At 44.9% G+C, this 288,358-nt stretch overlaps 1 protein-coding gene across 3 annotated transcripts; it reads right to left on the bottom strand.

The window, feature by feature from the left end:
* Window positions 1-55,704: 55,704 nt before the first annotated feature.
* On the bottom strand, window positions 55,705-284,366 carry LOC138284364 (uncharacterized). Of its 3 annotated transcripts, XM_069223057.1 has the most exons (16): window positions 284,158-284,366; window positions 241,689-241,768; window positions 183,170-183,258; window positions 153,153-153,226; window positions 133,821-133,906; window positions 132,083-132,122; window positions 127,808-127,888; window positions 119,051-119,158; window positions 111,446-111,555; window positions 108,169-108,217; window positions 101,042-101,162; window positions 84,836-84,930; window positions 84,136-84,201; window positions 76,456-76,555; window positions 70,236-70,388; window positions 55,705-58,663 (listed from the first exon to the last, which is right to left on the bottom strand). In XM_069223057.1, the coding sequence occupies exons 4-16, from the start codon at window positions 153,216-153,218 to the stop codon at window positions 56,967-56,969; spliced, it is 2,772 nt and encodes a 923-aa protein (XP_069079158.1). In that variant the 5' UTR covers window positions 153,219-153,226; window positions 183,170-183,258; window positions 241,689-241,768; window positions 284,158-284,366; the 3' UTR covers window positions 55,705-56,966. The 3 variants fall into 3 exon arrangements, with proteins under 3 accessions (XP_069079158.1, XP_069079159.1, XP_069079160.1); XM_069223058.1 differs by lacking the exon at window positions 183,170-183,258; XM_069223059.1 differs by lacking the exons at window positions 241,689-241,768; window positions 284,158-284,366 and adding an exon at window positions 225,021-225,310.
* Window positions 284,367-288,358: the final 3,992 nt, after the last annotated feature.

The following is a 288,358-nucleotide window of genomic DNA, read 5'->3' as shown; positions in this document are numbered from 1 at the left end:
TATAAATTTAGTAGCACAGTTTCACTGGCTATTGTGCTGGCTCTCTGGGCAATCCACCATGTCAAAGCCTTGGACTGTATAGAGATAGATGAGTTGGGCACCTGTTTTGCTTTCCTCCTCTTATCTTATGACCGAGCTGACAAAACGTCTCTGAATGCACTTCTTAGTTTAAAGAAGACATTTATTATTATTACTTCAACACGAGGTTCCTGAAAGATGAGATTAGTAGGTTGGAAGCACACGTTTAAAAGTAGTTGCAGCAATGAAAGCAAAATATATCAAAGTACTTCTCAATTGCAATGTACACAGTAAATACATGTGATTATATTATAGCATAACTTCAAAGCAAAGAATAAAAGTAAAAATTGCATCACCGTAGGGCCTATCACTGCTCGTCATCATTCTCATGCCTGCAAGTTGATGACTCCTGTTCAACTGCGAGAAGGAGATTTTCCACCCAAATGGGAGACCAGGCAGCTGACGTCCGCTCCTGACTGAAGTCCTGGAGAATCTCCCCTTGCTGCTGCCCAGGGACACCGTTAAAAAAGCCTGGCCCCTTCCTCTCAGACCTGGGAAATAAAACAAGCCATTGGAGATTGGCCAGATCTCCTAAGCCTCTCCTCTTCCCAAGGCTGAGCAGAAAGGAAAACACCAAATATATGCTCTCTTATCACGTTAGGGTTCGTGTGAATTCAATTTGAAAAACACAGCTTGGTCTACCATGTGGGAAAACACAGCTCATCTGCAATGTCTCAACTGCAATGTCTAACTCCACGTTAAAGCCAATAGGCAGCTAACCTAAATACCAAATGTAATATCTAATGCCATGTTAAAGCCAATAGGCAGCTAAACTGAATACAGAATGTAATGTCTAATACCATGTTGAAGCCAATAAGCAGCTAACCTAAATACAGAATGTAATGTGCTTCTGATGAACATTGAACAACTAATATATGCAGTGGTGAAACACAAAGTCATTGGTCAAACACAATTAATGGCATAACAGCACCACACCCCTTCAAGACCGTTTTCAAATATTGTGATTGGTGCTGCAATGCCTCACTAGATGCCAATACTAACATAACATAACTCCATATGCCCCTGCTATATCCCTACTAGGCATCTCTAAATAAATAGGATGCATTACAAGGCCTCATTTCTAATATTGGGATACAGCTGATATTACGACCATGGGTGACTTCTTTCGGGATGGTAATTCCTGTCCTTTTGTACCCTGAGGGAGCAGTCTGATGGTCAGACCGCCAGTGTTGTAATGTGGTGGCCGAACCACCACAGTCGTGGCGGTCCGACCGCCACCGCGAGTCTAGCAGTCATAAGACCGCCAGACTCATAATCGGACCGTAAGTCAAAAGCCCACACTTTGATATAAATATTGTGCACCATCGTGAATGGTCAGAAAAATATCAGCCGGCTGTATAAAGCTCTCCTAAATCATACTCATCACAGTCCAGTCACTGTGCAACACAAGGGAGCTTGAAGTTAACAGGGTACTACATGATAAAGAATGCCCACATAAAGTCTTGTGAAATGCTAGATTTAACTAATGTAGTGCAACATACTCCATAGAGCGTATCTCTCCCCGGTCAAAGGGATTCATTTGTTTCTGCTGATATAACTTGAGTGTGTTGCAGCACCCCATCAGAAGAACTCTGCCATAAGTTGTGAAGTTACCCCATATTGGGACCCTTTATATGGCGGCGACGCAGCAGCAGGTAGACCTTACAGGATTACCAGAGCTAAAATCATAGAAAGCCTGCACCGTAGGCATCTTTAAAAGAAAAAAAAAACACAAAAAGTAGCAGTCCACTTTCTTGATCTAATATTACTAATAACTAAGGACCTTATTTATGCAGAATAGGGCAGCGCATCAAGTCTTCTTGCTGTGCTGCCCTACAGAAATGTGAAAGGGCAGGAATGCACCGTATTTATTAAATACTGTGCATTCCAGTCCTTTTCCCCTGTGCTATGGCTAAATTGCTTGCCTATCGCCAAAGCAGGCACCATTGCACCATGGTACCGTGGTGTCTGCATTGCATGCAGGATTGTTTTTGTGCCCAAAGGGGCACCTTCCTGAAACAAAAACAATTCCAAGAGGCTTTTCCTCTTTCCATGCGGCACACATGCAATGAGCAAAAAAGGAGAAATTAAAATATTTCTCCTCGTTATGCCTTCTCTGGGGGAGGCGTAAGGTGTTGGCGCTGCCCCAGGTTTACGTGATTTTGTAAATCTCGGACAGCTCCAAAATTCATGGGTGTTGCCTGGGAAAACCCACCACAACGCCCATGAAATGCATGAATGGCGTATGGTAAGGCAACGCAGCAACTTGCGCTGCTTCCTCTTACTTCATATCTATAATTCCATGCAAAGCCACGCAAAGTGGTTTTGCGTGGCATCAAAGATATGGTTGAGAGGCTTGCACCGCCAAAGCGTACCAAAAAATTAAATTTAAATAAAAATAGAAAGTGATGCTCCTGTGGTGCAGGCCTCTCATAAAAATGCCCCTAAATGCTTTTAAATGTGAGTCTACACTACATCCCTCACTTAAAACCTGGCGCCGAGGAGTGATACAATGGGAGAAGGCTGAAAGCACAGCCCTTCATAGGGAGAAGGCAAAAGGCATACACAGACACACAATTGCATAGAATGGGATACACTGAGGTTAAAATTGGAGGTAACACCTCCGAATGAATGATCTACTGCCGTAAATTCCACCAGTTTATATATTAATACTTAAGCTTTAGGTAAACAGTGCAGATCTCCAAATGTTACCTCTTTCCTATTACTCATGGGCTGCAATTATTTCCATCCCTCCAGGATTTATTGGTTCAGGGTTACCTCTCAATAGGTCACCAATATTTCGATAACCACAGACTAATAGGTCACTCCCTCTTATCATTATGCAATCATGTATTATAGGTGCCTCCACTTTTAACAATTTACGCTTCATAAGTTCCTCACAACACAAGGTCAATCTTTTGTAATATCCTATTATCAGAGAACAGACATATATCGAGCTATTTTTACTAAACCTGCTACGTTGTACTAATGTACAGTAATTGGATTTTGTGAATAATACAGCTATGATAAAGTGTATTCATTCAGATCATGCATTTGTTTTTCGCTGTCTGTAATCCATTTAAGGCATGCCAATAAAATGCTTTGAAATAAAAATAATAGACCATCCCGCCTTAAGGTTCCAGGGTGGGTGTTAGAAACTGAAATGTGTCTGAACTGAAATAACTATTTGGAGCTTAGATCGAAAAAATACAAGCAATACTGAGACAGTTCACCAAGAACAGCTTGTGCCGCAGAAAAGGGGCATGGCAGTAGGGAAATTGGGGGAAAACAGAAAAAATACAAATTGAAAACAAAAAACCCTGATTCCCTGCTACCGCCACACCACTCTTCACCCTCCACTGCAGGCACAGACTTCCAACCTGCCCTGCGGCCAATAAGACTCCTTCTGTCAGCATTAAAGCAGCATTTGGACTGGCCGGAGTGCCCTGGCTTGGCGCTCCGAGGCAGACTGGGAGTCCCTGCCTGCTCTCTCCATCCCAGCAACACAGTGCAGGGTTGGAGAGAGCCCAGTGCGCATGTGTGTTTGGCTGGCCCGAGACAGCCGGCCAAACACACATGCACACTGAGGGGAGTGCTGTGCACTCCCCCCCCCGTCCCTGCCATGACCCATGGCCCGCCCCTTTCACAATAAAACGATAATAAACATTATTATTGTTTTATTGTTAAAGGTTTGCAGCTGCTTCTGCTGGTGGGGGAGGGTGATGCTCCTCCACCATAGCGGAGGAGCCGCACCTGCAGTTCACACAGGACATCCTTCCTGCTCCAGTTCTTCTGAGATCACCAACCTTAATGAGTCAAGGATGGATAGATCGAAGCAATGACAGACCACTGATAAATGTTATTTTCAATAATGACCAGCATGTAGGAGTTGTAATTCCTATTTGATTAATGGAAGGAGATGGTTATCAGAAAGCATAAGAGATGCTACAAACCCTCGTTGTAGTGATGGACAGATGTGTGCAACAGGCATCCGAAGTACTTGTCACAGTACTGAACTTTTAATGTTGATTTAGACATTAGCGCAGAGACTGCGTGAGGTAAACAAATGTGATGCGAGAGACAATTAAGTTTACGATGCTACAAATGTTATTTTCTCTTTGACATGATTGTACTATGAAATAACATTTGCAATGAAAATATGTAGCCATACCATGGTTTGATAATACTGGTTCTAAAATGTCATGAAACAAAAAACATGCCCAGGCCCTTTGCATCAGTTGACTAAGTGAAATACAGAGATTGCAAAAATAAGAGACCTTGCCTGTAACTGATAAGCAGAAAATGTCAAAAATTGTTGGTCGACCCCGTTTAACTTTTTTCCTGTCCGCGAGTCTTTTGTCAGGATGCAGATAAAGCACAGTAATGTATATCTGGCGTCGACCAATCCTATTCCACTTTTGTTATTCAGCAAAATCCTGCTGGCAAACATATTTAAAAGTGGCCAGTGAACGCCAAGCCTGCATGAAAAAACAGCAATTACTTGCACAACCATCTCCTTTCTGCCTAGGAGACCGCTATGTCATCTTTGGCGCAGACTTCAATGTCCTGCCTATGTTGGTCTCTGTGTCTGGATGCAAAAACAACCCCTTTCGAAAATTCCTGGCTGATGGCTCCCGACGCATCCAACTCAGACCCTTCACATCTCCATCAGTTCCCATCTTCTGCGTGGGACTGCATGGTTGCTCTCCCCATTCTTCTTTAACATCTACCCATCGCCCCTATTCAGTTTTTGCAAAAAAAGAAGTAGATATTTTGGCAGCGCTGGTGTGACTCCACTCTACCTGGTTCTATGAACCAATCACTGTCTTTAATCAAAACAAGCTCACATTGCTACTACTAACTAGATAGTAAGTCCCCCTGACAGCTTTCCTTTCATGCAGGCATGACTACCAGGAATGTAACTGTTCGCTTTGAACCCGACCATAAACATCTTCCATAGGGGAGGTCTGCGACATTAACTTCAGAGGGGTGATATTGTTGTAGAAGATCATTAGGACACAGTATTGTTGTCAAACATTTTTCTAATAATTACTCTAATTATTCTGAGTGATACTAAGGCACCATACCGTTTGGGTCAGCAGCAAGAAAGTCACTATACTGACTGCCTAGTGAAATTTAAAGCCTTGTGTTTCTCACCCATTATAATTAGTTCACTCAATACTAGAATTCAAATACCTTTCTCACCTCGGTGGGCACAGTAAGGTCAAATATAGTAAACGCAGGCATTCTCTTAAAAAGGGCCTGATTGAACGGTCAGCAGATGAGTTATTTCTTCACGAACACGACGGATATCCCATCTGCCATATGATAAGAGCCATTGGATATAATGCACTTAAAATACGGCAGACAGGTTATCCGTCACAAATATAATGGAGTAACCCTTCGGCCGAGCTTCTCTTTTGCTAATATCCTAGTCCTAAACGTGTAGTTATGGAAGTGACCCTTGCCAAGAAACAGTTATGTCCATTGTGTGCTCTATCTAAGAAAAACATTACTTATCTATAACAATAGGCTTGCAGTTTGTAGTGCTATAGATTCACTTTGAGTGCACATATCTGCCATACAATGTTGACCTTGGACTTTACAAATTATTTTTCTGCTAAGAAGTTTTGTTTGAGGTGACATCTCCCCTGACTCAATACACCAGGACAAAGATTCCACCTGAGGTTTTCCCCTTTGGTTAGGTGTTAGTGTGAAGATGCAAACTGGAATAAACCCATATATTTTTAAGGGAACTTACTAATTTTGTAATTGCAGGGAAGGTATCTGTATGCTTGCATTGAGGGAAGTGGGTGGGGTGCATGTGAACTTACAGCATTACAACCTGTAGACCAGTTTCCACAAGTAAATAATAATTTCCATTTGCAGCATGTGTGGCTATAGATAATGTGCTGCACATAGTTTACCCAGTCCCCAAAAAGTGATGGCTTGAAAGCAATGGTGGAAGACCACTTGAACAATGTTGTAAGTACTGTTTGCCTGACTTGTGCATCTTGATGTGCATGAATTTTCACTAAGTAGTATTAAATAAATGTATGGGTAGATGACCAAGTGGCAGCTTTGCAGATGTCCGATAGTGGAAGCTTCCCCATTAAGAACTGCACTACTTAATATCGACACCCCCAATATTGAGGCATAGTAACACCGAGGACAGAATATCAGGAGACAAAAAAGTGCACATAGGGAAGTATAAATTCCCTATTCCTAACTCCACATCGACGTTCCCTGAAAATATATGTACTGTGTAGGTACATATAAATGGAGTTATGTATGAAAAAACTAGACTTACTTTCCTGTTAATATTTCATTTTCAATGTTCTGTCCTCAATATTATGTCCCATTGATGTTTTTGAATCAACAGTCAGTGGGCGCACCCCCAGAAAGGCCATTGTGACATATTTCTCATTAGTATAATGTGCTCTAGGAGCAGTGGCCAGTGGGTACCTTAGCACAGCAGATTAGAATAAACCTCACAGTCCCCATTGTAAGACCAGCTTTAAAAATTAGCTTGCCTAATAGTTGCTTTGGATTATTTGTGGACCTAATAGGTTGAACATAGTGCATAAGAGCTCTTAAGTATGTAGAGCCCTGTGTGGAAAAGTCTGGCTGCAGGAAATAAGACTTCAGTTTAATTGACTACTTAATATGAAAAGGAGCAACTGTTTTTGACCATGCTGATGATAATGATGAGTAACAGAGATGTATAAATAGCGGAAGATACTCTGAAGAGTGTCCTGGTACTTGTACCCATGAGCAAGAAGCCATGCTTTCAACTTTTTCTTAAAAATCTGTTCAGATCCTACAAGGCGAAGGTCAAGTGGATGTTTATTGTGGCAATAAACAAGGGTGTTTTCTAAGGACAACTCTCCCTTCTTGGACCTGGATAACAGGTTCTTCACCTGCCAAAGCCCGTGTTCACTTACTTTATGAAATGATGTGACAGCTACTAAGAAAACCATTCCATGAGAAAAACAGATAGCAAATAAGAATAAAGGGGCTCAAAAAGAGGTCCATAAATCAAATAGGGACAGCGTTAAGAACTCATGAAAGAATTGGCTGTACTGTGGAAAGTATTACCCCACCCTTTATGAGCTCTTCAAAAATGTTTTAACCAGAATCATAAAGATGGACTGATGGCTTGCCTTCAGTAGATGGTAATAGCCGCTAAGGGGGTAATTTGCTAAAATTTGACAATGCAGCACAGCAACCAGAGTTGCTGCACTGCACTACATCAAAAATGGAGCCCAAACTCCCCCGTATCTATTAGGATAGGGGGCTATTTTTCACTTACACCACCTGTGGCACACCTTAGGCTGCCATGCACCAGTGCGCATAGCCTAGCACTATAGTACAAGCAAGTGTGTGTTATGTCAAACATAAGTTTCACACTTGGGGGGGACTCTTCCAGTATAGAAATTATGTTTTAAATACTCTTCACCCTTTTAATGGACACTGTATAATACAGCACACATACAATGTTTGAAAACTATGGACAAATCAAAACATTTCACCTCAGCTATGCCCACCGTGAGGAGGCATAAGGTTTTGCCACAAATACCTATCTACAATTGTTAGTAGATAAGGATTCAGTGCTTAATTTGTGCTTGTTGTTTCCGATGCAGAGCACCGGCACTTATTTTTCTGCCTGAAGCATTTTCTGCGAGCAAAAGACACATATGGGAAAGACGGAGGAAGAGAAAAATTAAAAAGCGTCACAAAGGGAGAAAGCAGAAAGCAACAAGAGTGAGCTGAGGGGGCAGGGAGTGGCTTTAAATGGATTAAAGAGGGTCGAGACGGCTTCAGGATTACGCTGCCTCAGTATTGTCTGCTCGCACATTTAACTGCGGCAGCCACTTGTTTAAGAGGATGCTTTGGGCACCTGCACGTTTTTATTTACAAATTAAGCACTGAAAGGATTTGCATCAAAACCCATGGTGGGTTGCATTGGAATACCAATGTACATTCATAGAATGCACCCTTGACACAAAGTAGTGCATAGCACTAATTAGTATTATTGTGGCCAATTTTGCTAATCCTGATTTTTGGTGGAAAATAAATCCCACCACAGCACTTAGCATTGCGGTCTGCATTACAAAAGTAGGGTATACAGTGTTAGTAAATCTGGGCATGTGTTTTGAAGAGGAGGTAAGCTCTGACATTTATAAATGTAACAAGTAATCAAGTAACAAATTATAGTTTTTACTGTGACTTTAAAGAGCTGCAAGTTTAAATTACAGCAGTAATGTACAACATGTTTCGGTTTAGCTGCATACCATGCTTCAATGATCAGTTTTCCAGCAGTCTTCGAATATTTTCAAACATTCTTTAGTGATGTAATCTTTACATGTTTCCTTCTTAAGTATCCAGTCTTCATTTTATATATTCATTTGCTTGAGTGCATAATTTTCAATTATAAATGCATATTGTATTTGGTATTGTTAACACATATAGGCCCTCATTACAACATTGGCGGTAAAAGCTGCTTACCCCCGTGCAGAACACCGCCAACACACCGCCGCGGCAGCAGAATTCCACCACGGTCATTATGACCCACTGCTCGGAACCCGCCAAAATTCAGACACCCACACAAGTCCGCCACACCAAAGGTCAGTGATAAACTGGCGATAACAAAACCTCCACCGTCACGCCAACAGAAATACGCCCACACTATCACGACCCACGAATCCACGCAGCAGTCTTTCAACCGCGGTATTCCATTGGCGGTACACACCGCCGCGCTCAAAATACACACACATCTCCAAAACAGCACCACATTGGACAATTCCAAATACACACACCTGATACACATACACACACCACTCCCACACACTCAAGACAATATAAAACACACACCCACAAACCCCTATGACAAAATTACAGAGAGAAGGCCAGAGAGAGACCCTACAAACAACTACCAAGCATCCACAGGCACACAATACCATCACCCACATAACTTCCACGCACCTCGCACAACACACCACTACAGATCACCCCACTTATCACTACCCACCCCACCCCACACATCACCCACACCACCCCATGGCACGGCAAAGACACCCCAGGTTCTCAGAGGAGGAGCTCAGGGTCATGGTGGAGGAAATCGTCCGGGTAGAGCCACAGCTATTCGGATCACAGGTGCAGCACACCTCTATAGCTAGGAAGATGGAGCTATGGCGAAGAATAGTGGACAGGGTCAATGCAGTGGGACAGCACCCAAGAAATAGGGATGACATCAGGAAGAGGTGGAACAACCTACGGGGGAAGGTGCGTTCCGTGGTCTCAAGACACCAACTTGCGGTTCAGAGGACTGGCGGCGGACCCCCACCTCCTCCCCCACAACTAACAACATGGGAAGAGCAGGTCTTGGCGATTCTGCATCCTGCGGGCCTTGCAGGAGTAGATGGAGGAATGGACTCTGGTAAGTCAAATCTTAACTATTACATCCCCCACCCTACCTGCATGCTATCACATACCCTCAACCTCACCCCCACCCCCATCACTCCAACTCCTCACAACTGTCCCACTATCACAACCCACCCATCCCAACACCAAGCACTGCATGCAACTACAAAGCATGGACAACCATCACCAATGCATGGCCACTGCACATACCCACACACACCCCTAAAAAAGTATCACACAAGGTACCACACAAGAATGCAAGCACTGGGGTACACGGTCACCCACCCATTGCACACCATGCCACACACAGATGTAATAAACATCCTTTTATACCCCTGCAGTACCCCTACCCAACGTCACCGGACAGGAGGGTCCACACATGTCCACACCACCAACAGAAGAGGCCCACAGTGATGATAGCAGCTCTGTCCAACTGGATCTAGATGACCAGCCCGGCCCATCGGGGACCTCTGGACAGTCGGGTCCCCTCACACAGTCACAGGCCACCACAGGGCTTCCCCCCCTCTGGAAACACCAGCACAGCACCCACCCAGCGGGCCCATACCTCTGTCCCCAGGACACGTCAATCAGCAGCGTGTCCACCACTACAGGGAACCCAGGCTAACCCACCACCCCAACAACAGGGACCTGGGGGCAGTGGGCACACGGTCCAGGGGACGGAGGCCCAGGAACACAGGGGAACTGGGAGGGCTGCTGTGCGACAGGGGGAGGATAGGCCAAGGGAACCCACTCTCTACAAGGCCCTCTCCAACATCATGGGAGCCTACCACCATTCCCAGGAGACGATGGCAACGGTACTGGCCAAATTTCAGGAGACCCAGCGCCTGCAGGAGGAACAGTATTTGGGCTTCAGGGAGGAACTCCGATCCATCAATTCCACCCTGGGCACCATCATAGTGGTGCTGAAGGAAGTACTCAACACCAGGAGGGACACTGTGGCACAACAAGGGGCCCCTGACACTAGCCTGGACGATGAACTGCCCACCACCTCCGCCGGTGCTAGTGGACAGGAGGCACCACCACAGGACCACCACATCAGCACCCCACCCCCTGCAGAGGGTGAACCACCCCGTAAACGGTCCCTGAGATCCAGGACAAAGACAGAGAACGATGCCAAGACCCCCACCAAGAAATGAGACCACCCTGAATGTCATCCTTCTGTCCCACTTTGTCACCCTGTCCATCCTCAAACTGCCCCAGCTCCACTTCCTATGCCCATTTGGGCAATTCACCTGTGAGACTAATAGACTGGACTCTGCCATGGACATTCCTCCACCATCACCCCTGACCATTTTACAACCCCCTCCAATATTGAGCACTTAAATAAACACCCTTGAAGCACAAAACAATCTGGAGTCAGTCTGTGATTTCGAAATAGTGTATTAGCAATTACAGTGGCAAAAAGCTCTTTCAATTGTAATGTCAACATACCTATGTCATACAGCTCTAGTCCATGAGGAAACAAAGCAGATGTCACACAGTGGGACCCACATCTGTGAAATCGTAAGGGAAAGTGACAACTCAGTGACCATACACTGGGTGAAAACGACAGACAGTAGAGAGGTAGTAGATTTTAATTAGATGTAGCAGGCAGGTTTGTCTTCTTACCTGTGTCTCACTGGAAATATTGCAGGATCACTGAGTTCCTGTTGTCCATGTCCTCCTCTTCTGCTTCCTCGTCTTCACTGCCCACAGGCTCCACAGCTGCAACACCACCGCCATCTGGACCATCCTCCTGCAGAAAAGGCACCTGTCGTCGCAAACCTAAGTTGTGAAGCATACAGCAGTGAGTAGAATAGGGATCCACCTGTCATAGGGAGGCACCTGAACCTGGCCTTCAGGACGCTGAAGGTCCACTCTATAATCCGCCGAGTTCGCCCATGGTTCACCCATGGGCCTCATTGTAGCGTTCCTCTGCCCTTGTCCTGGGATTCCTCACTGGGGTCAGTAGCCATGACAGGTTGGGGTAACCAGAGTCACCTGCAAACGGCGAGGGACAACTGTTAGACACACACTAACCTGTAGGGATATCCCTAGACCCAGACAACCATTCCCACTGACTTGCTTCCAGGTGCTCACCTAATAGCCACACACGGTGCCTCTGGAGTTGACCTATCACATAAGGGATGCTGCTATTCCGCAGGATGTAAGCGTCATGCACTGAGCCAGGGAATTTGTCATTCACATGGGAGATGTACTGGTCGGCCAAACACACCATCTGCACATTCATGGAATGATAACTCTTCCAGGTTCTGTACACCTGTTCACTCCTGTGGGGGGTACCAAGGCCACATGTGTCCCATCAATTGCACCTATGATGTTGGGGATATGTCCCAGGGCATATAAGTCACCTTTCACTGTAGGCAAATCCTCCACCTGAGGGAAAACGATGTAGCTCTGCATGTGTTTCAGCAGGGTAGACAACACTCTGGACAACACGTTGGAAAACATAGGCTGGGACATCCCTGATGCTATGGCCACTGTTGTTTGAAATGACCCACTTGCAAGGAAATGGAGTACTGACAGCACCTGCACTTGAGGGGGGGATTCCTGTGGGATGGCGGATAGCTGACATCAGGTCTGGCTCCAGCTGGGCACACAGTTCCAGGATTGTGGCATGATCAAGCCTGTAGGTGATGATCACATGTCTTTCCTCCATTGTCGACAGGTCCACCAGTGGTCTGTACACCGGAGGATGCCGCCATCTCCTCACATGTCCCAGCGGACGGTGCCTATGAAGGACAACAGCGAGCACAGAGTCAACCAACTCAGAGGTACGTACCCACAGCTTACACAGAACACGAATCCTAATCTGAAATTTGGCCTGTATGAGTGTTGAGGCAAGGCCTAGGTATGTGTGACGCAGTTAGAAATTAAGCCATGTGGGCCCCTGAAATGGCGGCTGCCTGACCTGTAAAGTGGGACAATGGGAGGTAACTGCACTGGCGTTGTACACCATTGCGGTAGGCGGTCGAAGACCGCTGCACAATTCTGCATTGGTTAAAATTGGACCCTATGGGCCCCAGGGGCCAATGAGAATGTACGCCGGTGGTGACGGTACACACCGCCGCGGACGTGACCGCCATTTTCCATCTGTTCAATCACTCGATACCTGATCTTCGACAGGAGAGGACCTACACTGCAAGTGCTGCTGTGACCTCAGTCTGGAAGAGACAATGGCTTGTGCGTCTGGGGAAAGGGCCCCTGCCTTCACATCGGAGGAGTTGGAGAAACTAGTGGATGGGGTCCTCCCCCAGTACACGCTACTCTATGGTCCTCCAGACAAACAGGTAAGTGCAAAGGGAGCATGCTGTGTGGGCTATGCCTGTGTGGAGTGGGATGGATGAAAGTTAGGGGGGGGGGTGGAGATTGAGGCGTGCATGAAACGACGGTGAGTGCATGTGCCACATGGCAAGGGTAGGGATGGGGGCCAATGACTGACGGTGCAGTTGGTAATAACTTTTATTTTCTCCCTGTACAATTCATGTAGGTCAGCGCCCACCAGAAAAAGGATATTTGGCGTGCCATCGCCAAGGACGTCTGGACCCTGGGGGTCTACCAAAGACGGAGCACCCACTGCTGTAAGAGTTGGGAGGACATTCGCCGCTGGAGCAAGAAGACGGCGGAGGCCCAGCTGTGGATGGCCTCCCAACGTGGGAGGGGTGCCCGTCGCACCATGACCCCCTGATGTTCAGGATCCTGGCGGTGCTGTACCCGGAGTTGGATGGGCTCTTGAGGGCATCACAGTAGCCACAAGGAGGTGAGTACACTCTCATTCTGCTGATTTTGCGCGCAGTGGAGGTGTCTGGCGGGGATAGGTGGGCTGTGGCTTTCCCTAGGCCAGGGCGAGTGTGCTAGTTATGTCCCCTTCTTCTGGCAGACCCTGTGGCACCCCACCTCACCTGTGTACAGTGCCAAGTACACTTAGTCAGGCTCCTGTGTCATCTATGTGCGCAGATGTCGGCCATAGCCTTGTAGGCCATGTCCCAGGGATTGAACAGTGGACTTCAAGTGCGCGGCGTAGTGCAGGGGGCTTCTGTGTCTGTCGTGTCCGGTAGCGGTAATGCATGCACTCAACATGTCTTTCTTCTGTTGTCCCCCCCTTTTTGTGGTCTCCCTGTACTTGTGTGCATTAGCATCATCAGGCGGAGGAGCAGGAGGGAGCTGCATCCCACATGGCCCTGGAGGGCGAGACAACGGACTCTGAGTTCACCAGTGGGACGGAGGACGAGGGGAGCTCCACGGCAGGGACAGGAGCTGAGACCAGTGATACGGACTCGTCCTCTGATGGGAGCTCCCTTGTGGTGGCGGCAACATCTACGCATCTACAGGTACAGCCGCCACCCCCCTACCAGCACCGCCCTCCCAGCAGCCCCTCAGCCTTTGCCCCGTGCCCGCTCACCCAGGAGGGTGGGTATCACCTTCGCCCCAGGCACCTCAGGCCCTGCCCCAGTCACCCCTGCTGCCCTTAGTGAGAAGGGCATTGACCTCCTCAGGTCCCTCACTGTTGGGCAGTCTACCATTTTGAATGCCATCCAGGGTGTAGAGAGGCAGTTGCAACAAACAAATGCATTCCTGGAGGGCATTCATTCTGGTCAGGCGGCCCTTCAGCGAGCTTTTCAGACTCTGGCCTCGGGACTGATGGCAACCATTGTCCCTGTGTCTAGCCTCCCCCCTCCAACTAACTCCACCCAGACCCAATCCCCTCTACCTCAGCCTATCCCAAGCACACCTTCAGACCAGCATGCACACACCTCAACACACATGGGAAGCTCTGGCAAACATAAGCACCACACATCCCACAGGAACTCACGCAAGCATCACACACATGCAGACACACCAACATCCACTGCCTCCACTGTTTCCCCCTCCTCCTTGTCTCCCTCCTCCCAGTCTCGTCTACACTCACACCTGCATGCACTACATCTACAGCCCCTACTTCCATCACCAGCACACACACCACCACACTCCGCTCACGTGCAGTCACCACCCCCACTGTCATTCACACCTCCCCTGTGTCCTCTCCCAGTGTGTCTGTGACACCACCTCCCAAGATACACAAACGCAGGCACACACCCACCCAACAGCCACCCACCTCGCGACAGTCTCCAGCACATGTACTTTCACCCAAAGTCACCAAAAGAACCCTCCTACAACCACTACCTCTTCCTCCACTCCCAAACCTCCTCCAGCTACCCGTCCCAGTGTCCCAAAAAAACTTTTCCTGTCCAACCTTGACCTCTTTCCCTCACCTCCCCCACCCCGTCAGTCTCCTAGGGCCAGACTTTCCAGGTCCCAACCTAGCACCTCTGCTACAACATCTCTGGGACCAGTGGTGCCTGTAGTCACCGGAATCTGGAGTGCATCGGCCACCAGGGCAGTCAGTGTGGCACGGAGCCACAGCACGGACAGTCCCCCCACCTGTCAAACATCAAAAGTTGGCCAGTGCCCGGCGGGAGAGAGGGAAGACTCCAGCCACCAAAGCCGCTCCCAGGGGTAAAGGTGGGAGTGTGGAGTCAGCTGCGACACCTTCCAAGGTGGGGAACGGCCACAAGAAAGTCTGCAAGTCTGGGAAGAGCAGAACGGCGGAGAAGACCGCGATCATCCCCGCTGCCCAGGAGGCCAGCACCAGCTGTGCAGGAGGCCACCACCAGCACCAGCTCAGCTGCCCAGGAGGCCACCGCCAGCACCAGCCCAGCTGCCCAGGAGGCCACCGCCAGCACCAGCCCTGCTGCCCAGGAGGCCACCGCCAGCAGCAGCCCAGCTGGGACAGACAGGACCGCCAGCACCAGCCCCGCTGGGACAGACAGGACCGCCAGCACCAGCCCCGCTGGGACAGACAGGACCGCCAGCACCAGCCCCGCTGGGCCATGAAGGACCGCCAGCACCGCTGGGACAGACATGACCGCCAGCACCAGACCCGCTGGGCTATGAAGGACCGCCAGCAGCTGAGTCACTGGCAAGGACCCCGCCGCCACAAGCACCGCTGAACAGGACCCCGCCGAACAGGACCCCGCCGCCACAAGCACCGCTGAACACACACAAAGCCCCCTCCAGAACCAGTGGAGATTTACATCCACTACCTCTGTCCTTGGCAGGATGACGCACTCTGGGCACAAAGCCCCCTCCAGAACCAGTGGAGAAAGGCATCCACTCTACCTCTGTCTTTGGCAGGATGAAGCACTCTGGACACAAAGCCCCCTCCAGAACCAGTGGAGAAAGGCATCCACTACCTCTGTCCTTGGCAGGATGAAGCACTCTGGGCACAAAGCCCCCTCCAGAACCAGTGGAGAAAGGCATCCACCTGAGAGACTGTGGCTTTGCACTCCCCAGGATATGGCAGTGGGCAACCCACCCACTGTAGAGACTTGAGAGACTGTGGCTTTGCACTCCCCAGGATTGAACAGTGGGCATGTGGCCCCCTTGTGGATCTGGCGTCGTGCACTCAACCGGCTGAGATGCCCCCCGTTCCCTTCCCCCTGAGGTGCCTGTTCTATTGCTATCTGATGCCCCTGCAGTGTTCTCTCCGTCATGGTCGGGGATTGAGTGTGGGCCTCGCCCATGCCGTGTGGGCCCAGTGTTCCACGGACTTCAATGGAGCACTACCTGGACTACTATTCTTGGTGTATATATTTGTTAATGGTGTATATATATATTTTTGCTTCCTGGATTTTAATAGATTACATTGGTTACACTCATTTGCTTTTGTCTTTGCATTCTTCCGGGGGGTGTAACTGTAATGTATCCTGCTGTATTAGTGTGTGTGTTGTAGTGGGTGAGGGTGGGGGTGGGGTGTTGCGTGTGTGTGTCCCTGTTTTTTCCCTCCCCTTCCCCTGTGTCGTAGGTGCAGTACTCACCGTTGTCTTCGCCGCCGGCGTTCGTGCTCCTGGTAGAGGAACAAAAAGATGAGGGCTGGCAGGATGTGGAGCTCGGGGTCCATGGCGTCCGGAATCCTCATGGGGTGTGTAGAGGTGAGCGTTTTCCCTTCAGAGTCCTGTTTCCGCCGTGTTTTTGTCCACGGTGAATACGCCCCGGAAAAGGTGGCAGATTGGTAGGTTGTGATACTGTGGGCGGTACACTGTCCTCCGCCTGTCTGTTGGCGGTGACCACCAAGCTGTTTGTTTGTACCGCCGTGGCAGTCAGAGTGTTAAAGTGGCTGTCTTTGTTGGCGGTTTTCGCCACAGTCGTGATTCCAATTTTTTTTACCGCCGGCCTGTTGGCGGTAAGACCGCCGCTTTAACACCGTCCGCCAGGGTTGTAATGACCACCATATTGTTTAATGATTGTCTCAGTAAATTTGATAGTTCAGCATCCTATGCAATTTAAACAGTCAATGTTTCATAGAAGCAGAAGTATGTGAAGGTGGGTGTTGATAGGATATAATGGACTCGTAATACGGCTGGTGGTATATCCGTCACTTTACTGTCACTTTTGGGACGGATTAACACCTCCTCCAAAGTTGTAATAACCCCCTATATGTGCTACATTTTCTGGCCATGGACTAATTCCAAGTGACAGTGAGCATGGCAGCCAGGATATCTCAGCCAATGTTCAACCACATCCTGTCCAAAGTTCTGTATTCCTTCGTGCAACACCTGCGCAGTTATGTCAAGCTTCCCTTAAAGGGCCGATCTCCCCTCCATCAAATCTGGATTCTTTGCTTTTGCAAATATCCCCCATGTGATAGATGCCATTGATGGTACTCACACAGCCTTTATACCCCCAAGAGTTAATGAACAGGTGTTCAGAAATCGTAAGTGCTTTCACTCCATGAATGTCCAATTGGTGTGTAGTGCTGATCAGTCCATTACTCATGTCAATACAAGGTTGCCAGGCTCAGTCCAGGACTCCTTTGTTCTAAGAAACAGCAGTGTGCCACACATGATGGGACAGCTACAGAGGGACAGAGCTTGGCTTATTGGTGAGTGTGTATGACACTGGATCAGATAGATAGCTGACTGCATGCAAGTAGAGTTTGTGTTTCAACCCTCTTTCACCCACTTTTCCAGGGGATTCTGGCTACCCAAACATGCAAAGGCCCCTGACACATATGAGGAATCCCAGGACAGATGCAGAACTCCATTATAATGAGGCACATGGTCACACTAGGAGGGTGATTGAGAACACCATAGGACTACTGAAGGCATGATTTTGCTGCCTCGATCTCTCTGGAGGGTCCCTGTGCTATGTCACTGACAAGGTATGTCAGATAGTGGTGGCCTGCTGCATGCTGCACAACTTGGCTCCGAGGAAAGCTATACCACTACTGGATGCTGTCCAACCACCCCTGCCACGTCGGAGGATGGATGAGAGTGATGGGTAAGAGGAGTGGGGAAGACATCAACTCCAGGACCCAGCTAATCTGGCTTTACTTCCTGGGACTCTCAGGTACTGTTCTATGATGCCAATGTGTTTACTGCATTGTTTCAGGGTGACTTATGTGCAAAGTGCTGTAGTGTCCCTTACCAGTGATGTGCAGATTTCATGTATGAAGGAGGAGATGTGTTACAGCATAGGAGTGTACAGTGTGACATACTTTGAACACTGCAGTCTGTTAGACCTCCTCATGCAATATAACAGCATTATGATGGCTAACATGCTTACATTAACATTTGTTTGCTCATATAAATGAGGGACAGATATTTTGAGTACACAAGTGTATTTATTAAAAGACAAAACATCCATGAGTGATGGGACAGTGTAAGGGAGTGGACACATGGTGAACAAGATACTTGGGTACATTTCCACAGCTGTTGGTTGCACAGGGGCATAGTCCATGGGGCCATTTGAAGTTGGTGAAATGGAGTGGCATGTCGACAAAGTAGCTCAGTGGCACACAAGGGCGACAGTTCAGGGCAGAGTCACTTCATGGCGGTGGGCTTGGCTGGTGTTTCACAGGGATGTCTTGGTCTGAGGCCACGTTCATGAGGGGGAAGCTGGGCTGCAGGGGAAGGGGTGATGGTGTCCTGTGAGTCCTCTGGCAGTGCCACCAGTCCACTAGCAACTGCAGATATGGATGGCAGGGCATTGTCCTGGCTAGTGGAAGGGGCCTGCAGGTGGGTGGAGGACTCAGGCTGGTTGTTGTACTGGCGCTGCAGCACCCCTGCAATGGTGGCCATGATAGCATTGAGCTGTTTCCATTGTTCCATGGCCTTGTGATGGTGTGCTACCTGCAGCCTCTGATTTTCCTCCAGCGTGGCCAGGATCTGGGCCATCCTGTCCTGGGAATGGTGGTATGTTTCCTCCAGGACCTCAGCAATGGCCTCCTGGGCAGTAGCATCCCTCCTTGGGCCACCCCGACCCACTTTTCCCGTCCCACTAGCCCTAGCCCCCTGTACCTGTGTCACCTACACAGGTATGCAGTCCCACTCGCACTGGGCCCCAATCATCCTGCCTCGTGGTGGGTGGAGACTCGGGCCTCTGTACTTGTGGGCAGCCAGTCTGCGGCCTGGAGACACTGGTGTGGGGGCATTGGGCCAGAGCTGATGGTGGTGGCTGAGTGGTAGGGGTGTCAGTGGTGTACTGCAGGGTGAGTGTCCATGGCTGTGGGTTGGGCCAGGGGGTCTCCTCTGTGTCCAGACATTCCTCTTCACATTCCTGAGTGGGGCCTTTGTCTTCAGGTGGAGGACTGGCACACCTTGACATCTCCGTCCGGGTGGCATGGGTGGTAGTGCCTGTGTGTGAGAGAACAGAGATGTGGGTGTCCTGCACTTTCTTGTGCCTTGTAGCACTGCTTAGGAATCATTGGTGGTTCCATTCCCATGTGGTAGCCTGCAGGGTCCCTTGGTGTTGTTTTGGATGCATTTAGTGAGGTGGGGGTTACAGCATTCTGGGTGTTGTGGTGCTCCTGCCATTTCATGCATGGGTTGGTGACTGTGCACAGGGGGCTGGATAGTGATTTGTATTGGGGGTTTGTGGGCATTCAGGGGACATCGGTAGGAGTGTGTGAGTGTTGTGAGCTGGGTAGGGGATGGGGGCATGGTGGTGGTGGTGGGAGGGATGGGGTGATACATGCATTGCAGGTGTAGTTGACTTACCAGAGTCCAGTCCTCCAGGGAGTCCAGTGAGGCCCTCTGGGTGCAGGATATCCAAGACCCTCTCCTACCAGTCGGTGTATTCGGGGGGGAGGAGGTGGGGGACCACCGCCAGTCTTCTGTACGACAATGTTGTGTCGTGATGCCATGGAACGCACCTCACCCCGCAGGTCGTTCCATCTCTTCCTGATGTCATCCCTTGTGCGTGGATGGATTCCCACCTTGTTGACCTTGTTGACAGTCCTCTGTCATAGCTCCATCTTCTTGACCAAGGGCGTCTGCTGCACCTGTGCCCCCAAATAGCTGGGGCTCAACCCTGAGTATTTCATACACCATGGTCCTCAGCTCCCTGTTGGTGAAGCGGGGTGCTTAGGGGGTGCCAGGGTGTGTGTTTGTATGTGTGTTGTGTCAATTTCTGTGGTGATGTTGGCGTTGCAAAGGATTGTGGGTTGTGCATGAGTATGTTTTATAGTGGTGTGGACGTGTGTCAGGTGTGTGGTTTTCAAGTTTGTCAATGGGTGCTTCTGTTGTTGGCGGTTCCTATTTCTGACCATGACGGTCGATACTACCAATGGCCGTTCGGCATTCAATGTCCACCACGCTGATTTGTGCATCATTTTTTGGTGGGGGAGTCTAGGGGGTGGGGGTATTTGTAGGAATGGCAGTGGTGGGGTGCCGTGCCCTGCCTTTCTGCAGTTGTTGGCCCTGGCGGTGTGAGGAGGTTGTCATTTTTTGGCGGTGTGTTTTTGGCATCTTTACTCGGCAGTGTGCAGTCCACCGCCACTGGCGGTCATTTGTTCACTGTCACTGTGGCGGTGATTACCGCCAAGTTCATAATGAGGGCCTAGTTCTCTTTATAAGGAACAGCATCTCTGTTGTTCTATCAAGATATGTGGATGAAAGGCAAGGAGTTTTTGAACCTATTGACAGTTAATACTCCTTTGTTTCTCACATTACAGATCACTGCCCAGAATGTACTATCCTCATGTAGTGTGTAGGTGGTTCGTGGGTTAAAGCCCAGCGGGTCACCGAAATGTGAGGAAAAAGTGTTTTTTTTAAGCCACATTTTGAGGTTTGCAAAGGATTCTGGGTTACAGAACATGGTGAGAGCCCCAACCTTGACCTCTTTCCCTCACCTCCCCCACCCCGTCAGTCTCCTAGGGCCAGACTTTCCAGGTCCCAACCTAGCACCTCTGCTACAACATCTCTGGGACCAGTGGTGCCTGTAGTCACCGGAATCTGGAGTGCATCGGCCACCAGGGCAGTCAGTGTGGCACGGAGCCACAGCACGGACAGTCCCCCCACCTGTCAAACATCAAAAGTTGGCCAGTGCCCGGCGGGAGAGAGGGAAGACTCCAGCCACCAAAGCCGCTCCCAGGGGTAAAGGTGGGAGTGTGGAGTCAGCTGCGACACCTTCCAAGGTGGGGAACGGCCACAAGAAAGTCTGCAAGTCTGGGAAGAGCAGCACGGCGGAGAAGACCGCAATCATCCCCGCTGCCCAGGAGGCCAGCACCAGCCCAGCTGTGCAGGAGGCCACCACCAGCACCAGCCCAGCTGCCCAGGAGGCCACCGCCAGCACCAGCCCTGCTGCCCAGGAGGCCACCGCCAGCACCAGCCCAGCTGGGACAGACAGGACCGCCAGCACCAGCCCCGCTGGGACAGACAGGACCGCCAGCACCAGCCCCGCTGGGACAGACAGGACCGCCAGCACCAGCCCCGCTGGGCCATGAAGGACCGCCAGCACCGCTGGGACAGACATGACCGCCAGCACCAGACCCGCTGGGCTATGAAGGACCGCCAGCAGCTGAGTCACTGGCAAGGACCCCGCCGCCACAAGCACCGCTGAACAGGACCCCGCTGAACAGGACCCCGCCGCCACAAGCACCGCTGAACACACACAAAGCCCCCTCCAGAACCAGTGGAGATTTACATCCACTACCTCTGTCCTTGGCAGGATGACGCACTCTGGGCACAAAGCCCCCTCCAAAACCAGTGGAGAAAGGCATCCACTACCTCTGTCTTTGGCAGGATGAAGCACTCTGGACACAAAGCCCCCTCCAGAACCAGTGGAGAAAGGCATCCACTACCTCTGTCCTTGGCAGGATGAAGCACTCTGGGCACAAAGCCCCCTCCAGAACCAGTGGAGAAAGGCATCCACCTGAGAGACTGTGGCTTTGCACTCCCCAGGATATGGCAGTGGGCAACCCACCCACTGTAGAGACTTGAGAGACTGTGGCTTTGCACTCCCCAGGATTGAACAGTGGGCATGTGGCCCCCTTGTGGATCTGGCGTCGTGCACTCAACCGGCTGAGATGCCCCCCCGTTCCCTTCCCCCTGAGGTGCCTGTTCTATTGCTATCTGATGCCCCTGCAGTGTTCTCTCCGTCATGGTCGGGGATTGAGTGTGGGCCTCGCCCATGCCGTGTGGGCCCAGTGTTCCACGGACTTCAATGGAGCACTACCTGGACTACTATTCTTGGTGTATATATTTGTTAATGGTGTATATATATATTTTTGCTTCCTGGATTTTAATAGATTACATTGGTTACACTCATTTGCTTTGGTCTTTGCATTCTTCCGGGGGGTGTAACTGTAATGTATCCTGCTGTATTAGTGTGTGTGTTGTAGTGGGTGAGGGTGGGGGTGTTGCGTGTGTGTGTCCCTGTTTTTTCCCTCCCCTTCCCCTGTGTCGTAGGTGCAGTACTCACCGTTGTCTTCGCCGCCGGCGTTCGTGCTCCTGGTAGAGGAACAAAAAGATGAGGGCTGGCAGGATGTGGAGCTCGGGGTCCATGGCGTCCGGAATCCTCATGGGGTGTGTAGAGGTGAGCGTTTTCCCTTCAGAGTCCTGTTTCCGCCGTGTTTTTGTCCACGGTGAATACGCCCCGGAAAAGGTGGCAGATTGGTAGGTTGTGATACTGTGGGCGGTACACTGTCCTCCGCCTGTCTGTTGGCGGTGACCACCAAGCTGGTTGTTTGTACCGCCGTGGCAGTCGGAGTGTTAAAGTGGCTGTCTTTGTTGGCGGTTTTCGCCACAGTCGTGATTCCAATTTTTTTTACCGCCTGCCTGTTGGCGGTAAGACCGCCGCTTTAACACCGTCCGCCAGGGTTGTAATGACCACCATATTGTTTAATGATTGTCTCAGTCAATTTGATAGTTCAGCATCCTATGCAATTTAAACAGTCAATGTTTCATAGAAACAGAAGTATGTGAAGGTGGGTGTTGATAGGATATAATGGACTAGTAATACGGCTGGTGGTATATCCGTCACTTTACTGTCACTTTTGGGACGGATTAACACCTCCTCCAAAGTTGTAATAACCCCCTATATGTGCTACATTTTCTGGCCATGGACTAATTCCAAGTGACAGTGAGCATGGCAGCCAGGATATCTCAGCCAATGTTCAACCACATCCTGTCCAAAGTTCTGTATTCCTTCGTGCAACACCTGCGCAGTTATGTCAAGCTTCCCTTAAAGGGCCGATCTCCCCTCCATCAAATCTGGATTCTTTGCTTTTGCAAATATCCCCCATGTGATAGATGCCATTGATGGTACTCACACAGCCTTTATACCCCCAAGAGTTAATGAACAGGTGTTCAGAAATCGTAAGTGCTTTCACTCCATGAATGTCCAATTGGTGTGTAGTGCTGATCAGTCCATTACTCATGTCAATACAAGGTTGCCAGGCTCAGTCCAGGACTCCTTTGTTCTAAGAAACAGCAGTGTGCCACACATGATGGGACAGCTACAGAGGGACAGAGCTTGGCTTATTGGTGAGTGTGTATGACACTGGATCAGATAGATAGCTGTTTCAACCCTCTTTCACCCACTTTTCCAGGGGATTCTGGCTACCCAAACATGCAAAGGCCCCTGACACATATGAGGAATCCCAGGACAGATGCAGAACTCCATTATAATGAGGCACATGGTCACACTCGGAGGGTGATTGAGAACACCATAGGACTACTGAAGGCATGATTTTGCTGCCTCGATCTCTCTGGAGGGTCCCTGTGCTATGTCACTGACAAGGTATGTCAAATAGTGGTGGCCTGCTGCATGCTGCACAACTTGGCTCCGAGGAAAGCTATCCCACTACTGGATGCTGTCCAACCACCCCTGCCACGTCGGAGGATGGATGAGAGTGATGGGTAAGAGGAGTGGGGAAGACATCAACTCCAGGACCCAGCTAATCTGGCTTTACTTCCTGGGACTCTCAGGTACTGTTCTATGATGCCAATGTGTTTACTGCATTGTTTCAGGGTGACTTATGTGCAAAGTGCTGTAGTGTCCCTTACCAGTGATGTGCAGATTTCATGTATGAAGGAGGAGATGTGTTACAGCATAGGAGTGTACAGTGTGACATACTTTGAACACTGCAGTCTGTTAGACCTCCTCATGCAATATAACAGCATTATGATGGCTAACATGCTTACATTAACATTTGTTTGCTCATATAAATGAGGGACAGATATTTTGAGTACACAAGTGTATTTATTAAAAGACAAAACATCCATGAGTGATGGGACAGTGTAAGGGAGTGGACACATGGTGAACAAGATACTTGGGTACATTTCCACAGCTGTTGGTTGCACAGGGGCATAGTCCATGGGGCCATTTGAAGTTGGTGAAATGGAGTGGCATGTCGACAAAGTAGCTCAGTGGCACACAAGGGCGACAGTTCAGGGCAGAGTCACTTCATGGCGGTGGGCTTGGGCTTGGCTGGTGTTTCACAGGGATGTCTTGGTCTGAGGCCACGTTCGTGAGGGGGAAGCTGGGCTGCAGAGGAATGTGTCCTGTGAGTCCTCTGGCAGTGCCACCAGTCCACTAGCAACTGCAGATATGGATGGCAGGGCATTGTCCTGGCTAGTGGAAGGGGCCTACAGGTGGGTGGAGGACTCAGGCTGGTTGTTGTACTGGCGCTGCAGCACCCCTGCAATGGTGGCCATGATAGCATTGAGCTGTTTCCATTGTTCCATGGCCTTGTGATGGTGTGCTACCTGCAGCCTCTGATTTTCCTCCAGCGTGGCCAGGATCTGGGCCATCCTGTCCTGGGAATGGTGGTATGTTTCCTCCAGGACCTCAGCAATGGCCTCCTGGGCAGTAGCATCCCTCCTTGGGCCACCCGACCCACTTTTCCCGTCCCACTAGCCCCCTGTACCTGTGTCACCTACACAGGTATGCAGTCCCACTCGCACTGGGCCGCAATCAGCCTGCCTCGTGGTGGGTGGAGACTCGGGCCTCTGTACTTGTGGGCAGCCAGTCTGCGGCCTGGAGACACTGGTGTGGGGGCATTGGGCCAGAGCTGATGGTGGTGGCTGAGTGGTAGGGGTGTCAGTGGTGTACTGCAGGGTGAGTGTCCATGGCTGTGGGTTGGGCCAGGGGGTCTCCTCTGTGTCCAGACATTCCTCTTCACTTTCCTGAGTGGGGCCTTTGTCTTCAGGTGGAGGACTGGCACACCTTGACATCTCCGTCCGGGTGGCATGGGTGGTAGTGCCTGTGTGTGAGAGAACAGAGATGTGGGTGTCCTGCACTTTCTTGTGCCTTGTAGCACTGCTTAGGAATCATTGGTGGTTCCATTCCCATGTGGTAGCCTGCAGGGTCCCTTGGTGTTGTTTTGGATGCATTTAGTGAGGTGGGGGTTACAGCATTCTGGGTGTTGTGGTGCTCCTGCCATTTCATGCATGGGTTGGTGACTGTGCACAGGGGGCTGGATAGTGATTTGTATGGGGGGTTTGTGGGCATTCAGGGGACATCGGTAGGAGTGTGTGAGTGTTGTGAGCTGGGTAGGGGATGGGGGCATGGTGGTGGTGGTGGGAGGGATGGGGTGATACATGCATTGCAGGTGTAGTTGACTTACCAGAGTCCAGTCCTCCAGGGAGTCCAGTGAGGCCCTCTGGGTGCAGGATATCCAAGACCCTCTCCTACCAGTCGGTGTATTCGGGGGGGAGGAGGTGGGGGACCACCGCCAGTCTTCTGTACGACGATGTTGTGTCGTGATGCCATGGAACGCACCTCACCCCGCAGGTCGTTCCATCTCTTCCTGATGTCATCCCTTGTGCGTGGATGGATTCCCACCTTGTTGACCTTGTTGACAGTCCTCTGTCATAGCTCCATCTTCTTGACCAAGGGCGTCTGCTGCACCTGTGCCCCCAAATAGCTGCGGCTCAACCCTGAGTATTTCATACACCATGGTCCTCAGCTCCCTGTTGGTGAAGCGGGGTGCTTAGGGGGTGCCAGGGTGTGTGTTTGTATGTGTGTTGTGTCAATTTCTGTGGTGATGTTGGCGTTGCAAAGGATTGTGGGTTGTGCATGAGTATGTTTTATAGTGGTGTGGACGTGTGTCAGGTGTGTGGTTTTCAAGTTTGTCAATGGGTGCTTCTGTTGTTGGCGGTTCCTATTTCTGACCATGACGGTCGATACTACCAATGGCCGTTCGGCATTCAATGTCCACGACGCTGATTTGTGCATCATTTTTTGGTGGGGGAGTCTAGGGGGTGGGGGTATTTGTAGGAATGGCAGTGGTGGGGTGCCGTGCCGTGCCCTGCCTTTCTGCAGTTGTTGGCCCTGGCGGTGTGAGGAGGTTGTCATTTTTTGGCGGTGTGTTTTTGGCATCTTTACTCGGCAGTGTGCAGTCCACCGCCACTGGCGGTCATTTGTTCACTGTCACTGTGGCGGTGATTACCGCCAAGTTCATAATGAGGGCCTAGTTCTCTTTATAAGGAACAGCATCTCTGTTGTTCTATCAAGATATGTGGATGAAAGGCAAGGAGTTTTTGAACCTATTGACAGTTAATACTCCTTTGTTTCTCACATTACAGATCACTGCCCAGAATGTACTATCCTCATGTAGTGTGTAGGTGGTTCGTGGGTTAAAGCCCAGCGGGTCCTCTGTCGCAAGTTGGTGTGTTGACTAATTCTGCGCTACCAGCTGGTCTAGAGATTACAAAGCTCATGCTGTATTCTGGATAAAATTCTGAAAGTTTATCATTTGGCGCCCAACTTGGGACTGATCTTTGACAAATCTTGAATGGCACGCACAAGATTTCTGTTGTATTATTGGTTTCCTCCTTCAGCGCAGACATAAGCTCCCTCTCTGCTGTGTGTTTATCAGGCACTTGGCTAGTGGGAGGATTTCCCTATTTCGATTTGTTTTGAATCTCACTCTGAAGCTGTTTTACAATTGCACAATCTATTCTGATACGAGTAACCTTCAGGGTACCAGTAACACAATGTCTCACAGAAAGGGGTTTCCCTAACACAGGGGGTTGGGTAATTTTCTTGTAAATGAACATGCTGCATACCACATGAAAATATTTTACTCATTGTTGCTATTTGATCCTGCAGAACTCAACACTGGGCACTTTCATACTTACACAGTTGATGCTATAGCTACTAATTAAAAATAAATAATAGTGATTTAGAAACCTCGTCAAGGTATCAGGAACACAAAGCATGGTTTTGTGGACAGTTACCTCATGTAGTTCAGAAAATTAGAATTGGTTCTTTGAATAATGGTTACCTGGCACATACTTACTGGCTATACGCCACATCCAGAGGCAGCAACTCTGCCTGCACCAGATTGAAGACTTTTTCTAAATCAGTTAGTGGCCATTTACAGGTGAACCTGACAGTAGACTCAATAGTGACTGGGGCGCTAGGTAATGTCCCTGCACTACAAGTGCATTTTGAAGTGCAGACAGTTAGATCGTCAACTACTAATACTATCAAGGACAAAGTGCCCACAAAGTGAGATGAGACTTCATTTTGGATTGTTGGAAAACCCAAATGGAAGTGGTCAATCCTCAAACAACACCTCTAGAGAAACATAGAATGACTACTATGTGTGCTTGACTTGATATGGCACCACGTGTTGAAGAGTTTACTACATGAAGAACCATCTTTGTGACTATATTACTGTGTAGGGCACACCCTCAGTAGCAGTATTACCACAGGTGCTAAAACAAAATGAAGAATGAACATGGAGCCGCACCTGCAGTTGATTTAGGCATAAAATTAGAAGGTAATTTTGAAACAGTTTCTTTGATAGTTCTTGGAAACATTTGAGGAGAAGCGGTGGTCCTGGCAGTGTATCAGCGCTTGGCTGCCATTCCTGTTCAAGATTGTGAAAGGGAGCTTCATAAACTTATTTCAGAAGTACACACTACTGTGGGCAGGGATACTTAACCCCTTCACTGCCAGGCCTTTTCCCCCTCAGGTGCCAGGCCTTTTTTTGGCTATTTGGGGCAGGGCGCGCTTAGGCCCTGATAACTTATTGTCCACATAAGCTACCCACGCCAAATTTGTGTCCTTTTTTTCCAACATCCTAGGGATTCTAGAGGTACCCAGACTTTGTGGGTTCCCCTGAAGGAGACAAAGAAATTAGCCAAAATACAGTAAAAAAAAAAAAATTTTTTTAAATTGGAAAAAAGGGCTGCAGAAGAAGTCTTGTGTTTTTTCCCCTGAAATTGGCATCAACAACAGGTTTGCAGTGCTCAAATCACCAGCTTCCCAGCTTTCAGGAACAGGCAGACTTGAATCAGAAAACCCAATTTGTCAACACAATTTTGGCATTTTACTGGAAATACCCCATTTTTTGTGCTTTCAGCCTCCTTCCAGTAAGTGACAGAAATGGGTGTGAAACCAATGCTGGATCCAAGAAACCTAACATTTCTGAAAAGTAGACAAAATTCTGAATTCAGCAATGGGTAATTTGTGTAGATCCTACAAGGGTTTCCTACAGAAAATAACAACTGAAATAAAAACAATATTGAAATTGAGGTAAAAAAAAACAGCTATTTTTCTCTACGTTTTACTCTAACTATTTCCTGCAATGTCAGATTTTTTAAAGCAATATACCGTTACATCTGCTGGACTCTTCTGGCTGCGGGGATATATAGGGCTTGTAGGTTCATCAAGAACCCTAGGTACCCAGAGCAAATAAATGAGCTGCACCTTGCAGTGGGTTTTCATTCTATACCAGGTATAGAGAAATTCATTTGCCGAAATATAAAGAATGAAAAATAGGTACCAAGAAAACCTTTATATTTCCAAAATGGGCACAAGATAAGATGTTGACAAGCAGTGGTTATTTGCACATCTCTGAATTCTGGGGTGCCCATACTAGCATGTGAATTACAGGGCATTTCTCAAATAGATGTCTTTTTTACACACTGTCTTATATTTGGATGGAAAAAATTTAGAGAAAGACAAGGGGCAAGAACACTTGTTTTGCAAATCTATGTTCCCCCAAGTCTCCCGATAAAAATGGTAACTCACTTGTGTGGGTAGGCCTAGCGCCCGCGACTGGAAATGCCCCAAAACACAACGTGGACACATCAACTTTTCCCAAAGAAAACAGAGGTGTTTTTTGCAAAGTGCCTACCTGTGGATTCTGGCCTCTAGCTTATCCGGCACCTAGGGAAACCTACCAAACCTGTGCATTTTTGACCTAGGGGAATCCAAGATGGGGTGACTTGTGGGGCTCTCACCATGTTCTGTAACCCAGAATCCTTTGCAAACCTCAAAATGTGGCTTAAAAAAAACACTTTTTCCTCACATTTCGGTGACAGAAAGTTCTGGAATCTGAGAGGAGCCACAAATTTCCTTCCACCCAGCGTTCCCCCAAGTCTCCTGATAAAAATGGAACCTCACTTGTGTGGGTAGGCCTAGTGCATTCGGAAATGCTCCAAAACACTATCTGGACACATCAAAATTATCAAATAGAAAACTACCTGTTTTTGCGGGGTGGAGCACCTGCGTTTTTGGTCCTGGGCTCGGCAGCCATCTAGGGAAACCTACCAAACCCAGACATTTCTGAAAACTAGACACCCCAGAGTGATTCAAGGGAGGTGTGACTTGCGTGGATCCCCCAATGTTTTCTTACCCGGAATCCTCAGCAAACCTCAAATTTAGCACAAAAATCTAATTTTTCCCACATTTCTGTGTGGCATCACCGCACCGGGACAAATTTCCTACCACCCAACGTTCCCCTTAGTCTCCCAGTAAAAATGATACCCCACTTGTGTAGGTGGGCCAAGTGTTTGTGACAGGGAAGAGCCAAAAACACATCGAAATTGAGGGGGGAACCACAGTGGGTCCAAAAGGGCAGTTTGAAACAAAACATTTTTAGGCTGACAAGTGCAGCAGAAATTTTATCGGTATAGATGAGACAATGCTGGGTGGTAGGAATTTTGTGGATTCCTGCAGATTCCGGAAGGTTTCATCGCATAAATGTGGGAAAAATGTGTGCTTTCCAGCAAAGTTGCAGGTATGCAGGGCATTGTGGGTAAGGAAATGGCATGGGGTCCATGTGAAGCACACCACCCTGGAATCAACTAGATGTTTCGTTTTCAGATGCGTCTAGGTCTTGTGGATTTTTCTACATGTCAGCGTCCCAAAGTAAAAAAAAAAGTGCAGCCCTCACCATTCCAAGTGGGACGATTTTGAGAGTTACCAAGCTCTCATGGCCCAAATGTAAAACAAAAACCAAAAAAATCAAATGCCCTCATGCTTGCCATGGGATAAGTTGTTTTAGTGTGCGGGGAGAGCTGAATGACTGTTAGCCCCTTCAGTTCGGGTGAGGGCATAACCAGGCTCATACTGGTTGGTAGTCACCACCCCACTATTTTTTTTTATTTTTTTTTATTACATGGCATCTAGTAGACTTTAAGCCCCCCGGGGTGTGGATCAGGGAAAATGCCCCATCTGCCCACTGGTTGGCAGAACATCTTTGGCCCCATTTATTTGGGGTGGGGGTATGGCCATAACCCAACCCTCTCATTTTGGAAAAAAATCTTCCCCGGTCGCTGGTGAGCTTTCTGCCCCCGTTGGTGACAGATGGGACTTCCAAAAATAGGCCAATCTGCCCCCAACGGGGTTAGATATGGTCAACAGTAATGTGTCCCCATGGGGAGCGACCCTTGCCCAAGGGGCTGTCCCCCCAAACAAAACACACATACACACACACACCAATCCTGGTGTCTAGTGGTTTCAGCCCCCCTTGGGGGCAGATTGGCGTAACAAAAAGAGGCCGATCTGCCTCTAAGGGGGGCAGAAATGGCCTAAATACAATTTGCCCCCCAGGGGAGCGACCCTTGCCTAAGGGGTCGCTCCCCATACATAAAAACCTAAAGTAAATACAAATATAAATATATCCATAGTGACTAGAGGTTTCTGCCCCCCTGGAGGCAGATCGGCCTAATTATATTAGGCCGATCTGCCTCCGGGGTGGGGGGTCAGAAATGGCCTAAAAATAATATGGCCCCCTAGGGAGCGACCCTTGCCCAAGGGGCTGCTCCCTTTATTAGAAAACACAAAGAAAAAAAAATCCCTGGTGTATAGTGGGCATTTCTGATCATATTAGGCCGATCTGCCCCCAGGGGGAAGGGGGGCAGAAATGGCCTAAGCACAATTTGACCCCCCAGGGAGCGACCCTTGCCTAAGGGGTCGCTCCCTGCACATAAAAGAAAAAAATAACAATAAAAATTCCCTGATGTCTAGTGGGCATTGAAATGACCTAAACATTATTTGCCCCCCTAAGGAGCGACCCTTGCCCAAGGGGCCGCTCCCCTCATATAAATAAAATTAAAAAAATCCCTGGTGTCTAGTGGGCATTTCTGCTGCAGAAATGCTCAGAATGACATCTGAAGAAAGGAAAAGCCTTTCCTTTCTTCCGATGTCTCTCCCGCACCCCTCCTCCCGAGCGGAAGAGAAATGCTAAGCATTTCTCTTCCGCATCGCCTCTAATAAGGTCAGCACGCGATCGCGTGCTGACGTCATCAGACACCACAGGTGGGGGAAGCGATTCCCCTTTCATCCCTGACGGGGGGTGCCCACAGGGGAGCGCTAGTGCTTCCCCCGTGGGCCCGGTGCAGGACGAGGTGGTCTCGTCCCAGGCACACAGGAACCGTGTGCTGGGACGAGACCACCTCGTCCAAGGCACCCGAGGGCTTAAGGTTCTTGGGCTGCAAAACTGCAACTCAAAACGAAAAATGAGTTTGACGAAAAGGTTGAACCAGAAACTAAGAAAAAGCAGAAGGCTAAACAAAGAACCAGGACTGGATCTCCCACTCAGCAAGAGCGCATTTGGGGTGGTTATAATTTGAGGGACTGTGAGAAAATCAAAAAGACAGACTGGAATCAGTATCTTTGTAAGACTCTAGGGAGAGTAAAAGGACAGAAAGGAGCAAACAGATTGACCATCTAGGGATGGCAGAAAAGTGAACGAGAGGCACAGTGCTATGTTGAGTTTGGCGTGAAGAAAGAAGAGAAAGGATAGGACTCAGAAGCTAATTATAAGAAAAGAAAGTAGCTAGTTTATGAAACAATGCCTGAGATTACAGACACTACTGAGGAATGGGACTTGTGTAGGAATGCCTTTGGACAGCGCCATGAAAGTGAAAATAGTGCACCAGACTCTCAAACAGCATCTGCTGGTGACTCCAACTAAAGAAAATATACAGGTTGAAACACCAGACGGACATGTGAACTCTCTAGATAGCATTTATGAATAAGAAATACAAACTGAGGGGATATATTGCTTAAAACCAATGCTAAATTCTGATCTCAGTTGTTGGATGTCTATGGCATCATTCTTTCAGAGGATGGTTAACCTCCATCATTTATAACAGATGCACCTCAAGGTGGGAAGTAACAATGCAAGCATTTTCCTCCTTAGAAACCTGCAGTACTCAGGGAAATATATGTATGTGAATGGGCTGTAAAGTAGTCTGTAAAGTAGTCTCCAGCATTGTATAAATTAAGCAGTGTGGGAAAGGGACTCTGGGCCTGATTTAGATCTTGGCGGAGGGAATACTCTGACGGATATCCTGTCCGCTGAACTACGGTCTCCATTGGATTAAACGGGATCGCAATACGGTAGATGGGATATCCATCACGTTTGTGTCAGGGTAACCCCTTCCGCCAGGATCTTAATCAGGCCCTTTGTCACATGTGATTCCCCTAAGGAGTGAGCTTCAAGTTCAGGTTCAATACCTTTTAAAGCCAGAAGAGTACAAAAGAAAGACCATCCTATATCAACTACAATAACAAAGAGTTATAATGCCTTGCATTCAACCATGAATAGTCACAGCACTTGGCTGATGAAAAACTGAAGAAAAAAAAAAAAAAAACATTCGAAATTTCAAATAGATTCTTTAGCCAAATTATAGTGCTTGAATTGGTTAGTGACTTTGAATACATATATACAATATTGCCTCAGGGGTATAGACCTGTCCTCTTAGTCGAAAGAACAGTGAAGATCTTACAGGAAGATCCAGAGGTTGTATTATACTTTGATGACGTTTACATTACAGTTAACGACTTGACTGAACACCACATAGGGTGGACAAAATAGTGGCACTTTTAGTCCGACATGAGTTTAAAATACATTTTCAAAAAAATCTAAAATTGCATATCTTATTGTGATTTTTCTTGCATATGAATTATCTAGTGAATGTAAAGGACTGGTATCGGACTTCCTACAGATGGATGCTACTTTACAACCTCCAAATATATACAAAAAAAGTTGTAAACCTGAGAGGGTTCCTAAACGTCATAAGAGCTTACTTGCCACATTATGCTCACTGAATTAAGCCCTTATATGGATTAATTACTCCTACATTCTTTGAAAATAATTGGACAGAAACACACAAATACAGCTATCTTATGTGGCCTGCAACCAGGCATGTTAGAGACGTTAGAGCAGCTGCACTAACATTTTGCATAACAAAAGTGACTCAAACCAGCGCAAAATGTTTATTTTGAATTTAGTCTCCAGTACAAAATGTATTTTGTGCCAGAAATTTGCCTGAAAGTAAATCAAAAATTACTTTACGTTGGGTGTATTCCATTGGTGGTGCATGGGCGTTCCTATGGAACCACCTATGGATTTTGGCACAAAGCCCTATCTTGCAGACAGGGTTTTGTGTCATAAAAAATGCCTTTGCATGTGTACTGTACAACACCCATCCAAAGTGGGAAAAGTTTCAGTTTGCCTTGGTATAGTGTGTACTGGAATGATACCCTTTCAGTACTAAACCTACGCTAGAAATTACACACACACCCCCCTGTACAAAGGTGTGTGAAGTTGCTAGGCAGCCTAAATGTGCACCCAAACTAGGAGGACATTACGACAGTGCAGTATCTCAGTAGATATGCAGCTTTTCTGCTCTCTTCTTCTGATGCAACGCAGTGTAGCAACTTTAGTTGCTGCCCTGTTTCGCATAAGTTTTTGTTAATCTGCCCTGCAGTACCTACAAACATGGGGCAACAAGACAATCCTAGCAATTAGGATTGTACCCAGTACTTCAGACCACATATATGTAGTTTACAATGAGGGATAGATGACCCCCATAACATATAGATCACATTTATGTTCTACTGCAAACAAAAGATTTACTCCTATTGAGAAAATCCTCACAGCAGTTCAGACAGCCATATTGAAGGACAGTCCTCTTGCACAAGGAAAACAAATAACCAAAGTTTCCCCTATACCTACAGTAGAAGCAGCTACTAAAACTAGTATCCCCAAGGCATGTGCTCTACACCTTTGTTGAGTGCTGCGGTCCGCGCCCTTAAATGTGGCTGACAAAGTTTGTGTACGATCTGACACTTCAGACTAAAATAAATTCTACAGTACACAAGGAACCTTCCACACACTCCAAACATCTTATCAATACATGAGTAAAAGAGTGTGTTCTACAGAGATAGCTTTGTGCAGCCTATCGTTGGCACTAAATGAAAATATTCTGCAGCTTGCTCTGCATTAGAATGAGTTGTTGAAGAAAGCTATAAATACACACTAAAGTTCTAAGTGATTTCACTGTACAATCAGCAGAAAATAATGCCCTATTACTTGCTCTCCTGAAGACAGATCAATGAGTTTTTACACTTTTTGTGTCCAACTTCACATTTTGTATACAGGGTTACAACATTGACTTACAGCATTGATGACTAAATAGATTCAGAAGGTAAATCTATAAAAGAAGTAAACAACTTTGGGTAAAAGTAGCTTGTTGGGCCTGGCTCTCTCTGCAGGGTTACCCCCAAACCTTTTGCCTTTTATACTCTCCAGGTTTTGCTGAATTTGTTTGAGTTGACCTTAGGACTTTTTGCACTTTACCACTGCTATCCAGGGCTAAAGTGCTTGTGCTCTTTCCCTAAAACATGGTCAAATTGGCATAGGTAATGTACTTGTACGCCTCTTGTAGCATGGAATACAGTATACCCAGGGCTCATAAATTAAATGCTACTAGTAGGCATGCAGCACTTATTGTGCTACCTATCTAAGGGCTACCAACGCAGCCTGAATGCACTGCCTTATTATTTAAAACCCCTTTACCAAGCCTTAAACTCAACTTTTATTACATATAACTCACCTAAAAGGTACCCCCCCTAAGTAACTCATAGGACAGGGTGCTATGTAATTAAAAGGTAGGATATGTACTTTTAACTTTTACATGTCCTGATATTGGGGAACTCCCAAATTTGTTTTTCACTAGTGTGAGGCCTGCCCCTTTGATAGGATAACACTGGGATTTCCTTATTATTAGGTGTAATCCTAATTGAAAGGAGGTCGATATGTCATGTTTGGTCACATGTAGCTGACAAACTTTGTGAATTCCTCCCAAACTGTCACAGTATAGAGAGATTAGAGGTGTGCCTCAATGAGCCATCAACTGGCAGGATGGGGGTCGGCAGAGCGGAGTACAGCCCCACAATTGCACATGAATAGACTGTGTCCTGTCTACATACAAAAGGCCTAATGATCCTGTATTGTCACTGCAGCCAGCATGGAGCCAGTACAGGGGCAACACATAAGCCCATGCATTTCAAAGGACTGTTCCAGAAGCCTCTACCACCTTCCAGGAGAAGGGTACTAGGTTATAAAAATAGCATCTTCAGACCCACTCTTCAGTTCACTATTGGACCTGCAGAAGGATTCGGAGGACTGCCTGCTGCTGTGACCTACTGTGCTGTCTGCCAGACTGTTGCTGTACCTGGAAGGACTGCTTTACTGCTACTGCTTAAGGCTGCCTTGACCCCTCAGGGGCCAGCCCTGCGGCTGAGCTGCTGCACTCGGGACTACCACAAGCGACTCAAAGGGCTGGTTTGCTGGCCTCCTGTTCAGAGCCACAGGGACATAACAGGCTACTACCATATTGAACCTCCACCTGGACCCAGCCTGAATGAGCCCAGAACCCCCAGGAGGTCTCCATCCACTCCTGGAACAACCCACGGTTGTGGAGTAAAAGGTGCACAGTTGGACATTTTCCAAACCTAAGGATTTAGACAAAATCTGTCCAATAAGTGCTTTAGGAACCAGTAGGAGACCAGGACCAACCAACTTGCCTACCCGCCTGAGGTGCTTCACCGTCCTGATTGACTTTGCGGTTTCTCCTGCTACGTTTTTATCCACAGCAGCAAATTTGTTGAAGCAGTTCTTCACCAAAGGGGTATCCTACTTTGTGGAACTGTGTTGGGCTACAGCCTTCTGCTTCATCCCGCTGAAGATTTTCGATGACTAAGTCTAAAAGTAAAAATCTTCACTTTAGCTTTGCTCCATGGCCATCCGTCGAAAGTAAAGGCTGACTGGGCCCAATCCACTTCTTGTATCCAAACTGCACTCCATCACGGTTGGCATCCAGATGTCCGCAGTTGGCGCTTTTATCTTCTAGGCAGTGTTTTGAACCTTAAACTTGAAAAATTCACAACTCCGGTTCTAATGGTTGCATTTTGATGTTTTGGTGTCAAATAATTTATTAAAGTGTACTCAATTTTTTTCTAAATTGGTTAGGGATTTTTCTTGTGTTGTGTTTCCACTTTACTTCCGTTTTGTATGCTGCATAAATACTTTACACGTTACCTCTAAGTCAGTGATTGCCAATCTTTTGGCTTCTGTGGACCCTGCTTTATCACTACTGGAACCCAGGGATACCACCGAATCATTATTGGAATCTGGAGACCCCCCCCATGGAGTCTTTGCTGGAAGCCAGACCCCAGGCCTAAACACTGTTGATGATTTGAACCGCAAAACAATACACAAAGAAATACAAAAACAAGCATCCCATCAAGCACATACACAAATGGCACATTTTATTTAATTTGCAAAAAAATAGTATATATATTTGTTTAATTTTTATAGCAAGGTTGGAGCTTTTCTGAATTCAATTGAAGCTAAACATCATCCATACTATATTTTTTTTGATACACTTGCACTGCTTCCACAATACTTCGGGTACTAATTTAATCTTTAGCCTCCAATTTCAAATTCCTTAACATTTACAGTGGGTTTTCACATTTTAAATTGTTCGTTTAGCCACTTTCTTTATATACACTTTATTAATCTGTTATTATTAGTTAATTTTCTAAGTAGTAATGGACCCCCTGAGGAGGCTTTGCAGACCATGAGGGCTCCCTGGACCACAGGTTGGGAACCACTGCTCTAAGTTAAGCCTGACTGCTTTTTGTGCCAAGTTACCCAAGGTTAAGCACAGATTAAGTGACTTTTTGTGGTTCACCCTGCAAGGGATTGTAGCTGTTGCTTCACCAGGGCTCAGCTTCCAGTCAACCAACAACCTAATTTCACACACAGGTGTTTAGAGGTGTGGAGCAGAACTTGTGTTTGTGCAGTACCATACAGTGATTTGTGTAACACAAAGCTCTCAGATAAATAATTTGACATCAGAGTGACCCCTTTTTAAATTATTCTTAGTCTCCATTGGTAGTTTTTATTTTTTTTTCTAAACTGAAGTAACCCTACCTTCCTTTACAACCACGGAGAAGGCAATATCTGACCGCGATGTTATGTGAGCAGATCTGGGTTCAGTTGATTATTTTTATGAGGGTGTATCAATATTTCTAGAAGTACTGAGAATCGTGTATAGGAAAACCTGGAAGTAGCTATGAGTATCAACCTCACTGGTGCTTGACATTTTCCTGATGACACTTGGAATTATTAATGTTGGAGCAACATGGCGTCGGCGTAACTGCGACCTCGCAGTCCCACCCACCAGGAAAGCCGAGTGCACAGCGGCTGCGGCGGAGCGGGCGAAACAAGCAGCTGAATTCAGCTTGCTTTCCCCCGCCGCAACAAGGAAATGAGGAGCCTTCTTTACCGGGTTCTTTATGCTGCGGGAAGAAGAGAGGACACAGCGGCGCTCGGGTAAGGACGCCGAGCGCCGCGTAAGGTACAGAGACCGACTCAGGAGAAAGCGCACTTGACCCTTCACGCAGTACAGGGTTGTAGGCCCTCCCGGAGACCCGGAGCAGCAAGGAGCAAGTTTTAGGACCAAATCTGCTCACACCCAGAGGAGAAGAGGGTGTGAGCAGTGCTGAAGTTTGGAATCTATCAGGAGGAAGTAGGCAGGAGGAGAGCCCGGTGTACCCCACCTCTGCAAGTAACCAGGCTAGATTTTTCTTTCTTCTCTTTTAAAAAAAATAATAAAAAATAGGGGGAGAAAAATTTCCACTAAACGTGGTGAACTCTAAAAATTCAACACAGTCTTTACCACCTAACGTTATCTTGATTTCCCCCTCCTTTTCGCCCTACAACAAGGGGGGGGGGGGGGGCAAAGGGGAAAAAAAAAAAAAAGAAGCAAACAAAGGGGGAGAGGTATAAAAGGTGATCTAAAGACTTGGGGGCTCTGATGTTGTTAGGTTCGCAAGTCAATCCAAGTCTGCATTTATATGCCCCCTTATGGCCCTGGAAGAGCTTGACAAAACAAATAATTGTGGATGCATTATCAGTGTCGGCTGGGATAATAGGACTGTTTAGGCTGTTGTCACATGTACTGAAAACTAAGATGGCTCCCAAACCCATTCGGAATCCTGGAGATAAGACTGAAGGAGTAAAAGTGACGCGTGTTGGTAGAGGTAAAGGAGAGCTATCAGGAGCAAACAAACGCCCGACGGCAACTGTAGTTAAACCAGCTGGGGTAAACATGTTGAGTTTGGGGAAAGGTTCTAAGACAAGTGATAGCATTACCACTCCCCCGCTGGTAATTAAGGTGAAAGGCAAAAGTCAATCTACTATTACGACTTTTCTGGCAGGTGGGGCGCAGGATACTCTGTCTGCACATATAACCCCCCCCCCTTTGAAAATAACATGTTAGGGAAAGAACCTCTTCTGAGCACCAGCAGCATGAAGGGGTACACTATAAACAACGACCCCCTTGTTAACCTTAGACAAGGCATGGAGAGTGTGTCAGAGTTGGAAGACAATCATAGGGAGACGAGAGAGAAGGAGCTCAGCCCTCCTATTGAGAGCAAACAGTTTCAAGTACAACAATTTGACCAGTCTGAGCGATTGAAGCATCAGGGTGGGGAAGGAGGTGTATGTATATCAAGACCTGCAACAGAAGGAGAGAATCAACACAAGTTTTCAGCAAGCCCTAAAAAGTGGGGCAAAATAACAGGAAAAGATTCCCAATTTGTGGAGTGGGGCAAGGACAATAGTGATAAATTCTACTCTCTGACAGAAGAGTCCGATCTCAGCAGCGGCGATCACAGCCTTGGTGGGTCTGATGATAGTGAAACATCAGAGGTCGAAAATAAACCATCAAGTACTGAACCTACAGTGCGACAGTTGCGCCGACATCGGAAATCTGTTAAAGCACGACCCTGTTCTCAGGGGTCTCCAGAAAACTGGACATCCACGGGTGGTAGGACTTTAAAATGGGATTATTCCGGTACTGGATTAACAGATTCTTCATCTATAACTAATCAGGGCTCAGCCAATGGCAATAAGGAACCAGATACAGGTCCCCCCACTTATAATTCATCTGCAATGGGTGCTGAGGCAGGTATGCTGCAGTCAATTTACAGCTCAATTAAAGAGCTGCAAACAGAGACTAGGATTGAAAGCCGACGTGCGAGGATCGCTACAAAGAGATTACAGGGAACAGTTCGCAAGGTTGCAAAATCATGCACAGAAATCGAGACAAAGCTATCCTCAATGGAAGAAAGGATAGTGGCAGTTGAGGAGGATGTTGTTAATCTTAAAGAACAGAACACTATGAGAGACGAACAACTGACGGATGTAATGTGGAAATTGGAAGATTTTGAGAATAGACAAAGAAGGAATAATCTTCGTTTTTTGGGTATACCAGAAGGGCTAGAAGGAAGCAATATACGGATGTATATGGTCAACCTCTTGCGCGGTGCTTTCCCAGAATTGGGGAATTGGAACTGGGAGAATGAATTGCAGCGTGTTCACAGGTTTCCGTTAAACCAGCGGGAGGGGGGGGGTCAACGGGCAGACTCTAAATATCCTAGAGCTATTCTAGTCTATTTTGGAAATTACTTATTGCGACAGGAGATATCGGATAAAGCCCGTCCTAATACCCCTCGCACCGTGGATGGGGTTACCTTTTTCACTCGCCCTGATTTCTGTCATGCCACTGTCGAGCGGAGATGGCGGCTCCGACAGCTTATTAAACCAGTTTTAGATAAAGGTGGGGAGGCGTATTTGCTGGCCCCTGCTTGCCTTAAAATAATAATGAATGGGAAAACAAAAGTATTCACTTTGGAAATTAAAGCAAAAGAATACGTGATGGGGGTCGAGTAGCAAAGGTGGAGAAACTTAGAAGGCAAAGGTGCTCGGGTGACTGGTGGGTGGGCCCGCACGTACACGACGCCAATACTCAGGCCATGGGTGGTCTGATTGCTCTACAGGATGGGGGGCCAGTCTCGGGGAGGGAGGAAGCATGGGAGGGGGATGGAAGAGACTGGTCTGGGGAGGGGGGCAAGGGGGAGGGAAAGAGGATGGGGGTGGGGAATGGGGGAGGGAACGAGGAGGTGGAGAGGGAAGGGGGGAAGGGATAGAAAACGAGGGAGTAAAATGGAAAGGAATGGAACAAGGGAAGCAACAGAAACGGGGGGAAAAAATAGAAAGAAGGGAACAAAGGGAGAGGAAAACTCAAGAGAAAGTGCAGTTAGATACAAAGATTTGGGGGAGCAGAAAGAGAAAAGAAATGAAACAAAAAATAGCAAATGGCTAGACTCCGAATTGTCTCAATTAATATATGTGGACTAAATGACCCTCGTAAAAGAAGGAGAGTGGCTGAGGAATTAAAAACTTTTAAGGCAGATATCTATTGCTTACAGGAGACACATGTGGAATATAAAAATCACGGAATTCTTGGTTAACTCGGTATGAAAGTAATTGCTCGATCAGAACAAGAGGCTAGAACTAAAGGGGTGGCGATATTAGATCGGACTAATAAATTAAATTTTATTAGGCAGAAGGCGGACAGGGGAGGGAGATGGGTAATTGTAGAGTGCAGCTATGGGCATAGTAGCTTTACATTATGCTCCTTATATGGGGTAGTTACGGACGATCCAGTAGTTTTAGATACCCTCGCTATTGAATTAACAGGATGGGCCCCTCCCTATATTCTATGTGGTGATTTCAATTTTAATGGTTCTTGGGAGGGATTACAGGATGTTTTAGCGCCTAAAATCAAGAAGTATCAGGGGCGTAAACCTCGGGTATATAATGCAATGGTTGCCATTCAGAAAGAATTAGGATTAGTAGATGCTTGGGTGAGACTATGCAAGCCAGACCATGGATATACCTATTATTCAGCCCCCTCACGCGAAATTAGCACGACTTGATTATTTTTTGGTTTCCCCTATATTATTGAATCAGGGTAGGATGGAGTCATACCCACGGGTTATATCAGATCATAACCCCTTCGTATTAGATTTATAATTGGATGGGTTAGAATCAAAGGCTAGGAGATGGACATTTGAAAGAGGGCTTCTTAAGGACCCGGAGTATTGTGAGTATATGAGTAAGTGGATAGCTGAATTCGTGGGGTTCAACCAAGGGTCAGCTCCAGTAGAGATAGTTTGGGATACTTTAAAAGCAGGAATACGAGGTGAAACATTGAGTTTCAGCATTAAAAAGCAGAAAAATACCCAAAGTAGAATAAAAGATTTCCAAACGAAGCTAAGGGTGCTAGAAAGACAGTTGGTTATTGCGATAGAAACTGGGGTTGATATAAAGAGGGCTCAGGAGGAAGTCGTTATAGCTAAAGCAGCAATTAATGAAACTATGACTCAAAGAATAGCGGAGAAATATTTAGCACAACGCTCACAAGGGTATGAGTATGGAGAAAAATCAGGGCGTTTATTAGCAATATGGGCAAGCCAGAAAATAGCATCCGGGATCATTAGAGAGATCATAGATTGGCAAGGACAGACGGTTTCAGAAGTGGATGGAATTAGGAAGGTCTTTCATAGATACTATACGGAATTATACGAGGACACATCTGTATATTCCGAGGAAGAAATGTTGGAATTCTTAAGCCCCATTAAAGTTGATAAGCTACCGGAGAGTGATATTCTTGGGGGAACAGATAGATATTTCGGAAATTGATAAGGCGTTGAGCGATCTTGCCACTGGAAAAGCCACAGGTCCTGACTCAATTCCCTTAGTTTTTTATAAAACCTTTAAAGTTGTATTGCTCCCGGTAATGATAGAGCTATTTATTCAGGTACAGAATGGAGGGGCAACCCCTCCATCGTGGGATATGGCCAATATAATAATGTTTTTGAAGAAAGGGAAACCCCCATTAAACCCGGCATCATACCGGCAGATTACATTAAACAACAGCGACGCTAAAATATATTCAAAGATACTAGCCGTTCGATTATCCCTGGTGATTAGGAAGCTAGTTTCCCCCAGACAGCACAGGTTTGTCCCGGGAAGGGATACTACCGATCATATTCGAAGAGTTCTAGCACTTTTTGATGCTACGGAAGTAGCTGAGGAGCCTATGGCAGTTGCATTATTAGATGCAGAAAAGGCATTTGACCGGGTGAACTGGAACTATCTGTGGTATGTAATGGAGTATTATGGGTTAGGGAAGAAATTTATTGTAGCAGTAAGGGCCCTATATAGACTACCGGCAGTGAAAATACAACTAATGGGGGGACAATCTGAGAGTGTTCAGGTTAAGAGAGGCACTAGACAGGGATGCCCATGTTCCCCGCTCTTGTTTGCTGTATATATAGATCCCTTGCTTAGACAGCTGGAAGAAAATAACAAGATCCCACCGATTCACAGGCAGGGATGGGATACAAAAGTTTTAGCATATGCAGATGATATAGCTATATTAACTCCCACCCCTGACCCGGCATTGAGAGAGGTTGAAGAGGTATCAATGAAATTCTGAAAATTTTCTGGATATCTCCTAAACAGAGCTAAAACGCAGCTATTGACTAATCAATATACAAGCACTCAGGATACCCGAAGGGTGGATCATGCAGTATATTTGGGTGTAAATATTACACCAAAAGTAGGAGAAATTGTTAACCTAAATCTGGATCCCATACTTGCGAAAGCTAGACAAGATATGTGCAGATGGAATAATCTATATTTGACTATTATGGGGAGGTGTAATATGGTAAAAATTATTTTCCTCCCTAAGTTGCTGTATCTGTTTCGTGCTGTACCGCTGAGCTTTACTAATCCTAGATTCAAGGAGATAGAGTGGTTATGAGATATATCTGGGCATATGGCAAGTGGCAAGTGTAGAAGAGCAAGTAAATTCATGTCTCTCCCTCAAAGCTGGTCTTTACCGAATATAAAATTATACCAAATGGCAGCAGCCTTTCAGTACATGCACCCTTTATGGGGTTCTAAGAAAGAAGGGACTTTGGAAGAGGATTGTCCTAATATATATGAGCTGCAGATAGGAGCAGTAGCCAATGGGTGCTTGGTAACATTTCATGAGCCCGGGTACTACAAGAAAACTCGATATAAGGTATTGGAGGCGGCCTATAAATGCTGGCAGTCATGGTATAAAAAGAAAGGATTCAGCAGATATAATTGTTATACCATGATTGAGAAGAATCCATCACTCCCCGAAATATTTAAGGATAGATGTATGGCAAGCTGGGCCTCTTTAGGCATAGCGAGGCTAGGGAACTTTTTCGATAACTTAGGGGTCATGGCATTTGGTGATTTACAGGAGCATTATGGTTTAGAGCGAAGGGACTTTTTTAAATACTTACAGATACGAGATTTTCTTGTAAGGAAAACAGGGGGTGCGCAGGGATTTAGAAGTGATCAACTGTTGGATGACATCTTGGCTAACTCTAATATATCAATTAGGTCAATTTACCCATCACTACTGGCAGAACAGCTTGATGACAGAGAAGAATAAGGAAAGGTGGAGTAAGAAGCTAGAAGATGGGAGTAATAACTTTTTAAGGTCACTAGAATTGGGACACACTCTCCTACTCTCCTCTTCCCTCCAGGCGCAACATTATAAGACCATGTTTGATCTGTATCATACCCCAGCCCATCTTGTCAAATGGGGCAGCCTATCGGGAACAAGCTGTCCAAGATGTGGGATGTATGGAATAGATATTGTACACATGATGGCTACATGTGGGGAATTAAAGGTTCTGAGGGAGGGTAGTCAATCTGTCTTGAAAGAGGTTTTGGGATATGATCTAGTCCTTACCCCTGAGATCATGGTTCTAGGGGTTGCTGGAGAAATGGGCGGCCCACATAGAGCATTTATTTTTGTGGCCATGGCAGTATATCGATTGTGTATATCATCTGCGTGGCTGAATGCACGACCTCCGTCCTGGCAGCAATGGTTGGCTAGATTGCGGTCTGTATATTATTTGGAGATAGCATTGTACGAACGTAAGGGGAAACATGCTAGGAGGAAAGGGAAGGCAATATGGGGGTCATTCCAGGATTGGATTTTGGCTCATAATGATTAAAGTTCAAATTAAAATCAGTATGCCATTATTTATGTAAGGGACATCTTTCTCCCAAGTGTTTATCTCTTGTTGGTTTAAAATGTATTTTTATTTTTTTATTTTTTTCATTTTATATATGTATATTTGTTGTATGATTCCTTTCCAAGATAAAAAATAATAATAAAAAAAAAATAAGGAATTATTAATGTCGATGGGAAAACATAAGCAAATATTCCTGACCAGCTGATCCATGCGACATTGTACAAGGACTCTGGGTTGGGACACAAAGTTTTGACATTTTGTGTTCTCGTGTGTAGCAAACATGTTGACTGCGGTTTGCACCAAGATTGGAAGTAATGGTTGAGCACCTGATTGTTGATCTGCTAGTCATGAGAATGTGAAATCTCCTGCTGAGTAGATCTGCAAAAGCGTTGTTCTGTGGTGTTCCGCCAGCAAGTACACTTGATGGTGAATGGCTTGATGCCAAATTTTCTGCACAAGACCTGATAATTGTGGTGAGTGTATGCCACTTTGCTTTTGCATGAAACACATGGATGGTGGTGTAAATGAGCACTGCCTACAGGTCCCTTGTGGCTGAGGGATTGAGGAATGCCCTTTCTAGTACCAAGTTATTTTGATTCCATCCTTTTAGTTTGGGCCGAACACAGGGCTACACTTACCCTGGAACCTCCCTTCCTCCAGTTACTGGAATCGCAGATGGTAAGACACTCCTGAAAAGGACATGTATCACTAGGTCAGCACATGAAGCCATCATTCCTAACAGTTTTAACACTCTCACTGTCAGATTAAATGAAATCCGGTAAAGGGGAAATAACCACTGAAATTCCATCACTGTCTTGTTGCTGGGGTAAGCTTTGCCCATTACTGCATTCAGTATGGGCTCCTAGAACATCTGAGTTTGCTGAGGATAAAGGTGGGACTTTTTAATTTTTATTGTAAAGCCCAATTTGTGTAGAAATAAATGTTCTCATGTGTGTGCTAACAAAGCACCTGGCTGCTCCCTTTACTAGTCAATCGTCCAAGTACAGAACAGCGTGAATGTGATTATGACCTAACTGCACCACTACTAATCGGCATCTGGTGAACACCCTGGGGGTTGTGGTATCCCAAAAGGGTGGTACTTCGATTTAATAATGAACTCCATTTACCACACACCTGCGGACTAGCATTGACCATGATTGATAGGTATGTGAAAGTAGGCATCTTTGAGGTTGATGGTTGCAATGGTTCCTCATTGGAAGCAGTAGGATGGTCGCTTGCAGAGTGTTCATCGTGAAGTAACTGGACATAATGTAACAGTTAAGCACTCGAACATCGAGTTTAAGGCACAATTCCTAGTCTTTTCTGGGGATAAGGTAGTACAGGGAATACATCTGTTGTTCCTGTTGTTTTACAGGAACAAGTCTGATTGTTGCAAGAGGAGGTTCAAGCTCTCCTCCTGAAAGGAGCAGTTTGCAATGCTCCTTGATGTGTGGATGGGGTGGGATGCTTTTTGAATTGATGTAAATTCTAGGCAATAACAATAGTAAGTGGGAGAAAGCATCCACTGATTGGAGATTATGTCCTGTCACTGCGGAGGGTATAAACCCAGTCGTCTCCCAGCAGGTGGTGGGAGGAACAGATGCAAGGTCATTGCGTGGTTGCAGAGGTGCTTATGCCTAGGGCACCTCTAACCTGGGTGCAGCTATGGTCACTGACACCACCTCTAGCATTTTGTCCCGGTTTCAGCTGTTGCTAGACTTCCTGAAAGGGTTGCTGCAGTTGATATTGCTGTCTTGGAGATGTGGATGCCGCTCTAGCCCCTGCAAAGGGTAAGGTCTTCTAAAGCCCTGTTTGTTGCTGATGCTGCACAATAGCCATAGATTTGGCAGTGTCAGTGTCTTAAAGTGTCTTCTGTATTTTTCCTATTATCTCATTCACCTGTAGGCAAAATAGGTTCTATCCATCAATGGTAGGTTTATGAAATTTTGGAGCCGAAAACCAGAGACTGAGATACATATGACGCTGTAGTAGTGGTGCTAGTGTTTACTGGCCTTGAAGGCATACTTGCTGCATTTAGGGTGCACTGGATAATGCGACTGGAGATCATTTTACACTTCTGCACTATCTCCTTAGCCCTTTTCTTGTGTGTTCCAGGGAGGTATTGTAGCAGCGCCTTTATCTCCTCCCATTGACTACTGTTGTAGCTGGGCAGAAAAGCCATTGAATGTGCAATACGCCTCTGTGTTGCTGCCTTTAGTGCCACACACCTTCCAGCTGGATCAATGCACTTACTTCTTTATCTAGCAAGGAGAGTCATCAGTTCCCTTACAGAGCTGTTTACCTCACTATACTGACTGCATGTGATTCTGGAGCTCCATGACCTAGTGTGAATAGTGGGTTCTCTGGAGCAGGCTTAATGTTTTTATATTTTTTGAGTTACAACCCTGGATTGAATCAGTCCTTTAAAACTCTGAAGATCACTTTAACATTGTTTTGAACATTTGAAGAAATGGAGTGGAATGCTCAGTCTTCAGTAAGGTTGTCCTCTTCCTTTTCACCCACCTATACAGAATGTAATTCTGTTGGACGCTGTGCCTTTTACTATGTGATATGTGGAGGTATATTCAGGTGGGAAATGTTACAGAGAATACAGTTCCAAGGAATATTCTTCCTGAGAGGTTGTCCTTGAATCATGCCATTCATTGTCCTAGTCATCAGCCATCCCTGGGTCCTCATGAATTGGCAGTTGTCAGCATCTATATCCTGGTCAGAGCCACTATTCATTGTGTTGGGGACATCTGTCGTTGTGGTGTCGGTCATGTAACCCCCACTGCTTGTGGTGTACATGCAGTCTCTACCCACTTCTTTTTAGAGGTGGAGTATGCCTTAATGTTGTCATCTCCTCAAAGGGTAGCCTATGAATGTGCCAGCTTTGTAGTGGAAAGAAGCTGTGGTACGATATGCCCTGATACTAGGTCGTTGTCATATAGTCCTCTCTGTGATCATGTTGGTCTCCCTCCTCGCTATCAGAGTGGAGTGCAGGACTACTTTGGAGTAAAGTTCAGCCTTGAAGCAGGGTTAGTACCTTCTTAACCTCGAGTCTCAGTTTCTCAACTTCAAGAATCATAGTGTTGAATGTTTCTTTTGGCCTAAAACAATTTCCATAGGTGTCCAGTACTGGCTCATGAGCCTTTTTTTCAGTGATTCAACTGGGGTATGGTGCTATAAGAACCATTCCTTTCCATGCAACCAAGGCTCAGTTTGAAGTGGATCCACAGGGGGAAGATTCTCATGAATGTGAACTGCTTTATTCAAAGGCACGGTTGTTATGCTTGGACCTTAGTATTTGGCCAGAGTCTTGAGCTGTTGTCTTAGTTCTGGCAGGAGGTTTTGGGTGGAGTGGGGATCCCAGAGACTGAGCATCAGTAAAAACTGTGGAAGGACACATACGGGACTACTGCCAAGTCCAAACCGATGGTGCTTGATAGAGACGGAATCCCAAAGTAATGTGCCAAACGTCTCTCACTTACAGGTGCTCTGGTTGTAGTTTGAGTAGACAGAATTTACAAAGTCCATGCTAACCACAGAAACTTACTGTTTCATGAAGAGCAATATTTAAATGGTGTGTTATCCATAAACTCCTCCAGCACAAGTTGTGGGGAGGTTACCACAAGTTTCGTCAAATTTATTTCTTGAATTGGAATGCCTAAGAGGTCCACATGCTTAGCCAATACATAAAACAACATAAAACAGAATAAAACATTAACTGTAAGATTCCTGAAGGAAATATAGTAATATCAATTTTACAATCACAATACTAAAAAAAAAAAAAAAAAAATTCTACCCCACAGGCATTACATTGCAAAATATATCACAAAAGCAATCTAAAATTGTTCAGATTACCTTCTTAAGCGTAAAATATTGAAATGCCTGTAGGACCATAAAGCGCCTCAAACAGTGCAACACTAAAGGAAACCACTCATGTTAAAAACACTAGCATAAAACATTTGTGCATCATAGACTTCCCGTCCGGAATAAAAGGTGATCAATAAAATCCTAGACAGTCCACCCATAGCACCCTGAGGAGGCATTATAGAGCAACAAAAGGTCTCATCATAGTCCTCAAAAACCACCTTGAATGATTCACTTTCAATCATCTTGATTATCACCAATACAAGAAGACTCAAAAGTGATTCAAAAGGGACTGGAAAAATTAAAAAATCCTAAAACAAAATAATTCATTGGGAGAATTAAATACAGTTTCCAAGGCTTCTCCAGCAGAACGAATATTAAAATACAAATAGAGGGGTTTCAGCCATTTTTTCCTAGCCATGGCTAGAGCCGGACAGACAAATAATACATGCTTACAAATCTGAACACCCAATTGACAAAGATCACAATGCCTATCGGATCCATCCCACCTAGAAGTTAGATCTCTAAGTGGCAATCTATCTAATCTCAACAGAATGTACAGGCGCCCCGCCCCATGTGGAAGATTCCAGGCAAGATTCGGCTGAGATTGTTGAAAAGTTACGGATTGTGTTAGCTTGGCCAGCCTCATCTTACTACTGCAGAACTCTAGGTCTGAAGAGAAGCTTTTCGACCAAGTCACTTCTTTTAAAATATTTTAAAAGCAGTGGGTGGAAACGATTGAATCAAGTCTTTATTTTGCTCAAGCAATTGTTAAGCTATATTATAGTTTCTATGAAAAATAAATGAGAAAAAAAAAAAAACTTAGATTTTTCTTTTAAGCTGCCAAAAATTTCTGTATAAGCTAAGTATCTTAGGGTGAATGCCTTACTGTGCTAAACTATAAGCCCTCCTGACCACCGCCACTAGACCCCCTACAAAAATGTTCTTAATACCAAATTCAAACCTTAAAGCTGCCATTGAGGCCGAATTGTTACAGAAGGCTAGGCGTCTTAGTATCTGCCCTTCCATCCTATCAAGAAACTCCATTTAGCAATCTCTGTACACTCTAAGGCATACAAGAGAATAGCCGGGATCTTTATTTGATAAGCCATTAGTAAATGATGGAAATGGTGCCGGCCGACTACTGTAAAAAAGGCAACTAAACCTTGTGCTTGAGATAGAGCCTTAGAGGCGTTATTACGCATGTGATCTTGGTCAATAAGTGAAGAAGATAAAATTTTCCCAAGGAAGCAATAAGAATTTACCCGCTCTAACTTGTGTTGGCCCAGGAAACAGGAAAAGTTCATTTTCTTGCCCAGTTTTTTTCCCAGGAAAACATACTACTTGGGATTTCGATTGATTAATCTGCAGATGGTGCTGTATGAAATAAAGGTTGAACACCGTAAAAAAGCTGATTTAGACCTCTTGTGGTAAGGTCAATCACAAATATATCGTCTGCGTATAGCAGGCAAGAGAGTGAATGTCCTCCAATTTTAGGTGCAAAACCATCCGCATTCTGCAGGGAACTGGGCAGGTCATAAATATATAAAGAAAATAAAAGTGGTGCCAACAAGCAGCCTTGCTTCAAACGATTTTTGTGGGAAATTTAGCAGACAGGCCCTGTGTTCTCCTCCTAGCAACATTTTGCACCAGGTAGAAGAGTGGAAAGCTATAACAAAAAGTAACAGGTTTGGGGGTACACCTAGCTCATAGTATTTTCCACAAATTTTTCCGATCCACTCTATCGAAGGCCGTAGAGAAGTCTATGAATGCAGCATATACTGCCCCCCGATGTGAACCTATTTTTAATTTATAATAAGCATCAATAAGATATTATCCAGAGTACTATGTTCTTTTCTGAAACCTGTTTGTGCCAGGCTAAGTATCTCATTTTCCTCGACCCAAGAGGTTAAATGCATTAGAATACTTTTCGTGAATATCTTTCCAGTTGCATCCAGTAGTGCAATTTGCCGATACTTTTTAGGCAGCAATCTATCTTCCTTTTTATATAATGGGACTATGACACTCCCCGTCCAGGAGTCAGGAACTCTACTTTTTAGATAACTGGCACAAAAGACCAGGTGGAGTATTTTTGCCCAGAGCAAAGGTTCTTGTTTAATTAAGGACATCGGGACCTCATCAGGGCCCACTGCTCCGGAATTCCTCATTGACTTATTAAATCCCTCAATCTCAGTCACAGAGGGGGGACCCCAGCAGTCCACTTCAGTTCTATTATTTATGCTCCAATCCATTTCCCATGGCTCTTCCTCCCCATTTACTGCATAAAGGGAAATTATGTAGTTCTACCAATCAGCCTTGGCTATTGGGGGAACCCAGGACGATTTATACCTTCCACTGCCTTTGGAGATAATAGCCCAAAATGTATGGGAATTTTTTGTCTTAGCTGCTTCCTTCAATGCTATCCACATCTGCTCCGCCTCTTCCCTTCTGATACCTAGCTTCACATGCGCTCTTCTTTTTAATATGGATATTCTCCTACTCCTATCCCTAATTTCCCATTCATACTGTCTCCTTACCAATTTATTAATTTTTCTATTTAACAATAGAATGGATTGCCTTACTTTCTTTTGTGGAGGCTTACAACATTGATACGAGACACTTTGGTTTCTCCAAATGTATTGATTATGTAACCCATTCAGAGGATCCACCTTCCATTCATCAACATCTCTCACTAAGCATTCGAGTGCCTTTTTTAAAAATTATTATTTTACAGAAGACATTTTGGCGGGGTCCAAAGAATTCTACCTGTTTTCCCACAGAAGCTAATGACCTTGCCCACAGGATTCCAAGAATCTATGGATGAAAACTGCATTTTTAACAAAAGAATAAAATGTTATGATCACTAAAGGATGTATCCTTAACTAACATATCCTCCACTGATTAGGCAATATCGTAAGAGGCCAACATGTAATCAATAATAGAGCTGCTCTGTGGGGATTTATGTGTAAAAGCTGCTTGATAGTCAGAGTGAAAATGCCTATTTCGGATGGTGCAACCCAGGTCCCTCAAACCTTCCAATAAGGTGTGGCCCCTTTTATCCGACCAGATTATGGGGTGGGAGGTATGGAGGGGGGAGTGAGGGGGAAATGGGTGGAATATTTAAGGCTGTTTCCCTCTCTGAGTCCCCAAAAATGGAAAGGGCTCAATTTGATATTTCAGTTTAAATCCCCCATTATCAGTAGCTCATCTACACTTTCATGTGGATTAGAGCACATTCCAGAAATCTGATTAAGCATGTGCAATAAGACTATCAAATTCCTTATCTGGGGGAATATACACATTAACTATTAGCAAGGGAGTTTTTTTGCCACTCTCCAATATTAGATGAACTCTAATCTTTTTCAGATAGTGAGAGGAGACGGGTAGACTAACATATTCCGATTTATATTTGTTGCTTAATAGCATAGCAATACCCCTTTTGCATGTCCTTTCTTTGAGGGCTGTGCCTTTATACTTAAGACCAAATACCAGGAATCTGCTACGCTCCATGTCTCCTGAATGTAAATTAAATCCGCTCAAAGAGAACAAATAAGATCTAATTTTTCAGAATGGTTCCCTAATCCTGCAGCATTCCAGGAGACCATGGAGAGACTCTAGTTAGTAACAAGGTTGTGAGGGCGTTCCCTTTGCCTGAGTGCAATTTAGAGTACGACTTAAAGCCCCTGCCAACCAACTCCAATTTACCTTTTTTGGGACCTGTAAGACGTGAGGGGACATCCTCCATAATCTTCACCACTCTTTCACCGTGGGAAACAAACTTTTACGTTTTCTAAGGGGGAAGCATTATAGATGGGCCTTTAATTAAGGTTGGAATCATTCGCACATAAGGCGGGGTGGGGCTGTTGCCAATTAAGGGGAGGCCTGCCTTACCCCATATTGGAACCACATCTATAACTCGACACTGTAACTGCTCACGATCATCTAAAATCAGGTTTAAAACAGTTTTAGGGAAGAACCAGACTTTTGTCTTTATCATTCCTATATTCTGTTTGAGATAAATCTGAGAAATATCACAACTGTCAATAAATTTTAACTCAATACCTGTGCGGCAAGAAATTAATATAGAATGATTTAAGATTAAATTTGAGTCAAATAAAGCAGAAAACTAAACATTCGGGGGTCTCTATATAGCCTTGAAAGACTTCCTCTGTACTGTATGCTTCCCCACCTTTATAAAGATCTGAGTATAGTTTGCTGCTACCACATTAGCATTCACATTACAGATCGAGATATCATGTGGATTTGAGACCAGTAACAGACTCAGAGCCAGGAGAGAAAGTCTGGTGCACTTCCAGCAGCTCTTCCCCGTGAGATTGGACGTCCAGCCGATCTCACCACCTTAGGTCTCTCCATCCTCAGTACCAATTTGTGATCTTCCTGCTGGGAGGAGATTCTGTTATGGCTCTTGTCCTCAAACTTAACCCTTCTTGGGTTCTTTTTTTGAGATTCTCCTTTTTTTTCCTCTATCTTATTTTCCTTTTTTCCCTAAATTCTTTTCTTTTTGAAGATTTTACAGCCAAAATCCCCTTATGCTCTGCTGTCGATGAGTCAGGATATACTTTAGGCAAAAAGATGGCAAAGGGAGCCACTGGATGACTTAATTAATTTTTTGGCATAGCAGGTTCAAGATCAATATGGACCACATTGCTCGTAGGGGATGGACTGGAGAGAAGATTTTCTAGGGAATAAAAAACACTCTTGCGTAGAAGGATCCTGTGCATTAAAAAAATTCCAACGGATTAGTGGCTTTCCCACCTGCATACCCCGATCAGAGAGGGAAAGCAGAAAAAGGGGAAATCACAAGGGCACTGGGGACTGATGAGCTCAGAAATGGTTGAGAGTCTTGACATCCCGACTTTAAGAGAGAAACCTTGGTGGCCCTACCGGATTTCCCATCATAGCCTGGTTTAAGGACCTTTTGATCTAACAAGGTTTTCAATATAGATAATAAGTCTTGAGTATGATCAGAAATTATAATTGATTTTTCTAGAAGAGCCAACATTGAAGATAAAATTCTTTCAAGACATTTAAAGGACTCAGAGAAAATTACATTTTGATCTGGAGGGCCACTCGGTAGATTCGGAGAGGACATAAGATCTGGCGTCAAGGAAGTTATTTGTGGGGAAAGAGAATGATCGGAAGGCGTACTACTAAACAGCCTTAGACCAGGGGTGCTGAGTCAGAGGTTACTAACCGGAAGGGTCTTTGGGTGACTATCTGAAGAGTTCCTTGTTCCATATACGCAGTTCAAGTCAATTTCAGGAAGAGTGAAATCCTCTGCTCCAACTCCAATGTCCGCAATAGCTTCTACATTCGCTGTAAAAGGCATTCGATTTTCTGGGAGCATTTGGGTCTCCGGAACCCCCATTGCAGGGGTAAAAAACAGCCTCCGCCCCAATGATAGCACAACAAGCTGCTAAATCAGTGCAGTCATTAAAAGCTAATTCGTCAGGTGGCTCCTTTTGAACGAAAGGCAGAATGGAATTTATACTTTTTATATACAGGTGAGGGATGCCCCTGTTTCTTAAAGGATTTGACTTAGTCTTTTTACATGCTTGATTGAGAAAAGTCCTGCTCCTTCGGAAGAGTCTAGTCGTCATCCTTAACTGCACCCCAACTTCCCTTTAGACAACTGGCAGGGTTATTCACCTCTCTCCGCTGCTGCTACTGAACTACTGGGTACCACAGCTATAAGCACTTGCACAGGCAGGTGCGGGGGCAAGCACCAGGTCCAGGACTGAGGGCTGAGGTTGAGAGCTGTACAGGTTCTAACAGTGTCGATCAGTGATAACCCGCAGGTATACGGGGCAGTTTTCCTCACCCCCTCCTTCTCCTCACCTTCCTTCCTCCCTGGTAATCATTGATCGTAGATGGTATGAAAATGCGGGAGGATCAAACCACAGGTGCCGCCATGTCCACCCCCCAGGGCTTTTATGCACTTTTCTGGACGTTTTCTTTGATCCTCAGTCTTTTCCCAAGAGGCATTGCAGGACCACTGGCCCCTCGGAGCTTTATCACTGTTCACCAGCTGACCGCTTTCCAGACCTCTCTGTGTTCTTTGGCCCCGGGAGACCAGCGCAACTCGCCGCGTCTCCGCACCTCTGCTCACTAGGTGCTAGGCAGCTCCAAATCAGCCGGGAGTAAGGGCCTCGAAAAGAGGGTCGAGGGTGGGCAGAACCGCACGGCCAGCTCCACTCCCCCACACCCTACGCCTCACATGTTCCGGAGTATCCCGGCGCACACCTCCACCACGCACCACCTGTCACTGACGGCACCGATACAGACGTCGACGTCCAGACACTTCAACAGCTGCTCCAACCTCCTGGCACCAGGCTTGTAAAAAAAAAAAGCCAGTTTCACCATGGTGCAGATAGCAATGGTTCCTCGATGTGTTCTACTTAGGGTTGCCATCTGCCTGATTTTCTACCAGCACTACCACTACTTTAACGTTTTGACCAGTACAAATGCCAATCACCTTAAACTGGTATTTTTTAGCCCTTATCTGTACATACTTCAAACAGCAAATATAAATATAAAGCACTTTTAAATGTGTCCTAGAACTGTGTTAATTATCCTTGACTAATAATTTTAAAAAAATTAAGGCAGAAAAGTAATATTACAAATTAATACATACGATTTTTTTTAAAGGACTGTTTCGTATCCTGTCTGGGCGTTTGCAGACTATTAAAACAGCAAATGGTGGGTATTTTTCAATGTGAAAGGTGGCGACCCTAGTTCTATTAACGTTGAATACCTTGTATATATAAGTGCTCTGGTTTTCTAGGGTGGGGTTTGTCTTTTGGTACCAAGTTGTGGAACCTCGTCCGAATATAATGGCGGAAATAACTATCTGAGATGAAGTCAGTGACTTGGTACTCTCTTGGCTTCAGGAGAGGTATCACAACTCACCCCGAAATCGTAACTCCTCCTTAGAAGGCAAAACAACTTGAAATGTCCGAGCCCACAACAATGGTAGGAGCGTACAGAGCATGTGATCGACAGCAGCAAAAGATGCAAACAAGTTCTTACTCACTAGTCCTTCTAAGCCTAAATTGCAGTTTGCTGTCACCGAGCCCTAGGACGCTCTTGTTCACACATAAAAAAATATTTCTTTAAGTATGGGATATGAATAACGTTGATATTAGTAGGTGAAGAGGGGCTGTCAAAGAAATCAGGTAATCTCATGAAGACTTAGGGAGTAAACACTTGCATTGTCAAGAACAGCAGTTTTTCTATCAGAAGAGGGGTATAAATTGCCTTGTCCTTTTTTACGCACTTCACAAGTTCATACTTGACTGAATACTACGGATGTTTCCTAGTGCAAAATGAAACAAGCTTGTTTGTGAGGAACGTTTCTGCATGCAACGTTTTAGTGGCATCTCCAGCATTTTCAGCAACGGAAGATAAAAATGTGTGCCCTTGATGTGTGGAAAGCATCTTGTACTACATTTTGACTGAAGTGGAGTCTGCACAAACGGAAAAAGACAGCCCAACTTTTGTATTCCTTTTAAATTGTGTGGACCATACTTACAAAAATGAATACTGTCGAAACGCAGAGCGACATCACAGTGCAATAAAAATAATACCAATTGTGTACTTTTCTTAGCACGTTGAAGACATCAATGGCTGGTACATTCAGCAAACGTTAAGGATTTTCATATATCAACAACTTTGTTATATCAATAACGAAATAAAAAATGAAACAAAATCTGGCATGGTGAAAGTGTTTGAGGGGATGGAACTCTTGAAAAATAAATAATTAAAAACAGGTTAAATCTTGGCCAGCCTTCAAATAAAAAAAAAAAACAGTTATCAATACACAGTGAAAACCGAAGTATAAAAATAATTATCATAAACATATAAACAGTATGCAAAGGAACTGAAAAATTCAGAAGCCTTGTGATGTCGGACATTTTGAATTATTGCACAGTTGACAGGGAGCAGATTAACGCCACAATACCAAATGCGGGAGCCAGCATATTATCTTTGGTAAAGCATTATTATGTCCAAAGTACAAATGTGACCACAGCGACTGCACCTCTTCCCCTATTCACTCCAAGACCCCAAATTAAAAGTTATGTACGTCAACAGTTTTAGTGAGATACACTTCTATATACCATATGTCCAAGTCAAATTATTGAAAGTCAGTTTTCTGAATATTGCATAGTTCCATATCTATTCACGATGGCATTTTACTGGTTACCTAGATAAGGGATTTTCTAACCATTGCATCCTTCATTTCACAATGGCAAACAAGTGCAGTATAACATGTAAACTCAAAATAAAGGAACGCGATTTTATGTTTGTACCGCACACATTGTTCCAACCCATTATTTAAAAGGAAGTAAAACAAATTGTCATAGGCTAAACATTTATAATGTCATCAACAGGTAACAATTTCTCATTGTGAGAAAGAAAACTAAGAAACCGGAACAGAGTTCTGTCTTCCAGACCACTAGCTATAATTACTGGTAGAAGGAATTGTCCAAAATCCACCTAACCTAATTAAACTTTCCGTTGTCCGCTCCATAAAGTAATTCCATCTCATAATGAAAGTGAAAGCACTTTGTGATTTGTTTTCCCTAAAAAAGAAATGCAACTGAGCTCTCACCCAGAGGCGCTGACAGACACCAGCAACGTTCTAAGACTGCCTTACTGCCCACAATAAACCATGGAGTCTGCAGTGGCTTCGACTGAAATATCATCACTAATCCATCACAACTCACACATTCGGTCTATCTTTCCCAAACACATTAAAACTGTACTGATTTAGACATTTCTGTCAAGGAAGTATTAGTGGAATTCAACTTGTTATAGGAGCACGCTTTGGGGATTGAAGGGTGTACCAGAGTTAATTTTGGCTTTGAGCTTTGCGGAGGAGGCGGGGGAGGTGGTAGTGGACCTTTGCGAGATGACAATGACTTTTCGTCTTTTTTGCTGGTGTGTAAAAGGCTATTTTGTTTCAATGCAGAAGCAAGTGCTGGGTCTCCTTTATCTGTGGGCGAAAGCACAGAGGGCAGACATTCCTGCAGAGGCCTGGCCATCTGTTTTGCGTTCACACAAACTTGTCCTGTTGCATGTGCAACTTGTAAAGGAGTGGTTGTCTTTATTATTTTGTAGGAGCTGGGCTGATCCTGTAATTGTGGCGTAGACACAGGACGGGTGCAGAAACTGCTGGTCCACTCAGAGGTGTTTTGTTCAAGTACACTTAGAAGTGGTACACTGCCAGAAGGTCTTTGAAGACAGGGCATTAAGTTAAACCTTGGAAGTTCTGTGCTCCGGCCTTGGGAATCCTCTAGATCCAAGAGTTCACACAGAGATGAGGACTTCTGAATAGTCCTTTCCAACTGTGGTTCAACAGCACTGAGTTTCGTATCACAGCAAGGATCATGTTTGCTTTCCAATTCGGACAAGTTATCATATTGTGAAACGTTAGATGGACGTCTTCTGCCCTCTTGACCAGGAAGAGGGAGGCATGAAGCAGTTCGGTCCATTGAGGGATGGCGATGCTTAGGAGAAAAGGTGTGATGTGGTGATGAAAAGGCATCTGTACTTGATAGTCCAGGCAGGTGATCAGAAGGCGTGCACCTCACAGATGGTGTACATACATCAGTGGTTGTGCCAGATCCTATATTCTGCAGGGCACAATTAGTAGCAACAGAGGGGAATTCCAGATTTTTCACTTGCGCCGATGACAAAGATAAATCAGCCTGTACCTCAATTTGTGGAAGGGGCTCCAATGCGGCATCATTGATATCGTCGTGAACATTGGATTTGGGGTCTTTACCACCAATGCTCTCCAATTTCACTTCAACTGAATGCCCCTCATGAAACTGCTGCAACTGGGAAGTGACCAGTTGAGTATGGGTAGAATTATCCTGGAAGGGTGACAGGTTAGGTTCACGTGAAGGCAAACCCGTTGTCAACGAAGAGTGATCGTTTTCCTCATAGTTCTCACTAGTGCCCCTTTGTAAAGTTTTCTGGCTTTGCTCTAAAAACAATCCTGCGTTTTCAGGTTTGGTTTCAACCTTGTGTTCTTTCATGATAGACCCATTATCCATTGTATATACCTCTATCTGTGTCTTTAGTGGCTGGTTTGGGGTATTTTCTAAGGTAGACAGGTGCTCGTCTTGGGACAGTACTTGGCCTTGCACAGATGCTAAAGGGAAAATTGTGATGGCGGGATTATCCACATGTCTTGTTGCAGGCGTGGAGGGACCATTCTGGTGGGCTGGATATACACTGGCCTTCTCCAATGGAGCTTTATAACAATCACTTTCATTTTGACTAATGGGACTTTCATCTCCAGGCAACTGCTTAATATTTTCCCATTTTTCATTCTTTTCAATATCTGTTTTCTGATCAGGACCTGCAGTGATGGGCTTCATGGGGAGGAGACTTATGGGGATTTCTTGGCCCAATTCTTTTTGGGGGAATTCTTCTGGTTTTGCTATGATGGAGATGAAATAAAAAATAAAGGTTAACTAATTCTGTAATCTTGCATTTGCCATTATTACCAATATGTGTATACAATTTATTTTAGTTCACTCTCAAAGAAATTAAACCCAACAGTTGTATAATTTTAAAAAAACAATCATGATATTAAACATTTATTAAAACAGTTCACAAGACAATTAAAAAAAGAACTCATTACAATCATTAAGTAATCTGCACCCAGCAGCAGATTATCCATGGTTGGTGTAAATGTATAAGTCTGTCATATTTAAGTAAACTATGTTCTTGCTCTGTTTGCATGCCATCCAAATATAGTTGGCATTACTATGCTGAATTGCCGTATTTGTACAATAGTTACATAGCTGAAGAGCCTCTCTCCTAGTTCATATACCGTTCTCTAATAACACAGATTGAGGCCAATTACTCATCAGTTTCATGTAAGAAAGGTGAATACAAAGTACATTTCAGGATCACTGCCCCATGATGGAGGCAAGATGTGCCTGAACTCCCTTTGCTTTGCTCCCCAACTCCAAGTATGACCACCATTCGGCTTGGGCTTCACCCGTATTGAGCACCATCCATTATTAGGAGATGGCAAGGAACGCTAGAGATTGGAGAGGAGCTGACTGAACTGCCCCAGCACTGAAACAAAGACCTATGCATTAGTCAGAGGCACAAGGTTTGCGTCTGGAGGCTTTCCTCTGGAAGGAAGAGCACCAGTGGTGCCTGCGATGCATTGACTGGAGGCCTCAGAGGGGCTCTCCTCAGTGGATCAAGTAAGCAAGTAGTGTCGGAGAGACCCCTGCCTGCCTCTCAAATAGCAGATTCAGCTTACAGGGTCCCAGAGATGGCCGAGTGCATAAAGAATTTAGGGGAATATTTACAAGAAACTGGCGTTATCAGTGCTGATGCGCCGGTTCTCTTGCATTGCCCCTACCCCACCTAACAGCACCATGTGTGCGCCATATTTACAATCTTGTAGATTTCACTGTGCCATTTTCACGGGCCTTTGAACGCCGGAACGCCCTCTTTGCTCACAATATGCCTGATAAAGGCATAATGTGGCGCAGTGAAAAGTGCTTCCTTGAGCCAAATTAGCGTAAAAAAAAAAAAACGCTAGGGTAGAGCAAGTAGGTGCTAGGGCCTTGTAAATCTGGCCCATATACTGTATGGACAGCAGAGACGCGCTGAAAGGACACGCAGATGCTAAATGAACAGTGGGGCCCAGAACATGACAGCGATTTAACCAACAGACACCTGTGAGAGACCGGAACTGTGCCCCTGAAATAGCTTTCAATTACGTACAGAACATATTACTCATACTGTGTTGATGTTAGGGACACAAATGACAAATTGGCTGGCACGCTGAGCTACAGGGAAAATAATTGCGAGCCTCATGGGAGTTGTCAGGCAAGCGGCAGTAACAGTTCCACTGGATGTGAATGCAGGAGCCATTAATGAAAGGCTATACCTGTGGTACGGCCTCACCCAGCTAACCACTTACTGGCTAGGCCCTGCAGAAATAACAGAGGAGACATCCACAAGTGAAGGCAGTGGGACATCTGGAGCCGAGGTATCACATGCATACCCCTAGCGTGAAGCTCCACAACTCAACCTATTCCCGAGGGCCAATGAAAACCCCTTTGACAATAAATAGGCACATACTTTCACTCAGGAACATGTTGGAGTATACCTTCTGGGGACAGTGACAACGTGGTGGCACAATTAACTGGTGCACTCACCAAGGACGACCTTAAGGGATTCTTGGCAGAACTGAAGGCAGACCAAGAAAATAAAAAATCACTCTCGCTCAGTTTACTGAAACTGAGCGCAGAGCTCAGTGAGGACATGGCAGAGATTTAAAGGGAGCTGCAGGTGCTAGACTAAAGACTTGAATCAACAGCATATGAAACTGCGAACAACCGCAGAGGCAGGCCACCTACTGACCACCTCATCCTGCCCCTGCAATCCTAAACCAAATTGCTGATGGCAAAACGTGATGCTCTCAAGAACCAGTCCGGTAGAAGCAATATACACATTAGGAGCCAGATAGAAGAAACAGAAGAATGAATCAGCCTGGGTTACAGACCCTTTCAAGACCATTCTTCAAGAATCCTCTGAATTCAACATTTCAATAGAAAAAGCATATAGAGTAGGGTGAAAGCAAGAGGGTGATGAAACTCGAACTACAGACGTAGTGATCAAACTGTCAATTTACCCACTTAGAACTACCAATCTGGTTTCATATCATTGTGAATCACACCTTCCAAACCCCTCCTGAGCACAGATGAAGAGGGCCTCTGCCTCCTGGTATTGCTGGACCTAACATCTGCCTACGACACGTCCTTTGCTAAAGATCTTGAGGACACACTAAAGCCGAGGGCAATATTATATATCTGTGATCCTGGCCCTCACCAAAATCGTTGTCTTGAAGCATTGCCATGTGATGTTCAGTAACATAAATCTGGTGAGTAATCAGGGTAAGATATTGTTAAAACATAACAACCTGAGAAATATCAGGGTGATGAGCACCTTGATGGAAAGAGATGAGAAAAACATCTGCCATCGCATTAAGTTCAACTGCCTGCTATTCTTTACAAACCACTGATTAGGGGATTTAATGGAGTTCTCGGTCATCAACATATAGAAGCATTGGGGGAACCACAAGCCAGACTTGCTGGGTAACAATGATGCTTAGAAACCTGCACATGGTCCTTGACTGTGAAGCCACTTACTTTAGTCTATTTTGGGGTAAATGGGTTGTGGATACTAAGATGCTTTAGTTATACTCGACACAATGTCTGTCAATTAAACATTCCAGCCTCATTGTTTCTTCATAGACTGCCTATCATATTTAATCAAACATCAGGAACACATCCAAGAGATTGTAAGTACACATATTAGGCTAATTCTTTCACCAAGGCCTGACAAAACCCTGTTCACAGCTCCTGATCACATACGTTCTATTCAACCTCTTATCCTTTGGACACATGTAGCACTGAGTTATTGATTCATAATGCAGAATGTTCTATTGAAGTGTATTTATTATTTTACTGAAAATTATGGATACTGCAGATCTGAATTTTTGTCTGATCTGAAAATAAAATAGAAATTCATTGGAGACCATCTTATAGTTTTGTATTAGGGGGAGAAAAAACAGAAATGACCAAGGTGTGGGAGAAGAAATGAAGATGAGGAAATGGAAGAAAGGAGAGTCAGTCAGTCACCTACTGACATACTCGAAACTTTCAATCATGAAAATCCTTGACGGTGTCACGGATCATTTACTGAGGATTCCAGCTTGTTTACAAAACATTTAGCCCATGTTGTTTCAGCCATGATCAAGTATAGCTTCCTAATGAGGTATTTTGCTATCCTGAAGACCTCTTATATAATAAAAAGGATATTCGGGAAAACAGAAAGGAACCTGAAAAGGCAAACATAATTGAAAAGTAGGATAGTCCCTATATTGGCAAATAAATATTAGATGTAATTCCCTAAACTGCATAGAGAGGGTGTGTTTTCAGAAGACAGAAGGTATCATGATCTTTAGAGATATGTGGACCTAGTTATTTAAGGCTGATTCTGTCGGAAGAGAACATGCAACAAAAATTAAGGGCATTCCTCTTAGAAAGCATATCTGCCAAATGATGACCATCCTTAAAAGCCTAGCAAATCCCTCCAACATTTGTGGTGTGGGACGCAGCAAGAAATCTGGACATATAGAGAAGGAAGTTATCTGCGCATAAATGCACTTTTTTCATTGGAGGAGTGTTTTCCTTGTAAGCCCAGGTCCTTACCCATGTAAAGTACCAGAACCTGTATGCAAGGGAACTGGAAAGGAAATAGAGAAACGACAGGACGGACAAAAATAATGTAAAGAGATGAGAGGGAGGGATGAGATATAGAAGAGAAAGAGCGAGGGACATGTAAGATTTGGGTGTAGACAGAAACAGAGGGCAGAAGAGACGACAGTCGCGAGAGAAAATAAAACAAGATGTAGAGGTGAGACAGACAGTTGGATGATGAACAAGAGATGAGAAGATAAGCAAACAAAATCAAAGAGGGAAAGAGTGGAATATATAGATTTGAGCGAAGTAAGATGAGCAAAAGGAGATGAACAGAGGAAAAAGATAAGTAGGCAGTAATAAGTATGTTGGTGCTAAGAAAGACAGATGGAGACGGAGCAGTGAAGGTACCACATAGTTGTGAAAGAGGCATGAGTTAAAGAAGTTAGAGATTAAAGAGAGGATGAGGAGAGCAAAGATCGTACGACAAAACAACGACTTCAAAAACAACTACTGCCTTAACAACGAGGTCGAAACACCGACCTCGTTGCTACTACTAATGATTTTACCACGAATGCCTTAACAACGATATTTAGTTGTAAAGGCATTCCTGATAAAATCATTAGCAATAGGCACCATTCACCCTACATCCCTCACCCCACCCCCCCCAACCCTACCCCAAAACCTAAAACCCTCTGACCCCCCACCCACTCCCCAGAACCAAAAACGCCCCACCCCAAAACCTAAAACCCCCTGACCCCCACCCACTCCCTAAAACCAAAAACGCCCCACCCCCCAACCCCACCCTAAAACCTAAAACCCCCTGACCCCCCACTCCCCAAAACCAAAAACGCCCCCACCACCCAAAACCTAAAACCCCCTGACCCCCCACCCCCTCCCCAAAACCTAAACCCACCACTTACCTTCACCAACTCCCTTCTTTGTACCTTAACCACGCATGATCGTTGTACAGAACATATGTAGTTAAGGCACAAAAAAACGGAGTTGTGGTTAAAAAAAGCGTTGTTGCGCTTTCGTTAACCACGACTTTCGGGGAAAAAAAGTCGTAATAAAGGATGTTTCCCAGAGCAAAGAGTAGGGTATAGAGCTAGGACAGTGGAGGGGGGGGAAGGTACGGGAGACAAACAGAAAGGAAAAGTGCAGATGTTAAAGGGGAATAAGGAGAAGAGAAGAAAAAGAAAAAAAAAGAAAGCCGCATAAAAGGATGAGCGAGAGGGAGAGGACGTGGATAGGGGAGAGTGAAAGAGGAGTGGACCATAATAGAGAGGTACTGACGCCTAGGTAGGGGCATAGCTGTATTAAGGGCCGCAGGAGCAGTGGCACTAGTTCCCAAGGGTGAGAAGATGCAACTGGCGCAACCACATGTGCCTTTTAATACTGAGCCTGGAGGCAAAGGGGCGCTTTTTTCTTGCTTCCAGTAGGGAACCGTAATGACAGTGGTGTCAAGAGCCTTGTGCAATCTTTCTGCATACCTAAAGGTGGGAAGGCAGACATACCAATGAGAGAATCTTTCCCATCAGATCAAAAGTAGGTCTTCTCTTCCTTGAAAAGAGAAATCACTTCTGCTCCTTTCTTCACTCACCACTGCTGGTCCTCTTTTGTCCAGACGTTGGTAAAATTATAATTATACAAGGTTAACTGGTGTAATTTCCCGTAATGAAATGTATGCGAAATTACGGAGACTACACAATCACACCACATTGCGTAACGGAACTCCAGCTGAGGAAGAAATCGTAAAGCAAGTTGTACCATTTAAGAAATGTTTGAGCGTGAGAGGCACGGTTATGAACACGAGAAGCACTTCCTGTAACACCGGGGACATCTTAAGGATTTTGGAGGTCCTGCGCCAAACATATTGCGGAGCCCCCGTTCAGAACAGCTTTAAATTTATAAATCAATTTCAGCGTTTTCATGCCTCTTTGGCCAGGCCACTGACACTGTAAAGGCACACTGGTTCAAATTCTAAGGAGCGTATTTATGAGAGGTTTGCGTCATGCCTGTACCACGCATTGTGCTACATATATGACGCAACCTCCAAGTCATATTTTTAAAGCCACACAAAATCACTTTGCGTGGCTGAGTGGCCCCTAAAATATGGAGTAATGGAACGCAGAGCAAATTGATGTGTTGCTTTACTCTGTGTTCCCATGCAACTCTCATGACTCGACAGATTTCCAGATTCAGCGAACCTGGAAAAAATTGGGAATGCGCCAAAAAGATACACCTTCCCAGGAGAGGTGTCTCCTTATTACGTCCTCTTTCAATGCATGCTGCATTTTGCAGCACCCACAGAGGAATATGCCTCCAAGGATTATTTTTGTGCAGGAAGGTGCCCCTTCCTGCCCAGAAACAATCCTGCATGCACGAAGGAACGCTTGCACCATGGTGCAAGGGTGGCTGCGTTGGCGCTAGGCAGCCCATTGTGCACCAGCACAGGGCAAAAGGACAGGAATGGGCAGTATGCCTTAAATAGGGCACACACTTGCTCTGTCCCAGTGGTAGTGCAGCAAGTTGGCTTGATGCGCTGTACTGCACCACTTTCCCATAAATATAGGTTTAAATGTGTTTCCATCTAATATTCAGGGAGAGCGATGTGTGTTTTGAATATTGTAGTATAGCAGCAGCTCACTAATATTGCAAATAATCTCTGCTATTTCTCATACATAAGGGCCTATTTTGGTCTAAAAGGAACTTTTTCTTATGAATGGTGTTGGAAAAACAAACACAATTTCTCTGCAAAATGTCCGTAATAGACTTCCACACATTGCCTGCATTAAGAGCTCCCACACGTTACCGCATTGAAAATAAATGCAGATAAAATAGTATCTAAATAATCTATGGTTAAAAATCATTCAAGGGTATCAAGGCTGGACTGTGTGGATAACAGAGCCCGATCTAACACGGTCCCCCGGAAAGAATGGGGTCCTGGGCCATTACACAGACCTTTTAAGTCAGGGGCAAACATTTCAGGTAGATTTTTTTTTTTTTTTACCAAAGTTAATTGTTCAGGTAATTTGAGCACAAAATAACAGTTATGAATGTTTTGAATGCAATCGACTGTAAAGAAATTCAAAATTACATTTTAGAGTTGAATTTTTACCTGTTCAGGTAATTTGTTTGGGTGTGAGATGTATTTTGCGTAATTACACAGAACTTTGTGGGAATTTGCAGACCCTTAATTATGTCTCATCTCGTGATTGATAATCACCAAATGCCATGAATGGATCTGACCCTTAAATCCTCTGCAGAGGATGTACAAGGTTCAAACTGTTTGTGGTCCATTTGAATGACACCATTGCAACGGTTCTCATTCTCAAACCATAGCCATGTATTATGTTAATTTCTTTGTCTGTTGTCATGAAAGAGTTAAGAATAAAGAAGCTGATTTTTCTAGCCTCTGCCATGCCTTTATCAAAACCCCTTTGTCAAAAGCAGGAAGATCAGACCGACGTTCATTAGGTGAGATCCATTTCCTAGGTAGCGTCAGCATTAGCTTGTCATGAATGGAGTGAGGAGTTTTGATGAATGTTATTCCTTAGCCGCCCAATAACTTTTGTCCAAAGCGGATAGTCATGGCAGGTAGTACCATGAATAACTGACCATGCCATTCACATGCTGCTGCCTTGTACGTTGCATCAAGTGGCTTACTGACAATTGGTCGTAACTTAGGGTTTTCCTACAAGCTCAAAGCCATTTAAAGCAATCTTCCTGCAGATGAATGCCCTCCCGACTATTAGTCTGCAACTGCAGGACAGAGTCCTGCATATATATACTTTCATAGGCGAGGCCTCCGTTGGCTTCAGCCCCACTAGACCACGACCATTAATGAATGAACGACCACCTGCTTATTGACCCAATTCCACTTCATATCAGTCTCGGTAGTACAATCATTTGAAGATTTCCACCGGCGCTTCCAGACCAGGGAAATTCACCAGAGAGCAGGGTCGGACTGGTCTACAGGGCAACTTGGCAGTGCCAGAAGTGATGATCTTACAGGTCAGTGTGAGAAACATTTTTGGGTTATTTGTGGGCCAATGTTATTGTCTGGTGAGCCGTTTTTATACTGTCCATTTCCCTGATATCACAACAAACACTGACACATGCACTCTCCCTAACTTGCAGAGCACGGACACATCATGTCTTTACAGTATCAAAACTGTGAACTTGCTAACAGGCCCAAAGTGAGGGTTAGCAAATGGGCCAAATGCGACACCTCAGCCTTCAATACCGCTATGCGGAGTACTCTACCTCAGCTAACACAGGAGGTGACTTAGATCAAGCTAAGGTCGACAACTGGCTCCGAGATTCTTTGGATTTAACTCAACCAGCCAAACTTAAATCCTCCTCCAGGCAACGCCTCCCTGCCCTTTGATTTAACGAGTCTATGCAGGCAGAAAAGACAATTCTCGAAGCGACTAGAAGTGGCCTGGAGGAAGCTACATGATGTTAATTTGAAAGCGAAATATAAAACAGCCTTGAGGCAGTACCACGTGCACTGCAAAAATTGTGCGACCTCTGTTTCACCCAGAAAAAAACTGCTCTAGCACAAATCTGCCCCAAAACACTTTTCAAAGTGGTTCAACGTCTATTGTAACACTGCTTCTTCTCCCTTACTGGCACAGACTCAATGTGAGGAGTTAGCTGAATTTTGTCAAGAAGGTGACATACACCCAGCTCACCCTGGCTACAGATAATACCCTGCTCGGGAGTATTAGCTCTAGTTCTAACCGCACTTTTCGCTCTACCAGGGAAGAAAATCCACTGGTGACAGGCTGCTTGCATGCAAAACTACAGTCTTTCTCCCTTTGGAATATCTAACTCTCCTTAACATATCACAGTCAATCAAGTTGGGCTCTCCACTAGACCCTCTTCCGCAGGACAAACTAAAATCACTGAGCCCACACATTATGCACTTGGTGGTAGAACTTTTAAACTCTTCCGTACATGAGGGGCATTTGCCTAAAGTATCGAACCATGCCATGGTTCTCCCATTGTTAAAAAAACCCTGTTTGGACTCCGACAACTGGTCCAACTTCAGGCCCATTTCTTTACTACACATCCTCACCAAGATCTTGGAAAAACATGTAAACGTCGAGCTGACCTCATTTGGAGAGGCCCAGGATGCTTTCCATCCCTCCCAGCCAGGTTTTAGACCCAGACACAGTACCAAATCTGCCCTTCTAGGAGTTACGGAATATCTAAGGCAGATTTTGGATAGGGGAGGCACAGCCGTGCTGAGTCTATTAGTATCAAAGGACACATTGAAATCTGTGTCCCATGATACTTCATTGAAAGACTGGTAGAACTGGGCCTCCAATGCATGGCACTTGCATGGCTATCCTCTCTGATGGATCACACCTTTCAGGTTTTCTCAAATTTAAAATCTGACCCACACCCACTCACCTCGTGTGTTCTGTAAGGATCCGCCTTTAGCCCCATGCTCTTGAACATCCATAGCCACCATTTGGCGGGCCTGGTGGAGAGCTGCAGACTCGCCCTGTTTCATAAACAGGTGACACCCAGATCATTTTTACTCTGTCGTCTGGAGGCGAAACCAACTCAGCAGTTCCTGCTTCGGTCTTGCCTCCACCTGGACGAATAACTCCCTGAAATGAAATGGTGGCAAGACCAAGGTCATGGTCCTTGATAATAATCCTCAGCTCGTGGGGCCCCCAACAATGACCTGCCACACTGGAAGTGCTTCCTGTACCCACCAATGAAGTGAAGAACCTTCGTTTTGGCTCAACTCTATGTCCATGAAGCCACAAACGGCTAAAGCAGCCTCCAGACTTTTTGCCACTATGAAATGGCTTAAAAAGATCCTATGATATTTCCTTTCTTTCCCCAAAGTACAGTCATCCATGCCCTGATATTATCAAGACGAAATTATGATATCATCCTGTATATGGGGGCAGATAAGGCAGTGATGAAATGCCTTCAAGTGGTTCATAATTCTGCCACCAGGCTCCTGTGTCGCCTTCCCAAACACGCCTCTGCTTCTGGTCTTCTTCGTCAGTTACATTGGCTCTCTGTGAACAAGCGAATACTTTTCAAAGCATGCTGCTTAATGCACAAAATCTCGAGACCCAGATACCTGCAAAAATGAATGGTTCCTTACCTCCCCTCTCGCACCCTGTGCTCGAGAACCGTCTTTTCTTTACAGTCTCAGGAATAAAGAGCACCGAGATAGGTAGTCGCTCATTTTCTTTTCTGGATCTCAGGTTATGGAACTCCCTCCCTGAGGCCTAGAGATGCTGTGCTTTCTTGTATACTTTTCGTAAGGCACTGAAGACCTGGTTGTTTAAGCTCTCCTCGTCCAGCTGCTCGACCTATCCTCTAAAAGTGCTGGGAAATATCTGGGCATGCCTATGCGCTATAGAAGACTAAATAATAATAATAATAATAATAATAATAATAATAATAATAATCCACATTTTTAGCTATCTAATTTGCTAATAGGGCCTACTTTTACTTTGGTGCCCGGTGCTATTTTCTGTTGCAGTCTTAAACAGTCAAGAGTTGTAAACATATTTAGTGGTGTGGTAGGCAGAGGAAGCATTGAGGGTGACACTGAAATTATGAGAACATAAATCTTAGTTGTGATAAGAGTTTGAAGACTGGGACCCGGCACTTTAGGCTGTGATAGTACACTAGTAGCATACTAGCTCCGCTATGCAGTGATGATTGAGACAGAAAGGCTTGAACAAGGGCCACTATGCGACATAGAACAAGGCATAGTACTGTAACAGAAAGTTGTTGCTGACATTCAGGCTCTAGTTACTGTCTGGTTATTGTATGTAAGCAGAGTAAAGACCATAGTCCTGATTTAGAGTTGGGCAGTAATGGCAATTCCTACGATTTATGGAGGAAGTTAAGATTGTCTCCACTTTACTATCCCTAAGAGGGAAATGTGGCCAGTAAACTCATCTGGAGTTAGCCATTCTTACTGAAGTCATATTACTTTCTATTATCACGTAACTCTAATTTAAGAACTACATCTGCAAATTGCGGGCATATGTAACTAACATATAGAATTATATATGGGCAATGTTTTTCACTGAGAGGTTTTGAGTGACATTAAACAGAAGAGAGTGAAGTTTGAGCTTTCCATGATGTCGAATAGAACCCTGCTGTAAAAAAATTCCCTTAATTCACTTTTTACACATCTATAATTTTATGCTATGTCTGTCCCCCCAAATCCTTTGCCTCTGCATTCAACTGCTACGTAGGGGCAGAAGGTTCGTGGAGGAGGCGTACATAACCTTGCCTCCTGCCAGCCAATCCCACCACTCTTTCTGCCCATTTATCCGGAAGCTGGGCTTCCTGGTCTCCAGATTTGCTATGACATTTTTTCGTCTTCTATTCTTACGATTTGCCTAGAAAGAGACTGGAATAGTGTTGTTTTTAATTTTAAATGGGGCTCACTAGAAAGAGCATTCAAGTTAATCAATTGTGTTTAACATAATGCTTCATATTATTTATGTATAATGTAGTAATTCAAGGAAATTATATGAAAAACGTATCGCTAAGAATCAATTGTGTCGATGTAGAGAATAAATAAGGACGTCTTTAACAAAAACATTAATGCATGCATGAATAGAGAAGCCACAAGTTAATGGGAGTATTCTTTTGCATCTGAGTGCACCTGCTTCCTTCTAAAACCACTTTTACCTTTGTGGCACTGAAACGAAGGATCGTGTCTCATGTCTTTATTGTAAAGAAGACGGCGATGCCATTAAGTTCAAACATGATAACTACCTGGAACTGGAAGATCGAGTTTCATTTTACGGAGTTCGGCCATAGACAACTGTAACTGTTCAATCACTGCGTCATCTTCATAACTAAGGGATCTCGCAATCTTCTCCTGTAGGAACTCCCGCAGCTGCTCCAAAGATAACTTCAATAAATGTTCTGAGGGAAGATGGAGCATAAAACATTGAAAGGATAATGAGGCCCTTTCTGAGCTGAGGTCAAATGTGTCAATGGGTGATATGCTTTGGTATTCATTTTTAAAAAAAGCCTTTCAATGTAACAGCGCCACAATGTGGTAGGTCGTGAGGATCCCCAGGGGATCCACATGCTACAGTTAACAGAGAGGCAATTACTAGTCTTGCACATCACCTACGAGAAAGAGAAAGGTACCTACCAGGGTCTCCTGAAGCTCATAAGGCAGCCATTTTGTGTGAAGTACTGGAGGGTGAACATGAAAGGCTCATGTGAAAGTGAGTATCATGCATTATGCTATCTGCAGCATTTTGAGATTTGCAATATGATCCTACCACCAGCCGTATAGAAGCAGTGATCCCTGACTGCACCATCTCTGCCTGTTCTGCATGGGCAACCCACCTTTTTCACCTTTTTCTGGAACTATTTTTGCTGGCTGTAGGATTGTGCACTTCATCACTTTTAAACAATAGCATCAATGTGATCTGGCTAGACTGCAGTTTAAATGCACTGCAGTGACACATAGCAAGGAAAATACCTTTCTCATACATGAAAAACATATTTGTATATATTTATAAGACACTCCTAAAGTGTGCCTTCTACCCACACAGGTCAGGGTGCCAAGATATAAAAAGTGAAATAAAACCAAAAAGCTAATTCACTGAGTGAGCCTGGCTAGACTTTTCCCTAACAGGTCTAGGTGGAATTCTAATCTTTATTTTAAACCCCTGGTTAGGAAAAGGCTACAAAATGCATCAAAGTTATTTCTTACGAATTATTTTTATTCAGACTTAATGGTGAAGTCAGGTTGCTGATAATTCAAGCAGAAAGGTAACTTCGTGAAAATGTACTTTATGCTGCCTGAGCCAGGACTGGCTTAAGTGCTATTCTGCCACACATCACACCTCCACAACTGAATAAACATCCTTGGCTGGGAGAGTCAATAACTCTGGCTCAGAGGACAATTGCTTGCCTATGGACCGAGGAAAGGCCAAAGGGTGTTATTCTCTGACGCTTTAGTTGCTGTGTAGGAGTGGGCACAAAAAACCCACAGAACAAAAGGCATCTTTACCACTACCTTTTTACTTGGAGATGTTTGGAAGGATTCTCCTAGTCATCACAAGAGCCACCTAGACAGCCAGGCTCGGGCCACGGTAGGAGGGAAAACCAGTTCTGACCCTGTCAGGTAGGGAAGCTGCCAAGAGGCACAAGACAGGCCTGCCTGGTGGCAGTAGGATCCTACCATGTCAAAACAGAGAATCCTGGGTAATGTCATACTATAGTAAAGTGTAATTGCTACAAGAGGAGGTGGAAGACTGCGGGAAAATAGTGAGAATTGGGTGGTAGATACCGTTAATCATTGGCTCGTGGACAGGCTAAATATGGCCCTTCAATCATCACCTCCCTAGAGCATTCCTGCATGTGGGAAGTCTCCATCTGAAGAAGAAGCCTGACTTTTGACTCCTCCTGGAAGAAGAGGACTCATACAAGGACTCCTGAACCCTGCTGGCTCCCAAGGGACTGAAAATGCTCTACAAGGGTCAAGTGGCTGGCCTCCTGTTTTCCTCCTTTAGGGACACAAAAAAACAGAAAGAGTAATGACTACAGGAGCGCCCAGCTGCTAAAAAGGACAAGACCCTACAAATCACATGGATGGAGAAAGACCTTCTGCCCAGAAGACTACCCTGAGTTGCTAGGGGCAGTAGCTCTGGCCAAAATACATTTTCCCAGCAGTTGAAGACTAAACCTGAAGGAAAAACCTTTGACTGGGACAATCCTGCTTGGTATAGCCAACCTCAGCTCCAATACAGACAGCCTAAAACTTCACCTAGCTTCTGATCCACCCGAAACTGTTGTTTTTTTCATGGTGCTTCACGTTTTCTAGCCATATTTTGTCTTAAACATTTGAAAATTAATATATCTTGTTCCTTTCAACCTAGTTTGATGATCTTGGTGTCTTTTCGCTCAATCATTTTTTCTCTGTTTTTCTGAACTGTTTTGGGAATTTCTTTGTATTCTTTCTTTTCTCAAATTGTTGTTACTGGTTGAACTTAGCATACACCTCTTTGGGGACTGCCTACTGCTTGTCCCATAGCTACCAGGGTTTGAGCAGAGATTTAGAACTATGTTTTGACCTTACCAGAGTGAACCCTCTATCCTAAATCATGGTAACACTGGCTTAACCACAATTTGCATATTTATTTTACTTATAAGTCCCTAGTAAAGTGCATTATATGTGCTCAGGGCATGTAATTTAAATGTTGTGTGGGCCTGCAGCACTGATTGTGCGTCCCACTTAAGTAGCCCTATAACCATGTCTCAAGCTTGCCATTTTAGAGCTTGTGTGTAGTTTTACACTGCCATGTCGACGTGGCAAAATAACCCTTTTGCTAAGCCTTCCCTAGGTCACCCCTAAGGTATGCCCTGGACAACCCAGAGGGCAGGGTGCAATGTTTTTAAAAGGCAGGACATGTAGTTTTAACTTTTGCATGTCCTGATAGTGACAAACTCCCAAAGTAATTTCTTGCTACAGCAAGGCCTATCTCTCCTATAGGTTAACATTGGGATTACCTGATTACATCTTATAAGTTTAATTCATGATCTGGAAGTGATAAGTTTGTCGGGTTTAGTGTCTATGGACTTTAAAATCACAACTTATGGCAAAGTTGGATTTTAAGTTGCAGTCTAGAAAGCAGCCATTTTCTTACTTTGGCCATTTGGTGCCTATTGCCTGTCCCTGAATATATGTCTGGGTTGGGTGACAGCTGGGCTTGTGCATTCCCTCTAGACAGCCACACATAAAGGGAGCTTAGGTGTGACTGATGAGCCATCCTGGGCAGGATAGGAGGGAGGAGCTGACACACCTAAATAGGCGGTGTCCTGTCCCCACACAAAGGGCTGCATACACCAACACAGTACACTTCTGGACCTGTGGAAACTCTGCCAGGAAGAAGAACTGCTGTGGTGCTACAAGGACTGCCACTTTGCTGGACTCTGTTGAACTCTTGCTTTACTGTGCTGACCTGCTGCCCTCATGTCTGTGAGTGAGGACTGGACCGGCACCTCTACAGCCCAGAAACCAGAGTGACTCCAAGGGCCAGCTGACTGGTCCTGTTTTCTGAAGTCTCAGGGACACAAAAGACTTCAATTCACAGACTTCAATTCACCCTGCTACAGCACAGAGTCCTCGGAAGTGGGTATAAAGTGCTTCTTTACCCAGAACCCACGCATCCTCATTGGAACCGGTGCATCTTCGCCTTTGCGTAAGTCGGAACCCCATCCGACCGGACCTGGCACATCACATTCAGGACTGGCACATCGCCTTCAGAATTGACCCACTGCAGCAGCAGCACATTGCATTCGGAACCAGGCATTTCACTTGGAAATGACGCATCACTGCAAGCTCCTTGGAGAAAATAAACGCACCTCGTCCACCATGTCGCTCGACACGGACTCATCATTTCGGCTGCACCTTGCATCTTCGTTGATGACGACGCATCCCGGATCAAGGTAATTAGGTACAGTGGGCCCAAGTAGGTCCTTGAATTCGTCCCGAGCTCCTTCGTGGTCAGCTTGAGCTTTTGACTTTACCTCGGTCCAGCGCATCCAGATTTCCCATTTATGTGTTGATTGCTTCTAAGCAATTTATTTTTTTATTTTTGAAAATTCATATCTCAACTTTTACTTGTTGGATTTGGTCTTATTTTAGTTATTACATAAAGCTCTATTTATCTAAATGTGTGATATTTTTTGTGTGGTGGTTTTACTGTTTGAAGTGTATCACAAATTCTCCACACTTTGCCTCTTAAGTTAAGCCCGACTGCTCTATGCCAAGCTACCAGAGGGTAAGCACAGATAATTTAGGGAGTGTTTGACTTACCCTGACTAGCAGTGAGGATCCTGCTTGGACAGGGTGCATAAATCTGCCAACCAGAAACCCAATTTATAACATTATGGAACTCGAAAATTAAGTTTGCTAAATATCCTGGCTTGAGAATTATTGAAATTAGTTATTAAAGAAAACTAGGCCAGGGATTGTGGAAGCTTAAAAAACTCACTTGTAGCCCTTTGGAAAGTTGGATAATGTACACTACCTGAGACACTATGGAGTTTGGCAAGAATGCATACTAGGAACATTACGGAAGCTTGCAAAGTTAAGAATTATAACAAATTCAATATAAGCTATTGAGCTTGAAATTCATACCAACACTGGTTTATGGTTCTAGGCTACTATAACGTTGAAAGTACTTTGCCTTTGTGTGCAGTCATGGGTTACCTATGTTTGAGCCATGAAAATACACAGACTCCATACAGGCAATTACCATATCTCCATGTTACTCCTATAAACCTATTGCAAATGGTCTGTTTTATTGATCTGTTACTGATTTTGTGATAATCTTATTTTTTTTTTTATACTTGTGGTATCTGTTATGTACTCTTTGAAAAACAGCGGTGCCCATGCTTGCCACAGTTGTACCATGTGGTCTCGTAGCTAAGCTACTGATTTTGGAACCCTGGTCCATCTAGAGCATCTGACCGGAAATATTATGACACTGGGCAATTCACTTAGGGGCCTGATTTAGAGTTTGGAGAAAGGGGTTACTTCGTCACAAACGTGCCGAATATCCTGTCTGCCGTATTACGATTCCATTACAGCCTATGGAGATTGTAATACGGAAGAAGGGATATCCATCACGTTTGTAACAGAGTAACATATATACCAGTAGAGAATACCAAACATTCCATGTGTAAAAGCATTTGAAACCTAACAAGTTTTACCAATGTCAATGACAATGTCACTTTAAAACAATCATTTGTGGTTAAATATTCGAAACAAAGCACCCCTAGTAATAAAGTGGTCATTAAATCCTTTGAATTTTACCACGTTACTTATGTAATGTGCTTTAAAAACTAATTATAGCACTAACTCTTCAAAGCCTACCAAATTTTGCTTATTTCTTACTGGCCAAAGGTGCCTTAAAAAGAACAAATTGCTATTTGTGAAATACCTCTATAGGAATAATCTTCAATTGTAAACTGGTCTTTAAATCAAATCTTAAATCAGTGTTACTCACCTGTACTTTATTTATTTGCCACTGTGGCTGAAATATATATAAAATCTCGTCACACAAAATATTTTGGGCCGCATTACGACTTTTCCAGGACCGCAAAAGTCGCTGTAGGCGGTCCTGGGGGGGAAATGTGTGCATGTGACACAGGAATGGAGATTCCTGTTGCCGGGTGCGTGACAAACCGGATTTTTGTGGTGGGGTGACAGCCACAGAAAGCCTGGCGGTTTGGAATCTGGCCGGCAGGCTGAGGCCTGCCGCCAGGTTGGAGGTGCTCACTGCCGGTCGCAGCGGTGCGACTAAACCGGCAGGCCAGGCAGAGTTGTGGAGGCTTGGAGTCTGCCAAACCTCAACTCGTAATGTGGTGGTCCTTACCGATGGCTCTGCTGCGGAAGAACCGCCACGGCGAGGCTGGTGGTCTCATGACCGCCAGCCTCATAACGAGGGACATTGTGTTTTAGTTCTATGTAATAAGTTGACAGTTTTAATTCTTGCTTCAATCATTTTACCAACACACTCATGTCAATAAGCCTTGTTTTTGATTGGAAGTTGCTCAGGATTTCAATTCACACTCACATGTTGCACATTGCCCATCAAAGTTTGGGGACCTCTGTTCTATAGTATCAAAGTCTAGGATTTACACTGGAATTTTATTAGCTGCCATGTACAAGGAATTGTGTACATGAGTTCATTCTCTTGTACATTCGATAACGGCTAGGAGATAAATTAATGGCTAGGGATATCCCACTTTCCATTAGTCATACTCATCAAAGTCTCTGCCTCCAATTTTCTACCACATACTAAGGTATGCCCCTTTTCAACAGCACTCTTTAGAATCAGTGCTTTGCCTTGGACCATGCCATCTGTGACACTGGTACAGGTGCAAGCTCCAGTAATTCTCTATTAAATGTTGAAAAGCAAAGGGAAAATGGTTACAATTACCAACTTCTTATCATACATCTTACTTTTGTGTATCTTTAGGATGGTGTACGCCATGCCAGTCAGCACACGCTCTCCTTCTAGGATGTAGATGTCCCACAGTCGCAATGTGAGTGTAAATGGAGTCTGAAACAAAAACATGAGTGAGACAAGGAGAGCAAGATATATTGTGGCTCATACCAAGTAACATTACAAAAGAGGCACAGCTAAAAGAACTACCACAGGATGGACAGGAAAAAGGATTTTCCGGTTAGAAAAACCCTCACCCACCAGGATTAGCCCTTGTTGGCATGCTTCATCATTGGGTTTCTTCCCATTCCACTATGGAGTGGGCATGCTATGACCTATGGGATACATGGGAGCACTGATGTAGTCTTGTCAATGTCAATCACAGGAGAGATAGGAGTGGTGGGGTCTTGGATGAGTTAAAAATACCTGTCTCCTAGTAATACTAATGATTTAATAGATCTCTTGGAGGCAGTATGATTAAAAAAGGGCTGCCAAAGTGGGGAATGTAATGTACCAGACTTCCTAATCTACATGTTTTGGAGCCTTACCCCTAGGCTCCTCTTCAGGACCAAAGTGGACTCCCTGGTGCCACTCCTTGTTTGACTGCCTCTAATGAAAGCAGAAATAATACATGCTCTGTGATATGGTGCATTTCACCTTACTAATGTGGGGTCATAAGATGATACCTATAATTTATGGTGTCCGTCATTGATACCTATGGAAATACAAGAGAGGCATAATTATCATAGCCCCCATTTTAAATGGGCCGCTATATATGCTGTTTGTAAATAAGTGGCACCACACCCACAAACTGCACCCCACTTGTGGGAAACGGCACTTGTGAATATCAGGACTGAGAGACTAAAGTACTCACAATCAACAGTACAAGACATACTACATTTAAAACTTTTAAACAGGTAAACACGTGAGGCACACCAAACAACGCACACGTGGTGCATGCGTAACCTAGTCTGTAGTATTTGGATTCTCATATCATAGCTCTTCCGGGAGGGGTGTGTGCTTGTAGTCACACTCTAAAGATTTGGCAAAGTTTTAGAATCGATTCATCTTACCGTATCTGCAGCACCATGTAAACAATGTCAAAAAGCACTTACTTACTCAAAGCGACATTCCCGCTCTGTAGCCAATGCTCACCTCCCCGGGGTCTGAAACTTGAATGCTCACATGGGAGCAGAGTTTAAATGTGCAACATTAGACTGCTAACTTCCCCAAGATGGCAGCCTCCCGTGGAACAAAGGGGGATCTGCAAGGACCCTAAAAGTAGGTATCCCTTGTGGGTGCGTGTAATTGCACGGAGGTCATTGGGGCTTCAGTGGCTTACAGGGGCAGTACTGGGGATTCCCATATTGTTTTGATAATTATTTGGGAATTTTTCCTGTGTTTAATGAAGGGTTACTCATTCCCTTCTTACTGTGATGGTGATGTATATGTGAGTGGCTAATATTTATTGTTGAGGGTTTGCTCTTTGACACTATGGAATGTAAAGGAATGAGATGGACATAGGACCTTTTGTGCTGCCTAGATGTACCATTCATTTCAGGAGATGTTTATCTGACTAATGATTAATGTGATGTTAATACTTTGTCAGCTGACTCCAAGGTATGTTCTCATTGAGGCCAAATTGGAGTGTGCATAGTTTATAAACCCATTGTTCTTTTTCGAACAGTGTAGACTAACAATCTCTTTATGGTGTTCTAGGATAACCAACTGGTAATCTTCCACTGTGTATGCATTCTTTTTTAAATGAGTAGACATTTTAGTCGTAGCACGTCCACATTCCAGGTTGCTACGGTGTTCGCAGATGCAAGTCTTAACCTTGCAGGTGGTCATCCCCACATAATGTAGGTTACATGGACAAGTGATCATGTATACTGCTCGCTGAGTGTTACATTTGGAGAAACCTCTAATGTCCCATGTTGTGTTGTCGTTCAAGGTCACCTGTTTAGTGACCTTTGCTAGATGCCCCCCACCCACCTTACGGGGTTCCTCATTGATGTACAAAATTATACAGGAAGGAACAATTATGCAGTGTGGATGGAAAAAGAGTAAGATGGTTATGCAATCGGGCGAGCTGTCAACATGAATTCTTCGGTCTTAGAAGCCACAAAAGCAAAATTATGCCTCCGGTGGCCTGAACACCAAAACCCTCCCAAAGAAGCAGGTACTGGGCAAATCCCAGCTTCAGCTACTTTTCTCTCACAAGACTGGACTTTTGCCAAGAGCTGAAGGGCAATGGCAGCAAGAACAGTATTGCTCATGAAGCAAACTTATCGTAAGACTGCAGAATTTAATAGGTCTATAAAACACAAGTTTACTAAAGGCCACAGCTGTGACCATGTCCTTGAAAGATTGACAGATAACATTTTCAGGGATATAGTTTTCTACTAATGTAAAACCTAAAACAAAACAATCAGCGAGTTTGCTATGGTAACAATAGAAGATTTACATACAGGATTGTGTTACACACCAATGTAATATATAAACTCTTCTTGTATCGAACCTAAGTACATTGTTATCAGTAGCATTAAGTGACAAAGGAAGGAAAACAAGCACAGTAATTTCCAGACTTAAATTATGTTCTCTTTTTTAACAATTAAAACAAAGGAACAAGAAAAACATCAGATCATTTTGATCTGGTCATACACATACATCTCTTCAACATTATATAATTAAGTAGTATGTATTTTTTTTAATTCTATTTATTAAAGGTTTTTTTAAATCAGTTTCCTCCCGTCCTTATATTCATAACACTCCAAATATTGATTCATAATATTTGCAGCTATCGAATTATAGAATTAATAAGTGGCAAAAACAATGACATTTCAACACATTCTCTATTACAGATCTTTATGGATTGGGTGTAAGCCATGCTCATCCCACACCCAGTTGGGTTACGTCAACACTGCAGTGCTCTTCGCTGCCTTCTATTCTGGAATTGCGACTCCACTCTTGCTAACCTTTTCAACTTTGCCAGGGCAACACCAATTCACATATTCTACTCGTTTGGCTCCCATGCATCAATCTATATTTCTGCACCAGCTTTCCAGTAACGAAAATATTGTACTTCCTCACTTCTGGGCAATATTTATTCATGCCCCTGCTAGTGCCACATCCGCAAAAACCCTTTGATAAGATATCTTGTATGCTTCATGCCATCCCAAATGCCCAGTTGCATCGGTGTAGGATGTAGTCCTAGAAGTCCAGAGTTAATGGAGCCCTACTAATACTATTCATTAACTGCTGCATGCAGAAAGAAACTGTCTACATCCATTATGCTTAAGTAGTTGGTACACAGCTGTGATCTTTACAATAACTAAATCAACTAAATTGGTCAGAAGAAAACAATAACAAACCAAGTGAACTATAATAAGCAAAATGCACATAATGGCAATACATACAACACTAGGAAATATGGCAAACAGGACCAGGTATCTCAAGCCAAATAGCCAGCAATAGTGACTCCTCTCTCCCTACACCAGGATACCCTCCTGGGTGACAGTGTGTCTTCAAATCTGCATAACTTAACACACATTTAATAAAGTAGGTAGCTTCTTTACTCTTGTGCCTAGTTCTTTCCCATTCTCAGGTTGTGAGTGTCCCTTCCACCTACTGTCGGGAACAGAAACAGCTTCTACTGCTGGAACTGGATGGAACACAAGTGGCTCTAACTAAATATGAACAAAGAAGACATTCTTATATCTGGGGGCATTTATAAGTCCTTGTGCTCTACCTTTTGGCCAGTGGATTTTGCGCTCTGCCCATAACCTGACAGTTTAAGTATCAAAACTGATGCCCCTTCGCAGATTGATAACTAGGTGTCCTCGGTAATCCCCTCTTGTATGCTTCGCCTATAAAGATTTCACCCTGTACTGCCATTATTATCTACTGAGAGCGGGCTTCCTTATGCTAAGGATCTTATTAACACAAGGTTGGCCTATTGCAATAGTCCTTATTGTGACCTAAAAAGGCATTGCTATTGAGACTGCAATCCATCCAAAATTAGGCAGCTCAGCTGGTAGCTTTCTTCAAGGTGCTTTATACAGTCCTCCACTTCCCCTATGGCAAAGCCCCACACTTCGTGGCTTGGAGATTAAGTAGATACATTCCAGCTAGATGGCTTCACTCTGCCTCTACTCTTCATCTTTGCATACTTTCACAAATCTCACCCTGGGGAGGATGAGCTTGCTCCGTACCAGCCATACTTATTTGGAATGTTTTATCCCTTGATTTCCAACTCATTTATAATCACTTTGCTTTTAGGAATGTCCATAAAAACGGACTTCTGACTTAAATGTCTTAGCTTTTGCTTTCGCTTCTTAGTCAGAAATTAGCGCCAAGAGACCTTTTAGGCATCAAAAACCACTGAGATAACAGATGCTTTGAGCTAGAAGGTGAAGGCAATAGGAGAGTTTTTCAGACGATACCTATTTTGTGCTTGTGCTCAACTTTCAAATGGCTTCGGGAACTCGAGAAAGGCAAAATTCTTTAAACCACCACACTGATGTTTAGTGCATTAGTGGGATGTTCTGTCTGCAAGTGAAGGTTGGTCCTTTGTGGTCTAGAGGAGTTGGCAGTGGCTCTGGATAGTCTGGTGTGGCTTATAGATTAAATTATTTTCTCATTTCTGCAAAGCTATCGCAAAGATGCCTGGAAATCATTGATCGCCCTTAGCAGGACTATATTGCAAAAATTTGAGTGGGGGATGAAGAGGGGAATTCACTAACTGACCACTCTCAATGGATGTAGTCGAAGACAGATTCATTCCTGAAGTGACCACAAGTACTTAGATCTTCCTGACCCATATTACTTCTGTCCCCAGCCAAGGCCCTCACGCACACATTGAGAAAGATTTAAAAACACTCCCTGTACATAAGGACCATTGTCCTTTTGTTTTCTTACAATCAAACCCCATTTCTACGAAAAAACAAGGCTGAGCGGACTGCATCAATATGCCAGCGCTCGCTGAATTCTGCTTTGCCATAAGTGCATTTGCCGTACACGTTTATGCAATTTTAGCTAAGAGATCCTGGCAAGCAGGTGGGAATCACTCAGTTAAGAGGATGTTTCTCTGCTTGAGGGTGGAGCTGATAGCCGCCACCAATCTTGCGGGCTGGCTGGCTGTTCACCAAAGCTTATATGGACCTTTAAGTCAGGCTCACGTCTACGTCTTGAAAACGTCAGCTATAAATGTCGGAAGTTAGATAAACTAATTATTGGTGACAGGGGACTCAACCACCCTGCTCTTTACATGGCTACGGTTCCTTGGGAAAATATGGTCTCTGGTTAAAAAAAAAAACAGTTAACAATATTGGAATCTATTGGACAGAGAGATTTACCTCTTCTAAGAGATGAGCTGCAGCATTCAAAGGAATAAAGCTTCCTATACCCAGGAAGAAACTCATCTGTTTTAGGCATGCTGGGTGGAGTGAATGGGGTCTCAGCAGGCAGCTGAAGTCCTAAGGTCACTATGTGACAGGCAGTACTGACCCTCTAGCTCCCAGGCTTGCAGGGAGCTCAAAGCTAGGGAGCAGGTCAGCAGACGGGGTGACAGCAGAAATGTGGGTCTGCTCTATACATAGGCACTGGGGCAATGTGGGAGTGGGTGGTAACTAGTGTGAGCAGGGCAGCTATGTGTGGCCCCTGAGTGACTTAAGGGATAGCAGCTGGGAGTGGCACCCTGTGCGGGGAGGAGCAAGTGTATGAGTGTTTGATCCCATGCTCAGGGAGACTGATGCAGGAAGAGGTGCCACACCGGTTGAAGCTACATGCCTGTGCCTACGCTCTGGGTGTAGGCAGAGGCTGGAGGCGGACCTCGTCCCTCGCACCCTTGCTATTGAGAGGGGTACGAGTAACAGTGCCCCAGTAGCAGGTGTTGGGAAAGTGATGAACAACATAGGCAATCAGGAACAGAGCGGGCAGCATTGGAGTACAGCCTCGCCGTTGGGCAGAAGGTGAATAGATGACAGAAGGTCAGGTGCACTGGGATAACCTGGCAGTGGGAAGATGGAAGGTGAAGCAGATTTTAAAGCCTGCTGTCCAGATATCTCACAAGGAGATACAGGCAGCATTTAGGGCAAGTGTGCACCAGTCTATTTGTTCCTGTCTTTCACCTAAAAGACTCAGGGCCTCATTTACAAGCTTTTGGCGCAAGCCTTCTTGCTGCGCTGCCCTGCATCAAAAGAAAAGGTCAGGAATGCGCTGTATCTACAAGATACAGCGCATTCCTGTCCTTGTCCTCTGTGCTGGTGCACAAATTGCTGTCATGCGCCAATGCAGGCACCCTTGTGCCATGGTGCAAGGATGCCTGTGTTGCAGGATGATTGTTTTAGTGCAGGAAGGTACATCTTCCTGCACAAACACAATCAGGAGAGGTGTTTTTCTCCTATGTGTGCTCCAGAATGTGTCAAAATCCATGGGTGTTGCATGGGAACACCCACTACAACACCCAGAGTAAGGCAACACAGAGACGTGCACTGCATTGCCTTACTCCATATCTACGAGGAGATGTAAAGCCATGCAAAGGGGCTTTGTGTGGCCTTGTAGTTATGGGTCAGGAGCCTATGCAGCCAGTTCATCACAGAAGTGAGACATACCGGAGGCGGAAGCCGCTTGTAAATAAGCCCCTCAGTGTGACTACTTACATCCAAACACCCATTTTGCACAAGGACACACTTAAATGATTGAAATGTATAAGAGGCAGAAAATACTGGATTGAGAGTAGACAACAATGATGCAGCATGCAACAGAACCGTAGGTGCAGAGAAAGTATTTAGTGATGGCTGAATGAATGTCCGTTGAGCCTTACCGCTGGCTGAGGATATAGTAACAGTGCTCGCCAGGCTTCAAGGATTCTGCAATCAGAATACTGTCATGGGCTTGCACACGAGGCCGTCCACATCCTCCTGCTGGTCATGGTGCCATATTGCAGGAATACAAGTTCACATTGAAGTGTGGGGCCTTGAGCACAGCACGGGAGCACCAGGCTGAGGAGCACTTTTTAGAGAGGGCGCGAGAAAGACTGTAGCAACAGCCAGGTGCTGCAACTGTCTGCGATCTGTAGTTTGTGACCAGTTAAAAATGGAAACTCTATACGAGTAAAATGGAAACATCAGTGAAAGGAAGTGTTCTGGTCCAAGACATGATAGACACAAACCCTGAAGGGGGCTCACGCAAAGAAGCAAACGGGTGAAGGGGGCTAAACCAGAGCCCCACTCTTCATGCGGTTTGTTGTATGTTGTTTTGAAACAATCTTTAGCAAACAGCAAAAGCTCTCTGTAGAAGGACTATAAGTTAAGTAATCATATAGGATTATAGCGGGTAACGGAATGCATATGGAGTATTTCTTGCATCAAGTTCTGTTACCAAAAAGCCACATACATCTTCTTGCTGGCACTCCAAGGGATCACTAACTGATTTGGGAAGCGTCTATATTGAAACAGGTTCATGCAGTTTGTAACCAATCCTCTGACGTTTTCAACTTTTGAATATTTACCATATCTGAAACATTACTCTATAATACATTCAACACAATTAAGGACATTTTATGTATTTAGAAATACAATTCTCTAGTGCTTTTATCTGCTTTAGAATTACCCTTCTGTTAGGAAAACTCTTCCATGATGGCAAGCTCCATGCGCACACTTACAATCACTGAGCTGGGAGGGAGCAATCCTTACCCGATCCAGAAAGCACTGCATGAACCACTTAGTGGTGTAGATCCCCGTGGACATCTGTTCTTTGTCCTAATGAGAGACATAAAAGGAACAGTCACTTCGCTGGTCGGAGAGACATGGAAGCATCACAGGTCCAAAGTCAATCTTCCATGCACAAGGCTATACAAGATGGAGACTGACTACAGCAACAGCGTAAATTGTCCAACAAACCTCAACATCTCGTATCTGTGCCGCCAGCACATTTCCGAAATAAGTCTCTGCTGGGTCTTGTAAACTAGTATTGATTGGACACTCATGTCTGGTGAGAATTATTTCTGTTCTTGTTTTTTAAAGCCTTTGTAGTTATTCATTGGTCAGAAAAAGGTAGTGTACCCTGAAACTGGTCAGTTCATGAACCAGCATTAAGTAAGGTTACCAGAGTGGTCCTTAGCAACAATGTGCTGCTTTTGCTCTGTTACAGGGGTAAGAACCAGATAGTTTCTGTTTTCGTTAAACGGTTTTAGTGTACTGAAGTATTTTTAAGATCTGTGAGTAATACGACTACAATATCACTCATGCCAGCAGACAACAGCGCCATGATCTTGGTGAGAATAATCAATGCCTGTTGGTAGGGACTTATACAAACTAAAGTGAACCTGCAGTGGAGGAAATACATTTCTCTAGTATTCATCTCAAAAATATACAACGTGTCTTTTCTTCTTACCATGTGCTTCTTCAGCTTTGGAAAAAGTTTGCTCAATATCTGCTCATGATGCGCTTGAAACCTTTGCAGCTTCGGGAAGCCAGGAATGAAAAAGCCTTCCAAAGACAGTAAGAGAAAGAGTAAATCAAGCCTCAGAGCCAAATCATTTTCAATGCAGGTAGATTGGGCACAACAACGGCCAAATACAAGTCTCCATCAATATCTATAAGAATAAAATAATTGTTTACTAAAACTAAAAGTAGAGGAACCTTGAGACCATTAGTAGTTGATCACCCATCAAACATTTTAGCCTCCCCTCACCAACACTGATTGAGTCACTTGAAGTGCCGTGACACAGCCTCTTACCCTTTAGCCAGTACTGTGGTTCTAACCAGACAGTGCATTTAGTTTGTGTTTCATGTGTGGAGGCAATGTCACTTGGGGCAGGGAAGAAGGTATCAGTAATGAAGGACCCTCCCTCATTTTTGGTAAACTGTTTATTAATGTTTTCAAAATATTATAACATTCATATGTACATCAAACGCAGGATAATAATTGTGTGCAATTACTAGTAAACTAGATGAGCACAACTGTCCAGACAGCGGAACAATTGGCTGCGAAGACGTAATGCAGATGGTTCCACCACACACCATAGAACTCGCATATAACAGGATTAATTAATGCATGAGTGCTTTCAGAGAAGACCATACACTGGAATCATGAGTCACAGATAATTGAGGATGCTACAGGCACCACAGTGGCACTTTAAACCATTCCAGAAGGTCATTGTGTACGTACAACAGTGTGCATTCTAGCGCAGATCTTCAGATAAGTCACAACTTAACGATAAGAACATGAACGAACTTTGGAGGACTGTCTCTACGAGCAGCAGGCCTGGGCCGGAGCATAGTCTCAGGGGCACAGGGACCCCTCCGTTTTGCTTGTGCGCATCAGCAGAGGTCAGATACGTGCACACACTACAATCCCCTGCCTCCCTCAGAAACCACACTCTCAACTCAAAGGCCAAGGTCAGGTCTGCTGCTCAATCTTCAGCACCCAACCCATCGCACTCCTGCACCAGGAGTAGTTACATGCACTCTGTGGCCGTCAGACCGCCACTTCCACATCCGAGGTCTGCCCCAAACCTCGCAAGCATGCCAGCATCGCCTCCCAACTGACTGATATTGAATACTTGCGCAGCCCCAGCGCATCTTTCCTCGCCAACGACACTCCCTCCGCGCCAGCCCACACCTGAAACAAGGTTTTCCAGGCCCTCTCAACTGGTGGGTCAGACTACTTCCACCGGCAGGTTATCAATCTTTGGCTGTTATCAGGCCTAGGTCCAGAAATCGTGCTGCAGCTCTATTCCGCGTGTCCCTGGGAAAAAGGACCAATATACAGGACTCCAAAGTGAACGGTACTGGTCGCAACACGCACTCCGATAAGCAACCCACCACCGCCCCCCAGAAGCAACTCAACGATGGACAGGACCAGAGCATATGAATCATGTCCGCGTCATTGCGGGAGCAACGGGGACACGCGGTGTCACAGCGAGCAAAGTATCTGTTTATGCGAGCTGGAGTGAGGTATGCCCTGTGTATGATGTAGAATTGGATCAAGCGGAATCTGGAGTTATGCAGTATGTTAACATGGCAGGAGAGAGCTAATTTCCACTGCGCATCCGTGAATGGAGTAGTCGCATCCCAATCCCAGGCCGCGCGCAGCGAATCACATTCAAGGGCTGTATGTAGGAGCAACGCCTCAGTGAACCATCGAATTAGGTGCCGTCCCTGTCCCATCACCTGTATATACTGTGTCAATAAGTGTGTGGGAGGAGCAACAGACAAGTCACCCCATTTAGATGCAAGTGACCTCAGCAATGAATTATACAGCAGGAACTGCCCTGCAGGAAGGCCTGACTCCTGTATCAGCGCAGGAAACTATTTCAGCTTACCATCGTCATACAGATCACCCAGCGTATACAATTCCACTGCATGCCACGCTCGCAACTCGGACCCAGATGTAACTATAGAGCCATGGGGAGTGCCCAACAACGCCAGCTGGATCGCCCCCCCCCCAGCAAGTCGCAGGGACCTACGATAATAGCTGAAGGCCACCCTGAGGAACAACTGGTATGGTAACGCCACTCGTGCTATTGGGTGAAACAAATGCGAGACTTGCACAAGGGTATTCCAGGATTGCCATATCAGCGAGATTCAGGGCCGCCAACCACTTGGACACCCATTGGAGCTAGGATGCCAAATAGTAGTGCTCCAGGTTAGGGACCGACAGGCCACCAGTCTCCAGCGGTAATGAAAATGTCACTTACCCAGTGTACATCTGTTCGTGGCATCAGTCGCAGTAGATTCGCATGTTCTGCAATAGCTCGCCATCTGGTGTTGGGCCGGAGTGTTACAAGTTGTTTTTCTTCGAAGAAGTCTTTCGAGTCACGGGACCGAGTGACTCCTCCTTTTGTCTCCATTGCGCATGGGCGTCGACTCCATCTTCGATTGTTTTTCCCCGCAGAGGGTGAGGTAGGAGTTGAATTGTAGTAATAGTGCCCATGCAATGGAGTGACTAAGTATGCACCTATTTAAGGTTGAGATGACACATATATAAATAATTGAAGGTAACTTCCAAACTGCTACAGGCTCCCGGGGAGGCGGGTGGGCACATGCGAATCTACTGCGACTGATGCCACGAACAGATGTACACTGGGTAAGTGACATTTTCAGTTCGATGGCATCGGTCGCTGTAGATACGCATGTTCTGCATAGACTAGTAAGCAGTTATTTCCCCAAAAGCGGTGGATCAGCCTGTAGGAGTGGAAGTAGTCTGAAATAATGTTCTTAATACAGCTTGACCTACTGTGGCTTGTTGTGCGGATAACACGTCTACACAGTAGTGCTTGGTGAATGTGTGAGGCGTAGACCATGTGGCCGCCTTACATATTTCTTGCATTGGGATGTTTCCTAGAAAGGCCATGGTAGCACCTTTCTTTCTGGTTGAGTGTGCCCTTGGTGTAATGGGCAGCTGTCGTTTAGCTTTAAGGTAGGAGATTTGGATGCATTTAACTATCCATCTGGCTATACCTTGTTTTGAAATTGGGTTTCCTGCATGAGGTTTTTGAAATGCAATAAAGAGTTGTTTAGTCTTTCTGATGTTTTTTGTTCTGTCAATGTAATACATCAATGCTCTTTTGACATCTAATGTATGTAGTGCCCTTTCAGCTACGGTATCTGGCTGTGGAAAGAACACTGGAAGTTCCACTGTTTGATTTAGATGGAACGGTGAAATAACCTTTGGCAAAAATTTAGGATTGGTCCTTAGGACGACTTTATTTTTGTGTAGTTGTATAAAAGGTTCCTGTATTGTAAACGCCTGAATCTCGCTTACTCTTCTTAGGGAAGTAATGGCGATGAGAAATGCCACCTTCCAGGTTAGGAACTGTATGTCGCAGGAGTGCATGGGTTCAAAAGGTGGACCCATAAGTCTAGTTAGGACAACATTTAGGTTCCATGAAGGAACAGGTAGTGTTCTTGGTGGTATAATTCTCCTAAGGCCCTCCATGAATGCTTTAATGACTGGTATCTTATATAGGGAAGTTGAATAGGTAGTCTGCAGGTATGCAGATATTGCTGCAAGGTGTATTTTAATGGAAGAGAAAGCTAGGTTAGATTTTTGTAAGTGAAGCAAGTAACCCACTACATGTTCTGGAGTTGTGTGTAATGGTTGTATTTGATTAATATGGCAGTAGCAAACAAACCTCTTCCATTTACTTGCATAGCAGTGCCTGGTGGATGGCCTTCTGGCTTGTTTTATGACTTCCATACATTCTTGGGTAAGTTGTAAGTGCCCGAATTCTAGGATTTCAGGAGCCAGATTTCTAGATTCAGCGATGCTGGATCTGGGTGTCTGATCTTTTGGTTGTGCTGTGTCAACAGATCTGGCCTGTTGGGCAATTTGATGCAGGGTACCACTGATAGGTCTAGCAGCGTTGTGTACCAGGGTTGCCTTGCCCAAGTTGGTGCTATCAATATGAGTTTGAGTTTGCTTTGACTGAGTTTGTTTACCAGGTAAGGAAGGAGAGGGAGAGGAGGAAAAGCGTAAGCAAATATCCCTGACCAGTTCATCCATAGGGCATTGCCTTGGGATTGTTTGTGTGGGTATCTGGATGCGAAGTTTTGGCATTTTGCGTTCTCCCTTGTCGCAAACAAGTCTATCTGAGGTGTTCCCCAGAGTTTGAAATAAGTGTTCAGAATTTGGGGGTGAATTTCCCATTCGTGGACCTGTTGATGATCTCGAGAGAGATTGTCTGCGAGTTGATTTTGGATCCCTGGTATAAACTGTGCTATTAGGCGAATTTGGTTGTGAATTGCCCAATGCCAAATTTTTTGTGCTAGCAGGCTTAACTGCGTGGAGTGCGTCCCCCCCTGCTTGTTTAGATAATACATTGTTGTCATGTTGTCTGTTTTGACGAGAATGTATTTGTGAACTATTATTGGTTGGAAAGCTTTTAGTGCTTGAAAAACTGCTAGAAGTTCTAGGTGATTGATATGCAGTTTTGTTTGATGTACGTTCCATTGTCCTTGTATGCTGTGTTGATCGAGGTGTGCTCCCCACCCTGTCATGGAAGCATCTGTTGTTATTACGTATTGTGGCACTGGGTCTTGGAAAGGCCGCCCCTTGTTTAAATTTATGTTGTTCCACCACAGAAGCGAGAGGTAAGTTTGGCGGTCTATTAACACCAGATCTAGAAGGTGACCCTGTGCTTGAGACCACTGTGATGCTAGGCATTGTTGTAAGGGCCTCATGTGCAGTCTTGCGTTTGGGACAATGGCTATGCATGAAGACATCATGCCTAGGAGTTGTAATACCATCTTTGCCTGTATCTTTTGTGTTGGATACATGCGTTGTATGATGGTGTTGAAATTTAGAATTCTTTGTGGACTTGGAGTGGCTACTCCCTTTGATGTGTCTATTATGGCTCCTAGGTATTGTTGTACCTTGCGCGGCAGAATGTTGGATTTTGTAAAGTTGACGGTGAACCCGAGTTTGAAGAGGGTTTGTATGATCTGATTTGTGTGATTTGAGCACTGTATGAACGAATGGGCCTTGATTAGCCAGTCGTCCAAATATGGGAACACATGTATTTGCTGCCTTCTTATGTGTGCAGCGACTACCGCTAGACATTTGGTAAAGACTCTTGGTGCGGTTGTTAATCCGAAAGGCAGTACCTTGAATTGGTAATGTATTCCTTTGAATACAAACCTTAGGTATTTCCTGTGCGATGGGTGTATTGGTATATGGAAATAAGCATCCTTGAGGTCTAAAGTTGCCATGTAGTCGTGTAGTTTTAGCAATGGCAATACTTCTTGTAGTGTGACCATGTGGAAGTGGTCTGATTTGATGAAAGTGTTCACTACTCTGAGGTCTAGGATTGGTCTCAGTGTTTTGTCCTTCTTTGGTATCAGAAAGTACAGTGAGTAAACTCCTGTGTTTATTTGTGTGTTTGGCACTAATTCGATTGCATTCTTTTGCAATAGTGCCTGCACTTCTATCTCCAGGAGATTGGAATGGTGTGTTGTTAAATTTTGTGCTTTTGGTGGTATGTTTGGAGGGAATTGTAGAAATTCTATGCAATAACCATGTTGGATAATTGCTAGAACCCAAGTGTCTGTAGTGATTTTCTCCCATGCTTTGTAATAATGACCTATTCTTCCCCCCACTGGTGTTGTGTGGAGGGGGTGAGTGACATGTGAGTCACTGTTTAGTAGTAGGGGTTTTGGGGCTTTGAAATCTTCCTCTATTTCTAGGGAATTGCCCTCCTCTATATTGTCCCCGAAAACCTCCTCTATACTGTCCTTGGTAACTGGACGGTGTGGCTTGTGAGGTGCTGGCTTGTGTGCTTTGACCCCGAAACCCCCCTCGAAAGGGCGTTTTACGGAATGTGCTGTAATTCCCTCTGCTCTGCGGGGAGTAGAGTGCGCCCATGGCTTTGGCAGTGTCCGTATCTTTTTTGAGTTTCTCAATCGCTGTGTCCACTTCTGGACCGAACAGTTCTTTTTCATTAAAAGGCATATTGAGAACTGCTTGTTGAATCTCTGGTTTAAATCCAGACGTTCGGAGCCATGCATGCCTTCTGATAGTTACAGATGTATTAATTGTCCGTGCAGCTGTATCTGCAGCGTCCATGGAGGAGCGTATCTGGTTGTTGGAGATGGTCTGTCCCTCCTCAACCACTTGTTTTGCCCTATTTTGTAAGTCCTTGGGCAGATGTTCAATGAGATGTTGCATCTCGTCCCAGTGGGCTCTGTCATAGCGCGCAAGTAGTGCCTGGGAGTTCGCGATGCGCCACTGGTTTGCAGCTTGTGCTGCGACTCTTTTACCAGCTGCATCGAACTTGCGGCTTTCTTTATCTGGGGGTGGTGCATCTCCAGATGTGTGAGAGTTGGCCCTTTTCCTAGCTGCTCCTACAACGACAGTCTGGTGGCAGCTGTGTAGTGATGAAAACCGGGTCCGTAGGAGGCGCCTTATACTTTTTTTCCACCCTTGGTGTGATTGCCCTACTCTTGACCGGCTCCTTAAAGATGTCTTTTGCGTGCCGGAGCATACCAGGGAGCATAGGCAGGCTTTGGTATGAGCTGTGGGTGGAGGAGAGTGTGTTGAATAAGAAATCATCCTCGACCTGTTCTGAGTGGAGGCTTACGTTGTGAAATTGTGCTGCTCTAGCCACCACTTGAGAGTACGCGGTGCTGTCTTCTGGTGGAGATGGCTTTGTAGGGTATGCCTCCGGACTGTTATCTGACACTGGGGCGTCGTATAGGTCCCATGCGTCCTGATCTTGGTCACCCTGGCTCATGGTGGTGTGAGCTGGGGAGTGTGATGGAGTTTGTGCTGGTGAAACGTTAATCACGGGCGGAGGAGAGGGTGGTGGGGTAACTCTTTTCACCACTTTTGGTTGTGGTGTTTGTTCCGTCTGGAACTCCAACCTTCTCTTTCTCCTAATGGGGGGAAGGGTGCTTATTTTTCCTGTCCCCTGCTGAATGAAGATACGCTTTTGCGTATGGTCCACATCAGTTGCTTGTAGCTCTTCCTCAAACCTATGCTTCTGCATTTGGGAGGTTAGCGAGTGCTCTTCTGTATAAGAGCCTGAAGCTGGGTCGCTTGCAGTTTGTTTCGGCATCGAAACTTTGTCTGCGTGTTTTTTCGGCTCCGAGGTGACTTTTTTCCTTTTCGGGGCCGAAACCTCTCGGCGTCGATCTGTTTCGGTGCCGCTGTCTCGGCGTCGAGCCGTGTCCACACCGGCATCTCGGTGTCGAGGCTTGTCTCCAGCACTTTCTCGGTCCCGAGAAGGCTGCGTGCCGGTGTCTCGACCGGAGTCGGACGATCTCGGCACTGTTTGGGCCTTTTTCGGTGCCGACGATCGGTCACCGAATTTATGGGTCGAGCCATGGCCTGGTGGCAGTGGCGTCCCCTGGGCCTTGTAAATGTTCCTCTGAGTGGATTTCGACGTCTTACTCACGGTTTGTGTATCGTCGAATTTTTCGGAGTCCGAGTCTTGGATCGAGAAGGTACCTTCCTCTTCCTGTTCCTCGAACTCCCGTTGGGCTGTCGGTGCGGACGCCATCTGAAGTCTTCTGGCTCGACGGTCTCGGAGTGTTTTTCGGGACCGGAACGCACGACAGGCCTCGCAGGTGTCTTCGCTGTGCTCAGGTGACAGGCACAGGTTGCAGACCAAGTGTTGGTCTGTGTAGGGGTATTTATTGTGGCATTTGGGGCAGAAACGGAACGGGGTCCGTTCCATCGGCGTTCTTCAGCACGCGGTCAGGCCGACCAGGCCCCGACGGAGGATCGAAAAACTACCCCAAAGGGCACCGGAGCTCTTCGATCTTCGATGCGGTGTGGAATCTAAGTACGCCGATCCCGAACGCAACAATACCGACGAAAATCTTCCGAAATTAGCTAATTTTCCGTTCCGAAACTCGGAGCGACAGGAACACGTCCGAACCCGATGGCGGAAAAAAAACAATCGAAGATGGAGTCGACGCCCATGCGCAATGGAGACAAAAGGAGGAGTCACTCGGTCCCGTGACTCGAAAGACTTCTTCGAAGAAAAACAACTTGTAACACTCCGGCCCAACACCAGATGGCGAGCTATTGCAGAACATGCGTATCTACAGCGACAGATGCCATCGAACATACAGTTTCCTGAGCGCGACCCTACACCTTCCCCCATTCCAAATAAACTCCCTCAATGTAGTTTCCAGGTTCTTGAAGAAACTAAGAGGGATATAATGCGGGATGTTAGTGAAGTAATATAAAAGGCGTGGCAGAACTATCATTTTTAATAGCGCTATCCTGCCTGCCCACCGACAGCGGCAGTGTCTGCCAAAAAGTCATCTGGGATTTGATTGAGGACACCGCTCTCTTAAGGTTTCCATCTTTTAGATTGTCTTCATGGTGATCGATGCGGATGCCCGGATAACGGAATGCGCGGGGCTGCCAGGGAACCGCACTCCCAAAGAAACAAAGCTCTGGATCAGGGAGCCCAGGGTCAAAGGGGAAAAGGCAGGACTTAGCCCAATTAACCCTGAGGCCAGACAACGAGGCAAACTGCTGCAGTAAGGACCCAACCCCTGAAAGGATTCGCAAAATATCCCGGAAGTATAACAAGAGGTCATTGTCGTACATCGATATCACATGCATACCATCCCCAAGAGAGATGCCCCAGCTCGTACCACTGTCACGCAAGGCCGCCACCAGCGGTTCCATAGCAAGGGAGAAGAGTAATGGGGAAAGGGGGCAACCTTACCTCGTACCTCTGCACACATTGACTGGCTTTGATATAATGCGCCCCACCTTAACCCGAACCTGCGGCTTAGTGTATAGCAATTTAACCATACGAACAAAAAAGGGCCCCATGCCGAACCGCTGCAAGACCCTGAAAAGATAAGGCCACTCCAGGGAATCGAAGGCCTTCTCCAGGTCAAGAAGGAGGCAACCCGCACGCGGCCAGACTCACCTTGCGTAGCGCATAACTCGAAACAGCTGCCTGATGTTTTAAGACGTGTCCCTCGCCGGAACAAATCCATTTTGGTCTGGGTGCACCAGGTCCGGCGTGATGGGTGCCAAACACATTGCTAAAATTCTGGCTAATATTTTGTAGTCCTTATTGAGCATGGCTAAAGGGCGGTACGAGCCCAACTCAACCGGATCCTTGTTGGGCTTAGGAAGAGAAACTAGCATCGCCTCCCTTTGAGATGCCGACAAGTGTCCCCTCTGCACCGCCTCCTCATAGACGCAGAGAAGCTTGGGCGCAAGGAGTAGAGTAAACACCTTATAAAAGTCGGTCGGCAGGCCAACCGGGCCCGGCATCCTACCTGACGCCAGCTCGCGAATACCAGCCTGCACCTCAGTAAGATCAAGAGGTTCCTCCAGCGCATTCCTGGGTCAGCCGTCAGACATGGGAGCTCCACCCCGGAGAGGAAGTCATCACACAACCGCTCGGGGGCCACCACAGCTGAGGTATAAAACGTCTCATAGTGCTGCGTAAATGCCGAATGTATTTCCCCAGGTGTATGCAACAAACGGCCAGTCTCTGAGCGAACCTCCATAACCGGGCCATGGTCGCGGTCACCTCTGATCAGCCAGGCAAGAAGTCTACCAGATTTGTCTGCTGAGGTGTGCGTTCTCGCCGAGTGAGCGGCGTAGTTCAAGCGACGCAGCTGTTCAAGCAGAGTTAAACGCTCAGCACGGGCCTGAGACAACAACTCCATTGTTGTGGGATCCCAAGCAACCTCCCGCTCCGGGCGCAACGTTTCCCGCTCTATAGGAGCAAGGTCCTGCTCAACCGAGCATCTCAAATTCACTGGGTCCCCATGCAATGACCATGGATGAAAACCTTAAAGGCATCCCACTCCAACAGGCACGTAGAGGCGGTGCCCTCATTGTGCTCAAAGAACTCCGGGATGGCCGTTTCTAGTGATGTCTTAAAGGCAGCGTCTTCCAGGAGCTCAGGACTGAGCCTCCAGGTAGGGACAGCTGAAGGTGAGACATCCCAACATAGGCCTACAATCTGCGGGTTATGATCTGAGTACCTGCGCCCCAAATAGTCCACGTCCACAATCGCAGAGGCCAGGTTTTGTGTGCAGAATATTCGATCAAGGAGTACATGCTGGGAGTGCGGGGCAGAGTAATAGGAATAAACTCGATCATCAGGATTATGCTGCCGCCATATATCAATCAAGTGCCAGTGATGGGCCCAATGGACCAACCCGCGCGCAGCCGCCACAGTTGGTGATGTAGTCAGCGGGGGGAAGGAACGATCTAAATCTATATCTAACACACTATTGAAGTCTCCACCCAGCAACCAGGGGTAATCGCTCCAACCTGATAAGTGATGGAACAGTGTGCAGAAAAGAAGCCTGATCTACCTTTGGGGCGTAGATAGAACCCAGCACTAAGGCCCTGCCCGCAAGTCGCCCGCGCACCAGGACAAATCTCTCCTGCGGGTCTATGATTTGATCCTCCGCAACGAAGGGGACACCCGGCTTAATCCAGATCAGGACTCACCTTGCATAGGAGGAGTGGCCTGTTGCATATAATTGCCCTCTCCAGCACCGCTGCAAACGAGGGAGTTCTGCCTGCGCTAAATGGGTCTCTTGCAAGGAGGCAAGATGGACTGAGTGCCGTTTCAGGTACGAATATATGGAGTACCTGCGCCTAGGCGTATGTATACTGCGCACATTCCAAGTGAGTGCAGTGCACGAAGTCATGGCAGTTTTAGCTTAGCATGCGCGCATTCCACACGTCCCACCCATAAGCACAGCACAGCGCAGCATGTCAGTTACCCCACGCCCAGACCGACCGCTCGTGCAGTGCCTCCAACATAAACAAAACAGAGCCAATACCATTAGAGCAGAAGAACAACCGGTTCCCGCCCAAACCCAACAACTTGAACATTCAGCAACACAATCACCCATATTAATCCTCCAACAGTAGGAGAGTGGGGTAAGCCAGATCACACAGAGAATTAGGCAGGCTCTAAACCAACCAGCCCGGCCATAGTGGATAACAGTAGGGGGAAGGGGAGGGCCAACAGCGGACCGGGCTTTTGGGCCACGATCTGAGACAACCACAGTACCAGCGGAGGCCAAACAATTTATCAGTACAACAACTGGTTGCCTGGCATTCAGACCATCAGGCTGCCCGTACACAGTTTTATGTCATCTCCGTGAGCCAGGCCCACCATTTACATCAAGCAAAGGGCCACAGTACTTCTCTGCCGTCCAGATATGTCAGAGCAGGGCCTAGAAGTGGTCGTCCGCAGTGGCAGGAGTCACCACTGGGCAATCCGGGAAGCCCAACTCCAAGAGCCGGTCCAGTGTGGCAGGAAGGTCACTGGGGGGCTGAGAGATTTCAGTGTCCGACTCGGACACCCTCGAGGAAGTGCTGATCGCCACTGCCGATTGCAGCGCCTCGCCTCGCACCTCTCCTGTATTAACTGCTCCAGATCAGGGGCATGCGCCATGGCCTCAGCAGTCCCAGCGCCCTTCCTTTGTCCGCGCCGCACCCGGCTGCGCTTAATCTGCGACGCAGGCGGGTGCCTCTCCACTTCACAGCCCGAAACGCGACCCGTTGACTCCAGCCAGTCCCATGCAGCTTCTGCCGTGGTAAAGAAGTGAGTTTTGTTGTCAGCTATGATGCGGAGCTTGGCTGGAAATAATAGAGAGTACTCCAGGCGCAACTCTCTAGGCCTGTGCTTCAAAGGCATATAGGAGGCCCTGTCTCGCTGCACCGCCAGAGTATAGTCTGGGAACAAGAACAACATTATTTGCACGTCATCTACTCGGAGCGGCGGAGAGGATCTCACCGATTTGAGAATGATGTCACAATCCATATAATGAAGCAGATGTATTATGAAGGGGCGAGGACCACTTCCCGGAGGCCGTGGCTGCGTGGGGATTCGATGAGCCCGTTCCACCGAAAAAAAGGGGGTCAAGGCACCCTCTGGCACTAGCCCCCTCAGCCAGTTCTCTGAGTAAGTCACTACATTCCGGCCCTCTGCGCCCTCCGGCAAGCCCACCACTCGTATGTTATTCTGCCGCGTGCGGCCCTCTGCATCCTCCACACGGTGCTCCAACTCCGCCACTCGTGCCAGGGCATCCCCCATATTGGCCTCTAAGCGAGACGTCACCGGAGCTAGCTCATCCACTTTCGCCTCCAACATACCCGTCTTGTCCGCCAGGTTGCGATGGTCAGCATGCAGCAGAACAAGGTCACTGGCCACTTTGTCAATCTTGGCTTCCAATGAAGTGCGGGCACGCTCCAGCGAGTCGACAATTTGTTCTACCACGGCCAACACAGCGTCCAGCTTTTGACTGTCCTGCGCCCTCCCGGCTCCAGTGCCAGAGCGAAGTCGTCCCCTTCCCGCCATGGCAAAGGTCTATCCACGCGCCAAATCAGCACCACTGCGCACGCCGTGCAACTCACCACCAACGGCGCAGTCAGCGCTCCCCAGCGCGGTCAACCAGATCTGGGGGTCCAGGCCAGGGGAGCAATAGAGTAAGTATGACAGCCATGCGTCAGCTCAGGTCGTCCGAGCCAGCTCCTACAATCTCCTGATAAGCCACTACGATGGCGCAATTTGACCAGCACCACGAGGCTGGAAGGATCAACTCTCCGCCGCCAGCTCCGCACCCAGCTTCAAAGTCTGTTGCCGCCTCGAGCTCACAGGGCAGGTGCTGCACCAATCCGTCAAAAGGCTGGGCCCCCTTGCCTGCGCCACCTAGTATGGAGCCTCGCAGCAGCACAAGCAGCCCGACCTGCAATGCACCTGCAGCCCACCTCCATCCTCTGCTCACAGGATTCCGGCTGCCAGCTCCGGTCTACAAGTAGTCTGAGAAGTGTTCCTTTCAGGAGCAGACTGCTCAATGTAAGCCACGTGGCAAGGAGGCCTGAAGCCCCCCTCCAATGTCGTGGCTCTCTGCCCGGGAGGCAGAGTCCCAACAACACTCGCCTCCTGAACTTCCAAACTTCCTTTGGTTCTGCGGGGGCGGCGGCCCTCCAGGCGCCTCCCGCACTCAGGCCCCGATGGTCTGGCCTCGCAGCGCCCAGAGCGCACGCCGCCACCAAGCCACGTCCGCCGGTCACCGGCACTCGGCAGGCCGCAGACCCACGTGGGCCCGGTTCCTCTCCGCCTCCTCCACAAGTCAGTGCCCAGGATTGCCGCGTCCCGAGGCACCGCAGCAGCGTCGCGCCCTCCCCAGCTGGGCACCGCCGGCCCTTGAGCCCCCGTTGATGGCCGGATAAGCCGGTCGGTGCACGGAGCTCTTCTAGCTCGCGTCCGCCATCTTCAACGGCTTGACCACCCCCTAGAAGGACCCTCCCTCATATTTTTGCTTACCATCATCCCTCTGTCTTTAGTCAGAGCAAACAAACAGAGGTGTTAATCATACCTTTGATGAACTTTAGTGCTACTTTGCATTCTGAACAAACATTGTGCAAGACACCCTTCCACACTTTGCATAGGTGTTGGGAAAATGTCACACCAGGATGTATGCACCAATGGGTAAATACGTTTTTTTAAAAGCCAAGATGTTTTTGTAATCTCAGTATTGGGCAATGCTTCTTTCACTGACTTTGACAAAGAGATAAAGTATGTTTTCCAAATCCTTCCCTTCCTACATTGTTTTCACCACACTCTTCTGCAATGGAAATTGTTCTCATTCAACTCTGTGCAATTTACAGTTGTGTACCAGACTGTTTCCACAATTCCTTAATACTTGGAAAATACCTTGGCTCCAGGATACTGGCACAAAAGCCCCATGTCCTCCACCTTTGAGAGTTCCTTCTCTAGCTTTACACATTCTACATCCCTCAGTGATGAAAGATTGACCTCCTTTGTTGCACAAGGTAGTAAATATGCAGTTAATAAAAGGGACCTCAAGTAGGCCAAAGAAAATGTGCGAGAAACCCTAAAGTGTAGACCACATCATCACAATCTAGATACAGTTCAGTTGCTGCAGCCCCTGTGACGAATTAATAGTTATTAACAATACATAAACAAATTATGAACGCGTATTTGCATAAACTGGCAAAGAAGTCACCCAATGCCTGCAGAACCCAACCATGAAGCAGAGCATTCAGTGGGTGAATTCAAGAACAATCACCAACCACATCGCTGTTGAGGAGAAGAAAGGTACATGATCCTTTAACACTTCACCCATTGAGGTAGGCAAACAACAAAATAGCTTTAGAGCAGGCACACCACCACACCCTCATGCTATGTCAAGTTAACCTTATATAACATAACAAAGGGGCCTCAATGTTGGGTTACTTCAGTATTACACCTCCTGGCAGAGAGATCTTACGGTCATATCAATTACCTTGAAATTAATTTAAGGCTAGGAAAAGCCAAAGGAAGCAGCTGTCCAACCAGCACTGGTTGGGTATTTGATGATGCAGTTAGCGAAAGATTAAATTAAAATGTCACAGCAGATCACTCTTCAGCACTGCTGTGCAGTCTGTGGGCGGCCTATGGGGAAAGTAACTGCTTTTGCAGGCACTACTACGGCTCAAACACAGCATTACTTAAATGACGGCCTTGTCAAATTGATGCTCGTTTGCAAGATTTTGGCTAGCTTGTGCTTCTAGTGCATTTTTTTTCACTGCAGTCTCCATGAAACTGGCGGATGTATTGCAGAAATATTACTCATGCAGAAGCTTGGATTTCAAAGAGATTGCTCCCTTGCTACCATTTCCATTTCTGCAATCACCACAAAATCCAAAGGAAGTCCAGGTACTCCGGAAGTCTCATTTTGTCTAGGTGCTTAACTGACAAAATATAAAAAAGCCTATATCAGGGAGCTCCCCAGCTTTCTTGAGCAGTTTGTTTACAACAACCAAAATCAATGCTTTCTTTATTCATGTAAGCTCTTGGTAATATTACCTCACATAACCTGCGTGGAGAGAACCGCTTCAGCAGTCAAATGTCATATTTAGGCACAATTTACCATTCATAACACAATACTTTCTTCACTTAGGTCTTTGCAACTTCTATGGCCAGAAATACATTTTACCCTCCATTATATTTTGGTAAGTTCTAAGTTTGTTTTCTCTGTGACAGGAATCCACAAGCGGCAGGCATTTGCTTCAAACCTTTCACAGTAACCTTAGGGTTGGGAGGCCCTCTGGTAGAAGTCCAATGTGTAGGATCAATGCAGGTGGATGGGGTCTTCTGGTCACATTGTTTCCCGCAGCCACCATCCAGATCAAATGCAAGTGGTCTGTTGCATGAAGTGACATTTAACTATCAATTTCTGCAGCCACCTCACTACCAGTGGCAAATCAACACTGAGCATATGTCTTCTGCACTAAGCCAACTATCAAATTCTAGGGGTACATCATCACAGAACTGATTGTGTGCCACTGACCTACTTCCATAAACAGGTAGAGCATGCTAACTATTCCAGTGCAACCCAGGTGCAGATGTGCTCTGGGCATGCTACATAGAGCTCGAAATCTCCCCAGAGCAGTAGTAGATGGCTCTAGATATGGCACACATATGTGTTATTCCTCTTCATGACCAGGGACAGGTGGTGTATGGACAGGCCATCTGCCACCCAGTTATCCAATGATCAGCGCAGGTGACGTGTAGGGAGACCGCCTGTCAGATTCCTCGTAGCCATTGGCATGTGGCTCTGACCATTGACCTTCCCCCCCCAACCCCTACCACACCCCCACCAGGGAGAGGAAGCCTCTGGGAATGCTGGCTGTCACCCAGCTAACCGAAGACGTGTGTCTGAGAGGGTCAGATTCTAAAACATTTGGTTAAGGGGGCTCTACTTTAAAAAAGTAGAAAGACTGCAGTAGAAAAGTTACATCTGGATTTTACCAGTTGAATACATGCGTAAACTGAATTTAGAGCTGGGCGACTGACTATTCAGAATCCTATGCAGCATCCTATAGAAAGTTACTTAAACAAAACGAGAAACTACCATTGGAATGATCCACAAGAGCGCAGTGAGCACCATTCTATGCTTCTGTTCATGAAAAGTCATTTACTTTTTCATATGTTTTAGGAGATGGAAAGATACAAGAATCCCCTTTCAGAATGCTGCGTAGGCTTGTGGCAGGACACATGAACTGCTGGAGTAATAAACTCTTTGTGGGACAGACTAGGTGGTGAAATATAGAGATCCCCACTTGCCTGCAGAACCTTACCATGCATTGCATGTCTCTGATTGGTCAGCAGCTGAGCCAGTGCCCAGAAAGCATCCTCTTCGTTCAAATACATCAGCAAGATGGCGGCAATCTGGCTCATTCCTTGGCAGTAGCTCACTTCCTGGAAACAAGAAAGAGAGAGTACCCAGGTTGAAAAGTCACCGAAGAGACACGTAATTCACAGGATGTTCAAGTAAAACTATAGTTCTAATGTTTGATTGTGTGTAGTTGAAAATATGACTCTGCATCTGGATATAGATTTTTGTGTTTATATCAATGAATTATATTTCTCAAACACAGTAGGTTCCTTGAATAATGAGTTTGCTCTCACTCTTTGTGGCCAGTGTTCAGACGATGTAATTAACTGCGCGGACACTTGTAATTTGTGGAAGCTAAATTGTCCTCCCTATAGATGGATGCGGACATGGAAATGTTTTGTATAAAAAATTTAAAGAAACATCATTAGCAAACAGTAACAAAGAAAATACACAAGAAAAGTACTGCAAAACTCAATTCTGATCAGTGGCATTGCAGTACAATTACTCATTTAGAAGAATACAGAGATTTAACAAGAACACATTCAGGGTATCACTGAAAATTAGGCTAGGACCTACGAAAGGTTTTTGTATTCACAAAACGGTGCAAATCACTTTAACAGCCCTTTTGCGAATGCACAACGCCCATTCCTTATGTATGAAGGTCAGTTTGGTTGATCTTATTTTCAATTTCGTATTTCTGGCAATCGCTGTTTTTGTGATTCCAAATAAGGAACTGCAGATAGGAATTTCCAAATTGCAATTCAGAATTTGTATGCATGAAGCATTTCCTAACTGCGACCAGTCGCAAATGCAGTTTTAGGAAATGCAATTAGCACCAATTCGAATCAGGTACAACCTTTATAAACTGGCCCAAAATGCATTAGGCCCTTTCACAATTTCGGCATTCTATATTTTGGCTGGTATGCAAAGAGGGAGACAGGAGAGGTTTTTCGGGTTAGGGAAACCCTTTTTGATCGAACTGAGAAGGAGATATTTAATAAATACAGGCTTAGAAGTCAGGTTTTTTTTACATCTACTGCTAAAGACCCCAATGTACAGAAGCAATGCTATTCCACCGCATCTGCAGGTGCTGTGTTGCCTACACCATTTAACTTCTGGAAGTTACCAGTGAGTCACTGCAGTAGCAGGAGGGATGTCCCATAGTGTTTTTTTGTGTTTTTCCATAGGCTTCTTGTTATTATGCTGTCCAATATTAAGGATTACATTTATTTTCCTGCATCTGAGCAGGATTTACGACATGCAAAATTATAATTTCATCATCCTGGCACATTTTCTAAATAAATGTCGGATTGTGTTGAAGGTACACATGCTATCCGTCTGCCATTTGCAAATGAATTTATTTACAAAATTTCAAACATTCGTCACTTCCTCAATATACAGGTTTTGTGTGATGCCTCTTCTATAATAACAGTCCTTGTTCCTCGATATCCAGCAGTCATGATTCCTATATGTTCTGCCACAGTGGCCATGGTGAAATATATAACAGGCTGTCTCAAGGTGATTTTGGAGTGAGTTTTCTACTTGATAAGCCAAACTAAGAAGCCATCTTCTTTTACTTTTTAGGAGAGACTGCATATGCAGTATGGGCCTGGATCTTAACACCATATTTAAATCAAAGCACAAGGGTTGAGCAGAGATACAACCGTCCTCACAAAACTGGCCCGATTACAGAGAGGACACTTGGAATGTTAAAGTCACTTCAGGTGGCTGCACAAGAGTGGTGGAGCACTCCAGTACCGTCTGGAAACAAGTTGCAAAATCATAGCTATATGTGCAATGCTGCATAATCTTGGTATGAGGAGGGGTCTTCACAATGTGGAGATTGATTCAGATTCTGATCCTGAGGATGGAATACCACTAATAAAACGGTAACAGGATGCTTCCTGTACTCCAGAGGGCAGAGCACGTCATGCAGAAATCACTATTAATCATGTTTAAAGAAAGTGAAAAACAAATGTGCTAAATGAAAACAAAACTACATGTCTAATGATGATTTTAAATCAAATTATTCCTTTTTTATTAAGGAATCATACCCATTTTGGGTTGTAAGACAAAAAAAATGTAATCAAGAAAAAATATTTTCAATAGTATTTATTTTTTGGTAAACACACATCATAAGACATCAAGTGCAAAGGAAACTACAACACACACATTAGTGTTTTCTTCTCTGCTTGCAGTACTTTTCTCACCAGCACCTGCCTGTGGAGTATCACAAACATCTGTACTAGATGTATTTCGGCATGTGCGCCTAAGGTTTGATACATCAGGCACAGAGAGGCTACGTAGGCTTGATGCCTCTTCACTATCGCCTATCCTGCTTTTAGCAGGCCCCAATATACTAGAGGTTTACAATTTTTCTAAGGCAAACGTTACCTGAACTGAGCCATGTGCTATATCACTACAGCAGTGTGTAGCATAGGTTTATTGTATAAATTAAAAAAAGAATTACAATATCCTTTGCATGTTCATTAGTTACACTATCATTTAAGTCTTTTGTACGATATATCCAGATATCATGTCAATTTCCCAATTAAAGTGTTCGACTGTAACTTAAAATGAGCTGTGGTGGCCTCATTTTTAGCACGCTTCAAGAGGTAGGGCAATAATATTTACTTCAAATATCTCTCAACCCAGGGCAAATGCAGATGATGCGTTCTAGGATTTAGTTTAGATAATTACTGAGTCAGAAGAACTAGATGAGGATTTCCAGGAGCCTTCATATTCTTTCAGCTAAATATGTAGTAGGCAAAATCGCAAAAATGTTTGTTTTATTGGTGCTTATAGATTGGAGTCAATTGGTTCTGGTTGGCCTGAAATTATGATTTGATGCGTCATTCTGTGTGTTTGTAAAATTATACTTTGGGTAGACCTAGATGAAAGGAGTTCCTGATCACAGAAATAATAGATTTTCTGGCTCAAGTGGGCTGCCTCAATGATGGAAGACTTTGGCCCAGATTCACAAAACTGTCACGCAACGCGGTGCAGCAGCCTAAAAAGCTGCGCTGCATCGTGTTGCGTGGCAGGTTGAGAGCAGGAGAGCCCCATATCTACAGACATCTGGCACTCTCCTCCCACCCCCTTTTCTGGTGCAGCTTTTTTGCTGCTGAGCGCCACGCACAAACCCTTGTGCCGTAGTGCAAGGGTGTGTGCATGAGTCTAGCATAGGTTTTGTATTGTATTGGAAGGTTTCCCTTCTAGTGCAAAATACTATGCTTAGACTTCATTTAAAAAAACTTTTCCTATTTAGTGTGTCGTGTACAGAGCAGCACACATGCAAAGTCAGAAAAAAAGGAAAAATTAAAACAATTCTCCTTTTAACGCTTTCCAACAGAGTTGTTCTTGGCACAAAACCCTATCTACTAATATTAGTAGATAGTGTTCTGCATCAGAAAACACCGGTGGTAGCACAGGAACGCCTATGTACCACCCATGTAACACCCCCTTGACTCTAAGTAATGCAAAGTAGCTCTTCGCACTGGCTTGAGTTACTTTTCCTAACAAACCAACGTAAATACTAATTTGAGTTGGTCTGTATATCCCAATAAAGATTTTGTGTTCGGTTTGCATTACAGAACTAATGTAAATCTGATGCAAAAGCTTTGTGAATCTTGGTCTTTGGTCAAGTCTGATTATTGCATGAGGTGTGGATCTTTTTAACTTAAAAGCGAGTATTTAGGATTAAAACAGCTCTAACTTATTTACTATCTTTTCATTTAATGCTATCGATTCATAAGTCAGAAGTGGAATGTTTTGCACCACTCAGTGATTACATATCCTACATATGTTTGTGCAAGCTTTTTTAGAACTTTGGTTGTGATGGCGGTCTTTATTTTTAACATGTTTAGATGTCGTACAAAGGATAAATTCTGTCTCTAGTCCATGCGGTGCCCCCACCAGACAGCACTTCTTTGTGTCCGTTTCCAAGTGAATTTCTCTGGAGTCTTCCCAAAGGATATAATTTTTGGGTTGATATTCGGTGACAGGTAATTCATCTGGTTATGATCAATAAGAGCAGCAAGTTGATGCTATAATCCGATTGGAGTCTGAGCAGATAAAAAGGTTGTCTCTATATGCCAAATAGCTAACTAGGCAGTTTCCTAGTTTTGCTAGGAGACATTCTGATTTTTGAATGCAAGTGCCTATATCGGAGCTATACAATGGTAGGGGAAGAGCAGCTACAATGAATCTTGCTTTGAAGGATGAAGGATTGTCCTATATGCAGATGTCCGTCTGACCACCCCTGAGACCTCGGGACCATCGATTATACACCTTATGCATGTCTTTGGTGAAACTTAAGGCCTATATATGAATCAATCAAAATCAATAGTGTTTCCAGTGGGAGGCTCTGTGCAAAACATCAGCTGGGAGTCGGGATGGCGCTGGCCAAGGGTGGGTTCAAATACCTGGGGCAGCGCTGGCCGACGGGGGTTCAAGTACCTGGGGCAATTTCTATTTCCACATGCAGCACTATTGGTGTCCCGTAATTTAGAGTCAGCCATGACCGGAATGAGGGAGGGGGTGAAGGTTTGGTTGGTCCTGCCTATATTGCTGATCAGTAGGTCGGTTATCTTTAAAATGGTCTCACTACCCTGGCTGCTGTACCAGCTGCAGAATTTCTCATATGCCATCCTACAGTCCTGGTTTCGGAAAGTCAATGCCGTTCACAGCCAGTTCCTCTGGGGAGGGGGTGCTCTCCACAATGCCCTGAGTACATTTTTCCAATTGACTTTCTGTGGAGGTATCACTGCAGCAGACATGCACTCTCACTACTCTGCATTGCACCTGTTCATTATTAACAATTGGTGGTACGACTTATGAGGTGACCTAGCTTATGCAGTCGAGAAGTGGGCAATGGGAGACACCCCCTTGCACACCTATTTATGTGCAGGAGTGCTCTTGATGCCTCAGTCCGGCAACTCAAGTGATCCTGAATCTGTGGAAACGGTACCTCAGTTGGATGGGCTGGTGGGCACCGCTCTGGCAGGGACTGATGCTGCAGCAGGTGGCCCAGTTGGAGGACTTTCGAAAGTGGGACATTTTGGGGATATCCACTCTAGGAGATGTAATGCATGGTATGGTCCTGAAATCATTCCAAGACATGCAGACGGACTATCACGATAACCGCAGCCGATTTCACAGATATTTGCAACTTCGTCACGCGCTGACCCCCTATACAACGAATCTAACTGATCTTCCTGAATTCAGTCCATTGGAGTGTAAACTCCTAATAGGCAATTATAAAAGAGTGAAAGTATCAGTCTATCACCTCTAACAGCCCAGACACATTTCTTACTTTCAGAGGGGAGGGGGATATTGGAACCTTAGAGCACAATGGGTGAACTGAGGCCTCGGGTGCCCCATGAGGCTGCTAAATCTGCCATCTTCAACTAATACAACTCAAATATCTCCACAGGACATACTACACATGGCACTGCCTGTGGCATGTGGGGGTGACTGTCTCCCCGGCTTGCCCTTGCCCCACATGGAACAAGGTCTATTCTTACATACAGTATGGAGCTTCTCTAGGCTGGACCTGTTCTGGCAAGTAGTGACATCCTGTCTAGATGGAGTCTTACAAACAAACATACAAAAAAGGTGTACACTGTTCCAAATGGAAAAATATAATCACTAGGGGAACATTAAAGTTCAGGAGCAAGAGCCCTCACACATCCGAGAGGATGTCATGCTTCATCATCGGGTAGCTCCTCGTCAGACCGGCGCTGCAATGTCTGACAGGCTCCCCGTAAGGGGACTCTTTGCCGGAGATCTTTTAGGTAGCAGCCGTCGTAGCGGACACTACAAGACCAGGTGTTGCGGTCAGGCACTAATCCTGGCAGGAGAGTGAAAGCTAAAATTGGTTACCAGTCTTAATAGGAGCAAGTCAATTTAATTAATCAATGGAATAAGACCGGGACCAAGATTAAAAACAGAAGGAAAGTGTAAAATGAGGAATAATGCTCAACCAATTTCTGCATGGTGCTGGAGCTTAAGGAGATTATCGTCGGGCTCCTAAGACATGGTCAACATGTTTCGCGTACAGTGGTCTAACAAGATCCTATGACGCTTCTTCAGGACCAATACATAATAAGACTTCTCCTGTCTATATTACCGAAAGTTTGCAAAAATGTCAAACAAATCATATAGACACTTACATTGAAGTTCACTAATTGTCAGAAACCTCTAATGGTCGCCCATCCCTTGGTACATGGGGGGCCCCTTGGGAAGTAGCATGCCGAAAGCGGTCACTATTTGTGGATGACGTCAGTCTGCAGGGGACCCTACCCTGACGTGCTCTTCCGAAAAGACGGAGTCTTATCCTGGTTAATCCCACTGGACCCATAACTGATCCTCCGACATGTCAGACGGTCCGGGGGTGGGTGGGGTGGTGAGGGGACGGGGAGGGGTTGGGGGAAATAGATATAAAAGACTACTCTTGTTTTTGGGACGGACCTTGGCAAATTGGGATATAGCCAGGGCATGGAAGGCTGAGGCCTCCCATTCACTTGCAACCTGAAAAAAGGGGTTGGATAACTGCATGTGTTTTGAAGTCGTGGTAGACCAGGCGAGGAGATGTCTGTAGAAGCTTCCCATGATTTCGTAGAGGTGGGCAGATTATAGAGGCGCTGTGCTGAGTCCTGGTCACTCCTTGAGATCTTGGATAAATGAGAAGATTCAAATGTGTTAGGGTGGGGGGGGGGAGGGGTGTGAAGATGAGTGACCAATGTTCATGTTGATGTAGATGCTATGTGTCGTGGTGTCGCATTTAGAGGGGGTGGGTGGTGTCAAACGTCCAGGTTCTTGTTAATGCTGATCGGTATGTTGACATTATCATCCTGTTTTAATAAGCCGGGCACAAGGCCATAGATCATTGTCAAAACTCCCAAAAAATTGTAGTGAAAAAAAAAAAATCTGTCTCTGTTGACATTCCATGCTATTTAATGCAGTGTCTACCACCGCGCTGTATCACAACAGCTCTGTGCTGCTGTCAGGCACTGGTTGCAGTACAATCCATCATACAAGCTGTGAACATACCTCATTATAACAACAATGAAACGCGAGGACACTTACTGTGTTGTAGACAGAATAGGCAGAAAGGACGTCAAATAATGCCTGTTGTCTGGGAGGACAGAAAAGACTGTTAAATTTGGTCAGATGGACAACATTCATACTATGCAATGAACCTACGTACAAATGGACAGCGTACTATTTTTACTGAGTCGGCGGAGTTAAAGTTTTTAGAGATATTTATGGATAATTTTATTAATTGGAATCCACTAATTTAAACAGTACAAAAGCCACAAAATGAATTGATACGGATAGTCATCACAAAAACCACCAATTTACATAAGCACTTGTAACAATATCTATCATATTACTTAGAAATACTGGGCCTGATTAGCAAAGATTTTTCTTTGACTTTCTCTTGTAGTACTCCTGAATTCCAGGAATAGGCTAGGACATGTCACACCTGCTCCTACACCTAACTTTGTGAAAAAGGCTCATATTATCCACATCATATTCTAAAATTAGGGCGGACAACCTGTTTCCTAGCTTGGCATATTAGGGTTGACTTACCTTTCCATGTTTTAAGTTTACCAGCATTGATCACAAAGTGGTTGGGATATAGGTCATACACACCAGGTCTGCCATTGGTAGTGCAGGGTCACAGAGCTCACTGACAGGCACAGAAAAGCAACAATGTTTCTGTGACAGCGGCTTGCACAGATGCTGTGCCATGTTCAACACTACTACACAGAAGTATATCTGGCCCTTGCGCACGACACTCCTCTGTTCATTTTTAGTACAAACGTGACCCATTCATATTCCAATCTCATCTACAAGTTCTGGGCGCTAATTCCTTTAGATAAGGCAACATGTGCAAAAGCAGGAGATGCCTTTTTAAGTTTTAACTTTTTGCTAATAATGCTTTGCATAGATGATGCGCTGTGTTCACCCTCACATCCTTCATGACACCCATCTCTTCACAGAATGACTCCCTACATCCATAAACATGTACATGCTCGGACCCGCAATCCTCTGGAAAAGGCAAGTGCACTACAAAGGCACAACAAGCACCGGCAACGGCAATACGTCTGCCTTTAAAGGAATGTTGTATGGTAATGCGAAACATTACCAGTAAATAGCACGGAAATACTTATTGATTTGTGTGGAAGCAGAGAACTGTAAAATAATATCGGTGAAACTTAAAGAGCAATACAATGTGATGTGTGCACCTGAAGGTTCAAGCTCAGGCAGCTGGATAAATAAAACAAAATGATCACAGCTGTGTGGACGGCAATGACTTTGTGGAAGCACAAACTCCTGGCCAGTCAAAACATTTATTCCTCACTCCCAACATGTGGGCGGAGACAAAGGCCTTCTACTGGTGATACTCAGTTATCTGGTGGTAACTGACCATACAAATCGCAGTAGTGTGCTATACATGGGACAATGACAACAATTTTTTTTTCAACATCTTTTTAATGAAATGACTGTACAGCGGGGGGCTGGCAGAGTCTTGTAGCGTAAGGGCATACACTTATGGAGAGTCTGACCATGTCACTGAAACTTGCTGAGACGCTAAGCTATCTACTAAAGAAAATTGTGCCTTACAATTCATCTGCTTTGATAAAGTAATGCAAGGGAAGAAGACAGGTGGTCAGCACAGCTGGGAAGGGCATTTTCAGCAACCAATTACATATGCGATTGGAGGATGCTGATGTTCTACTGCTGTAGATTAGGAACTCACTGGAGAAACTATGGAGTCTGATTCTTAGAGTGCCTTCCTTATTAAGGTGAGTAATACTAATACCACCTGCACTGCATGAAAACCACAGATGGGCGGTGCTCCTAGAATGTATACAACTATATTGAGCAAGTCCTTTGCTTTTGAAACATTATAATACGTTTCTAGAATAGAGGAAATCTAACTCTATAAGTCTCATGGGTGACTTATGAGGAGCGTAAAATGGGTACTAGAAAAGATCTAGCACTTCCATAAGTGATCAGCTAAAGATGCATGGATTTGTATAGGGTGTTGAGGCTAACGAAAAGAAAACATGGATGACACACGAAGTATGATTATTAGTAACCAGGAGGAATTATTATTGATGACTGGTGAGGGGAAGTCGACCATCTGATTACTGTTAGCTCCGTAGATTTTGATTTTTGCCCTAGCTTGGGCCAATATCTGGATTAACCCATGTAGCTGGCCAATCAGGAGAGACCATAGGTAGGACCACGTATTCTTTTCGAAGAAACACAGCAAAGAAACAAAAGTCAATTTCAATGTAACCCTTTTCATGCTCGTTTGGAGTCCGCTAGGACTCCGCATTATCCTCTGAGATTTATTAAACCACTGGGAGAGTCTATTCATTTCCATGGACTGAGATTCAACATATATGCGGAGGGTAGCAAACATATCACCAGTTAAAAAGAGACAATTTAATGCCTAGAAACAGAGACTTTCCTCCCTAGAAAAGTCCCATTGGAGTACTATTGATTAGGCCATGATGATTCAGTTTGAAAATCCTAATGGATCGATTTGAAAAGCTGGCAAATACCCTCAGACTGTTGCCCGATTCCATGGCACATGGCCTGGAGGACTTAGCTTCTTCACACCACTGACATAGCCCAAGGTACAAGCACCCACTGCCATCTCAGAGCAATAAATCACCGGCCACCTCTCTCAAAAACACATTGGTGAGAACACATTGTAGCTAGTCTGAGACTTGCCACAGTAGGGTTATTCCAACTATACCACAAAATATTCGAATCATTCAACGAAATGATCACCCCTGGGTGATCGCTCTGATCCCAAATACAATATCAAATGCCAGTTACAAGCCCGAACTATTATGGCATGGAGGTAGGTGACTGCAAATGAATGGGTGCTTTTTTTTTTTTTTTTAAAGAATGGCACACTAACCCATGACAAGGAAAATACCATATTCATTAAAACAAAAGGCCAAAGTCCAACAAATATATTAGTGGGACACCACAGGCTTCAGGACCATATCACCTGCTCTTGTTTACAACCAATTCAACATTTCTAGAGCGCACTGAAGCGGATGGAAAGTGGCAAGAGACTCTAGTAGTTCAACCATGACAAAACAGAAAAAATATTGCAATACTTCCATCTCAGGATTAAAGTTAGTATTTAAGAGCTAATCATGCGAGCGTACAGATCTATTAGTCAGTATGTCTATTGAAAGCTTCGCTAAATGTTAACTAATTAACAACGTGTGCTTTTTCTAGTTCTGTAAGGGACCTGAAATTCCACCGGTTGTAATAACACGGACATACAGAGACACAAACTGCGAGGGTGGCAGCAGGGAGAACTGACTTGACTCCATAGCGATCCCGGAACATGATGTGGTTGCGGAAGGTTCGGTTGACATCCAGGTCAATCTGTCTGATCTCATCGGAGAACCTCTTCGCCTGTTCTTTCATTCTCTGCAACGAAGTAGAACGAAAAAGGGTGATACAGAACGAGACAGGGAGAGGACAGTGAGAAAAATGCAGGAATCAGAAAGACAAAAATGACTAACACATAGTAGCTGAGTGAGAAGAGACCTAGAGGGTGGAACTGAATAGAAGTTTGAGTAGGAGATGGAGAGAGATATTGAGACATGTGGCTAAAACTCTTATATAACTTTCCCACAACTGAAAGTGACTTTGAACATCAGCTCCCGCTCTTCTCGCTTTCATACCCAAAACAAGAACATAACGTATTGGCTAGAAAAACAGAACGCTGCAGCGCTGCTCACTGGCTTATTGGAATGAACTACAGAATACTGCCCATAATGCCCAGGTAAGGATGGGAAGTGTGCGGTGGCAGGAAGAGCCCCCACAGCAATCTGGCACCAAGAAGGTAAGGCTGGGGTATCCCCCAGGAAGACTGGCCTTACTGGTGCATGGGAGATTTCCCCTCCAGACTGGAGCCTCTGAAAGGCCGGCAGGCTACGGCAGAAACTAAACAAGTCAAACAGATGCCAGAGCTGGTGACTCGGAGGACTAATGTATCCACTCCGGGAATCGGTTTGATCGCATGAACATCGTTTTGAATCTCGTTGGCCTCACTCAGTTTTTCATCTTTCTGAAACTGATAAAAATGAGTACCAAGGAGTTGGGTAGTGATGAACGTCTGTTGATCAGCGCCAAGGCGTCCTAAGGTGTGTACACGTGCGTCACCAATGCGCATTAGGTTGGTCTTGCTGGTGACAAGCTGCTGCATCACTAGTCCCGCACTAGTCCCGGAGACTTCGCAGGCAGTCTGAGAGAGCAGCCTTGTGCACAGAGTGCTTTTGGTATGAAAACAATAGCCACGTGCTGGAGAAGTTAGTGGGGAGTGGCTAAAGCCGACTCAATCCTGTAGCAAGTCAGCCTTGTTGCTTTATGCGTCCTGCACTCTGTGTCCCCCACAATTAGCGACTGGTACAATTAGACGCTGTTGCTCTGGTGCAGGTGAAAACATCAGGTGGGGATAAAGCTTCAATGTTAATTCTCGCAAATTCCTTTTCACGAAACCTGCACCTCACACAGTCAAACGTTTCCATATGTTGTTTTCAAAAGAAGTATTTCAACTTCGGATGAAAATCATGTCCCATCAGAGGGAAATATTAAGCTACCCAATTCCTTATTGACTGCGTGAAACCCAAAGAGCCTGTTTGTGGATGAACGTGCACACACTTTACCTAACAAAAGAATCAATCTTCAGAGCTTTACTTGAACAGGCAAAAGCAAAGACAGACTGCTTGCCTGGGCTGCCACCTGGCCAGTTTTATACCCACATGACTGGTACTTTAGTCCCTGACGGTACACAAATTTGAAAAATCACCTAAAGCCGGTATTTTTTTGCCCTCATTAATACATATTCTAAACAGTAAATGTTAGAACAGAACAGATATACAGCTACCCCAAGGACCTCCGTCTGGCTGATAACTAAAGTAAACAGACACAAGGCCAAGATAAAAATAACTGCAGACAGATTTACATAAAGTTCTACTTAAGAATCATGCCCCAGCTTTGTAGAATCTTAAAACGTAAATAGATGGCAGGTACGTTATTCTGGAAAAGGTGGAGTCACTATGGACAATGGAGCTGCCCATCTCATGGAGGGCTCACAAAGATGAGCCGCTGAGCGTGAAAGTGCTCACACTTTAGCACTTTTCTATTTCGATTTCAATCACTGCCTAACAAAAGTAATCGATATCCAGAGCTAACCTTATCAGGCACAAGTAATGGAGCGCAGACTGTTTGCTGTGCTAACTAAAGGACTACTAAAGCTGGGAGAGCCGAAGGTCTGCTGCGCTCTAAGAGCCTGTGCACGAGGCAAGCCCTGAAAATAACTGGCATGTACGTCATACAACATCTTGTAAAAATATGACAACGTTTCTTCAAAAGTCAAAAAGTTAACACGAGGAAGCATTTCACCGCAATACATCTAATTATATCACTGCATTGTGAGGCATGTATTAATAGTGATATTTTTTAAACATACCTGCCCCTCCTCTCACCCGGACAACAATGCCACTGGTGAGCTATGGGGCAAGTCACTTGTCCTGGGTATCTAGGTAAATATAGCCTGGATCATTAAATGCAGCAACATTATAATAAATCAAGCTCAAGTTGTTTTCGGACAGCGCAAATCGTAAACATGTATATTTGAAGGTGTTCTCATATGTGATAATTAAAAAAGAGGCTCTGTAAAAAAATGTTTGTCAAGAATCATACGACTTTATGAACCAGGAAAGCTGGGATTGATCCCAGATTTTCTTGTTCCACATTGTACACTTCAGCCTCTAAATGAGTGTCTCTTACCGGTTACTGCTTTGCCTATAATTCTAGGCGCATGAGGGTAGAGCGTAGGTGGCTCGGCTTCCTTCGGGCTCGAGGGTCCAAGAGGACCTCGAGCTGCGCCACAGCCTGGCATCAGGCTCGAGCTTTCAGTGGCTCGCCCACATCTAAGGACCACAGGACATCAAAGATGAAGGATGACAGAATCAACTCGACACACGTGACTACCAGAGCAGCAGGTGAGCATCATCTGCCCCTCAATCCATACAGTTTGAAGGGCGTTTCCTTTGCTGCACCTATACTTGGATGTCGGTGTTGCTAGATTTACTAGTTTTAATGGCTTATCTAAATTTATGTTCATTTTTATTTTCACAAACTAAAATGCGATCCCTTAAACGCTATGAACCGTGCTTCAAGGATGTTTATCGGATATTGACGAGATGAGACTTCATCAGCATCTCGCTGGCAGCGCTACAGCTGCCGAAGAACCCAAAATTCTGCACGTGCACCTGATGGGCAGTCACGATGTGCAGCAAACACGGTTACAATCTCTTTCTGTTATTTAAAGAGTGAAACAACAGTTATCTAATTAATTTTGATGATAAATCAGAGAAAACGTGATTTTAAATACCTTAAAGTTTGCATAATTTGTATAAACCGAATAAACGAATTATTATTACTACTACTGTTATTATTTTTACTATTATTATTTTAAAGTAGTCTTCTCTGATAGAATATTTAGCCTTTCTGACGAAGTTCAGACATTGGCCTCTCACGCGCCAGACCCCAGTTTCCTGGCCATGCTGTGTTTGGAGGTTCGACTCTCTTGGCGCGTTCCTCCCCTGTAAGGCAGGGCAGCTGTACCCAGTCACCTTTTCAGAGTAACAGTCGTCCCTACTCAGCGACACTGGGGAAATGTACTAACATTTACCAGTTCAGGCGGTCTCCTTAATTTCGTGGTGAAGTACTATTCAACGAGCAAGGTGTGGTCCAGCCCTCTGCTTTGTGTAGGAGGTAAACTACCCCTAGTCCATCGACGTCAATTCACCAAAATGCCAGGGGTAGCAGAAGTGACAACACACGCCATTTTATTGTTACTTTCACTCACACAGATGCTTACACAAACACACACTCACTCTTTCACATAAGCACACACTCACCCGCAAGCATGCACACAGCGTACATTTAAAAATGTGTTTTACTTATCTAAGCCACAGGGGGGTGGGGGGCACATTGCTGATGTGTTCCATTTTTTGTTACACTAATAGTTAATAATACATTATTCACATAATACATTATTCACTATTAGTGTAATTAAAAAAACTGATTGAAAACAAGGAAGTGGAGCCCCAAGCAACGTCTATAAGGACGAGCTGCCCCTGTGTTCCTGGCACTGATTTTGCCACATCTGAGGCCAGGGGTCGCAGAGGCAGTGTCAGGGGTCGTAAGGGGAAAGCCAGGGGTGCGACCGCTAAATGACGTTCATGCCCTATTCACTACTCTAGGTGAGTGAAAGGAGGACCAATTAAATGATAGCCACCAACGCATCTTACTCTTACGCTGTTCTCCATTGGAGTCACTTTAAATATTAGATGCCATGAATCCTCCTTCCCGTTTTTAGGATCAAGCACGTAAGAGCTCTAGAGCCTGTTGTAATATCTCTGTGGGCTTTTAACCACGCCCACTCTTGCTATTCATTCATTGTTGTGCTGGTCTTAAATCCTTCATTTTTATTGGTGCATTTTGTGAAATGTCACTCCTTTGTGTGTTGAGTTCCCTCCCCTGGCATATTAACTAAGTGAATTTTCCTGAACATTTCTGTTGGCCATCACAGTCACGCTTCCTCCTGTTACAGCGTGTGATTGCCCCTCCTCCGGTTTCAGTTTGCCTTACATCCCAGCCGTGATCCTTTCTAGGTATGCAGTGATGGTGTTTTGAATCAGCTTGCTGCTGTCAACTGTTTTACACTTCATTTTCAATTCACGTGGCAAGAAAAGTCTAGTTAAGAATTTCCAACGCCAATTGCTCTAACTCAAGCAAATGCGAGAACCGTTGCACTGTAATGAAAATGTCACTTACCCAGTGTACATCTGTTCGTGGCATCAGTCGCTGTAGATTCGCATGTTTTGCATAGCTCGCCATCTGGTGTTGGGCCGGAGTGTTACAAGTTGTTTTTCTTCGAAGAAGTCTTTCGAGTCACGGGACCGAGTGACTCCTCCTTTTGTCTCCATTGCGCATGGGCGTCGACTCCATCTTAGATTGTTTTTTCCCCGCAGAGGGTGAGGTAGGAGTTGAATTGTAGTAATAGTGCCCATGCAATGGAGTGACTAAGTATGTACTTATTTAAGGTTGAAATGATATATATACAAATAGTTGAAGGTAACTTCCGAACTGCTACAGGCTCCCGGGGAGGCAGGTGGGCACATGCGAATCTACAGCGACTGATGCCACGAACAGATGTACACTGGGTAAGTGACATTTTCAGTTCGATGGCATCTGTCGCTGTAGATACGCATGTTTTGCATAGACTAGTAAGCAGTTATCTCCCCAAAAGCGGTGGCTCAGCCTGTAGGAGTGGAAGTAGTCTGAAACAATGTTCTTAATACGGCTTGACCTACTGTGGCTTGTTGTGCGGATAACACGTCTACACAGTAGTGCTTGGTGAATGTGTGAGGCGTAGACCATGTGGCTGCCTTACATATTTCTTGCATTGGGATGTTTCCTAGAAAGGCCATGGTAGCACCTTTTTTCCTGGTTGAGTGTGCCCTTGGTGTAATGGGCAGCTGTCGTTTAGCTTTAAGGTAGCAGATTTGGATGCATTTAACTATCCATCTGGCTATACCTTGTTTTGATATTGGGTTTCCTGCATGAGGTTTTTGAAATGCAATAAATAGTTGTTTAGTCTTTCTGATTTTCTTTGTTCTGTCAATGTAATACATTAATGCTCTTTTGACATCTAATGTATGTAGTGCCCTCTCAGCTACGGTATCTGGCTGTGGAAAGAACACTGGAAGTTCCACTGTTTGATTTAGATGGAACGGTGAAATAACCTTTGGTAAAAATTTAGGATTAGTCCTTAGGACGACCTTATTCTTGTGTAGTTGTATAAAAGGTTCTTGTATTGTAAACGCCTGAATCTCGCTTACTCTTCTTAGGGAAGTAATGGCGATGAGAAATGCAACCTTCCAGGTTAGGAACTGTATTTCGCAGGAGTGCATGGGTTCAAAAGGTGGACCCATAAGTCTAGTTAGGACAACATTTAGGTTCCATGAAGGAACAGGTGGTGTTCTTGGTGGTATAATTCTCTTAAGGCCCTCCATGAATGCTTTAATGACTGGTATCCTATATAGGGAAGTTGAATAGGTAGTCTGCAGGTATGCAGATATTGCTGCAAGGTGTATTTTAATGGAAGAGAAAGCCAGGTTAGATTTTTGTAAGTGAAGCAAGTAACCCACTACATGTTTTGGAGTCGTGTGTAATGGTTGGATTTGATTAATATGGCAGTAGCAAACAAACCTCTTCCATTTACTTGCATAGCAGTGCCTGGTGGATGGCCTTCTGGCTTGCTTTATGACTTCCATACATTCTTGGGTAAGTTGTAAGTGCCCGAATTCTAGGATTTCAGGAGCCAAATTGCTAGATTCAGCGATGCTGGATCTGGGTGTCTGATCTTTTGGTTGTGTTGTGTCAATAGATCTGGCCTGTTGGGCAATTTGATGTCCATCACTTGTTGTTTTTGCTTTGTCGCCCTAAGTGGGAAGGGTATGCCCAGACGTGGGTCCCGTGCTTCCCATGCCACTGGATTCAAGCTAGCCTGGCTGATGAGGGGTGAAACCCCGAAACCGGTCCCAGGATGCTTGTTTCCAGTCCAGGGAAGACCTGGCCTAGCAGTTCGGGTTGGACTGTTCCCATGGGGAACAGGGTCAAGACTGATTTGCATATGGCTGGGTCCAAACTGGAATGGCATGGGCAGCAAAAAAACGATGGATTTAGGCGCAGATCACTGTACTGGGTGTGAATGTTTGACAATGTTCAGCATTCCGTCCATCACTTGTTGTTTTTACAATTTCATTTAACTACTCGTCTCAAAAGGTTATTTTAATTAATGTTTGGAAGCAGTTAAGACAAGGCCATGTTCAAAGTGCATGAATGCTGTTGACAGGGATTTTTTTGCCTGACTGGATGGGTATCAAGGCTCCAGTCCTGGCCAAGAGGTCGCGGTATTTCTGAAGCCTGACAGTATTGCTAATAATGACGCTTGCCTTTGCGTCGCCCCTTTCTTTTCTCTACTCATGTGATCAAAATGTCACTTAGGTGTTTGTGTTCGTCAGTCTTACACTTCTGTAAGAAAGATTTTCTCATCTCTCTGCTATTATGCTTCATGATCTGACTTTCACCTTGCCTTCTGGCTCTGGTAGCAGACATGATGACTTTACAACTCAACTTTAATAAGTTTTTATAGTTAAGTAGCTACAAAATATTTTCTGATTACAGGTAACTTTAGACCTCAGAGTTCAAACAAAATAAGGAAATTAGAGACGTTTTTATTTTGGGTTAGAATGCTTCCGCACATGTATAGAATGAAATATGTGCCTGACTGTTAGTAACCCCTTGACAACAGGACAGAAGCATTGCTTGATGAAAAACAAATAAATATGGTTATTCTTCGCCTCTTAATTTTCAAAGGATGTACTTGGAAGGCCCACATATTCAACTCCTACTCTCAGGAAAAGTAAGCAACACGGCCAGCCAATCAGACATGCGCACTTTGTGTGCACATAGCACTCCTTTGGCCCCCTCCCTGCAGCCCAGTCCTCCTCTCCCCCCCCCACCCAGGAAACCTAAAATGATAACAAAATGTTATTATCATTTTATTTTTCCTTTCCCCACAATCCAGTGTGGCAATACTCCTCCGCCTTAGCAGAGGAGTTCTCCCGGTCTATAGACCCACATCTTGAGTTGTGCCTCCTATGTCAATGAGCATTCTACAACTTAGCAGCAGCCAGGAAAAATACACAGCGGGTGAACAGGACACACAGAACAGAGAAAGCCCTAAGAACGTGTCAGACGCCATGCAAGTACAAAATTGCATAAAATCTTTTAAAGCAGACCTGGCTGCAAAGGTGCTAATTTCTATGTAACACTTGCTCACCTCGTACTTTCCTTCATTCTCCGTCTTAAGCGTTTCAATGTCCAACAAGAGTGACCAGACCTGGCCTCGCACCTGAAGCGGGATCCCTTTGTACACCCTGCGGAACATCTGTGAAAAGGAACAGCGACATGAGCCAAACACCACATCACTATCATCTTACAGGTAAGTGAATTGTGGAAAAACAATTGCTGTTTTAATGAAAGGGGGTGGCCTAATTCTGTAGCTGTTGGTACATGATTATTTTCCTCATATTGTCCTATATTGCCAGCCAGATGGGTCTCCATGTTTGGTATGGTTAGGGCGAAGATAAAGGGGATCTAATTTACTCATAACTTTGTTGCCATTTTATAGATTTGCATGAAAGTTGGTAGACACTTGGAAAGATTAACTTTTAATAGCATGAGTTCCATGTAAACCCATCAAAGGGAACAAACATTGTTAATTTTCTATTAACTTTCTGTACCCTTTGACAAATTTGCAAAATAAATTATCAGGAATTTGCTTTAGTTTTGTGATGGTATAGCAGCGCAGGAATCCCTGGGTTCATGAACATCTAATAATACTTGTACAGGATTGAGCTACCAGAATTGGTGTTATCTTGCAAACTGCATGTGCACCTGACGAATGGCTGCATCTAATGTTGGCTGCTTGCAGCAAATGACTCTTGCACAAGACCAAAGACCATGTGCAGAAGAGGGTAAACACACAGTTGATGGCCATATAGAATGAGGGTAGACTGCAGCTTGATATGGAAGTATTATTCACTACCAAACCACCACACTTACCAGACACCCATCACATATATCCACCAAACCACAGGAAAACACTTTCTTTCCATTTAAGAAACCCCAGTTAATATAAAGCTATGGCTAGCTTTGGTCACACCTCTTTAGTAGGTGTTTTAAAGGCCTCTGAAATGTACTTTAAAAAAATCATAGTGGAAACACGCAGAAGTAAATCCCCCATTGAAGAAACCATCCTCTGACCCAACGGACCTCAAGAACTACAGGGAAATCTCCCAGCAAAAGTCATCGAGAAGGCCATCAACTCACAACTCTGAATTCATCGAGACGAACCACATCTTGGACCTTTCCCAATCTGGATTCAGAAGCAACCACAGCATTGAGACTGCTCCTAGCTGCCACAGATGACATCTACACCCTACTCGACCAAGGAGACATCACTGCCCTCATACTCCTGGACCTTTCAACACAGTCTACCATCACACACTGCGCAAGACTCCTTGACGCTAGCATCCATGACAAAGCCCTAGTATGGATACACTCCTTTCTCACTGGCCGAACTCAAAGAGTCAGACTCCAACATTTCTGTCAGAACCCACTGAAATCAGCGGCAGAGGGCTGCAGGAGTCCTCCCTGAGCTTCACCCTATAACATTTATATGGCCCCGCCTGCAAAAATCCTCAATGAACACAGACTGAAGATCGTCTCTTACATCGACGACATGCAGCTGATCCTCTTCCTCACCAACGACCACGAGGCTGCCATGAACAACTTCCAAAACGGAATGAAGTCAGTCGCCACCTGGATGAAGGACAGCTGCCTCAAGCTCAACTTTGACAACACCGAAGTCCTCATCATGGGTCCCACTGCCTCCACCTGGGACAACTCCTAGTGGCACTCGGAACCCCTCCACCCCCATGGACCACGCAACAAATCTTGGCATCATCCTGGACTCCTCATCCTTGATGAACCGCGAGATAAACGAAATTCCTGCTTCCACACACTCTGCTTACTCCGGAAGATCTTCAAATGGATCGCCACTGAATCCAGGAACACGGCCACCTATGCACTCGTCAGATTTGACTATGGCAACACACTACGCAGGGCACCACCCAGAAGATCAAAAGAAAAAATTCAGAACATCCAGAGCGCCGCCGCCAGACTCATCCTAGACATCCCCGTTGCAGCCACCTGCAAGACCTACACTGGCTCCCAATCAACAAGAGGATCAACTTCAAACTCCTCATCCACGCCTACAAAGCCCTCCACAACGCCATACCCGAATATCTCAATCACCACCTCTCCTTCTACACACCCACCATACATCTCTGGTCTGCCCAGCTGGCCTGGGCCACCATCCCATGCATCTGCAAAACCACAGCTGGAGGAAGATCTGGAAGGAGCCCTTTCTCGTACCTCGTGGCAAAGACCTGGAACTCTCTGCGCCTGCATCTCAGGCAAGCTCCATCCCTGCCTCAATTCAGGAAGGACCGCAAGATCTGGCTCTTCAACTGAACCATGGATGCTCTTCCCCCTCCTCCCCTTGTGACCCTAATGGGTGAGTAGTCACATTGTACTGACCTTGATTGATCATTAAAGATCGGTTATTGTTCCACAATCAAACCGGAACAAACCCTGAAGTTCCCCATTTACGGTTAGTTCTGCAAACTGTTGCTCATACACCTGCTATGCAAGTCATATCTCGCCTCTAAATTTCAACACATATGCAATGTAATCATACTGTATATTCATATGTCATTCATAATGTTAAAGGTAAGGAAATATGTAATGTAATTTGTTAAGTCAGTCACACCAAGGATGAGGCCATGAACATTGCATCTGCTGTATGAGTCATGGTTTCCATGGCTGGTATGTGAAGTATGGTTTACGGAGTTAAACATAACTGGGGATTGTCAATTTCTTTTGCTTTGTTTTACAAGCATAACTTATGTTTAAACATGGTTTCTAATTAAAAATATATAAATTATAGACATATGTAATTCATTCAGACGTGAAGGCCTGGCATCTGCCCGAACTGATACTTTATGATGTTCTACATCTACTTATAAGAATTCAATTCCTGCTGCTGTAGGCCTTGCACCCAATACTCAATTGCCGGCCAATCCCAGTTTCAAATAGATAGCTGCATGCAGCAGGAGTTGCTTGCAGGGCCCACGTCTTTTGAAATGTCATTTTTAGGGAAAAGCAAATATAGAATTAAGAAACCAGACTGATTAATTGACTGACATTTCTGAGGCACAGTGTTATCCTTGGGTGTCTTGGTGCGGATATTATTCATCAGACCCTAAGCTGAAAACAGAAAACCCTTAACTTTTAAATCTTGCCAAAGGGTAAGATGTTGGGAATGAGCTAAAAGTGCAATGTAAGGGTGTTCCATAATGTGAGAAGAGAAGGATCACCCCCTTGATCAACACCTTCTAACCTTAGAGACTGGAATGAGCCCTTTGTTGGCTTTTCAAAAACGATGGACACATTTGTGAAAAGTACCTTTCTTTTTGGTGTATTTGGGTCCCCATTCACACAGAGCCCCGCGAACCAAGCTCGTGGCTTTGAAGATCAGCTATATACCAGAGAACCAAACGAGCTTAGCATTAGTTAGTTTGACTGAGTTATACTTTCACAGTCCAAGTAATAGTCACAGAGCCATATTTTGGACAGGTTAAAACCTGGCAATCAAGTATTTGGGAAGACCGAGATACAAGGTGCAAGCAAAGGCCACATTTTGTAAGAACATTAAGCAGTGGAAAATGGATTGAGGCCATCTTGTTCTCTTGGAGAACAAATGGAGATCAGACTCAAACACGTCTCTGAGATTACAAGGTGAATTCGCAGCAATGAGTAGATTCGATCATTCACTAGGCCAACGGTTCTTAACCTTTTGACTTTTGTGGACACATGCTGAGTCATTACTGGAATCCGGGGACCCCCACTAAATCATTATTAGAAGTCCATTCTAAGCAATTTTTTATGATTTGAACCTCAAAACAATACAAAAAACATGAATACACCAAACAAATGCACCAATATTGTAATATTGTGTTTACATCTCAATAAAATATAGAAAATGTTTTCACATTTTAAACTTTTATTCTTTATTTGTATATACTTTATTTAATGTTTAAATTCGAATAATAGTTACTTTGGTAAGACAGTCGTGGACCCCCTGAGCAGGCCTCACAGACCCTAGGAGTTCTTAAAACCACAGGTGAAGGGACACTTCTCTAGGCCAACAGCCTAAATCCAAACTGAAAGTGGGCCTCCGGGGATCAAGACTTCTTTTCTTGACTTTAATTTAAGAGTATTCTTAATAGTCATTTCAGAGGCCATGAAGGATAAACACAATTGAAAAAGATGAATGTTTAGCAGATAGTTCATCTAGGTGTATGAATATTGGTTTTGGTATGATTTTTTTTTTTCCCCCATGGCTTGCTCGGATGGCTGTATCATCTGTGCGGTGTATCATTTGCATAAGAATAAAACCGAAAGTCCAATGACCTATTGAAGGCGGCTCTAGGTAGGATAAGAGGGAATACATAAGCATCGAAAAGGAGTTTTTGTTTTCATTAACAATCTTGAAAAAATTGTATTACTTTTTTGGGCCAAGTAAACAGTAGGTTAATAAGAATTATAACTTCTTATGTTGAATTTTAAATTCACACGCTTAAGAAAATGTGATCCTATGCATGATACCGTTTTGTGCTGGCATATAACCAAACAACATAAACTGTTGCAATATAAAATTGACTAGTCCCCAGGCAGTATCAGGGTCAATCATTACACCTTGACCTGTAACAAACCTTTTGAAATCGCAAAAACCAGGGAAAACCTTAAAGGAAGAGGTCTGAAAGCATGCAGTTAGATGTTTCTGGAGGGCAGGACATTTGAATACGACTTTGTAGTCTTTACAGATTACTACTTTGTAGTCTTTACAGATTACGATTTTGTAGTCTTTACAGATTACCTCCATATGCTCATAACTATGAACACATGCTGGATGCTGTTGATGGGATACCGACAGTAACTCTGATTCTACTCAAAATAGTAGATGATTGCAGACAGTAGTGGACACAGGCTGTCACCGCCATACCACTTTGCAGCCATTCAGTTCTTCTCTAGTCTAGTCAGAAGTGTGAGGGGTGATTTGGGGCAATTCAGACTCTAGAACTTTCCGAGAAGAGAAAACCTCTTAAGACATGAAAAAGGTGACAAAAGCTTTGTTTCATGTAAGACAGCCTGCATATTATTACACTCCTTGGTCAGAAAACAATTCTAATGAAAGCCTTCTAGGCATAAGCAAGCATTGGTAAAGCCAACTGGTCTCGGCAATGTATGAGCTATTGGCTTTGTCAATGTTAATGGTTGATTGGCATAGGGAATATTAAGTGATGTGCCCAGAATCACAGCATGTTGATCCTACACTAGGACTTGGGCCTGGTTCCCCAGTTTCAGGTTTGGAAGCTCTGATCATAATGGCACACTCTGGGTAGAGGGGGCGAGGCAGTGGGTGAAAAACGGAAGCAATTTAGGAGCAGCTGCTCACTGCGGTCAACAAAGGAGCCACCGTGTGACCAGCACTCACCCCCACTCTTCTCATGGACAAAATGCGCTCAGGGCACAAACGTGCAACTCTGACAACAAGGTAATATGTGAAACTAAAAGGAATTTAGAGCTAACACAAGGCAGCTGCAGGGACAGACATACAGAAGTGAAATAAAAGGAATTTAGAGCCAACCCACTATGGGATTTAGATTTCGGCGGACGGGCTATCCGTCACCCATGTGATGGAGTAACCCATCTGGCGAAATCTAAATCGGGCCCTAAGTTGTGGAACTTTCTTCTTTGGCCTTCAGAGGGTCACAAATCAAGAAAAATGCACCGTAACCTTAGTTCCACCGTCGACTGTCCGTGCCCAGCTCTGATGTTTCCATATACAACTCTGAGGTGCTCTCAATGTTTTGGTGTCTGCTGTACATACACATAAGGAAACACAAACAATGGTGGGTGGGAGGTGAGGGGCAGTGGTGGCTCGGGAGGGGAGTGTGGGGATCATTTATGAAAGATGACAAGAAACAGAGTGAGGAAGAGAGGAAAACACAAGTACTTATGTTGAGTGACAACACAAAACAAATAATAGTTAAAAAAAAGAGCAGTGGATGAACACAAGTACTTGGTACATACTCTGGGTGAGGGCCGAACACAAGAAGAGGTTGCAACGCAGGCATGGACTGACACACAGGAACAGCTGAAATGACAGCGATGCAGAAGCAACCCAATAGAAAGATATGGGCTGGCTGTAAGCCGTGTGTGTGTGTGTGTGTGTGTGTGTGTGTGTGTGTGTGTGTGTGTGTGTGTGTGTGTGTGTGTTACAACATGTCTCAAAGAGACAGCGCATGCATTGTCTAGCTGAGACCTAAAAAGGGGCAATAACCTCATACGAATAAAAGAAGAAATCGTAAGCAGTAACTATAGTAGCAACAAAAAAAAATGCGAAGTACTGAAAATTATGCATTCAGTTCTGAGGGATGTGCAAAGTGTGTTTCTAGTGAGGTCATGTGTAACTGCCAATCTGTGGATAAACAATCAGTCACCCACAACAATGGCTCTAAAGAAGAGAGAAAGATGTGTTTACAGATTTTGGGCCTGATTTAGATATTGGCACACAAGTTACTCTGTCACAACGGTGACAAATATCCTGTCAGTCACAACGGTGATGGATTTCCCCTCTGTCAAAATCCAGATCCCATTCTAAGTAACTTGTCCGCCAATATATAATTCAGGCACTTAATGTGTGACCTAAATGGCCGGGGATTCCAATGTCCATTTGTTTCTAACATTTTCTACAGGGGGTCATATATGATCACAGCTGCTGGGGCTCCTCCTGTCTTGCGGGCTCCTATTGAGGCCTCATTGAAAGACAATGCATTTTCTTGTGGAATATGTTCCTTTAGACCCGTGATACTCAAAGTACAGCCTGGGGGCCGCATGCAGCCCTTCAGGCCTTTGCATGCTGGTGAATGGCAGCACTGAGCTGCTTTTTATCAGACTGAGCACTAACTTCAAATAAATGTTAACTAAACATGCGTTTATTTACAGGTTAATTGCAGTAAAAAAAAAAAAAGGCTATAACTAGGGTGTCCTGCACCCCTTAACTTTAGGAACACTAATTTTTTAAGACATCTTGCAGCAAAAGGGTAAAATATGATAAGTCTCTACAGAATTGAAAAAGTGTATTGTATTAACCTGCAGAACAGTTTCACCTTGGTAAAGCAGATTATATCAGTACATGGAAAATTGAGAAGTTAAAAAAAAAAAAGATTTAAAGTGATTTTTTAAAAACATGAATCTAGAAACATTCATTCTTTCCCCACCCTGGAAACAATGCCAATAGTGAACTAAGAGGCAAGCCAGTGGTTATGTGGCCCTTTAAGTGGCCTTGTTTTGTGTAATACATGAACAACAATATTGTTTATTAAATCAGACAGGAGAAAGTTTCATACACCACTCATCCTGAAGTCCTGTGTTTCTTGTCTTTTTATATGTGGGAATGGAGGGAAGGTGGAATGAAAAATTGCATAGGATCACACAGTTTGGTAAAGGGGGAAAGCCGAGATTAATGCCTGGTTTTCTGGTTTGACTTTGTGCACTGCAGCCACTAGATGTTTATGCTTTACTCCCATAAACCCACCTTATTTCTAACACACCCCCAACCACGACTACAGCCCTGCTCGCTTCAATGCGGCCCTCGGTCACATCACAGACCAAAATGTTGGCCCCCAGGAAAATCTTTGCGAGTACCAATGCTTTAGACATTTGAACAACAGTAAACTCTACATAGCTGAATCCAAAGAAGGAACGTTTCTTGTAGTCAACAACATTCTCGAATTAGGGGTCTCAAAAGAATAATGCACCATTTATAGCTTTACGTGCCTGGGACTAGCATACTCACCTGATTGTATGAGGGGACTTTTCTCAGGATTTTGTGGCTATGACTTTTGGAGCAGATGAAGCTGTTTTACGTAACTGAAACAGTTTACACACAAGCGAGAGAAAAGCTGTGTGGCTACCTCACTACTCATGTAGTCAGTGAAGGCGACTTGATCCCAGTACAGATGAGGTCCAGACACTTCACTCATATCAAAAGATCATCAGTGACACCAATATTGCTTAGCATTTTGTGGGACAACCATATGTGCAGCAATCTATATTCCTTTTGAGACCTAAATGGTTCCAGGAAACACGCTCAGAAGCCTAAAGTAACCTTGCACCCCTTAAAACCGTGGCGTAATGAAACATCATGCCTCTCTACCCTCCAATACAGAATGTGCTGAAGGGCCCCCGAGTTTCCTATATCTCAGGAATATTAATTCGCCTTGGACTGAATGGGGCACCCTGAAGGGTTGAGGACTCCCTTTAGGGCTGGGGGAGGCCAGCACCACCAGGACAGCAGGGGGCTGCATTACACCCCTGCCTGAAAATTGAGAACATGAGCTATGCTTATGACGATCAAGCGTTTGTTTACTTCTAAATGGGAGAGTGGAGGTGCAGCACAGAGTGTTCTGCACAACACAGCCTCAGGAATATGTTTTTACCTACAGGGATGCTAATAAGGCTGAATGTGAACACCAATAGTGAACTAACCTTAAATGAAAAGGGGACTGACTCTTAAGCCTTTTAGGCAGATAGGCCCATCCTGCAATCAATTACCGGAATGGATTAAACGTCAGTCCTGGATAGGCCATTTGACAGGAGAGACATTTGATTATAAAGAACCCTAACAAAAATCTATTTGCTACAAGCCACTCCATTGAAAAGAGAAAACAAATATAATAAAAATGTGGATAATGGGAGGTAACCATTTTAGATCTTTGATATTGAAAGTGTGGGATAGTGCTGCAGTACAGAGTGTTGATTGCATATGCGAGTATACAGGACTATTTGCACATTGGTCTTGATGAACAGGTTCGCTGGTCTCTAGTGATAATTTTAACTTCACCTTTTCACTATTTTTGTATTTTGTCCATTTCTTCAGCATTTTCAGCCACTTGTCCACTCTTTCAATTTCTTGTAGTTTTTGCTGTAATTTGAACATAAGGGTAGTGTTAGACAAGCAGGTCTACTGATGGCAAAGCTTTAAAACAAATGATCACAATTTCATTTTTCATAGCAATTATTAATTCTACAGAAGTATTAAAGATTCTTCTATGAGACTGGACCATGTGAGGCTAGATTTACACGGAGACCTTTGCAACAAGCCCATTAACCCGACCAATTTTCTACCCTGGCTGCAATACTGTTTTAGTCTTTTGTTTCCAAACAGGAAGGTCCGTGAGCCAAGGATTCTTCGTAACTTTAGTGTTCGCAGAGATGAGTATGATCTAAAGTCATCTTGGCTTATTAAAACAGGTATTAGTTTGTGGAAGTTCTCGTGGTAATATCTCCCATTTTCCCACATTTGTTCGGTGCTCTATGTCAATGGCCTAACTAAAAACCTATTGAAAGCTATAATAAAAAGAATACCCAGATACATACTCCACAACTTTCTGGAATACAGGTCTGTGATATGACGGATTTTCTACATCATTTTGCAATTTATCAATTCTTCACTGTAGTGTCCTGGATTTGACAAATGACTATTGTTAGTGATTGAAGGTGTGCACCCTTTACAGCACAGGAGAATGTACAAAAGGTTTGTGCAAACCCGTTACCAGCTCAAATCAGGCAGCCTCCAAGCGTGATGATGAAAAATAAGTTAATTACCTGTAACACCAGTCTGCCTCAAATGTAGATGCTTTTAATGGTTTCATATACTCAGATTGGTGCTGGCAGAAGACTCAAGCTTTCAATCTTTTCTACTTAGTCATTTACATTTATCTGTATCGTAGTGTATTATGGTGAGTGTCAGTGTGCTTTACAACAGGTAAGCCAAGGAAAAGAGCACATGAGAAATATTACAAAGGTTTTCACTGTTACTGCAAAACGAAATCAACTTAACATGGGTAAGTGATACCCTTTGACAACAGTTTCACTCTGATTACCCCTGCAGCAGTCTCTAGATCTTCCACCCTGTTCTCCATTCCAACCATAGAAGCAAGCATGTAGTTTCAAAATGTTTTTTTTGTTTGACCTCAGTATCATGCATCTGCATCTGAAAAGACCATCATCTTCAATGTACCCTGCAATCTTTGCATCTCATGGTCTGCATTTGCAACCACAGCATGTACCTCTACCACTGTTTCCTCCACAGTTGAGACCCTCCCAGCAGTGTTTTATATTGCTTGCCAAAGACCCTGAATTTGTTTTCAGCCAAATAAGAATCCACTTATATAAAACTTGCAAAATATAAGTGATCAAGACCACTCTTTGCTCAAGACAGAGGGTTTTGGTATATAGAAAACCTTTTTTCCCATGGCATGCTTGGATCGCTAAACTTTGGGAGGCACTTGGAGCACTGGTTACGCTAAGCACCACACTCAAAAATACCCAAACAGGTGCAGCACTCACACTCCCTGTACACCTGGCGTGATCAATACAGTATGCGGGTCCGAACAGTATATGTCACCAAATGTCCAGGGTCACTGCAATGCGGGTGTTGAAGGATGTGCACCACACATCAGGTCTGATCCTGTCCGTACCACAAGCAGCTCTGCTCCTTGCTACATTATGCCACATGGACCCGGTAAGCCCCACAGCTTTCTGGTACGTTGGCTTGGCTCTAAGCAATCACCATCAGTACAGAAATGGCTTGGCTCCCACACCTTCCTGAGTGGGACAGACTTCCCCCGGACTCTGCTAAAGTGGGGCCATCTTAAAGCAACAGAAGGGACCTTACAACTTGGTATTCTTTTGGCCCATCACCATTATAGCAGCACCTCAGTTTCAGATCAGTAAGAGGGGATCTGCATCCTGTATCCTCTGCTGTACTGCATGTCGAGCTCCAGGTCAGGCAACCTGTTACATCTCAAAAGAGAGCGATGCTGAAGCAGTGCACAAGTGCAGCCACTACAGAGAAAAAAGCCCACCCTTTCAACTCAAAGGTTTGTAATGTTTTTCAGAAGATCGAGAGGCTTAAGTGGAAGGTGTTTAGAGGAGGGGCATAAGGCTCTTCCGTGAACATACCATTCCGAGAGGTAGCTGATCAGTGGGTTTGTGGCAGGTTTGTCAGTAGAAGAATCGTGATGATTGATATCAACGTTCAGAGGTAGAGTGAATTAAAAGCTGAGGGACAGAGGGAGAGGTCGTGTGAAACGGGTCAATGATCAAAGTGGCCAAATGATGAACAAAGGTGAGCTTAGTGTAAGGACAGCAGTGCCATGTTTTTCCTCTGTTGCTTGCCGGAACCTGCCCAATCAGGAGAGGACAGAACTGGGGAATGGCGTCCGATAGCACTGACCTCCTTAGAGAATGAAAACTCTCCCTGTACCTAGTAGTAGGCAGGGATGCAGACCATGGCTATCAATTCACCGAAATGCCAGGGTAGCAGAAGTGACATCACATACCCTTTGGCATTAATGACATCACAGGAAGTGACATATCACACTTGATCAAGATTTCTTTCATGAAGCCACGTCACCTGACCCCAAAATCACTCTCCTACACCCCCTTGCACTCATTCTTATTCAATCTCATTCACTTACATTTGTTCTTAATCTCACTCATACTTACTGACACTAAGGCCCAAATTTACTGAGGCTTTGCACTGTGTATGTGTCTCTTTTGTGACGCAGACCAGGCGAAAAGTGTTACGGAGAGAGTTACTATACAACACAAATCCTGATTTGTATCGAATAGTATTCCAAAGTAATGCAAAACTGTGCTGTGCACTGCTTTACATTATTTTGCATCAAGAGGTTGTCCCATTGATGGTGCGTGGTCATTCCCATGCTATCACCTAGGCGTTTTGACTCAAATTCCTATCTACAAACATTGGTAGAGAGGAATGTGCACCAAAATCTTATGACAGCTGGAAGCAGGCATAACAAGCAGAATTGTTTTCATTTCTCCTCATTTCCCAGCTTTGCATATGTGCTGCACTGTACAGCACACACACCAAATGGGAAAAGCCAAAGCATAGTTTTTGTACTGGACTGTACCCCTTTCAGTGCAAAACTTATGCTTCAGAGAACGCACACACGCTTGCACTACAGAACAAATGTGTGTTGCAGCAAAAAACAGACCTACCAACTTCACCAAAATCCTCACACTGAGGAGGGGCGGGCCATGGAGGAGGCACGGCCTCATGACGAAAAGCACCTAAGAGGCACTTTTGCCCCCACCCCAAACTCCCTACTCAAAATTAAAAACAAAAAGCTTGCTGAGGCTGCTGCTGATACCTTGGGGTGTTTTCACACTCATTAATGGACATCAGCAGTTAAAAGCCTTCGAAAACGACCTGAAAACCACTGTTCAGCAGTTAAAAGCCTCCGAAAACGACCTGAAAATCACTGTTATCACTGCGTGATATCGGCCCCTCACTGGGAGAGCATGTGAGGGGAGCCAATATCGTGTGTCACACAGTGGCGCCGTAGGAGTTGCCAGGTCTGGCAAAGCGCACCAATGCACAAGGAGAGAAGCAATGCACCATATCTCAGATATTATGCATTTTCTATCCCTGTGGAATACGTCAGCACAGCAAATTCGGGGTAACAATGCCTTTGCATCAAAGATAGTACATTTGGGTCTCAATTTCACACAGTCTCACTCATTACCTTTCTCCGACTCTCACTTTTACTCACATACACATGCTTGTAAATACAGGAACATACTCACACACACACAGTCTTCTCACATAACCACTCTACCCCACAAGCACACACACACAAAATACATTTAAAAATATTTTTACTTACTACAGCTGCCACCAAAGGTGCCGTGCCCGCTAAATGTGTGCAAAGTTTTATTACACTAATAGTGAATAATAAAATATTAGTCGCTATTAGTGTGGCGTAAAACGTGCTGTAAATATGGAATATGGAGGCCACTCAGTGTTACTGGCACTATTTTTCCACCTGAGGCCAAGGGTCGCAGTGCCAGGGGCAGCAAGGGTCAAGCCAGAGGTCGCAGCTGCGACCTGTGGCGACTCCTATATGACGTCCTTGATGCAGACTCTTGCAAATCTCTCAATACTTGTGTGCATTTCGGGGACGATTTTATGCTGGAGGTGAAATCTATCTACAAATACCATGTCAGATGGACAAGAGACAAGGCTCTAGAAGTCTCCACTTATTATGTTGTCAGTATAAATTGATTGCAACAGGAATAACGGGCTTACCTTTTCTTCTGCGGCGCTTCGAGAAGGCAGTTCATGCTCACTGGAACAAAAACAGAAGACTGGAGTGTATACACAATCAAACAGCGTACCAGCAACCATCTTTGCAAGGCAATGTGCAAGCAGGGGGACTGTGCCTGGATCTTACCCCCTAGTTTGGTGTGTACATGAAGTTGATGCTCTAGGAGCCTAAATTGCCACACCCTTGTCACATGTCACAATCTTCATAATTTATCGTCATCTTTTCCATCTTGCACGTTTGGAGTGCCTCACCGAGTGGACAACACTAGTGGGTACGTGTGTTCTGGGTACAAAGCTGATTCAGTTCCACTTACGTCTCACTGTCCTTAGAGTACAACAAAAATGTAACCGAACATAGTGTTGTGTACTTGTTGCAGCCTTGAAAAAAATAGGTTTGTGTGCCTTTAAGGGGAAGAAGTATGTGTTGGCTGTACCTCAGCATTTGCTGGACATCATGAAACAATGATTAGAACAAACTAGAAAAGAAAAGAAAGAAGCATCCCTCTTCTGGAAACAGTGTCTGTGTGCTAACACAAATTCAAACATTTAACAGATTTTGTATTTGCTTACAGTTTGCGAGCATTTCCAATAACATTGCATATAATTGGTACCGTTCATGTGGGCAAGGGGACTTATCTGCCCTATGTAAATCTAAGGGCATAGCCCCAATAACCAAGGTGCAGAAGGCCTGTAGCTACAGGGGACCACTCTCCTCGCCACATAACAAGCTGTGACCAGAGCTATTGCCTTGTCATGATCAGGATCAACTCCACATTTTACAACATTCTGCTGCAGGAGATGAATTGGGTTGGGATTACCAACATCATCCATTAAATAGAGCAGCTGCAGAGGTTCAGTCAGGTCATGCCAGTCATGCCATGGAACATGCAATACGCATATACATATTGCATATTCTACATTACAGCAGTGTTGGACCTCAGATCCTCCCCTCAATAACGGCCATGGAACAATTCTGGCCCTTGTCTGTCCAGGGTAATACCCTAGGTAGCTGATGAGCTTTACTTATATGAACGGCAGCCGTTCTGGAGCTCACTGCCACCGGATTCCAGTCATTTGACAGCAATACATGGGAAGTACCCAAGGGCTTGATTTAGATATTGGCCGAGAGGTTACTCCATCACAACGGTGACGGATATCCCATCTGCCAAAATCGAAATCCCACTATATCCAATGGAATTTAGATTTAGGCGGATGGGATATCTGTCACCATTGTGACAGAGTAACCCTTCTGCCAATATCTAAATCAGGCCATAAATCGGGGCAGAAACTGTAAATACTCACTTGATACATCCTGTGTGATCAGCATCAGTAAGTATCTCTCAGAAAACACATTTACGAAGACCTACAAACATCCCTAGTCGTGAACAGGTTCACCAGCATCCTGGCCAACAGGAGGAAACTAGTGAGTGGACAAACTGGCTCTTGGAGACAGCAGACGGCAGAAGGAGGGGACAGACAGGCTGGTTATCACAAAGGGGGAGAATGGTTGTTATATGAGGAGCAACATCTCTAGGAGGGTGTCAAAGGTATCAGGAAGGCCCAAAACAGGATTGTGATATGGCAATGCAGGGTTTTTGGTTTACGTTTGTGGACATCACTGACAATTTTGATCACTCCAGCTGAGGGGAAACAGATGCTTATGAAACAGTTAATAAAAGATGTGAATTCTAGACTCCAGGACTGAAAAAAATGAACTTACTGCAGAAAGCCAAACCGGTCTGTGACCTTATACAGATTAAAGTCGGCATCTTCCCATGGGTCGATCTGAGCTCCTTCATGCCTACCCTGCAAAGAGAGAGAGAGAGGTGCTAAGTTAGAAGTCCAGCAGGACTGCTCAGAAACCTGCACTCGCAAGGAAGTACCCCTCACAAAACCCTTACTGCAGACTCTTGGGGTGATGGTCCTTCTTACCTTGGGTCACATACAAAACTACAAATTCATTGCTAGAGTCCCTGCCTTTGGGTTATCTTTCAGTACCTCACTGGAGTCTCACCACGGGTGTTAAACATTAAGCATGACAATGACCGCCCTAGGGCATGCAGCGACAAGCTTCTGTGACATCTACCAGCAAGAATCCAACACTTAATTTGACTTCAAAGACCAGGCTTTCATCAGAAGGGCAGTTTCAGGTGAACACTCACCTAAAATAATCAGCAGCCGATGTTTAATGGACCCTCTTCACTGCCATGAGAGGGTAATTTTGTAGGCTGGAACGGGGGTCACACACACACACACACACACACACACTAACATCTACACACACCAGTACCACAGAGTTTAGAGTCACTAGTTCCTTTGTAATATGCTAACAGGTCCTTGTCATTTATCTCTTAAATATTGCTGTTGAATCATAGGAATCACAAGGCGTCACAGCTGTGATGTGTCATGGTGCTCGCACATCTGGCGGCTTACCAAGTTCGGTGTAACCTGAAGACACAAAGGTTACCTGAGAGGAACAATATGTTGCTACTGGGCACTTAACCATTAGTCCTGAGGGCTTACAATTCCAACTCTCAGATGAGGAACTACACAGTTCCATAAGGGCGACCGCTAACCACAGAGACTATCCTCCTCCTGGATCTAAGAGCAATCAACACTTGAGAACAGGACTCCGCTGATGCTCGCTGTAAATTATGAATATCTTGAGAAAGCTCAGTGGCCGGCGCAAAATACCTGCAGGATGCACATACATACACTCACTAGTGGGAAGAAAGAAACTGTGCTTTGTTGATCAATTATATGAATTCAGTCAAACCATGGCTGGTGTAAAGTGCTAGGAAATATATAGCAGCCTCAGTATTACCATCATAATTGTTTGCCCTGGATATTGTGGACTACTGGTCAAAGCGCTACATATACACGAACATGTACTTAAAACTTGTACTTGAGACTTTATCCTGAAAGCTTTAAGCTAAGCAGCCCTTCTTTCATAGGTTTGCCCCTTCCATGTAATAAGTACACTGTCAATTTTATGAAGCAACGGTGGAGAAAAATTGGGCTGCAAACCACAAACATTTGCTCCACGCCTGTGTTGTGGCTGAATTTTGGGCATTTTGTATGGTGCGCCATTGCCAGCAAGATCGACAGTTTACGGTTCGTGGGCAGTTCATAGGCGACCTCCATTTTTTCTTCTTCCATGGCAAATGGAAGCGGAATAGAGACATTTTCCGATCCATTTCCACTTATTGTAGAATAAAATAAAAAAAGTTGCCCAGTCCTACTAACGAACGACCAAAGCCACCTCTACAGCTCAAGTATTCTCCAGCAAAGCACAATAAAGGGACTATGGCCTAGATTACAAGTGGCCAGTTAATCCAAATTAGTTTGGTAACAGGAGTTACAGGCTCATTCGATTACAACAGTATTATTTCACAGAGAGTTTGGCGTGAAACGCTGGAAATCTTCATGAAAACACCATACTCCCTTGTTAGTTTCCAAAAACTTGTAATCCAGATTATTTCCCCACTCCGGAATTACTAGACACCTTCTTAAAATAATTCCAGGGAAATATCAGGAGTTATTCTGGGGCACTCGTAATCGAGGCCATTGTCTTGTGTTGCACGTTTCGATTTTCTGGTCTTTACTGTAGCGTGTTATCCTCTATTAAGGGCGAGTCAATGTGCTACCAAATACTCACGTGCACGAACGTAGTCACAGAACCCCACCCTGAAACCCCGCACTACTTCATTGCACTTCGGCCCATTCGGATTTTAAATCTGAGAGAATATTAGCAGTTGCTTTAGCATCATGAACGGCATTTCAATACGTGGGAAGCCTCATCATTTTTAAAACCCTTTTCGTTCTAGTGTTGAAAATTAGATTTCTCTGCATGCCATCACCGTTAACACTCTATGGAACTTGTGTTTACTAATCATTTCTTTTTTTAAACAATTCCCAAGGTATCCAGCTTGCAAAGGCCGCCGAGGATTAACTGAGGAAACCATGTCACAAATTCTTACTCCTCGGTTTGTATTTTAGTTATAACATACAATTCCAGTGAATGAACACTACACCTCCCGCCCAGGATGGAATGGATGGGAGCAGAACATGGCGTCCTGTGACATGGAGCCATCTGTTTTCAGTACATATCAACATCTTTACCTTGCCGTCTTTGAACAGCTGTAATTCAAGGAAACAAGGGACAGTTCAATTTCCTACAGAAAGTGCAATGTAAACTTTACTGTATGTCGTAGTTCCACTAGCCTCCAAGACGCACAGTTCCAACTCATTTTACTGTATTTGTGTAGCGCACCTTTGGCTAAGGCGGTCCTCTTCATACTTTGGCATGTGAACTTTGGTCTGCGATTCAGTTTTCCCAGAAGATGTTTTCCACAAGGTGAGGACTTTTCTTTCCCTAGCTCATGTTGGTGTAGGTGAAATGCTTTGGTTGGTGTCTTTTGTCCCCATGGAGCTATCTGACTAGGAGCATCTAGCCAATTTTCAACCTAGTGCCTGTCAATGTTGAATGCGTATCGGGTTGTTTATGCCCAATGGTTCGAATTGGGGATTTAGATGTATTAATCTTCCACCTAACCTGTGCCAGTCTGAGTTTGGCTGGTGCTGGCTGGGTCCATGTTGACCTCTTACAAGAGTTAGTTGTGGCAAGAACAAAATGCCATACAATGGTGGTTCATTCAACTGTTCTAGACTGAGGTTGTGTATTCTTGAACTTGTGTTAGGAGTCATTGCATGTTCGTGATTGACAGAGGTCCTAGCACCTGTGCAGTCCATTATTTACAAGGATCAATTATAGTATTTTATGCTTTAGTGCCTCCCTGTCCCCATGGCCTGGGCTATCTTGCCCTAAGCTTTCCAAGGTCAGGGGTGTACTGTGTCTTTCTGGATCCAAGGCTAATGTCCCCTGCCATCTTTTTTAACCGAAAGATTGCACTCTTTGAGATTAACTAGTTTTGAGGTGGTGTCAACTATGGCTTGTGGCCCTTGTCTGGGGATAGGTGGCAGTATTCAAGATACTGCCTGTATCTGCACTCTACCTCTCCTCATTGGCATGGACAGCCCCCTAGAAGGGCATGCCACTTACCAGTCAAATAAAAGTATGCAGTCGAGGGTTCAAAACCATCTTAGATAACTAGTTTTGGCACAGCTTTGAAGTAGCAATTCATCACAAGCTATATATTAACAAAATAAATACATAAAGATTGATCAAGGCATCCATGTGTAGGATTATGTTAGGGGTGTACCTTACATGTACATTAGGACTGCAAACTCACACTGTGCCACTGTGTCACACACTATCAGCTCTCTTCACACGGTCGTAGCTTGGTCTGTAAGATTTGGGGGGGTGGGGGGGGGGGGGCGCGGGTTGACTTTCAGATTTCTTAATCACACTGGCACATAATGTTAAAATACATTACGTGACAAACAGGGAGCACAAGGGGGGCTGTGTAAAAGGAGAGGAATGCCGATTGGTAGAGACACTAAGTGAGAGAAAACACATTTTGTGAAATAACTAGCATTTTTAAGTATTCCCAAACAGGGTGAGCGAGAGAGTATGTGCGTTTTTGTCTGTGTGAAATTCCTGGTGTAATCCGACAGATCTCACCACACCTACTAAACGGCCCTGTACCCGAGTATTTATCAAAAGATACACTTGTTAGAGGGGTGCAACACCCCACTCACCACACCCCCCATGAAGCTATGCTCCTGAAAGCGTGCTGGAAAGTACTGCAAGGAGTGGATTTCCAGCTCGTCTTTCAATACTTTGCAGAGCCGATGTCCCATAAGGGGTGTGAAAACACCCTTGGACATGTCACAAGGATCAGTAAGCTTTATTTGAAGGAAGATTTGGAGGGTGGAGAGGAAAACGTGCCTCTTCGGCATAGACGTCATTTAGAGGTTGCCAGGGGTGGGAGTTACGAGTCCCTGGTTTGCTTCTTGCTACCGCTGGCAATGCCTTTGCGACCCCTGGCCTCCATGATCACAAAGAGTGTCAGGAACAGAAGCAAGGAAGGACTCAGAGCCCCGTTTACCTTTTTCTGCAGCATGCAAACCAAGAAACATTAATTCATTAAAAAAACGCACACCTAACTTTGTAATGTTTTGCGCTAGACACCTCTTTGAATTAAATGTTATCCTGCAGATAAGGGGGTAGGGTCTGCTTCACCAGCAGAGTTTGTTTCACTTTTCACTTTCTCTGCTGCTTTAACTCACATGTACAGAGCAAGGCTCCTGTCTTCCTCAAAGACGAACTGAAAAACAAATCCAGAGAAAACTGTAGGAGGCTGGCCTGGCTTGTAGTGGGTACCAGAGGTAACACATTGTGCCAGGACCAGTTATCCCTTATTAGTGTAGAAGAGGTGTTTCTAGCAGCTTAGGCTGCTAGAAGGTAGCTATGGCAAAGCAGCTTAGGCTGAACTAGGAGACATGTAAAGCTCCCACTATACCACTGGTGTCATATGCACAATATCATAAGAAAACACAATACATAGATATACTAAAAATAAAGGTACTTTATTTTTATGACAATATGCCAAAAGTATCTCAGTGAGTACCCTCAGTATAAGGATGAGAAATATACACAAACCAAAATTATGCAGGTAATAGCAAGAAAAGTAATGCAAGCAGTGTAAAGTTACAGTAGATTGCAATAGGAGCACATAGGTATAGGGGCAACACAAACCATATACTCCAAAAGTGGAATGCGAACCACGAATAGACCCCAAACCTATGTGAGCTTGTAGAGGGTCGCTGGGACTGTAAGAAAACAGTGAGGGTTAGAAAAATAGCCCACCCCAAGACCCTGAAAGGTAGGTGTAAAGTGCACCTACTGCCCCCAGAGAGCACAGAAGGCGTGATAGGGGGATCCTGCAGGAAGAACAAACACCAGCAATGCAATAACAGTGGATTTCCGGACCGGAGTACCTGTAAGACAAGGGGACCAAGTCCAAGAGTCGCGACAGTGTCGAGAGTGGGCGGGAGCCCAAGAAATGCCAGCTGAGGGTGCAAGGAAGCTGCCACCTTTTGGAAGAAGCTTGGTGTTCTGCAAGAACAAAGAGGACTAGGAACTTCCCCTTTGGAGGATGGATGTCCCACGTCGTGAAGAAGCTTGCAGAGGTGTTCCCACGCAGAAAGACCGCAAACAAGCCTTGCAAGCTGCTAGGGTCGCGGTTAGGGTTTTTGGATGCTGCTGTGGCCCAGGAGGGACCAGGATGTCGTCACTTGGATGAGGAGAGAGGGGGCGCCCAGCAAGTCAGTTAGCCCTCACAGAAGCAGGCAGCACCCACAGAAGTACCTGAACAGGCACTTGGAAGAAGAGTGAACCGGAGTCCACGCGAAGTCACAAAAGGGAGTCCCACAACGCCGGAGGAAAACTCAGAAGGTTGTGCATCACAAAAGGGAGTCCCACAACACCGGAGGAAAACTCAGAAGGTTGTGCACTGCAGGTTAGAGTGTCAGGGACCCAGGCTTGGCTGTGCACGAAGGAAATCCTGGAAGAGTGCACAGGAGCCGGAGCAGCTGCAAATCACGTGGTACCCAGCAATGCAGTCTAGCGTGGGGAGGCAAGGAGTTACCTCCACCAAACTTGGACTGAAGAGTCACTGGACTGTGGGAGTCACTTGGACAGAGTTGCTGAGTTCCAGGGACCACGCTCGTCGTGCTGAGAGGGGACCCAGAGGACCGGTGATGTAGTATTTTGTTGCCTGCGGTTGCAGGGGGAAGATTACATCGACCCACAGGAGATTTCGTCAGAGCTCCTGGTGCAGAAAGGAGGCAGCTACCCCCAGAGCATGCACCACCTGGAAACAGTCGAGAAAGCCGGCAGGATGAAGCGTTACAAGGTTGCCAGTAGTCGTCTTTGCTACTTTGTTACGGTTTTGCAGGCGTCCTGAGCAGTCAGCGGTCAATCCTTTGGCAGAAGGTGAACAGGGAGATGCAGAGGAACTCGGATGAGCTCTTGCATTCGTTATCTAAAGAATTCCCAGAAGCAGAGACCCTAAATAGCCAGAAAAGGAGGTTTGGCTACTTAGGAAGGAGGATTGGCTACTAACAGAGGTAAGAGTCTATCAGAAGGAGTCTCTGACGTCACCTGATGGCCCTGGCCACTCAAACAGTCCAGTGTGCCAGCACACCTCTGAATCCAAGATGGCAGAGGTCTGGGGCACACTGGAGGAGCTCTGGGCACCTCCCCTGGGAGGTGCAGGTCAGGGGAGTGGTCACTCCCCTTTCCTTTGTCCAGTTCGCGCCAGAGCAGGGCTGGGGGATCCCTGAACCGGTGTAGACTGGCTTATGCAGAGATGGGCACCATCTGTGCCCATCAAAGCATTTCCAGAGGCTGGGGGAGGCTACTCCTCCCCAGCCCTGACACCTATTTCCAAAGGGAGAGGGTGTAACACCCTCGCTCAGAGGAAGTCCTTTGTTCTGCCTTCCTGGGCCAGGCCTGCCTGGACCCCAGGAGGGCAGAAACCTGTCTGAGGGGTTGGCAGCAGCATCAACTGCAGTGGAAACCCCGGAAAGGCAGTTTGGCAGTACCCGGGTTCTGTGCTAGAGACCAGGGGGATCATGGAATTGTTCCATAATCTTAGACATATTACATGGCCATGTTCGGAGTTACCATTGTGACGCTGTACATAGGTAGTGACCTATGTACAGTGCACGCGTGTAATGGTGTCCCCGCACTCACAAAGTCCGGGGAATTTGCCCTGAACGATGTGGGGGCAACCTTGGCTAGTGCCAGGGTGCCCTCACACTAAGGAACTTTGCACCCAACCTTCACCAGGTGAAGGTTAGACATATAGGTGACTTATAAGTTTCTTAAGCGCAGTGGTAAATGGCTGTGAAATAACGTGGACGTTATTTCACTCAGGCTGCACTGGCAGGCCTGTGTAAGAATTATAAGAGCTCCCTATGGGTGGCAAAATAAATGCTGCAGCCCATAGGGATCTCCTAGAACCCCAATAGCCTGGGTACCTCAGTACCATATACTAGGGAATCATATGGGTGTACCAGTATGCCAATGTGAATTGGTGAAATTGGTCACTAGCCTGTTAGTGACAATTTGGAAAGCAGAGAGAGCATAACCACTGAGGTTCTGGTTAGCAGAGCCTCAGTGAGACAGTTAGTCATCACACAGGGAACACATACAGGGCACATACTTATGAGCACTGGGGCCCTGCCTGGCAGGGTCCCAGTGACAGACTAAAAACAACATATATACAGTAAAATATGGGGGTAACATGCCAGGCAAGATGGTACTTTCCTACAAAAACAAACCCAGAATCTGTGCTACTTGCCCGCAGCTGCACATCTGAGGCATTTCCTGTTCTATGTAGTGAGGAAAAACTGCATGTTTGTTTGCTTCCTGTGATGTATCGGTTAGTGGCCTTACTGCCCATGCATACCCATTTAGTTAAGAAGCATTGCCCTGTTGCTTCTCTCCAAAGCTGTATGTGTTTTGTGAAAGAGACTTGCACAACTCCTGTCCTGGTGTTTTATGTTTTCTGTGAAGATTTGCAAAATTCCTGCTCATATTAAACCTGAAATAGGAGCGATAAAGTGAGGAGAGACAGGTGCGAAGCAATCAAATGACAGGAAGGGTACAGAGAGAAGAAACAGGCAAAGAAATCCAAGAAAAATAGAGGGAATAGTAAGGCGGTCAGCTATGGAGGGGAGAGAATGTTAAAAAGGTAGGTCTATTGGGAAAGGGGTGAATGAGTGAGCGAATGAGTGGTGGCAGTTGGAAGGACAAGGGACATAGGTCTGAGAATATGAGATGCAGATTTTGAAGTAAATGTAAAACTGGAAGAGTTGGGTGTGGCTAGATTGTAGAGGTACTGCTAGAAGGAGAGAACAGGGTGGGGGAAGGAGAATAAGTGGGCAAGATAGAGAGGAGTATGACAGAGGAAGCGGTGGTAGTGAGAGTACAATCAGTTTTCATGTATTATTTCAGGAGATTAAGCGTCACTTGTGTGCCAGCTTTCCTGATGAAGTGTATCACTCGCAAGATATAGTTAGAAACAGTCAAATACATTCAGCCAAGTGCAAAGAAAAGAGTGTCTTGTAGTCTCTTTGGTTAGTTTATTTTATACCTTAGGACCCCAAATTATCAACCAGAAGTCGCCGTCACTCTCCTGTTCCCTTCACTCACTTTTGTCTCCAGAGGAAGACAGACTAAGAGCATGCAGTCTCATCACCAGAGTTGATCCAATTAATTCAAGACGTTCAAACACCGCAGCATCCAGAAAAGAGAACAATTACATTAACAGCTAACATTTTCTGCCTTGAACACCAACCCATGATTTCCTACGTGGGTGGTTTTAAGCAGTTGAAATGTACAAAAAGGTCTAGCAGGACATATGTAAGACTGAGATCAATAGACACCTCAAACCTGCATTTTGGGCTTGGATAGCTCACCAAATATAGCATCAGAACTAGTCATTTCCTCATTGTTGTACAAATTATTAGAGAAGGCTGTATTCCATCAGCTTTTTGAATTTGTCGAAGTCAACCAAGTTTTACATCCAGCTCAGATGGGATTTCAACCAGAGCTTAGCACAGACCTAATAGTCGTGTCAGTTCTATTTACACTACAGTGATAGTATATATATATTCAAAATAAAAAAAGAATACAAGTAAATCCTTCATACGCATCGTGAAAATAGGACTGCAGTGAACCTTCAACCAAGCCCCGCCTAATCAACACTTGTTGTGACCCAGTAGTACCAGAACCAAGGTCTCTCACGGTCATTACACTGTGTCCATTTCGACCAGACATGCTGGTATTTTGTGAGGCACATCTTTCTATGCCTCCCTGCTATTCACTGACGGCCAGTAGGCGACTTTCCACCTATTCAGTGCAATGTCATTTTGGAGATCAGCACTGGGCATGGGCAGTGCAGGGACCCCCCCCCTCCTGTGCCCGCTGCACTTGTTCTCCACCAAGAAGGCTAGTGGAGAACAGGGCTGTAATCAGCAGGGCGACGGTGAGTTCAGCACTGCCCTAGCTGATTACAACCAGCACTGCCGTCAGCCCGTCGGGATCCTGGCAGGGACGGCAGTAGGTTGGCAGGTAACCTTTTAATTTGGTACTCAGACTGCCTCAGCAGTCAGCCCACCACCGCGAGTCTGAAGGTCCTTGGACTGCCAGACTCATAATCAGGCCCTCAGTGTAACAACTGATTCTGCTCTCAGTTTGTCCAACCAGATTTCTTCAGTTGTGAAATCATATGCGATCAAGCATTTTTCATTCTTTGCCAAGGTTCAAATTCGTAATGCCTTTTGTCTGAGTGCTTGGGCTATTGCAACTCCGCTTTTCTTGATCTTCTAGCATTTTTGATTCAGAAGTTGCAATTATTCCAAAATTACCTTGCAAAACTGGGACTTTGTCTTTGTTTACAAGACCACAATTCACTGGCCCTGCTGTCTTTGCACTGATTGTCTGTGTGTTTTGTGCACAAAGAAACTTCAAACCTATGTGCTTTGTACACAAAGCGATTTTTACTCCTGAAAGGCCCTCATTACACCACAGATGTAAGTGGGACTCTACTCACGGCTCCCTAAGGTCTAAAAATGAAATTCTTTGGGACATTCCTATGTTTTGTTTAATGACCTACGATGGCAGGTCTCTTGAGTGCACCAGTTTTGAAATGGACCTTCATGCCCTTGTACATCTTTTCTTTTCATTTTATTTGGCTATGCTGAGAACTTTGAATTTTATTACCAAGGTACCCCTACTTCAGGGTGCATGGTACACTTTTTAAATACCTAAATTAAACTAAACTAAACTAATTATGAACACCGCTATCACATTCTAGCCAACCAATAGCAAACAGGAACCAGGGGCAGATCTTATCTTAATGGTTAAAAACCCGATGCTTCTGATAGAGACGGAAACCCCACAAAAAAGTGATAGAGAGGGAAGCGAAGGCACTAAAAATGGTAGGGATAAAACCAATGAAGTTAAGCTGCACCCCATTTCAAGAATATTTAAAAAACGAGCTGGCTGGTAAATCTGGAACACACTGAAAAATAACTGATTCAATATACATTTGCAATATAAATGATTAAAGAAGCATTTTGTTCCCTGTGAATAAATTAGACAATGAGATCCTGGAACCTAGAAAAAAAAGAAGTTTTACATAACACTTGGTTTAGTCACATTTGATATCTCTATGTTTACTGATTTTGCTGTTGCTGCTGAGTAGGCTCAAGATTAGATCATTAATTGTACATTGCAGAATATGAAAAACATAATAGTCTCGGTCTGGTAAGATGGAGCCTGTGCCCATATAGCCTACCCACATCCTGAGCACTTAAAGGCTGTTTCAAGCTTGCTTTATGTTTCCTGGATATATGAATCATGGGTGGCTGGGAGGTTCTATTTTTCACCCACTGGATACAAAGGTTGTTCCATTTGAACCCCTCGTTTTTCAGCTTCTGACCTTCACCTCATTAACAGGGCCTCATTAACAGGCTTGCTGTGCAGACAGTGAACATTGCAAAGGTTCTGGTGCACCCTGCAGCAGCAGCATTGCCGCTGGCTCGTAATAGACAATGCTGCCACCTGTTTCCCACTAGGCTGGTGGCACAGGAAACTCTTAATGGGACTGGCAGGGAGTGCCAGTGTGGCGGCAACCTCCTCTTCTGAAGTTTGGGGGACGGTTCAAACCATCCACAAAGCTCCTAATGAGGCCCATAATACTAAGACAAAGTAGTACAGTGCACATTGAAAACCAGGGTCAAGGAGCTTACTCCATGGTGTCCAACTGGCTTTCAGTCTCTCAGTTTTAGTATAGTAGTGATTCCACTCCGAAATTGCCTTGTTTACATGCTTTTGATTGTGTTGACAGGTGCTTGCTTTGATACAATTGGGCCCTGAGGGATATTCCTTGGGGTATCACGAAATGGTACAGTAAAGCATGAGTCAGGATTAAGTTAGGAGATAAAACATTTCTATCACCAAAAATTTACACTTACTTCTAAAGTAATGGTGAGGCCTCACATCCTTAATATACAACCTACACATGGCAGATACCAAGGAAGCAACCGTTATTCCAAAATTGGGTAGTGAATTCTTGCAAAGTTTACAGTATGCAGATGTTAATGTTTTGTTAGATAAGCAGGTATTGCTCTTTAGTGCTTACTTGGAAGTTTGAATATCAATTGTAAAATAAATTGCCTGGCCCTAAATATTGATTCAACAAAAATCTTAGGGCCTGATTTAGATTCTGGCGGTCGGGTTACCCTGTCACAAAGGTGACGGACCGCCACCGACGCCGAAGTATAAACCCCATAGAATACAAGTGGATTTATATTTCGGCTGACAGGCTGTTCATCACCTCTGTGACGGAGTAATCCATCTGCTGAAATCTAAATCGGGTCCCTAGTCTTTCGGTGCCAATTAAAGCAGGTCCAAGTCTGTCCAGTTGGGAACAAACCCCCAGAACGGGTACAGCAGACAAATGTCTTGTGTGGATCAGCATCAGGGAGAAATCATCTGGTCTTGAGGAAAAACAAATGGTTCACTGACAAAATACAGAAACCGTAAACATCGTGATACCGAAATATTGTGTCAAAACATCAAGCACAAAAATATTGTTTTCCTACACTTATAACTGAAAATACAAAAATCTGGAAAAGTATGGTATACACTAATATAAAAAATATATACTTTTTAAAAAATTATATATAGTTAAAAATAGTAACCATTAAATATATTAACAAGTAACAATAATATAATGTAAAATTAAATATGTCAACAATATAAAAAATAAATATAAATATATACTTATTTAACCCCTTGCGTGCCTTCGATGAGCTGGGTTTGCCCTCGGCCACGGTTGCCGTATGCAGAGGACAACCCCAGCTCATCCTGCACCCTGTCGTCCCCCCACAAAATCAAGGATGGAAGGGGAATCGCTTCCCCTTCCACCCCAACTGCCCCCCCCCCCATCCCCCCAGCAATCTGATGACATGAGCGTGCTTACAGTGCACCAACGTAATCAAATGCTGCTGGGTATGTGCTGGAAGACATTTTCTTCCAGTGCGATTGGAGAGAGGACGTGAAAAAGGTGAGTCCTTCTCCTTGGGGGGTTTGGAGGGGGAAAACAGACACAGGGAAAGGAAACAGTTTTTCCTTTCCCCCCTGTTCCTGTTTTGAGTGGATAAGGAATCCACCCACTAGACACCAGGGATGTTTTCTTTGTTTTGTGGATTGAACCTTTGAGCAAGGGTCGCTCCCATTGGGGCATGAATAAATCGTGTTTCGCCCAGCCCCCAATCACCCCCCCACCCCTGGGGGCAGATCAGACTTTTTTCTGCCTCTCTGCCACCCCCCAGGGTCGAAAGCCACTAGACACCATGGAGTTTAGGGCAGCGACCCCTTAGGCAAGGGTCGCTGCCCTGGGGGCAATATTTTTTTTTTAATACGCTTTGTTGCCCCACCCACCCCCACGGGGCAAGATCAGCCATGTTTTTGGCCGATCTTAACCCCCCGCCCCCAGGGGTCCAAACCCTCTAAGCCGCAGGGATTGTGTTGTGTTGGCACCCCTTGGGTAAGGGTCGCCACCCCCTGAAGGGAGGACATTAGTGTTGGCCATTTCTTCCCCCATTGGGGGCAGAATCCACCAAGACGCCAGAGATTTTTTTTTTTTTTTCCCCTTTGATTTTTTGTGCTCGGGGTGCCCCCTTTGGCAAGGGTCGCCCCCGAAAGGGGGCACAGAACTGTTGGCCATTTCTGCCCCTGTTGCGAGCAGATCAGCCTAATCTGTTAGGGCCATCTGCCCCCAAATGGGGCAGAATCCACTAAGGCACCAGGGATCTTGTGTGTATGTTTTGTGAGGGGGGGGCGGAGTCCCCTTTGGCAAGGGTCACCCACCAAAGGGGGCACATGACTGATGGCCATTTCTGCCCCCCCTTGGGGGCAGTTCGGCCTATTTTTTGTAGGCCCATCTGCCCACAAGGGAGGCAGAAACCACTTAGGCACCAGGGAAAATTTGGAAATGCTTGATGGCGGGGTGTTTGTCAACTGGCAATGTATTCGTATTTGTGATTATAACAGTTTATTTCTCCTTTTTGTTCTAGTTCAAAGCTTTTGCTTCCTTTCCTGTGGATCCTTGCTGTTTTGGCAGTAGTTGGCCTGCGGTTTGCGTAGTTGCATGTTTTAGGTAAGTAAAAGCCATTTACTCCAAAGGAGTATTGTTGACATGCATGAATTACATGTTTGTAGGAGGTGCAAATGCAGGATTGTGCATGAAATTCTCCTTAGATTTGTGCACAATGATATTTGTGTTGTCTTATGTCTAATTTGCTTTTCTTTTTTCTTTTTAGTAGGATATCGTTGGCGATTGTTGTGTCTGTGCAGAGTAGTTGCTGGCGAGTCTAGCTTTTTCAGGCAAGTGACTGGTATAGTTTTTGAGTACATAACTCTTTTGATAAAGCCACACTTTGTTTATTACTTATTTCATACAGTGCTGGTTGTTGGTGGTGCTTTTGTCAAGTTACACTTCTTAGAAAGGATCATGGCTCGCCGCAGAGTGACCGCTCAGCAGGTTGTTGGCATGCTTTTGAGTCGTCTTCTGACCATGATTATGAGACTGACTCTGCATCTGAGGCAGAGGAGGAAATGAGAGATTCTGGCAGTGAGTTTTCTGTCCCAGAGGAATCTTCTGATGAGGAGGCCACTCTCAGTGCAGATGAAGGGCCTGTTTTAGAGGAGGACATTGATGTGCAATAGTGCAGCAGCCTGGGGTTGAAGGGTTTCCCATTGGAAGACCCGACACCTGGATTGCCCCAAACATCGAGCAGCCACAGTTGCCTGCATTTACTGGTCTCCCAGGGTGAAGAGTCAATACAGAAAATGTTTTGCCTGTCAATTTCTTTCAGTTGTTTATGGACAATGTATTTTTGGAAGAGATTGTTGAGCAGACTAGTTTGTATGCAGAGCAGTATTTGAGGGACAACGCTGCCAGACTTAGGCCTCAGTCTATAGTTACCCAGTGCATTCCCACAAATCTGGAAGAGTTGAAAAAATTCCTAGGTTTGACTTTTTTTGATGGAGTTGATAAGGAAGCGGTCGCTGGCTTCTTATTGGACTACTAGTCCCTTAATGGCAATGGCTATATTTCCTGCAACCATGACTCGTAATCGGTATTTGCTTCTTCTTCGGATGCTGCATTTTGTTGACAATGCTTTAGCCTTGCCACGAGATCACCCAGACTGATTGCCTTTTTAAGATTAGGCCAGTCCTTGATTATTTTGTAGATCGGTTGTCAGAGGTTTATGTTCCAGGGAAAGAAATATCTGTAGATGAGTCTTTGGTCCTGTTCAAGGGGCCTTTGGTTTTTAAGTAGTACATTCCTAGCAAGAGGGCACGGTATGGAATTAAATTGTATATGCAGTCAAAAAGTAATACAGAATGTGCATAATTTCCAGGTCTACACTGGTAGGGATTCCAGTATTGCCCCCCTGCTCCCCCCGGTTGTCTGCCCACTTTTGGAGTTAGTGAGAAAATTGTGTGGAACTTGGTAGACGACTGTTTAACAAAGGCCACCATTTGTATGTAGATAATTTCTACACTGGAGTGCAGTTGTTCAAGGAATTGTTCAAAGCGGACACTGTTGCGGGTGGCACAATCTGCTCTAACCGGAAAGGCTATCAAAGGGAGCTGGTCTGGGAAAAATAATAATAATAATAATAATAATAATAATAATAATAATAATAATAACTTGAGGGGACAGTGCAGTGCCTTGCGGAATGATGAGCTGCTAGCTCTGAAATTTGCAGACAGAAGGGATGTCTACATGTTAACTGCCATACATGATGAGTACTTCATCTGTGGCTGCTTGCGGTCAAGTTGCTGAAGTGCGCACACCTGTGTGCATTTTAGACTGCAATAAACACATGGGTGGTGTTGATAGAGTAGACCAGAGGTTGGAACCTTAAACTGCTATTCGTAAGTCTTACGCTTGGTATAAAAAGTTGGCCATTCATTTGTTTCATTTAGCAACTTTTAATGCTTTTATTGTGTTCAAGGATTGTTTCCCTCAGTCAAGGATAAAATTTGTTAAATTTCAGGAGTCAGTGATAGAGAGCCTTATTGTGGTGGACCAGGCAAGAGTTCATAGAGTAGCAGTGGTGGAGGATGTGGCTAGATTGAAAGATCGCAATTTTCCTGCTCACATTCCTCCCACTCCCAAAAAAGACTTTACCCACTAAGAAATGTAGAGTCTGTGCCTGAAAATGTATCCGGAGGAAGACTCAGAACTACTGCCATGATTGTCCTTCTACGCCTGGGCTGTGTGAGGCCGGCTGTTTTAGAATTTACCACACCCAAAAGAATTATTGGGAACTACCATGTGTGAAAACTGCCTGTTCTGTATTGCTTGTATTTTTTGTTCAGTTTCATGGTTGGCATTACTGCCATGCATTTAGTTAGAGCTTTTGAGTTTGTAGTTTTGTACTTATTTGTAATTAGTGGTCTTTTTTTGTTTAGAAAGAACAAAGTGATGGCAGTGTGCACGGAGAGGCGCTTGCCAGTACACACGCTCCCATCAGCTGGTGTGATTGCTATATCAGGAATGTGGGTGTATGAAAGTGATGTGCCATTGAATGGCACTGTCTGCTGATACGAGTGTTGTAATGTGCTGGGCCCACAGCTGGCGGTGTGAATGGTCTTGTGCATGTCATGTATGAAAGGTGTGTGAATGGACTGTAAAGCGGTTGGTGCCCTGACGCAGCTTTACAGTTCACAAGCTGGGAGTCATTGGTTCAGTTTTTTGGCCTTTCAGTTATTAACAGTGAATTTCATTTTTGTGAAATCTCTTGTTAAAAAAATTTGATCTGCTGAACCACTCACACTCTTGCCAAATCCAACCAGTATGTGTGGTAAAAATGACATGCTAGGTGTCTTGGGTGGGACCCCGATGAAGCATGCCACCAACTGTGTTGGTGGGTGAGGGGTCTTCTTAACATAACCTAAGTGTGTTTCTTTTCACATTTTTAGTGTTTGGAAGATCACAGAAGCACGTGGACACATCAAAATGATCTATTGCAACACTACCTGTTTTTCAAGGAGTGTTGGGGGCCACCTGTGTTTTTGGTCCTGTGTGCGACTCATCTAGGGAAAACAACCAAACCAGGGACATTTTTAAAAACAAGACACCCTTTTTAAAAACAAGACATCCAGAGGAGTCCACGGAGGTGTGGCTTGCATGGATCCCTCAACATTTTCTTACCCAGATTCCTCTGCAAAACTCAAAATTTGCTTTAAAAAAAAGCATATTTTCCTCACTTTCTTTGTAGGAACACTGAGCAGGCACAAATTCCCTACAACCCAGTATTCCCCTCAGTCTCCCAACTAAAACGATACCTCAATTGTGTGGGTCCCCAAAGCAGAGTCAGTCTAAAAATATATAAAAGAAAAAGTTGTGCTTATCAACTCGCTGTGCTATCCCCTCAATCTCTACACGTTTTTGGCCTTTTCCTGTTGCAGGCCACACACACAAGTGAGTCATCATTTTTATCGGGAGACCTGGAGGAACGCTGGGTGGAAGGAAATTTGTGTCTCTCCTCAGATTCCAGAACTTTCTGTCACCGAAATGTGAGGAAAAAGTGTTTTTTTTGCCAAATGTTGAGGTTTGCAAAGGATTCTGGGTAACATAACCTGGTGAGAGCCCTACAAGTCACCCCATTCTGAATTCCCCTAGGTGTTTAGTTTTTTAAACTGCACAGGTTTGGTAGGTTTCCCTAGGTGCCGGCAGAGCTAGAGGCCAAAATCCACAGCTAGGCACTTTGCAAAACACAGCTCTGTTTTCTTTGGGAAAATGTGATGTGACCATGTTTTGCTGTGGGTCATTTCCTGCCATGGGCGCTAGGCCTACCCACACAAGTGAGGTATCATTTTTATTGGGAGACTTGGGGGGGGTACTGGGTGGAAGGAAATTTGTGGCTCCTCTCAGATTCCAGAACTTTCTGTCACCGAAATGTGAGGAAAAAATTGTTTTTTTAGCCCTATTTTGAGGTTTGCAAAGGATTCTGGGTAACAGAACCTGGTGGGAGCCCCACAAGTCACCCCATCCTGGATTCCAATAGGTGTATAGTTTTCAAAATTGCACAGGTTTGGTAGGTTTCCCTAGGTGCCGGCTGAGCTAGAGATCAAAATCCACAACTAGGCACTTTTCAAAAAAACACATCAGTTTTCAATGTAAAAATGTGATGTGTCCATGTTGTGTTTCCTGTCGCAGGCATTAGGCCTACCCACGCAAGTGAGATATCATTTTTATTGTGAGACTTGGGGGAACACAGAATAGCGGAACAAGTCTTATTACCCCTTGTCCTTCTCTACATTTTTTCCTTCCAAATGTAAGGCAGTGTGTAAAAAAGACTTCTATTTGAGAAATGCCCTGTAATTCACATACTAGTATGGGAACCCCGGAATTCAGAGATGTGCAAATAACCACTGCTTCTCAACACCTTATCTTGTGCCCATTTTGGAAATACAATGGTTTTCTTGATACCTATTTTACACTCTTGCAACCGCCGTGGAAAGGCGAGGGGAAAGTGAAGTTGTGAGCAGCACGGCAGTGCTGCCATGGATATCACTGGGGCTGACCATGATTTTGACAACTTCCACCACCCCGTCGGGTTCAATGATTCTGGTGGTGGCAGCGGTCCCTTGGGGTCCAACCGCTAGGATCGTAATTTGGCGTTCGGACCACCAGGAGTGCGGCAGTCCGACCGGCACCACGAATTTGGTGGTCTGAAGACGCCAAACTCGTAACCAGGCCCTGGAAGCACAAGGTAAACAAAGATTGGAGATTGAGGGAGTATAGGCTTGAAGTGCAAATTAATATTGTTTGTGTATGCCCTTTCATCTTGGAAATTTGTAGAATGTGGTTATGCCTGTTGGTTATCAAGCTTGGAGCTTGTTCATGTGTCAATGCAATTAACATAATAATAAAAAGACAATCCCCAGTTGCAGATGTATTAAATTCATGAGGCAAGCTGAAACTATTGCCCATATGTATACTTTGATGCAAATCAGCACTTGGCCAGATTTGCGTCAAAGTTTACCGCCGGCTAACGCCATTCCACTGCGGCAGCCGGGTACCTTATTTATTGAATGACGTTAGCCGGCATTGCGGCCTGGTTAGCGTCAAAATAAATGACGGTAACCGGGCAGCGGAAGCGAAGGGAAGACTGGGGGCTGTGTGCCAAAGAATGGTGCAAGTCAGTTTAAAGTAAAAAGTATTGGTTCTAACCTGACTTGCGCCATTTTTTGACACACACAACCCCCATGGAAATGACTCCTGTCTTTGGCAAGGCAGGAGTCCTGCCCCCCCTGCCCAATGGCCATGCCCAGGGAAGTACTGTCCCCTGGGCGTGGCTATTGGGCACATGGAGGGGGGCCCCAAGTCAGGCCACCCTATGCTATATATATATATATATATATATATATATATATACACACACTTACCTGCACTCACCATGGATGGGTCCCCCCATCCATGGGTGTCCTCCAGGGGTGGGCGAGGGTGGCAGGGGGTGTCCCTGGGTGCAGGGAAGGGCACCTGTGGACTGCTTCCATGGTCTCCCACCATGGAAATGAGCCCACAGGTCCCTTAACACCTGCCCTAACCCAGGCGTTAAAAAACGGCACAAATCCGGCTGGGCACCATGTTTTAAGGCCCGCCTCCGCCTGTGAGTCATATTGACGCCGGAGGATAAATAAGGCGCACATTCCTTAAGAGTCATTTTTTGCACGGGAACGCCTACCTTGCATGTCATTAGCGTAAGGTAGGTTTTCACGTACAAAAAATGACAAACTCCATAACTTTGGCGCTATATGGAGTTAAGTTTGCGCCGAATTTGCGTCAAAAAGAATGACGCAAATCCGGCACAAACAGAGTATAAATATGGGCCTATGTTTTTGCTAAGAATGATTTAATAAGCGGTATTGTGATTTATGGATCTTGGTGAGCTTTTAGCACAGAGCACACTTGTGAGGACTCTTGCAAACTGTAAAGCTACATCATTATTCATTGACCTTTGCAGTGCAGAAAAACAAGGAGTGTACCTTCTCGTACTTGGAGATGATCTCAGCTCTTTCTTGTGCTATTAAAGCTTCTATATCCTTCCTCATGTCAAAAACTGGAAAAGAAATGAACAGTTAAGCAAATCTCTAGAAAACAAGGAGAAAATATCTGATTAATTTTGGTCAAGAATGCAATTCAAATTTTTATCATTTAAATATGAATACATTTCGTCAATAAAAACAAAGGTTTTGCATAGTAGATTTTCTAAAAAAAAATAATAATATTATAATTAAAATATTTCCATTAGCAGTTTTATAACAAACAAAGAATCAAATGCTTGGGTTGCCTGACTGCAAGAATTGCGAATGGTGTTAAAACATAGATCGCTATTAAATTGTATTCACTAATTCTACCAACTTAGGGGCTGATTTGTAGTTTGGTGGAGAGGGTACTCGGTTGCAATGGTGGCAGCATACCCTTTCCACCAAACTCGGCATAAACCTGCCTGGTTTATAGGTGCGCAGACCTTAAGCATGTCGACGATGAATCCTACTCTGGCTCCATCGCTAACATACTCCTATGAGAGCCAGACAGAGTATGCGACATCAGAGGTTAGCCATGCAACCCCCTGTCCAATTTAGAGTGGGCAAACGGTGGCAGTGAGGGTCAGCAAAAAAAGCCATCTAAGGGTCAGCCTGGTAGTAAATTACTTCATCACCCTGACGGGCATTACTCTGTCTGCCCAAATCTAAAGCAAACTCTAAGTCATAAAATTCTTTATAACATTCTTAATAAAAGGTCATTGCAAATTTGCATCTAAATCTGACTATGTATGTGTGGCTAGAGGTCAGCTGAACTGAAATGCTAATAACTGTTAATCACACTGTACGCTAACTGGCCAACATGACAGCAGCTTTCTGCTGCTGGACCTCATAACGTAGAATAGACACTAGACACCATCAATCGAAGCTTCCCAACGCTATTGTCACTGTGTAATATGAAAAAAAAAGACCCGTTTAGATGCCATGTTTTTAACAAGACATATGGAATCTCAATTCTGAGGAGTTTAGGTTCCTCTCTGGGAATGCTTGTACAATCTCAAGACCACAATCAACATTCCTTCTTCAGACTTACAGCTGTTGTAGTGGTAGTAGTAGCAGTAGTATTAGTTGTACTGAAAATCTCTCTTTAGTTTTAATGCTCCAGGAGAAGAACTATTATTCAGCTCTAAGATACCCTAGGAGGTGAAGGTGTTCTTTAAAAAAAGTATGTTAAGCTATGGTATGTTATCAGATCCAAAATTGTATTTGAAGACCACTGCAAGCAAAAACTAGCTGCAGGATTGTCTATACACTATGACCCTCATTACGAGTCAGGTGGAGCGTTATATACATGTGAGAACACAGAAACTATGCAGAATTCCACCTGGTAAAACAGGGTCCACACAGTTAGGGCCTAATTAGGAGTTGGATGGACGGTTTGAACCATTTGCCAAACTTCAGACGGGGAGGTTGCTGCCACACTGGCTACCTCCCCACCGGACCCATTGAGAGGTTTCCTGCTGGGCTGGTGGGCGGTAACTAAGGTTTCCGCCCGCCAGCCTAGCAGTAACAGGTGGCAGCACTGGCTCGAAATCGAGCCGACAGCAATGCTGCCATCGCAGGGTGCACATCTGCGTTTGAGCTATGCCACCATCCTATAACCACTTATTTTACTGCTTTGGACAGAAAGCTGCAAAGCAATTTTCGTGGTGGTTTGAGTATTACAGTATCATGCCTCTGGAGTTTCTATGTCATAAAGTAGTTACTTTTTTCAGTTTTTAGATTTTGCACCCAAAGAAATCCTGTCAATATATTTATATACTTCACCATAGCCACAAGCTACAACATTGAAAGCGTGATGTTTAATTGAGAGAAAGGTGGGATGAGCGGGGAAAAATAAGACTGCTGCCATTTTAGACCATGTGGAACATGCAATATTTCAGGAGGATGAAGGAACCCGTCAGGGGCAAAAAGTCTGATTAATTCAGGTTTTCTAGAGGGACTTGGAGGTTGGCTTGTCAAGTTTACAGCAATCATGACTTCTGTGGTCTGGAAACCTCTGGTTCAGAAGGTTTTCTTTTATTCATTACAAATATTGTAGTTGGGTAGAGGAGCAGGGGAGGCAGGTGGCATTCACATTTAATACGTGGGTTATTTCAACCGCTCTTATTTGCCTGATATTGATAGAACCTGATATTGTTGTCTACAGTTATAGGTATGACTTACATGTATTAACCTGCCAATAGACAATAATAGAAGAAATACACTGGAGGTGCGTGAGGCAGTATCAGTCAGTGTAGCTTCAGGCGGAGCCGTACCATTGGCTCTTAAAACGCAACAGCCATTGACTCCATTGGCCATTTCCCTGGGAGCTGGAGCCAATGGATGCTGGTTTTTGAAGGTCGACCCCCACTGGCTCAGTCTCCAGCTTCACAAGCTTTATGGCAGCAGTCAGCGCAGCCAAGTAATAATTATACTTTCGAATGGGCACTAAAGTTCACTCGAGGTTTGCCATGATGACCTATCCAGGGCCGTACAGGGAACCCAAAGCAGCCCTGGCAAGTTTGTCCCACCAGCGCGCGTGCGTGCGTGTGTGTGTGTGTGTGGTGGGTGGGGGGGCAGGGGAGGCGCAATAGCAGCAAAACTGCCCCCTAGTAACAAAACCGGCCTCCACAGCTGGAAAAAAACAAACAAACAAAAAAAAAAAACACAGCCCCCACTTTTCCATCCTCCCGGGAAAACGCCTGATGCCCACTTAGGCCATTCCGGCCCTGGATCTAACGCTCTGTGGATAGTGTTTGGGGCAGAAGGAAGGTAAAGTTTGAGCATGGAATGGGTGAAAAGTGAAATTCTAAATCAGGACTGTGTCCATGCTTGCGGGATGGGGTTGCTGTGGATCCGAGTAAGGAGGTTTAAAAACAATCTATTTTTCTTGGAACTGGACAGGATTACGAATTGGGCAGTTTATTACATGAAGGATATATGCAAAGGGTTCAGCAATCTACTCCTGCGTTGACGTGTAAGGTAGGGAAAGTGTGTCAGCACATTCTGCACTGGTGCACTTTGACCCTTTCATTTTAATTAGTATGGATTTAATGGTTTTCCGATCACACGCACTCGGTTTCCGTGTACCTCGATTCCCTGATGTCCCGTTCTCCCATCAGATAGAACTTCCCCTGTACACAGAGGCGCGTGCCCAGCCCAGATGTAATTAGCCGCTGGCCTTTGATTACCATATTCAATTAGAGCACAGATAAATACAGAGCAGAGAGCACTAGCCAGGCAGTATATGGTGACAGCAACAATTAAAAAAACTGCTCCTGGGGGGATAGTGGCCCACTTACATATAGTGCATTAAGAGAGCGTTTAAAGCCCACGTAGCCCTAGTCACTTTAAAGATTTACACTTAAAAACTACATTAAATTCCCAATGTAAGAGAAAGCAAAGCACTATTTGCACTAAAATACATGTAACAGGGATTATTGTTTTAATAAAATCTGTTGCCAATTTTTTTTTTTATGTTAGCTGTAATGGAGCTGTACAGTTAAAGGTACCAAAGCCTTTGGCCCGGATAGGTGCACAGATGGAATGCTGCATAGATGGCGGGAGATTCCGCCAAGAACTGGAACAACAGTCCTCAGTCTCCTTCCTCATCCTGGCCCTGGCCTTCTTCACTCTCGCACTTTCGGGAACTTTATACATACTTGTGATAACGGAAATGGGCTTCATTCCTAAAGCTAGTCGTTTTATGCTCGTTTCCCACTGTGAGCAACAGAAAACGATTCATTTAAAATTCCCCTTGCCGCCTTACCCCTTTTGTCGCAGAGCATTAGGAAATTGATGGCAAGGTGCGAGTTTACAAGACAAGGCCAGGTATTGGTAAGGGCATTAGATCTGGCTTCTATTTTGAGTTCTCACTACAATATGTTTTAAAAAGCCTCCTGACATAAAACAAAAATGACTGCTTCATGTATACAATGCTTCTATGAAATAAGTAATCGAATATGTAATTATTCGGGTACATTTGGGATGTAAAATAGTCCCTCATGCATTGTAATGATAAAACCTCAGAGACGACTGGGTGCAGAGACAAGGGGCAAGAACATTCCCATTCCCCACCCAGGGGAATGTTGGTGTTGAAATAAAACGACAGCAGATGCCAGACAGGCCCTTCAATGCCTCATAAAAACACAGGAGAAGCACAATGGATATACATGTATAACAGGCGAAAGAATGGGTTACCCAGCACTAGGTAGGATTTAGTGGGCGTTGTCGCGAAAGAATATACTAGTGTTGACTGACAAGATGCTTGGATTGAACAAAGGGAAAAACTGAGATGGACAGACCTAAAAGTACATAAAATTTTGTAGAAAATTACATTGTGTACATAGGCGAGCAGAGAGACACAAACGTGTACATATACAGTCAAGAAAATAAATACTAAGTAAGATATACAGACACACATACACGTGTTAATAGGAAGATATATACATTGACACTGACATACATAACAAATGCACAAATAAACTGGAAACATCAATGTTGTTCCATGTGTTGCCGCAGTCTATTAGATTTTTACTTCAATTGATACCATTGATCCTCAAGGTTGTTTAAAGTTCAAGTAGAAATCCAAAATAGATCAACAAATCCAAGTTCTTTATAACGACTACACAGCCAACACGTGTTTTGTCATTTGACTGAATTTAGTCGCATCTCTTATTTTGAAATTCTCAAGATATTCCAATATACTGTCTAAATAAAATTACTAATCGGTAACTCTTCAACTGTCACCATTAGTCTAAAGCGGTTGTCTCCAATCTGCTCATTTATTCATCTCCCGGGATTGTTCTCAAACTCTCTACAAGAATGAAACGTCAATCATATAAATATGAGCGTTCAGCGACAAGAGGAAGGACACCGGTATATTGACCGACGTTTCATTCTTGTAGAGAGTTTGAGAACAATCCCGGGAGATGAATAAATGAGCAGATTGGAGATGACAGATTTAGACTAATGGTGACAGTTGAAGAGTTAACAATTAGTAATTTTATTTAGACAGTATATTGTAATATCTTGAGAATTTCAAAATAAGAGATGCGACTAAATTCCAGCCCGGAGGAAGTCAAATGACGAAACACGTGTTGGCTGTGTAGTCATTGTAAAGAACTTGGATTTGTTGATCTATTTTGGATTTCTACTTGAACTTTAAACAACCTTGGGGATCAATGGTATCAATTGAAGTAAAAATCTAATGGACTGAAGCAACACATGGAACAACCTTGATGTTTCCAGTTTATTCATGAGGAGATGGACTGATGATATTGGACTTTAATTTAGTTTAGTTGGTGAAAGGAGTTTTTTTGAATGTGGTAATGGACATTAATTAGATATTTAAAATATAAGATTCACAGTTTACTGGACATGCTCATTGTGTATATTTTTGTATTTTCATTATTTAAATAGGTGAGTGGTTATGCATATGTAAAGGGGTACAATACACTAACATACAAGTGTTTTTTATTGCAGGCAACTTACTCTAGGGCGACGGGTGCCTCATCGTGTATATAGGTAGGCTGATTGATTTCAGTCAGCATTTGGGGTTAGGGTGTGTTCCCCATAGTAGCGCACCGTTGCATATAACTTGGATAATTTTTAATTACGCTGAGAAATGTCCTTGGTGCACCATATCTCCTCTTTAATACACCTGTCTATTTTACGATACATAGACAAATGCATTCATACACAGAGAAACAAGGACATACATTGAGAGGCAGACATATTTAGAGACAGATAAACCGAACAGACATAAATACAAACTGACATGCATACTGAGATGAATACACAGCATAATATACACACATCTAAACAAAAATAGACAAATACATAAGATCCATGCATATATAGACATCGAGACCAATTAATTGACAGAAGCAAAACAGACACATAAAAGATATATAAACCAGGTGGAAGAAATGGTATAGATTTCACAAATGCATGTATATATTTCAATAGGTGTGTTGTGGTGCAGACCTGACAACCTTAGGGTGGTCTACCCCCACGCCCAACTTCTTGCCTACCTCCTCCAGTTTTCGCTTTTGCTGGTATTAGGACTTTGTGCACTTCAGCACTGCAACCAGTGCTAAAGTGATTGTGCTCCCTCCCCTCACCATGGTAGTATTGGCTTATCCCCAATTGCCATTTTTAATTTGCTTATAAGTCCTTAGTAAATTGCACTACGTGCGCCCAGGGCCTGTAAATTAAATACTACTTGTGTGCCTGCAGCACTGATTGTGCCACCCACTTATGTAGCACAGGTGGCAGTGTTCAAAAGCGTGGGGGGCACTGCCCTACGATGAACCGGGAAGAAGAAAAAGAAAGTCAAGCAGTTTAAAGGGCTATTAGATGTTTAAATAAGTAAACTGGCTTAGATTGATTTTTTGTTGAGGTATTAGTTCTATGACTGGGGAGCCCTGTGTTGAACGAGGAAAGTCGTTGCTTTGCAGGCATAAAATCAGGGCAGTGACATCACAGGGATGTGTGTGATGAGGTTCACAAGTGCTGAATAAGTTTAAATTTGGGTGTTTAGTCTTTGGCCCAAGCGGGAGTCAGCAGAACTGCAGTCAAGGGACATGCCGGGCGAGGAGCAGGCTGGTGAGGACCAGGAAGGACTGGGTGGTAACCACTTAGGAGTGGGCTCCATCTCCTCCTTTTTCACCCAGTGCTGGTTTGCTGTTTAATGATAAGGGGCAGTCTGGAGGAGAAGTCCTGCATCGCGAAAGTCTTTACCTTCAATTTCATATTTTCAGAAATGTTGACAAGCACTTTGAAACTGAGGAAGAGATCTTCAGCCAGTGTGTGCAGCTATAACTTCACTTTACAACCGAGATTAACACACAGTGGAAACACAGTCATGCTTTACTATTTTATTTATTTAAGGAACATGTAAGTGCAACTATTTAAGTTTAGGATGGCCTGTTCCTATTTCATTGGCGGTCAAATGTCTGAAAGGATCATCACAGTATGTAAACATATCGTGAATTACAACATGTGGAAGAGGCCATCCAGCCCTTTCAGCAGTGGTCTAGTGCCCCCATGAGACGTTATTAACCTATCACCTGGAAGCTCCTCAGAACTGTTCCTATTTCTATTGTGGCTATCAAAATACAAATACGATGAAGACAAGGAATGTGTAGCTCTGGTACCTGTGTACATACACAGAGGATAATATGTGCATGAAATTAGCACTGTAAATTTACCTTTTCAGCAGCTGCAATATCAATAATGAAGTAATATTGTCAAAGTATGTTTTTTGCTTCACTTGCTCCTTCGTTGTACCCCTGTAACATGAACGCCCCTCCACTTTCAAATTTCACTAGCCACTACTGTTAAGTAGCCATTTAACCTTGTCTCAGGCCTCCCACTGCAGAGATGTGTGTGCAGTATTACACTGCCATGTCAACCTGGCAAACCAACCCTTTTTATACAAATAGGTCACTCAAAAGGTAGGCCCTGGACATACCAGAAGACAGGGAGCAATGTATTTAAAAGGTAGGACATGTTTTACATGTCCTGGTATTGAAAACTCCCAAAGGCATTTTTCACTACAGCAAGGCCTAGCTCTCTCATAGGATAGCATTGGGATTACCTTATTACATCTTATAAGTGTAACTCACAATCCGGAAGAGATAAACTGAGTTCACAAATTAAAATCGCAGCCTATGTCGATGTTGGATTTTAAATCGCAACTCTGAAAATGTCCCTTTTAGAACATTGCCATTTTTTTTACTTTAGCTATTTGGTGCCTGCTGCAAGTCTCTGGTCACATGTCTGTTGTGGTGACATTTGGCATTTGTGTATTCCCTCTAAACAGCCACACACAATGGGAGCTTAAGTGTAACTTGATGGGCCATTCTGGGTTGATGGGAATGAGGAGCTGGTCATGGCCTCACTTACATCTGTATAGGCTGTGTTCTGGCCCAACATATAGAGCTGCATAACCCCCTGTAGTGAGTCCGAAGCCAGGGGATGAAGGGGAGAACATCTGTGCACTTCAAAGGCCTGTCTTTGAAGTCTTCCCAACTTTAAGGGCCCAACTGGATTGACACCTCCACTTAAAAACACTTCTGGACCGGTGAATATTCTGCCAGGATGTAGGACTGATGTACTGTCACTCTGCTGAACAGCTGCTTTGCTGGACTCCTGTCCTACTGTGCTGCTCTGCTGCTTGCTGTTCCCCTGCCTGAGTGAGAAGGACCGGACCGGCATCACTTGAACCCAGAGTGAATAACAAGGGTTAGCTGGCTGGCTTCCTGATACAAAGTCTCAGGGACATAAGACTTCCAACTGCCCTTCTTCTGCGCCTGGCAAGTGGTGTCACCCTAGTCCTCAACCCTTGGAAGCGGGCATCAGGTGCTTTCTAAGCACAACCGACGCAGCCCGGCTGAGCGGCGCATCCCCAAGCAGAAATGACATAGCCTCAGCTCAGAGGCGCATCTTCGAGCAGAACAGATGTATGGCAACTGTAGCGTGTATTGGACCCATTGCAACATACTCACACAGCTACAGCAACCCACATCTCGGTTTGACGCATGAAGCTCTGCATTGCAGCTCCACAGCTCATCGGAACGGACGCATCGCCTCGACTGCGCAATGCATCCTCAACAGCCTGCTCATTGCAAGCCCTGTTGACAGGATCCTCAACATCGACACAACAGGACCTCGCACCACAACTTTGCCACATCTCAACGCATTGGCTGCATGATGCATCTTCGATGTGGATCCATGCAATGTTCTGCAACCAAGATTCAAGGTACTTTGGTTTAGTGGAACTAACTGTAGCCGGTCGGCCTGAATTACCGACTTAGTGCCAGTCCAGGGTGATCAGATATCCTCAATAGCACTTCTTGGCGCTATTTTTACTTAAAACTTTGAAATTCATTATCTCCAGTTCTACATATTGGATTTTTGTCATTTAGGTCTTCCATTATTTCATAAATGCACATCTATTTTTCTAACCTAGTGTGGAATCTTTTTGTGTTGGGTTTTCACTGTTTTACTGTTTGGCGTGTTGCACAAATACTTTACACATTGACTCTAAGTTATGCCTGACTGCTCTGTGCCAAGCTACCAGATGGTGAGTAAAGGTTAATTTAGGGTTTGCCTGCCACTTGCTCTGGCTAGGATTTTGGATGCTGCTTGACTAAGGTTTACACCCCAGTCAACCAACAACCCAATTTCTAACAGGTGGCTTGTTGTGGGTATGTTGTAGGCTTGCATGGGTGTAATGTATGTAACATTTGTAGGCATGGTTTATGTACACGTGGTGTGTGATTAGTGCACATCCCTGCATTCATTGCCAGTTCCACAGTTCGTCAGAAGAGCACCAATCTCAGATCTTGTTAGGAGCTATCTGTCTCTGTTTCTCATCGTTTTCTGTCTAACCTTCTTCTCTACTTCCTGAACTCGTGGCCCTTCATTGTCCAGAACCCATTCTTACTCTACCTCCAAAGCTTGAAGCTCTGTAAAAAAACAGTATTGTCATTCGTACAGGCCAGGAGCATCACACACATTCGCTTCAACTGCAATTGCAAACATCCGTGGGTTCTGGCAGCCTCCCATACTATCCAGAGGGAGTAGAACATTTTTTATGTCTTGGTTCCCATGTGGGAGTGCATAGCTGTGAGCTTCTAACCTCCTTCCTCAACTATCTAAAATGTGAGCATTGCGTTATTGCTCCAACTCCACTGTCACTGGCTCAGACTGCACGTGTCTTTCTATCCAACCATGTGAATACCACCAAACATCATGCCTGACTATCATCTATTCATCTATTTTTATTACTGACGGTTGGGTTACAAAGTGCTACAAACGCATTCACAATTACAAAATTATTGATACTGTAACATATCCAGTTTGGAGTCAATGTCTGTAATATGAAATTCATTCAGTTCTTCCTAAACATCCAATAAGATACTATCATTTCATTGTATAACTTTTTGCAAATATGGTTATCTTCCTGTCCATTCATCCATCCATCAAGTAGCCCATCCATGCAGCACCTAACAAACCATCAAACATCCTTCCATTCATACATCCAAATATTCACCCAGGCATCTGTACTCACCTAGATGTCCATTCAATCAGTTATGTTATCTCTACTTAGTATAGCGTGACGAATCATACCCAAGGTATAGCTCGGTGCTGGACTGGTCTGCCTCTCTGCATACTTGTGTCCCGGGCTCTCTGCTTTAGCTGCACCTCTGTGCAGAAATTAACTTAAAGCCAGAGCAGACAGCGTACAAAACTGAAAAGTAACCAAACACACATAGATGGAAACCAGCCCACTCAACGCCATTGTGTCTTTACATTTCAAGCAACAGTCATCTCAGGGGTTGGAAATATACTGTGCTGTCAAGCTAACGCTGCATCGGCCCTGATATTATTGGCACATGCAGAATGATGTGCTGTTGTTTTTTGTCGGTGCCAGCACTGTGTTTATTAAAGCCTGTGGTGCCAGAGCAACCGGGTGGTGGTGGTGAGAGGAAATGGGAGATATTGCACCTCAGAAGCATTTCATGAACACTGCACCATCACAAACCGCAATGAAGTCTATGGGACAACTACAATTACTGTCCAATAAAATGATGTACTCTTGGCAACGAACATGGGGACTTCTTGCAGCTCCTTTTCTGATGAGGTGATGTTGAGCGGAAAAAACGGTGATGTGGAGAGGGAATGGTGTACACCCAGATTGAACCACTGGCATAGAAATGGAAATGAATGTAGAGAATAAAAAGGAATATCCATGATAAGTACTATACAGTAAAGTGAAAATACGTGGAAGTGTGGATATTGAAAAAGCTTTCAATTGGTCATGAGAAAGACTCCCCAAAAAGCCCATATCTATAAGGTGAAAAAAGAAAAAAAATATATATAAGGAAAACCTACCAATGCAAAATAAATTCCAATTGTCAAACGTGTCGAAGAACTATATTCTAATGCACCAAGGCGTCCTATTGGTGCAATTCTTGAAACCATTAGGTAGGAGTCAGGTAAATTTAAATGAAAACAGACACGTCCATAATAAGCCTATAGGACAAATAAACCGGTTTTTCAGCGGTTTTCTCTTTTTATTCTTTTTTTGTCTGGGTTAGCACTACACATATAACTGCATATATTAGTCCGAAATTATAGAAAAAAATAATCCTTTTGCTTTTTCCTGGTCTTTCTTTATGTATACACCTTACAGCCTTGAAAAAGTCATGTTGATGAAACATGATGTACAATGGATACTACCCTATGGAATACTTTTGGATGAACAATAAACGTGACTATACATCAGTTTCGAACTGGAATCTACATTGACACATACGGAAGCAAATTGGATGTACCTGGTGTGCCCTGATATATACTTTCCAGCATCCTATGTTATTCATATGATGCTATTTGCATTCTTTGTGGCTGGATGCTCACCAGTTGGACACCCATCGAGTTACTTTTAGTAACATATTGACTACGTTATCTTGATTACAATACTTATATGTATAGGAGGTGCGAACATTGTACACAGCCACTTTCCTTTTTTGCTTAGGGTTGTGGTTGGTTCAGGCATCAGGCATACACGTTGTGTCCTCATGTGGCCCAGAAGGTTAAGCACTAATTGGCTCCCTACTTCTTCATCCCCCTATATCTTTCTGAATACTTTGGGACATTCCCTATCCCTGTAGATCCGTTTTTCCATTAACATACAATTATCCATGCCTTTTATCTAGTCCCGAATATGATGTTTGTCCACACTTCCCCATTTCTGGGCTGTATTCCTCTTGGCTATTGCAAAGCCAACGTTGGTCAGTGTCCAAACATAGTATGTTGCATTAGTGGCTCCCCATATGGTCAAGAGGTGTAGGTGTGCACTAATCTCTAGAGAAATATCATTAACATCAGTTCATTGTCAGAACACCTTTTTCCTCCCTCCCTCACCCCCCCCCCCCCCCCCAATACTCCTGAATCTTAGGACAGTGTCATAATGTGTGAAAGAATGTGAAAACCTGTTCACGGCAATTGACACCTGTATCATCAGGTGCTCTGCCCCATCGATGTAAGAGTTTTGCTATAATATAACCTGTGTTATATTGTCAGATGTATGCATCTAAAGCTGCCCTTTATAGCTGTTTTCCTAGTGAATTGGAGTGCATCAGCCCACGTCTCATCAAGTAAGTCACCAATGTCTTTTCCCATCTCGTATTTACTCCCTGGATCATCAGGTGCTCTGCCCCATCGATGTAAGAGTTTTGCTATAATATAACCTGTGTTATATTGTCAGATGTATGCATCTAAAGCTGCCCTTTATAGCTGTTTTCCTAGTGAATTGGAGTGCATCAGCCCACGTCTCATCAAGTAAGTCACCAATGTCTTTTCCCATCTCGTATTTACTCCCTGTGGGTTGTATGCGCACCATGAGAGTAGAGTGCATGTGTAAGACACCACTCTCTGGCAGTTTCCTGTCTTCCCTAATGGACAGTCTTCCAACGTATCTTCCGCCTTAGCTATCTGGGTCTGTAGTGCATGTTTAAGCTGTACAGATGTGAATCTTTGCAAGGGGTTCATCTCATATTCTATCTTCAGATGTGCCAATGGTACTATGCCATTCGCATCCCATATATTTCCCAGGGATGATGGCCCAATATGATCTCATTTTTTAAATCCCACCTGAATCAATGTACTTTTCAGGCATGTGCCTTCCCCATTTGGAGTTTTAGGTGTTAGTCTCTTTCCTCAGTCCATTTTCTCATGTAGCGTATGCCACGTTTGTATTTCTGAGGCTGTGTCTGGAGGAAATTCGGTTCCCCAACTTCCCACCTTACAATGCATGTAGATATCCTCCCTTCATCACCTGTATATCCATTTTCTATGGAGGATCATCCAGTGGGGCATTCACTCAGTCATTTATAATGCAAAGCTGAAATGCTTTATACTATATGTGGACATTCGGGAGCGTGATGGTTCTCTCATATGTAGATCTCTGCAATGTTCTTAATTCTATTCATACTGTGCCACCCTCCCAGATCAGTATCCTCACTATTTGGTCAGGTTTTTCAAAGAATGCTTGTAGACATTTATACAGACTATTCTGAGGTATTTATGTAAGTTGGGAAAGGGCAACCATTTCATACATGGAAGCTTCCCATCAAAAAAACTGGGAGGGGACGCAAAATTTCGACATCATTCTCCAGCCCACAGAGCAGGAGGAAATCCTATCATCCCAGCCGTCCTCCCAGACCCATCCTCAAACCTGTGTCCACTCTAATCCAGTTAGCTAAAGGCTGTATTACCAGAGCGAGCAACATCCAGGAGAGAGGACATCCCGGTCTCGTACTCAGCCCAACCTGGAATTCTCTAGAAGGTGCACACTTTACTTTGACTACTGGATCACCCTAAAGCAATCAGATCTATTTTAATAATTCTATCTAAAATAGAAAACAGAAAGGGCCATTAAACTGAATCAAAGGCTTTGTTGGCATCTAGAGATTAAACACCCATCGGGTCCTGGATAGTTGACACTCGGGCTAGTTTCTTATACAGTTTAAGATTGAGTTACATAGACCTCTGGGGCATGAAGCCAGTCTAGTCCGGATGGATCAACTTAGTTATGATGCCCTGGAGCCAGCTTACCAACACATTTGGCTGTATTTTAATAGCCGTGTTCATCAGCCAGATTGGATGATAGGAGTCCTATTTGTTTTGTGGTTTGCCCCCTTCCTTATTGTAGCATTACTTTGTGGCAGTTCAGAGGTCTACTGGCAATGATCCCGTATGGAAGGCCTACATATACATGTCTTGCAACAGCTTTATTACCAGTTGCACCATTTAATAAAAAATAAACTTAAAATAAAAAAAACTAAAACAAAAAAAAACTGTCAGAATCCCATTTGTTCCAGGCGCTTTCCCGGAATGTATTTGGGCCAATATGATGACTATTTTCTCTTCAGTGAGTTCCGTTTCCAATTCCAGTTGGGGTTCTTTGGTCAGAACTATCGTCGGACAGTCTCATAGAAATTGCAATAGATCAGTGTGGTGCAAGTCAAGTCGGGAGCGGTAGAAATGTGCAAAATGAGCAGCAAATTTCTCTGCTATCTCCCAGTCTCCCACCACACCTGGAAGTCATTCATTTGGAGTTCCCTGACATGTCTATGTCCCTGTTCCCGGTCATTAATCAGAGTTAGGAGTTTCCCTACCTTGCCCCTGGTTTCGTATAACTGCATTTGCTGTGTAATATACGCTGTTTTAATTTCATTGGTTGCCAGCATGGCATATTGCTCCCTCGCTGCCAATATCCTGTAAAGTCCTGATCTTCCCTTCTGTGGGATGGGTGGTGTACTCTTTTCTCTAGTCCTGGAAGTTCCCCATCCATGTCTATAAATTGCCGCTCTCGCTCCCTCCTATCCTCCACCTCACCAGATATAATCACGCCACATAATGTGGCCTAATATACTTCCTAGAATAGTCCTGCATTGTTCACTGTATCTATGTTGTCCGAGAAACACATCTCCGGGAGTGTTATGTGCCAGGTGTCCATTCTCCAGTCCCCCCTCGTCCTCGTCTTGAATGTGGTTAGGGTGTTCAGAAATGGAGATTGATCTAAAAGATCTCTCCCTCTATACTCAGTACCACAGTTGTCTGCAGTGTAAACACATCACAGATACGTGAGTAGGAGTTGTGTACGCCTGAACAGTACAAGAAACATGCGTCCTCTGTATGTATATTTCTCTAAAGGTCCACTAGTCCCGCGGCAATAGCAAATTTGGACAGGCTATCAGCTTGGGTCACTATTGTGCATTTAGTACTTGATCTATCCAGGTGCAATTGCAGGTCAGTTTTAAATTAACCACTCACCATTGTTAGGGCCTGTGATGGGTCAGTATGCACTTTGTGAGTTTTAGCAATGGATCATCGTGTACTCCTGGAGTGACACAAACATTGAACAGTAATATTATTCCCCCCCTCTTTCAATTTGCCCAGTACCGCTAAAAACCATCCCACTGGGTCTGCCCACATGTTGAAAGGATGTCAAGTCGCCAATTTCTTCACTAAGATCACTACCTCTCTAAATCTTGTGGTGGATTCGGAGTGACCCAACATTGAGTATTTGCCCGGCCTAGAAAAGGGCTATTTTCACTCCAACACAATGTATTTTCTACAGGAATACCAGATATGCCTTGTACTAGGATAAGGCTTTGAAGATCAGTTCCCTTTTGATTTTATCCCCAACCAGTTAACATTCCATTTTGCCAGTGTGAGTGTTCATGTCACCCCGCTGTGTCCCATTTATTCATCTCACCCCCAGCAGGGATCAGTGCAGAATAAAGTGTGCAAGTATGGTTGTTGTGGCTAGCTAAATTTAAAATGCAAACAAACATTCCCCCAACTCTCCCTACCCCACAATGACATGTGGTGGCCTTAGAACTGCCAGTCTCCCCCAACGCTTGGCAGGTCAGTCACCCTAACAATAACATCTAACAATACAGACTCTCTACGTGCCACAAAAATAGCGGAGTTGCACACGGACTGTAGATGTAGGAAAAGAAGGAAGATCTGGAAAGGGAAAGGAAGGGGAAGAAAAAGGAGTGATAAACGCAAACAATATATAGAAGACAGAAGATGAGAACTGAGCAAAAATAAACCAAAAAAGCAACAAGTCACATCCATTTTGCCACAGCCCAAATTACCATCTCAGCGGTCTGGCATCTCCCTCGTATCGCCTAAGTTGGAGTGTATGTGATGGCACTAGCATCTCCCTACTGAATACCCACAGTTCCTGTTCACTTCATCAGCTGAGGGGAGCATGTCACCTCCCCATCTCTTGCCCCTGGCCTTCATGTCAATTTGTGATTCGTCTCAATTCTCATTTCTAGATCCTCTACAGTGTCCCATGTGCTGCATATTCACTGAACTCCCATTTGAGTGATCTCGTCTCCTCAGGTCATGGGACTTAGATCTCCTCTATCTTCATTCCAGTTTAGGAGTGCAGGTGGTTGTCGTTCTCTCTTGACTCAGGCCCCAGCGGCCCGCCCTGCTGCCCCAACCTTGAACCCCTTGAGGATCCAATCATTCCCAGCCCATTTCCATGCTATCTTCAGCGTCTTGAAGAAGTGTGTTTTCTCTTGGAATATTACTTTAGGTTTTAATTGTTAAATCAATCTGTATTCAATGTTCAGTGCTCTCAGTTTCAATTAACATCTTCAAAGGTTTTCCTCTGCGGAGTTCAACTATTTGGTGTAGGTAGCCCTGCCTCCACCATTAGAGCAGTGGCTCTGTCCAAAGGGGTGGCCTGTGTGGAACTGGAAGATGTATGGAAGAATTGGCAACCAGGAAACAACATTTCTTATTACTCTGTAACTCACTGTTGCTTTTCATATCTGGATTAAACCGTCATCCCTGCTATAGTCTTTAACAGCACCTAAAAGTGAATGGCTCCCCCCGAGGGAGCTCTCCAATCACTACCCACTGGAGTTATTCATCTGCTCCCAGATATGGGCTGGCTAGCAAACAGGTGCAGAATCTAGGATCATTCATGTGATACTAGACATGGAGGGGAGGGTGACTTATGACTCCTTAGTCATCACAGCTCAACTTGCTGAGTATTATTATAGATATCAGTCGCCTCTCCAATTAGAAACACAACACCCCATTGTGGAAGATCTGCTAATACGGTCACTATAACCGCAGAATGAGGGGGAACTGAAGCAGCCAATCACACTAGAACAAATTCAACAGACCACAGTGAAAACAACCTTAGGCACATTTTATTCTTTCTTTTATTGTAGTTATGCTAATCGCTACAGTTGCACCTTGACCCAATTGGCTGATTGATGAAATCATGGTTGCCACATGTTACATGTTAATTGGGTAAAGATGTTAGCATCCTTCAGAGCAGAGTACCCAGGGATGGTTAGGCTGTTGCATTTTATCTGTTATTTTACTCGTTTGTGATAATACTTACTATGTAATTTTGTTTTTTTTATTATTGTAGTGTAATATTTATATAGCGCTTACTACCCCTGATGAGGCGTCAAAGCACTTTTCGGCGAGTAGCATGCTACTCCGGAACCCAAAAGAAATTAGTGGTGAATTAGTATAGTGAAATAGGAGTACAGTTTTAGTATTATTCTGAGTTAGTTTGAGCCACGGATATGTGAGTTTGTTAGTTGGATTGACTGAAGTAATGGAGGGGTGGAGGAGGGACAAATCCAGAAGTGTTAATTTGGAGTTTATAGTAATAGGATTTAGGCTTGGGGTGAGTAAAGGGGGATGGAGGAGTGAAGGGTCTGTGGAAAGGTTAGGGATATCATAGTAACAGGAGGGGTTATGGATGAGTTAAAGGTGAGGTAAATGAGGGAGAATTTAGTAGAGTTGTTTGGGAGATCATGGAAGTAAACGGATGTTTGGGTGAGTTAGATGTGGAAGAGGACGGAAGAGCTTAGGCAGGGTTATTTAGGAGATGAAAGTAGTAGAATGGATTTGGGATGAGTCATAGTGGGAATGGAGGATAGATTGATAGAGACATGGCATATGGTGATGGGTAGACAAAGAAAAGCTTACAAGAGAGTAAGAATATAATATTTTTTATTTATAAATACCCACATTTTGATCATTAATTTTATTTAATTTATTCTTTATTATTAATATATATATTTGTAGATTTATTTATAATTTAAATTGTATTTATAGATTTTATTTGTATTTAATTTTCTCTAGTACACTAGGACTAGAGAACTAATAGACATGTAAGTACATAGTAAGGGAATATATGTTCAAGGAACATAATAATGGGTATAATATGAGAAGAAAAGTAGTATTGTATAAACACAGACTTTCAAGATTTGTAATATTTGAAGTTAAAGTGTACTTTCCCAACAAGTATCTATCTTTACTCAATTTGTGAATAGCCAAATACTAAATAAACATTTGATCATTGTGATATAAAATGAGAGCAGGGATTCGTAAGTATCTAATATAACAACTTATTTAGGAGTTATGCAATGACCTATGAACATGTTAAGCATGGAATAATATATAACACACACAAATACACACACATGTACATACATATTGAAACCATGAGTAAATATACATTAAACAGGTTTAAAGAGTATGTGTGTAGTTTAATGTTATGACACAGCAGCGATACATATTTTCTAAACAAAAACTATGTATAACTAGAATACACAATCAGATAAAAAATATTTAATAAACACAGGCATATGCAGTCCATAGCTGTTTGAATATGGTGGTTATGAAGGAAAGAGCCAACTCTTGTGTAGTCTTCTGAAGACAAGATAGTTATCTGTCGATCTTCTAGTTAGGGGTAATGAATTCCATAGTTTGGCTGCTTGAACGGAGCAGACTGTACCACCTATAGTCTTTTTCTTGTATGGTGGTGTTCTAAGGCGGGGTGCCAATCTTGAGCGGAGGTTTCTTTGTTGAATGTATTTGGTTATTTTGTTTCTGATAAAAAGTGGTCCTGTTCCATGTATAGCTTTGTGGGTGATACAAAGCAGCTTGAAGGTGCATCTTCTGGCAACGGGTAACCAGTGTAGTGCTCTCAAGGCAGGGGACATGTGGGCTTGTGGCTTTACATGTAATAGTAGCCTGGCTGCGGAGTTCTGAATACGTTATAGTTTTTTCATATTGGATAGAGATGATCCATGGTAGAGGCCACTGGCATAATCCAGTTTGGATAGTACAAGCAAGATAGTAGCCTGCATCTTATGCAGAAATCCGAGGTGGGGGAAGAGGCGTCGTAGCGTCTTCAAGGTGATGAGGCTTGTTCGTGCTAATTTGTCCACTTGGGCATTCATTGTTAACTTGGAGTCCATGGTGATTCCGAGGTTTTTAACTTCCTTGGATAATTGAGGAGGTGGTCCGAGATAGTCAGGCCAGGTGCACAGTGGGTCATATTTTTTCCAGTCACCACATGAGTATTTCTGTTTTGGAGGCATTTAGGGCCAGATGTAGCAAGTCGGCAATTTGCGACTTGCAAATTGCGAGTCCTCGCAATGGGGTCGCAATGACCCGCAAATTGCGGCCCCACTGCGAGTATAGGCACTCGCTAACATGGAGGCCTGCTGTCGTCAGCAGACCTCCATGTTCGTGACCTGCTTTTCAATAAAGCAGTTTTTTTTTTTTTTGAAGTGTAGCCCGTTTTCCTAACAGGAAAACGAGCTGCACTTCAAAAAACCGAAACCTTTAGTTTCGGTTTTTTTTCAGGGCAGGGAGTGGTCCCTTGGACCACTCCCTGCCCTGAAAAAATAATTTGGGGTCCAGTCACAAACTGGAAGGGGTCCCATGGGGACCCCTTCCAATTTGCGAGTGGGTTACCATCCACTTGAAGTGGATGGTAACTGCGACTCCATTTGCGACCGCGTACGCGGTCGCAAATGGAATTGCATCCCACTGCGAGTCGCAAATAGGAAGGGAACACCCCTTCCTATTTGCGAGTCTGAAATGCATTTTGCGAGTCGGAGCCGACTCGCAAAATGCATTTCTGAATGGCAAAGTGGCTTTTGCGCCTCGCAAACGGCGAAACACTTTGCTACATCTGGCCCTTAGAGATGGCTCCGAGTCATCCACTGATCAACGACCCTGAGGCAACTGAAAATTTGTGAGTTTTCAATGTTTCTGGGCATTCTAATTTAAGTAGTATTTGTGTGTCATCTGCATAGTTGTAGCATGTGAGATGAAAATCATTGATCAGTTATGGTAATGATAGAATACCTATTTGGTCTAAGATACGTGGGCAGTACTATCTGCCCTCTGAAGAAGCGTATCTTGGAGCACATAAGGGCAGTACAAAATTATAACAACTATGCCATGACAAAGCATGTAAAAAAATCATTTAGAATCAAATTGGCTACATATGAATTATTATGGCATTGCAACAATAAAAAAACATGAACGTGGAGGGGACAGAGTCCAGAAATTGAGACGGTTAGAATCCAGATATATCATTAGACTAAAAACTAAGATTCCATTTGGATTGAATGGCGATGAGGAATTGTATTGTCACTTGTAAATATAAATAATACATAGGATATAATAAGTAATATTCTCTTATTAAAAATAAATAGTATCATTAGTTGTGAAGAGGGTGGTTACTAACCATAAGATTGGAGAAATCTATCTGTTGTACTTCGATGGGGTACTAGACCCACAAGTGAAAATCAAAAAACAAGAAATCAAAAATTAGAAATTACATTAAAAATGAAAAAAAATAGAAAATTGAAATATGAAAGAATTAAAATTGTCTGATGAGAGCAACAGTAATTTAAATGGCATGTAAAAACACAACCAATGATACAAGGTATTTGAATAGTACTGATGTGGACATATATCTATTGTCAATAGATGGAGTGACATACAGAAATAAATAGCAGTTGTGACTAGAACAAGCAAAAGGGTGGACTTATCTATCTTTTAATTTTACTTTACCTTTTTAGTATTATGTATATAATTTTGATGTAGTTGCACGCGAGGATTGGTTATAAGTGGAAAAATAATTATTTCCTTTATATTCACCAGGTTAATGCTATTAACTACATATCCCAGAATGCCACATAAAGGCATGTTGCGATAAACAGTATATATAGCCTTAATTTGATTGGTTTGTTACTGTGATCAAGACCTTGTAGGTTGAAACGCGTTGGTGTTTGTTGAAGGGATCATTTGGCACATTAAAAAGAGGAATTGACAATCCTGTGAGTGCCGCATCGTTGACCTAGTGTCAAAATTGTGTGGTGATTGATGCAGGGATGTGGTGATTGATGCACTGGTGCCTGGACGGAGAGAGCGTGCCTCATATGGGCCTTTTGAAAGATTATATATATATATATATATATATATACACACACACACATATATATATATACACACACACACACACACACACATATAGCACACTAAAATATGAAAAATTACTTCTGCATGTTGTTGTGCATTCCTGTACTGTTTAAATGTTGATAGCAATAACTACAAGTGTCCTTGTACTTGTTAGAACTAAGAAAAGAGCAAAAAGATTTCTCTAAAAGCAAAAATGTGTCTGTGTTAGTAGACTTGACTAATGTTATGAGATGATACACAAAATTAAAAATGAACTAGCACCACACTGTTATGAGAGACAAAAGATACATATTGAGATCAGCATACGTGCGCCTGAGAAACTAGCGTAGGAGCATCAGTTTGTTTCAAGGGAAAAGTGAACAGGATCCTTTGCATGTTCGAGAATTTTGAGCTGGTACAGACAACTGGAACATTGCGGTAAAAATACTTAATTGTGGGTGGTGGGCAGACCGTGCTTCGACTCTAATCGCTACTTAGCAGCAGAAGGGAAAGGAAGGGGTGGGGAAAAGGGTCTCTGGAGTACCATACATTATATATACCACTTGCTGTAGTCAAGGTTGATTTTAGCACTGGTGGCACCTAGTGCAACAATCTTTTTTGCCCCCTCCACACGACCTCCTCCTCAGATTCCCTCACTACCACACCCAGCAAAAGTGCCCTTCATCTCTCCATAGACTCCACCCCCCCTCTAATACATTTAAATCGCTTTAAAGCGCTGGTAAAGGCTGGCTTTACTAATCTACTCAGCTATCCACATAAAATACAGATGTCTTCTTTGAAGCAGGCATATGCGCTACTTTATGGCTAGGGCTATTCAAAACTGCCACTAGCCAAAACTCTGATCTCTCTCCACAGCAGGAACATTAATCGCAGGAGTCATCTTGGCATTTTTGCTTTTATTGCTGCCTGAAAGCTGGACAGACAAGGAACTCTACAGCAGGTGCTGTTAAATCGTAAGTTATTGCTAAACAATCCATTCCCCACCATTAAACCACCTCCCCTCCTCCCCCCCCGGTCAGTGACCAACAGGTCAGCGCCCTAAAGTAGGTCTTCCCTGCAAGCCCCCAGCCACGCTTCATTCATACCATTCCAAAAATATGTGAAAATAGTAAGGCACCCACGATCAGAGGTTTTTGATCCCTGTCTCATCGCGGTCTTTCTGTTTATACTATGTGGCGCTCACATTCAGTGCTCAATTTGTAAAGTTGCCGAAGCCATCAAAGGTCGGGTGACCGAGAAACCAGGGCTGCATAATCTTGATTCCACCTCCTGTCTCTTTAATCCAAATACAGACACTTCCTCCCCCCTTTTCTCACTCTTCCATGTTTTTTTCCTCATCCATGATTTCTACATCTCACCGTTCAAGACCTGAAAAGACAGGCACTTCAGTGTCACTTATATCTGACTCTGGAACACCTTCTGCTAGACAAGAGCACCAACCAAGAAAGTCTGTTCTTCACAGCAAAACTAAAACACACCTCTGAAAGCCACCAACATTGGTGGCTCGTACGATGCCACCATTAGAGGGCTATCAAATGTTACTATATGGTTATCGGTCTGTTCCACTTCCTAGTTACTGCATTCCTGAACAAGCAAAATGTATATAAGAAAGACATAGCTTTCAAGAAAGGTCCTGTCCCTTGGCTTGTTTAACAGTGCTGAGGAAGAAATGTTAGTAAGTCGTGGGTCGCAGCTAGTTTACCTTGGAAAGCACCAGGCATCCCTCAATGTCCTTTTGTTTAGAAACTATTACTCTCATTTCCTGCAAATTGCTTTTTTGTTATGAATGTTTATTTATGATACAATCACAATTGGGGCCCACACGGATATGCACCAAATTGGGCACTCGCTTATAATGGTCAGCTACGGTCTGGCATGCCAAATTTCATGTACTTCTGTACAGGAGTAGAGAAGTTCAGAGGGAACCAAAAAAAAAAATAGATGTGTTTTTCTCTATTTTATCTCCCATTAAATAACTTTTGCACGCTGCTAAAGCAAAATCTGCTGAAAAGATCTACACCAAACTTGGCTTGGAAGTTGAACTTCACTCAGAAAGCATGCATGTGTACGTTTTTTTTTATGTGTTTATTGGCATTTCAACAACATACAATTGGAATTCCAAACTTTGCACCGACCTCATGAAACAGATCGTTGACTGCGAACCAACAAAATAGCAACGAGAACCACCCCTCTCCCCCTAAAATCACATAGTAACCGCAGTGGCTTGTCCCACTGCGCGAGCCCAGAGATTGGTACAAATGCAGAACACTCGTCAGGCTTTTGTCGGTTTGATGTAAATATGTTCAGTAGACTTTTGAGATGCAAGCATTTGAAAAAGAATAAAGTAATTTTGAAAAGGGTCAGTAACATTTGTATTTTTTTGACAAATGATATTAATGAAGGAAACTAAATATTTTTTCAGTCACTTTGTAAACCATGTTGTGTGTAAAAAAAAAAAAAAAAAAAAATCCACCTCGAAGAGGCAGCAGCGTGAGAGGTGTCTGACCCAAATAAGTGTTAGGGATACACAGAGGTACGGGAAATGGGGCAAAAAAAAAAAAAAGGGAAAAAAATACAAGTTCGCTAAGGTAGCATTGTGATTTTCCCTAAGATTATGATCACAAGGCCACCGTTTTGTATCTGTAAAAAAAAAAAAAGGCAATTTGCAAGGTTAGTCATGTTTCAGCAAACACACAAGCTCGGAAACCTTCGAAATATAACAGTTGGAGTGCAAAACGCACAACTCACGCCGCGTGCAATGCTCAATCCACCACTTTGCCAACGGGAAAAGATACTATTTAAGGTAAAACCACATTGCAGAGCCCTCCTGTTAGGAGGGCGTTTAACTTCATTGTTATGTGCAGTTTGTGAGGCAGTATCAGTGTTTTTCTAATGCCAATTTTGCTTTACTGTGGTAATAAGCTGAAAGTTGACATTTGCAATGCAGTAATGAATGTGCGGTTATTAGTACAGCTGTACAGTTGCTTTATATAAATAATGTGTTATTGAGCCACGTTTATTTTCACTGCCATTGCACACATATTTATGTGCACAAAGCAAGTCATCCTGAATCTTTCGAGTTAAGTAGAGAAGTTATTAATTTCAATAAGACATTCAATTCAGTACGATAATCTAACGCACTACCTTTAAAACATGAAGTTTAAAAAAAATAATTTTGAATTTTAAAACACAAATGTTTGAGTGTCATGTCTTGCAGAGTTTACATGATGGCGCGACTCAAAGTTTGGTCCTTAGGGCCAGCCAGGCGCGTGGTTCACTCTGGCACTGCTTTCATTTGATATTACCAAGATCGACCTGAACTGCTCGAGGTTCAGCATTGCAATTGGGAGCCAAAGGAGAGAGGGAGCGACAGATAAAATAAGGAAATACTTTCATTTCAGGCTTCGTGAAATATTGATTGTGAATCAGGCAGTGCTTAATTTGAAGAAAAAAAAAAATGAAGTGCCAGGGGCCAAGGTATTATTCATTGGTCCACTGTAGCTTGCACAATCCAAGTCACTTCAAACTGCAGGTATACGTTCAAGTCTATCATGATTTTAAAAGATACATTAAATAGTTTAATGCTCCACTAACGAACGTTGCTTAAAAATGCACACACAGCTCTACCATGTGGTCGTTTCTTATAAATATGTACCACTGTTTACAAATAAGTGCCGGAGCTGAGCACCAGAAGACACTAGCACAAATTAAGTAATGGCATCAGGCAGAACGTATAAATGACTGTGTCTAACAAGGCGATTTAGCAGATTAGTCCCTATCGGTTAAATACATTTTTCTGCAGAAAATGCTGATTTCTACATTCCCAGTAGATGTTGGCGATTTCAGAAATTATGTAAAAAACGTTTTCACATTTTGAAAATCCAAACAGATTTTCTATCACTGTCTGGATTTCCAGGTAAAGAGAACGAATCAGAAAGACAAAAAGAAAGCCACAGTCGAGAAGGGAAGCCACAGTGTCCACTGTGACCATTGACTAGTGACAAAGCGAACACTGATTAAAATGGTAGTTCTGCTGTAATGCAGATTGTGCTTTCAGTAATAGCCAGCGCCTTTGTCACTGAGTAGAACATCTCTTCCGGCTCCTGGGAAGAAATGGTGGCTGGAAAGGAGAACCGTCAGAACTTTTGTTGGGCTCGGGCTAAAAACTTCACGTGGGGCCCCATCTTTGCGCTTCTTCCAGGTGGCAGGAGCACTGGTACCCAAGTTTCAAAGAGAAGTATCCCTCAGGGAAAGCAATCGTATGTCGCCTCCAGCATCAAATCCTATCTTCTGGTGTGGCTGTGTTTTGATAGTTCGTCACCCAACCTTTGACCCTGCTTGCAGGTAGGTCGCTCCCCGCTTTGCCCTCCGCGCCACCTCCTTTCTCCCGTCCTCTCTCTGCCTCATTCTCTGCCGCTGCGTCCCCTGCGGCCTCTCCCGCCTCCCCCACCCCTCCTCTCACCATTCTTTTTCTTTCCCTTGCCCGCTGCTGCATCCCCTGCGGCCCCAGCCCTCTCATAGGACAGGCCCTCCCACCTCCTAGCTGCCACTCCAACCCTCCCCTCCTCTTATGGCAGCCGCGGCGCGCTAGCAGGGAGCAACCATTGACCCTGCTTGCAGGTAGGTCGCTCCCCGCGCCACCTCCTTTCTCCCGTCCTCTGTCTGCCTCATTCCCCCCGCTGCATCCCCTGCGGCCCCTCCCGCCTCCCCCCTACTTCTCTCACAGTTCTTTTTCTTTCCCTTGCCCGCCGCTGCGTCCCCAGCAGCCCCAGCCCCCTCATAGGACAAGCCCTCCCGCCTCCCAGCTGCCACTCCCACCCTCCCCTCCTCTTATGGCAAGCCCGTCTGCACCCATCCGCGCCTGGACTGCACCCAGTGCCAGAACCCCTGGCCCTCCCAGACACACCTACTACCCACTCACCCTCCACACCCTCAACCCAGGCCCCCACCCCACATGCACCACATTTAGCCACACACACACATGGCCCCTTCACCTGCTACACCTGCCACTTCTCCTGCTCATCATCCCCCACACCACACACCAACCATAGCGACCCCACCCTCAACAAACACAACACCCCCAACAAAAAACTCACCCACCCTGCCCCCACCAACCAACCCAGCATCACACCAGCCCCCAACCAGAACACACCCCGCAACAACACCCTCACGCACCACACCAACGCCACCCACCACAACCACCTGAACTGCCTGCTACTCAACATCCGCTCCCTTCACAAACATGCCATAGAACTCTGGGACATCATCACTACACACTCACCTGACATCGCCTTCCTCACGGAAACCTGGACCAACCTCTCCTCAGAACCCGACATAGCCATAGCCACCCCCAAGGGATACAAACTCCAACGCAAAGACCGTCTAAACAAGCCAGGCGGAGGCATCGCCATCCTACACAGAGACACCATCAAAGTCACCACCAGCTCCCAAGACACTATCGGCAACACTGAACACATGCACTTCCTCGTCCATATCAACAACAACAACAACTCCACCCTCAGAGGTACACTAATCTACAGACCACCCGGACCACGCCCCGCCTTCTGCGACACCATCGCAGACAGCATCAGCCCGTACACCCTCACCTCCACAGACTACATCATCCTCAGTGATTACAACTTTCACTTAGAAAACCCACAAGACCACAACACTACCTCCCTCATAGACAACCTCGGACTCAAACAACTGGTCACCGCACCCACCCACTCAGCAGGACACACGCTGGACGCAATCTTCACCTCAAGCCAACACATAGCCTACACCCACACCACCGAACTCCTCTGGACAGACCACAGCTGAGTCTACTTCTTCACCAAACCCCCCACCCCCTACCATCAACACACCACACCACACCCTACCGCATGTGGGACAAGATCCCCACAGAACGACTAAACTCCCAACTGGCCCACAACCCCACCCACACCAACAACCCCAACGCAGGAGCACACAACCTCTCCAAATTGATCACTACCTGCGCAGACACACTAGCACCCCTCAGAAAACACATCACCACCCGCAACATCAAGAACGCCCCATGGTTCACCCCTGAACTCCAAGACTCCAAGCGCAAATGCCACCAAGCGGAGAAAATATGGAGACTAGAACCCTCCTCAACCAACTTCTCCACACTCAAAACCAACATTCGCACCCATCACCAACTCATACGCACCGCCAAAAGAAATCACTACAAGACACGCCTTGACAACAACTCCCAAAACAAAGAACTCTTCACCATCATCAACGAACTTGCCAAACCCAAAGCCAGCAACATAGACCCCACACACACACACACACCCTATGTGACACCCTTTCCAACCACTTCCTCCACAAAATCCTGGACATCCACAACAGCTTCATATCACACACACACCACACATACCCCTATCCCACCCAACTCAACCCCCCCTCTCCCCCAACCACACTATCCACATGGACCCCTACCACACACGAAGAAACCGAAAAAACCATGAACTCCATCCACTCCGGCTCCCCCTCCGACCCCTGTCCACACCGCATCTACAACAAAGCTAGCCCTACCATCGCCCCCATACTCTACAACATAAACTCCTCTTTCGACTCCGCCACCTACCCAGACCCCTGAAAGCATGCGGAAATTACCGCTCTCCTAAAAAAAAAAAAAAAAAAAAAGCCGACCCAGAGATCCTCTCCAACTACCGCCCCATCTCCCTCCCGTTCCCCACCAAGGTTGCAGATAAATTAGTCAACACTCGCCTATCCCACTTCCTCGAAGCAACCAACACCCTTGACCCCTCACAATCTGGGTTCCGCAAGAACCACAGCACAGAAACCGCCCTCATCGCATGCACTGACGACATCAGGACCAAAGTCGACAAAGGCGAGACCGTCGCACTCATCCTCCTAGACCTCTCAGCAGCTTTTGACACCGTCTGCCACCACACACTCCGCACACGCCTCCACAACATAGGAATCCGCCACAAAGCCTTAGACTGGCTCTCCTCCTTCCTCACCGACCGAACCCAGAGAGTCCGCCTCCCACCCTTCCACTCCAACATTACCAAGATAACCTGCGGAGTCCCCCAAGGGTCCTCTCTCAGCCCCACACCCTTCAACATCTACATGATCCCCCTAGCCAACATTCTCCGAGCACACGGAATCACCATCCTATCATATGCAGATGACACCCAACTCATCCTCTCCCTCACCCGCAACCCCACCACCGCCAAAACCAACCTACACGCCACTCTCCTAGACACCGCCAACTGGATGACCACTAACCATCTCAAGCTCAACTCAAACAAATCTGAAGTCATCATCTTCGGCCCCAACAAAACCACATGGGACGCCTCCTGGTGGCCCACTGCCCTAGGCCCCACCGCCCTAGGCCCCGCACCCATCCCCGCAACCTCGGCTTCATCCTCGACCCCGCCCTCTCCATCACACAGCAAATCAATGCTCTAAACTCCTCCTGCTTCCACACACTCCGCACCCTAACAAAATCCTTCAAATGGATCCCCCCCAGAGACCAGAAAGACAGTCACCCACGCACTCATTAGCAGCAGACTGGACTACGGCAACGCCCTCTACGCCGGCACCACACTCAAACTCAAACGCAAACTCCAAAGAATCCAGAACACAGCTGCGCGCCTCGTCCTTGACCTCCCCCGACACGAACAAATCTCACCACACCTCAAATCCCTACACTGGCTCCCCATAGACAAGAGAATCACATTCAAGATCGTCATCCACGCACACAAATCCCTCCACAACACCGGCCCAACCTACCTCAATGAAAGAGTAAACTTCCACACTCCCACACGCAACCTCCGATCAGCCGACCTCGCCCTAGCCACAGTCCCCCGCATCCAGCACACCACCACAGGAGGCAGGTCTTTCTCCTACCTCGCCCCCAAAACCTGGAACTCCCTCCCCACCGACCTTCACAAAACCAAAGACCTACTGGTCTTCAGAAAGAACCTCAAGACTTTGTTGTTCGCCCAGTGACCCTACCTGGCCCCCCCCCCTTTCCCCTCTCCCGCTACCCTCCCCCTTCAGCGCCTTGAGACCCTCACGGGTGAGTAGCGCGCTCTACAAATTTCTTTGATCACCAATAAACAGGCATTCTGCTTTAAAATCTTTAAATCATCAGGTCGTAAAACCGAGTGCAAGGCATGGGGCAACAAGCCCTCTTTGCTCTCCCTTGTCATGGCCTTGCTGGCAAGAGACATCGGTCAGAAGAATAGAGGCATTTACACCACAACTCACAAAAAAGCTCAAGAAAGATGTGCAGGAGAGGATCAGAGACCTTGTGTTTCAATTAGTTTACTTTCTAAACATCCAACAAAAAATGTTGAAAATAAATACAACAAATGCTGCTTACTCGCTTTAATTACTTTTAGAATTAGGGGGTCGAATACTAATATGCATTTTCAACAGTTACTACCGTTTTCACGTATTTTCCAGTGATTCGGTGGCCTCCAAAGATTACCAAAGCTAAAAGATGCTAAGAAGAACTATATGGGAACAACTGAAAACCCTCTCGAATCGATAAGAATTACCTTTTCGAAAAATGTATACTCTGAACATTAAATTCACAGTTGAAGATACAATTTAAATATACCCATCAAAATTCTCTCTCCTCGGTTTTAAAATGATGACTTCTGAACCGCAGGCCTCCTTAATAGGTGGAAAAGACACAGCGAACTACAAACATTAAAATTATCTTTAAACATTCATTTCACATTTCGAAGTGTAATACTCTAGTTCTCTTTTTAGTGTGCAACACGCTCTCAGAGGGCATCTTCACAGCTAATATAAAAATAACATGATCACAAACCTCTGAGATCCCAGGAAGGAAAACTGAATGTGTGTACACTTTCCCTAATGTATCACGGATAAGTCATAATTCAACCCTTTGACAGTGATATTAACTGGAGGATGCGAAACCACCAAGGATAACAGCGTTACTGCTTACAGAGTCTTTAGGCAATCATTCCATGAGTCATTGTGGTTTCCTGCAAGGCAGGTATGAGTAAATGTTTATAAATGCATGCAACATATAGCGCCATAAAAATCACTGTCATGACAAACAAGTGGATAGGAACATGTGTGGATTACTGTACCTAAGAGAGACGTCAGCCGCTTTACATATTAACAATGGGTAGCCGTCTGGATCTCCAGCATGGTGGGGAATCGGGCCTCTTTGCAATATCTTGGGAGACAAAGAACAGTTTAAATCGGACACTCATTTCGCATAGTATCCATTTTCCTGCTACATAATTCGGTCCTTTCACTGCACCATAATTTCAGCGACCCTGTTTCCTTAACCTTAAACGGCTGGTTTAGTGACTTAAATCCGAGGTGACCCTCTGGCGCGTGACTGGGACGGGCCTGGTGGTGGCTTCTCGTCAGTGTCTTCACAGTACCATCGGCAGTGTCGAGGCCCGCAACAGGCCTGCTGATTTATCAAGTACGATGTGATTGGTTTATTAGATTTCGTCTCCGCCTTGGGACGCGGACAACTGCATGACTAACATTTTCACATCTTTTAAGGTCGCTGGGATTGAGGGAGGTGCAATCCTGGCTTTATAATTGGAAACTAAACAATGACCTTCAACACATAAAATGATAATGCGGCACAAGCCTCAACGGCACGCCTCCCATTGGTCAATGGAGCGCATAAACCATAACATTCGCAAGCGAAGCAATGGGTAGTTGTGCCGTGTCATACATTCAGGCTAGACGTGCAGGGCTGCACCAGAGTGCTCTAGAGAAGCGCGCCGTCCACACAGGCCAAACGTACAGTGTTAAAAGCAACAGCATGGTGTTTCCATGCAAGATGAGGCAACCTACAGACAGCTTCGTGCAGCCGACTGCAGTAGCGGTGCTAGGCGAGTGTCATCGGAAAGCTCTGCTGAAAACAAGCTATTAGAGAAAGGTTTGGAAAGGAGACCAGCCAGACAGATTTAAGGCCCTGATTTATAAAGCACTGGCTGCCAAATACTGTTCGCAGTTTGCATGCAGTATTTTTGCGACTGGTGTGGAATTTTGTGGACCAACCTATGAATTAATAGGTTCGGTTTACAAAATTCCCATTCAAAGTGAATAGCAATCCAACCTTGTTTTAGGCTGGTTATTCACCGAGGCAGGTACACACCCACCACTAGCAATAATGCCCCCCGACAGCGCTAGGTCCAGTCAAGTTCTCAAAACAGACCCTGGCTCATCCCCTGGTAGCTTGGCAACCAGCAGGCAGGCTTATTTTAGGAGACAGGTGTGTAAAGCATTACAATAAACTAATATGGTATATAAGTAAGACAACACACAACAGTACCACACCAATTTATAAAAATTGCAAATATTTTATCCTTAGAATTACACCAAAAAGACAAAAATACAATATAAGGGACCAGGGTTATGAATTTTTCAAGTTTAAATAAAAAGATATGCTTTTTAATGCTTAGAAATCAATAGCACCAACCGGGGACATCAGGTAACACTTGACTAGGACAAAGTCAAAGTTTGAGGCGACCGCGATGGACCTTTGCTCGGATGCACCGAGGGGGAGGCCTCGGACAAATTTGACCTTTGCGTTTAGAAACTTTTTTGGATCTTCTCTCTCGACATCATGCGATCCTCCTCAGCAAGCTGATTCCGATGCAATGTTGTCAGACTGCTTTTCCGCTGAGCCACAGTCAAATCCTGCAAGACTGGAGCTCCTGAGCCTTCAGCGGGACAAACCTTAAATCCTGGCCGGGTTGCAGTTGAAGTTATTTGGTTTGACTCACGATGGCGAGTAGTCCTCCACTTATGGAGCTTTTTCCAAAAGTTGCTCCAAATTTCTCTAACTTCTTCCTGAAGTTTCTCTTGTGGGTTCAAAGTGTCCAAAACACATCCATGGGTCTAGAAGCTCTGGGAAGGTCCTTGGAACTTTAGGACCACAGCTCTTATAAATGCACCTGGACAAATCCTTAAAAGGTCCACTAGATGCACTCCAGGCTGGGGACTTTTGTGAAAGTTGGGGTAGGTAAGCTCTGTTAACCTGTTGCTTTCAGGGTGTCCACTCCTGAGTTCTTTTTGAAGCATGGTAAAGTCCATTGGGCTGCTGTTCCTGTGTGCAACAGGAGCAGTACTTCAGGGTGCAGTCTTCTGGGTTCCAGGCCAGGGTTCCAGCAGGGCAATCCTGCCTGTTGTTTCAGGCCGCAAATTTGATGTGCAAATGAAGATCAGCCACTTTTATTCAATCATCCTGGGGACAGGCAGGGAACCCTCTGGTCCGATGACCTGCAGGGTGCCACCCAAAAGCATGACAACTTCCTTCAACATGTGGCATCTTCTGGTCTCAAAAAGCACTTCACTTTAATGTTCAAAGAGGAACAATTTTCCTCCAAAGAAGCAAGACGTAGTAAAAACAACCCACTGGTGTGGCTTATTTCCATTACTATTCCCCCTCTGGACATCTGCAAATTCCTTTCCTGAGCCCACTATCTATTTGCAGGGTATGGGTTGAGAGGGGAGGCTTGGCTAGCATTCCTTACTGCCCTGCTTCCTTTGAAACCTTAGTTTGATTTACGGAGTCCATTTTCTGGCTTGGCCTCAGCATCTGCCAACCCCCTCCCCCATCAGATAACCTCTGCTCAGTGCAGGTCACTTTTCACCTCATCAAGCACCCTGGCTATTCCTGTTAGGGCTGACAAATCAGGAGAGGCTACTAGCAGGCTGGAATTAGGTTTATAGAAAAGAAAGTCATAACTTTTTTTCTGTACTAGTTAAGATAAATGCAACATGGCAATTTGCTGGATTTATCATTACAATTTATTTGAGCCCTTTCAGGACACCTTTATCTACCTCTTAGCCACACTTATGCTTATGGAAAATATTCAAATGTTATCCTATGGAGAGCTAAGTATCTACAATGAAGAAAAATGAAAGGTGCAGTTTTTCCTTCATCACGGGATATAAAGCACATTATATAATGTCCCTGCTTATAGTTACATGGCACTCCACCCCTGGGGCATTTAGGGGAGCCCTTGGGGGTGACATATGTAAGAATAAGGTAGATTATCACTTTGGAAGTACCTTAAATCCTAAAGTCAAATTTGCATACATTTTTACTTTTTAATGGCAGTCTGCAAGGCAGGGCTGCCTTTAAAAAGGACAGCAGGCAATACAGCAGTGCACACGCTAGTGCAGGAAATCTACTGGGCCTCTAAAATCCCTGACCTATTATATACTAGAGACTTATAGGTATTTTGAATCCCCCTTGCCCTATTATTTACTAGGGATTTATTGGAGTGTCATTGCCAGTTGTAATTGTGACACTTTACCGTATACCTTTTATTCAGAGCACTTGGCCTGCGCCTGATTGGCAGACGCCAGGTGAATATCAATGAGGTAGGTTGCAAACTGCAAGTTACGCTAATTGGATGCCATCACAGGGATGATAGTCCGCTGGGGTCAGCGGACCACCATGATTGTGATTGCATTGAAACCCCAGCCTGTTTTCCTTAATGGAAATAGGGCTGCAGCACAACTGAATATTCGTCAACATACGTTTTTGTCAATTAACAAAGGTGAAGGGGTTGTGTGCAGACACTTCCCCTTTTGGGAATGGCTTACCACACCAACCTGTGAGTTGGTAGTTTTTTGCAACCTTATTTTCTGGTCTCAAATTGATATAGCTCCTAAAGAATAGCTGTTTGAAAGAGCAATTTACAACACCAGTTTTTTTTGTGTGTTTTTTTTTATTTTTTATAAAGAGTCTGTAATAATTTGCTGAATCCTGAAATGGAGTTTGTGCATATTAAAATGTTTTTACGACTGCAACCAGTAAGAACCGATTTGTGACCACGCAAGTGGCAAAATTAATCCTCAACAATTTGTTGAATTCAATCATCTTCTCTATAGTCCTCCTTTATCAGGCCACTCAAAAAAAAAAAAATAGCCTTGACATATCACTTCCAGATGACTAGAAACAATGATCTTGTGGCCCATTCTTATGATAAATGACAGAAAGAGTTACCGCCACAGAGATCTAAGAATTTGTTGAAAACAGCAACCTACTCTCGGACCATCAAAAGGGCTTTTAAAGAGGCACTTAACCTGCGCTGCCACCTATGACCTGAAAAATGTGGAAAGGAAGGGAGTGGTTGCACTATTACTGCTACATACATATGCTGCATTTGACACAATGCACTACCAGACCCTCCTTCCTTGCAATGAAACATCCTAGACCATACTCATCCACCAACCTCAAGACACTCTGCATTTTCTAAAGGCACATCCTTCATCTAAGTAACTCCAAAGATACAGAGAGCGCATAAACTTTTGCTTGAATTACTATTTGCGGATCAACCCGTCCACAAGATGCAGAACACTAGTGGAACCCCTTTATCACTACAAGCCTTGAAATTATAGTATACTGTTCCAGCCAATACATCTCCGAATGGCGTTCTTGCTGCAAAAGGCCTAATCAAAGTACTACCTCTAGGATTTTCACCTTTTCATCAGATGAAATATGATCATTTCCACTACTTTTCTCTTGCTGCCTTATCCCACCTCTTGTCATTCTATACGAACAAGTCTATTAAGAGAGAAAGAGATGATGGATAAGGAGAGTTGAAATACTGAAGAAGTCGCAGAGAGAAGATGAAAGAGAAAAGGAAGTGAGGTACAGAAAGTCATGAAGGAAGAAAGGAGTTAATAAAAGAGGTGAGGTAACGAGCAGAGAGGTGAAAATGTGAGGTAGCAAATAAATGGTGAAGTAAATAGAGGTTAGGAAGTGAGAGCTAGAGAAGAGAGTGAGGAGCTAGTGCTATGTGAGGCAGACACAGAAATGAGGCAGAAGGGTGAAGAGAGAAGAAAAGAGGTGTGAGGTATATAAAGAGAGACCCAGAGCCAGATGTACAAAGGCAGTTACTTGTTGCAAACGGAGACTGGTAAAATGTCTCTTGGCATGTACAACCCCTTTTTGCAGGTCGGTAACCTATTTCCGACTCGAAAAGTATGTTAACAACTATGTTAGGAAGAGGCATGCCAAGGGCATAAATTCCTAATTGCCATTTGCAGGGGGGATGGAAAAATGTTTTGCGCCCGGGAATACAGTTGCAAAACTTGTGGTTACCACCAGCTTCAAGTTGGTAGTAACTCATTTGCAAATGGGAAGGGGACCCACCCCCCCAAGGGACCCCTTCCCCTTTGCGAATGGTACTGAAAAAGACTTTTCAGAACAGGCAGTGGTCCCCGGACAACTGTCTACTCTAAAAAAATTAAAAGAACTTTTCATTTTTAAAATGCATCCTGTTTCCCTTTAAGGAAAACTGGACACATTTCAAAACAAAAATACTGCTTTATTGAAAAAGAAGTCACAGACATGGTGGTCTGCTGACCCCAGCAGCCCACCATCGATGTGACTGCGGCCATTCCCAAATTGGTCGCAAATTGCAGCCTGACGCATGAATATTAATGAGGCAGGTCCCTTGCAACCTCTTGGGAATCGCAAACAGTGTGGTTAACAATGTTGTACATTTTGTTTTGTTTGCAAACCACAAATCGCAAATCATAGGTTGCAAGTCACAAAAGGTCGTACATAATTGATTTGCCCACAAGCACACAGGATTCTGAGGGTTGCTGGGACTTGAAAGTACTTTACAGCATTTCTATTTTTTTCTGGTCTCTGGGAAAGGTGCCTCACAGCCAGGCCTATGCAATTGCACACCCCACAAAAGCCTAAAAGACACTGGGGGCAAGGTGACAACACCTGACACCCTCCAAGGAGACCTCTGCATACTCCCTCCTCTCCTGATCACCATGGCCAGAATGTGGTGGCCCAGCAGGGAGTACTTTGGGGAAAACTGCTGCTGTGCTGGGTCAGACACATTGGGGGGCTAGTGGCGAGATGAGAATATCCCAGGGCCCCTCAGTGGCGCTCAGCCTGGCTCGGGTGGGAGGAGCCATGGCCAAGAAGAATACACATTACATTGGCCTGTTCTGCCAGACTGTAAGGCTCTGTGGGCCGGTTAACTGAGGAACTGATCAAACCGGCCCACCTGTGATCCTGAAGCACCGGCCAGTTCCCGACTGCCCGCCTTCCCAATCCGACCCTGCCTAGAAGGTCATCTGCTTCGGCAGCCTTAAAGACCTTCCGTTGGCTGCCTATACCTAAGAGGGTGCTATTTAAAATTATTTTACGGACTCAGATGTTAAAGCAAGGGGATTAAGTTCTTAGCATCAAGGTTCACCCAGTATACTACAAGTAAAACCCTCGGGAAGTCTGCTTAAACCGATTGTCTTTAGGTTACAAATCAGAGGAGGTAAATCTTTTGCGGCTTTGAGCCGAGACCAGGAACAATCTCCCCAGCCAATTAAGATTCATTGATTCCGATATCACTTTTAGAAAACTTGGATTTTTGGAATCCCCAATACACTTTGCTACTCTTTCATTCTTTAATGCTAATTGTTACGTATTGATCAAGACTGCAGACTGCCGCTATAGCGCCAGGATGGTCCTTTGAAAGTGACCATCAATGTCCAATTCAATTCAGGGGTAAGCATAGCAAGAGAGGTTATCACGCAGAAAGAGACAAAAGAGGCAGTGCGTCTGGCAGTTCTAATGATGATCACTCTACCCGAGGGGCCAGAGGCAATTCGTCACCTCCCTTTAAAACAGATCTGAAAGCTGTAGCTCCCTCCCTCTTTACTTTTCAAAGCCAAGAGAGGCTTCTGTGGTTAACTTGTAATGAACTACATTATTATAAAAAATCATCGATTAAGGAAAACAGCCACCAGATGGCACTACTACATCACCGATCGATCACACCGTAGGAAACAACGGGCTTAGAAACATCCACACCAGTGAAGACAGCTATTACTCTACGAATGGTCAACCTAGGCATACAGAGGACTTCGAAATCTCGCATTGGGTCACAGCTATGGATTTGATTCTCAAAAACAAGTTGCATCTTAAGGTGTAATTTGCCGCTTTCCCCAGTGCTGCATAGATGGAAACAGCTAACAAACTGGGTGGGAACCGCAATGCTCGTCAATAAAATACAGTAACAATATCCTTTCAAGCACTCTGTGGTAGCCGTGCAAGCTGTCTTTCCACATGTGATGAGCGGTTTCCCTACACGCTACACACAACTCTAATGCAAAACGCACACCTTCCATGATTCTGTGGCTTGCACCCGCAAACCGTACTTAATTTGTTTCTCCCGTCCACCCACTTTATCTGGGTTCTTCTGCACTCCTGTCACATAGGGGAAAATGGTTTGTATTTTACGAGGCACATTCAAGAGGCGCCATTTTACAATTGGGACCTCCTATGTGAGCCATAGTGTAACCGCCAGTGAAAAGGAGTCATTTCTTGCTAGGAGGTGTTGCCTCGTTTCTCACCTGCTTTTGACTCAAAACAAAACTTCGATGGCGGGGGGCTAGAATCAGTTCCTTTGTTAAACAAGCTGCTGTAACAGCAGCTGCCGGTCCTGGGACAATGCACGTAGTAATGAGGATCTCATTTACTTGGGTTCAGCCTTTACTGTGTGCAGTATGAGAAGCTTTCATGCGAGGGGGAGAGAGTCCTCTGATCAACACTGGTTCAGTAGGAACAGAAAGACCACATACAAAACCATCAAGGCATCTTGTTTGAAAGGGACACGATCCAAAACCTTTAGAGACAAGCCAAGAAAAACTTTATTTCGAATGTTAAAAAAATCCTTACAAGTACAGTCAGCGACAATAAAATACACACTATAACATCTAAAGAAGCATCAAATTACAACGTCATACAGCAGATTTCAGAAAAGCACCAACAGAAAAGCATTTGAAATGCAATGAGTCTTGCGTTTGCTTGACTTCGAGCTATTAGCGTTGTAAATTCCTAACTGGGCTTTACATGCCACATAAATTGAAAACGAAAAGTAAAACAGTTGACATAAGCGAGCCAGTTCAAAGCACCATGGCCGCCATGAGCATGAGCGTTTAGGAGAGATACAAAAGGAAGAAGTTTGCTTGCAGTCAAACTTATTGGCAAACGTGCAATTATCCATGTAACAGGGTCGACGGCCAAGGCAGTAACAAAATTGTCTCAAGGAAAGAAAAACGTAAAGCATTTACCAATGATAACAAAGGATTTTTGAAAGGCAAGCCCATGAACGAGTGCGTGATGGGCATGCAGTGGGTGTGGTTAAAAGCCCACAGACAGATTACAACAAGGCTAGAGCACTTGCGCACTCAACCTAAACAGGCAAACTCATTTCTTAACATCTGAAGAAAACCTAAGGCAACCTGACATCTTTTAATGTTATACAACCTCAGAAGAGGTAATAACATTGTAACAGAAAATGACGAGACTCATCACAGGTTCAAGTGCATATGTCAGAATTACTATCCTGCCCTAACTGGAAATAAAGTATGCATCAAATAGTGCCGGTTCCAAATCTAAAAAGTAAAGGTCTTTCCCAGCACCCCAAAACAAACTTCAAATAGGGCTCACAGGACTGTAAAATAACAGGTCTTGTAGAGGGCTTCGTTAAGTCTTCCTCCCTCACTTATAAAATGCATATATTCAAGAAACATATTTCATCCATTATCTGTCCTTCTTAATAATATCAGGTAAAGAAAAAAAAGAAAAAAACAGAGCCCTGCAATCCAATTTTTTTATTTTTTTATTTTCATAAACGTAAACCATGGAATTTCTAGACCTTGGTCACAAGAAAAAGCCATTAATAATTGAATAGGAGTTACTTGGTAACTGTGCCAAATAAAGATCCATAACATTAGGAGGGCAACCTTGACTAGGTCCTCAAAATAAATTCTCAGTTCCTCCAAATAAATTCTCAGTTCCTCATGACATAAGTAATTAGAAGTACAATGTGGCAGTGAGAGAAGACTTAAAAGTAAAACAATTCTCTTCAACTTGTAAAGACATAGGGAATCATTATGAGTTTGGCGGGTGGCGGAGGCTGCCTGCCAAACTCTTCCCACCATCAGGGCACCTATACGGCCTGAACTCTCCCAGCCCTATTAGGAGTTCACCGCAGGGCAGAAACAGTTTCCGCCCGCCAGCCCTACGGTGAACAGGGCCTTAACATTGCAGTTGGGGCCTAATGGAGCCGGCTGCAATGTGGCGGTGCGGCGGGTGGAGCAGCACCCATCGCACATTCCACTGCCTGTAATTCGGGGAGGGGAATGCCCAACGGGGTTATGCATGGGGGCCCCTGCACTGCCCATGCCAAGTCCATGGGTAGTGCAGGGCCCCCCAAGTCCCCCATTCCGCCAGCCTTTCCATGGTGGTGTAAACCGCCATGGACAGGCTGGCGGATTACAGCCACCGGGACTGCGAGGCTGCAGGCAGCCTGGCGGTGTCAGCAGTTGGGCTGTGGCAGCTCCGCCACAGTCATAATGATACGGTCAGACCCCCACTTTGGCGGTGGTCCGATTGCGACCGGGCCATAATGAGGCCCTTAGTATTACCAAACCCCAGCCCCATAACTAGCAAACGGTACACTGACACTAGTAAACTTCTAACTTCAGGGAAGTAGATTTCTCTCCTAAAGATGATGAAAGATTAAACAAGCCGTCAATTGCTTGAATACATTTTAGGCACCTTAAGGAAATACTTGACCCAGAGGATGAGCATGATGCAAAAACTACACCCAGATAATTACATTTTGGAACTATTTCCAAACTGTTGTTCTTAATCCTGAAGTCGCACAAATTGGAAGTTCGAGGTCACGAAGTTAGCTGAGACGCTGAGAAATAAAGGCCTCATTACAAGCCCTTTGCGCCACAGCTGCTTCATTTTTTTTTTAAGCAGTGCACGGCTCCAGAATTACAAACTGGCGCATTGGGCCTAATTCGTCAGTTTGTAAAGCCATGCATCAGATTATAACTGCATCAGGTATAATGTACGCAGGGTAGGGGTTCCCACGGAAAAAGTCATGTAGAACTGATGCAGTGAAATTTACAACTTTTCACTGCGTCAGAATTGTATTGCTTGCTCAGCGCAGGCATAAAATTGACAAAGGGCTTTTTCCAATGGGATCTTCCTTGTATTGCTGGAGTAGCGTCATTTTTATGCTGCTACTCCAGCAATGCGCAAGTTTAGCGCCAAAAGATGCATCAGAATGTGACGCATCTGTGAAACCGTGGCCATGGAGCTCCCTTTTATTATTGTAAATACAGCCCACCCATTGCATCATTAGGGAATCCTAGGGAAACGCAAGAAATAGGACGCACTGATGCAGTTGCGTCAGATTACTGTGAATGAGGTCCTTAGTGCTAAGATTGAGACTGACAGGCCAACAGCACCGCATTGGTTGCATATCAGCAGAAAAGTGGATGATTTACCATGAACCATCATATCAGTGTACATATCCATCAAGAACGGCTCAAATTGAATCATACATAGAATGAACAATAGTGGGGCAAGTATACAGCCTTGGGGGACAACTTGCCAAAGAGATAGAATCATTAATTCCCCTTATGGGCCAACCCTCATCTTTTCAGTAAGGCAACAATGCAATGAGAGAAAATTGACCAAAGGAATAGCAAGACCCATCTCAAATAAGAGAAATAACAATTTAGAACAACTGACCCTGTCAAATGCATTAAATAGGTCTATAAAAGCCAAATATAAAGGGCTATGTTGAGCAATGGTATATTTCCATATTAATAAATCAAAAGGTTAACATATTGCTCTACAGTGCCTAAAAGTTTTCTAAAACTGTGTTGACAGGAGCTTAAAATACCATCTATGTTGGCCCATTCCTGGATTCTATTAAAAATTACTCTAAGATGTTAACAGATGAATCAATGAAAGAGATTGGCCTATAACATTGGAGGTCTAATTGGTTACCCTTCCTAAAGATGGGAACAATTATAGATGTCACCCGATAGAACAGCAGCTCTGTTGTACTACAATTATTAAAAACGTTAGTTAAAAGCGGGACCTGTAGATCCTAATTGCTTTTAAAAAGGGTCCATTGGAACCCCATCAGGTCCTGGAGCTTTGCTAGAACTCTGGCAAATAGCTAAAAATACTTCATCGTAATTAAAAAACAATTTTGAGCCACCTGCTGTACAATCAAGTGTAATTTGTACATATGGAGTGACATTGTTGCAAATTAGGATTTTTTTCTCAAGTTTATAAAATAATTGTAATCATTTTAAATTAATTAAAAACTAATTTGAATTATTCCATCTATTTATTAAAAAAGCTTTAAACTCCCCACAGTGTTCAAATAAGTAATCTTATCAATTGATAACAATTTGAACCATGCACTTAGGCCTCCCTTGGTTCTCCTCGAACTTGATGGTATAGTCGAAATAGAAAAATAAACCCATCTAACACCAGGTAATGTGACAGGTTTCCTGTAACAAAACTATCAGTTAATCATATAAACCCAACCAGGCTACTTAAGTTTTGAATGAATGCCTGCAAAGTTTCAACTAATGACGGTAATCAAATTATGATTGAACTGTGAGCCACTAATAAAAACTGAATTACTCAAAGTGGTTATATCAAATGATCTGCTAAATGGGTCTGGATTCACTAACGGTTCAAGTCAATCCTCTTCGGTCTAACACTGTAAACCTGAATATCTTAGATAAATCATTATCACCTATTGACAGACCATGACTTTCACATCGCGTTGAAGCGATTGTAGCTGGAATCAGTGGCTGTTTCAACAGCCCTGGTGGTTTATAGAAATAGCCCAGAGGTAGCTCAATAACAGCTCTGCTTAATAGATCACTGATTGCAAAATAAATTGTGAACATGAATAGGGTTTTTTAAATTTATTACAATGTAATCTCCGAAGGATTTTAGAGAATGGGCTACCCAGGGAACTCCTCTCAGAAATAATCTGATTGGAATTACAAATATTAAAGCCCTTATGCACAGGTAACCATTGTAAAACCTTATTCATTAAACATCTTCGCTAGCATCAGGATCTAAGGCTGATACATCAGCTAGAATTAAAAAAAGGATAAGCTGAAGGGACAAACAGCCTTCACAGACTTTGAGGCCCATTTAGAGTCTGGCGGAGCAGGAGTCCTGCTACGTACCCTGCCAGACCTGCAGACTCGCGGATCGTTCGGACGTGGGAGAAGAGCCGGATTTCTTGTGGCCGCGTCTCAGCTGGCCCCACCATCAGCAACCTTTGAGCAGCAGCTCACCCATCGCTAAATGCATGTCTAAAGGCCCACCTCACTAGGGCAGTCCTTCCGGAAAAGAATTTTCCTGTACAGAGCCTTTATTTTGAAAACAAAAAAAATAATGCCAAACAGGGTCCAAACAACAGGGTGCCTGTTTACCATACTTCTCTGCCATCTGTGCAACTGCTGCACTAGGAGGTGCACGGAAGGCAGTGAGATCCCAGCCAGGCAAAATTCAGGGGTCTATCCTCTCCCAGAGGAGCCGCGGTCAGGGGCCCAGTGACCTGTCTGACCGCCATTGTCTAAATGGCCTCCCTTGTCATGGTCAAATGCAGAGACTCCTCAACACAGATACTTTCAAATTCTTTTCTCTCCCAAAATTAAAGATAAAGTATCAAAATATACAGAGTTTGTTCTGGTGCCACCCACTGGTGCGGGGGAGGTAGCACACCTGACATCAGCGGATGGTTTGCCGAAATGAGAGGCAGTACTAACGGCCATGGGTGTTCTTTCAGTCACTGCCAGTGATATTTCTTATGAGACAACTGTGGCTGGCACCACCCACTGCCTCTGATCAAATGCCAGTGCCAACGCTGCCCACAGACACCACCATTTTTTAATTCTAGTCAGACCATTTTGTATTTTTGGTTTAACCAGTGTGAAACTCGTCTTGGATAAAATGCTAGGATTTATTTCTAGGTTTCTTGTGACCTTCAGGTTGTGGAAAAACTTCCACATTTTCACTAGAAATCTGCCACCGTTTCTTTTTCTGCTAAAGGTTAAGCTTCTCTCCTGCCTGTTGATGTAATGCAGGCTGAAAATGTCATTTTGAATAGCTGTAGCCCACCCCACTCTAAGCTACTATAATGCTGAACTCCACCCAGTTCTGCCAGTTTGCCTCAGTTCTAGCGCGCTACTCCTGCTGTCCCAGTAGTTTGACTGGGACACAGCTTTGACATTGCATGCCATCCCGGACTGTAGACACACTAGATGCAGTAAGCAAGGTGTATTTTCCTGATGCATCCCACTCCTTTCCTGCAGTCAGCATCCTCCAAGATTCCGGTACTGACGCAGTCCAACCAGGTGGGATTAACAAAGAACTGTGCAGCACAATTTCCACTTAAAATGCCCTAAAATGTAACCACCTCTAAAATGGTCAATTAGTTTCATTGCATGCCAAGCAAGGCAAGCTCTCCAGGGGTGTGATGCACATGTACCGCTCTAAAATATGAATAGTAGCAAAATGGTGCATTTTCCAACAAATGCCGTAAACAATGCACACAAAGCCGTAGGTGATGAAGGCAGTTACGACAGTGCAATGTAATTTACTGTACCATACATCTAAGCTTCTACAGCTCACTGCCTTCCTTTTTTACAGCCTCACCTTCCCAATGATATTCTAAATTACATATTATAATTGAGAATGTCTTTGACAGTGGTATGGAAGAACAAAACCGAGGAACCTCGCAATCTCGGACCGCATTAGAGAAGACAGATTGTGCAGGCTCATCCAGCAGTGCATTTAGTCAAGGTAAAGAGAATTTACAAGTCCGGGAAGCATACTGGTTAAACTATTCTTGGAGATTAGGGTTTCAAATAGCGCCCATATTATCACTCACATATCTGCTTTTGCTAGATATTTGAAACTTAATAATTTTGCCCTCAAACACAAGTTTGTCAGTTTATGAAAATGCACACAATTTACAGTAAAACGGTCATTTAAAAAAACTATTCTCACTACCTACATACGAACTTGCCATTTTTATTTAAAAAAACAATTATTTTCACAAAAATACCAGAGTTTCATTTTTAGTAAATACGTGTGCTGTCAAAACATCAATGCATTATTTTCATCAACAACTTACATGCACCACACACAGATTCATTCTGCTATGAATCCCCATGATTCAACATCCAATGCTAATGCGAGGCGCATAGCAAGGTTGGGTCACATAATCCATGGAATCCCACAATAGGTTAGGAATTGCACCCATTTCGCCAGGGCCAGGATTCTACTGATGGAGGGCAGAGGACTTGAATGCACACCTTATATCAATATACCTGAGCCACTTAACCAGGGGTGGGCACCATCATGCTGTTAATATTCCATGAATTACCATCATTACGCCAAGGCCAGCAGTTTGCTTTGCACTCCAATACCAAGGATGCCCTTGAATGCCAAGAATGCTTGCCTACATGCCCGGGCCTGCCCTGCACACCGACAAGCAGCCACACAGGCATACACCACTTGCATACTTGTGCTCACGCATAGGGACGGTTTTAGTGCTGGTGGCGCCCTGTGAGACAGTCTGTTGGCAACCCCCCCCCCACTCATGACCATCTCCTCGGATTCCCTCACTACTAACCGGCAAATGGGTCCCTCATCTCTCCATAGCCCCCCCCCCTTTCATATTCATTTGTTTGTTTTAAAGCACGTGTGAAGGCTGGCTTTACTAATTCACCTTTACTAATCCACTCAACTATCCACATAAAATATAGTTCTGTTCTTTGCAGCAGGCATATTAACCCTCTACCTACTTTATGGAGAGTCAAAGATGCCGCTAGACAAAACTCCCATCCCTCTCCCTAGCAGGAACATTAATCACAAGAGGTATCTTGCCATTTTAATTATTTCCTGAAGGCTGGATCCAGTATGAACTTTTCAGCAGGTGCCTTTAAATCGCAAATTTCATAAGTTATTGCTAAACACAGCACCCCCTTGAGGTCAAAAGGCGCCTCAATCTCCCCTAGTCCAGGTTTGCATCTGGCACCGTCCAAAAGCAGAGAGAGACACCACCACCACCCCACCCATTTAAAGACATTCTTTTTACTTAAGTTTCTCAGGTCACAATTTCACTCCTTCCACTCATTTGGCATCTCGGTTCCTGCCCGGCCAAGGAGGAGGTATTGTATTTGATCATTGTACCCTCACCGGACTGGAGTGCATATAGGGATCTGACAGGTTCTGGCAGTGGCAATTTACATTTTACTCCTGGGCTAAAGGAGCATGTCAGGCTGCAGGACCAGTCCTGGTAGATGCCATCACTCAGTGATATGCAGCCCAGCTGAAGATCTGACCAACCAATGCCATTGGTTCGTGGAGCCTCAGTCTCCTAGTGTCCTGGGCAGCGTCACAGCTGTTGTGTTTGGTGGGTGACGCACCCCTCACAGCAGGGCCAGGTTAACAGTGACTCAACTGATCACAGGCTCCTGCAAGAACTGCCCTTGCAATTTCTTTGAGGTGGCCCTCACTGCTTGACAAGATCTCATGTCACATATTCCTTGGACTCGCCTCTTTAGACAGCAGTCAGGTCTGTGAGCTGGGGACCACTTTAGGAGGAAAGGGGAAGACGTGGAAGTCAGGAATCCATTAGTGACTATACATCCTAAAGGGCGGGACAGGTTTTTCATTCCCCTGGGCATTTGCTCAGTTGGCAGGAGCCATTGGATGCCAGTTTTGAAAGCCTAGAGCTGCTTCTCGTGCCCCTATCACTTCCCCCTACTATAGATAGATAGATTGCCTGCGGGGACGAAGGAAGAGGGACTGGTTCGAGAAGTTTTTGCTTGCCCAATCCGGCCCTGCCATTCACCTATATTTAGCAGCATGGGCTTTGGACATCAAGGGCAAAATAGCAGTCAGTCTAAGCAGGGCGTAAACAGTGCCACAGTTTGGTGGGTTGCACTCTAGTAAGCACTCATGTGGATGTCAACTCACTTAAGAGTCCCAGGGCCTAAAAATAAGTGATAGAGCCAATCACTGGCAAGCACCGGCACAAATTAAACATTGCTTGTATGTAGATATGATTTACATGACAGCCATTCAGACATTTTTGGGATGCCTATACAGCCCATTTGGCAATCTCTATGGCAGAGGCAGCAGAGGTTGCACCACTGTAGTCATTTTACCTCACCCTCGAAAATAAGGAGGCACAGAGGAGTGCAGGTGAGGCAGCTCTCATTTTGTGGCTGAAGTACCGTTACCACTCTCTTCAGCCACCTAGTCGTTGTCATAACCATGTTTTAAGTTCAACAGTGTGGCTACTTCTAGTGTTAACATTACTTGGTCACGCAGATAACAGATTTTTCGAAACGAGACTGCGTGGCAAGTTTGACCCCTTGGCAGTGCTTAATTTGAGCCGGTGGTTTCCGGTGCGGGGCACCAATACTTTGCGAGCAAAAGACACAAATGGTAAAGACGGAGAAAGAAAAACTAAAAAGCGACATAAAGGGAGAAATCAGAAAGCTGCAAGAGTGAGCTGAAGGGACTGGAATGGCTGTAAACGGATTCACGAGGCCCGAGATGGCCTCGGGGTTACTATGCCTCGGTATTGCGTGCTCGCACATTTAATTGCAGCAGCCGCGTGTTTCAGAGGGGAGCTTTGGGCACCAACACGTTTGTATTTACAAATTAATCATTGCCATTATAACGCACAGAGGAAATTTGTAAGAGCAGTATGTTTAAACAACGAAACACATGATTTGAAATAGTCGGCCCAGGTTATATTTTATACAAATGATTTAATTCAGATAACAAAAATACAACTTTATGTAGCCTACCAAAAAGCTGCAAGGTGGCCTTATTAGAATTCTAACCCATCACCTGGGCGGTACAAAAAGATCTCTGCAGCAGGCAGTGGTCTGAATGACCCGAACTACCCAAAACAGTTCAGTGGCGGCATTTGTATGTTCCAATGATGCTAGACTCAGTCAAGTGTTTTGCCCAGAAATTATTTAGAAAAATAACACAAGCTGCGCCAGGTTGAAAATAAACTGCTTAGAACCGCTATTCTCCTAAGTAGACACGATCTCATTCACCTCCCCCTTAAGTGGCCACATCCTGCCAGAGGCCCCAAGGCCTCAGAGCCTCTTTCGTGTCTTACCCTTGGCAAAGGTCATTACTTTACATTTCCGCACACTCAGACCGCGCTGCTCGAAAGTGAGACTAACTAGTATGGATTCCAGTTTTTTTTAGTGCTACGTAATCATCGACAGCCAAACAGCCACTGTCACAAGTGTGGCCAGCAATATAAATGTTGTTCGTTATATTATGTTTTGTTTAGCTTTTTTAACCCCTTCGCTGCCAGGCCTTTTCCCCCTCCTGTGCCAGGCCTTTTTTTGCCTATTTGGGGCAGTTTGCGCTTAGGCCCTCATAACTTTTTGTTCACATAAGCTAACCAAGCCAAATTTGCGTCCTTTTTTTCCAACATCCTAGGGATTCTAGAGGTACCCAGACTTTGTGGGTTCCCTTGAAGGAGGCCAAGAAATTGGCCAAAATACAGTGAAAATTTCGTTAAAAAAAAAAAAAAAATGGAAAAAGTGGCTGCAGAAGAAGGCTTGTGGATTTCCCCCTGAAAATGGCATCAACAAAGGGTTTGTAGTGCTAAACTCAGCAGCTTCCTAGCTTTCAGGAACAGGCAGACTTGAATCAGAAAACCCAATTTTTCAACACAATTTTGGCATTTTACTGGGGCATACCCCATTTTTGCAATTTTTTGTGCTTTCAGCCTCCTTCCAGTCAGTGACAGGAATGGGCATGAAACCAATGCTGGATCCCAGACACCTAACCATTTCTGAAAAGTAGACAAAATTCTGAATTCAGCAAGGGGTCATTTGTGTAGATCCTACAAGGGTTTCCTACAGAAAATAACAGCTGAAAAAGAAAAATATTGAAATTGAGGTGAAAAAAACATCAATTTTTCTCTACGTTTTACTCTGTAACTTTTCCCTGCAATGTCAGATTATGGAAAGCAATATACCGTTACGTCTGCTGGACTCCTCTGGTTGCGGGGATATATAGGGCTTGTAGGTTCATCAAGAACCCGAGGAACCCAGAGCCAATAAATGAACTGCACCCTGCAGTGCGTTTTCATTCTATACCGGGTATACAGCAATTCATTTGCTGAAATATAAAGAGTAAAAAATTGCTATCAAGAAAACCTTTGGATTTCCAAAAAGGGCACAAGATAAGGTGCTGAGGAGCAGTGGTTATTTGCACATCTCTGAATTCCGGGGTGACCATACAAGCATGTGAATTATAGGGAATTTCTCAAATAGATGTCTTTTTTACACACTCTCCTATATTTGGAAGGAAAAAATGTAGAGAAAGACGAGGGGCAATAGCACTTGTTTTGCTAATCTATGTTCCCCCAAGTCTCCCAATAAAAATGATACCTCACTTGCGTGGGTAGGCCTAGCGCCGGCGACAGGAAACACCCCAAAGCGCAACGTGGACACATCCTAAATTTTGGAAAAAAACAGGTGTTTTTTGCGAAGTGCCTACCTGTAGATTTTGGCCTCTAGCTCAGCCGGCACCTAGGGAAACCTACCAAACCTGTGCATTTCTGAAAACTAGAGACCTAGGGGAATCCAAGGAGGGGTGACTTGCGGGGCTCGGACCAGGTTCTGTTACCCAGAATCCTTTGCAAACCTCAAAATTTGGCTAAAAAAAACACATGTCCCTCACATTTCTGTGGCAGAAAGTTCTGGAATCTGAGAGGAGCTACAAATTTCCTTCCACCCAGCGTTCTCCCAAGTCTCCCGATAAAAATGATACCTCACTTGCGTGGGTAGGCCTAGCGCCCACGAAAGGAAAGGGCCCAAAACACAACGTGGACACATCACATTTTTTTATGAAAAGCAGTGCCTACCTGTGGATTTTGGCCTGTAGCTCAGCCGACACCTGAGGAAACCTAGCAAACCAGTGCATTTCTGAAAACTAGAAACCCAGGGGAATCCAAGATGGGGTGACTTGCGGGGCTCTGACCAGGTTATGTTACCCAGAATCCTTTGCAAACATCAAAATTTGGCCCAAAAAACACTTTTTCCTCTCATTTCGGTGACAGAAAGTTCTGGAATCTGAGAGGAGCCACAAATTTCCTTCCACCCAGCGTTCCCCTAAGTCTCTCGATAAAAATGGTACGTCACTTCTGTGGGTAGGCCTAGCGCCCACAAAAGGAAATGACCCAAAACACAACGTGGACACAACATATTTTTTCACAGAAAACAGAGGTGTTTTTTGCAAGGTGCCTACCTGTGGTGTTTGGCCTGTAGCTCAGCCGGCCCCAGGGGGGGGGGGGGCAGAAATGGCCTAAAATAAATTTGCCCCCCCAACCCCCACCCCCCCCGGGAGCGACCCTTGCCTACGGGGTCGCTCCCCCTGCGTGACATTGGCGCCAAAAAACAAATCCCCGGTGCCTAGTGGTTTCTGCCCCCTTGGGGGCAGATTGACCTAAAATCAGCCAATCTGCCCCCAGGGGGGCAGAAATGGTCTAAATACAATTTGCCCCCCAGGGGAGCGACCCTTGCCTGATGGGTCGCTCCCCATCTCTAAAAAAAAAAAGAAACAAAAAAAAAAAAAAAACACAAAAAAAAAATTTGCCCTGGCGCCTAGAGGTTTCTTCCCCCCCTGGGGGCAGATCGGCCTAATAGGAAATGGCCTAAAATAAATTGCCCTCCCCCCCAGGGAGCGACCCTTGCCTAAGGGGTCGCTCCCTTTGCGTGAAATTCACACAAAGAAAAAACTTCCTGGTGTCTAGTGGTTTCTACCCCCCTTGGGGGCAGATTGGCCTATTTTGATGAGGCCAATCTGCCCCCAAGGGGGGCAGAAATGGGCAAAATATAATTTTCCCCCAAGGGGGGCGACCCTTGCCTAAGGGGTCGCTCCCCACCCAAAAAAAAATAAATGGAAAAAAAAAAAATAAATAAAAAAAAAAAAATGGTCCCTGGTGCCTAGAGGTTTCTGCCCCCCCTGGGGGCAGATCGGCCTAATAGTAGGCCGATCTGCCCCCAGGGGGGGGCAGAAAAGGCCTTCCCGAAAATATGCCCCCCCTGGGAGCGACCCTTGCCCAAGGGGTCGCTCCCTTTTGTCAATAACAATAAAAAATAAAAAAATCCCTGGTGTCTAGTGGTTTCTACCCCCCTTGGGGGCAGATTGGCCTCATCAAAATAGGCCAATCTAATGGCCAAAATATAATTTTCCCCCAAGGGGAGCGACCCTTGCCTAAGGGGTCGCTCCCCACCAAAAAAAAAAAAAAAAAAAAGAAACAAAAAAAAAAAATAATAAAAAAAAAAAAATGGTCCCTGGTGCCTAGAGGTTTCTGCCCCCCCTTGGGGCAGATCGGCCTAATAAGGCCGATCTGCCCCCAGGGGGGGCAGAAAAGGCCTTTTCAAAAAAATGCCCCCCCTGGGAGCGACCCTTGCCCAAGGGGTCGCTCCCTTTTGTCAATTTCAATAAGAAAAAAAAAAATCCCTGGTGTCTAGTGGGGTTTCAAAAGCCGGATTGCAAGCAATCCGGCTTTTGAAACCCTTGAAACCCTCGGAGGGACTTCAAAGGGAAGGAAATACTTTTCCTTCCCTTTGAAGCCCCTCCGGGCCTCCCATCGATTGAAAGAGAAATGCTTTTGCATTTCTTTTTCAATCCAGCGCGACGAGGGAGGCCCCTGTGACACATCAGCGCGCGTGCGCTGACGTCACGGGGGGGTGGGGGGGGGTCGGGGGTGGAAGGGGAAGACCTTCCCCTTCCATCCCCGACTTGGGGGGGGGGGGGGGAGGGGGGTACACGGGGGGCGCGCTAGCGCGCCCCCAAGTTCCCCTGTGCCATGGACGAGATGATCTCGTCCAAGGCACAGGGAACTGTAGCCTTGGACGAGATCATCTCGTCCAAGGCACAGAAGCGGTTAAATGCTGTATATGTTGTGCTATTTGTTATTTTATGTTGTGTTATGCGATCCTATAACGCAAGCCTAAAGTACTCTTTCACACATGTGGCGTCTTGGTGGTAAAAGGCTACTATGTCCTGAGGGGCCCACAAAGTTGCACTACACCTGCGCATGGTAATAGGAAGGTTTTTATCACAGCTTAATTTGTAAAATTGGTGTCCAGGCCCTTGTCAGGAGGCCACTGCAGTACACACCATCCGCTGACCCAGTCAGCACTACCAGTGACAGCACCAACACAACTACTAACCGTCAGATTTCCACAAGTGTGACAGATCAGACTACACCCAGCCCACAAAACTCTGGGAGGCAGATACAAGCCATTTTTATGGCTATTAAATTACTGTTGTGCTCATCTTGAAATTAGACAAGCAGCGCCACCTTGTGGCACAGTGTTTCAAGTAACAGTAATTATTAAGTGCTGAGCACTAGAAATCACCGATTCAAATTAAGCACTCTTTTTTATCCTCTTATTGAAATAAACGTAACCTTGGATAATTAGCCTAGCTTTTCAAGATGTAGGAAAATGTTGGGAAATGCCCTGCCACAAGTGTAGCTTTCTTGGTTTTCCTCGCCTGTTAAAGACCCAAAGGTAATGGGTAATTATCGACAGAATGGTATTTCATGGCAATCTGCCCTTTCACCACCTTCTGCTCTGCCACCTCAAACCCTAGCTTTTTGTTTTCAAAAACTCATCCTAGTCTTCTAAATTTTATCCACAACCTTCTCCTCGAACTTTCCTTAACATTATTTTTGGGATTTCTCCATGGTGTATGTCCCTGGTAACCACTTCACTATATCATCCAAAGGAACAAATCACATTCGCAACAACAATCGGATGTAGTAAGTGAGTGTTAGAAATTGGATTTCTAGTTGGCAGAGGTATGCACCCTGTCCAAGCAGGAACCACAATCCTAGTTGGGGTAAGTCAGTTACACACCATAAATTAACTTATTCACCCTCTGGTAGCTCAGCACAGAGAGGTAGGCTTAACTTAGGAAGCCATGTGTAAACTATTTGGGCAACACTTGAGAAAGTAAAATAGTGAAACCACCATACAAAAATAACCCACACAAGGCTAGAAAAATAAATCTTTATTTAAAAAACAAAAATAACCCAAAGGACAAAAAAATCCAATAAGCAGAAGTCGAGATATCAATTTTTAAAGTATATCTGCAAATATAGTGCTTAGAAAAAAAAAGCCAACAAGAGCCATCTGGTCGTGCTTGACCAGGGCAAATCTGCAGGTTCAGGCTGACTGATTGAGCATGGGTCAGATACAGGAGCCATGCAAGACCCACTGCAAACATTACCTTGGTTCAGGGATGCATCGAGGAGCAATGCGAGGAACCGTGATCCTGGCAATTCAGCAATTCTGAGCCACGCAATCAGAGATGCGCTGTCAGGGAACCCCTAAGATGTAGGTGAGGGTTTGTCACCAAGCTGTGCAGCTGGTGATGTTGGCATCTAAGGGTGATGCAGCGGTGACTGATGTAGTGGTGGTGATGCATGAGAAACAGACCTAAGGGGCCAGGACTGGATCAGCACCACTTGGCAGGGCAGGTCTCAGTTGGCAGAGTCCAGAAGCTGTAGCAGGGTTAGAGAGATGCAGGCAGTCTTCGACCTCCCTGAGATTGCAGAACAGAGGCAAATCCTTGCAGTCACTGACTCTGGGGATGATTGGGTCCAGTCCTTCTCACCCAAGCAAAGAAGGCAGCAGGGCAGCACAGGCAAGAAAGCAGTCCTTACAGCTCATCAGTTCAGCAGAATAACAGTGCTTGTAGCAGCACGGCAGTCCTTACTGGCAGAGTATTCGCAGGTCCAGAAGTGTACTGATGTGGTAGGGTCAGAAGTCTAGTTCGTGTACCTGGTGGGGCCCTGGAAGTGGGGACTGACATCAAAGAGGGGCTTTGAAGTGCACAGAAGTTCTCCCTTTCCTGCTCTGGCTACAGACACAGGGGGAATGGGGGAGGGGGGGGGTGTGAACAGCTCTGTGTGGGGCAGTCACATGCCTATGCAGGTGCAAGTGTCAGCTGCTCCCTCCTGTCCTGCCCAGAATGGCCCATCAGGATGTGAGTGGCCCATCAGGATGTGAGTGGCCCATCAGGATGTGAGTGGCCCATCAGGATCAGGCACACCTCAGTTCCCTTTCTGTGTAACTGTCTAGAGGAAATGCACAAAGCCCAGCTGTCACCCAACCCAGAAGTGTATTTGAGGCAAGCAGCAAGCACATGGGGGTTAAAAGCAAAAAAATGCCAACTTTCTAAAAGTGCCATTTTAAAAGTTGTAATCAATCATAAATCCAACCTTACCATTAAGGAAGATTTTTTATTACAAGTTCATACGTACCAAACATGACAGTCGCACTCCTTCTCAACCAGGGATTACCCCTAATAAATATATTAAGAAATCTCCTAAGTTATCCTATTAGAGGGATAGGCCTCAGTGGTGAAAAACGAATTTGGGAGTTTTCCACTATCATGACATGTAAAACTAAAGTATATGCCCTGCCCTGTAAAACTAAAGTATATGCCCTGGCTTTTACTTACACCGCACCCTGCCCTATGGGCTACCCGGGGTGTCTTATGTGTAAAAGAAAAGATGAGTTTAAGGCTTGTCAAGGGGCTTTAAATGTCAAGTCAACATGGCAGTGAAACTGCACACATACAGGTTTCACAGTGGCAGGCCTGAGACATGTTTAAATGGGTACTTAAGAGGTGGGCACAATCAGTGCTGCAGGCCTATTAGTAGCATTTATTGTACAGGCCCTGGGCACAGTGTACTTTACTAGGGGCTTCTAAGTAAATTAAATATGCCAATTGTGGATACACCAATGTGCCATATTTTAGGGGAGGGAGCACATGCACTTTAACACTGGTTAGCAGTGCTAAAGTGCCCAGATCCCTAAGGCCAACAAAAACAGGTCAGCAGGCACAAAGTTTAAGGAAAGACCACCCTAAGGCTATCAGGTCTACAGTCAGTGTAAATTGTAAGGCTGGTAATGTTATATTTATGAAGCCTGAAATGGCTGATAGTGCTGCAGCAGCGGCGAGGAGCTCACTGTTGGCTTACAGATGGAGAAAAGATCAGTTTTACAGACAGGAGTCTAGGGCTCTACTTAGCTGGGTGGTAATGGGCAGCGGATCTGTTGGACTGATTGCGTCTGACATATTCAGAAGAGATCTTAAAGGTGACTGATGGGCTTCTTTCCATGTGTTGTTGTAGCTAGGATGTCAGTACTAGTATTTTTTTTAAGGCAGTGAAAGACCAGTGAAGGGAATGTAGAGTTCTTGAGCATCAAGAAGGGCATTATGGGGAGCAGCACAATCAGCTGGGCCTTAGGAACAGATCTGTCAAGAAGGTGCTATTAATTAATATGAATAAGGATGGAGTGTTTGTAAAATAAGCGCTCAGAAGCCTGTGGCTGAGATGCTATTACATCAGCATGCCAAACACCAAGTCCCAAATCTACCTCATGCCTATTTAATCCACTACCTACCCTTTTATTCACTTTTGCAAATACCAGATTTCTCCCTTTGTGGTGGTTTTTTAAGTCCTTCTCCTACTTTCCCTTTTGTGTTCTTTTACCTCTTGTTCTCAGGAAGGAACCAATGAGGAAAAATAAGTACTGAGCCCCAAACATGTGTTGGCGGCCCTACTGCATACACCGGCCAAAATTAGGCATTGAGAGAAGGTGACTATGGTGCTGGAACAATATTATATGGGCGTTGTTTTGCCCCAATCCTTCCTTGAGCCCGTAACTTTGATTAATTGTGAACAATCCATCTATGCACCCAGGATCTAGAACACTCCTGTATCCATTACGAATGCCCCAACGCTAATCCAATTTAGGAAAGAGTAGAGGTCTCACCTCTTTAAAGGTAACTACATCACAATGCATGACCCACCCACAACCCAGCATCCTCTGGTCTTGATTATTGACTTTTCTTGTCTTTGACCACATACGGTACTACGCTGCCTTTTGGGTAGGGCTGGGCTATAGAAATAGCCTATTCATGCATACATCTATAAATACATACATAAGTACATACATACAATGGCCTAACTTACAGAGGTGAATGTAAATTCATGTTGGGGAGTGTTGGAGGAAAGGGTGAGTTACTATTTGGCCAAGATACTGTGACACTGTTGTAGAGAGCAATGGTGTGAGTATATGGGGTAGTATTAAATTGTGTGGCTGTGCCACTTCACCGTATAATACATGTAAACCCTGTAGGTCCAATAGGTATCATCAATAAAACCCTCAGCTCAATCCTGGGTAGCTGTGGCACTGAGCAGCAAGGCTTACACAGAGGAAAAAGTGTTAATCATTTAAACAGCACCAAACCAATTGAGGAAGAAATCGACCCAACACTCAAGAAATCTGACACCAATTTATAAAAATTAGTCTGTATTTTAAGAATTTAGACACTAGAACGATAAAGATCCACTGGAAGGTTCCGGAGATATTGATTTTATATAGCAATAATAAATCAAAGCAATTTGATGCAACCACGAACAAGTCTAGGCAAAGTCAATGAATTGGACAATTAGAAACTTTTTCAAAGATAACTTAGGTAAGTGTCAATGCAGTCGGTGAGAAATACTTGGGACAACCATCTCCAGCACATAGCTTGTCAGGGAAAGATCTTCAAGAACAATTACCTTAATAGAAGCAGTCCTTCAGCAATGCCAGGCACCTTATCCATGTTGCTATGGATTCCTAAGGAGTGGTCCTGATGCAAGAGATGAAGGATACTTATGGTGCTCCAAGGATGCAGTGGATACTATACAGTCAATGGGGGTCTTCTTGCAGGGATTACTTGGTCCACAAAGACAGTGAGGGGGTCCTTTAGCAGGGTCAGGGTCCCACAAGGTTCTCTGGTCAGGCCGAAGTCCAATCACCACTGGACTAGCAGTTGTCTGTTGTTGCCATCACAGGGTAATCCTTCCTGGGTTGATAACCTCCCTTCCGAGGGTCCCAGCAACTTGGACAGCACTACCAGGCTCAGCAAACTCAGAGTCAGATCTTGGCCCTCAGTGCTACCTGGCAGCAGTGGTAGCAATTTAAAGACTTTGGGCTACCAATTTGCCCCAACAGGCTTCTTCAGCTGGTGTGTCTCTTTGCTGCGAACAGGCCAGTCAACTAGCCCTTTGAGTTCTCTTGACTTGACTGGGCTCTTTGAGGAGATTCTCCTTGAGCAGGACACAGCAGGCCCAGTCCCTCGCTGTGCTAGCCACCAGGTGCAACAGGTGAAGTCCTTGTTGGTGTGTGCAGCCTCTCTTTGATGGTCCCTCTATGCAGCAGGTCAGTCTTTTTTCCAAGTCAGTTGAGATCTGAGGTCTGTGTGCGAGGGGTGCTCTTTATGCTTGAAAAGTGCCCTCTAGACAGGACGTGGCTGGTAGCCAATGGGCTACCAGGTTGTCTCCCACCTGGCAACCACTTTCTGTCAAGTGTGGTATCTGGCTATCCCAGGATGCACCATTCTGCCCACTACCAAAATGGTGAGACCCCTCCGTGTCCAGGCCTCCCTGGCCCGCCCCTGCGGTGTGGCTATCTCAAGGCTACATGCCCATGGGGAAACCAGTTTGGCAACTGGTTTCCCCTCTCTGGCCCCTGTGATGGCCTGTCTACCCCAACAATGGGGCAGCCTTCCCCACTGGTGTTGCACATCCGCATCTTTGAAGCGCACCTTTTGGGGCTAACACCTAAGTGGCTTCCTGCAGGAGGGAGGTAATACATACATCTTGCATTCCCTCCTTGTTCTCCTTCCTGGAAGTCATTGGCAAGACTCTCCAGGGGGACAGAAAACTTTTTCATGGTGCAGGCTCCATGCAAGCCCACAAAGGCACAGCTTTTCTAAAGCTGCACACTACAAAAAGTTACATTAATTTCAACCTGAGATACAAGTCGGGCTTAGTGTAATGAGTTGTTTGATATTGTGGAGTGCCTACTTTGGTGGCACCATTCAGGAGTTAGTACAGCTGAGGGGTCAGCATGTAACCATGTACTCACCCAATCGGGTGACCAAGTCCCTTTACAATAAAAACAACAGTTTTGCATGCTTTACTGTCAGGACATGTAAAGAACATGTCCTGCCTGTGGCATATGTTGCACCCTGACTTTAGGGCTTGGTAGGCCTGCCACAGGGGTGACTGACATGTCAGGGGAAGCAGTGACTTTGCCATTGCTTTCAATGGCAAAGCCAGGCTAGCAGTGCACAACTGCTCTACCATTCTGCAGTGGCAGACTAGGGTACTTTTTTTTTTCCAACTCGGGGGACCTCCTGGGGGGAGGAGCACAATCAGTGCTACATGCCCAGAGTACCAGGGTACCATTAACTAGGGATTTACAGGTAAGTTAGCCATTTACAGTTGGGCACTGAGGTCTCGTTAGCAGGTATCAGTACACTCTCAAAGTAGAAAAACTAGCAGCATCAGTCAAAAAACTAGACGGTGACCAAATAAAAAGGCATTTCCATACTGATGGCAACTGTAATTTTGAGGGCTGTATCTATGAAGACAGTCATAAAACACACTCCTCTTTAAACATCACGGAAACGCACTCCATCTCTAACACTATAATAGCATTCTTTATCTTTCGAAACAGCAATAGTGTGTAGATACTACAGCATACCACAATACAGATTCTCAAAGTGCACACAGCTGTTAGATTCTGCACAAACATACTCCAGGAAGGTGACTGAAATCTACTCTTAGTCCACTGAGAGGAATGTTTGATTAGTAAGCATCAATTCCAGTTGAACTTAATGAATATCAGAAACCCGGTAGCCCTTTGCCCAATACCCGGAGGTTAGTTTGATGATTAACGTTTTACTTTTTCTGGTTGCTCTACTGCTCGACGGTCTTAAGAGAACTTAAATGCCCTACCAGTGTTTTATTTAAAAATTATAATAGTGAGCATATTGTAGGACCAGTAGAACCCTAACCCCATCCAAGAGGGGAAGTCTTTAAAACTATCAATGGTTTTTACAGAATGCTAAACAGAAGTGGACCAATATGCACCATTGCCTCAGAGTAAGTGAGTGAAACCAATGAGAAAGGGCAAAGAGCTACTTCAGGCACAAGTACACTGGCACTCAAGAGGTACATAGCCAGAGAAGTTCAGTCTTGTGGAGTGATGCATTTGGTTAAGCTTAGTTGAAAATCTAGGGACTTTGACCAGTCCTCTGTTATACGATTATTTGTTGTGCAAAATATTGCCCATTTAACTCAGACCCAGGTATCTGTGCACAGTGATGGAAGTGTCCTGAGGGGAGAGTTCAGAGATGACCCAGCCAGTTAATTTTTTCCAAAGCAGTGCGTGATCACCCCCATCCAAAGCAGTGCTATAATCCATGAAGCATGTATACATGCTTGTTTTCAATGCATACCTTTGTGTCATATGTCAATTATGTTAAAACAAGTACATTCTCTATACTTTTAGAATGTGACTTGAAGCCTGTCTGATAAAAGGGCATTACACCATTTCTGGACACCCAGTCCTCAAGTTTTTAGTAGTACTCTAGCTTATATTGAGGCATCCAGTCCTAATGTTGGACCTGTCGGCTCTTGATGTGGGTTCCCCGGTCTTTTTGATTGTGCTGAATATTGATGTTGCTGGCTTTATGACTAGGCATTTTACCACTACTGACCAGTGCTAAAGTGCAACTGCTCCCTGTGTAAATTGTATTGGTGATTGGTTTATCCACGATTGGCGTATTAGATTTACTAGTAATTCCCTACTAAAGTGCACTATGTGTGCCCAGGGCCTTTAAATCAAATGCTACTAGTGGGCCTTGTGGCACTGATTATGCGACCCACATGAATAGCCCTGTAAACATGTATGAGATCTGCCACAGGAGGGAGAGAGGGAGAAGAGCGAGTGTGTGTGTGTGTAGTTTTAAACTGCCATTTCGTCCTGGCAAGTGCACCCACTTGCCAGACCTTAACCTTACCTTTTACTACGTTAGTCACCCCTAAAGTGGCCCCAAGGTGGGCCCATGGGCAGTGCGCATGTTGGAAATGGCCCTTTTTGCAGGGTTATCCCCAAACTTTGTCTACTTCCTCCTATTTTTTTAGGTCTGTTTTTGCTGGTTTATTGTCTCTAGCACTGATTAGCAGTGGTAAAGTGCGCAAAGTGCAAGTGCTCCCTATAGAAATTGTACTGTTGATTGATTTATCCATGATTGACATATTTGATTTACCAGTAAAGCGCACCAGAGATGCCCAGGGCCTGTAAATCAAATGCTACTAGTGGGCCTGCAGCACTGGTTATGCCTCCCACATTAGTAGCCCTGTAAACATGACTCACACCTGCCATTGCAGTGTCTGTGTGTGCAGTTTTAAACTGCCAATTCGACTTGGAAAGTGTACCCACTTGCCAGGCCTCAATCTTCCTTTTTACTATATGTAAGGCACCCCTAAGTTAGGCCTTAGGTAGCCCTATGGGCAGGGTGCAGTGTATGTTTAAGGTAGGACATATACTAATGTGTTTTATATGTCCTAACAGTGAAATACTGCCAAATCAGTTTTCACTGTGCAAGGCGTATCTCTCTTACAGGTTAACATGGAGGCTGCCTTTAAATATCCTTAAAGCGCAGATTCCCTTTGAGAGTAGATAAAAATGTGGAGTTTAGAGTCTCTGAACTCACAATTTAAACATACATCTTTTAGTGAAGTTGGTTTTTAAATTGTCTGTTTGAAAATACCACTTTTAGGTACTTATACCATTCTGTAACTCTGCCTGTCAGTGGATTGTCTGTCTGGGTCAGTTTGACAGTTGGGCTGTTCACACCTCTCCTCTAGACAGTGACACAAAAGGGGACGGGGTGTAGCCTGCATATCCTGATGAGCCATCTGAGCTAGAGAGGAGGGAGGAGTGGTCGTTCACACCGGAAAGGACTGTGCCTACCCTCACACAATGCAGTCTCCAACCCCCTGGTGTGCGTCTGGGGCCTGGCCTTAACAAGGAAGGATCTTGCAAACACTTGAGACTTTGCTTTGAAGTTTGCTAACTTCAAAGGCAGAACTGGGTATAAGAGGAAGACCCAAAACCCCAGACTTTTACAATCTTTCTGGAATCAAGAGGGACCCCTGCCCAGAAGAAGAGCTGAGGAGGAGTACTGTCCCTTTGCTGGACTTGCCTGCAGTTGCTGCTTCTGCCTGAAAAGAGTTCAAAGGGTGAACTTTGCTGTGTGGCCTGCTTGAGAAAATTCTCCAAGGGCTTGGAGTAGAGCTTGCCTCCTGTTGGAAGTCTCAGGGACCCCAAAAACTTCAGCTTCCTCGAACTGCAGCACTGGGAACTGTGCGTTTTGTGCTGTTCAAGAGGAGAAACCAACGCGACACCGCCAACGACGCCGCTGGCCTGCACCGTGACCGGTCGATGCCGCATGGAATGGCATTGCCCCGCTTCACACTGCGACCCTGGTCTCACCGACGCAGTCATCGGACGACTTCACCGAGCCGCTGCTGACACCGCGACCTGTGGGGCTCGCACTCCAGCATCACCTGCTCACACTGCAGCCTGGGCATCTCCGACGAAGTCACTCCTGCTGACACCAGCGCCGCTGCCTGCACTGTGGCCTGTGGTCCTCACTTGTGAGGAGTGCGAAGCACTGCGCCCAGCCCCGGTCCACTGACGCCAGCACCATCGGCTCCAGTGTCGTTACCAGGCATCCTTGCCTGCACCGTGGCCACCGCTCGTGAGGGGCACGAAGCACCATCCCGTCCCGCACCGTTGGCTTGGGCCTACCGACGACACCGCATCCGCAACGACGATGCTACTCCCTGCACCGTGACCTGTGGACACCGCACCGCCCCGCTTCACACCGCAGCCCTTTTCTCACTGACGCTGCTGGACGCCGTCACCAAGCCGCTGCCTGCACCGTGACCTGTGAGCACTGCACGTCGCATCGTCCCGCTTCGCACCACAGCCCCGCCAGCACACCTGATTTCATCAGCCTGGAGTTCAATCCCAGAGGTGCGTGACTCCTGCACCAACTCCAGAACAGACGCCACTCTCCGGAGCTCACTGCGAGGATCACGATGCCCTGCGAATCCAAGGTACTGTTTGCGGGTCTTCCCGACTCCGTAGCTAGCCCGCAACTCCGCAGCCGGCCTGAACTGTTGGCTTTGTTGATCACGACGCTGTGATAGCCCCAGGTGGAGCTATCAACTTCAAGGAACTGTAGTTTTGAGTAAGTCTTGCATAATTCATATTTTCTTACTGTATTTTGGATTCTTATCGTATTTGGTCTAGTTTTATATAGAGAAATATTGGCTCTTTTTCTAAAGCTGGTGTGGTATCCTTTTGTAGTGTTTTCACTTATTACTGTGTGTTATGTGCAAATGCTTTACACATTTCTTCTGAGATAAGCCTGACTGCTCGTGCCAAGCAACTAGGGGGGTGAGCAGGGGTTATCTGAGCGGGCATCTCCCTTATCCTGACTAGAGTGAGAGTCCCTACTTGGACAGGGTGCAAACCGACTGCCAACTAAAGACCCCATTTTCTAACAGTGCACTGTATTCAAAAGGTAGGACATAGTCTGGTGTGTTTTACTTGCCCTGCTAGTTTTACAGGGACTATTTCTCCCATAGGGCAACATGTCAATTACCTTGAAATATCTTTTAGTGTAGTTTCCCATTGGGAGCAGAGGAGAGATGTGGAGTTTGGGGTCTCCGAACTCCCAATTTAAAAAAATGCATATTTTGATTAAGCTGGTTTTTAAACTATAAGTTTAAAAATGCCACTTTTAGAAAAGTGGGCATTTTCTTGCTTAACCATTCTGTGCCTCAGCTTGGCTGTGGGATACACTTCTGGGTCAGAATGACAGTTGGGCTGTTTGTGAATTCACTCCAGACAGTCACACAAAGGGAGCTGATTTGTGCTGTGCATATCCTGATGGGTCTTCCCAGGCTAGAGTGATGGGAGGAGCGGACATCTGCACCTAAATAGGGCTGTGCCTGTGTCTGGGGCCAGGGTAGGGGAAAAGAGGTTCTTGTGCACTACCAAGACTTTTTTTGTAGTTTTCCTACTTCAAAGACAGAAATGGGTATAAGTACTGGACCTCTGACACCACATAGTTAGAATCCTTCTGGACTGAGGAAATTCTGCCAGAAAGAAGAGCTGGATGCTATAGGAGGGACTGCCACTCCGCCTGTTGCTTTGATGTGCTGGTCTGCTGCTTGTTACTTCTGTCCTTAGAGTGAAAGGACTGGACTGTGCTTTCTACATCCTGCTTTTCAAGATTCTCCAAGGGCTTGAACTGAGCTTGCCTCCTGTTAAGAAGGCACAGGCCTTCACCTGCTAATGCCTGGGCTCTTTTGCTGAAATACCAGACATGCCAAGTGGTGCCAACTCCAGTCCCCGGACCCTTGGAAGCATAAGCTAGTGACCTGAAGGAGAAAAAACACACACTGATGCACTGCAACAGAAAAATCGACGCAGCGCCTGTCCCGCAGCTGAAGAAGACAGTGCCTGTCTCACAGCTGCAGAATTGACGCAGTGCCTGCCATCAACAGCGCATCTGCACCACGCATCGTCCCCGGGACATCAATTTCTCATCGACCCTGCACTGCAAAAAGGAACCAAAGCGGTTTATCCATAAATGGAAATCAATGCATCACCTTACTTGCGAGGAAAGAAAGGACACATCGCCTACCCTGTGCAGTAAGGAACCAACGCATTGCTTTGCTTTTTGACGCCTCACCTCCTCTGCGGTTCACATCTTTTGTTTTTGATGCATCCCAGGTACTTTGTGCTAAAAATATACATTGATTTCTATCAATTAAGACTAATTGAAACTTTTCAAAAAAGGTGACATCTTTACTTTTGTGGTGTTTTTTACTTTGTGTACACACACAAAAACACTTTAAACATTACCTCTGAGATATGCCAGACTGCTTGTGCTAAGCTACCTAGGGGGCGAGCAGAGATCTTAGCTGTGCGACTCCCTTATCCGGACTAGTGAGGGTCCTTACTTGAACAGGGTGCAAATCGCTGCCAACTAGAGACCCCATTTCTAACATTGGTGATCAGCGGTGAGGATAGGACTTGTATTTGCACTTTACATACAGTGACTGGTGTACACTACTTCCATATCGCAGACCATTACGTACCAATATACTGTTTTGCCTATTTCTCTTAATTCGTCATGAAGAAATTGGAACTCTGTGTGGTTGTTGCACCTGTGAAGCCTTGACAGAATGGAAATTAACTCCTGGCACCCAAACATCTATACTATGAAGGAGCTGAGAGGTTTCTGCAAGGAGAGGGGGCTGGCGGTGAAGAGGAGATCCACAGGGCGGGATCTTGAGACAGCCCTTTGTTGTTATGCTGAAACATGCGGTTTAGCAACACTATCAGATGACTCTGGGGAGGACTCTGAGGTGGAAGACCCTCTGGAAGAGTAAAGGATAAGGCCTTGGAACCCCCTGGTGGATCCCAAACCTGAATTCCAAAAGAGCAGTGGTCCTGCAGACAGAGGGGAAAATTATTTTACAGAGATCCAGAGGAGAGCCCACAGAGAGGGAATCACTTGCTGCATCTACTGTGGGGAGCAGCGCCTCCTCCCACAACCCATCCCTTGAGGAGTTCAAGAACGAACCGGTTGAGGGGGACCTGCAGCTGGCTCAATCAGATGCAGAGGAGCGGAGCCGAGGCGGACACAGCCCTAGCGAAGGAGCGGAGGACTGAGGCAGAGAGCCTTAGCCCTGGAAAAGGGAAATTATTTTAGCTCATGAGCTTAAGTTAAGAGAACTGGATTTGGAAGTCAAGAGGGCAGAGTTCAGCTTAGATGGTGGCAGCGAAATTACCATGACCAGTACTGAAGAAAAGGTCTGCATACCCAGAGACATGGTTTCTCGGGGGGAGACATATGGGCTCAGGCATATAAGGTAGCTCCAGTGGTGTGCAGGGACCCTGAGGTGGATTCGAGAACTGGCATGGGGAGTCATTCCTGGTGGTGGGAGGGATACTCTACTGGCTCTAGAAGGGAGAGGTGTACCCCCATGCAGGAAGCCCTGGTTGGGGAGTATGGAGTCATCCCAGAGATGGGTAGGTTGAGTTTGAAGGGCAATCAGATACTGTCTCACCAGATGGGGATGGTGTGGTGTACTCTTTCAAGGCACTGGAAGGTTGGGTTAAGGGTAGTATGGTTAACACATGTGAGGGGCTGTATAATTTTATTGCTGGAGACCATATGCGCAGTCAGTTTTCCAGAGCTATGCCAACACCTGGTGGAGTGCGAGTTATCTGACACCAGGGAGCTTGCACTGGAGGCAGATCTCTGGGTAAGTGCCAGAGTGCCTGAGATGGCATTGGGGAGTGGTCCCAAGGAGGGTGGCTCAGGTTTTACCTATCAGAGCTAGGGGAAGGGTTGCAGGGACCCAGACAGGTCCCAATATAGTAGGGGTGGGGGGAGAAGGGCCCCAGGTCCTTTTCATCAGTAGAAGGGGTGTTGTGAGCAGAGGCCCAGGGTGTCCTATCTTCCGCCCCAGTGCTTGGATTGGGGGGCAGAGGGAACTGGTCTGTACCAGGAGATCATCCACTGATGGGAGGCCCAAAGTGTCAGGACAATTGGGGGGTGGCTGTCACAGGCATCCCACCAATTCTGGTGTTTGGCAATATCACTCTGCAGAGGAAGGTGCAGAAGTCCAGATTGGGGGGGGGGGGGGCAAGGAGGGGAGACAGTCCCAAGAGAAAGAGCCAGTGGAACAGGGGTGGCCAGGTCTGAGGTCAGAGCACCCCAGGAATGACCCTGGTGATGCCACTTATGTCTTGGGATGGCTTGATGCTCTGTCAGATGGTCAGGGGTCATGAGACCTGCATCTGGCAGACTCAACACAGGAGGAATGTGTTTCCCTTAGAGATGCGGTAGTTGTGCTCACCTGGAAGTCCTTGTTTGCCAGGTACATGCTCAACCTAAGGGTACAGACCCTAGGTTGGGGGACTAGTTGCAAGGCAGCACTCCCGAACTGGTGGGATAATTCTGCAGGATTGCTGCCACAAGCGCACTGACAGTTCTAGATTCAGGGGGTACCACTCCCAAAAGGAGAGTACAGAGCCCAAGAATGGGGGTGGGGACAAACTCACCCCACCTCCTGTCTGGCCTAAAGGTACAGACCTTGGGCTGGAGGACTAATCTCGGAATACCACCCCTGAACAGGTGGGAGGGAGAGCGGACAAAGGGTGCCAGTCACCTGGGGCTACTGTGCACCCCCCCCCCACTCTGAGAAACCACATATGTTAGAGAGCTCCAGAAGTGTTGAGGCCCGGCTCTCTCATCACCGACAGTTTTCAGTGGCCACTGTGGGTGTCCATCCTTGGGACATAGTTGCCCTTGGGTCCAAAGGTTCCCCATGGCTTGGACGGAGCTTGCCTCCTGTTGAGGAAGTCTCAGGGACAAAGATTTCATCTACCAGTACCTGGGTCTTCTGCAGAGTCCTAACTTGCCAAGTGGCGCCATCTCCAGTCCCTGGGTCCTTGAAAGTGCAAGCTGGTGATCTGAAGGAGAAAATCCATGCATCAATGCGCCGCAAGAAACAATGCAACACCTGAAGAACTGATGCAGTGCCTGTCTCGTGGCTGCAGAGTTGGCGCAGGACCTGTCAAACCACGGTACCATCAACACAGTGCTTCTGAATTTTGCACGCATCGTCCCTGAGCGCCACGTTTTCATCGACCCCCCACACCGCAGTAAGAAACAGAGACCACGTGTCAGGAAATCGACATCACCTTTCCTGCGAGGAAAGAATCAACACATCACCTCACATGCCAGTAAGGAACCAACGCCTCATCTCACCCGCGAGGAAAGAATTTGATGCATCAACCTTCCCCCATGCACAGTAAGGAACAGACGTGTCACTTTGTTTTTCTGTCACCTCACCTCCCCTGTTGCCCGCATCATCTTTGTTTGTGACTCATCCCAGGTACTTGGTGCTAAAGAGGTACATCTATTGATTCCTATTAAGACTTGGTTACATTTTTAAAGAGCTATTGTGACTTGTGTATGTTTAATTTTTGTTGTTTTGGTCTTGCTTTACTCAGATAAATTTTGGCTATTTTTCTAAACTGGTATGGAGTGCCTTTGTAGAGTTTGTCTTACAGTGTGTGCATGTGTGTACAAATACACATAGGTAAGTCCGACTGCTCGTGCCAAGCAACCAAGGAGGTGAGCAGGGTTATCTTAGCTGTGTGACTCCCTTACCCTAACTAGAGTGAGGGTCTATTTAGACAGTGTAGAAACAACTGCCAACTAGAGACCCCACTTCGAACACCTAGCAAAACTGCTAAGAGGCAATCTGATGGGGTCTGGTCAGTACCCTGTTTGTAAAGTGGATATAAAACTGACCCTCTCCATGCTCAGGAAAGACTGATTTTACTCAGAGAACAAAACCGAGAAGCTAATCATGAGATCAGGAATTGTATATTTGTCTTACAAATTTCTTCTAGAAAGCCATTCAGATCAGGTGTTCTATTTAGTCTGATCTTTTTGAGGCATTCTGTTACTTCTGATATGGTTATGAGGAGTGGGACACTTTACCTGTTTATTTTGTGAAACTTGAAACTTCAGTTTTAAATCCATTTTTTTTTTTTTTTTTTTTACTGAGCAAGGCTTCTGTACTTATACTTGTTGGTTCAGTGTAGAGTTATTATATATATATATATATATATATATATATATATATATATATATATATATATATATATATATATATATAAATAAAAAAAAATACTCGAAATAAGATCTCAATCAGCCCAAAGGGGTGGTGCGAGAGCCGGTACGAGCAAGCCGGTAATTAATTAAGCAAAAGGAAAATAGATATAATACTCGCACACTCCGGTTTCAGGAACAAAAAAAGATCAGTTTAATCTACACACAACGCGTTTCGACTGACACAGCAGCCAAGGCTATTTTCCTTTTGCTATATATATATATATATATATATATATATATATATATATATATATATACACACACACACACTTAAAAAAAAAAAAAAAAAGGGACTCACCCACGTGGATGTTTCTACTCCATTCCCAGATAGGGTGGAGTAAGTCGGATCAAAGGAGCTAAAGGACCACAAATTTTGATCTTTACATTTACACATTTTAGGAACAGGACACCATTGCTTCTCTACATAAGCTCTCTTATACCACACTTTCCTCAATGAATTAGTTTTAACTACAGCAAAACCAAGGGACCGTTGAAATCTTTAGCTTCTTCTCATGAACATAAGAAAATGAGAAAGTTGAATATTCTTATATTAAATTTTTGCGATGGGAAGGTGTAATTATTGTTTTAGAAGAACATTAAAAAGCAATAAAATGAGATTAGCCCATAAAATGACTGGATGTATATCATACATACATGCATAATCTGTCACACCTTTAATCTTTCCTCTGCATTACAAAACACTTAAACCGTTTTAAACTTTTCATTCCATCCTCTATTCAGACAGTAGACAAGATTTTAGGAGCTGATTTAGAGTTTGGTGGAGAGGTTACTCCATCGGCGATGGACATCCCATCCGCCAAAATAGAAATCCCATAGAACATAATGGGATTTATATTTCAATGGACAGGATATCCCTTCACTGTTGTGATGCAGTAACCCATCTGCCAAACTCTAAATCAGGCCCTTAGTTTGTAAACGAAAACTGACAAATCATACCATCAGTTGAAATGATAACTTTCCAGCCTGGCAACTACCCCAGAATCCATACAAAATGTTGAAAGAGAAAAAGTCAGCAACACAACCCAATAACGTAGGTCTTCCTCATGAAATAGGAGTACCATGACAAGTGTCTGAGGATGTTCACTCATTAAATGCTTTCACATTTAATGCGTGTAGGCCATCAATAATTAAATCCTCTTTTAAGTCCCTTTTTTGAACTATAGTTTGCATTTCACTTATTCTTCATATTAAATCTGTAAGTGATCTTAAATGTAAATTTAAGTCAGTCATGATCACTTCCTCGATTCTGTACCTAAATGTTATGTTTTCTAGATTCAGTTTAAAAGCACTCCACAATAGCACTTTGAACCCCCTTGGGTATATTTAGTCAGTAAAATAAAGTACTGATGGCCACCTTGGGCCTTCCAGATAATCAACTATTAGCACAAATTGAAAGTAAGGATTACATTGAGGAAGAGGGTACACTTTTACATTCAAGTGGTGGCAAAACAAAGTAAGACACCTGAAGGCTCTGCTAAATGCATTTGATCTGAAAATCTTGGAATCCACTGATGGGTATAGGTGCATACCGCAGTGTTACCTGAAAACAGCAGATGTTGGACTGCTCCAGAAAGACCAGGGTATCATGCATCTGCAGGAGTTCTCCTAAGCCTGCCATGTTCCAGGAAAACAATGGCTGGCCTCCCAGGCAGTCTCAAAAACTATTTTTTGTTTTAGCTTTCATGTTGAAGACAAATGTGAGATCTTAGAGCAGTAACCAGCCAAACCCAATTTTGATTATAAGTTTGAATCAGTTTGTCCATTGCAATTGCCATGAAGCATCATGCTGTGTCTTTTTCTACTGTAGCCACCGGCACTGCAAGTCCACTGGTTATACTATGTTATATCTATTGTGCTCCCTGTACCTCCCTTAAAATTGAAGTGCTGGTGGACCCATGTATTGTGTTATGAGAATTCATGAAAATGAATGGATACCTTCATGTGGCAACTCTAGCCACTGTAAATCCCTAACCATTAAAATTTTCAGTTTTAAAACAAAAAACAATGCCTGCAATTTCCTGGGATAACCCGGTAACCAGAGTTTGTTCTCTTGGTGAAGAACCATATATAGGATGAAATTCAAAAGAAGAAATGTCATTAGTACTATGATGAGCCAAATCATTAAAATGATATAGTAATTTTAAAATGTTGATACAATTCAAAACATTAAGCTGGCCTACTGAAATATATTCTTAAGTAAAAAGTAAGTGCATTATTTAAAAGGATGTTTATTAGGTTGCCTAATAAGGAATTAAGAGTTATGTTTGGTGACTCCCTTTTCATTGTTTTTTTTTTTTTTAAATAGATTTGTCCATATACATTCTCTCGACTGTTGTGATGTGGCCCTATTTTTATGCCAAACTGATCCGTTGGTTTAACTTAAGAGGATATTTCAGTTTCACTGGGTCACACCAAACTCGTTGTGGTAGTCATTTTAATAATGCAGCCATTCTGATGGGCTTCAACATACTGTAAAATCACTTGTGCCATGTTGAAATCCCATATTTGACTCGAAGGATAACAGATCTGCATTCTTCGTGAGTTGTTTAGAATTAATGTGGGATAGATCAAAATAGAGGTTAAAAAAGTCAACTTGTTGCTGTTGGAAGGAAAGTGTAGTTGGTCTCTCTTAATAATGAAAATCGTCCTTATTTTGGAATTCTCTGCTATTGTTTGAATCCATACATGAGGTGGGCAGAAACTTGCTGCCAATTTATTGCCAACACTTGATTTTGGATGGGGACCGCTGATACGAAAAGGATTTCTTTCTACATATATACTCACAAGTGTGTGCTATCTGTTTTCAAACCAATCTGATTGCTAAAAGGCATAAAAACTCCCCCCCTCAGTTCCACTGAACTTTCAGCAATTAATGTACGGGGACAAGTACAGGCAATTACAGAGCTAAGTGCCCCCTGGAGACATCCTCCGGGCTTTGTTTGTCACTGCCTCCCAAAGACAAGTCAGTTGGGGCACGTTTCGCTGAACAAGTGGTTTCTGTGAGTAAATTGTCCATTTTGGATGCCCTTTATAGGAATATTTATATTATTCTCAAATAGTGAAAAATTCTTAGTGGATCAATCGGACTTCCTAGTCTTTTTATAGCCTCTATGTCCTTTCTAGAAAGGAAATGCTGCCAGCAAGTATCACTCTGTCCTCTCCGTCTCCAGGCCCCGGGTAAAGGGAGAGAGACCCAAAATAACCAAAACTCCATTGGTGGACACAATTTCAATTTCCCTAGTATTTTCTAAATTAACAGTATGTACTCTAAAGGTCTTTTTTTTATTCTAACTTGCAGCGTACAGTCAAATTGGTGGTCGGCTCTTTCGTTACATTGGATTACTTTTAGATGCAATGCAACGCATGAAGCATCAATTACCCTTCCATGTGTGCATTACCTGCAAGAAAACTGATGTCGAGGATGAGTCTGTGGAGGATGAGTTTACGCCTTTTCAGCAAAGGGTGCTATTACTGTAACATTGCATTCCCATGCTTCAAATCTGTGGTGCACCGGATATGAATATAAACACCCCAGCACTAGACCTGCTGCTTAGTAGCCAGAGAGACTGGCTATTTAATTCAATTTAATCAATTTATGGAAAAACAGATCAGCGTGGTGTAGCTTGAAATATTGTAAAATCTGAACATGCTGCATTGTCGCTCATGCTGTTAAAGGCTACTGTGTAACTTATGGTAATGGATAGTCTACCTGTAGTACGTATCATCTGGCAATGTGTAACATTTACATAAATATTTGAGCTCCTGCTCAACACCATTTGGTTTAAGAACTTTTTTTTGCTAGACTAGGATAATACTGGAAACACCAATTCAGAGTAGCACGTAAGATTGGATGTTCGATTTCGAAATTCTAAGTGTCTGTACACTTAGATTTTTTTTTCTATTTTACAGTTTTGTCGTTCCAATGGCCCCCTGGGATGGTTTCCTCATGGCTGTGTTATGCATATTCTTAACTCTTGCACCAGTATTTAAATAAATATTAAAATTACTTTTTTTTATTAATCCAATTAAGAGTTTTTTGTAGATCATAGATTTACTACAGATGTTAGCACAATCTTTCATGATCAAAAAATATATTGGGTTTTTATATCCAGTAAATGAAATTGGGTCAAAACTTTAAAAAGGTCTATAACTAAATACAAATACTACCTCAAACATAAAATATATGTTGATACATGGAGGAATGTGGTTTACAAAGTTTAATTTTGCTTTGCTTTTCTATGGCAGTTTGGCTATTTTGAACACTGCCTTTTTAAACCGTGCTGCTACAATAGCACAAATATTGAATACTGGATATTGGTTAGCAGCATTATTGCGAGCCTGTTTTTTTTTAAACAACAAACATGTATCAGTAATATTTTGGAGGGCTTTAAGAAATGGTGCTTAATCCCATTCGTAATAGAGCTCGGCGAGCCACTGACAGCTTGACCAAGGCTCAAGTCAGAGGCCTGGCCCTTGCTTGGCTCCACATCCTCTAGGTCCCTCGAGCCCAGCATGAGCCGAGCTTTCAGGTGACTGCCACCGGTCACCCAGGCTAAAAACCTCATTTGCCAAGACAAGGGATTAACCTTTGATTTTAGGAAGAGAAAAAAAAAAGGGAGCGAATGATGCCCATCAGGTGAATGAATTATACACTATTAAAGAAGAAAACCTGGGATCAGTCTGGCTTTCCCTCTTTGGCATTTTGTGTGATCATAGGATAATATTTAATTTCACAGAGCCTTCTTTTCCCTTCATTATCACATACAAAAGCACCCTTAAAGACGCGAGTTAAGGTTTCAGAAATTGTATTTAAGAGTACAATGCTGCTCTCTTTTTGGATGATAGCCTAGACTACTTAGAACATATGACAACTGCCTCGCCTCTTATTCATAGTGGCATTGTCAGGGCAGAGTGCCTGCAGGAGAGTTTCTACATTCATGTTTAAAATCATGGCTTTTAAGAGATGCATTTCAATGGAGTGATATCAATCAGATGTACTAAAGAGAAACACTTTTGAGTGATAAACAAGCACTATTTTTTTTTGGAGGGGGGGGGGGGATTTAAGTTTGAAGAGAATCTCATTTTTAGGAGACGTTTGTTTTTTCAGGGCTGGGTTTCTGCAGCGGTTCACACAACAAAGCCACACCCTTGGCTCGCTCTCCTTGGGAATTTGTTGACTCGCCCACCTCTGACGAGCAACTGACAGATCTACAAATCTAAGCAATGGTACCCCAACGAGGGACGGGAAAACCTGAGCATTGCAAGACTGATTTAAATGTCCAAGAACTGTTTCTTTGCCTCTTACATTTCCGAAAGCTCGGCTGGTCACGTATTAGTCACTTTTCACACCGTCATCAACTAACCTTTCCCACAACTGGAGGGCATCCCAGACGTGCCCGAATCTCTCCATCCCACTCATCGCTGACCGCCCAGAGCTTCGGTGGACCGAGACAGCATTTCAGCTGGCACTGCTCGAGTCAGACATGCAAAGAGGGGGTCTCGGTTCCCAGACGGGTGAATCAGTCCGCAGGATGCCCGTGGGCGGGAAACGCTCTGCCGCCCGCTCCTGGGGCCTTTTATGGTGCCTCTGCAGGGCCCGGTCACGCAGTAACGCGGCCGCTTTGTTTACCGTGGACGGATGCAGCACACAAATGCACGCTATGACGAAGACCAGAAGCGGAAGCTTCTGAATTCACCACAGCAGGGTACTTTTCGGAAGTGTTTATCTGAAGAAGCAGAGTGCAGCGAGACCACGGAGCTACAGTGGTCCAAGCAAAGGACGCGCAATCTGAAAGGGGAATTTGCAAAGTGTGTGTGTATGTGTGTGTGTGTGTGGGGGGGGGGGGGGGGGGAGGAGGATATTGATTATGCACCACCATTTGAGGAAACGAACCAGTAAAAAGACAAGGAATATAACATGTTTCGGGTGAGAGCAGATAAGTGACATGCCACTTACCTCACACGCTCCTTCCACTTCTAAGTTCTGCAAATGCTCACTGACGTAGTAGCATAAAAGAACAACCCGCAAACCAAATGCAATATCACTCAAGGTGGGATTTAATTTCCATCCCACATACAATGCTGCAACCCTGGATTGGGTGGGCAGTGGCTACCCCTTCCATATGCTTGCTTCCTTAGCCTCTTCTTGCCCAGGCCTCGAGCACTGTGCAAGTGAAAACAGCTACTGGAATCTGTAAGGAAAATTACCTCAAAATGTGCCCGTAACTTTAGACAATAATAGAAGTTCCGATCCAATTCAGATTGTCACAGACATATTTGGACAAAGAACAACAGCTTCTGAAATGGCCTATTTTGGGAACGCTGATTAGAGTGTAATCACTCTAATAAGTGTTCCCAAACTAGGGAACGTGCCGAAAGTGCCCGAGGTCTGTTCGGACACCTTTAGGGTACATATGATAAGGTAGTCTGAATACTGGCCTAAATCAAATATAAAAGCCTTTCCATTCGATGTCTAAGTTATGCCTTTCACACAATCACTCAAAGACCACATCCTTTGCATGCGATGAGTTCAGCCACATTCATTCTCAAACAGTAGGTACGACAGCCCTTGCCTGTGAAGAACTCAGTCTGTCCTCTCTATTGTAGCTCGCACAAACAGTAATTTTGTACTTACAAAGAACTAGTCTATGCAGAAGCTTGCATTGTATGTGAAATTGTGTCCTCTGATGTTGCCCGTTGCAGCAGTGAGAGCTCTGAAAGATTCTTTGTCCTCCGTCATAGAGTTGTAAATGTTTAATCAATGCATGCCATACTTGAAAGGGAGGCAGTCAGTCAAGCCCACGGGATCTGCAAGCTAGCTCCTGTCTATCCACAGGGTTGATGCAGGAGGATATCAGAAGAGAAGCAGAGCAACACTGTGGACTGTCCCTACAGTGCAGTAGCGGCTACTGGTCAAGCATATATGCAGAGCAGGAAGCATCGCCCACGGGTCTCAAACGTATCTCCTACTCACCATCAGCTCACACTCATCTAAACCTCAACTCCTACTCATCTTGCACCTTCGTATCACACAACCTCCCCCACCTCCTCAACTTCACTGCAACATTATCTCTCCACACTGTTCCCTGATTACCTTACATTTTATTTAGTCATATGAGAACTACCATATAAATGTGAAAAAGGAATCTCCGTAATAGAAATCATCAGTATACTGAGTGTGTAATTCAACAGAAAAGAAAATATCCACTCCTGCATATACTAGAATGGCGATGTCCCTCTGTCACAACACAAAGTTGGGGGCCCCTCCAGAATTTGATGAGGGGGCCCTGAGTCTCCCATCTCACGTATAAACATTGGCCTTTGCCTGAAGGGTTGTGGGTCCCCCGGAGGGTTGGACCCCCTGCACCATAGGGGCTGCACCCCCACTACTCCACCCCCATTTATGGCCCTGGTGTTTCTGGGAACTAGCGTGCCAATCTATCAGGAGTCAAATATGTGAAGCACACTATTATGCATTTTCCTTTATTTGCGTGCATCACGAAGACTGCCATTCTACACCAAGTATTATGTCCGGAGTCATCAGGAATACCTTTGTGTAGTTCATTCCCCTAGCCTGGTCAGCACCCCAGTTTCACATTACGTTTTGGTTTCTGATGTGCTCACACCATAGCATGGTAAATTTCTGCTCAGAGTGTTGACTATCTTGTTTACTTCGGATTATTAGCTGTCTCAGTTCATCTTTCCTAATCCTGCAATTAGTAACCCAGTGCCTGTTCCGAACACTCACATTTTTGTGTCTTGTCCAGTCCGAAGTATACCCTGCACTGCGTACAAAATGTAAGTTTACCATTATTATAAGATTATTGAAGATTTTTAGCCCACTGCTTTTTCATGCCATAGATGTACTTTCAAATTCTTCATGAAAGCCTGGATCTCCAAATACAGATTTAAGCAGCTTAGGCAACGTGGGACACCAAGGGGCAGATGTATCAATATGCAATTTTTCTTTTACTATATAGCGACTCCATAGAAATCGCTTTTTAGGAAATGCAAAATAATAAGTATGAAATTACCAATTTCATAATAGCGAATCCTACAAAGTAGGAATTGTTATTAGGAAATCCCATTGCCTTTATTCCAATGGGCTGGTTTTGCATTTCCCAAGTAGGGTTATTTGGAAAATGCAAAACAAAGCACGGCTATAGGCAATAGGCCCCCCGTGGTGCAACCCAAAAATAGTGGTGGTCATGTGTGTGTTTTTTTTTTTTAAAGTGCATCTTTGGGAGCTTTTCTTTAAATTGCAAATGGTTACCATCGACTTGGAGTCTATGGTAATTGCATTGCCTAAATGCCAATTTTGCATTTAGGAAATCCTTTTGACATGTTGTGAGGAAATGCCTTCCTTGGCATGGCTACCCCCTGAATTTTTGCCTTTTGTTTTTGCCAGTTATGATTGAAAGTGTGCTGGGACCCTGCTAACCAGGCCCCTGCACCAGTGTTCTTACCCTAAACTGTACCTTTGTTCCCACAATTGGCACAGCCCTGGCATACAGATAAGTCCCTTGTAAACGGTACCCCGGGTGCCAAGGGCCCTGATGCCAGGGAAGGTCTCTAAGGGCTGCAGCATGTCTTATACTACCCTGGGGACCCCTCACTCAGCACATGCATATTGCCTCACAGCTTGTGTGTGTTGGTGGGGAGAAAATGACTAAGTCAACATGGCGCTCCCCTCAGTGCCATGCCCGCCTCATACTGACTGTGGCATAGATAAGTCACCTCTCTAGCAGGCCTTACGGCCCTAAGGCAGGGTGCACTATACCACAGGTGAGGGTATATGTGCATGAGCACTATGCCCCTACAGTGTCTAAGCAAAACCTTAAACATTGTAAGTGCAGGGTAGCCATAAAGAGTATATGGTCTGGGAGTCTGTCAAACACGAACTCCACAGTTCCATAATGGCTACACTGAAATCTGGGAAGTTTGGTATCAAGCTTCTCAGCACAATAAATGCAGACTGATGCCAGTGTGGGATTTATTGTAAAATACACCCAGAGGGCATCTTAAATTTGTCCTCTGAATACCAGTCTGACTCCTAGTGCTAGGCTGACCAGTTTCTGCCAGCCTGCCACAGCGAGAGGAGTTTCTAGCCACATGGGAGAGTACCTTTGTCACGCTGTGGCCAGGAACAAAGCCTGTACTGGGTGGAGGTGCTGCTCACCTCCCCCTGCAGGAACTGTAACACCTGGTGATGAGCTTCAAAGGCTCATGCCTTTTGTTACAGCACCCCAGGGCATCCCAGCTAGTGGAGATGCCCGCCCCTCTGGCCACAGCCCCCACTTTTGGCAGCAAGGCAGGAGAGGATATTGAGAAAAAACAAAGAGGAGTCACCCACCAGTTAGGACAGCCCCTAAGGTGTCCTGAGCTGAGGTGACCCCTGCCTTTAGAAATCCTCCATTTTCAGATTGGAGAATTCCCCCAATAGGATTAGGGATGTGCCCCCCCCCCTCCCCTCAGGGAGGAGGCACAAAAAGGGTGTAGCCACCCTCCAGGACAGTAGCCATTGGCTACTGCCCCCCCAGACCTAAACACACCCCTAAATTTAGTATTCAGGGGCACCCCAGAACCCAGGAAATCAGATTCCTCTAACCTACACAAAGGACTGCTGACCTGAAAGCCCTGCAGAGAGGACAACTGACTTGGTCCCAGCCCTACCGGCCTGTCTCCACTCTCAAAGAACCTGCACAGCGACCCGTTCCGACAGGGACAAGCGACCTCTGAGGACTGCCCTGAAACCGAAGAACCAAGAAACTCCCAAGAACTGCGGCACTGTTCACCAACATCTTAGCAACAAAGAAGCAATTTTTTAAAGAACTCACTCTTACTGCCGGAAGCGTGAGACTTCACACTCTGCACCTGATGCCCCCGGCTCAAGCTCCGGAGAACTAACACCGCAGAGAGGACTCACAGGAGACTGACTTCTTGAGTAACCTGAGACGACTCTCCTGCACCCCCAAAGTGACGCCTGCAGAGAGGATCCGGAGGCTCCCCCTGACGCAACTACCTGGTAACACAGAACCTGACGCCTGGACCAAACACTGCACCCCCAGCCCCCAGGACCGAAAGGAACCAACCTCCAGTGCAGGAGTGACCAGCAGGCAGCCCTCTTCCTATCCCAGTCGGTGGCTGACCCAAAAAGCCCGCCCTGTGCCCTGCATCGCCTAATTGCCCCAGGTCCCTCCATTGCATTCTATAGCAATCCGGACACCAACTTTGCACACTGCACCCAGCCGCCCCTGTCCAGCTGAGGGTGTGTTTTGTGTGCCTGTTTGTGTCCCCTCCCCGGTGCCAGTGCTCTACAAACCCCCCTGGACTGCTCCCAGAGGACGCAGGTACTTACCTGCCAGCAGACAGGAACCAGAGAACCCCTGTTCTCTATAGGTGCCAATGTGTTTTGGGCCCTCCTTTGACCTCTGCACCTTACCGGCCCGGTGTGGTTGGTGCAGTGACTTTGGGGTTGCCTATGCCCAGGAGACTAAACTTGTAAGTGCTTTACTTACCTCAAACTTAACCATACTTACCTCCCCCAAGGAACTGTTGATTTTTGCAGTGTCCACTTTTAAAATAGCTTGTTGCCATTTTAACCTATACTGTGTTTACTACTGCTTTAATTCAAAGTTCCTTACTTACCTGTGTGGAGTACCTTGCATTTTATGTATTTACTTCAAATCTTGAATCTTGTGGTTCTAAAATAAAATTAATAAAATATATTTTTCTGTATAAAAACTATTGGCCTGGAGTTAAGTCTTTGAGTGTGTGTTCCTCATTTACTGCCTGTGTGTGCAACAAATGCTTAACACTACCCTCTGATAAGCCAACTGCTCGGCAACACTACCACAAAATAGAGCATTAGAATTATTTAATTTTGCCACTATCAACCTCTAAGGGGAACCCTTGGATTCTGTGCACACCATCTCTCACTTTGAGATAGTATATACAGAGCCAACTTCCTACACATGTGCTTTGTAAATCACAAATAGGAAATCCCTATTTGCGATTTCCTATTTGGGAATCACAAAAAGCGATTTCTTCTAGGTAGAAATCACATTTTGTGATTCTCTAAAGGGCTTTGTGCATTTAAAGAGTCTATTTAGCATTTGTTAACAGCAAGAAATAGCGATTCGGACAGTTAAGAAATGCTAAAGGGCTTTGTACACTTGGCCCTACATTGTTTAATTGTCTTGTTCTCATACTTAAGCACTGTTTGGCCAACACCACCGCCTTCTTCTAGTTCAAATGTACATCATTTGGGCATACAGATTATATTCTTAACTTTTTTGCCTGTAGTGTTAAACTATCCTTAACTACAGGTTAGCTTTGTGGCATTTAGCCAATGAAAATCAGGAGTGGAGTTACATAAATGTACTTTGAATAGGTATCCCCAATTTCCCTCAACTGCAGATGACAGCACAGTCATTCTTGACACCCTTGCATCATGATCCAAATGTAATTTAACAATGTATTTTGTATTTTACCTCTAATAAATATTTGCAAACGCTTCACCTGTATGCCTATTTCTTACCATTTGTGTTTATTAAAGGACTACACACTGGGGAAGACCTTGCTCAAGTCTTGTAGTTTGTCTATAATTTGCCATTGCAAAAATCATGTGCAAAAAGTGACCAGACTTATCAAGGAAACACATCTTGGTGAATTCAGGGGTTGTTTTTCTGTTTTTTGACATGGTTGACTCCATGTTTTTCCTTTCAGAATGGGTTTGACAGGTCACACTGGAAATGCCGGGTGGGTACTCGGAGCACAGGGTCCTCGATCAGTTGCTTATGTCCCAATCTGCTAAGAGGGTAGTATCCTGGAACGTAAATGGGCTCCTTGATAAAATTAAACGATACGCGGTGTTTAGCACCCTCCGTTGCTTCGCCCCATCTGTGGTCCTGCTGCAGGAGACCCTTCTGCTTGGTACTCGATGCCCCATGCTGCTGAGGGGAGGGTACGATAGGGTCTACCATGCGGGCTTCTCCAGGGGCTCAAGAGGGAAGGCCATTTTACTGCACCGTTCATTACCCATGGTGGTGACTACCTCTCACTCAGATCCGCAGGGCCGGTATGTGGTGTTTTCCGGACTGGTGGGAGGGCACCCCATCAATATCCTTAGTGTTTATGCCCCTCCAGGGGGACTGCAAACTTTTCTGACTGCCCTTAGGAATGTGGTGGCGGGGCTTCCCCCGGGGCTTACTGTCTTGGGAGGAGATTTTAATTCTGTACTGAATCCGGAGTTGGACGTCAATAGGCCTTTGTCCTAGACTCGAGCTTCTACGGCATCAGGACTACTTAACTGGGTAGAGGGCCTTGGGCTCTGATGTCTGGTGGATATGGCATCCCCGGCTGCGGCGGTACACCCACACGTCGGCAGTGCACCGTACCCACACCAGGATAGATCTCTTTCTTGTTCCGGCCCTTGACGTGCCCCGGCTTACGGGGTGGAGTCGCTCCTGCATGGGGTTTCGGTTGGATGATGCCGATGGGTTGGCGCCCGATGTAGCAGCTCAATGCCTGGTTTCTTCAAGATAGTGACTATGCCCAGGCCATAGGGGACTGCTTAGAGTATTTCTCTATTAACTGCGGCTCGGTGACATCCCCGGGTACGCTCTGGGCTGCCTGTAAGGCCACTCTTCGGGGGCACTCTAGGCACCTCATTCATGTGCGGGAACGGGCGTGTTGGGGCAGGCAGTGTCAGAGGCCCGGGCGGTGCGCTTGGAGGCCCGCCTTCCTGAGGCAGACACCGAGGCGACCATGAGGCAACTCATTCTGGCTCAGCAAGAGATTAAACACATTACTGTCAAGACGGTGAAGCACATGTGGTGGGCTTCTGTGGCCCGGGTTTATAGGAGGGGAGACAAGAATGGCAAACTCCTGCACTGGCTAGCAACTGGCCCGATGGTGGGACGAATTGTCCCAGAAGTCACTGACAATCGGGGAGCGGTTTCACGCTCTCCCAGCGAGATTGCGCAGAGCTTTGCCGAATATTATGCGGAATTGTATAAGGAGCGCCCCAGGCCCATGGTGGAGAGGAGCAACCCCCTTTTATAGGAGGTATCCTTCCCGAAGATTTTGGTGACGGACAGGCAGGAGTTGGATGCACCTACTGGGGTGGAGGAAGTCGGAGCAGCCATATCGGAGCTTGCGGCGGGTAAGACTCTAGGCCCGGACGGGTTTCCGGCTGAGCTCTATAGCAAGTTCCGAGATGTACTTGCCCCTCATTTACTAGCCATGTTTGAGGAGGCAGAGAGTACCGGGCGATTCCCATCAGGACTCGACCAGGCAACTATTGTAGTTATTCCTAAAACAAAGCCCCCCTCGCGGAGCTGCGCAGAGTACCACCCAGTCTCACTCCTTAACACAGAGGTTAAGATTTTCTCCACGATTCTGGCCGCCAAGCTGAGAAAGGTGTTGTCCTCACTAATACACCCAGACCAATGTGGCTTCAATGCCTAGTACTTCTATTCGGCATGTATCAGACGACTGCACGTAGCCTTGGCTAACAGGTCTGTATTGGCCCCTCCACTGGCACTTCTTGTGGATTTTGAGAAGGCATTTGATACAGTGGATTGATCCTACCTCCGTGGGCTGCTGGAGAGGGCTGGGTTTGGCCCACGGTTTCGGGCATTGGTGAGACTCCTCTGCTCTAACCCCACGGCCCGAGTGCAGGTGAATGGGGTGGTATCGGATCCGTTTCCTTTCCGGAGGGGGACTCGTCAGGGCTGCTCTCTCTCCCCACTTTTGTTTGCGTTGGAGTTTCTGGCGAAGCTGATAAGGGAAGATCCTTTGATTGAGGGATAGGCCTGGCCCACGGGGCAGGAGGACCGCATAGCATTGTACGTGGACGATGTGCTCGTGTTCTTGGCAAATCCAGCTAGCAGCAGGCCTTGGGTGTTGCAGCTTTTAGCCCTGTTTACGGAAGCGTCAGGACTGGTAGTAAACCCTGGTAAATCTCTTGTGGTCCCACTGAGTCTGACCAGGGACTGCTATGATTGGCAGCATGATATTCCCCTTCGCCGTAATAGTTTCCGGTACCTCAAGGTGCACGTAGCACTCTTGCCTGCGTTAGCTTGGTCCCTTAATGTGGCGCCCTTGACAAAGAGTTAGAGGACCTCCAGCACTGGCGATTGCTCCCCCTCAATATTCTGGGCCGAATTGCATCGGCTCCTGTATATGCTTCAAAACTTTCCACATCCTATTCCTCGGAGGTGGTTTAATGAGATTGAGGCGGTGGTGTGGTGATTCCTGTGGCACGGTTCGCTCCCCCGACTGGCGCTCCGCACCTGTCAGGGAGATGTCTATGAAGGGGGATTGGGGATGTCCAGCCTCCACCTTTATCATTTAGCTATGCACTTATTGGTTATCCATGACTGGTTTGGGGGGCGGGCTGGTCGGACCCTGCGTACCAGTTGGAGCTCTCGAGGATGGGCTTTTCTGGCCTGTTGGGGATGTTGTATGGTGACTCCCTACCGCATAATGTTCCGGAAGTGACTCGGTGGTGTTGGCGGGGTGGAGGGCCGCGCTGCAGACGACAGGGTGGTGGCGCTGTCTCACCCAGCAGACACCGCTGTGGCAGGGACTGTGTCTGGAAGAGGTCTCAGCACTTCAGGGGTTCCGCAAATGGGATCTCATAGTTATCTCCCAGTTGGGGGATGTTTTGACTGGTGCCCATTCGAGGTCGTTTCAGGAGCTCCAGGAACAGTTTGACCTTAATAAATCCCAATTTCACAAATACCTGCAGCTCAGGCATGCATTGCAGATGCATATTCAGGCGGGAACTGATCTCCCAGCATTCAGCCCTATAAAGGCCAAGGTCATGATGGGCGCTCTGGATAAAGGGGGGGGGGGTGTCGCGCATTTACCGCTCACTGGTTGCTAATACCACCCAATCGCTTGATAAGCTCCGGGAGCAATGGGTGGGCCCGATTGATGATGGCAAGTGGAGGGAGGCATTGATGGCCCGCGATCTCTGACCATGACCTCCCGGCTCTGAGTGGTGCAGACTTACTTTCTACATGTGGCATACCTCACACCCGACAAGTTACATAAAGCAGGTCTATGGCCTCAGGCGGATTGTCCCCGTTGTGCGGGCCCCCGTGCAGATTTTTCACATGGTGTGGTTCTGTCCGCAGATAGCCAGTTACTGGGGAGCAGTGCTCAGAGATCTCAGAAGTGATACGAATGGAGGTTGAACTTGCTCCGTTACCAGTTCTTCTGGCGGTACTTGGCGGGGTGGGTCCCAACAGAGCACTCCGGACATTTGTGGGAGTGGCCTGCCTAGTGGGCAAGAGACACTGCAGCGAATTGGAAGGCCAGGACTGCCCCTGCGATTACCAAGTGGCATAGTGGGGTGGACTGGTGTGCGCAGCAGGAGAAACTGGTCTTTGAAGCGCAGGGGTGATCAGCCAAATATACAAAGGTGTGGGGCAGTTGGGATGGGGGAAATAATCTAGTCTTATCATAGGGGAGGTATGTGTAGCCCAGTGTGTGGGGCGGTGGCTTCAACGTGTGCATCAACCTGTTCTGCCTTGGACCTGCCTGATGTATTATTGTAATTGTGCTAATTGTACCAGTGACCTGTTGGGTTTTGTTCGTGCCGTTCTACATAATTCTAAAAATAAAAAAAAGTTAAAAAAAAAAAAAAACTATGGAGATGCATGGGACTATATAATAACCCTGCATCTAAACGGGTCAACATGTTTCAGTCTGTAATAACCTATGAATCCTAGACATTCTTCATGGCTCACATCCTTATTTTCCTAATTCCTCTACTACAAACACATACGTACATTTATCACCAGCCACACACACTATACCTATTATAGTCCTGTGTGGACAGTGTTTGCTGAAGTTGCGAGTTTTTTGGGACTGTGGTTATGCAAAACACAACATTGCAGTTACAAAATATATATATATATTTTTTTTTTAAAACACGGCTGAGACATACGTCACATCAATAATAAAAATGATTAAGACTATGAATACAGAAAAACTTTTCATGCTTGTAGTTACTATTTGTAGAAAAATTCACACGTGAGTAGTGCACAAAGCAAACCACTGCAAAACCGTGATAGTGCAAACTATGCATTGATTCATTCACATATCATAAGGCTGTCATACGGTAGCTGAAAGTAATAGGGGCCATGGAGGGGTTCTACGTCATGCAGTGCGTACAGGGTCTACACCTAAACACTGCAATGCTCTATGCACAGCATGACAGACTCCTTCACATTTGGGGGCGGGACTCGTCCCACATGAGACAGACTACCCGTAGGACTAGAATCATATGCTTAGAAGTGTCAGACTGCTCCATTAAAGATGAACATTCAGGTTTGGCGGCCTCAGGTAGGTGCTCCAGAGGAAAAATACCTTTGAAGAATTAAGTGCTGGGGATCAGCTACATTTCCCTCCTTGCCTAACATTCACCATTGTCTTCTTTATCACGCTCTCTATCGTGAGAGTGTGTGACCACATGGTTTTTGCCCCACAAGGATAACCATGAGAGTCCCTGTTATTTTTAGCACAACTTTCTTCCTGGTGACTTTCAAAACGGGCCTAAAAACCCTTCAATACGATACGTTAGCTATACACTGAAATCAACTCATAGCACAGACATTTACCCTAAATCATATTTTTACTGCTGTTTTTATCTGCTGTACATTCGGTTTTATATAAGGACCTACCATGTTGTATTTTCGACCTTTTTAATTATTTATAGTTGTTTGTTCTGTAACTTCCAAGTAAAAAGATATTTATCTGGTAAAGTGATCTAGCACCTTTGGGTAATGTCCATGCTATAAATAAATAAGCATAAATAAACTAAGTCTCAAAATCTCCTTATGCCTTTGGACTCTTGTCTGTCAACTTTGGAGCGCTCAGAAGCAGGGCTCAAACCTGGGATCAGCGTCGGCTTCCCCACTTGAGCAAATAGTGCGATTCTAGGCAATAGTTGTATTTCATTTTGTCTTGTGTTTCTTCATCAGCACCTATGAAAACACCCAGAAATATAAGAGTTCTGCATGTGAGCTATACAAAACCTCTTGTATTTTATTTAATAGACTATAAGTTGTTACATGTATAATAACCAAGGCCACACAGAACAACTGACATGCCTCTTGGTTCACTAATGGCATTATTGTCCGGCGCGGAAACGCATGAATGATTCCCAGTTTATGTTTGAGAAGAATCACTTTAAAAAAATGCCTTTTAAAGCTGTGATATAATATGATGCACTGAGGTGAAACTTAGAACAAGTTAATAAGATTCACTTTTTTTCGATTTTTGAAGAGCCTTTATCAAATTTTTACGTTTGTTCTAAATTGTCTTTAGAATGAAGGTGTTTCTAAAGATAAGTGGCGTAGGACACTTTCTTTGCATCTTTTCTTTTACTTAAGTTAACGTGTAAATAAATGCCGGTGTAACAGCTTTCCAAGTAACAAACAGTCCAAGGGGCCGAATCTAGAGGCCAGAAGGGCCGCAAATATCCCTGCATTAGGGGATGTTTGGTACTCAGAATATGATGCAATGTGGCAGAGACAGCCTTTAAAAATGAACATAAAAATGTAGAAAAGGTCTCCAGAAACTGACAATACCCCAAATACTTTCTTCAGGAATGGCCACAGCATTGTAGCTGTGGTATGCACAATGTGGCACAAAGGGCCAGAAATGGTCTCCAGACAACTCACCAGATACAGTACACCAAATGATCCCTCCAAAATTAGGAACAACGATCTAGGTGACTCCACTCACCCCTGAATGGCCTTAGTGAGCCAGATGCGTTCAGTAAGGTGTTGGCAATACTCGAGATGAAGCACTGATCTATACAGTACTGTAAAGAGATCTTCAGATTAGTCACGGCTGCTGCCGGGATAGGGTGGGAGGGGGCACAGAGCGCAGGTGGGGGTTGAGGGGGGGCGTTTGGGGAAAAGAGTTAATTAAAAAAAAAAAAAAAAAAAAAAAAAAAAAAAACCACACACCTTACCTGCCCCTGTGATCCGCTGCTCCCGCTCCAGCCACCTCATCTTCTTCCCTCCCATCATGAAAGAAGTGCTGCAATTGGCCTGAGCGGGCAGAAATGCTGCTCAGGGAGGGAGTGGGGCACTGCGCTTGGTCTCCACCCAGCTATAAAATACAGCCGGGAAGAGATTTTCTAAGTCAGCATGTCCGGTTGGACGGCCAAACGGGCATGCACACTTATAAGCGCACCACTACTCCTCCCACTTGTCGCCGTGGAGGAGGCTGACCCCACCCTACGAAAGCAGAAAAATAAAGGGATAATAAAACAGTTTCATTATCCCTCTATTTTTCTGCTTTCAGCTGTGGTGTGACGCTCCGCCATAGCAGAAGGGCTACCCTTCTTCAGATTTGGATACAGTTCTCCAAACGAGGGCTCAGGGGGACGCATATACTTTACAGGTGCAACACAACCTCCTTGCGCTACTTGGTTACCATTCCCTCTGCACCACATTCCTGTTTTTTCACTTCTCTCTCAGCTTCCTTGTATTGTGTACCTGCTTTTAGGTCACCCAAAATACGAACATAAACCATCTTCAGAACAAGGTAAGCTTGCACTCCTGCAACTTGTGGTGTATCCTCTGTGTGTGCCACAGATAGTTACACTGCTCTTCCATGTCATGTAACTATAAGGGAAGCTTGCAGTGCTGCTACAGAGGCTGTGCCTGTTCTGTTTGAGAAAGACTGCACTGCGCATGCCTGTGCTATGCCTAGCTCTCTATGTTAGGGAAGCCTGCACGGCTGCTGTCTGCTGTGCCAGGCTCTGTGTTAGGGGAGCATGCACGACTGGCATGTGCTGTGCCAGGCTCTTTTACGGAAGCAAGAACAGCTGCGGCCTGTGCTGTGCCAGGCTCTCTGCATCAGGGAAGCATGCATGGCTGCTGACTGTGCTGGGCTCTGTGTTAGGGACACAGGCATTGCTGTTGCCTGAACTGTGTCTGGCTCTCTGCATTAGGTAATCATGCATTACTGATGCCTGCACTGTGCCTGGCTCTTTACATTAGGGACGCATGCACAGCTGCTGCATGTGCTGTGCTCAGTTTTAGGGGAGCATGCACAGCTGCTGCCTAGGCTGTATCAGGCTCTCTGTTATGGAAGCATGCACTGCTGTTGCCTGCACTGTCTCACTCAGAGCAGGACACAGCACAGAGCAGCTGTGCATGCTTCCCTAACAGTGTAAGGAAACATGCATTGCTGCCGACTGCCTGGCCCCTGGCTCTTTATGCTAGGGCAACATGCACGACTGCTCTGTGCTGTGCATGGCTCTGTGCTAGGGAAGCTTACGCGCCAGCTGCCTCTACTGTGCCAGGCTTTCTGTGTTATGTAAGCATGCACTGCTGCTGCCTGTGCTGTGCCTTGCTTTCCATTTTAGAAAAGCATGCACTGCTCGAGCCTGTGCTGCGCCTGGCTGTTAGGGAAGCCTGCACTGCAGCTACCTGCGTTGTGCCAAGGTCTGTATGTTAGGGAAGCATGAACAGCTGTTGTCGGTGTTGTACCAAGCTGTCCATGTTAGGGAACCATGCACTGCTCCTGCCTGCACCGCACCTGGCTCTGTATGTTAGGGAGGCATGTATGGCTGCTGCCTGTGCTGTGCCAGGCTCTCTATGCTAGGGAAGCATGCATAGCTGCTGTCTGTACTATGCTTGGATCTCTGTGATAGGGAAGCATGCACTGCTGCTGCCTGCGTTGCACTTGGCTATGTTAAGGAAGCATTCACAGCTGCAGCCTATGCTGTGCCTGGCACTGTGTTAGGGAAGCATACACTGCTGCTGCAGAAGCTACACCTAGCCCTCCGTGTTAGGGAAGCATGTACAGCTGTTGCCTGTGTTGTGCCAGGCTCTGTGTTAAGGAACCCTGCACTGCATCTGGCTCCACGTTGGGGAAGCATGCATGGCCGCTGCATATGCTGTGCCAGCTCTGCTATGGAAGCATGCAAGGCTGCTGCCTGCACTGCACCTGGCTATGTTCAGGACACATGAATGGCTGCTGCCTGCCGTGTGCCTGGCTGTTTGGGAAGCATGCACTGCTGCTGCAGTAGCTGCACCTCGGTCTCTACGTTAGGAAAGCATGCACCGCTGGTGCTTGTGCTGTGTCTGGCTCTGTGTTAGGGAAGCATGCACTGCTTCTACCTGCACTGCACCAGGCTATGTTAGGGAAGCATGCATGGCTGCTGTGCCAAGCTCTCTGTGTAAGGGAAGCATCCACTGCTGGCCTGTACTGCACCTGGCTATGTTAAGGAAGCATGCATGGTTGCTCCCTGTGCTGTTCCAAGGTCTTTGTGTTAGGGAAGCATGCACAGCTGCCGCCTGTGCTGTGCCTGGCTCTCTATGTTGGGGAGCATGCATAGCTGCTGCCTGTGCTATGCTTGGATCTGTGATAGGGAAGCATGCAGTGCTGGTGCAGAAGCTACACCTGGGTCTCTAGGTTATGGAAGCATGAATGGCTGCTGCCTGTGCTGTGCCTGGCTCTCTATGCTGGGGAGCATGCATAGCTGCTGCCTGTGCTATGCTTGGATCTCTGTGATAGGAAAGCATGCACTGCTGCAGTAGCTGCACCTGGCTATGTAAGTTAACCATGCACGGCTATTGCCTTTGCTGTGCCAGGCTCTGTGTTAAGGGAAGCATGCACGGCTGCTGCAGAAGCTGCACCTGGCTATCTAGGTTACACCTAACCCTCTATGTTAGTGAAGCATGCACAGCTGCGGCTATACCTGTTCTGCGTGCATTAGAAAAGATCTGTAAAAATCTTTTCACTATTCAAAAGTGAAAACAAAAGGCCTTGCCAGTGCCTGTACTCTAGAAGGGCTGGAGGCAGATGTCTCCGGCATAAGAACAGTTAAACAGCAGACTATCCGTTCACCGAAGGGATATGGTAAATCATGGACTCATAACTACTGCGGAGGCTGCTCATTGTCGTGTCATCAGGAACCCACTTAGTGTCACCAGAACAACAGCTGTCCCCGTTATACAACGGGGATGGTGTCTTCTTCCTTCAGCACATTCATATTCAAAATCGAGAGGAAATGAGAAGGAGGCACATTACTAACGGAAGAAAAAGCAGCAGCGGGGAATCCGGCCGTGACGTCACGACTTCCGCGCGCTGAACCACCTCACTTCCCAGGGCAGGTATTTCTTACCACGCAGCCGTGGCCTCACCCACAGCCCTCAGCCCGTCAGCTGAGGGGAGCAGAGGAGACACGGGGCACCGCTGGAGGAATGGGGGAGCACAGCTGTCCGTACGGAACATGTGTAGCACGTGCAAGTGGAAGCCACTGGTGCTGGCATTCCATACGAGTCATGCGTTTAAAACTTCAGATGAACATGGTAAACTACAGATGGATGAAGCATGAATAAAACGTGTTCAATCCAAAATCCATGCAATCTTTTGGTTAACAGAACAGGTACAATAACGTTTGCTGACCTGGGTGACATGATAATGTCGCCCCTCTCCTGCTGCAATAGGTCCATATTTGATGCGGTTAAGGAGTGATCTAGCTGCTCTTTCCTGGGGTGGGGTTGGGGTGGCGGTTGCAGATTTTGGGAAGTTCTAAAGCCCACTGCTATTGCTTGGGACTTGTGATCTTGTTGCCAGTCAACTGATTTTCACTTACTCACAATTTTGCCCAGGAGCAGGTGAGGGCTCAGTAACTCCATGCCCCCCAAACACCCCAGGCTTTATCATCGGGAATTAAGAGGACGTCTCACAACAACAACATTGACAGATATCTTTGCAGGTGCCATTCAAAGGAATCAATGCTCCCCTATGCTAAAAACACTCCTCTCTGAACTATGCTGCATGAACCTCCATCTTGAGTGGATGACAACACTCGAAATAGAAGGTTTGCATCCTACATAGAGAAGACCTGCACTAGATCTTGGGTAAAGTTTTCACCACTTCCGCTGCATGCGCATGACACCAGGAAGGACGCAAGCAGAGAAATATTGCTGTAGCACACTGTACACCTCGTAGAAACACTGACACTATTAACTAGCCATATTAATTACCTGAATTTGTCACAGTCCATAAGAGAGGTGGCAGCTTCCGACCGAGGATCCGCCGCTCATCTACGATGCCTTTGTATTGTCTGCAATGAAGAGCGATGTAAGGGTCAGCTTTTTCTGTGCCTCCTCCCCGAAGTGAGTCAAGCTCACACAGCTAATTCACATGCATTCTAAAGCTTCATTAGCACATGAGCGTTTACACCATTCTTGCATCTGTACTTGACAAATGCCACATCAACACATAGAATCTCGTCCTGCAAGATATCTTTGCTTGAGTCCGTCTCCATTTTCTAGGACTTCCAGATGAGTCCATGTCCTCTAAGACAGCGGTGCTCAGCCCTAGGCTTTCATGTAACAGTCTGATGGATCCTGCAAAGCTCTACTCCTGGTTCACCAAAATTGAGCCAACTGGAATAAATGTCTAGGTCACAATGATTATAGAACAAAGACTGGACTTGATTTATGTGTCCCTGATGACATGGAGCTAGCTGGTAAACGTACTGTTCATGCCGCTCAGCATCCAGAGTGATACATTGAGCAATACTCATCCAGGCTACATCTTTTGCTTGTTCAGCACTTGACTTGTATATCATGGAAACTACAGCAGTAGGACAGGACGTGTAGGGTCACATCTTATGTACATCAGCATCCAAGCACAAATCTCTGGCAATACGCATCTCAGTTTGCACCATCTTTCAGTTGCAGATTGAAAGGCCACTAAAGTGGGAAGCCAGAACAGAGAATTATAAATGGCAAGTGCAAAAAGGGGGGCTTTTGCCATCAAGGGGCTGAGCGTCACCCCACACACAAAAGCAAGGCTTGCGTTGTTTATGTGATAAACAATGTCTTACGATATTTATGTCTATGAGGTCACTTGGACCCCAGTTATCGAGAGCTACACCATTTGCAATCGTCGATTGCATAGGCCCCTGCTCCCGGAGTACCCTGACTGTAGAAGGCGTACAAGCACCAGAGTCAGTACAGGAGCCGTCCTTCCTCCCGCCGGTCTCTCAGACTTTCCAACCAATTCTAAAACTGCAAAAAAAATCTCAATGACATCCTGCTGCCCTTTCCCGCTTAGCTCTCACCATCTGTCTTCTCATCTTAATAAATTTGGAAAGAAAAAAAAAAAAACTACCCAACATCCTGGAACCTTGCCCCATCCTCCTCAATATTATCATGCTGTGCTCCCGGCTCTTAGTGAGAGAGAGAGTAGGGTGCGGGGGATCACGCATGGATCTGTTGGTGCTGATTGCGCAGGGAAAAGACCTCCCCCCACCCGGTCAGCTGTGAGTCTGCACCAACACACAGGAGGCCGGGTGCTATCTGTTCACCATCCCCACCCTCGGATCTGCACAGACCTGTAAAAGATGGTGAACTGTCGGCGCCATTGTGGAGCCTACTGCAGGTCTCCTGAGACTGGAGGGAGGCAGCAGATCAGCTCCCAGGCTTGCATTGCTTCAGAGCCTATTTCCTCAATGCCCAAACTTAAAAACAGTGAAAAAGAAGCATATTCTCACCTGCTCTTATGTCGGTGAATAGCTGTGTTTCTAGTCTGCTATTGTGGATGCCTGTTTCTTTGTAAAACACTACAAGGCGTATCCCTGCGGATAATTATTTAGAGTCCATTCGACTTACTTATTGATGAAGTAACACTGTCACTATGGCATTCAACTTCAATCGTAAGTAAACAAACATCAGATGGTGCCATCAAGACATCTATTTGTGACATTGAGTGGCGTGAACAAAGAGTGCTTTGGCAAGTATACCAGCACGAGTATAATTATTTACAACAGCAAACAAAATAAATGTTAATTTAAATAAAATTAGGTTCAATTATCTATGAATTAAAGGTAACGATGTGTGTGTTTCGGTGAGCAAGCAAACGTGGTGAAGCAGCCTCAGGGCCACAGTTATTTCATATCACCCACCATCTGAGTAGATGGGGATAAGCTCCCAAGTAGAGCGATGGGGAAAGGTCCCATCAATGGATCAAAATCGCCAAATAACGTTTTTATGTTTTTTACCAATGCACCCAGACATTATTATTGCATGCCAGTATCTGACGGTGGATTCCGAGGCTTAAGTAAGTGGGAAATAACTCTGAAATTCAGCACTGCAGAGCGCGCATGACGGCTGATTTCAAGTTACATAATAACCATTGGGTACGGCTCCAGCAGGTCCAGGTCGGTCTCCCATTCACACCTTCCTATGTAAATCCATTGTCGTCACCACTAACTGCCCTCTTCCAATACCATTTGAGGTAGGATGTGCTTAGATAAATGGGCTCCTGCGTAGCTGAGGTACCGCTTAACAGGGATGGATGCATGAGACGGCCCCTTTTTAGGGCTTCACAACCTACTGTATTATATCAGGGCACGTGTCTAGCCCTTAAAACCTTGATGAGGCTAGAAAGCACTCCACTTTTCACCAGTTGCTGGATGCCCTTTCATAGGTATATGAATGAAAAGATTTTGAATGTGGTAAAAACTGCATCAGAGATGTTGACTGAGGTGCATGAGATTCGTAGACATGTGCAAAACATGACGTGTGCTTCGTTGCACATGAAGTGTTGCAGAAAGTGAGAGAAGAGGTGCAGCCTATGTATGTGTGTGTGGTGTTGCAAGATTGCCATGGTTTCTCTCAAGAGAGTCATTAGTGTGAGTGATCCACTTTATATAAAAGAAAGGGCTATCTTTCTTCTATGCCATGAGCTCTTAATTCATTCAGACAAATGACATGTTCTGCCTTACCTTTAGAGTCAGAATCAAGACCTAGTTCTAGACTAAACCAGGCTTTAGGTACTAACTTCGGGAAGATACTAGTGAATCTATCTGCAATTGCTATCAGAATGCCCCAAAAACTACAGGTTGATGGCTCAAACCCAATTTATAAAAAACAGACTGCTCAGCAGACATTCATTCTTCAAATGCTTAAAACTCGGTTGAGCACAATCTTGTGATCAAGCCACCTTCCTACAGAAGTATGCTAGGTCAGGGAGCAGCATTTAACTAAGAACACTTGGCCTATTTGTCACATTTCTGTCAGACACCTATTACCCCACTTCCAACATCTGCATTTTGGAAAAGCCACTATGAATACACTTTGCATAGATTGTTCCTCTAAAGAGAAGTAGCCACTTTCAAGCATTTCGAATGGGTTTGCTCTTAAGCTTAGCAATTCTGATCAGGTACCAGCTTGACTACAACTTTTTTTTAAGTAGCTGTACACTGTGTAGGCCTCCTATTTACATTTGCATCCCATGTGTACACCTAAGCAATCCTAGGGCACCACATTGTTTATTATTGTATTGAATCGTGTTAAGTGTCTCAAGTGTATCCTTAGGATCTGGGAACTAAATGAGTGGCATGGGTTGGTTATGCTTGTGAGTGCCTATGGGTTTGGAGTAGAGTAGTCTGTTGGCCACCTCAGAACACCACACCTAGGGTACCTGTGTCTTTAGGTCTCTTTCGGATGCTGGTTATCGTGTCACATTGGACCAAGCCTCCTTTACATGTAGAACCCTGGACTGACCAAAAAAAAAAGACAAGCTCCAGGCACACCTATGTGTTTGAAAAACTGCAAAGGACTAACGCTGGCCATTTCACACCTATTTCAAAATGCCAGGTTTTGAGGGTCAGTATAGACTGTCTAACTGCAAGAACAAGACGACCCTGAGATTGTCAGATCTAATATTCCTAGCATCTCAATCTAGACCAGACTTCATGGGAAAATAAACAAATGCTGTATCACTGGACAAGGATGACTAGCCAAATTCTAAACCCGGGTCCGCACACCAACCTGAAGAATTTTCGGAGGACAGCACAATTTCTCACATCTCTTATCCACATTTACCGCATTTTAATTAAATGTTAGAACATCATAAACAAATATCATCTGAAATGCACAATGTGTCGTGAAGTATTTTTTATTAGTAACTCCAATGGTGATTTATTTAACAATAATCTGGCACAGCACCACCATGTCTTAACACCCTTTAGATGTGAACTGAAAACCGAGCAATACAAAAGGATGCAGCAGCAACAAAAATAAGATGCAGGCTCATTGAACATACATACTCTGGAAATGGGTAAACGCAAGGGCAATTTTAAGACAGTTGTGCTTAGAGGCACGTGCTAAACACAATGGAAAAACCCAGACACGGTTGAAACCTTACTGCATGCTATTGCTCTTAGATTTAGCATTTTGTGTAAATAAATTGGGAATAATTTGCAATAATTCGTTTTTTCACAGGTACTTGCATCTGATTTCTACCAGCCTTTTGTTGATGAGAACCGTTTAAGGTAATTATGATATTGTGTAGTATTAGTGCATGTCTTTAATTGTATTAATGAAAGAACAGCATGGCAACCCAATTTCCTCATATTTGTCATTACCTCACTGCTCTACCCGAGCCTGGAAGCGTAGTGTGTGCTAGACCGAACATGGATAAGTCCCCTGTGACAGAGAGCATTTCCAAGGGAATGTGACAAACACAGGTCCACAAGCATTCACCATTCTAAAACTCACAGGAAATAACTGACTTTAGAGAAAGCACATACCTGAATGGCAAAGACTAAAGTCGCCCTTTTTAGGTCTCGTCTACCACATAGCATAAATTGTCTGGTTGTGAAAGACCCATTGTGAACTTAAATGTGGCTTAAGCCCCCCCATTGCTTATCATTGTTTGACTTTGTCACTTTAATTTGCTTGCTTCTTATTTGATGGCTTCCCTTCCTCTTCATGTGTGTCACTTCCCTGAGCCTATTTACAGTTTTTTACTGGATAACTTGTATACTTCAACTACTCAAATTTAGGAAAAAAAAATATTTTTCATTCAGCACTCCATGTGTTGTCTAGCCATCTCCCTATTGTGCTGCTTGGGTCCCAAATATCTCAACCTGCAGTGTATTGTTCTCCCATTCCTCCAGGGTTGCCTGTAAAAGCACACCAACTGGGATTTTTTTGCTGGTGTATGGCTGAAGAGCGGAATTTAGGCATGGTTTCTGTTTTATTGCGTGCATTTTACATATTGCATTAAAGCACAAGCTTTGACACACGAAGGGCCATATATATGGGGATTTGGCATAGGGCAACACAGCAAGTCACCTTGCTGCGCTACCCTGTGCCAAAGTTAAAGGGCAGGAACGCACCATATATATATGCAATACGGTGCATTCCTGCCCTTTGCCCCTGAACTGGCACAATTTTGGCAGCCTATCACCAACACAGGCATGCCTTGCACCATGGTGCAAGGGTGGCTGTGTTCGCTGCAAGATTGTTTTTGTGCAGGAAGGGGCACCTTCCATCACATTAACAATCCATCGAGGCATTTTCCTCTTTCCATGTGTACTGCATATTTCTTGTTACGCCTGCCCTGGGAGGTGTAAAGTTTAAACGCATTCCCAGGTTTACAAGTCCTTTTAAATCTGGGAATGCGTCAAAACCCATGGGAGTTGTGTGTGGAAAAGCCATTGCAAAGCCCATGGAATGCCTCACTGGTGCAGAGTAAGGCAAGGCAGCGATTTGCTCTGCTTTGACTTATTCCATAACTATGAGGCCAATCAAAGCCATGCAAAGTGGCTGTGTGGCCTCAGATATGGTTGAGAGGTATGTGTCCCCGCTGCTTCACTAAAAGTGATACAGAGGTGCAAGCCTCTCAAATCTACCCCAAACAAACACTTTTATGGTGCGGGGGAAAGAGCCATCTGCTGCACTCACTCAGCTGGACTCCGAGGCAGAAGGTGTACTTAACAGGGCACCGCTATAGGGTGGTCCATAAATCTGCTCTCTAGGCTACTGCAAAAGACCAAATAGCTGAATCTTGTGGACATTAAATTAAGCGTCTTGATTTAAATTCTGACAGTTTCTTATTCTTTTTAAATTCTGTTTAGAGTTTCCTCAGTGAACAGCATTTAGTAAAAGTTAAATAAGCCATGACATTTATAAAGATTGAAAACATTGATTTTCACATCTGGATCTGAGAGGACATGGGATATGAGTTTTCTTTTCCTCTGGTATTTTGAAATCATTGGCAAAACCAACAGCTCTGCATTTGCGTCAGACAGTCAAGACCTATTGGCTTTGCCAATGCTGGTCTATACTGAACAGAGCCATCCTTTCACCTCTCAGTCAAAGCAATTGTGCTCTAAGAGGCGAACTCCAGGTTTATGGAAATTCAGTTTGGGGAAAACGAAATGAAGGAGAAAAGTTGAGTTTGGAGCACTGGTAGACGAAGAACCTGTGATTGAGTTGGGAAGGGGGATTGCCTCCGGGCTTACTCCTCATTAGCACTGCTGTCCTTTCTATGTGGTGCAGCCACTTGTGAACTGGAGTTACCGCAGTAACGTAACAGAGTGATTAGCCCCCTTGTCTCCAGACTCCTTGTCTCACGTACTCACAGGCCTCGGACTGAATGGGGCCCCTCTGACGAAGGAGCGGCCTGGGCCTATCTTGCACCCCTTATATTGGAACAAATGTGCATCGCCTCGACAGGCCTCGCAATGCACTTACTACAGCAAGCTATTTATAGCAGAGGTTTACATTAGTGAGGAGAATTGTGTCTGTATATAGTGTGGACGCGCCCTGGTTCAAAAATAGAGCGAACGTTTATCGGTTAAAAATAAGACTTTACAAGAAAAAAATCCCCTCCACTACCCTGGGAACCTGGCTGCTCGGGCCGCAGCCGCTGCATTTTCCGTGACATCACCACCGTGTCCAGCTGGATTACCCTTCTGTGGTTCCTTGAAGTATGTGTGGAGAGCTATGTGCAGCAGAAAGCTTACATCATCCCATATCTGCCCTACTGATGAGCCTGACCATATCTGGACAGCGTTCTGGAAATCAAAACTCTTCAAAATACAGTCAAGCGCTTGGCAGGGCCTGCGCTGGAGCTCCCAAACCTACTGCATATCCCAGGTGGGCCCACACTCCAGCCAAGAGATAGAAACGAGCAATGAGGCAAAAGGATTTTCACACCTGGTGTTTTATAGGCAGGGTGAAGGAAGCTTACAGATAAGAAATAAGAATTCGTCCTCTATGGGACGAGTTCTCTTAATTTTTCTTATGGTATTTCCTTTAGAAATTTGCAGATTAGCATGACATACTGAATGTGCCTTCCATACCATGGAATTTACCCTCTCGGTGTACTTGTGTTCCACACTGGCCTTTCTTGGTTTCCAAATCTATTAGCATATATGGCTTCATTTCCCTTTTTGTCTAGGCAAATCATGTTTTCCTCCACAGTATTTTCACCTTATGTCTAATCTTTCTTTGCCTTTTATGTACTTTGTATAGTAAAGGATTCTGTTATGGTTCAGGGTTCTACATCTTATCAATAAATCACGAAAAATAACATTTCACGCATTTAATAAACTAACTTCTACCCAGTGATCCCATCTGCTTTTGTCCGGCCTATAAAATGTCTACATCTCCACGTGACCAGACTGACACCGTCCGCGTGGCAGGGCAGCTCCTGCTCGCGCCGTGCCAGCCAGAGGCCATACTGCGGCACAGTCGGGAGTCAGGAGACTAGCACAGGGGTTCACAGGTCTGGGAATGCCTCCCGGACTCTCAGACACAGTTCACCATTAAGTCTGTCTTTGGGTTTGCACCTCTACTAAGTTCTCCTGTACACCAGATCACAGTAGATTAAGAGGCATTCATAGTGCTTAATTTGAAAATAATAACGTGCCGGTGCCCAAAGCCCTCCTCTTACACACGCGCCTGCTGCAATTAAATGTGCGAGCTAGGTAGTTATTATACATGGGACACTATTATAGTCTATCAATCAAGTTTTGATATACCACATATCCTGCAGATCATTAACTCATGCATTTCGACGGCTCTCAATGTGATGAAGAAAGGGGAAATAAAACAATTGCCTGCGGTTACAGTCTTTTCCAATCAAGGAAGGTGGTACTGACCTAAGTTTTTCTTGTTTTACATTGTGCAGCTCAACCACTAGATAGGCAGCACTAACTCTTGTTTACATCAAAGGCAATGCTTTGTCTTTAATGAGGTTATAGTGCAGATGACAGAAGCCACATGAAGGCTCGGTTTGTTTGGGCTTGAGGAGCCAAGAGAACCTCCGGCTGAGCCAGAGAGTCAGGAATCTGGTTAGAGCTTGGCTTGACCCTTCAGTGACTCACCCACCTCTAGCATCTAATGTCAGTTAAGGTGACAAAGGCATAAGGAGGACATTATTTGACCACAGGATCAAACAATTCGGTGAAGCAGGAGTACCAACAACACAGTGCAGGACTCCTTGTTTCAAAGTTCAATACTTCTTCAGTACAATGAGTCTAGGTGTTCCCTCCCCATGACTAAAAAACAAATGATGGATAGGTTACAGTACTGTTTAACTTACTACCATTGCTTAGTTTGATTTAATTTATTCCTACCTTAAAAAAAAAAAAAAAAAAAAAAAGTGATTAGCCAAGATCTTCCAATTTGTCAGAAGGGGAGGCTAGATTTAATAGGACATTCAATCAATCAGCATCTAAGCGCAATTACTCAAGTGAGGTTCAGGGTCTCAATGTGTGGTGGCGAGGTAGGGGAATGAGCGTCCCCCTGCTCTTGTTTTTCTGATGCGGGGTACTTCGGCGAGAGAGAGCTGGGCTGAGCATATGGTCCTGTGGGGTACGCAGAATTTCAGTCGCCTGTTCAGGTAGGCTGGTCCGGTGTCGTGGAGGGCTGGGTGTGTGGATGAGGATCTTGAAGGTGATTCTTTTCTCTATGGGGAACCAGTGTAGTATGCACGGGTGCTTGGAGATGTGACAGTGTTTGGGTAGGTCGAGGCACAGTCTGGCAGCTGCTTTCTGGATGTTCTGTAGTTTGTGGGTGAGTTTCTTGTTTATTCTGGTGTAGAGCGCATTGCCGCCGTCCAGTCTGCTGGTAATGAGGGCATGTGTAACGGTCTTTCAGTGCTCGAGGGGGATCCATTTGAATGTCTGGTGTAGGAGGCAGACTGTGCGGAAGCAGGTGGATGCAACCGAGTTGATTTGGTGGTCCATGTGGAGTTTGGAGTCCAGGATAATTGAGGTTGTGGGCTTGGTTTGTGCAGGGGGCGCACCAGGAGTCATTCCACACGTTGGGTTGAGGGCCCATGATGAGTACTTCAGTTTTGTCTGCATTGAGTTGTAGGCAGCTGCTTTTTATCCAGTTGGCGACTGCTTCCATGCCTTCGCAGAAGCTGTCTGGCTGTGTTGGGTTCGTTGGATAGGAAGAGGAGGAGTTGGGTGTCATCAGCGTAGGAGATGATGTCGAGTCCGTAGGTTCGGAGGGTGGCAGCTAGTGGGGCCATGTAGATGTTAAACAGAGTGGGGCTGAGGGAGGAAACCAGGGGAACTCCGCAGGTGGTAGGTGTGGAGTCCAAGAGGCAAGGTGTGGGGTCCAAGAGGCAAGGGGTGGGGTGGAAGGGTCTTACTCATTGAGTTCTGCCGGAGAGGAAAGATCAGATCCAGCCGAGGGCCTTTTCTCAGATGCCAGCCTCGTGAAGTCTGCGTATCAGGGTGTGGTGGGAGACCGTGTCAAAGGCTGCCGAGAGGTTGAGCAGGACAAGGGCCGCAGTCTCTCCCTTGTCCAGCAGGGAGTGGATGTCATCTATTGCGGCCAGGAGGGCTGTTTCAGTGCTGAGGATTTTTCTGAACCCAGCACCAAAAAAAAAAAAACAATCACCAACAGGACCCCCACTCACCACCGAAGATACACTGAAGACAATGAGGACCATACACTCTGGGGCCCCCACAGACCCATGCCCCACCACATTTTCAACAGAGACGCTGAAACCATCGCCCCAAAGCTCCGCCTTCCCATCAACTGCTCCCTAGCAGATGCCTCCTTCCCTGACGACTAGAAATACACTGAGATCAACCCTCTCAAACCCTTGGCGGACCCCACTGACATCCAGAACTACAAGCACGTCTCCCTGCTCTCTTTTCCAGTGAAAGTAATCGATAAAGCCATTAACAGCCAACTCGCCACCTTCATTGAAGACCACAACATCCTCAACTCCTCCCAATCTGGCTTCAGAAAACCCTCAAAATAACTCCATGGCTCACAGTCTGCACCATGTACATGCTTTCCTTAGCCTCACCTAACACCCATTTTCTTACCCAACTCAAACCCTGCCTGCAGCAATAGAGCCCTTGGTCACACCACACAAAATACTTTTTGGACACTCAGAAGATGTTCATGCATATCCATGCCTTGGATAAAACCTCCTTCCAACAAAGAACCTCTGTTGAATTTACTTTGCTTTATACCAGAGAGTGGGTGATATGAGAAGCTTGCTGGCTGGGTAGAGTTGAAAATGTGCTTAGGGGATTAATGCACTTTGAATAGTTGACAATGGGTGATATACAAGCACTTCCACAGATATAGGTGGCCCAAGGGTTCATGGAACACCCTTAGCTGCTGAGGATTTAAAAATAAAGAAACAAAATGCCACTGATGGAAGTCAAAGAATGTATGATAATACACTTAAACTATTTTTGTATCTAACTAAATACCATAAAGATTAAGGGGTGGAACTCCGAGAAACCAGCTCAGAAGTTCTTTAGATGCCATCGTGGTTCATTAGATTATGCCGCAGCAGAAATAATATGGGAGACAACTAAATATTACTATAGGGGGAATCAGCATTGCCCAAGTTTCCTTGAGATATTATGGTGAGGACTGGATAGAACAGAGAAGCACACTGCTGCCAGGAAGGAACGGTATAGCACTTCTGTTGACAGGAAAAACATTTTTTACGGAGATTAGACAGAAAACAGTTGAATTCCAAGTTACTGCTGATGCAAAGTCATGTACTGATTGGTTAGACCAAAGCAGAAGTCCCATGATATCCCAAAAAAAGGAGGCAACAACCTGGAGCCTAGTAATTCAGAAATCAATGGCATGTTCATCGTGTACAACTAGAAGCTATACATTTCTTGTTTTGTGTTCAAACTCAGGAATGTCACTGACTTCTTAGACTGATGCACTTGAGTCAGATATCCAGTGGGCCACTGACACACAGGGAGGTAAGAGACAAGAACTAGGGGTTCATAACACTGGTCCACTATCTGCAAATGTAGATCACTTCGGCTCAGCCAAAATAAATCTTTTGCTAGTTTGTCGCGGCTCACAACGTGAAGGAGCGAGGCGGTGCGCGTGGGGATTTTTGGGTAAATAAAAATTAAATGAAAAAGAAATAAAACCTCCTCTGTCGCACACCGATCCTCTATCCCTTGTCACTGATGCAGGCACAGGCTCCCAGACTGCCCTGTGGCCACTCCGGATGCTGCTCTTCACCCCGTGGCCCCGCCCCTTTAAAAGAAAAGGATAATAAAGTTTATCCTTTTCTGTAAAATGTTTTGCAACACTTCTCCACCCTAATGGAGGAGCTTACCCTGGCTAGTTTCCAAGGTCGAAGTAGCTCGCATTTGAGATGAGAGGGACGTCCAAATGAGTTTTAGATGCTATGTGTTGCAAATCTCTTCCAGCATCTCTTTGGTCTCCCACTAGTCATTCTACCTTTAGGAAGGAAGTAAAATCTGTTCGTTCCTGGCCCAGATGAGAATCTTCTGCACCGACTGTTCCTATTCAGGGCTCACTGTTGAGGGTAATGTACATGCTAGAAGTATGCGTTCATGCAGTCATTGATTCTTTGAATTGTGCCTTCCAAACTCAATGACATCACTGCCATCTTCTATAGAAGCCGGAAGAATTACATGGTGCACATCAACTGACACTGCAAAATAAAGCTTTACTTAAAAGAACCTTGCCACCTACATTAAAGTAACTAATATCTTTTCTGTTAAAGCCCAGGGAGCTCAGCAACAGATGCTCCTCATAAGGCTCTTTTAATTGAGTAACACAGATAAGATCCTAGCAAAGATATTTACAAATACATTATTCAGTAAATTTTTAGCTACAGAGCAGGCTTTGTTTCGTCCACAGATCCGCCATGTACAACCTGCATCATCTTTTTAGATTACAAGAATGACAGTTTACCTAAATTTCATTGTCATTTTTCTCTTTTGTGCCTTGAAATTCGCCTTGAATTTTGGGTTTATCTGTCTGAGACTGCTCCCAGTACAAGGATCTCAAACAGCTTCTCTTATGCTCTTCACGGAGCTCCTCGGTATACCCTGGGAAAAACGCTCTCCTTGCTGTTTAGTTTAAGAGATATCCCCTTGACTTGATCTCAATACTGCCTGTTCCTGGTCGGTGGCAGTCTATATAGATTTTAGAGGTAACTGATGACCCCATCTCAGGGAAGATGCCTACATCTCATGGAAAAATTCAGACATCCCTGGTATTTGGGACACACTTCCCTTTTAAAGAGAAATGGTCTTGAACACCCGAGAAAATCTGAATGGAGAGTGTGAAAGCCATCACTGAAGTATCAACGGTCATGAGCATTCCTTCGTGTTCATCGAGCATAGATGCTGCACAGAAAACAGCCAGATCATCCCTCTCATCTTCTTCTCCATGGGGATGCCTGGGTGGGCTACACAAAGATTCATGCCAGGGTAGCTTCTCTTGGAGAGGTATCTATTTGGCGACCCAGGGTCTTGTGAAACAACACCCTCGCTGGCAAACAGCCAACAGGAAAACTCTCACAAAACCAGACTCCGACCCATTGGCTGGCATTGAAAGAGTGAAGACTGCAGCTGTTATGATTGCTCAACTGTCAGAGGCTGGGATTATAACCAATATATAGTCCGAATTCAGCACTTTGAACACCACCACTGCAGGATCTCCATGGTTTTGATGGTGCCTTCCTGAATATTGGCTCATCTGTGTGCTTCCTTTCTCCTTCAGGAGAGGACTAAACGTGAAGCTCTGCAGGTCACTTTCTGGCCTGCCACAGCTGACTTGTATTTTCAGGCATTTCAGGGGTCCAACACCTGACTGACCTGAGCACTGCGAGGATCCAGAGATGTCACACTCATCTTCAATGCCATTTTGTGTGCCCTTCCGCCTCCATAAGCAGATACCATTAAAAAAAAAAAATACACAACTGAGCCCACCCTGACGCTCCATCATAAAGAATGACTTTCCCAGTACACAGTTATATGATCTGGTATTGTTGCCCAGCTGGCGACCTGAAATATAATCACTCTAAAGCACAGTCAGTCGCTAACAATAAATCAGGAGTCAGCCCTGATGTATCAATCAATTGTTGACATTTCTTGACTGTGATAAACTGTTTAAGAGATATTGATGTTTTAGGTTTAAGGATACTGACTCTACCCAGTTAGGGTATGACGGGCTTGTGCCACAAAGTGTTGGATTTCTTCTATCATGAAGATTAGATTCTAGGGTATAGACGTCAGAGGTACGGGTACATTGGGAGAAACATAGAACCTCAACCCTCAGCAACAGCAATTGAGGTGTAATGATTTAAATAAGTTTAGTGTTGTTTTTATTATACTATTTTTGCTCTCTGGCATACCACAAATGGTAAACAGTTTTAGTGTGAGACTATGTAGGTGATTCTGTAGGACCACTTCTTAAAGTTAAGAGCTGTATATTCTATCCAAGGCGCCCCAGGGCTTCTTCACAGGCTTCCTTGTTACATTATTTTAGCACTCTGGACAGCTCCAGAGCTGTCCCGTGGAAGTCTATCAAAAGTAGGCAAACATAGCAACTACAAAATATAGTGTCTCTGCCCTAGGCCTTGTTACTATTGCCCTCCATATATTTCTTTCCATAGGTTCCTCCTCATACCCTTCTAACCCCATGAGAAGGAAATAAGGGGCTTAAATTGGGTCAAAAGTTTAACCCTATGTTGTCAAAGATAGTCATGCTTCTAAAGGCATTTTCGTGGACTGACATTAAGGAGCCATCTAGGATGCCAAACTCTGTGGTAATACTGGTTCACTGTTTGCTACGAGGCATGATTGAGTGTAGAACTTTAGGTCTCACCTACAGACAGTGTTTAGGACAGTACTAATACTTACAGTGGGATTTGGGTGAGCCCAGAGCTTACCACAGGTTGGTGTTGTCAATCTAAATTCTTGTGTTCATCCCTTCTCTGAAACATCTTCTACAATCCATTTAAATGAATGACGTGTGCACATACACTGCTCATTCAAGGAACTACTTTTTTCTTTCAGCACTCCATGGGAGTGCATGTGTTTTCCTGCTCTCTCCCTCATGTACTACTTTTTCCTCTCAAATATCCACCTCCCGGCTCGTTCATTTTTTTATTCTTTTAAATCATTTTCCTGTAACTACCTCTATTCTTCTCCGCCCCTCCACATTGACTTCTCCCCCACCTGCTCCTCCCTGATCTTGTAACGGGGCAGTCCTTTTAAATAAATGGTTTGTTAAAAATAAATAACAGTTTGAAGGGCAGCTGCAAAAAAGATCAGAGTATGTTTTTCTTGTTTTCATTACGTCTTCTAGGTTGGCATCTTCCATCTTGGAATGGTAAAAAAAAAAAAAAGCAAAATGGCCCTACATATGTACACGTCATCACATGGAGCTGTCGTAGAGTAAATCAGGCAAATATTTTTGCTGATGACTTTGCACAGTACTTACACTCTATGATCCGGTGGAATGGATGTATATGTTAAAATGTCAATAAAGCGATTTAATCTTAATCAGGCCATTCCAATTACTTTTACCTACTTTCCAACTACACTACCTTCTGGCCGTCTCCTCACCTATTCAGTCTCTAACCACTTGTTTTTAACCACACAGCTTTCTGTCTGCCGTTTTTCCACCACTTAAAACTATGTCTATCTCCAGGTATTCCTAAACTGTCATGCTGACTCTTAACTGACTATGTTCGTAAATCTTGAAACGTTCTTGTAATTGACTGAATCATTTGTTTCCTATTTATTCACAACCATCTCCATCTTCTGCAGTCTGCCCCCGTGCACTCCACTCAGCGATTGTTCGATTACGTATTGTATTCATTACATTTGTGCACCCTAAGTACTGGTCTGCATCCCCAAAACGTAGCTACATTTGATGTAGTCGACCTGCCCCATCTTTAACAGTCCCCCCCAATGCTTAATTTGTAAATAAAAATGTGCCGGTGCCCAAAGCCCTCCTCTTTAACACGCAGGTGCTGCAATTACATATGCGAACACGGAATACAGAGGAAACATAATCCTGAAACCATCTCGGGCCTCTAATCTATTTACAGTCACTCACTGCCTCTTCCGCTCACACTTTTAGGTTTCTGCTTTTTACTCCCCATTGTGACGCTTTTTCGTTTTTCTCTTTCGCCGTCTTTCCCATGTGTCTTTTTCTCGCAGTAAATGCTTGAGGCAGGAAAATAAGTGCCGGCCCTCAAAAATAAGTGCTGGTACCACACACCGGAAACTAGCACAAATTAAGCACAGTCTCATCTCTTTATTGATGGCACTGCCCCTCCTGCAGCCCTCTGCTTACCTATGCAAATTATTCTTTCTGTCTCATTCTGGTCTCCGCACTCATCTACTTATCTTGCAGTCATCTTTCCCCAAAGATTGATCAATGGGCATCAATTCTTCTCACTATACACCTAATCCTGGTCAACATTTTCTCTTGGCTTCTCATATGTCGATTATAGCTATTTTTTGTTCTCTTAATTTTTCACACTTCTGCTGCATATTAAAATCCCCTACTGTGACATTGCTATTGGGCCCCGAATGAGTCAGCAATTCCTCAATCATAATTCATAGAAAATTGAAATCAACTATTCAAACCTTGGCTAACCCATCTCTGTTGGCTTCGATAATCTTGTTTCCAATTGATATTTTTGCCTTTCCACCTTCTACCAGAAATCTTGGAATGCTATTTGATACCTCGACCACAGTTACTGCAGCTATATACCAGTTGCTCAGTATCAAAGATATGCCACTTTTTCTTGTTTCATATCACTAAGCTGTTCAAACACACTTGTCATCAAGAAAGTGAACTAATGTAAACTACTGAAGGATCCCCCACAGCATGCTTTCTCCCCCTTGACAAAGTGATCCACTTTGCGACAATTCACCATTCACTCTTGCTTAAACCACCTCATCGTAGCTCACTGAAGACAGGTCACTGGGGGTGTTCACAATTTGTGGTTTGATCTCTAGCACCTGGCAGGGATGCTCTTAACATTCACCATACCATTCATAGACTTTGAGAAGGCTGGGGGTTCCTCCTCTCGGTGCTCCGGCGGGCTGGGTTTGGACCAAGGTTTTGCCGAATGGTCCGGGCCCTGTCTACTAAACCTACGGCTTGTGTACAGGTGAATGGAGTCTTATCTTAGGCCTTTCCTATCCACCGTGGAACGCGACATGGTTGCCCCCTTTCTCCTCTCTGGTCATTGAGCCCTTGGCAAGAATGATAAGGGAGGACCCAATATATCGAGGATGGAAGTGGGGCCCCTCGTGTGAGGACCGAGTGGCCCTATATGCGGACGATGTCCTGTTATACATGGAGAATCCGGGAGTGACCAGTCCTCGAAGTTTCTATCTGCTCTGATGCTTTGAGGAGGTCTCCGGGCTCAAGATGAACCCCGCCAAATCAGTGTTGGTCCCCCTAGCATGATCGCGGGAGTGCTTTGACTGGCAAGAGGTGGTGCCTCTGCGCAGGTTGAGTTTTAAGTACCTTGGGATATGGGTCGCACTGCTCCCAGAGCTATCCTGGGCCCTGAACCAGACGTCGCTTGTATCTCGCGTGCAGGAGGATCTTCAGCGGTGGCAAACAGGAATGTCTTGGGCCGTGTAGCTCTGTAGAAGAAGATGATGATGGTCCTGCAGCGTCTTTTATATGTGATCCAAAACCAGCCGTTTGAGATTCCCCGCTCGTGGTAGAAAGCTGGAGGGAATCACTACCTCCTTCCTGTGGGGAGGGGTGCAACACCGGGTAGCATCCCGGAGCTGTCGCAGAGGGGTGTATGATGGGGGGCTGGGCATGGCTGATCCATACCTGTATTATCTGGCGACGCAGCTCCTAGTGGTTCACGATTGCTTCAATGGGGGTTGGTCAGACCCATCATATCCGGTGGAGCTGGACACACTGGGGTTCTCCTGTATCCTAGACATCCTCTATGGCGTGCCGATCCCCAGAGAGCTAGAGCCAACCACCAGGGTGGTTTTTCTAGCATGGCACGTGGCACTAAGGCATGCCGGGTGGAATAAAGTGGTCACTCTGCAAACTCCACTGTGGCACGGTAATTGGTTGAGAGAAACAGCCACGCTGGGCGGCTTCACGAAGTGGGACACACTGGTCATTTCCCTGGTGAGTGACGTATGGAAAAGGAACACAATGAAGTCCTTCCAGGAATTACAATTGTCCCCGAACCAATTCTTTAGTTATCTCCAACTCTGGCATGCCATAGGTATGCACCTGACCGAAGCGGACCCCATACCGGAATTTAATCCAATCGAGGCTAAAATACTCAAGGGAAGTTTGGGGAAGAATGGAGTCTCCTAAATTTACAGAATGTTAGTAAACAATGCACCTGGGGATCTAGGTCACCTCAGGGGTGGATGGGAGAGGTGGGTGGGACCGCTTGATGATGTTGAGTGGGCGGAGGCATTGATGGCTCCCAGAGTGCTGGCGGTGTCGGCAAGGTTGAGGGCGATACAATTCTACTTCTTACACAAAGCATATCTGTCTCCTGATAGGTTGCACAAGATGGGTATCCGAAACTCTGCCCAATGCCCACGGTGCGATAGGGGCCCGGCCGATTCCTTGCAAGTGGTATGGTCTTGCCCTGTGATCAGAGTGTATTGGGGGAAATAAATCATGAGCTGAACAGGGCTATGGGAAAATCGCAACTGCTGACCCCAAAAATGGTGCTACTGGGTGCTATGGAGGACATGGAGGGGTCTAGAGCGGATAAGGCTTTGGTCGGAGCGGCCACACTGGTGGCAAAGAGAGACATTGCAGGCGCATGGATCACCGCCAGGGGCCCCTCCCTTCAGAAATGGACGGGGGTGGACTGGTGTGCAGCCCAAGAAAAAGTGGTATATGAATCAAGGGGGTGCCCCCGAAAGCATGAGAAGATCTGGGGGAAATGGACGGGATTACTAGGTTAAATCTGCTCTTGTGACTGTATACCTGCACTTTCCTTCTCTTTGTATTATTCGGATATATAGCTTCAGCGAATCCCAATGTGTTCCATATATAGAAGAGACAGAATAGAATTGATAACCCAGTCGGTACAAACACAGGCTAAGACAAGTGTGTTCTTTGTGTATTTTACCTGTTCTTTTCTTTAAAAGCAATAAAAACGGGCTTATAAAAAAACATTCACCATACCAAGTCCAGTGCTCTGTCAATCTTTTGCCGCCTCAATGTTCTTTCGACTCCCTACACACAACCTTGCTATCACTCATTCCATCTGCTCATCCTGCCTCTTTGAACTGCCCTCTCAATTAATATCAGATCTACACCCTCCCATCATCTCTACAAACGCTTACAAAATTCTCCTCAACTGTGACTCTTCTGTGTACGAGCAAGCCCTCCTCAAGCCTATCCTTTTTCGCTTTCCAATTCATTGACTTCACACAACTTAATGTTTGAAACACTGACTATTTGTAATAATATACACTACATTAAAAGGGGGAGGGGAAGGTGAGGCCAGCTTTTGATAATTTTTTCACAGCTGGGCAAGCATTTTCAGGTTCGTATCAGACTTAACGACCTAGCAGTCAAGTAGAACACGCCGTGGCAATACTAGAAGAATGTAAAACCAGTATTAGACCCTGCATTAATGCTGACACCAGAAATCAAAACCTGGAACACAACCGGTTTAGATTAGAAGGGAAAAAAAAAAAAGTCTGTTGGCTGGCCTGGAAATACCCTCCTGCCGTCCTGTCTCCCTTCTGTGCTCTGCATTACACATCTGAAGAACATTATTTTCAAAGCAGTCTTGGAAAAGGGAGATGCAAAATTTGGAAATACTTTTCCGATCACTTAATGATTTTTAAAACTGAAAACACCGGTTACCACCGATTTGTGTGACAGGTGTGTATGTGCTGGTCTTTGTAGAGCGCAAACCTTGCTCGAGAGCAATGGGCAATGGAGTGATGAACAGGGGGGAATATTATATATATACAAAAAGGGAAAGGCAACATGAAAGTTCAGTAATAAAATGTACTCTTTAGTTTAATACAGATCAGTCATCTGTCCGTGAGTAGTAGGATGGGGAGGAAAACAAACAAAAAAAACAAAAGGGAATGTGTATGTTCTATAAATCAAAAAATATAATTTATTGTTTCAACCATTGGTTCTTCATGATATACAAAAACAGCCTGTGCCCAAGGACACCTCTTACATCAATCCAACCAGATTTAATTTGCTCGTTTCACTAGGACTTGAATTTTACATGTGGGTAGCCTCACTGTACTGTGCAATCTGATGTTTCATTATAGCTTGTTCTCCCTTTCCGTATCTCTTTCCAGACTAGGCTTCTCCAATGAGTAGCTCGCGAGCTACTGTAGCTCTTCGGCTACCTAAGAGTAGCTCTCATGTGCATGCCTCGCTTCTAAATGTGAACCTTTTGCTAGGGTGAATTATATGTATTTTCAAATTGAAATGTGTGTGTCTGCGAAGAAAATGTTTGCATTTTTAGAACTCATAAGCTGATGTGTTTCGAATAATGGTGAATTTTCAAAATATATATTTAAAGCTGATGTTTGAGTGGTAAATCGTGTGGCACTGCACTGGGGAGAATCATTAGTAATAATTACCTTGGTGTCAGGGGCATTGCAGCTATGTCTGATGTATTACCAATGAAGAGGCGTCCACATTGACAATACATTTTTTAAATTACTACTGGCAACCGCCTGATGTACTGAGGTGATCGCTGCTGGTAATTTTTTCATTTTGTGGCCACTAATCTATTCTTGTCTGGTGTAAATTACAATGAAAACACTAATATTAGTTGCTTGAATGATTTTCATTGAACATAAGTAACTTTTTACAGCAAAGGTTGGGGCCCACTGTTCTACATTAACAATATGGGGCTAGTCCGCACTTCCACATTCATCCCCATCTCTGGGTTTCTATCGTTTGGAAGAGTTTCAACATTGTTCATTCAATAGCCTCCCATATTTCTGAATCATATTCCCTGCCCTTCTACAATTAAAATGTGTGCCCCACACCCACCCTGAAGATAAAAGGTCAGCCTAAATTTCCTCTCAGCCCATAACGAACATTCAAGGTAAAACCACCTGATGAAAGAAAATGTACTTATTCCAGGGACCACTCCTTCGCAATGGCAAAGGAGCGTCAACCCCCGGCTAAGACAGGAGCTGTGAAATAAAACAATATTTCATTTTTGTTTTACAGCTGGGAGAGCAGGTCTGGGCCAAGGGGGGGTGGGGGGGAGTGGGGGGGGGAAGAAGAGTGCACCTAAATGTGTGTTTGGCTGGCAGTCTTAGGCTGGCCACACACATGCGCACTTAGGTTACTCGAATTCCGCTGTGTTGAACAGCCAGGCTGGAGAAACTACACAGACCACAGGGCAGCTTCTGAGCAGCAGTCCAAGCCGCTCAGACCAATTCAGACGCTGCATTCATGCTAGGTTAAGTATAAGAGCAGCACCAGAATAGCTGGGAAGCCTGTGCTGGTGTCCCAGTGAATGCTGGGACACCAGAAGAGAAGGAGTGCGAGGCGGTCTGCGGCGTCCGTTAAGTTTTTACATTTTTAAATTTTTTATCCCCCCCCCCCCCCGTCACCATTCCACCCGCCTGCCCCTCCCATTGAGATTTGCAGCTGCCGACCTATTCACATAGGTTTACTCAGCACAAACCAGGCATTGTGCAACCCAGTGCTGTTCAGCAGTAGCACACTACAGGCAGAGCTTAAGTACAATAGGGTGTCACTGTTACATGATGTTTCAAGGATGTGAGAGCAAAGTAATCAAGCAGCGTACATCTTAGCATCAGAAACACAGCCAAACAAACATAAAATTTTTGTACATATATAATGCTATAAAATAGGTGCCGCTTTACAGAGCACCACACAAAAGCGTGACACTCTACATAGTGCTGGAATGGAGTTGAAGTACATAAAGCAGTCAGATGAACAGTAAACCAAATCCACTGAGAGGTGGGAGTTTTTGTGCAGGGCTTTAAGATGACAGCAATAAAATATGGTACTCATATTCTAGTAGGTTGTCATTAGAGAAGGCAGTACAATGCACATAATTACATCATACTCACGTTAGGCAGGGAGGCCCCGACAGTGCTAGTTTTCTGCGACTTAATGTAACCATCATTAGGAAAGAAGTCCAAGTTTGTCATGCCTAACTATGAAGTACTATTCCCACTATCATGGAAATCTCAAGGCTGCGTCGGGGGGAAGTTCCAAAAAGTAATTTCTGCATTGAGTTTTTTTTTTTCCTGACCAAAATGCCTACAATGTAATAAAGCATTGGTGGAAACAGGTTTTCTAACATCACCAAAACACACGGGTTGTAATGAATAGATAAAAACACAAAACTGGATTATTATGCATACTATCTATGCTCCATGAATTTTATCATTTTAGATTGGCACCTAAAAAAAAAAAAAAAAAAAATGAATTTTTTTCAGCATGACCTGGGGCATCATGTTGGATCTGTATTTTAACACAGAGCATGGGCATCGCTGCAAGACTTCAGAATATGTTACTATAACGTCAGTGCAAGTTTAACGTTTTCTCTGTGGCTGACGTCCAATAGCACCAGTGCAAAACACTTTTCATAGAGGCCTTAGTGTAAATCAGACAATTGTACATATTTTGATTGGCTCCTAGCTGGATGGAGGAGATCCATAGCTAGAACCTAAGACAATCCTCATCACAGTATCCACCCACATATCACACATTTTCTTCCCCTCACAGCTTCTTGTGAAGCTCAGTTCTAATGAAGAACTAGAGTGCTGAACTCGCTCAGTTAATGTACCTGCACTGGGAGACATGCTACTGGAGAAGACAACTTTAAATCATCCCCTTTCCTGTACAAAAGGCTGAATATGTTCCTAAAAATGGTACTCGTTTCTGCTGCCACAAGAATCTGTGATGAAGAAGCCCCCACAACACACTTCTTTCCATGTGTTTGCATGTGGTCATTATTTAAAATGTCCCCAGTCAGTGAGAACTGTCAAGGGTTGCACATTGTTCAATGTTTTAAAAAGGATCTTCTTATTGTTCTGTATGAGTAACAGCGTTTTTTAAAACACTGTCGCGTAGGCTCTCATTTTAATTAGACTTCTGGACTTGAGTGGCAGAATCGCCTGCGGTGTGGGAGACTGAGTTTTAACCCACTACAGGTGACACCTGTTGCCCCAATCCGTGTTTTGCTCCAGCTAACTAGCAGTGCCTCATCTCTACCCAAGAGCAGGGATGATTGGGTAGCTGAGCGCATGACACAACTGACTCCTCAGAAAAATCGAGGTTAATCAGATCTCACCCGTTTCTCTCAGCTACATTAGTCTCACATATACAAGGACAAGCAGAGGCAGTATATGTTTCAATAAGTTTTTAATGAAGAAACTACATCTTAGATAATAAAGCATGTATTAAAATAACCAGAACAATATAGCATGACAGGATTACAATTGTGACAAGGAGAGTAAAGCATAGAAATAACGCTACCATATTGTCACTAGAGTCAATAGACTAATTCCTACCTAGGCTATATTAGAGCACAGCATGTTAAGCTCTAGTTCTGCCTTTCAGGTTCCCCTGGGAAGGCACCATCCCCCATACAAGAATATCTTGTTTAAGAACGTAGTGCTGGCCTAACCAAAGACCAGCTAAAGAGAAATAAAACAGGACCCCAAATGTGGGTATTGTTAAAATAAGCAAAGCTGAATAAAATAGATCTGGGTTAAAGAGCACAGCGGCAGGCCTAATGTGCTAAATAACATGCATGGAGCTATAACTAAAATGGCTACACAACAATATTATTGAATTGCCTTCCACTGTAGTCATTTATAATATACAGAGACATTTTAATACTGATGCTAGTAGCCCGTGGGAACAATAGGGACCGGATCAAATGTTGATTTATAGTATGGCTAAAATCTGTTTTTACCCTTTCTATTGTTTCTTTTTGGATCCTCAAAAGCAGGTATTTATTAAAATACATTTCAATTAGGTCAGAAGTGATGGTTCCTTATTACCAAAATAAATTCAACCAGTACGATGCGTGTAACCCTATACCAAAATAGTGACCTAAACAATAGAAACACCAATTTTGTGAATTTCACCCCAAAGTTCAGAAGTCTGATTTTCAAAAGCACTTGTACCTAAGAGGAATGACACTCCCAAGTAGTTTATGACCAGGGTGGATAAAGTCACTCTGATCATTAATTTTTCTGGGAGCACAGATACTACTGGGGTGCCCTCCACCTTGAATAATATTGTTTAAATATGAGAACTACAAATGCATCACCACATGGCAGGCCAGTCTACCCACAACACTCAGGGGGCACTTACAATTGATTTGATAAGCCAATGCAATCATTCTGGCCAATACCTAACAGATGCCAACAGCCACACTACAGATTAAACCTTGCATATCTTTTTCTAGTGGTCCCTCAATTCCTCACTACACACATAGCACCTTTCAGAATCAGTCATGGCAAAGGTATTTGTGAGGCAGAGGACTAAAACGCTCCCACGTCAGTATCTTGCACCATCTAGTAGTTTAAGCCACTGGAATAAAAGTGAACGAATAAAGCGTGTGAATAAACAGTGCAATATTACTCCAACATCTATAGAAGATTTTACAACAAGAGCATGGGACCTTGAAAAAAATGAAGGGCCTGGGGAACAACGCTCCCGCTGATTCCCAGTCCCTCCATCGGCCCTGTTCAGGATCATTACCCCTTTTCACCTCAGAGGTTTTTGCAGAATACGAAAGAGCCTCATACTGACTACTACCAACTTTTCACAGTTTAAGGTACACTTCAGGTCACTTGCACACGCTTTGCCTTTAAAGTAGAAAAACCTAGGGGCAGCATGGTCACTAGTATGCCCAATAGGTCTGCTATTCAGGATTTCAACATGATTCGCTTTCTCCATGAAGACACTTAATCAATTGCTTCCAAAAACGCCTGTTAATCTCCTTTTGGCAATTCTTACACGGCAGCTCGTGATAAAAAGTACCACAATTCTATTACCCATAAACTGATTAGTCTCAAGAAGGCATATGTGAAGCTCTATACTGCAACTGATGTTTTCAAGCTCTACGCTGTCACAATGCCACCTCCACGCTCAGGACACAGCTTCTCCTCCACCCTTATTCGTCATTCCCTTTAGTACCTCCACATAAAGGGGAGGGCTCAATTTAACCTTGCATATAGCACTTCTCACCTTTCCACCTCGTACCTTACTGAGACTGAAAATTTCAGGTGCCAACTGGGACTCAAGAAGTGCTCAGTTCCTTCTCCTGCAGCTCCCCAACTTCAATAGAGAAAGTCACATGAACCAATCTTTTTTAGGAAGTGCCACAAGGATTTAGAAATCTCCTCTATAAACCACCCGCCACCTTTTGAGCCTCCACCTGAGAACACATCACAACACCTTCATAAAATGACCTCAAATCTCTGCTCTTTGAATATCACCTGGGCCAAATCCTCCCACCTCTTCGCGCTCTTGGTGCATTTAAGCCTAACCCCGCACATTTTATTGCTGAACATCTTATGGACAGTGCCTATCCCATTGACTCAATTCACCTGCTTATAATTGCTGATATAAATATATGCAAAGCACATTATCTCCTGAGAGGAGTGATCTAGTGCTCAACCCTTTTTTGGGGGGTATATCTTTGTATTTTCTTGTTATTCTAGGTTTTGCCTCTACTGTAAAAGAGTGATGCCTTCAGTCCAAGAGGAACTATATACAATCCAAATAATCACCCTTAACTGTGTGTTTATCTTTGACCCCGTACAACATTATGTGCCTTTTGGCTCGGTTTGCACTATACAGGCACCACATATGTGCACGAGTTGTCTCTAATCAGTACAAAGTTCCGACTTCTGTAATGCCAGGGACTCCATTCACAGTGGGTGGTAGTGGGAGGATGGCAGGAAGGAGGGGGCACAGATATAAAGATAGGTTTTCCTGGGCCATTTGTAATACAATTTTGTTTGTCCTGATAATCCTTCCTTGCCCTCTCAAGCTTATGGCTCACTGGTCCACCTTGGCCATGGTAATGCAAGAAAAAAAAAATATGCATGAGGTGCTGTTAGACAAGTTGTGATTTCTTATAAAGTTGCACTTTAATGTACCTTGCACTTACTTTCCCATTGTAGCACTTTTTATTCATGAATATTATTGTGCATGAAAGGTTCCTTTACAGAAGGAGTAAATAAAACATGTCAGTGTTGTTCCCGTCATGCCAACGGCTAATATAATAAATAAATGACAAACTCAGTATAGTAAATTTGTCTAGGGCAAAGTAGGCATTGGAACATTCTTTGAGAAATGCAGAGATATGCATAGAACTTACTTGCAGTCAGAGTGGTGAGGCTATAACGAATAATCAAATAAAAACAAAAAATCACTTGAAGAGTGAAAGAACTTAAGTGTAAAAACGAATAGAAGTAAGAGACTAAGATTATGGGTGCCTCACTGGAGGATGTGATATTTATTACACCTGATAAAATCCCATACCTTGGGGATTGGGTTTAACAGGTGTGATAACTATTGCGTATTAACATTTTTAATATGTTCAAAATGGGGCATAACATGCAGATTCTGGCGCTTTACGCACCAACATTTATGTTACTGTGTTGTGTTGGATGACATTAACTGTCTGAAGCTCAACACTGATAAAATGGAAGTACTGATCTTCGGCAACACCACTTCCTGGAATACTTCCTATTGGCCTGCTGAACTAGGACTAGCACCCTTGCCGTTGGCCCACACCAAAAACCTCAGCATCATCTTTCACGGCAAGCCTACTATGAATTCTCAGATCAACAGTCTTTTCAGCCTGCTGCTTCACTCTGCGCATGCTACGAAAGATGGCAAGTGGCTTCCCAGAACACACCGTCACACAAGCCCTCATCACCAGCAGAGTGGACTACATCAATGCTCTCTACACAGAGATTCCTACCCACCTCAGACTACAGACCATTCAGAAGCACTGAAAGCAGGCTTGTCCTCGACATCACCACTCACCTCAAGGAACTCCACTGGCTCCCAGTACAGAAGAGATTCAGTTCAAACTGCTGACCCAGGCATACAAGGCGCTACACAACCTAGGACTGATCTACATCAACCACTGTCTGGACTTTCACCAACCATCCAGACAGCTACGCTCCACCGACCTCTCCCTCAGCCACATTCCTGGCACTCCTTCTCGTACCTCACAGTAAAGACATGGATTGGCCTCCCCCAGCAGCTCTGAACCTCCCTTTCCCAACTGGAATTCCAAAACATTCTCAAGACCTGGCTCCTTGTGAGTCCCTCCAACCCTGCAAGAGCATGGATACCCTCTCTGGTGAATAGTTGTGCATTACAAGAAGACTGATTGTGTCCTGGTGTTTGAAACATTTTCCCATGGTAAGTATCAGTAGGTCTGACTTACTGATATCTACCCATGAAAAACCCGAGGGGTGCAGACGTGATCAAACTGGTAAGTATCGGGTGTGGTAAATTATACTGAGCTTGGGCACAGTCTGCAATTTCAGACCCAGTTGTCATCAGGCCCCGTCTGGTATGAGAGTAGATCTGCCCTCGAGGTGAGACTGGCTGTACTGGGCATCAGGAGTTTCCCTGGGGTGGGGGTGCCACATTCGTTATAGGGGAGGCGTTTTTTTTTAGCAAGTGCAGCAGCTTTAAAGAGTTTCTTGTATATCCAACAGTTTTCAGGCAACAATAAAAGTGCCAATATAATTCTGGCGATTAATGAACCTGCTGGAGAGAGATATAGCATAGTTGTGTAGTGGCAGTTTTGACTAATCTAGGTAGTGCAGAGGGTTAATATGCCTGCTGCAAAGAACATGTACTATGCAGATTACAGGTCAGTATTTTATGTGCATAGCTTAGTGGGATACTGCTTTTCTCATAGAGCACCTATTGTTGCTGTGTAGTTCATAAGTTACAATCATACTGTAGGACAGTGAGCTATGATTGCCATCAAAGAACTGCTTCCAAACTGCATGATACAAGTTAGAAAGTTAAGTCTTCCTGAATTTTTGATTATCCTAGTTTTGCTAAAATGGGTTTGTTTGGGTAGAAATAAATTGTTATTAGTAAACCCTAACTACTGTGTTACACTCTGAATCTCGAGTTTGTTTCCCCAGAACAAACACTTAAGAAATGCTTACCAGTATGGACGATGTGAATCCTACACCTTGCAGTCCCCTCTGTCTTATGAACCATTTTCCATATACTGATTTACAAAAGTATGATTAATTGTCTTGGAATGTGTGTGTGGGGTCTAGTGTTCCAGCAACCTGTGCTTGTAAGAGTGGTGCTATAAAACAAATAAAATACACGCGGGGCTATGAAGAGATGAGAGGTGCTGTTAGATGGTGATGAGTCAGTGAAGGGCCCCCAGTAAAGATTGCCGTATCCTGGTGCATTGTAAGGTCATCACTTACTATGCTTTAAAACTAAAGCACTTGAATATATAATGAAAAATGAGTGGGAGAATGCACCATGCCATTTTTTAAAAACCAAATGTACTTGGTATGAGGGAGCGCGGGGGGGGGGGGGGCTGATGGTGGAGAACACCCCACCCCTCCCCATTGTAGTGGTCAGGCTCGCTCGCTATACACCCTATGGGGCCTGCTCTCACAAATTCGCCAGAGCTGCTTTGGGTCCCCAGTGCGGTCCTGCGAGCCCTCCGCTCGCTTGGCTAGTTGACTGGACCTGCAGTATACCCTACCTGTGGACATCCACATACGTGCTTTTCAGAAACAGTAATACAGACTGTTTTAACGCAAGCAACGCACGTTGAGAGTCTTCAGCCATGACCCCGCATAAACTCCTGTAAAACGGCAGAGTAATCGCCGCAGCTGAGCCAGCGATCAGCCCTCCATCCTCGAGCCTAAGAGGGGCAAGCGCCTGGCTGGTTATAAGCCGGTCACTTTAGTAGTTCGGTCAGAGACAAAGATGTCGGCAGCTGTCGCAGAGAAGGCATGCGCCGACTGCAAAGAAAGAAAGGCGCAGTCCCAGCTTCATTCAGTGGGAGCTATGTCATCCTCTGCAAGGTTCATGTGTCGATTCACGGTTGGACAAACCCTAAACAATAATCAGTGCTTAATTTGTGCTTGTTGTTTCCGGTGCTGAGCACCGGCACTTATTTTTGAGGGCCGGGGCTTTTTCTTATGCCTCAAGCAATTGCTGCCAGCAAAAGACACATATGGGGAAGAAGAGGGAAGGGAAAAACGAAAAAGCGTCACAAAGGATGAAAGTAGAAAGCTGCAGGAGTGAGCTGAAGGGGCAGGGAGTGCTTTTATAGGGATTGAAGAGGTCCGAGATGGCTTCAGGATTAGGGCGCCTCAGTATTCTGTGTTCACATTTAATTGCAGCAACCGCGTGTTTAAAAGGAGGGCTTTGGGCACCGGCACCTTATTTACAAATTAAGCACAGAATAAAATATATATGCATCTGGACCCAACACTAGCCCAGTGCAGGGGTACCCCTTCGTAGGGGCTTCTTGGTCTTCCGGTCATTTGCATGTAAACTTTTGGGACCGTCATCACATTTTGCAGGTGTGCCCCAATCACCCCATGAACATAAGCACAGGTGGTGTTAGCACTTGTGGATGTAACAGCGGAGATTCGAACGCCGACGGTGAGTTTTGAAACAGGGGGCACCATATAAGTAGCCCCTGTACGACCATCCTGCAGAGAATGTGTGATTTTATTAACTAATAAGTTATTAGACAGGTTGTGACGTCACCCTGCTCATCAGCACCGGCGCAGGCGCACAGCAAACACTTGGCTTCTTTCGCTCGCCCAGTGCCCTTAAGGCACAATCAGCTATCATAACACAGATTAAATACACATGAAACAGCACAGCACATTACGTAGTGGTTTTGTTGCAATTTAAAGGCACATATCTCGGTTTTAACAGTGTAGTTAGTTAGGTTAAAGAATATTTTATCACTATTCGCCACTTTATATTCAGAAACAGTTTTGGCGCAAATTTACGATTGCAAGATAAGAATTCACTTTCCAGGCCAAACGTCATTCAAAATTAACGCTTGTCGAGTTTGCTTTTGTTCTGGCAGGGTCATTTGAAACAAATGCATATGTTTATGTGTGGTCAAAAATGTTGTCAAAAGCATTTTTGCATCTCCCTGAATGTCAAACTACAGCCTTCTGAAGAAGGAATGTTAGTGACTATAAAGGATTTTACATTATACCCCATAGGGCGCATAAATTCTGTATGAAAGTGACTTTTTGTATGATCAACACCCCAATCTTGTGACCGATGCTGCTGATTGTTTGACTGAAGTTATCTGACCCATGATGTCCAGGCCCCAGTGCGTATGCTCTGACCCTTTGGTGTATGTGCAATTGGCTAAGCCCCAATTGGCATATTTAACGAACTTGTACGTCCTTAGTATAAAGGTACACAGTGTACCCAAGGCTAGTAAGGTAAATGTAACCAGTTGACTGCTGAACTTTTTATGCCACCTCTGTAAACATCGCTCTAGGTCTGCCATTGTAGCCTAGTTAAGTAGCTTTTAACCCACAGTCCAAATCTTCCTTTTTAGGAAAAGCAAAGACGCGAGCAGGTGCTGCTTTTCAGCCTGTTGTAATCTATTTTGTGGGCTTTAACTACGACCATCTCATGCCCACCATTTTCATTTGTTCCTGGGCCTGCCTTTCAAAAAGTCCCTTGATGATGTTGGTAAATGCTTTACATTTGTCCCGCCTTGAGGCTGTTTAGTTATGCCTTACAGACTGACCCTGTTACAATTATTGTTGCACAGTCGGCCATTAACTTTAGTGTGTGCACTCTTCTTTTGTCTCTCCCTTTTGCACACAGAAATACTCAAAGTGGCGCTCCCAGCACAGTGGGAGAGCCAATACTTCAATATTCACTCAACTCGGGAAACTCGCCCCATAATGCTTTGCAGAGCATTCTTTTTAAAACATGTTTGCTCATAACTCAGCCCGTGGTGGTCCTAGGACAATGGGACAGCCACCAAAATGTTCAACACAAGGTGTTCTTTCTAACTAATCATCTCTGGGTCCCCACACTATGTTGGTGGGGGACCTTAAAATAGTAACCCTTCCCATCATTCAGTGTCTCTCATGGCTGGAAATTTTGTTTTACAACTGGGAGTAGTTTGTGTTTTGAGGGCCTGGTTTGTAATATTGCGGTCGGCCTGCTAGGTGCAGTGTAAAGCACTGCACCCTCTAGGGGCTAAATGTATGGTTCTACTACATCATGTAGTGCCATTCTGTTTTCATGTGGTTATGCCCTCTAGGGGATACTATTTTTATTGTGGTGTTCTCTATTGGCTGTTCTGAGAATCACAGTCAACATACCACAATATTTGTGGCACTCAAACTGACCCCATATTGATTTTCAGAGCATTCCTTTACAAAACATTTTTGCTCATAACTCAGCCTGTTGTGGTCCTAGGACAATGGGACCACCTTCAAAACATTCAGATAATCTTTAGGTCCCCTCTGGGTCCCCACACTAGGTTAGTGGGGACCCCATAATAACATCTCAGACCATTCAGTGTCTTTTTGAGCTCTCTTATAGCTGGGAGTAGTTTAAGTTCTAAGGGCCTTGTTTGTAATAATATTCAAATAGGCCTGCTAGCCCTGAAAATGTGTAGTGCACTGCACCCTCTAGGGGATAAAGATATGGTCACACTGCGTTACTTTGTGCCATTCTGTTTTCATGTGGTTATGCCCTCTAGGGGCTAACTATATGGTTCCATGACCATGCTTCTTACAAATGCTATTTTTATTGCGGTGTCCTCTAGGGCCTGTTCGAACAGCTGGGAGTAGTTTGTGTTTTAAGGGCCTTGTTTGAAATAATGTTCCAGTATGTCTGCTAGCCCTTTAGCTATGTGCAGGGGCACTGGAATTATGTGGCAGAGTACCAAATTATGTGGCAATAAAAGTCCAATTATGCATTTACAATGCCAATACTTCTAACTTAAGCAAATGCAAGACCTATGGCATTGCAAATGCTTGTATAAGTCACCTCTAAGGCAGGCTTTAGTAGCCCATAAGGCAGGGTGAGATATTAAAAAGAAGGATATGTCAAATGTAAAACTTCATTTCCCGACAGATAAAACTTTAAATTATTTTCACTCTAGTAAGACCTGTAGTCGCATTAGACAACATGGGGTTTCATTAGTCCATGCACTGTGTTCTAACATCTCCTTGGGATCACTGAATATAGTGCTTCAAGGTATCAAATTAATTGTTACAGATTGTTAGATTAAATCCAATTTATTGCTGAACTCATATTTCAAGTAACTTTGAATGCAAAGCTGACTTTAGGAAGTCACCAATTCGTTGCCTCAAACTTCTAGCAGCCGTTTTTGGTTGACTACAGCAGGTGTCACCTAAGACAGCCTGCTTCCCTCCTGCTAGGAATAGCGATGTGGCATAACAATTGCATAAAAGTGGGCCTTTGGCTTCCAGCCTCAAACAATGCCAGAATCGGAAAGAACAGAAGGAATACACTTGAACCTATGGGCCTCAGAAAAATAGGCTGCACCAATGAAGGCTGTACCTGCTGCACCTACTGAGCCAAGACAGGACTTAGGGAAAAGAAGGACTGCTCCTGCTGTTGAATCGCTGGAGTTAGAGACCCTTGGACCTGCTCCCACTTTTTCCAAGGACCAACGAGTGCACTACAAGGGCTAGTTGGCTAGCCTCCTGTTAAGCTTCAGTGACAGAAAAACTAAAAAATCCCTGCACCTATAAAGTGCCCAGCTGACCAGTTCATCCAGAACTTGCCCTGGACTCCGCTGGTGTAGCTGAAAGATAGAGTCCTAGCCCCATGAGGTCCCTCAGGTCCTGCACCCTTGGCCAGTGCTGGAGTGTACTCTTTCTTGCTGAAGGACTGCTTTTTGTGAGCCAAAACCAGATAATGGTTTCTGAACCCAAAGTCAGAGGCTCATAGACTACTGCTAGTTGCCAGTTTGTAGGTTCCTTTGGATGCTGCTAAGAACCACTGCCTTAATCGGATCCATGGATTTAACCATGTCAATCTCACGGTCAGCCCCAAGGGATAGAGGACCCCGCCAACCACACCTTTGATGAGAAAAAGAACCAGAAAAGTTTTTAAGTATGAAGGTAAAATCTTGGCCAGGATCAACCATATGCCCACATCCAACCCTGACTTCCATTGCAGTTGGCCTGGAACTTTGACTGAGCCCAAGACTCGTGTTCAAGGACCACAGAGTGCCACTAAGGGAGAAAAGCAGTGATTTACACACTTTGAAACATGCTCCCAAACCTTTTGGAATAAAAAGTAGTGATTTATGAAAAGCTTACAAAAATCCTAACTCTGGTTCCCTTCATCTGATTGACATTTTGCTGTTTGACTAAAGATAAAAATATACTCTATTTTTATTAAATGGAGTTTGATTTTTATTATGTTGTGACTGATGCTTTACACTTGTTTTCCTTTGAGTTAAGCATGGCTGCTCAGTCATGGCTACACAGAACTGAGCTAATACTTAATTTAAAGAGCCCTATCTGGACCGGACACAGAATATCGTCATTATTACTTGGTGAGGTTTCACAACTATCCAAACTAATAATCCACTTTTCTCATAGCTTCTCTGAGAGGCATGAACCTGGTCCCAGATGAGGAAGAAGTTCAGCTGGCAGTGGAATAAAGGTGCAGTTCAAAGAAATCTCTAATAACTGTCCAATAAGAGTCCCTGTTTAGAAGGATTAGAGAGTGCAGAGCCTTCCAAATCACAAGTGCTATCCATGTTAACGACAACATGATATACTGACCAGCTACTATGGTGATCCCGCTTAGGTAGATTAATGGCCTGTGAGGGAGATGTGGTCTTAAGTGGAGGGGGGTTCTTTTGAGAGAAGACACTACTTGATGATTTAGATGAACTCTGATGAATAGCTAACCCATTCAGCTATCTTCTGTTGTCTTCAGCACACATTCCACATATCTTCTGATATCTAAAAATGTACCAAGACACGAGGGCAGCTCCACAGGCTACTTGTGTTTTTGGAGCTCTGTAATGGGTTTCCTCGTAAAGGGAAACGTTGGAGCAGAAAAGAAAGCAGAAGGTGGAATGGGTTCTATACTTCCCTGGCCAAGGTTTCCCTGTTCATGAGTGAGAAATTTGACCCTGTCAATGGTTTGTGCCGAAGAAGATGCTGGCATGGCTGACTGCGTAATTCACCTGCTAACACAAATATTTCGCTAGATTCCAGAGTCATATTTGAAAGTCCCATGCCCCTCTTATTGTAAATAAAATGGGGTATGATATTCAAATAATCTCGTGGTGTTGTGTTACACACACGTTACAAATCCTCTCCTCCCCAAACCCCCAGCAAGGGAAAGAAAATAAAATATTGGAAATGTATTAAATAAAAATACAAACTAAATATTATAGGACCAAAGCCAATCTATGATATCCAACAGAGCAAATTTCACTGCTCTTGGCAGCCCTAGATGGAAAAGTAGCGCTTCAACCCCCTCTGGTACGACAGAGCACAGCTTTGGAAGCTCATCTCTGTCACATTTCCGACTGGGAAACACCCAGTGTTGGAATGAACTGTGACAGAAGTGCAGGGGCAACTGGCAAGCGAGATGTAGGTGCTGCCAAAGTTTATTAGAGAAAGTAGGCGCTCCAGCCTTAAACCACATAGGAAAGCTGAGCTCCTTGCCAGCCCATGGTTACTCAATGCCACCCACCATAACTTGGCCCTCAGTTGCCTCAAGGAGGAGTTTTGTGCAGCATCTCTATATATCATCAGCCCGGCACTGCAGAACCATGCAACTTATGTGGATGTCTGAAATGCGTGTGCTTTGGTACAGCTCTAAATGCCCGTTTACCTTTTTAAGACTGCTTCTTAAAACGTGACTTATTTCAAGTGCTAAAAGTATCAATCTACAGTCAATGCTACATATTCATGCATTCTCTTGACACTTTTTTACATTAGCGTTCCTAATAACCAGGCACTCGTTTGCCACTAAATTAGTCTAGCTCGGGGGTTATGCACGGATTACACCACCCCTTTCAGTGAAGCATCTTGGCTTAACACCTCAGAAGCAGGACACCCATAACCTCCTCGAGATATGCCAATGGCAGAACTCTGAGTGACATAAGTAATTATGCAAGGCAGCCAAACAGTAACGGCAACTTCTGGTATCTGGATACCTGTTCATCCCAGGTGATCTATCTTTCTTTATATTTACAAAACCACAGGTCATGGCACACAACGTATCTCATACAGCGTGGGTCTACATACTGGACGCTACCCCCAGTCCTGGCACGTGACAATCTTTGCCTCACATGGAGAAGGGGAGGCAGGGAGACTCTTCCTAACCTAGCTGATGAAATACGTTTGTTGTGCATGCAAGCTGAATTCTCAGAGGGTGAATAACGGACCCAAGACACTCATTTCATTCCCCACAACCCTTCCCCAGCCAGTATTCCAAGGTTATAAGAATGTAGATGCAGGGAGGAGGGCAGGTCTGTGCTCTGCAAGCATTGGGGCAGGGAATTTTAATCCACTATTCTGTTCAGTGGCAGGCACCGTGGGAACAACCAGGTTTGCAGAGTGGGAAAGACTTCACTGTGGAATCTAGGTATCAAGACAAAGCATGGCAGGGCAGTTAGATACTTCCCTCGGCTGGCAGGCACACACAAGCTCCCTTAGCTGTATCGCTGTACTGGATATATGTCGGGTTCACTGGGCCACAACCCCATATGGGATGAAAAAGTTATAGGGAGACGCTTGGTAGGCCTTATGGGCCAGAGAGCGATGTGGAAGACAGGGTGGCTTCCACATCATCTAAGATTGGCCTTCTTCCAATTTTGGGGTGGAATTTCTGAAGGTGGCTGCAGAAGGAACACACTAGATACGTTTACAGCATTTATGGCATTGCATAGAGCCGTGTCTAGCACAAACCAGCAAGCCTTGAAGTCCCTGCTGTCTACACCTTGCTACCGCACAGGTAGAGTTCTAGCCACTAGACAGACAGATCTCACCAGTGGATCCTCGGTTCCAGCTGCTCTTGGAGGCATTTTTTCCTTTGCATGCCACCCTGGCCACACAGACTCATATCCTCTGCTTTTGGGTACATGCAGTTAAAAATAAAGAGGAAGAAAACAGCTGAGATGTTTCACATAAAGAAGAGCTGAGTGAGTCATGGTTTGTGGCGTGAGCCCTGAGTTATGGCCGAGTGCGTCCTGAGGCTGCACTGCTAGAGTTCAAAGCTTGAACTTTTTGCATACTTGGCTGTACTTTTCCTAAGTCTTTGCAGATGTTGCATTGGCTGCCCCTGGGCGCCTTCCAAAGCCACATTACAGGAGGTTCCTCCTCCTCCAGAAGAGAACAATCCCATAAATATGCCCGTCTCCACAGTAACCAGTTTTGTGTACCAGGGGTTGCGGTTTTCTGTGAGAGAGAGCTGCTCCACGATGGGGGAGGCCAGACTTATGCAGTGGCTCATTGTTTCAAGTTACAAGCAAATGTGGCTTTGGAAGATGTCGTCCTCATGTGTGTCGAGATACCCTACAGGGGCTATCATTGAAGGGGACAGAGTCCAGTACATGCAGGATTGTCCAGGTGGGACAGGAGGCACTACCCATCCTTCTGTGGAAGGAAATCTGGGTCGACTGTGGAAGTTGATGGTCAACTGTGGAGCCCAGGAGCTGCAGAGGTCCTACAGAAGCTGTCCCCTGCCAGTTGCCGGGTTGAATGCAGGTCAGTGGACAGGGGGACCACCAACAAGCCTTGGCAAGTGTAAATCTGGACAGATGAGGATTTGCGCCGCTGCGGAGGACCAGCAAGGTCCAGGGCACTTGACTGTTGGGGGGGGGGGGGGGGGGGGGGGGGGGGGAAAGGGAAGAGTCCAGGCTGACCCTCAGCAGCCGGGAGAGCCAGCAGAAGCAGTTGTAACCCCCCAAGGGCAACCCACTGGCAGCAGGCACAGTAAGTTGTAGTGAGGCCCAGTCAGCACACCCGGAGAGACGTCGCTGGAGCAGCAGAAAGGATACTGTCCTTGTAAGGATGAAGTGCTAGAGGCTGGGGCTACTTGGAGCCTGAAGAGCCCTCGGAGCAGAGTCAACAAGCCTTGGTTGCTGCAAGAGTCGCAGTTACAGGGATTCTGTCCTGCAAGGAAAGGCAAAGGCTCACTGTCTCCCAAGTTGGACAGAAGGCAGAGAGGACCAAGAGGACCACGTAGAACCACAACCTGTGTTGGGGGATCCACACAGTTTCAAGGGTGAGCAGATCCCAGCAGCCAGACTTTGTTGCCCTAGGTGCCTGAAGATGCAGGGGAGTGACTCCTTCATCCAGGAGAGATTCCTTCTTGCTTCTTCGGTGCAGGTGAAGTCTTGCCAGCCCCAGAGGATGCACAGCTGTGGAAAAGTTGCAATTGCTGGAAGGACCTGGAGAAACAGTGTTGCAAGGCGAGGCGGTCTCAGGAGTTGCAGGCTTGTTTGGTTCCTGAGAAGTCCTGCAGCGGTTCCGGTGGCCAGGAGCAGAAGAGGTCGATGCAGAGGAGCCCTGCATGCTGAGTCTGGGGACCCACCCTCAAGGGAGTCCCTAAATAGCTGTAACAGGGGGCTTGGTCACTCTGCAGGGTGACCACCTATCAGAGGGGGTCACTGATGTCCGATACCTGTCCTGACCAACCAGATGCTCCCAGGGGCCTTTGCACATCTTGCTTCCAAGATGGCAGAATAAAGTGGCCACCTGGAGGAGCTCTGGGCACCACCTCTGGGTGGGGGATGGACAGGGGAGTGGTCACTCCCCCTTCCTTTGTGAAGTTTCATGCCAGAGCAGGGACTGGGAGTCTGTGGACTGGTGCAACCCAGACTATGCAAGGAGGGCACCAAGTGTGCTCTTCAAAGAGAGCCGGTGCCGTGGGGAGGCTACCCCTCCCCAGCCCAGTAACACCTATTCCCAAGGGAGAGAGTGTTGCATCCCCTCTCCCACAGGAAATCATTTGTGCTGCCTTGAGCTGGTCAAGCAGCAAGAGGGCACAAATCTGTTTGAGGGGCTGCAGCAGCGTGGACTGCTCGCAAACCATGGAAGACTGGTAGGAGCAATACTGGGGGTTCCTCTAAGGAGCCCCCAGAGTGCAAGGAACCATACAACCAATACCGGCAACAGTATTGGGGTATGATTCCAACATGTTTGATACCAAACATGCCCAGGTTCGGAGATATCATTATGTAGCTGGACCACAGGTGACCTGTCGCCAGTACACAGGTAAAATGCCTTCCCCACACTTATAGTGTCCAGTGCATTGGGACTTGAGTTCGTAGGGCACCTCTGCTCATGCAGGGGTGCCCTCACACACAGGGACCTGCACTCTGTCCTTTGGGTTAAAAAGGCCTTGCAGAGGGGTGACAAAGTGACCTGGTGCTATGACCAGCAGTGAAGGGGTGCATGCACCTTTTCACGCAGGCTGCAAATTGCAGGCAGTTTGCATGGGCTCCCATGTGTGGCATAATACATGCAGCAGCCCATGGGGGTTGGGGGTCCCCTGGTGTACCAATGTCCTGGGTACCCAAGTACCATGTACTAGGGACTTACAGGGGTACACCAATATGCCAATTGTGGAGTGTAAAGCACCCAACTTTAGAGGAGGGAGCACAATAACTGGGGTCCTGTTTAGCAGGATCCCAGTCAAAACAGCACTGATAACAGGCAAAAGGTGGGGATAACCAGGCCAAAAAGAGACTTTCCTACCTGCATGAAAGCAGGAGAACATATGTAAGTGGTGGGGTCTATATGGTTTTTTAATGTATTGATTGTTTACGTAGACATTTCTCACATATAAATAATACAATGATGAGATGCTGCTTTTAGGGATAATAAAGGTTAAGTTATAAAAAGTAATTATTCTGTCTGAGCCATTTATACTATAGTATTGAGCATGTAAAATAAATCAGATTGCCAAGGTTTTTTCTCTACTTTGTTGCAGTTTCCTTGCCCTAGAACCCGCTTTCCATAGCACGGGGTCCCTTGTTTTTATTATAAACTACAAAACAGGCCATACATCTGGGAGTGTCCAGCTGTACCCGAGCATAGGGCCAGATGTAGGTAAGTGGCAAATTGCGACTCGCAATTTGCTATGCAGGAAGGTGTCTCAGACACCTTCTGCGACTCGCTATGGGGTCGCAAAGACCCACCTCATAAATATTTATGGAGGTGGATCGCAGTTTGCGACCCAATAGCGAGTCTAGGCACTGACGGGGAAGGTGGCCTGCTGGAGACAGCAGACCACCATGTCCGTGACTGCTTTTAAATAAAGCAGTTTTTTTTTTTTTTCTCTTTGCAGCCCGTTTTCCTGAAAGGAAAACGAGCTGCAAATAGAAAAAAAAACGAAACCTTTTTGTTTCGGTTTTTTTCAGAGTAGGCAGTGGTCCATAGGACCACTGCCTGCTCTGAAAAAATAATTTTGTGAGCATTCACAAAGGGGAAAGGGTCCCATAGGGACCCCTTCCCCTTTGTGAATGAGTTACCATCCACTTCAAGTGGATGGTAACTGCGAGTTGATTTGCGACCGCTTTCGCGGTCACAAATCAACTCTACATCGCGGTGCGACTCGCAAATAGGAAGGGCACACCCCTTCCTATTTGCGAGTCGGTAACACATTTTGCGAGTCAGTACCGACTCGCAATATGTGTTTCTGCATCGCGTGAGGCCTTTTGCGCCTCGCAAACGGCGTTTTTCGCTGTTTGCGAGGCGCAAAAGGCTACCTCCATCTGGCCCTTAGTTTCTTAAAGTTCTGTTTCTGCCAGGGAACTGAAGTTTTTGAGATAAGTATTAAGGTTTGTTACAATCTAGTGTCCTTTACTACACAAAGCAATGACAACATTTCATTCTAAACATTGCCAGACATACCTACAATTAATAGACTCATATCTATCCTCATGAATCTTTCCACAGGACTTTAAGAAAGCAAACATAAGCCCATTATTCAAGAACAACAACTTCGACTCAGAAGACCCTAATGGCTCCTTCCTTAGCAAACTAATTGAAAGTGTGACACTTCTACAGACCTCTCAATTACTAGAAGACACTTGCTCTTGGACTAGCAAACAGAATTTTTCCCAGGAATAGGCACTGAACCGTACATCCATAAGGAGCAACTTAAACACTGCCCAAAAAAACTGTCACCTGCTCAAGACTACATCCAATCCATCAATCTTCTTCCCGCTGTACTCCCTAATCCCGGAAAAGAATAAAAATGACACTGATTTATGATCACCAAATAACGACCATTCTTAGCATGCTCCGCTCCCCTTATTCCACTCCTGTTCAAAATTATATATATATATATATATATTTTTTTTTTTAACTCCTACGAAAACCTACATGCTCTCTAGTTTACTTTTCTATATGTACTTATGTGAATTGCACACGTCTTGACCCGTACGTAGCCTTTAATCACTTCCTTCTCAAAAACTAGTGATCACTTGTCTGCAACCAATTCATATTCTAAACTTCCTTTAGCTTATCTTTTCACCCTTGCAATCACTGTACATACTAACCTACACTCTCTTCACCTGCTAGCAATCCCAGCTGACTGTCTCTGATTCCACCACAAAGTGGGGCGATACATGGAACGGTTTCTTCCGAGAACAGAGGACTAAATTCATTCGCTAAAACAAAGTCACTAAATTATGCTGTGTAAATGGGTATATTTGGGTAAAAATCCCATTGCACGGACACATGAACGAACAGAACATGCGTGGCTTTTGTTTGTGTTACAAAAGATTCTGTGCTATTTTTAGCATGAAATGAGTGTTCTTGCCCAAAAATGTACGCAGGGAGGCCTTTTATGCTAAAATATAGCTCACAGTGCAAGATAGGTATTTCGCCTAAATTCGAATAATTTGTCAGAAGATACTTTCTGTCCACATTTTAATATTCTTCCATGCAAGATTTGATTGGCCAGCAGTTGTCTGCTTCTGCTAAAAGCAAAGCGCTTGTATTGCACAGATTATGCTCAATATACTAGACCCGAGTTTGTTATGATGAAAAGACAATGATCTAGGCTATTGGGGAAAGTTATGTTACAGGCCAGAGGTCTGATTTCTTTTGATTTATTCATTGAGAAACGTATATGTTGAAGCTAATTGGCACTTATGGGTGGCTTGTAAAACAAAATATATATGTTAAAGCCTGCAGTCAAGCATTTTCTAATTCAGAAGTAGTTATCATTGCTGATAACTGACAGGGGCCTTGTTAACGCAGAACTCAAGTCAGATAAGAGTTTGAAGTGGCTTTGCACGGAGTAACACCAAGAACCATGCCGTACAGAGGGGTATCACATTGGGAGCTCTCCGACAAATCTTGGAGAAGGGGTTTTACGTTGAATTATTTGCCAAACACCATAGGCAGGAGATTTACATTATGAACTCCGCAAAGTCAATAGGAAGGGGTTTTAATTTGTGAGCTCCTTTCCAAATACCATAGGCAATGTCTGTACACCGTAAATCTCCTGACAAATACAATAGGAAGAGGGTTTACATGATAAGCCCTCGGTCAAATACAAATAAAATTCTGAACGCCATGCAAACACCATAGGAAGGAGCTTTACATTTGAACTTGACAAATACAATCGGAAGGACTTTATTACAGACGTCCCTCTTGAGATCAGGCTACAGTAAAAGGCTGGCATCTCGAGAAGAGGACTGGCAATGAATACTTTGGGTCTGCCTACAATGTTTGTTGGATCTCTCTAGACAAGATGACAAGTTCATATTCATGTTAAAGTCGGGTTTATGTTTTTTTTTAAACGCAGTGACAAGGGCAGTAGGCCTCTTATTTTACATTGTGAAATAGTGACCAAGCCAGTAGACTTAAGTTTTTTGCTTCTGAAAAGCCTCACGTTTGTCAGTATGCACATGCATGATCATTGCAGGTTTATATTATTACAGCCAGTGGGTGCGTAAATTGGCACATGGTACATTACAGATTGCGAGAACAGACTTAATTTACATAGTTAGTTCCTTAACGTGACAGGGGTTCTGATTTGCCATTTCATAAAAAAATAATGAATACATTTGTCGAGAATAATATTTAGTAGTATGATTTTCTTCCCCTTTTTAAAGAAAAAAAACAATTAGACACGGTTTTATTTTGTATTATTTTTTATGTGTTGCTCACCTCTGAGTGAGCCTTGGACTGCTTTAGCGTATTAATTTGAGAGTCAGTTTTTAAAAAAAATATTTTGAACTCTTTGAAAAATGCAATGATAATGGGTTTACATAGTGGACTGGCAAATACAAGAGACGAGGGTTTTACATTGAGAGCTCTTAGGGAACTACAGGAAGAGCTGAAGCCATGGCACTTTAAATAATGCTCATAGTAAGATCAAAGGCTGATAAAGATGATTTTTCTGATTTAAAATATTCATTCATCAATCATGAGATCACATAATGTGGTACAGAGACAGGGTAGTGCTTCACCTGGAACCATTTCGCGATTCTGCTATGGGGGTGCAAATTTATTTAGAGGTCCAACTTCCGCTCCTGCTTCAAATACCCTGGTCACTCAAAGGCATTGCTTGCTTTCAGAACTCTTTGGCTCTTTCAAACACTAATTTATTACAGCAATATGTGCAGGTGTTGGTGTCGCTGCACGCTTGCTGAGACATCCTTTCATATGCATCACACCAAAAAGTACTTCCCACATAGGTTACCCTACACTTGCATACATTCCACCCTGGCATCTACTGCTTAAGTCTCCTCTCACTCCTTTTTGCTACAAATTCTCGTCAAACATGGTACACACGCTGCTCTAGTTCTCGCGCACCATATGAAACCACTACTCGTGCACCCCTATTCTGTGCTTGTCTCCGACCTGAAAACACATACTTGAATCAGATCTGCTGGGGTGAAACCAGAACACGCTGGCGGACGCACCCCATCAGAAATGTACTAACCTTGGTTAGCAGACCCCACCTTAAACACGACTGGGAGCAACCTTAATGTATTTGTAACAGTACACTTTCTAGACATATGTCCATAAAAAGGACGAACTGTCAGAAAAAGCTTCCCCTGTATGAATTTTTCCGTCAGCTTTCGTCACTGGAATACACTTGACTGCCCTCGGGCAGTTAAATATATTGCTAGCGGTCTTCAGCAAACAGCCCTCCGTCGCCGAGGAGACGTACACACTGCGGATGCGCTCAGCGGCCGGGGAACGCCTGCGAAGCCCTCCCGCATCCTTAGAGCGATGCTGAGCCGAGCCTCTCGCCGAAGAATCTGGGCATTAGGGAACTACGCCAACAGCTGGGCAGGGTATTGTAGTCTTGGAGATGTCGGTCGCGCGACAAGAGGCACGGAGCTTGGGTGGAATGCAAACACCTCCCAAATGTCACATACCTTTCAAAAGCTGCTGAGACCCCGAGCTTGAACTTTTAGCATTCCTGGTATTTAACGCCCGTGAGAAGATTAAGCGCGCTACCAAGCGGCCGGTGCAAAAATAGGCAATCAAAGAGCGCAGCACAACCATCCTGCCTGCGTGTTCTCCGTGGCTTCTGCTCAGCACACTTTAATTTGCTTTATAGGGGCGAGCGCAAAGCTCTCCATCCCTCTCTCTTTAGGGGGATTTTACCCACGCCCATGTTACGTCAGTCACTTTCATTGGCTCGTGGGCTTGCCTTTTAAAATCCGCTTGTTTTAATTCGTGAAAGGCATGGGTGGGTCGTGCCTTTTCCGGTGTTTAGCCCTCCTCGAGCGCACTGGTGAAATACTGGAAACATACCAGGCTCCATGTTTTCTGTATGGTTTTTGGACTACCCTTTCTCTTTATTTCGCAGCGCGATCGCGCTCGTTTTTTTCCATTTAATATGGCAAGAATAGTCCCGTTAGGATTTTACAACTCTAATAGCTCTAACTCGACGTAATGCGAGACCAGTTGCATTGCAAATGCTTGTTTTCTATGGTAAACCAGGGTGTTCCACTCATCGGAAATATATTGGCATTTGATTCACAACTTAACCCCGTCTTCTTTTATGAAAGGGGCTCTCCCTGACGCAAGTAAGATCTCAAAGGAGCTAGCAACTCCCTGAGATCCAAGTTAGCCGGTCTGAGTGGGAGAGGAGGATACTAGGCCACTCACAACAAAAACCGAGGACCCGAGCCCCACTGACAGGGAAGTTGCCAACAAGGGGACACAAGACACCAGGTGGTAAATATGCGAAAGGGAAAAAGAGTCTGCATTCCAACAGCCATTTAAAATACACTTTAAAGCGACCACAATGGCAGATATTTGAGGAACAGTCAGCACAGTAGGAGGAAAGATGCAACAGGCCTACTCAAATAAAACATGAATTATAACTCCCAATTCAAGAACTATTTTAGAATGTTAAGTGATTGGGCAACCACCTAACGTTTCACACCATTTGTTGTAAACGCCTTTCAAGCAAACAAGCTTGGAAGACTAGGGGAGTCTTCAACTTTATGTGGAATATTCTGGCATTCACCTCTAGGCAGAGAGGCAAAGTGATACATTTCCAAACAACTACGGGTAACACAACATGACATAACATCTGACATAAAACAGAAACCCCTAGATAGGGAACACACAAAGGATTCAAGCGTGGGATCTTTTGAGCGAATGGACTCATGTTAAAATCTCCTAGCTCCTTCATGGCACCCTTTGGATAGGCAGGACACTAAACCCACAGTGAAAATGAATGGTATTGTGGGCTATTCTTACACAGCACCTGACAGACGGAAACTCCATATGGACCCTATAGGAGAAGACCCTCCTGGCTAAGTCAAGCTGGATAAGACTATGGGAAGGGCATAATGTACATTTGGTAACCGAGGAAACTAGAAGAATTGAGGTGAGGAAAAAAAGGCAGTACAGTAGTATCCCTGTATCACAACAACCTAATTCCTCAACGTAAAAAAGTCGGTGATAGCGAATTACCTTTACCTTCCTGTGAAAACATACCAAACCTAGGCTTCATCAAAAATTGACAACATGCTTACAAAGGATTTAACAAGCTGCAGCCAAAGTAGTGAGAAACAACATCCAAGCAGCACTTCGCTGTAAAATTTTAAAAATTCCACTGGTTAAAGATGGAGTTGAGCATCATCTAAGGCCATTAACAAAATCCTTCATAGCCACCTTTACACGTAGAAGAAAACAGAGAACAGAAAAACAAACAGGAAGGAGATTACGGCCTTCCAATTCAAAACATTTTGCAGTCACAAACCTGATTTGCAACTTCACATGATTTGTGACTGCAGAACAGTTTTTTATTTGCTACTAAACCCTTTTTACGATTCAGAAATAGCTTTCCGACTTGCAAAAGGAGTTCTGCAACTTATTCAGAATTGCAATTAAGAGAGGGCGATTAAGGGACCTTCCCCTAATTGTGATGAGCAATGACATGTATCAGTGTTGATGATTCCATTTGTGTCACAAACCTTTGATTGGAAACAGCACACGGGTTCAGGTGGTATCTGATTTGCAAAGGGGAAACTTTAGGAATCATGCTGGGTGATCTCACATTGAGAAGGTAGTTGTCGAGGGGACGCCTGCAAGCTTCCTCTTAAGGTCTTCCCAAACAGGAAACATTTTTTAATACGGAGCCTGTCTCTTTGAAGACATGAGCTATTTAAAAACAAATCAATTTGGGTATGCAAATGGAGGTCTGCTGTGCCTTTCAGGCCACCAACACACGGCCGTAGCCAACAGCAAAGAGTTGCAAGGCGAGACATTCCAAATTAATAATCTTTAGCCAGGTTGTTTAGTAACCATCGCTTAATGGCATTTTGCGATGCAAACTCTTTTTATGTAGGTCACATTGCAAAATGGTAGACTGGTTGCAAAAAGTTAGTGTGAAATTTACACGCTCTATGTGTTACCTGCCTGTCCAAACACCAGCCCCTTAGCTCAGCAGTGAAACAAACAGCACAAAACACCTAGCGTTGCCAGCTAGCTCCATGTGGTCAGGACATCACTATACCAGAGCTGGGCTTTTGCGTTGCAATATTTTTTACTAAGCAACTTAGTCAATTTGGTTCTATGGACGCAAACTAAGACTACAACTTCAAGAACATATTAGTTGGACTGTTGAAAGCTCATGGCTGAAAACAAGGTACCGGGCTGATACTGAGCAAGGTGGCAACTCTATATGCACCCCACTGAAGAAAATGCACAATGAACCTCCCCCGACTGTGCACATTTCAAGCAAACCGGCCTTGGAAAGGTTCCGGAAACCAACCAGTTCTAAGTCATTCTGGACCATGGTATGGTAGTAGGACAACCAGTCCAGTCAAACCAAAATCAAAACAGGACACTGAGGTTTACTATCAACACTATATAAATATGCACATATAAATCTGGTAAGCTATGGGCATCATACAGCGCTACTAATAATAAATCAGATAAGCTCAAAACTCCTTGCCTTGCCCGAGATGCATACAGAAGAGGCCTATTCATAGAAATATTCACATTTACCTCAGTTATTGTTTTTGGAGGTTGGCACTTGATCATCACCTGACATTATCATGAGATATGAAGCGCATCATTAATAAGATACATTGATTTTTCTACTGAATTAAAATAATTTTATACACAGTTTCTTAAGTGAACAGGCAAGGAGCTGCTGTCTGTGCCAACAGAGTCATCTATTATTATCTGGCTAAAACATAACATGTGTTTATTAGCCGTGAGCCCTCTCCAAAGCTGTGTCCCTTTTTGATCCTTGCATCCGATGCTCGGCTTGGCCTTCCTTCTGCAGAATTACTGAAGGCGCGAGCAGGAAAACTGAGGTGGATGAAAATATTTCCAAGAAATATTCCTCAGACAAAATCACGGGAGCCTATCAGTCTGAAAGGCTTAACTGGTTCACGGCACATGCCACACCCTCTATTAATCAGGAGACTTGCATGTTTAAAAAGTCATGACTGTTTTGACTCTTCGACGCCTGAAAAGCATCCTCTCCAACAAGAGCCTGAGCCAGATCTCAGATTCATAGCTGGACCCAGTTCTAACTCCTATACTATGTGAGAAACATTACAGTCATGCAAATTCATCGGCATCAAAGGGATTCCAGGGAGACTGGGAATTAATTTGTAAACACTGGTCGACAGCCGCTGTGTGGGTGGAATTGAGCTGCTTCTTCAAAACATTCTAGGGAACATAAACCTTGTTCAACTAGTGTCTGAAAGAGGGGGTTGGAAATTGTCATTCCCTTTTACAAACCTAAATTACGCCTTTCAAGGGACGAGTTGGTTTTTCAAGTGGAGGGCACTGTAAGGCAACCAGTGCAAGCATCCCCCACGCGACCTACATTTCAAGGCAATGAAGACAGGATGTGCTCTGCTGTGGATAGTTGAGTTGCACAAATGGTAATATAACATTCTTTCAAAGTACTATTAGGCAATCACAAAGGTACTGGCTGTAACCCCTGCATGAAGTCCAGGCAGTCAACAGACAGTATTTCCCAGGGCTTTTGTAGCAATAGTTGAATTTGGTTAGGTGACCGTATGTTCTGACCTGCTGTACATTTTCTCTCTACTGCTGCTTTCAGTACAATAGGTACCTCTCCAATGAACATAATCA

The sequence above is a fragment of the Pleurodeles waltl genome, chromosome 3_1, assembly GCF_031143425.1.
Source record: "Pleurodeles waltl isolate 20211129_DDA chromosome 3_1, aPleWal1.hap1.20221129, whole genome shotgun sequence".
Lineage (NCBI taxonomy): Eukaryota > Metazoa > Chordata > Amphibia > Caudata > Salamandridae > Pleurodeles > Pleurodeles waltl.
Note: the sequence above shows the minus strand (reverse complement) of the source record. Positions and strands in the feature narration are given on the sequence as shown.

Excerpts from the sequence above, each read along its gene's own strand:
- LOC138284364 (XM_069223057.1), bottom strand. The coding sequence starts at position 153,218 with ATGAGGAAGGATATAGAAGCTTTAATAGCACAAGAAAGAGCTGAGATC. Across the intron at positions 76,556-84,135 it reads TGCAGTGCTTTCTGGATCGG|ACTCCATTTACACTCACATT; the intron begins GTAAGGATTGCT and ends TTTTTGTTTCAG. Across the intron at positions 70,389-76,455 it reads CATCCTAAAGATACACAAAA|AACATTTATTGAAGTTATCT; the intron begins GTAAGATGTATG and ends ATCTTCCCTCAG.